The sequence below is a fragment of the Myzus persicae genome, unplaced genomic scaffold (assembly GCF_001856785.1).
Source record: "Myzus persicae strain clone G006 unplaced genomic scaffold, MPER_G0061.0, whole genome shotgun sequence".
Classification (NCBI taxonomy): Eukaryota; Metazoa; Arthropoda; class Insecta; order Hemiptera; family Aphididae; genus Myzus; species Myzus persicae.
In genome coordinates, this window is record NW_019101246.1 from 520,735 (window position 1) to 809,092 (window position 288,358).

The following is a 288,358-nucleotide window of genomic DNA, read 5'->3' on the forward strand; positions in this document are numbered from 1 at the left end:
CATATTCATTTTGTCAAAACAAATTTAAAATTTCACACAAATAAATTCATCAATCTATTAATTTAGCTAATCAACATGATATTTACGTACATTCTTTCTCTAGAAATAAAAAAAAAATCATAATGTTACCGTTACTTATGTAAGTTACAAGAAAATGTGATGACTTCGATTTTATTTTGAATTATCATGATTTCAAAACATTCAATTGGAGATTATTTTTATAGAAGTTGGCTACTCCTTGTTTTTTATTGAACTATAACATTCGTTTTCCATAATGTAATTTACATTTATTTTCAGTTAATGAGATTAATCTCAACAACTTTGAAATAAACAAATAAACATTGCCCAAGAGAAAAAGTCAAAACGATAACGAATACGTACAACAGTACTTGTAGATAAGAAATGAATAATATAAACCTGACATAAGTTATACATTTATAATGTAAAAAAATTGTGAAGATATGAACGTCACACGTTATTCGTTTTTTCATTTGTCAAAGTTGTGAGAACTCTAGTGAGTATTTTTATATATGAGTCTTAAAGACTATACATTCATACTAATAATATTATCTGAGATGAGCGTTAAAAATTGTTCAAGATGCTAAGAGCAATTATACTGATTTATACCTTCAAAACCAAAGCAGTGTGTTTAAAACTCATTAGTCAGGACTCATATATACTAAAAAAGTTTGTCAATTCTCAAACGAAAAAGTTATGAATAACCATATAATTTTTAAATGTATTGAATTTTAAATTTTTCAAGTTCTTATTAATGTCTTGGATTAACAGGGAGTCAACAAATCAATCTGTCAACACATTGATGTTATAATTAATGAAATACAATGTTGATTCAAAACAACAGATGTCGTTAGTAAAAGCATTTGAAAACGATAAACTATGATATTATGTGTTTATTAATCAACGTCGAGCTTAATTAAATAGTAGAATTGTTTGTTGTGCGTATGACATTTTGAGTTTTAAAAATGTAAACTGTGTTTGAAATAAACAAGAACTTAACCAATTACAAACACGATGTGCATTGTAAATTTGTAACTAATGATCGATTTGTCATATGGTCATTGAAGAAGAGGGGACAATAAAAATATTGGTACTTACTGAAGGAGTCTGAAAAATAATAATTATATTATTTTATATACAGGGTAGTTTTATCTTCAACATTATTATTTAAAATAGAAAAAGTTTTTTCTAATGTACAAACATTTATTTGAATTGAAACTTTTTTAGGTACTTTAGAGAAATATGGATTTATGGGTTTTGCTGTTGCGACCAATAGTGTTATGGGCGTGGCTTACTGGGCAGCGTCGAATCATATAATCGGATTTTACCTACCAGTTACCGTGATCCTTCAAGTATGCATAATAATCAATTTCACTTATATTAAGTATATCTCTGTACAATATTAATTTCAATTAAAAATTTTTTTTTCTTTTTCTGATTATAATAAACATCACGTCAATTGACCGCGAAAAAAAGTTTCACTTCAGCCCCCCTGTTTCTTGCAACATGCATGATATTTTTTTTCACCAGCCCTCTTTAGATTTCCTAAAATTATTTTCTTGAGCATTTTGACAAATAGCACTTAAGCTTTCGCGGATCACAGTTTAAATACGCTGGCCCTTAGAACCTTAGTTATTTTCCATCGAAAAATAGATATTTAAATATTAAAAATAAAACAATTTCATTTTCATTTTGAACTCGATCTACTTGGAAAATAACAACTTATACTTAAAGAAAGAATTTACGAACTACGTATACTCTAATGTTTCTGAAGATCTTTATTTTTTTTTTTAATATTATGAAACTTCAGTATAATTTCACCACTCGTTAATGACCAACCTCGAAGAAAAGTATCACTCAAAGTTATAGTATAGTAAATACTACCTACGAAAATTCACAATACTAAAAAAACACAAGGTTATTGTTACATACCCAATATAAGTGCAAGTAAATCTAAATAAAAAGCAAATGTGTTTTTTCAGTGAATATTAATAAAAATAAAACTAAAAATATAGGAAAATTATGGTCTATGGAGATATAACTTACTGTTATAAACTATAAAAAGTTAGAAATAATAGTTAGTTAATAAAAATATTTAATAAAGATTATACTAAAATTTAGATACAACTATAGGCTAAAAACTATTGTAATATTAATAACAATCAATAAGGTATTTACAAATTGTTGTATAATTTAATTGTAATAAATATGTCATAGTTTCAGAGATGGCGTTCAAAATAAAACCTACGTGTAATACAAAACTTTTATCATTTAGTGTTTAAAATGAAAATAATATCAAGTCTTACATGGCTGAGTAGGATTAGGGACAAACATGTGTCACGGACTTGCGTCTCTGTCGCTTACGAGTTAGTAATACAGTAGGTTGAATTGATTTTTTCCAGAAATCATTGTGATTGCCAATATAATTATGTCTATCAAATATTAAAATCTAATAATATAGTATAAAAGTGTCAGTAGGTACCTACCTACCCATGAATAATATTTTTAAATTACAACAAACTAATAAAAATCATTATACTCCATTTAAATATCTAATTTCGTCCAAATTTGAACTTAAAATATCTGTTAAAAAACTGTGTACCTAACACCTACGAGTATGTACTATTTGTTGTCTTAAGGTAATAAAAAATATTATTTAAGTCCAGTGATAAGCTATAATGTTAGTAAGATTTATTGAAAATATTATGTAGAAATGATTTTATAGTTATCAAGACACAAATTATAGAGTTTTATACCATACATTTTTAATAATCTTTACTTTATAATCTAATTATTTGAACAATATGTACGGTAATTTAAATATAATTTTATATTAATCTGTACTTTTGAATTTATTTATTTCATAATGTTAGAGTACCTAATATAAAAATAAAATATAGAGTGGTGACCACAATTAACACAGGTGAAATTAACTACAATAATACTTCTTCACTATGACACTTAGTTGCCTGACCTATGCCTAGTAGTAAGCAACATAGCTATACATTGAAGTATTAAAGTTTAATTATTTATAACGGTACCTAGTTATACAAACTATTTTTATTGAATAGTAAGCCAATATTCAATTTTAATTTGAGTATAATAATCAATATTTAATTTATAATTTGATAATTAATTGTTCATAATATTATTTTTTGCACTCTTGCAATTTAAAAGATATAATGTGAAGATACCTAATTGTGCTTAACAAAATCATTTTATATGTATTGATATATGGTATAACTACTAAATAATACAAAACCATTTTTTTGATTACATTTAAAATACTAAACATATTTTACAAAACAATAGACAATTTAATCAACTATATACAATACTAAGTTATAGTAATAATGTAATTAAAATGAAACTATAAAACTATATATAATATGAACATTAGACATAGTAAAATTACTATAAATATTATACCTAATACAATAAATACCTCTTGTGTTATAATAAATTATAGTATAAAGTGTATTGTACTTACAGTACACATCTGAAACTGTACAAATAAATATAAACATGTATACATATTATATATATTTTTTTTTCAAATTTATGAATACATTGTTGTAAATAATCTTCCATTGGAAATTCTTGTGTGGTGAACAGGAAAACTATTTCCAATTTGTTTTATTTTATACATTTTAATGCAATATTTATCATAAAGTTTATCTATGTAAGATCTATTTTGGATAAAAGAGTTGTATAAATTATATTGTATTGTGCGACGTTGAGTTATATAAATGGTTAAATCATTAAGTGTTCCGATACTCAAACATATTTGATCTTGACATTGTACCTAACCATCTCTCCATATTATCTAGACACAGCATACACACATACACAAGAAATATCATAGAGTAACGGTATGTATATATTAATATGTTGTGTGTTTGATGTGCGGGTCGGTAGGTGGCTAAATTGCGTTCGAGCCTCAACAATGATGATCAATTTAGTATTTATAAATCATTATATAATTTACATATAATAAATTATTCATAGTAATATTCATATATTATTAACATAATGGTAATTATCACGAATTGAAACTTTTTGTCTAGAAAATTCTAGTATGGTGAACACATAGATAATATATAAAACTACTAGATGGCCTACTAGTCCTTATCAATGACTTTTTCCGACATTTGTCAGGTGGGTAATGTTTATATTGTGCTTATGTGATATATCATTTTTTAATCGATTTATTATAGCTTATGATAGGTGTAGTAATTAATGACGTGCCTTATTATAGACAATTCAAAATACAATAATCTGTCAACTGTTTTAGCACTACAGCAAATTGTATGAATTAATTATTACAACTTCGTTAACGAAAAAAAAAACAATGAAAATCCGTACCATTATCTAAGTATTCTAAAAATAAAAAGAATGAATAAATTACAATAATAAATAGGCAGATACAATTTGTTTTCAAATTAATAAAATTATTTTGCATGATATAGAACTGCAGATTTTTATTAAATATTGTAATACTTAAGTATGCAATCATTTAAATGTTTTAGATTCATATAGTAATAATAGTTATAATTTAAAAGCGTTTTCTTTAATATTAAATCTAAGTATTTGTTACATTAATTATTAATGCCATTTTATTGCAGAATTATAAAATATACAGAATATGAAATTTAATTTGGGGGTATATTTTATTAAAATGATTGTGTACAGTCACGAAATTTGATAATTAAAAATGAAAGTTTTTTTGAATAATTACCAATTCGATCCGGGTGTATTTTTTTATCACTTGTGATATCATCTGAAATTTAATAACACTATCATTGAACTAGAATGTTTTTATACGAGCCAGTTTTATTTGTTTAGTAACTTATTGCACACGATAAGTTTAATGCACTAGTAGGCAATAGAAGTAGTTATATTTTGTAATTTATTAATAAAAAGACTACCATTCGCATCATTTATTGCATATTGTTGTACTCATTTACAGTGGGCGCAGTGGGTGTTCGAAAGATAGACATCAATCAAACATTACTTATTGATATTTTAGTTTGTTGAAATGTCTAGTCAGGGATTTGGTTTTAGCTGTGAGACATTAATTGTTGTCCCAATCCTTACAAGTTAGTAATATAGAAAATGTTACGCTCAGCAGATCACGTTTATCCCCAAAAGTTTATAAACTAGAGTGAATTGACTTATTATAACATTTAAAGCTAAGATATTTATCTAGAGAATCTCATAGAATTTTTATCATATTTTATTTTCAAGCGAGTTATGAGTATTTTAAGATGTACAATTTTAAGTGGGTTGTGTTGTGAACCCCGGTCTGTGTGCTATACGCAGTATAAGATATAGTTATAGTATAATAAGTATAGTGCGTAAGCATATTAATATGTGAACAGACAGAGTCACCAGTCACACGGTCTTAGGGAATTCGCTGTGTGGACAGTTTTGAGCCTGAGCGAGCCCCTACCGTGTCTCGCTGTCTGTGTAATATTCAGTGTAGTACTGGCAGACCATCGAGCAGAGCATCTGTTATTTTCTTAAGCCTAATAATTATTCTGTGCAACTAAATTTCTTTTAAAATTGATTATATTAATAAAGTATTAGTGGTAACTCAAACACCTCGTATTTATTACTAACGAACAAATTCGGTCCATAACAGCTGACACGTAAGTTTTTAAGCTAACGAAGATAAATGTGACCTACTGAGCTTCAAAATGGCCATGTTATGCACTTGGAAGAAGGAGACAACAAATTTCCGTGTAACGTCCTCTTAAGAAAATACAAATCAATGATTATAATTACGTCTAAATATTACGTTTTCTTTAAATAAAATATGTATTTATAATAAAATAACTTTCTGTTAATTTCAATTAACTTACTAGTATATAAAGTACATTCTCTTAGAAATCCTGTTGAAAACAAAAAGTCTAAGTTTATATTGAAATTATCGTCAGTCAAAAATAAGCAAAACGGTCATCAAGGAGATTCGATACCATGATTATCCGTCTTGGTCGAATACTTGAGCGTCACATGATGTTAGTCGTGTCCTTTACAAACGCACCCATTGATATAGTGAAGCGATAAGAATTCTAAAAATAGATTTGAATTTATCGTCAATTCTACTTCAGATCGAATTTCCTATACATTATTTATTTTTTTTTGAACTTCCATAAAAATTAAATTATAGAAACTGTTTAGTTACTCTTTTTAATGGAAATAACGTTTTTAAGAATTTTGGGGTTGGAGATAGAAAATTACGGTATAGAATCGCCTTAAGCTCAGTCATCATTTAAGAATACCTAGTCATTTGAGTAGTCCAGCGATTCTCAACCTTTTTGAGTTCGCAACCCCCTGTAATGTCACCAAGATGTCCAACGAACCTTTTATAATGTAAGCATTAAAAAATTGAACCAACTGTTCTTATTGTATTTATTTGTGTATATATATTTCACAAAAAAAGGTATATTATGTACACTTCAATGAACGTTTTTATCGACTACCGGACTATCCAAATATATATATATATATTATAATACTTACTATTAATTATAAGATTCTAAGTGAAACAATTTCTTTCCCACATGGATTGACGACCCCAAAATAATTGTTGGCGACCCCGAGAGGGGTTGCGACCCCCCGGTTGAGAATCGCTAGAGTAGTCAATACATTTATCAATGTTTTAGTTTTTATAATGATACTTTATATCGTGAATATTTAAAAATATTATTTGTCTACTAAAAATTGGTCAAAGATATTACTTATGCAGTACTCTTCAACTAAAAAAAAAAAAATACATTATTATTAGTAAACCTCTTTTTCTATTTACAGTAAATTAAAATCTAATCATTTTCACATAATAATAGGCTCTAAAAACAATAATTGTAAGAGTTATAACACTTATAAGTCATAACTTTTAGTAAACTTCAGCTGGATATACTAGAATTAGTTTATACATATTCGACGTAAGTACAGAAGATAAAATATTTTATAAAAATCAAAAAAATATCGATTGCATAAAAAATCTTTGATTATAACATTTTGAATACCTACATTAATATTGTATACAAGATGATTCACCAAGCATGGTCACCAAAATATTATCCTTTAGTAATGTATTCATTCGGATTCTGATTATCGGAATTTTTAAATATATTCAAACATGATTTTTTCAAATTCTTGAATTTTCTGTTCTATTTGAGGAGTGTCCTGTGGTGGTATAAACCTCTGTTCTTCAAATGAAAAACTCCCTAGCTTTGAACTGTAAATTATTTAGTGGATAATTTTTTTGAAAATGTTGATGTAATTAGATAAAAATAATTAAAAACGGTTTTACAAAAATATAAAATAGGCGTGATATTGAAACAAGAATTGACTATAATTTGGCCATTTTTACAAATTATTAATGTTGATAGATAAATTATAATGAGTAGGTAATGACTAATATTTTAAAAGCACCATAGCCTCTTTGGACCTTTTAACTTTTATCCTCGGGACACAAAGTTAATTAACTAAGAAACTACACATATGAATTTTGAATTCGATACTTCGAATTTTGAAGAAAACGGATGAAAAATTGCGTTTCTCATTCGTAAAACAGATGTTTGTATCTTCACATGCCATTCTTTAAGCAGTGCAAAACTTCTCAAGAATTTGAAAATATGGTTTTTATCTTTATTTAAAAAATTTGAAATTCAAATTTTAAATAAATGCATTATTAAAGAAAAGAGGGGGTCAACATATTTGGTGAATAATCCTGTTAACACGTTGACCGCCATGAGCTCTTGTACGAGATCTCACCAAACTTTGTCCTCACCGCCACGGGGTTTTTCATAGGTTTACTCAAATTTTTTTTTGGATAAAACATTGTCTGATTTTATTCAAAACTTGTACTTATATTCATAATTGTTTTCCTAAAACATTTTTTTATGTTATAACTTAATATAAGCCGAGATCTCAAATTAGATCTCATGGCCGTAGGATGTCACCATTTGAAAAATTAATGTTTTGACCATTAGCCTGAGATCTCAAACTAAATCTCATTATGAAAAATCACTATAATTGAGACTTAACATTAAATCTCAAATAAATATTTATTTATTTTATAAAATAATACATTATTTGAACAATAAGGAACAATATAATAATATGAAAACAATCTCTGGTAGTAGGCTTTTATCCTATAAACTGCAAAATAAAAAGCATAAATGTAACTTTTTTATGATAAAAATGATATTACAAACAAAAAACATAACTTGAAAACTTTTTATTTAAAGTATAAAATAATATTCAAAAACCACATGTACATTAATAATGAAAAAACATAAGTTACAACAAATTACTTACTATTAATAAAAATATAACAAAAACAGTTTAATTATAGTAATAGGTATTTTTTTTTATAGCATAATAAATATAAAATATATTTATATAGGTAAATAATAATTAATAAAAATCAAGCGGTGATCCATGCATAAGAGTGTCAAATAAATCTGGATTTATACCTGAATTTGTCTTATCAGCATCAAAAATAAAATCGTCAANTTAAAATGTATAGATACAATGTAAATAATGTGTCACTGCTTATAATTTGTTGACCACTATTCTTTATCATTTTGTGATTTTGTGGTCTTTGATAAAACATAATATACAATAATATCTATCACATGCCAGACATTTAGTCTGTACTTTAGTACTATGAGACTGAGCATACTTTCTACCTTTTTCTGAAGACATTAGTGAATAACACATGAAACATCTGCTTTTACCTGTTTTTTGTAGTTGATGTTTGAGAGATGGATTTATGACAATGTTTTCTTTTTTGGTTAATTGTTCAACTAGAGAAGTACGGAAATTAGTTATCGACATATTTGAACATGTAACTTTATTAAATAATACTAAAGAATTGACTACAGCTATATTTAATAGCCCATCTAAAGCTACTTTTCTGTACCACTTCAAACTACGCCTTAGAGGGTTTGAGTAAGAACTCATTTGATCAGAAAGATCAATTGATGTCTTTCCTATATTGTAGTCAATCACAACCTTAGGCTTCTTAACAATTTTACCCCTTACACGTTCTTCAACCATTTCACTGTTATGTTTTGTGGATATCATATATAAGTCTCTTTTATCCTTCCATTTTAATATTAAAACATTTGTGTCACTCCTCATTGAATCAAACTCTCCTCTTTTTAACTTTTTTTTTATTACTTCTTTAGGATTGGATTTTCTGTTTGATCTTATTGTACCTACTAAATGTGTTTGTCTTATTTTTAATTTTTCGGCTAGTTCAACACTTGAGTACCAATTGTCCACATATAATGTTCTTCCACAGTCAAAATAAGGATCTCCTAGTGTCATAACAATTTTTGTCCCAACACTTTCATCAACAACAGCTTCTTTTCCAGCATAAACTTTCAGAGCAATTGTGTAACACGGAGGAATACATAATTTAAATTCTTTTATTCCAAATCTATCTCTCTTATTTTTGATGTATTGTTTAAAAGACAGCCTACCCATAAATTTGACAAGAGATTCATCAATACATAATTTGTCTACTGGCTGCATACAATAATTAGAATTAGACATAATATCATCCATAACGGTACCGAGTTTGTGTAAGCGATTTGTTGTATCAGCATTAGCATTATCCGAAAAATGTAGCATTTGCATTAGTATTTCAAAGCGATTTCGGCTCATTACAGACCCGAAATTAGTAGCAAATATTTCAGAACAACTCCAATACAGTTCATATGTTGGCAACACAACTAAGCCAGTCCAAATCAAAAGCCCAAATAATTGTTTTATTTCTTTTATATCTGTATCAAACCATTTATTAATACGAGAGAAAGGTGAATTTATCTTAGAAGCTTTTTGCTGTGCAGCGAATCTATTTGTTTCAATAACTATTTTATTTATTATTTCATCATTCACAATAAGCAAATAAAAATCAAGCGGTGATCCATGCATAAGAGTGTCAAATAAATCTGGATTTATACCTGAATTTGTCTTATCAGCATCAAAAATAAAATCGTCAATAACATTGTCGTCTGCTCTCCATTGACGACGATCATTGACATTTACCTTAGGATGAATCCTTGGACGTCCTGGTCCAGGATAATTTGTAGTAGAACCATTATCAGATGAAGCACTTATATGAGATACCAAATCTAATATAAAAAAAATAATTTTAAACATTTTTTTTTTAATAATGCACATTTTTGTTTATTATTTACCAAAATTTGGATCATCATTTTCATCACTGTAAGCAATTGCATCTACTCCAGATAATTCAATTTCTAAAATGTATTTTATTATTAATTATAAATAGAAAATAGACAATTTCAAGCAAAATATATTACCATCTATAGACATGTTCACATGTCTGACATCATCATTGAAATTTTGTTTACTAGAAGTACTACCTATTCGAAACATTTAAAAATCATATGTAAGTTAGATCAAAGTACATTAAGCTGCAGGTGAAATAACTTACTTGTAGACATGTTTTCAGCATTTTGATCCCAATTGGGGTCATTGTCACAATCGTCTGAACTATAGTCAAATGATTCAAATGAAGATTCTAACATTTCAGTTATACTCTCGTCATTCATTTTGTTTATTTGTCACAAATTACATAAAAAAAACTTCATAAATCCGTTACCTTAACGGCAAAAACACATTAAACATTCAATTTTGATAATCAGATAAATAAAGTAAAAAGTTTATACGTTTAGTTACCAATAACAACGTATCAAACGTTGCATTATCAATGATTTTAAAATATTGATAAAAAAAACTAAATATGGTATTGTCAAGCTACAAACACCATCTGAAAGTGGCAACACTGTAGAATTAGAATCCGACGAGAAAATACCGATTATTGAGACCTAACACGAGTTCTCATCGATAGAAAATTTGTATAAGTGAGATTCAACATAAGATCTCACAACCAACTTTTAGTAATTTGTTGAGATTTAGAATTTGATCTCGTAGCAAATTTAAGTAACAAAGTGAAAAACGCCGTGGCGGTCAACGTGTTAACAACTTAAGTGATGAATAATATTTTATTTTTCTCTATAGTTATAAATACTTTAAAAAGGCATAAACAGTAATTGTTAAAATTTATTTCAATCTTTTAAAGATAATTCTAAAATTTTTTACAATTACTCAATAACATATAATATAGGTAATCAATAAAAGTATAGAAACCGTCATCGGGAAATACACCTGCAGAAAGTGAAGCATCTACTGAACTCCAACCACCACTACTACTTGCACCACTAAGACCATTAGGAGCTTGCACATCCCAAATCGAATTGACTATAACTGCAATCGTTACGAAATAAACTTTAAAAGAAATCATTTTAATTAAATATAAGTAATAATAAAACTAATATGAACGTTAAACAATAAAATTAAAGAAATAATGCTTGCCGGGCCTCTTTTATAACCGAATACCTCGTCCTAAATAATGTTCAAAGTAAAGTATTTATTTAGTAAAACCAAACAACCAAAAAAAAAAAAAACTATTGAACACTGTTTTTTATTTTTACACTTGAACTAATATAAATTTAAGAAATAATAAAAAAATAAACAGGAATAATGTATAGGGATTTAACACATACCTGAATTATTTACTACACATATTTTTTTACTAGCTTGCATAATTTTACATATTTTCTAAACTAATGCTTTATTCAAATTCAATAAATATACGTATGTGTACTTATATAATACTAGTGATAAATTTAGTTAATTTGTATTTTGTATTAAAGCATTATGAATACCTGTAGTAGATAAATTAAAATTATTAAAATAAAATATCATAAAATATTATGCAGTTACTATTATATATTAGAATAATGACAGTTACTGGCTGCGTGGTAGCGTTGTATTGTGTTGTGAGCTGCATAGGAATAGTGTCCCTAGAAATACGAAAATGTACGTCTCAAATTTCAAATTCGCTTCTTGGTTTTTACGCAACACATTTAAGTAGCTTTCAGGACTTTCTCGTGACGTATTGTACGGGTTGCGCCCTGATTTATAACTGATTGTTTCGTTACTGTTTAATGATCAAAATATTTTCCTTCGATCCTTTTCAATTACTCAATGTCTCTATTCAATAGTCTATTGGTCTCTAACTGGCTTCAAACAATTATTGTATGGTAACTTACTGTGTAAATTATCTGAAACAGCTGATTGTTTAGCTTGTGACTAGCTAAAATTTCTGCAGAAATTATATTTGGTATAAAATATAAATTCAAATCAGTCATTCTTTCTATTAAACTATAAAACGCATTTTTATACATAAACATAGTCAAAAATCTTCTGGAAACTTATTTTTGTTTTGTCATATTTTTCTAGGTCACATAGTATTACGATTATACATCTGTTTAAAACATCTATATGTTCTATACAGCCTACTCGCCGTTTTTTTTCATACTAGTTACTGACTCAGGTTTTATATACATGAAACAAAAAAATAAAAACTTAACAACTGTTATTCGTTTTTTAGGTTCATCGCAGTATGTTAGTCGTTCTACAACCAACTTAACCAGATAAAAACTACAGTTCATAGGCATAAGAAGTTAGAGACACATGTACGGAAAAAAAATGTTACATACAAATTAAAAATATTGAACACGAATACACTATACCGCTGCTTACTGATACAATAACAGCGAATACGAAATAACAACTCATATTCATGCTAAGAAAGTATAGGAAACCATTATAGGTAAATGAGGCAAAAAAGCAATATAAATCTAAAATTACCACAAACAGTTGTATGTTAGATGCTTATTGATTTGGTATTATTACCTATTATTGAATATATGATTATTGATTAGATAAAACGTATAACTATTAAACATGTTACAGTTTAGTATTCTAAATCGTAGAAGTATTATACTACATCTATATATTGAAATATATATAATATAATTTCCCAATCAATGCACAAAAACGAAGAATAAATAAAAAATTCTCTTAAAAAATATTTAAAAATATAATGATGACGGATTAAGAAAGTAATGTTAATTCATTAATAATGTTGAAATTGACTTATAATTACTGTTTCTCAACAATAATATTTTTTACTATTAAGTATTTATACCAGTCATACTGAGGCGCATAGAAAGATTAATATATTTTTTTTTTAATTTTTCGTACCAATGCCGATGATACTCTAATTTCAGCAACATATCAGGACTCCTGAACTGCTTGTCGGATGATCCAAAGTCACCTAAATGTGATTAACTTATGGACAACACAGTGGAAAATAAAAATCAATGAAAACAAGTCAACTCATGTAACTTTTATATTACGTAATTCTGATTGCCTACCTGTCACGTTTAATAACAAAGTCATTCCTTCATCAGACAAAGTAAAGTACCTAGGGTTAATATTTGACAAACGCCTTGACTGGAGCTTGTATCTAAAACAAAAACGTAAATCTGTGAACTCGAGACTACATCACTTGAGAACCCTATTAAAATCGAAACTTTTTCTAGCAAACAAACTTACGATGTACAAATCGATAATTCGTCCGCCTTGGCTTTACGGCATCCTACTATGGGGATCAGCAAAGCCATCAAAAACCACAACCTTGCAAGCTTTCCAATCCATATGTTTACACTTAATAGCCTCTGCCCCTTGGTTGTAACCAGCAAAAACCTCCACAAAGACCTCAATATTCCAACTCTCAACGACTTAGCTAAATCCCATTACATAAAACTCCACTCAAAACTTCGCGCTCATTCAAATCTACTAATTGAAAATCTATCCACTACCTCACTCATTCTTAGAAGGTCAAAAAGAAAATGGCCAAGATACCTATGCTCAATGCTTTAAAAAAAAATTACTAACTAACTAGAAAATAAAAATATTAAGTTACGGGTCAGGTGGCACTGCTGGGAGCCTTCCTTTTATATTATTATGTCAATTTATGTATGCCAACACACTTACTCATTATACCTTTGTATCGTATAGATTGTAAATATTTTTTTTAAATAAAAAAAAAAATTTCGTACGAGAAACTATGCAAGCGATCCAATAAAATGGTTGAGTTTGTGTGACTAACTGTAATGGATGATGTTCAATTGTTCATACATTTGTAACTTCAAAATAATATATAAATATTCGAGATTTCGTCAAATTTTAAAAATTTAATGCTTATAAAAAATATAGCGTCTGTGTAAGTTTAATTTTTAACTGTTTCTAACTGTTTAGTAGTTTAGTTATCATACCATTTTATGAGGGATCTCGTATTACATTTTCAAGCTTTTTAAAGGGAGGAAAAATGTTTTATTGACGTTTATAGAAAAAATGCTTAAACAATTTTTAAACGTCTATAAATAGGTCAAAACGATACATTACAAACATCTGATAAGTCATAGATTTGAGACTTACACTATTTGGTAGTTTTATCAAAGGATACAATATGTACAAGAACAACATTTATATATTTCGTAATATATGATTGTAATGAGTAGTAGTTGTCGGGTGCAGGTATGGGATCCCCTTGAAAAAATGTATATATTGTTATGTGATAATTTTGTACAGACTTTTATATAATACTAGATAATGTAATCCGTATAATAACCATTGAAAACTATAAAGTCAGTATTGCTGCAGCTGAGTAAACTGCCCAGATGTTTTCAGTTGGCCAAACATTACATTTAATACAGAAAGCATTAGTTTTAAGTCAGAACTACAGTTTTACATGGTAAAATAAAATAATATTTTTAAAAAGAAAAAATTAATATGAACCAAGTATAATACTTATATTTATATTATTTTTAATAAAATTAACAATACAAATTACAGTTTTTTGTTTATTCATATATTATTAATTTACAAAAATATACTTATTTGGTGACATAAATTCAAATAAAATAAAACATAAAATTATTGATTCTTAAATTAAATTAAGTTGATAAACAGATGGGGCTTATTAAAAACCATACATTTTAATTTATCTAAGACATCTAATTCTATGGTTCTAATTTAGGATTATTGTTGTTACCAAGTCTTTGGAAGATTTAAAAAAAGAGAACTTCTAAATAATGTCGAGAGTATTTATAAGTTTACAGAGATTTGTATTGGTGATTAATATTAAAAAGATCCTTAACCATAGCAAACACTGATTTTAGTGCATTAGTAGATCCCAAAGAATAATATATAACATTTTATTATTACTTTATTTCACAATAACTTACAACTATTGAACAATAATTATGTTGCTATAAAAACTTATCAATCAAAAAAGTTTCACGTGCTGTCTGCAGATACAATGGTATACATTTTACATCAGTGGGGGATAATAGATATTCTAAAATCATCAAAATTATAATACATTGGTTTTTATAAAGCAGACAAAATGGATGGTGAAACCCATTCATATTTATTAAAAAGTTATTTGGATTCTTTGGACTTAAATACTGAAAACACGAGAGGACAATGATACGCCATAGATGCCTCAATGCGTGGTTCTTATTCTGGAGTTCCTAATAAATAATGTTTAAAATAACTGAACACCAACTTTATTCTTACACTTGAGTTAATAGGTATTTAAGAAAGAAAACAAAAAAATTCACAGGAATAATATGTAGGTATTTAACACTTGCGTGAAGTATGCAGTATACACATTATATTATAACTTGCTTGCTTGTTTGAAATTCTTAAAATAAAATATTTAAAAATATTATTCAGTAATTATTATATATTATAAGAATGACAGTAACTGTCTATTGTATTTTGGACTACATACGAATTGGGTCCCATGAAAATATACGAAAATGTAAGAAGCGACTTTAGAGTTGCGACCTTGGTTATTAAACAATACATTTGAGTAGTGTCCCCGATTTTCTCGTTACATATTGTGCGAAACGCAGAATTATTGTTATGTGATAATTTAATATAGACTTCTATATACTAGATATTGTACTCCGTATGATAACTATTTCAAATTATAGAGCCAGCATTGGCGCAGCTGATTAAACATGCTGCCATGTTTTAAGCTGGCAAAACACATTTTCTTATACATTCAATTAGACAGAATGTATTAGAAATAAGTCGGAACAACAGTTAAATTAATTTAAAGAATTTAATAATTCTAGAAAATAATTTGAATTTTTAAAAAGAAAACCAAGGTACCAAGTATAATACTTATTTGAATCAAGGAAAAAAAAGCCCCTGAAAAAAGAGCCAAAATATCAAAATGCGTAAAAAAAAGCTCCTTCTATAGGAAAAAAAGTCTGGTACCAACTAAATACATAACACTTTTTGTATTAAAGCATACATTTCATCATTTTTAATTTTTAAGCAGTATTATTTATCAATATCCATACATCTATAACCATATATATTATATATAATTTTTATATACTTTTATATCATAAAAATATTTAATTAAATAATAAACAACATATTTTAAACTATTTATATATAAACATACCACCTAAATAAACTACCTATATAGTAATAAAAGTAATTGACATTTGACTTTACCTTAAAAATGATGAAGGTATTATACTTGATTGTAGACTCTATCTAAGTATCCACAAAATTTATTATTACAAATGTGGTTTTTTCGTCCATGTAGTTATAGTAATAATGATATAAGTATATTCAATTTTCTAATGGTAGTTAGCCATAACATATACAACTATACTTGTATATTTTATAAGAGTAATGTATATTAAGCAATTTTATTTATGGAATAATTTTTAACTGAGATATAATTATTTATTGTGTAATGTCGTATACTAAATATAATTTATTTTAAATAACTACCTTTATGTAACTCCCTTTTAATCAAATAAATGTACCAACTAATGCCTATAATAAATTAGATGCGTAATAATATAATAAAACAATTTAATAATTAATAAAATAAATGTAATGATTATATTATGATTATTATGATTATTTGAAATATATAAAATACAAAAAAAAAGAATCATGTATTTAGTGCGGAGCTTTTTTTCCCTATGGACGGGGATTTTTTTACATATTTTGATATTGGGGCTTTTTTTCCCGAATACCACTTATTTATATTATTTGAAATAATATTAACAATACAAATTACAGTTTTTGTTTATTCATACATTATTAATTTAAGAAAATATGTACCACTGAAAGTATATAAAATACATCAAAAGTCTTAGTATAAACTTCTTTTGTGACATACATTTAAATAAATTAAGACATAATATTAGTGATTATTAAATGCAATCAAATTGGTAAACATATGATGTTTAACAATCATTTTTATTTTATTTTAGACATCTAATTCTATTTTACTAATCTAGGATTATTGTTGTTACCAAGTCTTTGGCGGATTTAAAAATGAGAATTTCTCAAATGATTCCGAGAACATGTATAAGTTAACAGATATTTGCTTTGGTGATTAATATTTAAAAGATCCTCAACAAAAACATACACAAATTTTACTGCAATATTAAATACTATAGAATATTACATAATATTTTATTATAAGGGTATTTCGGAATAACTTACAAATATTTAACAATAATGTTGCAATGAACACTATCAATCAAAAAAGTTTTTTAACCTGCTAATAAATAATGTTCAAAGTAAGGTGTTTATTTAGTAAAACTAATCAATCAACAAATAATAGTATTGAACACTGTTTTTTTATTTTTACACTTGAATTAATACAAATTTTAAAAATAATAAAAATAAAATAAACAAGAGTAATGTGTAGATATTTAACACATGCCTGAAGTATGTGGTACACATATTTTATAACTTACTCGCTTAATTTTATAATTTTTTAAACTAATGCTTTTACTCAAATTTAATAAATTTACTTACGTGTACTTTAATAATGCTTCTGTTATGTTTAGTTCATTTGTATTTTGTATTAAACATTAAGAATACTTTGTAGATATATATTATAGATAACTAGGTATTCATTTATAATAATAATATGTTTAAAGTGTTTAAACTATGATGGTTATCAAAGTTTTATTTTTGGTGTTTTTTTCCTTCTACTATGTAGTACGATATATATGTTATATATCTCGCTTATGTTTGCGATTGGCACACTGCACAGCGGCAAAGTTGCAATTAGCAAACGTTTGAATAGTGACCATAGTTTATGCAAGTGACGTACATGGTAGATTACAGGTTTCGCTTTAATCGCTAGCAGTCACAAGGTTTTTGATAAGAACATTGCACGGTCAAACAATTGTCATCGTCGTCTATCATTCATGTATAAACCATGGTTACTGATGAATATCTACAATGTTTATCTGTTCATATTTATTAAAAAGTACTTTAGAATCTTTGGACTTAAAAATTGAAAACACGAGAGGACAATGATACGATATAGCTGCCTTAATGCGCGGTTCTCATTCTAGAGTCTCTAAACGAATATAAGATCAAAATAAACTATATTTATTTATTTGTTTATTTAACGCCAATCGGCAATTCAAGAGATTTATAATACAAGTTATATACAGAAAAGATTATAGTAATAATAGTGATAAAGTAATCTTATAGAAAAAACAAGGTGAAATACAGTAATTTACAGTGCAATCAACTAAATATTTAATACAAATAAAAACATAATATTATAATGCAACTAAAAATTAGTTAACTCAAGTAATACAGAGTCCGTCAGAACAAACGCACGTTTTTCGAAATAATACTACGCTAAAAGTAATTTCTGTAAAATAATTTTTATTTCATCAAAAAAATGTAGAAACATATACAATTTTTTTTTACTGTAACAAAATTTAGGTTTTAAAAATAATGTCAGTCATATGGCGCCCTTGAGCCGCAATGTAGGAATGCAGGCGCTCCCGAAACGAGTCCATCGCGTCGGTCAGCATCTGTCCCGGAACTTCACACACAACTCGTGTGATCTTGTCCTTCAATTCATCTAGGTTTGTGGCTTGTATTGATAGACTTTTGATTTTAAGTGACCCCACAAAAAAAATCACACAATGACAAGTCAGGGGAGCGAGGGGTCCACGGGACGTCACCAAAGCGTGAAATGAGACATCGAAATGCTGACCCATTTTTTTTTCCTGAGCTTCAACGACGACGTGTCAGTATTAGAAAAATGTGGTTTCAACAAGATGAGGTAATATCACACACAACTCGTGCCTCAATGGAGGTTCTTCACCAAAAATTCCCCGGACGTCTCATTTCAAGCTTTGGTGACGTCTCGTGGCCCCCTCGCTCCCCTGACCTAACCTAACAACAATTCCATATTCCAAAATAGAGCGAACAAGAGAGAAATAGAGGGAACGAAGACAAGTGGAGGACGTGGAAAGGCTAGTGTTGCGCTTTATGAAACCCAGGACTTTTAAGGTTCTACCAACTGTTATATTAATATGCTGCCCAAAAGAAAGAGATGGAGTTAAGTAGATACCAAGGTCTTTGACAGAAGAAACACATTCGAGTGGGGAGCCATTGAGGGAATAAGGGAAGATAATATGTATACGCTTTCAAGTCAGTGGACACGGCATCAACTTGGTAATCGGACTCAAAGCTCTCGAGAATATACGACGTGAGGGCTAGGGTACAGGTGGTTGTAGATTTGCCAAGACGAAAACCATGCTGGTCAGCCACTAATATATGGTTAAGACTTCTTTTGATATTAGTGTATACAATGGACTCAAGTAGTTTTGAAATGCGGGGGAGAATAGAAATAGGCCTGTAGTTAGAAACAAGTGAGGGGTCACCAGATTTAAAAACGGGGGTAACAGAGCTGGTCTTCCAAACAGCAGGAAAAATACCTTCGTCGAGTGATTGTCTAAAGAGCAGAAATATAGGGTAAACAATGGAGTCTTGACAATTAAAAAGTAAACGTGCAGAAACACCATCAGGGCCATTGGAATTTTTATTTTTTAGGGAGTTAAGTGTAAGTTGCACATCATCAAGTGTAATGAGGCAATTAGAGGGAAGTTCGTACGAATATCTATTATTTGTAGGGGGGATTATTTGTAAGGTGGAGAAATAGAGGAATTATACATGGAATAGAAGTACTTAGATAATAAATTGGCAGAATCACGAGGATTATCAGCCGGAGTGGTATCCCAACTTGAGATGGAGGGTAGCGCTTTGTGATTACTTAGATTTTTAGTATACTTCCAAAAGGAAGAAGGGTTGTGAGTGAGTGAGTATTCAGTATGTCTTATATATGACTGATAGTCTATCTTGGAAGTGTGTTTACATTTCGCATGAAGCTCAGAAAAGACTAAGTAGTCGCAGGGCAACTTAGTCCGCTTACAAGCTGCATGGGCACGTTTTTTCTTTAAAATAAGATTTTTAGGTGTGGGAGAGGTCCAGAGAGGAAATTTTGTACTATACTTAAACTATAGTTTTGTATGTGCGTTGTTATGCACTTATACTTAATTTTTGTGTATCTAGCTGATGTTTTTGGAAATGAGGCTCCAATTCGAAACATGTTTGGTAAATTATGTAAAATGTATACATTTAGAGTAGCCTCTTCAAAAAAAAACTCAGTATTTGATATATTTCAAAAAGAGTTAAATGTGTCAAATGGCATTCTTAATCACTTAGTAAAACGAGATGGAGTTGTCGAATCGGAACTATTCGTTCTGTTTTAACAAATTCTAATTCCATTTATTCTACCTTAGAACACATACATGAACCTGACTCCATTCATGGTTCTAATATAAATTTATTAATAAAATGTATTCATGGTTTTGCATTTATTTTTTGTTTGAAATTAATAAAACAAATTCTTCAACTAATAAATAGTTGGTCAATACATTAAAAAAAAAAAATGAATACTACTCAACTGTTTAATTTTTTAATTTTAACAAATGCTACTTGAATGTAACTTGAATCACTTGGAATTTATGATAGTTTTAATCTTTTTTGGACTGAAACTGAACAGTTTGGCACCAATGAGAATACTCGATTGCCAGATATTTCTAAAAAAAGAAAAATTTATACTGGATTAGAAGGTGGTGAAGTTACAACAATGAATAATATAGGTATCGTCTTACTTCAAAATCAATATTTATTTCCCCGTACTAGATATTATAGTCAGTGACATGAAACCAAATTTGTGGAAAACAATTTTGAAACACTTAATGTTCTTCAACTGCAAACACGTTGTCAAAAAACGTAATCATTACAAATTATGTAAACATTTCCAGCTTTACTTTTGGCGGAGTAATTCATGCCCTGACGCACGATTTAAGATTATATAGGATAGTGGTTACTCAACGACCCTATGCACATACATATCAAAAGTGGTGCGCTTCGTTTCGTTGAGTAACCTATGTATCTTAAATCGTGCTCTAACGTGATGTTGTATAGTCAGTCGGCTATCTAGTAGTTATATAATTATTATATCTGTGATGACTACCTAATCTTACCTAACCTACACTTCTGATTTACTCCATTATATTTTATTCTATTTCCATATTTTAAGAAGTAAATTTGTGACAGTGAAATAGTTTTATTTTAATTTTAATTTTAAACGCCATACGGCTTTTACAATATAATACATATTAATGATACATAATAACATATTTATATATAAATATAACACATTGAGTATCAATAAATTAAACATTTTACAGTACCTATTTTACATAGTAAGATCCTGAAAGTTAAATATTATGGAAACAAAAACCTAAATTAGAAAAGAGTTTTAATCGTTTGACTATTAACTCAGTCTTAACTCTTCACAGAGGATCATCCAAATAATAAATTTCTTGTCACTCAAGGCAGTAAGGGTCGTCCGTCAAGAACGGCCTGTACCTGGAATTCGATAACCTATTCTAGATAACAAATCTGGTGAGTCAATTACATCAGAAACTAAACCATTTAAAAATTTAATAACACTCATATTTCTCCTTTCGCTGAGGGTGGATAAATTGAGAGCTGTTAAGACGGGTTTATAGTCATGGGGTGCGTGAATAACGCCCATAGATCGAGGAACCATAGTCAAGAAACAATGCTGAACACGTTCAATGTGAATTGTCACATTTGGTCTTTGGAGACCACAGACCCATACTCTACAACTGTTCTAACAAGAGAAGTATATAATATTAACATACATCTGTATCTTCAACTTGGTATATCCGCTGTAGTATAACGTTATCTAAAGAATAATTATAATGAATAATTTAGTGGCTTTAGAAATATCAGTGAATATAACATCAACATGACTCATATTTTTGAAACTATCCCTGATGAGTGCTGAGAATTCTAATACACTAGTTGTCATGGAGCAGCTGCCATAAAACCCACGTTGATAAAACTAATTTAAATCTACGTTCAATACATTTATGGACAATCTTTTCGGGTGTTTACCAGTTGCCCCCCAAGGCTATTATCGCGATTTTAACAATATACCAGTCAAATGTACCCAATCAAATGTACCAGTTGCCCCCAAATGAATGTACCAGTTACCCTCACATGTTAATATATACACAATACAATATACATATAGCTCGTAAAATAGGGGAGGTAAGTATAAAAATCATAAATAAAATATAAAATTCAAAATTATAATAATTTATCAACATAACGTGTAATTTTAGATGCGTCTGAGTGGATATAATCATCGAAAACGTATGAATTGTTATTTAGTATGTTTAAAGAAAAATGCTCTGGCTTTGAACTTGAATTCAATCTGTCAATTATTGTATCCCATAAAATAAATAAAAAAACAAAAATATTAGCAGATTAGATTTTGTAAAATCGGTTAGTAATTATTATAACAAAACATAATACTTTTGAATTATATACTATTTATATGTTGACAAATTATTATATTTTGATTTTGTACTATTTTATATTAACAAATTATTATAATTTTGAATTTTATATTTTATTTATGATTTGTATATTTACCTCCCCTATTTTACGAGCTATATATTGTATTTGTGTATATATTAACATGTGAGGGCAACTGGTACATTTGGTTGAGGGCAACTGGTACTTTTTCCTCTAGGTAGTTTGAGGGGATTTGGTATAAAAAAAAGTACTTTTGGGGGCAACTGGTACATGCCCATCTTTTCAAATAATTTACCAATTAGCGGTAAACCAGAAATTGGACGATAATTAGTTACTGACCCCGGGTCTCCTCCCAGGTAGCAAAATAACAATATTATAACATTATAATAAAGTTACAAACGTGTTAAGTAATATTACTCAATCAATAACTATTAATTGAATATAAATACATTATTATCATTTTTTATATCATTATAAAAATGCTATATTTTAAATATCGTTATAATATTTTCAAACTTGCCAAATAATAATACTATATTAATACAATTATAGGTACTTTTCTGTTACCCCTACTACCGCGAGTCTCCATTCTGTTATCTCGACTACCACGCTAATGCTGCGACTACAATTCGCTTGATTACCTGTTGCCGACAGTTGCTGTATTTCTGTCATTGTATTTATTAATTTTAAAATAATTGTGAATCTGTGGAATTTACCGAACTGTGAATAAGATGCGATTGAATTTTTTCAAGAGAGGGTTTACTTCCGGGGCACCGTAAATGCAAAAATAGAATTTTAGACTTATGTAACTGTGATTTTTTATTTTTATGTGTAATATTTAAGATCTTGATGATATTTTTAATATTATAATTTTTTGGTGATAATTTTAACATTTGTAATTTGACGTTTTGTGATAATTTTGATGACGTTGTCCTAATATATATTATTATTTTAATGGCAATTCATGTGTTTTATGTATTAAAATATACAACTATTTGAATATTAATTTAGTAGTCGAGATAACAGAATTGAGTGGTCGTGGTAGTAGGGATAACAGAAAAGTACCTATAATTGTATTAATGTAGTATTATTATTTGGCAAGTTTGGAAATATTATAACGATATTTAAAATATAACATTTTTATAATAATATAAAAAAAATCATACAAATATATTTTTAAACGTTGTTATATTAATAATATAAATATTATAGATTCTGCTATCAAATATTTTAATAATTACCAAAATTAAATTTAAAACAAAATCTAAATTTATAAAATAATGTTATGATTATTTTCTTCATATTTGTATTAGTATAATAAGCTTTTGATAGTTTAATTATTAACTTTAGATTACCTGATTACTAATTTAAATAAACCATTTGAATGGAAATATTCAGTGTATTATTGTTCGTTGTTTGAGTTGAGAATTGAATAAGTATAGTATGGACTATATATAGAATATTAGATGTATAAATATAAATATAAATCTACTATTGTACATGAACGTGTTTATCAGCATAAACTATAAACATAATTCAATTTCTCATGTATTTCGGTACTTATGTAATTATTAAATAATTTAGAATAAATATAAACTCAACAACATTTTTCTTTAATTTTAGGTATTTCTTATAATCTTTTTATACATTATTAGTTTCGATATAATATCAAATATAAAAAAATTATTGTGTATTAGAATACAAATCAAATAAAAAGGAAAAGGGACCTACAGTTGGGGGCCTATTTGTAGTAGAATAAAATTATGATGGAGGGTAGACTTCGCGATGTGTATTTGCTTATTCAATTTTTACTCTATTACTAAATAATCTCGTGATCTTGTAGGATATTAATAAGCACGTCTTGACTATGATTAGTACCACTTACCTTGTCCGAAACAGGACGATGGTCTTTGTCGTAGATATTCTCTGCAGTTTGTATGGTTGATCATGGTTCGATACGTCATATTATTGCAAATTCTGTTTATTAACTACTTTCGCAATTGAACGTATTTAATACTATGTGACCTGAGTCTCAGTAATTTGTTTTCTAATATTAGAAAAATATACTTCAGGTTCTGGAAAATGGATATTAAAGGAAAGATAGGATAATACACTATGAGATGTTGTTGCTCGGCTGTTAGCCCTTCTTGCTGACTTTAACGGAATATAATATTTTTTTGAATCTCAGGTATACTAATATACTCAGAATATAACAGCTTCAAGAGCGGACAGCGAACATTCCTAGTTGGAACAATTAAGAAATTAACTCTGCTGGTTTTGTGTGTAAAATAGTTCTGGCATCTCTAGGCAATGTAGAAAAACATTCACGTTTTCTTAAAATCGATAGGGGACTATTTAAAGCAGTATGTGCAATTTTGTTTTGTATTGACCAATCAGCTAATTCAAAACCAAAAGATTTTGCTGTATCAAATATAAAATCATTATCAATTGAATTTATATTTAACTGCAGATCGTACAGTCTTATTAATATTATCAGTTAAACTAACATCTTTATAATATATGAAATCATTATTATTTGGGTTATTTGATTCAATTATATTATTTTCTGAAGGTTGTGATAAATTACTAGGAGAGTTATCAATATTATTTACAGTTTACTATGCTTAATTTATATATTATACTAATATGGTGGTTTACTTATCTATTGTTGCAGAAAATATGTAGGCAACGCAGACCGAAGTTTTCACAACAATAATGACACACACGAGTTCAAAAGTAATAACCAATACTTACATAGTTACATATTGCTCACACAATACTACCAAGTACCAATAAAAAACTAAAAACAGCGAGAAGACTCTCGACTGTAATTCGAAGCGATAAATAAAAATTATAATATATTATAGTACTTTTTGGTCACGATGCGCATTAAATGAAATTATGTAATACAGCTAGTTTGGCGAACTGTACATTCGCGGCCGTACCACAGAATAGATTAAATCTAAATTTAATCTATTCTGTGGCCGTACTCCCTTAGACCAGCGGGATCTGGTAAATGCCGTTTATACGTAGCACTGTAGCAGTCGTTGGTATCAATATTATGCTGATAACAAATAACAATTTACACCCAGTTATTTATAGAACTATACTCTATTCAGAATTAGAACGCGCCGAACGGCGGACGATAACCGGTCGAAACACGCGCATGCATCCCCACCACGGGTAGCGCTGACGCCGCCGGAGTCGACAACAACGGCAGCGATTGTGCCGTCGTCGACAATCGACGAATGGCGACCAATCACAGAGCGATAATACTCAGATGGTTTGTCCGGATGTCGTTTCTAATATGCGCGGCGCAAAAGATAATGCGTTTTTAGGGCCGGGCCACACATTATGGTCGAGTCGCGGCGGTTTAACCGCCCTACAAATTCAAATTGTTTGATTTTTTTAAATGCAACCGCCTGATAAGCGTTCACACATTACGCGGGTTCAGCCGCTGAAACTGCCGCGGTTGAAAAATCGACCGCGACATGTCGTGGTTGACACTTGACCCGCATGCTGTTCGACCGCCCAAGTGATCAAAACACATAGTTTTTAATTAGTCCATGCACACATAGCAGCGGTTCATTTTTTCAAAGATCATATTATGCATTAAAAAATAAGAATTCCAATAGTGGGCCCTAAAGGTTTTAATAACTATTGTATAACGTAAAATTACACTGTTTTTATTTAGAAATAACTGATGTTTTAAAATGTAGTTTTAATTTTTTTTATCAAATCTATTCAACTGAGACTTAAAATTCACGAAAATTTGTAAACTATTTTGAGTTAGAAATTCACGAAAAGTATACTTTGAAATCTAAGATTTGAAAATGCTATACAAGATGTATCATAACTTTGTCTACTTAGATAAAAAAAAAAAGTGAGTAAGTGGATGTCGCTCTGCTGTACGTTAGGTGTCTAAGAGGTCTCTGTAACGGATAGTATTAAATTTGAATTCAATGATATCATATTATACACGTAGTATACAAAAAACCATTCTGAGTTGAAACGGTATGTCAGTCTAGGATTATTTATATTGTTAATTGTTATTAGTTATTACTTATTATTAATATGGTAGCCGGTAAGTTCAATTAATATTATTTTTAAATTGTCAGTGATGCTGGAAAAATATTAAATATAATTATGTAAAATTGGGCTGTTTTGGAACCGAATTCCCTACAACAAAATGATAAACGTTATTTTTTGTGTTAATATGCAATCTTCTTCAAATTTGAACTTAAAATGTCTGTAAAAAATAACTGTATCTATATATTTTTTAGATTTTTTTATTTACGGAAAAAACTGCTTAAGTGGAACCTTGTTTTTAATTTTCAATACTTGGCTATAATTGATATTTGCAATTTTATAATTGATAATAATTGTAATTTGTAACCATCTATTCGAAATTTCAAATGTATAAAAAAGGCGCTATACTACCGAGCATTGACTAAATTCTAAACATATTGAAATGTTATCATTGTGGGTAATATGTATTGCACATTGTAATCTATTAAACATTTGTAATACTAAGATATTAAACATATACGTGTTATGTTTTACTGGTGGATCCGATACTTAGTGATGAAAACATACGAATTGTTGTTCAAACTTTATACAATAATTTCTTCAAACAACGTTGAATGAATTATGTAGATTAGATAAGATAACTAATAAAGGATTGAATACTTTAATTAAAATACAAACTTTTAGAGGGCATAATTTTAATATTGGGGTAGTTTAGCCACATCAAGTCATCCAAATTGCTAACATGAATTGTTTTGTTTACTGGCCTAGATGTATGTCGTTTGTTTAATTCTTCTCTTCGCCTTGCACACGGACGACACAGCAAGTTTTTTGTTACCAGTTTCAATTGCGTGCTGTTAGTTTTGAGTTTTGATATTAGAGTGAATTGACCTATTAATTATTATAGCCTATAGGTAACAGACATTTAGGTTTAGACATCGATTTTTGTACAATATTTTAATTTCCAGTGAGTTATGAGTTGGTATGTACAATTTTTATGTTTAAAAATGCTTATGATTATCTTAAAAAATAAAATATTGTAAAATAACAATTGAGATAACTCAGATAATGTTCTTAAATAAACGTAGTTTGTCAATAGGTCAATTTACTTTTATATCAAAACTAGCAGAACACTAATACACTATTGAAACTGGGGAAAGAAAATTTGCCGTGTCGTACGTGTGTAAGACGGAGACAACAGACGACGTCTTCTTATCTATTTTAATAATTAAAAATCGTTTAGTCACAAAGCAAAAAAAAATATAAATTTGATTGCACTTAGAGACCCAGCATGGTCAGTCACTCGCTGCACTCGCTGGGACATTCAAAAAGAAAACATCCTTTGATTTGCTGTGCAATGCTACCTCAAGTTGGTCACTGGGTAATCTCCGTATAAACAATATAAATATAAGTTAAATCACGATGGTTATGACAGCTAGGAACTTGGTTGCGGTAACAAAATAATATAACACTCAATGAGGAAATTCTGTAGCGGAAAATGTTGCAAACATTTGATAACGGAGAAATTAGGACGGTCTGTTTGCTAAACGAAGCTGCAAACGTTTGCAAACGATGCAAACTCCATGATCCAGCGTTTGGCCTGTTTAGTTCTAGTAACCAGAACCGTGGTCGAATTTGTTTATACTTTTACTAGCCACTACCGCTAGTCGTTATTACGTCTATTCCCTAATTCCCTATTCATATCACGATTAAAGATAGTACTATCTTTAACCGTGATTCATATACGAGCGTCTCGGACGAATAACTGTTAGCAGGAAAAAATGTTTGCAGAAACCATGAAGGCATAGCCCACGAATTAAGATAGTATGGATGCCCAACGAGCTATGATAAAATTGTCGTTTATTGAAAGTAGTTTTGACTCTTGAACAGCTGACATGTGTTAAGAAACTGGAAACACGAGACTAGCACTCCAAGCGGATGATTTGTCCAACTATTTCAAATATAAAACTAATATTAAATATATTATCTATGGCTGCTCTTTTGGGCTTAGGCTTCTTTTACTTATTAGACCCTTAACATAACTTTATAATAGTATATAATATATAATATATGATTAAGAACCAAGATAACTTATAAAGGAACGTGTAATATTATTAAAAATAAATATTATTTAGTACATTAAAGTTGTTTGTTTTATAATTTTTTGAACATGTCTTGTTGTGTAGGTACCAAATTGTCCTTAAAAAAAAACAAAAAGTACCTTTAGTGTACCAAAAGATCAATACCGTTTTCAAGTTTGGGAAAAAAATTTAGGTATACCATTAAAAACTAAGTCCAGAGTTTGTGAAATGCACTTTAAATCTCAAGATATTTTAAATGAATGGGTATCTGGCCAGAGTCTAAGTAAATATACGGTAAGAATGAGTGATCTATAGTTGTGAAATTTTAGTTTATCGTATAAGCATAATATAAACTTTTCAATGCTGCGTATATATTAAAATATGTGAATTTGGTTTACCAAAATTGTTTTCATAGATATATTTAAAAAAACCTAAATTAAAGGATGGTGCTGTACCAATAAGAGTACAATTAGATGACATCAGTCAAATAAGTATAAATGAATCATATTCTAATATGGGCAGGCACAGTTATATGGACGTATGGAAGTTGAATAAAAGTATGTGGAAATTTAACATATGGCGGGCAGCTGCAGATTATTTAAATAATGCTTTATAATGTTAATCATATCGAATAAATCCGCCAGTAGCGCTAGTGCTAATTTGCCCAGACATGATAAGTTGAGTCAGATTAGCTTTCAATTTTACTTGACTCGTTGGCACGATTTAAGATAGTATGGTTGCCCATCGACTACGGTAAAGTAGCTTATCGAACGACCATCGAAATAAATCTTGCGATCAGCTGTTTTTAAGACTACAGTGTTTTTAACGGAGAAAATAAAGAATATGCAGATTACTTTTACCAATGAGCACAGCTAATGTGTTAAATGATAATAATAATTTGAAAATTAATATTTCTCATGAATCAGCTTTATGTTCTATTACATCTGGTGAATTGTCACCATATAGATATTTATGTTAATTATACCTACAGTAATAAATTATTATTATTATGCATTTTTCTAAACTTTATTATTTGTCTTCTAGAATATTGTTTGTATTAAAACTATTGTAATTATTTAATTAGTATCCAATCAGTGGATACCATTTACAAAAACTTGTGTAATTTAATCATATAGGTCAATTTATAGGTACTCATAATACCAATACCATTTTGTCTATGATTTAGTTAATAGTTCAGTAATTATTTGAATCCAATAATTTTATTAATAACAGATCTTCAATACATTTTTTTTTTAAAATTAAATATATCCTATGAATCTACTGATTTGTTTTACCTATATATGGCCATTTAGAATAACACATAAGTGAAACTCATTGTTCTCGGGGTAATATAATATGAGTGTAAAGTCATGACTCGTGACAGTATAGTTTTTAAAATAATATACAAGTTAATAATTAAAAATTAATAACAAACAATTAGTATAAACACAATACATCGTCGTTCTAGAAATGTAGAAAAATAAATAAACAAATAATAATTAAACTTATGAAACCAAAATAAATTCAAATTTTATTCAACTGTTGAAAACAAAACATTTATGATGATATGATATATTCTATATGTTATCTTAGTTCGCTTTATCAAAAGTTTCGTGGGCTATGACGTCATGGATTCTTACTCTCGTCACGCCCGAAAGTCGAAAAGTAACAAAACCAATGGCGAACGGACCGCGAATAACCGGACCACGTGCATGCGTTTGTATCAGCGTCAATACACTTGGCACAATCATGATATAAATATAATTGATATGTCTATGGAGTATGGGATATACCTATACTCAGTTTCAAAAATTCAAAAGAGAATTATATTATTACGTACTATATTATAAATTATAATTACACCGCTTTCGTGACTGGTTTAGGTTCTGCAGCGCGCATAATTATTTAATATTTAATAAGTTATATTTAAAAATATTTGATTTGATAAATTTAATAAATATTAATATATTTTTAAAAATATATATCAAATATTATACATTAGTTAAATATTTATAAATTCTAAAAAATATATATATGTATACTAGTATATATTTATTAAGTGTATTAAAAATATTTTAAATTAAATATTATCAATTAAACGAAAAACAAATATTTATTCAATGAGTTATATTGAAAAATGTTGTGTGGAACTGTTGTAGGTACACGTTTTGCTTTACTTGTAACATAACATACATAGTAGCTTAATAATAGCTTAATAATAGGTTAAAAAAATGTTAAAATACAACCATGTTAAGACTTAAGAGTTAACAGTATAATTATATATATAGTCAAGTAAACATATTATTGTATTAATTATTATCCACTTAAATTTATCTGAACACTTCTATTACTCAAAGCAGGAATATTAAAATTTTTGCTAAAAAGTTCAACGCAGTTTATACTAAAATAAGAACAGAATTCTTTAAACGGATTTTGCCGATCATCATCTGCAAAATAAATTTTTTGTTAGAATTATTGATTATGTGCTGCATTAGATATTGCTTCTCCACAAACTCCGAGAACTCGACTGTATGTATAAGTATATACAGGAAATTGTTTGCCGGTAACCAGGCAACGTTTTATGCGACACAAGGCAATTTAATTATAATTATCTTTACTATTACATGGAAATATCGGAGTTTTCTTAAGTAACTTTAGGTAACTATAAAATTATTTTTTAAAAATTCCTGATTTTTTTTAATCTTACTAATACATTTTAACAGAGACGGAACAATGTTATCAATATAAATACAAAAATATCAGTCTTAACACAGAAGACTCGCCAAGTAATATCAGTTCCCTGATAACCTATTCTTGTTAAGACATTTACTTGAGCTGGAAAAACTATGAGTTCATTCTCACAGAGATTTTTTTACCACAAGACCCCCCCCCCTCCGCCTTGTTAGCTGAAAGTGGGTACCGGTTTTGGATACAGAGTTATTATAATAATTAGGTGAGTACTACCTGTAGGTCACCTCGAGTGAAAATCAATTATCGTTCAACTTTGTCACCAAGGGCAATCGACCGGTGGTGGACGATGTGTGCAGGCTGTAAAGTAAAAATAGGAATTTCCGTGCAAAAAATAACCGATGATAGGTATCACTAACTCTGTAATATGACCTTTTTTTGAACCTCGGAAGGTTGGATAATGTCTAGTCTTGAACTTTTATGAATTTCTAAAAGCGTAAATCTGAAAGCCACTTTAGAGCTTGAGTTAGTCACCTCCAGTGAAATCGGATTAACTTTAAACTTAGTCATATTGGTATAGACAATCTGACCACGCCGGTGAGCGGACGATTTACCACAACATATATTATCAGGTATTCGATAAGTGGTGGAAAGTGAAAAAAGTATTTTGCAAAAACTTAAGACCCGGCTTGGTAACTCGCTAGCTGTAATTAATAAACCGAAAACATCTCTCGTACTCTAACGAATAACTTTATAAATGGCAATCACAATATAACTATATCAATGAATTTCAGATTTCACAATCCTTTGTTTTACAACTGTATAACGTCATAATATAATTACGATGTGTAAAGTAGCATAATTTAATCGTTTGGTAGCTTCTTTGATTCACACCGCCCTCTCCCACCCCAGCACACAGCATATTATGTTTAAACGAGTGCATGTAAATTCCACCGATTGCGACCTTTTTAGACCTTTTTTCATGTAAATTCCACCTGTACGTTTTTTTTACCAGATGAAAATTCCACCGTAAGTAAGATTATATCATTTATGAGGATACAGATTTATTTTAAAACAATTATTGTACAATTTATAAAAAAATCATATAATAATCAAGAATGATCATTATAGTTAGTTAAGAATTTAAGATATAATAAATAATAAAAAAAAATAAAAAAATATATAATTATTTAAATACAATAATGACCAATACCTAGTTAATATTTAATTAAAAAAATTTAAAGTTAAAAGTAAAAAAAATTACACAAAGAAAATTTAAAATTTGGATTGATAATGTTTCGATGTAGCTTTGACGAACTGCATAATGTTAATATTATTGTTTTCATTGAATGACGAAATGATGGTGTTCAAATATTTTTGGCGTGTTTTTGATTGCGAATTTCTTTGGTTATTAGGTTCGTTAATGCTGTTTAATTTAATATAAGTGAATGATTGAATATCTAATAAAGCTTTTGTAAAGTGATGTATATTTGGATGTGTGTTCTCAAAGGATTGAGCTAAATGTGAGCGAAACGACTCGCATGCATTCGTTGTTAAATTCAATTCAACACTACATTGAGCACAAATATTTGGTGAAAATAATGCTTCTTCTGTAATGTAGGTGTCTAATTTATAATCTGCAAATTGTGTAAGTTTTGAGTTTTCAGGCTTTAAAGACATTAATTCTATTGCAAAAAAATTAGAAACATCTTCGGAGTCTAAAAACACTAATCCAAAACAAATTCTAAGCCAATCACCTACTTCAGTTTTTGTTTTATAGTCTTACGTTAAACCTGCAAATCTTTGCATTGCTCTCCACCAACTTTGTGTAATGTGAAACCTACAACCCATCAATTTCGCATTTGGCCAAATTAAATCACATACGTTGTGAATTGCTTTTTAAAAATCAATAATGATGTTTTTTGGTTCAAAAACAAAATCATATGATGAATATATTTCGTTAGTGTTTTTAAAGCATTTAAAATAAGTGACAAGTGTTTATTTTTTAATACACAAAAACAAAAAGGAATGTAATGGCCATTTAAGTATCCATGTATGGTGAATAGCTGCAAAAAATGCTTTACGCAATACGCAATTACGCAAATGTTCCATCCTTGTAAACAATATTTCTGTTTTACACATAGCCTTAAAGTTTATTTTCGAACAGAATACAATAATACCATTTTCTTTACTATTATATTGAAGACAATTTTCATTTCTACTCGTCATACATCGAGTTTCGTTTAAAAAATTATGAACGTCAAACGAACTTTTAGGTATTTTTGGTATTGTCTTTCTTCTAGCATTATACAAATTTCTCTTAGCATTGGTCACACCTCTAACCTGTATTTGACTCTTACATCCATCCAATGAATTTTCATCCAATGTGAGTTTGATTATTTTTCTCGGTGCTTTACAATTGTCCTCTATCACCCTTCGTTTTGCACCAGTACTTAATACTTGCCGTTGTAGTGTATTTTTGGTTAATGCTTCGTGAGTATGTAGTGTTTGTTGGAAAGTTATTGTTCGATTTTTTCCAGAATTAATCGTTTTTAATACCGCGGTACACTTTTTGTTTTCACATCACCACTTTTCATCATCAAATTTTAAGAGTATTTGTTTGTAAAACTTAAAACTATTTAAGCAAAGCAAAACTTGGCCACGTTCACTGATTATTTCGGTTAGTGTATTCATTTTGAAATCAACGGATGAACTCACAAACTAAAATGTGCCTTCGAAAATATTTTATCTAATGCATTCGTTTCGCGAAAGATATAATATACTCAATATATTATGATAGTGTCCGCCGTCGTTGAGATGTCGGTTAGATAAGACTGTCGAAAGTTTATGTGTAGCTGTACTTAAAGGGTTTGGGTCGAAATCCCGACAATTATAATCCCGACATGTAAAATCCCGACACATCAAATCCCGACAAAGTACAGTACCGACTGTTTAAAATGCCGACAAATCATAATACCGACAGTTTAAAATCCCGACCAAACATATTTACATAATATTATCATGTTCATTATTCAAGAAAATAAAAATACTAGTGACTACTAAAAATAGTAGTAATCTGTGGATTTTACCATCGATGGAGTTTACGTGTTTTCAGGTCAAAAATACGTACTGGTGGAATTTATATTTTATTTTAAGGTAAAAAAAAAGTATCGGTGGAGTTTACATGTTATAAATCCAACCCTAAAATCAACTACCTGTAAATCGGTGGAATTTACAATCGCCCGTTTAAACCTACTTGCACTTATATTATGCACTGACCAAACTGATTAACATTCAGCTGAACAAAAAGCATATTATTTAAATTTTTTTTGTATATAAAACGTATAAATACTAATTGAAGGTTATACTCGTAATATATAAAAATAGTTTCAATAATAATATAGGCAGAGTAGAGTTCAACATTTTTAAAATAACGTAAAAACCTCGTGAAATGTATAATTTATGCTACGTACAATAATAATTCCAGAAAAATTAAGTAAAATTAAGAAAAAAATTCAAATATTAATGTAGGAGCTGGGAAAACTAAGTAATATCGCTACAATATCAGGTAGACCGGTACCGCAATTAAAATCAAAGATACGATGTCACTCGGACGTCTTATGGCACTTTTAGTATAACTCGCTAGTAGCGTCATAGGCTCATAGCTATCGTTCTGCCTACAACGCTCGCCGTATTATATTACGGTTCTTTATTAAAGACAACAAACTAAATTACAATTTTACACCAAAGTACGAATTTGTAATAATAAAAAGTATACCCCAACAATTATTATTTGAAATTCGTGATAAAAATTAAATTCAAAAATCAACAAAATTGATTTAGGGAGCCTATTTTGAACAACAGGACACTAAAATTGGGTCTGTTTTGAAGTTGTTCTACTGCAGTAAATATAAACATATTTTTATTTTTACTGGGAAAACGCGGCAACATAGGACATTGAGTGTAGGGAATTTTTTTGTTTAGTAGGGTTGTATGTTGGTAAGATTGTAACACGTGTTTGCGTATGTGTGGCAAGGATGTGTTGCTAAAAACCGGTTTGACAAACATAATTGATGACAATCCGCAGATTGAGCGTACGACTGCGCCTTACAAATAAGCCACATAACATACAACTTATATTTGTAAAAAATTCTCCATAAAAAGAAAAAATACAATAATAATTATTTGAAATTCAAGATAATTTGTAGACTTGATAAGGTCTTATCGCATAAAGCTACGGGTACAGCACGATTTAAGATAGTACTATCTTAAATCGTGGGGTACAGAAAGCGGAAGCGTTCGCAGATAACGACGCTGCCATAAGAAAGCATCTAATTGGTCATCGTGCTTCGTAAAGGTTAGGCCACATAAAAAACAAATGAAACATAAAAAAAATTAAATTTTTTCATTGGCCGTCACGGTCACTTGTTTGCCACGTCGCCTCTGGCAGACAACTGAATTACGCGTTTTATGGCATGGGCTTTATAATATTAACTAAGCTGTCAGCTGTTCTACTTAAAATATAAGTCTATTTACGCACATCAACTGTTGGTATGGTCACTAGTCATTAAAAAAAAATCATATCTATATATCATAGAAAACACGAAATAATGTATTAAAAATACATAATACAAACATACAATATGGTAATATAATGGAGATATAATCAGTATTAGAACTTTAAAAAATCATGCAAAAAAATTGATAAAAAACAAAAGTTACGGGCGACCACGTCATCCTAACCCAACCTGAATTATGGGACGTACTGTAATCGACAGAATACGTTGACGCTTATACAATCTCGCTTATTTGACGTATAACCTAACATAAAATATTCAAATATTTTTTTTATCTCAAAATTTGAGCATTTAAATTATTTTAAACCATTTCCATTCAGTGACGAATAAAGTATTATACATTGTTTAACCAATTAAATTCGAATGAATTATGAGTCATAAAACCTTAAATCGGATATTATTGTATGTATTCGGCGTGTGTACGAATACCATTTTTTCCTACAACAATTATATACGTATTGTACTCACTCATGTATTTATATCCTGTTTGAATGGAATTTTGTTAGAGAAAATTAATGATCCGACCATTATTCTTAGTGTAAATAATTACAAAATTATCACTGAGATGTCAATATTATGCTTTTGTATAATAAAACATTGACATATCTATTAGCAATATGTATAATAATATTAAGCAATATTTGTTGCAATCAATAAAAAAAAACACAATTGACGAAGTCTGGGTTGATTCGAAGACAATCGGTTTGTTATGTATTTGATCCAAATTTGAGTACAAACAGCTTATCCTCGAGTTTTAAAGGAACAAACTCTGCGAATAGAGCAAAAAGGTCGAAAAGACGAAAAGCCGTCTAAATATTTCAAAAAACACCAAAAAAGTTTTTGAAAAAAACCGACAACGAAAAGTTGTACGACAGAATACTTGTAATTTTCGCTAAATAATTACATTAGTTCCACTAGTCAGCTAGGTAATTAATTGTATTATACAATTATTTAACGTACTTCTTATGAGAAATTGTATGTATGCTCCTCCTATCTCTGTAAAAATAAACAGGTTAATATTGTTTTTGGTATAACTAGGTACTATAATATGTCATACAATTAAGTAACTTTGTTACAAACAAAACTTTTTTTTTTTTAAATTTTCAGTTAACTGTTTAATGGCATTGAGTAATACTAGTATCTCTGCCATTATACAAAATATATTGCTACCCCAATATTTAACACATCATTAGCATGCATTTAAATTATTTGATGCACCAAATCTGATTTGGAATTTTGACCGTTGCACCATACTAGATCTAATAGAAATTATCAAATAGATGACCATAAGAGTATTTAAATGCATATTTTAAGAAATAGTGTGGTGTGAAATATACAAATCAATGGTTATAAATACATTTAACACAAAATGAAATGAAATAAAATATAATATATACGTACTTTCTTCTACTGTTAAATCCAAAACAATAATTATGAAAATGTAAATTAATATAATATCAACGGTTGGTCATAATGTTGGTTGGTTTTATTTTTTAACAACCCATAGTCAACATGTTACAAAAGGTGAATATGTTTAATTTACAGTTAATAAATAGAAAAAATATCATAAGAAAATTCTTACATTCTTTAATGGAAATCTTTATAACAATAAAGATCTTGAGACAACAATCTCTTTCAAAATAAAACTGATTACGTACCACCCTTACCCGGAATGAAATAAAAATTAAAGTTATCAATTACATAATATTCAGAATACGGTACTGCCATAAAATTTTAGATTTAAATAAAAAATGCAAACACGCGATTATTAGGATAACAATTGAAAGTTTACAATTAGTAAATACTAAATAGTAGGCAACAGTTTTTTAAGAACAATTATAACTGAAAATATAGGTACTTCAAAAATTTAATTCCCCAAACTACTAAAACTATATTTAATATAATATTAAGATTAACATTGGAGTTTTGAACTAATTGTAAAAGTGAGATTCACCTAATATTATAGAACCTACTACTAAAATAAAATAATTACTAAAAATTTAACAACATACCAGGACCGTTATAATTCTCAGCTAGAAAGAAAATACCCAGTAGGTAGTAATTTATAAGTATAGTAATTATAAATTATTTATGATATGTTATGATTAAGAAGCAAATCTAGATATTTATTCGAAAATTTCTCAATACATTTACAAAATGTTCAGTAGGAGACCAACTTTGAAATTTAATTGTTATTTTTAGAAATAAAAATAAATCTGATTTTGATCTTATTTGTATAGTAAGAACATAGTTTATTAATAAATTATTTAAAATATTACATTCTTAGCTAACTTTTTACTACTTTGTAAGCCACAACTATCACAACTACTCCACAATTAAAAAAATAAATAAATGATCTTATTATTTTAAGGCCTTATGCTCAAATACGTCACTAATTTTGTAGAATCAAAACATGTTTGAGGGACATAATGTTAAAAACTATAATTTTGTATAGGTGAGATCGGGTTAGGTAAGGATAATGTTTGTACTTATACTTATCATACCAAACTGAAAATTTTACCGGAATCGTAATGAAAAACCGAGTAACGAAAAATTAGAATTATAGCTTCACACAATGTAGCTGGCCTAATAACATTTACATTCGAGAAAGGTCATACTCGGCCATAATTCATAGCGTTTTTAACGTCTAGGTTTGAAATGTTCATTTTCTATGATTTAAAATTGATTAAAAATCAATTTTGAGAAAGGAAATATTGCTTATGTAAATTTACTCAGACATTTTCAAACAAAAATAAGCTGTAAAGATCAATGAAATAAAAATTCCGGTGGATGTTCATACCTCTACCTGGAAAATAATTATAAGACCATTAATATTCATAAGTAATAAAAATCTTATACTTCTTAAACCAAAAGATCTTATTTAAAAATATAAATTTTTTCAGGAGATTAATTTCTCACTTTTTTATCATAAACATACAAGCTCTTATTGCCCATTGGACTTAGTTCTTACACTAGTTTTCTACACAATAAGACACATATGCTCGTGCCGCATAAATTATTGTTATAACTGCAGCTAACACACACTCATCTTCAATGGACACATATAATTACCGGACCGAATGGACAGTGTCAGTGTCATTGGGTCTAGACACTTCAATAAAATGTATGTGCCAATATTCACTTCAGGACCTCTTCTACTAGACATACCGTTATCCACATACAGCAGTGATGTAGGCTTGCCCATCGTCCATCATAACCGTTATCACGTTGAATACGCTTGGCTTTGTCTCTGTATCAGGTATCTACATATTTATGAGTGTGAACATTATAGACGTTGGTGGCACTTTGTCGCCGTTATTCAACCCTCTCACTCATCGTCTAATCATAAAAACCAGTTATCACTCATAGCGTCACCGAGAACAGCTGGTCATTGTAGCTTCGTAAATACTAACATAATATTATCTATTGTACATTAGTACAATTACTATTATTTTAATTATTATTATTAGTTATTGCTGTAGTTATTTACGTAACACTTTATGAACACTATGATGGCAAAATAATATATTTCTTTCCATAATTTATTATTTTATGGCAATTACAATGGTATTTCAAAGTACTAGCTGTTGATAAGAATCGGAGACCAGTGTCACCAGCTGTGAGTGGGTACCAAACGTGAATTCAGATTTGTTCTTATTTCTTCTAAGCAGCTTAAAGATGAGCCATTCAGAAACTGAGCGACCCCTAAGAAACCTCCCCATTATTATTTGTCCAAAGTCCAGTCTGACGTAGCAATTCCATGATTATCCATTAGTATCATATTTTATTAAACGGAATCTTTTTATTTTGTTCTTAAGCTTCTAAATTCATCTAGTTTGTTTCTTAATAGAAGTATGTCATCAGTATAGGCTAAGACGGTTACAAAATTATTTCTTTTCTTTGTTTTTCATGAGATTACATAACACATTATTTCATTTTACGGTTAAGGTTTTTTCCGCTTGTCGAGTTTCGAGAATTATTTTATGGTTACTTAATATAATTTTTTACGACGTAGTGTTGTTAGGCTTACAATCAACTTCCCAAACATTATAAAGAAAATAGCTCAAGGCCTTGGGTTCACTATATTCGTAACACTAAGTATTCCCCTGGAGTTGGACGAAGGGTCATTAGAATTATAAAAGTCACACCCGAAGGTCGGTCAAAACTCTTTGATTTTTCCTTCTTTGGCAGTCTCATTACGTATTGGAGAATATCTGTGATTGATCGTTGATGTTCGGTGATTGGCGTTAATCGTGGATTAACTGGAATAAAGTGTTTTGAATGCTTATGTGCCACACTGCCCACACTAGATTATCTCAAATGTTTAATTAACTCTGTTTATGTTATCGAATCATTCGAAATGTTCTGTCGGGTTTTTCTTCGGAAGTTGGTTTCTTTTAAACCTCGAGAAGGATGGTTGTTGCTAGTATGTTTGTGTACGTTCAGATATCCACATTAAAACTCTACTTAAGAATATAGTTAGATTTAGTAACTTTTGGTTAAAATCATATTCATTTTGTTAAGACAAATTTAAAATTTCATACAAATAAATTCATCAATCTATTAATTTAGCTAGACAACACGATATTTACGTACAAATTTCCTCTAGAAAAAAAAAATATAATGTTACCGTTACTTATGTAAGTTAAAATATGTGATGACTTAGAATTCATTTTGAAGTATCATGATTTCAAAATATTCAATAGGAGATTATTCTTATAATTTGGCAACTCATTGTGGACATACCAAGATTTTTGTTCCATAATTTAATGGACATATTTTCAGTTAATGAGATTAAACTCAACAACTCTCAAATATGTTGCCACAAATGATGAATGTTTCATTTTTAGGAATTTCCTGAGGACTTCTTAAAATTATTCTTATATTTTAATGTCCCGAGTGCGTCCAGAATGAGTTGTCAGTGCGTTCTGCGTTTTTTATTGGCTAAACATTGCACTTTTGACGCACCCCAAATGCATCACAGTTAATTTAAGTTAATTTATCATATTCTTATTTTACAGAATGCAGTAAATCAAATCAAACAAATAAACATTAGCCAAGTGAAAAAGTCAAAACGATATTGGATACGAGAAACAGAATTTGTTGAAAAGAAACGAATCAAATCACGAATTTATGAAGACAAGAAAAAATTATAATATTGTTCTGAAGGTCTAACTCGATCTTGCCTCTTGAAATAGTTAAATAGAATAATTAGAATGATATTTTTTTTGAAATACATTGACATAAATTATACATTTATTATATAGAAAAATTATGAAGATGTGAACGTAACACGTTATTCGTGTTTTAAAGATTATCCATTTATATAAGTCATATTATCTGAGATAAGCGTTAAAAATCCCTCGAGATAACATGAGCAATTATACTATTTATATTTTCAAAACCAAGGTGGATTGTTTAAAAGCTCGTGAGTAGGGACTCTTATACAAGAAACCGCTTGTAAATTCTCAAACGAAAAAAGCTTGAATATTCATTTGATTTTTAAATGTATTGAACTTAAATCTTTTCAAGTTCTCAATATCATGGAGTAACTGAGAGTAAAAAATGCAAGTAATTGTTATGTAACTTGTCCATAGTTAATCACTTCAAACAATATAATATGCTATGATTCACCAAGGTAAGCTCACTTCTCACTAGTGAACATATAAAACATTTAATGAAAAATAAATAATAATGTTGATTAAAAAGAAAAGCGTAGTTATAAAAACATTTGAAAACGATAAACTATGATATTATATCTTATTAATCGATGTCGCTTCAATTACACATTAGAATTTTTTTTGTATGCATAACATCCAAATGTTTTAAAAATCTAGACTGTGTTTAAATAAACAAGAACTTAAACCAATTACAAATACCGGTGATACACGACTGCGGACGGTTCTTATCGGGGCGACCTTTTTATTGACACGATTGCGAACGATTATAGTTTATCAGCGGACCCCCGAATATTACATTATTGCGGACACATGTTGCCCAATTTATAAATAATACTTCGATAATGTGGGTATGTGGAAATTCTGAGAGTGATCAGAACGTGGTAAAGAGTTAGTTCTACACAAAACGAATAAATATGGATTTAGGCGACTGCGGAAAGATGGAATTTTGAAATGGTTATGTACAAATAAAGTATGTAGTGCAAGTATTTTGACGGCATCGGTGGCAAAAAAAGATTTAGATAGAATCAACCTAACTATTCAGAGCTATAATGATAACAAAAATCACCAAAACGTGATACAATATTTAAAAAAAATTAGTTGTCATTACAGGGAGAAAAAAATATAAATTTAATTAATTTATTATTATATTGAGCTCTTGACTTTAAATGTGTATATTATATTATTATATTGAGCGTTTGCTTTTTACTTTTTTTGATTTTCAATTTTTAGCTTTAAATGTTTATATTATATTATTATATTGAGCACTTGTTTTTTACTTTTTTTGATTTTCAATTTTTAACTGTGTTGTTAAGAACTTTTATAAAATTGATAATATTTGGGCTTGGTAGACCGCGTCGCACAACTTGGCAACGTTTCATTAAATTTCGACCGCAGTCGTGTCATTTTTCGGATGCAACATAAGACCTTTTGTTCTATAATGATCGTCCGCAATCGTGTTGCAAAAAAGGTGAAGCGTCCGCAATCGTGTTTCACCCACAAATACGATGTGCGTTGTAACTAATTATCGATTTGTCATAATATAGTCATTAAAGAAGATGGGACAGTAAGAACATAGGTACTTACTGAAAGAGTCTGAAAAAAATATTATTTTTTATCTTGGGTAGTTATTAATAGAACAATTAGAAGCAATAGTCAATAGGTATGAATTGTATAGTTTAGTTCAATGTAGTAGAACATTTTGACTTTATCTTCCGCTACTTTATGTATTTGTAATAAGTATAGATTATACAGAATATTACAGACTATCTTATAGTACAGGGTGGCCACTACACCTATCTTTTTTATCTTTTTTTCGCAAATTTATAAGGTTAATTCGAGGTGAGCCACATTGTAGAGCAATGTTCATAAAATGAAGATACATTTTTCATTTTAAATCAAATGAAGGAACTCTGGCGTGGACGAAACACACAGCGATTATTTTTGGCTACACATATTAAGAGCTCCGTCACCACCACTGCCGTGCCAATCTATACCTAATAACGACTGAAATGATAACGAAATTGACGGCAATAAAAACTACTATCTGACGGTTCTAATGAAATTTTATATTTAATAATTTTAGTCTAAGTTTGGTACAAGAGCCGCACGAAATTGATTTAAGAGCCGCGTGCGGCTCGCGAGCCTCGTTGTGACCACCTATCTGTTATAGTATATGTTACCACTTACCTATACCTACTAAGTACACATTTTAGAGTACTGTTAATGCTTTAAAATAGCTTCATTATTGTGTGTGCTTAATATAAAACAAGGGGTATGTACTTTGATTTATGGTTTATAGCAGTGGTTCATACAATTTTTTTATCAGTGTGACCCTTTTTGATGTCCACTTGTATTGCGAAACCCCTACTCTTTTATATTATTTTAGCTTTTAGTTTTTATTTAGCTTTCAACAATAAATTAATGCTTGACTATAGACTATACACATTACCATTTAATATAGAAAATGATTTTTTTATATAGTAAAAGCATTTATTTAAAGTGAAACTTTTTTAGACGCCTTTGAGTAAAATAGATTTATAGGATTTGCTGTTGAGATCAAAAAGTGTTAGGGGGTGGTGTACTCGACCGGGCCCAATCAGATGATCAGATTTTACCTGCCGGTCACCGTGTTTCTTCTAGTATAAATAATAATAAATTTGGTTTATAAGCATATCCTTGTTTATTTTATTTTTTTTAATTTTTCCATCACAAAAATAACGTCAATTGACCGTGAAAAAAATTATTTTCATACCCTCTGTAAAAAAATGTTCACTTCATCCACGTGTCCCTTGCAACACACTCGTTTTTTTCTATTAGCCGCTACTAATCTTTCGTTAGAAAATGAGCACTCAAGTTTCCGCGGAACACAGTTAAAGAAACTCTGGCTTATTTAATCGACCTAATTTTCCATTGAAATATAGATACATATATATTAAAAATAAAACACTTTAATTTTCAAATTTGAACTAGATCTTTTGGAAAATAACAACTTATACTTAAAGAAGACTTTACGGACGAAGTGTACTCTAATGTTTCTAATCTTCAGTTTTTTTTTTCAATATTATGAAAGTTTAAAATAATTTCATTGAATTATGTTAACATATTAACTCGTCAATGCCTAGGCTAGGAGAAAAGTATCACGGGAAGTTATAATATAGTAAATTATACCTAGACAAATTTGCAATACTAAAAAAAAAAACAGAACAATTACATACTCGAGTAAAAATCCAGTAATACTAAATAAAAAACAAATATTTTTTTTATTGTATATAATCGAAATAAAACTAAAAATATGGAAAAATTATGGTGTGTGGACATATAACTTACCAGGATATTCTATAAAAAGTTAGAAGTAATAGTTAGTCAATAAAAGTATTTAATTAAGATTATATTAAATTTGAGATAAAACTATAGACTAAAAACAGTAAAAACTATGGTATAATGGGGCCGGGAACAAACAATTATAGTGCCCAAACACCGATACTACTTACACCTTGTTACCAACCGACCGACCATTGTGTGTATGTATGTGTAACCATTAACCACTGAAGAGAGGTGGCAGGGATTGCCGAGCAAAACTCAAGAGCGCTAGTGAGTGGTGGACGTGTAGGTGTATATGTATATATATATATATATGTGTGTGTGTGTGAAGGCTTAAAACTAATGGTAGGAGGGTAAATCAAATAAATGGTTACATGGTTTCTGGTAACTTTGAGTTGCTTGCATAGTCATACAAATTTAAATAGTACAGAATACAACTGTAAATAATACAAAAATTATAAAAAAAGATGGCCCTTCCGGCCCAACAAAATGATAATGACAAATATACTCAGTTATTTGAGCTGAAACTCGTAAAGTATAAATATATCCTACTGGCTCAACAATATAATAATAATCATATACGGCTCTTTTGGCTTAAAACTCAATGTTTTATTAAAAAAAATAATGAAAAAAACTGGCCAGCTGCTACCTGTGCCCAAATAAATAAAAATTGACACACAATTTTTTTTCAGTTTATAAAATACTTTTATTTTCAACTTTGTGGTTGACTCTTGGTAGAAAAACGGCGGGAACAAAAAAATCGAGGAAGTACGGGATCAGTAGTTTGGACTACGAAGTCTCTCGAATTGTCTTATTATAGACAATTGAAATATAATAATCTGTAAACTGTTACTGCACTATAGCAAATCGTATGAATTAATTAATACAACATTTCGTTAACAAAAAAATAATGAAAATCCGTACCCTGGTTTATGAATCCTAAAAATAAAGAGAACAAATAAATTATAATAATACATTGGTAGATACATTTTGTTTTCAATTAATAAAATTATTTTGGATAGAACACTGCAGATTTTTATTAAATATTGTAGTATTTCAACATGCAATCATTAAAATGTTTTAGTTTCTAACCTAGCTTTAATTTTAAAGATTTTTCTTAATATTAAATCTAAGAGTTTGTAACATTAATTATGAATGACGTTTCATTGCAGAAGTATAAAATATACAGAATATGAAATTTAATTTTAGGATAAATTTTATTAAGATGATTGTGTACAGTCACGACATTTGATACTTAAAAATGAAAGTTTTCTTGAATAATTACCATTTTCATCCAGGTATATTTCTTTATCTCTTGTTTCATCATCTGAAATTTAATAACATTACCATTGTACTAGAATGTTTTCACACAAGCCAGTTTTATTTTTTTTGTAATTTATTGCACACGATAAGTTTAATACACCAGTAGGCAACAGAAGTACTTAAATTTTGTAATTTTTTAATAAAAAATCTACCATTCGGATCATTGATTGCATATTGTTGTACTAATATACAATGGGTACAGTGGGTGTTCGAAAAATGGACATCAATCAAACGTATTGATATTTTAGTTTGTTGAAAATTGAAATGTCTAGTCAGGAATTTGGTTTTAGCAGTGAGAGGATTGTGTGGATTCAATGATACATTTTAATATTAAAAAATTTAAAAAAAAAATTAATTACTTATATTAAGTAAATTAATAATTATTGTTTTGTGTTATGCTCAAATTCCCAAGTATATAAAATTAAAATAGCTTCGATTTCTCTTTAATAGAACGTTACACGATATTAATTGTTCTTCCGGTCTTACAAATGCGTAACATAAGAAATAATGAGACAACAAATTTTAGTGTAACGCCCACTTAAGAACATACAAATCAATGATAATAATTATGTCTATATGTCACATATTCTAAAAAAAAAAATATGTAATTATAATAAAATAACTTTCCTTTAATTTGAATTAACTTACTAATAAAATGAGTATACTTTTCTAGAAATGCTGTTAAATACATAATATCTTCGTTTATATTGAAATCAATGTCAGTCAAAAATGGTCGAAACGATCATTCGATACCTTGATTGACAGTCTTGGTCGAACACTAGAGCGACATAGGATGTTAGACGTGTCTTTTACCAAACTCATCGATTTATATAGTGAAGCGATAAGAATTCTGAAAACAAATTTGAATTTGTCATCAATTCTCCTTGTGATCAACTTCGATACATTGTTTTTTTTTTTTAATTCCCCAAAAATTGGAGTATGGCAATTGTTTAGTTACTCTTTTTAATATAAGTAACGTTTTTAAGACTTTTGGGGTTAGAATATCAAAAATATTTGAACTTTGATCTCAAGTATTCTTGATGACTAAAATTAAAATAAGTTTTTAAAATGAATGTTTAGCAATTAATTAGATGAATTGGTACGACTGGCAAGCAACACGTCTAAAATCGTACATGTATTAGACTAAGACAGAACATCACGGTTTTTATAATGGTACTTTATAGTTTATATCATAAATATTTAAAAAATCTGTTTGTCTACTAAAAATTAGTCAAAGATATTACTTATGCAAAATTGTTCAACTAAAAAAAAAATACATTATTATACGTAAATCACGTTTTCTATTTATAGAAATCAAAAGATAATAATTTTCACATAATAATAGGCTCTAAAAAAAATAATTGTAAAAGTTATAACTTTTAGTACACTTCAGCTGGATGTACTAAAATTTGTTTTTACATATTCGGCGTAAGTACAGAAGATTAAATATTTCATAAAAATCAAAAAAATATCGATTCTATAACAAATCGTTGATTGTAACATTTTGAATACCAATATTATAATACTATATACAAGTTGATTCATCAAGCATGATCACTAATATATTATCCTTTAGTAATAAATTTATTCGAATTCTGATTACTGGAATTTTTAAATATACTCAAACATGATTTTTGCAAATTCTTGAATTTTCTGTACTATTTAAGAGTGTCCTGTGGTGGTATAAACCTCTGTTATTCAGATGAAAAACTCCCTAGTTTTAACTGTAAATTATTTAGTGGATAATTTTTTTGAAAAGGTAGATGGAATTAGATAAAAATAATTAAAAACGGTTTTACAAGAATGTAAAATAGGTGTAATATTGAAACTAGTATCGACTATAATTGGGTCATTTTTACAAATTATTAATGTAGAAAGATAAATTATAATGACTAATATTTTAAAATTAAAATACCCCCTTTGGATATTTTAATTTTTATCCTTGGGACACAAAGTTAATTAACCAAAAAACTACACATACGAATTTTGAATTACAAACTTCGAATTTTGAAGAAAACTGGTGAAAAATTGCATTTCCCATTTGAAAAACAAATGTTTGTATCTCCACATTCCATTCTTTAAGCAGTGAAAAATTTCTCAAGATATTGAAAATATGGTTTTTAATTTTATTTAAATAACCCGAAATTTAGGTTTTAAATAACTGCACTATTGAAGAAAAATCTGGTCAGCATGCTATAAGTGAATCATCATGTTAACAACTTATGCGTGAATGATATTTTATTTGTCTCTACAGTAATAAATACTTTAAAAAATGTATGGACAATAATTATTAAAATTTATTTCAGTCTTCAAAAATAATTCTAAAATTTTTTTACAAATACTCAATAACATAATATGATATAGACGTAATTAATAAACGTATACACACCGTATTCGGGAAGTACCCCTTTAGGACGTGAAGGATCTGCTATTGAACTCGAACCACCACTTCTACTTGCACCACTAGAACCATTAGTGGCTTGCACATCCCAAAATGATGTGACTTTAAGTGCAATCGTTACGAAATAAGCCTTAAAAGAAAACATTTTAATTAAATATAAGTTAATAATAAAAATAATGTGACCGTTGAACAATAAAATAAAATTAAAGAAATAATGCTTGCCGGGCCTCTTTTATAACCGAATACCTCGTCCTAAATAATGTTCAAAGTAAAGTATTTATTTAGTAAAACCAAACAACCAAAAAAAAAAAAAATACTATTGAACACTGTTTTTTATTTTTACACTTGAACTAATATAAATTTAAGAAATAATAAAAAAATAAACAGGAATAATGTATAGGTATTTAACACATACCTGAATTATTTACTACACATATTTTTTTACTAGCATGCATAATTTTACATATTTTCTAAACTAATGCTTTATTCAAATTCAATAAATATACGTATGTGTACTTATATAATACTAGTGATAAATTTAGTTAATTTGTATTTTGTATTAAAGCATTATGAATACCCGTAGTAGATAAATTAAAATTATTAAAATAAAATATCATAAAATATTATGCAGTTACTATTATATATTAGAATAATGACAGTTACTGGCTGCGTGGTAGCGTTGTATTGTGTTGTGAGCTGCATAGGAATAGTGTCCCTAGAAATACGAAAATGTACGTCTCAAATTTCAAATTCGCTTCTTGGTTTTTACGCAACACATTTGAGTAGCTTTCAGGACTTTCTCGTGACGTATTGTACGGGTTGCGCCCTGATTTATAACTGATTGTTTCGTTACTGTTTAATGATCAAAATATTTTCCTTCGATCCTTTTCAATTACTCAATGTCTCTATTCAATAGTCTATTGGTCTCTAACTGGCTTCAAACAATTATTGTATGGTAACTTACTGTGTAAATTATCTGAAACAGCTGATTGTTTAGCTTGTGACTAGCTAAAATTTCTGCAGAAATTATATTTGGTATAAAATATAAATTCAAATCAGTCATTCTTTCTATTAAACTATAAAACGCATTTTTATACATAAACATAGTCAAAAATCTTCTGGAAACTTATTTTTGTTTTGTCATATTTTTCTAGGTCACATAGTATTACGATTATACATCTGTTTAAAACATCTATATGTTCTATACAGCCTACTCGCCGTTTTTTTTCATACTAGTTACTGACTCAGGTTTTATATACATGAAACAAAAAAATAAAAACTTAACAACTGTTATTCGTTTTTTAGGTTCATCGCAGTATGTTAGTCGTTCTACAACCAACTTAACCAGATAAAAACTACAGTTCATAGGCATAAGAAGTTAGAGACACATGTACGGAAAAAAAATGTTACATACAAATTAAAAATATTGAACACGAATACACTATACCGCTGCTTACTGATACAATAACAGCGAATACGAAATAACAACTCATATTCATGCTAAGAAAGTATAGGAAACCATTATAGGTAAATGAGGCAAAAAAGCAATATAAATCTAAAATTACCACAAACAGTTGTATGTTAGATGCTTATTGATTTGGTATTATTACCTATTATTGAATATATGATTATTGATTAGATAAAACGTATAACTATTAAACATGTTACAGTTTAGTATTCTAAATCGTAGAAGTATTATACTACATCTATATATTGAAATATATATAATATAATTTCCCAATCAATGCACAAAAACGAAGAATAAATAAAAAATTCTCTTAAAAAATATTTAAAAATATAATGATGACGGATTAAGAAAGTAATGTTAATTCATTAATAATGTTGAAATTGACTTATAATTATTACTGTTTCTCAACAATAATATTTTTTACTATTAAGTATTTATACCTGTCATACTGAGGCGCATAGAAAGATTAATATATTTTTTTTTTTAATTTTTCGTACCAATGGCGATGATACTCTAATTTCAGCAACATATCAGGACTCCTGAACTGCTTGTCGGATGATCCAAAGTCACCTAAATGTGATTAACTTATGGACAACACAGCGGAAAATAAAAATCAATGAAAACAAGTCAACTCATGTAACTTTTTCATTGCGCAATTCTGATTGCCCACCTGTCACGTTTAATAACAAAGTAATTCCTTCATCAGACAAAGTAAAGTACCTAGGGTTAATATTTGACAAACGCCTTGACTGGAGCTCGTATCTAAAACAAAAACGTAAATCTGTGAACTCGAGACTACATCACTTGAGACCCCTATTAAAATGGAAACTTTTTCTAGCAAACAAACTTACGATATACAAATCGATAATTAGTCCGGCTTGGCTTTACGGCATCCTACTATGGGGATCAGCAACGCCATCAAACACCAAAACCTTGCAATCTTTCCAATCCATATGTTTACGCTTAATAGCCTCTGCCCCTTGGTTGTAACCAGCAAAAACCTCCACAAAGACCTCAATATTCCAACCCTCAACGACTTAGCTAAATCCCATTACATAAAACTCCACTCAAAACTTCGCGCTCATTCAAATCTACTAATTGAAAATCTATCCACTATCTCACTCATTCTTAGAAGGTCAAAAAGAAAGTACGAGAAGCTATGCAGGCGATCCAATAAAATGGTTGAGTTTGTGTGACTAACTGTAATGGATGATGTTCAATTATTCATACATTTGTAACTTCAAAATAATATATAAATATTCGAGATTTCGTCAAGTTTTAAAAATTAAATGCTTATAAAAAATATAGCGTCTGTGTAAGTTTAATTTTTAACTGTTTCTAACTGTTTAGTTATCATACCATTTTATGAGGGATCTCGTATTACATTTTCAAGCTTTTTAAAGGGAGGAAAAATGTTTTATTGACGTTTATAGAAAAAATGCTTAAACAATTTTTAAACGTCTATAAATACTTTGTACAATCCGAATTGTTATCAATGGGAGTTTGGTCACCAGTTTCTTAGAAAAAAACTTCTCTCTTAGCTCTCTAAAAACTAATGACTACATGTTCAGTATCAGATAATCAGAAATTTTAAATTTCAGTAACGACACCAAATTGAGTCCCCTTTTCTATGGTTTAAAATTGCTGCAGTTAGTATGCACTAATTGTTGCAGGTATCTTGAATAGGTAGCACAATAATAATACAGTTTTCTATTTAAACATGTCTGTATAATATATTATAGTGATAAATAAAATATTACACAATACATATACCGATAGTGATATAATATAATATAATATAATTTTATAATTAATTAATTCACAGAAAACCAATATTATATAGGCGCAGGACACGCGAGTATTATTGTATAATATAATATATGTTATTTTAAATAATAAGGTAAAATTGGACCTTGACTACAACGTGAATCTGGAAAGTAATACAATTTGATATTAATTATGTATAATGCTAAATTGCGTTCGTTTTATTTTTCGGACGCCTTTCGTTGTACAATTATATTATATATATATTATGTACCTATTATAAAATATTGTAAAGGGCTAACATATATAATATTTCAACTATATAAGAATCGTTTCCACACATATAATATGTATATTAGCTAGTAGTATTTACTATAATATGATAAAATATTTAACCACATCCCTTCAATTGTCTAAATATAAATATAAATATCATAAGGATTTAAGGGCTTACGGTTAGGTTGATGCACATCATGCTCATCGCGACAATTATGAATACAACAGTAGTCGGTATAACGAGAACAATATTGACGAATTATTATATTATACTTACAATATAATTAACAATCGTCAGCCGTTTCTAAATAATTTTAATCTTAAACAATAAACGGCGAGTGGAAAAAAGTTTGTTTTTCGAAACAGCCCTGACTCTACATTTGTTGTGTATTTGGAGTATATACCAGGGATGGTGAACTAATGTCACAGCGTTGCATATGTAGATAATTTTGAGTGAAAACTCAATTGAATATATTTCTGTTTAAACGCTTACCAGTGTTTCCTATTCTTGCATGAGTGTAAGTGTGAATAGGGGGGGGGGCTAATAGTGTTATCAGTAGACTCCGTTAGCTCAGTAAACTATATTTTTAGTTTTAGTTATTATATTTGTTTTTTTTTAAATAAGTGTTTAATCGATAATAGTCGTTTTCAATTTATAATTATTATTTCACTTTCTATGAAAAAAAAAAACAGAAGTACTAATTGAAAATGATTTGACGTAGGTATTCATTTTTAACGTTCACAATAAATTCTACATTATTTTTATTACTATCCCGAAGATGTGACTCGACACTGATTTTATTGAGTGAAAAAGTCTTCCAAATTAATGTTTTTCTATGAAAAAATTAGCATTTTACACAATGAGTTTAATTAAATTGACATTAAGGAAGGGAAACAGATATTAGTAGTGTAGCATGTATTTAATTTAAATCTACTAATTGTTATCCTATGATTAATTTATTAGCTTTAAAAAAGCAGCAAAAAATTTGAAATTTTTCATAAAAAACTAATTTATAAATAATACATCCAAAAAACATGTCTATTTCAATTTTTTTTTTATTCTAGTGCTTAATACTTAACTATATTTCAATCAATGTATCAATACAAATGACGTGTCCATATTAATATGTATTTGATACAATGTTGAGTATAAATTGTACAATATAATATTATACTCAATGGCAATAATGAACAATGTAAAGTTTAAGCTTGACAACTTATATCTGATTGGATCATTAATGTGTGTATTTATAAATTATTCCACACTGACAAGCCTGCTTACGAAAAAATCTCAGATTTTTGATTTCGACACTCAAATACTATAAAGTTCACCACCCCTGGTATGTACGAATCATAGACATAATATAAACTAGTTTATAGGTCTATGGTACGAATATGTTTTTTTTATATAATATGACATATAAATATTTAGTATATATATGTGTTCATATATCTATATTTATTATAATAGGTAATTATTTAAATATGATAAACACTATATAAATGGTATAATATAATGTTATGTATATAGTAATATAATTAAATTATCACAAATCACAAAATGTATAATATAGCACTGCACACACCCAACACGATTTCGTCGCGCGTTACACGTAAAAAATAGAGATATCATTTAATATAATATATTTTATAGAGTCGTTTGTAAGTATAATATAATATTTAAAAATGTAATTTTACCTAAACGGGATATTGAGTGTTGGGAGACGACGGAAAAGAGGGATTATCAGCAATACAGAAATATAGGTTGACGAGGAAGTACATAGGTACGGAAGTGGTAGTCGGGAACGTCACACTCAGACACGCACACACACAAATGTATAATATTATATCAAATAATAGAATATAAATGTGATGAATATTATGAGACTAATTTTTTTATTCAGGAGGAGAGATTCCTTTTTTTTTTTGTTTGAATTAATAGTCTACGACGTTGAGATTAATATAATAATATGTTTATATATATTTTTTATTTTTCGCCACTACGCTATCGACTTTGTCGTCTTCGATACCAGACGTCTTCACGCTCCGTTTCACCACGGTCGTTTCCAAGTCGGTATTCTGCTGACCTCTCGCTGGAGTCTCGGTGTCTCTTCTCGTCTTTGCAGAAAAGTTGTCATTTTTCATCTGGTGGATATCGTTCGATTCTAAAAGTACACGGAAAAACCATAAACATTTGTATTGGATCGCTTCGCAACAAGTAACAACTACATTATAACTCTTTTATAATATTTTAGAAATTGGTATACGTTATAATATTATTTTTGTTGCTGACAATCTATAATAATTGTAACGAGTGGCATTAAATGATTAACATGATAATTTAAATAAGTTCTCAAGTCCAAATATTATTATCAATACGATCTTATACCTGGATTGGGGTAGGCATCTAGGTATTTGCTAAAACCTTCTTTGGCGGCGGCCATCAGTTCCGGATGTTCGGTCAATGTATCCGAAAGCGAAGTTATCAGTAAATCTGAAACGAAAACCAAATATAAGTACCGATAATATTATTTATAAGTCAAACATTATATGGTCCCTTCTGAACATGCTTATAAGGTAGGTACATATAACAACTACCAATATTTCTTCTTGGGTAATTTATAATAACAGAAAGGCTAGTATATAATATATATATATATTACAATTTATCTTTGACAGCCCGTTTATGTATTTTGACTTACCCAATATCTTTTTCTCAAGGGCTCTAGAAATTCTTCCCCGGCTCGCTTCTGTTTCCAAGAAGTCCGTGAACTTTTGTAAAGATTCTTGAGCTTCCGACCCGCCTAAAATGCGAAAAACATCAAACCATATCATCAATCAATGACGGTTAATTTTGTAATATAATTTTATTAGGACCAAATTATCGATTTTTGCTTTTGCAAAGAGAAAAATATGTCGTGGATCTGAAAATTGTATTCTTGTCTTAACTATGGCTCATTTTAAAGGAAAGCATTCTATTTATACCGACATTTATTTTAGAATGTCAACTATTTACAAACTTACAACCCACACGTATAATGTTACATTTTCAATGTTTATAAAGTTGGTTAGTAGTTTGTAGAGTATTTACATCTTGTACACAATATGGAAATAACTATGTGTATATTTTTGCTCTTCGCAATCAACATTATACTTTAATTTGAGGTCTCGGCATGTAAAATAGGTTTAATAGTATGTTAAATATTATTATAATTCACGGTCGTCCTCGAAAGTTATATATATTTTGTGCTTTGATTGCAATAACAAAAAATAACTAAATTTTTCTTAACTAGATATTATATTGTTTTATTTAAATCTAGGAGGTATTTTAATTTTTCATGGTTATGTTAAAGCTAATACAAAAAATATCTTATACAAACTATCATAGCCAGCAACATTATCTAGTTATCAATGTATAATAAAGACTTTACTATGAAATTATTAAGACTTATTTGTTATAAATATATCATATTTTAATGAGAATGGTTAAAATTATTATTTATTAATATGACCTTAGATTGCATACCCATAGCGCCGTGTTAAGACTTGATGGTATAACATTATACAAAATTTTAAACATATTAAAAATGTAATATATTGTAATATTATTATTTACTTCGATCAATCAATATATAAAGAATTTATGATATTATTTTTTAACATTTTTTTTTTAAATGATTTTACTGGTTTTGGTTGATACAATACCAACGCCACTGAACGAATAAAATATGAATAGATTTAAAAATTTATAAATATCTATAACAGTGATATTTTTTTTGCTTAATCATTCCACTTAACTTTTTGAAGGAAATAGTTTGGTGATAATCTCTACGAGTTAAGTACAGTATTTTATACTTTTGCGATCCAAAACCTCGTGCTTGTTGATATTTTAAGACTTACATCCTATAATTCTATGTTTTATTCCTCCAGATCACCGTGAAACACAATTTAACACGGTAACACAATAATTAAATATTAACATAAACAAGAAGGCAAAATTAATTGCTTCCACGTCAGTCAGCTCAAAAATACCCTATATTTGTATGCTTTCTAAAATTGAAACTCCAGTCCGAACTACGTCCGATAATAGAACTTCGATATTTTAATTTAAAAAATAAAAAAATGACATAAAATTAAACCTTTGGGATTAACAACTTATGTAACTCCTCTCCCCTGAATATTATATATATATCTGTAGCTACTGACGAGACTTACCGATAAAAAGTCCCTGGTTGAACATGAGCTTAGCTAGTTGATAAATGATTTCGTCCATCATCGTTTGGGCATACGTATAATCTGATGGAGCCGTCAGCGTTTCCAAAAGTCGATTATACTGTGAATCAGACATGCGCAGTTTGGCTTCTAAGATTTTTCGAATTCCTGAAAAGAATAATATAAAAAGGTTATTCATAAAAAGTGAAAACAAAGTCAATTTTACGGTCAGTACGTTTTGAGTTGTAATCTTCCTCATCCAAGTCGATGCTTTTTTTGCTATACTTGTCTCGGAGTAACTGTTGCATTTCTTTTAGTTCGGTCAACGTTCCATCAATGTCATTGAAATCGGAAGATTCATAGTTCTTTTGGAATTTTATTGGGTTTTCCTATTAAAAAAAACGTTAAAATGTAAATGATTTTGGTTAACAAAATACATTAAATTTAACATTTTAACAATTTACATTTATTATTCTGATAATTTACCTAACAAATCCCATATTATGATATGAATTTTGTTTAAAGGGTAATTTTTCTGTCACTTACATGGCGTTTTCATAAAAATAATGTTCTACATAGTATATTATGTATGATAGTGGATGAATTAAAGTTGGAAATGGATGGAACAAAAGACATAAAACAAAGTATGGCATGACGCGTACAATACTAGGTAATACAATACACTTCTACCTCGGACATAATATGTGAAGTGTATTGGCGGCTTCTTTAATATGAAAATTAATTAAAACACTGTCGGATCATGCGCTTTGCATAATAAGCATAATATGCCAAGATTATACACTTAGGTACATTTGAACATTTCCCGTATAATATGTATAGGGTATACATTTCTCCAGCGGCTCGTTTTTCTCTGACAGGCAAACTTTTCGACAGAAAATAATATAATAATATTGCAGTAAGCGGCGTTATTGTCACTGTTGAAATACGATTTTTAAACGACGCACGCGATGACTGCTATGCTCGTTGAACACGATTATTACGACACGGTCTGTTGTACGTCATAATATTGCGCAGTGCATCGATTCCGATAATATCGCGTAATGTAAGCAGGACACGTGAAATCTGAGAATTATTCGTACACTGCGGCGATAAAAAACAGAAATTTCGATTATTTTACTGCACCAGATGTATGTATATGCATGTATATATATTGTATATTATATATATGAGTGTGTGTATCGCGTGGGTGTGCCGGGTACAAATGTGATTGGGATGGGTTTCGATTTGAAACGAATGTTTACAGCTACTTCACGTGGGTAGTTCCGATGTAATAAATTATACGTTCCGAGAATAATATAAAGGTATATAATATTATACGGTGTGTATTCTGCACGTTTCGAATACCTATGTATACAGTGTACGTGCATACAGATTACGGAGTGATCCATTCGACCGCAGCCTGTTTGAATACATTTATTTTATAAGCCTTCAGTTATGCGATGTCGAAAAAACAAAAATTCAATTACGTTCCTTGTAACTTGTAAGGTTAACAGATTTTTAGTTTGACCAAACATAAAACACAGGTCTAAAATTGTACTCCATCATAAAGATATAATGCCTATATACTTTATTATTTTCCGAAACCAATGACAGGAACAACATTTAAATAAGAATAGCATTATGGTACTCGATATTTTTCATCGGCAAGGAAGATTGAGGAATCATAGATAAGTATTCTTTTATTATTGATTCGTGTTTCTTTGGCTTTAAAAATTCTGAAACCTCTATATCTGTCAGACAAAAAAGCTGTATTCAACCCAGAAACATATCTATGTTAAAATGATTGGGTTTTCACGGTTTTAACTATATTCAAGTATTCAAAGGGTATGGGTTGAAAAGTAAAAAATATCCTAGACCCTACTACGATTCTTATTGAATCTATTGACGACAATTTTATGAAAATCATCATAAAACTGTGGATTTGCATGAGGCTCATCCGTTGTACTCCTTTGATATTATATGGTAGATAATATATATTTATTGATTATTGTTGATCCTGCACTGCACTGGCTGTGGAAAATTAATTAAATAATGTTAATGGATGTACCGTGTCTCAAACTCCATTAAAACTAAGCTACACACATTTCTAACACAGTCATTTGGGTGGTTTTGGTCTGAAATTCTATCCAATTATCGATAGCCATTTTACTTTCAGTAATTTGCAGTGCCAACCCTAAACGAATAGAAGGATATATTGGTTTTTCGTGAGCCAACAGTTATATATATATATATATATATATATATGTGAGCCTTAATATTCTCGTTTATTATTGGATTACGTATATACCGAATATTATGGATCACACACACACACACACACACACACACACACACACATTGCCTTTTATTAATATAATATGTAGCAAGTGGGCCTCGCTACAATCGCAAAAGGTTGGGCACTACTATTAATGTGTATACGATTTAATAATATGTACTCACGATGTCTTTGTTTGATACTTCTACGCTTGGGTCGGAGTACCGGGCGTCGAGTCGGTACAGCTCCCTGTCGATCTTGTCTAAGTAAGCCAAAGCCGATTCGCGATCCAACTGAAACAAACGAATCGCAGGAAGTCCAGCTGTAAGTTACGACTATCACGTCACAGTTAGACAGGGTGGTAAATGTATATTACTATAATATTAGGGTATCAAGGTGGTATACCGTGATTGACATGAAGTATAATATGTCATATATTGATGAAACGGAGTCGAATCAAGCGCGGCGCATAGTTATCGACCAAGGCTTATTCATAATTTTTTTTTTTTTTGCAATTACATATTAAGGTTTGAAATTCTCTTATTTAATTCCATTGCAATTACTTATTTGTGTTGTCCGAAGAACATAAAGGTCTGTCTGTAAGGCAGACGAACTTGGTCTACTACCCCGCTTCTCCTCTTTTTGACATACTATACATACTTAATATGCAATATACTACACAAAATATTTTTCAACTTGGAATTTTTTTAAATTTATTTATTTAAGTATATTTTGGATTAATTATTATCGTTCAACGTTCAAAAAATTACAACCATTGAATTAGTTGGTGTTGTTATTTTGAATATCGCATTTGCAATCATTCTTATTAATATACGTCATCATAACGGGATATGTGGTAATTGTTCTTAACTCTTAATCATGCACAACAAAGTTAAATCTTAGATTTAGAATAATCCATTTCACTCTTAATATTGGAGTGAATTTATCTTCCATTTATTTTCAGTTAAAAAAAAATTTTGAAAAAACCTACTTGAGTCTTTAGAAAAATCCCTGAGATTAAATTTTTACTCTAAAATTAAATAGTTTCTCGATTCACTTTAATATGAAAAAACATTAGAATAATATAGAGTATTTTGAGTCTAAGATTTGCCCTATGAAGGGTTAAATAACTTTTATTTTATTGTTATAAATTTACTATAGTTATATACCCTTACAAACGCATAATTACCTATATTTTAATTTGTATTCCGAACTACATTTAATAAGTTTCTATTTTTCTTGAATTAGGTAATCTACAATTGAAGGGTTGGCAATTTTTTATTTACTTTCGGCCCTGTAATTCCTAAGAAAGGCCACGAAAGAAGGTAATAAAATAAGAGAAAGTGTTTAACCGTTTTAAAGCTGATAAATAAGTCAATTGCAAACCTTTTATACTTCCCCATTTTAATAACAACAATATTAAACATTTAACAATATTTTACATTAGTAGTACTTAATGAGATTTTAAAAAAGTAAAACATTTTTCAAATATACTGTTTGCAACTACTCCATTCATTCTCTGGGACTTAACTCAATGTTTATGGAACCCAATTAGTTAAGGTGAGTTACTTCTTGAAGAAGAGTAGGTATCATATTATCGTTTTAAATTTTTTGTTCGGTTTAAAGTTTTTTGTTTATAAATAATATATTGCTTTGTATACAAATCTGCATTTTATACCTATATTTATTGTTATGGTGAAAAGGAAATTTATTGGTTTTATACACAACGATGTTTTTGTTTCGTATATTTTTTTTATCATCCTTTTCGTTTGAACACTTCTGGGTGGAGGTATATATTATGATATATAGTGTTGAAAAAAATCCTTGGTACGCCTTAACAAATCGAAAGAGGCTTTGAAGATGTCTTTTTTATATTCTAAATTGTTTCTCTAAGCTTATTATCTATCATAAGTGAAAAATATACGCAGACAACAATTTAAAAAACGCATTGCGTTTTACTGACTTTAAAATATAAATAGTATTATATTATTGTCCGTTGTGAAAATGATTCAAATACTGTTCAACTATATTATGATACTTCAGAAAGTCATGCAGTCTTAATCAGTTACAAATAACTGAGTGGGACTTCACTACTACTACTATAAGACATGTCCAACTAACCGTGAACCTTAGCATATTTTTGAAGTGATCTGTGCTCTGTGAATCAATAGTATATTAATATAATAATATGTATAGGTGTATTTGATTTTGTCATTACCAATTCTAAATCGCTTTTTAGGTAGTATCGGTTGTTGAAAAACTGTAATATTTATAGTAACTGCCTGACAATTTAAAATTGAGTATAGTAATAAATCTTTAACGACTATGTGGTTTCCTGGAAATTTGATATGAACCAAAATAATAATAATATGTGCGTTAAAGTAATAACAATGTACATCGCTTACACATATATTATAAAATGATACCAATTACAGCGCGATTTACCAAGCATATTCATCCCCGCATTATTTCATTCAAAAACGATTTTATTGATGTTCTCCCTTTTGAAATCCATGCGCTAATTAACAAAGGCCATATTTTCGAATTATTGGGATTAATTCCTATTACTTAAAAAGAGTCCTATGGTTATACAAATTTCTGTTTTTCTAATGAAACCCGCCATTCTTTATATTTTTATTTTTATTTAAATTTTTATGTATCTATTTCAAATTTTTTTAGGAGTAGTTTTTCAGTTAGGTATTTAAATGTGTATACTAAGATTAAAAGTCTTTGAACATGGTTTTACAAAATTGTAATATACATACATTACATATAAAAAGGTTGCTACACACTGCAGCGGTAGCGGTGGCGGTAAAATGAGTCCGGACACAATTTATCGCCACCGCGGCGTGGCACCGCTAAGACAAAAGAAAATTTCACCGCCACCGATCTAGTGTGTGTGTACCTTTATGTTGGATCTAGTGTTTATTATACTTTGATCATTTAAAAAAATTACAAATTTTGATGGAATAATGTTGATAAACAATATTTTTAGATCAACATGACATGGAACTCCACCAGTACAACGCAATAAAGATCAAACAGAAATTACCAGATACTTCATAATATAATGGGTACTCGCACCCACTCCCGATGAATCCAGAAAACTATTAAGTTTCATCAACGAATCTGAATTCTATCATCGAATTTAAACTAAGTAAATCAATGTGCAAGTATAATATATGGATAAACGTAATTTAATGTAAATATTGTAATACCGGAAAAAATCACAACATGTATGCCTTAAATACAAAATAATAATAATAAAAAATATTAATGTACCTTTATAATATTATACTTATACGCCTATGAACATGTCCGTTTACAGTTTAAATTGTAAAACGAATAATTTATTTTGATGCGTACAGTATTATTATGACATACCTATAGTCATATTCCTAAAATGTATTATTGATGTTATTATTATTTTATAGCATGTAGGTGCCCTTTTCAATTGAAATGTTTCCTCACGTTGCATTTTGGTCATTGTGTGTTATAACTTATATTACACTATATATACTTTCTCGGGAGTATAATAATATGTTAAACTTCAAAGTTTTCTCTCCGTTTTCGTTAATTTAGTAACTGTATGTAAATTACAAACCATCCCGACCAAATTCACTGATGTGCGGCGATTAACGTTTCACAATGAAAAATTAAACTTCAAGACGTTACACGCGTGTACTTTTGTGAAAATTATACTTACAGCCAATGAATTATATTATACATATTTTCTAATAAATTATCATGCATCTGGCTGTGCTTTGTTTCGAACAGCAATTATAATATGAGTGTTTCAGCGAACTCGTTTTAGGAGTGTCTGAATTACAACTACACTGTACTTTTAGAACAATAACTATAGTACGAGGCTTGAGCAAGGGAAGAAGATTGAAGACAAGAAAAAATATGTATGAACACATTAATGAACAAATGTTTAAGTACTTATTTTCTAAAGGTACTTAAAAGTTTATAATATCGTGATGATATATGTTACGGATGCATCGAATTTTGAGGAACCTTCCGCGTAGAGTTCGATAATGCAATAATTCAGATGTATGAAAATCGAAATTGTTTAATAGGAATACATAATGTTGCGAGTATAATATTGTTTAATATGTATTATTTAATATCGTATCCTATACAGACAAACGGAAAAACGATTAAATGTATAACAAACTAACATTTATTTTTAACGATACATCGATTTTGTTATTTTTTTCTTCTTGTGACTTGTAATGTTTTGCATATTATACACATAGAGTGTAATATTTATAAATTATGTTTGTCCAACTAATGTTTTGATTTAATCTTTTTAAATAAAACCGGGAATATTCATTTCGAATACCTCTAAGTTGAACAGTTTATTAATTATTTGCGATTTTATATGATATATAGCTGATCCGGCAAATATTATATTGCTCGTAAAGAATTTTTTTGCTAATAAAATTTTTTCGCGACACCTAACCAAAACAAAATATTAGTTTGAGTACCAACAGAACCTAATATCTGAATACGGCTTCCGTGAATTTTGTGGCTTCCGAGATTAGTGAGTACTTACAGAAGCACAATCATTTTTATATAGGCTTTCTAACTACTAAACTATTGGAAAGTCAGAGTACCTACCCATATGTTTAGTAAATATTTTCATTTTGAATATTGATGATATACAATATACAATGATAGGACTAAGCATTTAGGAATCAAGTATTGAAGCATGATTAGAATTTATAACAAGTTAGAACGTAAATATTTTATTGGTGAATTTTATAAAATGTGTAGGCGTTAGGTATTTTGAGTTTTAACATTTTTAATTTTAATGTGCGATGAATGGTTAAATATATTTTGATTATATTTTTAAAACATCATTAATCCTCTTATATAATATTTCTATTATTATTATAGAACCTTGATACTTTGAACATAATATGTATATTGATTTTTTTTATTATTTGATGGTTTGTTTTGAATTATTGTGGTTCTCTCTTGTCTAGAAGCGGACTTGTGACACACGTCTATAATAATTACGATACGATGAATATTGTGTTCGCCAATTCAGTCATTAGGTTTTGGACTGATTAATTATTAACAAAATATTTTAGTAATTGCATATAACTATAATATAATAATTAGGTTATGATATTTTCCTCATTGAATTTTTATAATATTTCTGAAAGTAATAATAATTTACTACTGAATTCATTAAATAATTTCATTAGAATTCTGTTGGCTTGTTATTGTTTTTCTCGAAATAATAATATTTTATTCATGAACATTGTTCACTATATTATATTGATGTGTTTTTGTTACAGTAATGCAGGCATGATTTAAACCCAATAATAGTCATAATAACAATACGGTTAGTTATTTAGCAGAACGGCGCTCGTGGTGGGTTATTGATTATTATTCACCGGGCTTATGCTCAGATAGGGTAGTTATTTTATTTTCATTGTAAACCAACTGGAAATATCGCTTATGAACTTTTATGCACTAACTTTTCTAAAAGTTTTTTTAATTATTCAACTTTTGTATGGGTGGTACAATTAAAAGTTAAAAATAAAACTGCTTGAATAAGATTATATTACTTGGTGTGTGTTCAAATATAATACAGAAATGTGCATGTAAATTAAGTGAACTATAATAATTGTAGTCACAACATGGGTAATCGCACACTCAACACTCACTTGAAGGAGCAAAGAGAGTCCTTTACCGCAGTATAAAGCAATATTAAGACGTATTAACAAGAGTCTTATGTCGTTATCGGTATGAACTATGGGCGTAATTATTACGGTTATAAATAAAGTACAAAAAATGTCATCCAATTTTTAAAAAATAAATGGTTTTAATGATGTTCTGGGATATATGAATAAATAAATGCGATGTGGAATTTGCAACGCTGCTCGTGCGGGTAGAGTTTTCTTAATTTTTTTCATCGTTATTCAAATTTATTTGCTGTAGATGTGTAATAATATTTTTATTTGTCAAAACGTGCAGGACTTGTCGTTGTAACTGTGAATTTATGATCATCGGGTGACGGGACATGATCACCCCCCTCCCCCTTCCCAGTCCTGGCTTCTAATGCGTGTGGTGTTGGGGAGGGGGTTGGTTGTATGTATAGTGTTTAATGACGTGCAGCAGGTTATTGCGGTCTGCTGTTATTGTAACTGAATGCTATTTATTAAAGCGATTTTTATTTTTAGAGCGATGGTCAGTGTTCAGCGAAGGGTATTATCGAGTATCGGATAAAAAACGCTCTCGCTTGTGATAATATTAGTTTTAAGTTCGTCACTCCACCGGATGAAACTCACGCATGACAGCTGCCCACATGATGTAATAATAATGATTTATCCATCCCATACATATTTCAATCAATATTTGGGGGCCACATTAGACCTCAATTTCACCATCATGCGTACACCACTTACAAGCGAGTAACACTGTATGATATAATAGCAACCTCCAACGGAATCATCCGAATAATTTCGTATAACACCTGTGAATTTTTACGCGTAAGTATAATAAATAATAACAACGTTGTAAGCAAAAGAGTTATCGTAACAATATCATGCACACCGACAGAGAATTGGACGTTGTGAATTTATTTTACACGAGTCAAAGATTATCACGTATAGTTTTTTATTTTTATAATAAATCCATCATCGAAAAACGGATAGTAGGTACCTACACACGAGTTATTATTTATTATCGCTGTAACACGTAATGACGCCGTGAAAGCTCTGAGAAACGAATATGGTAAAGTTTATACACGTGTTATAGAATATAAACACATTAGAATTGCGTTGGTCCTATAAATCACAGAAAAACTCATTATTCGGACGAAGATAACGAATAAAATAACATATTTTTTAAACTCTACAAAGATTATTTTCAAGACCAAATTGTGGTAGAGGCTTGTGGAAAGTCAAGTCAGACGCGCACAAGATTTTTTCAAAGTTATGCTTTGATAGCGTGTGGTATATATTATATATAACTCATAAGCATAAACCTCACACGTCATGCATATTATAATATACATAGGTACATCCGTCAGCCACATAGGTTGGTTATTTTATATATAAACAATTGTTTTTTTCGATATCTTTCAACGAAAAGTTGTCCACACATAATTTGAAGTCATTACAAGTTGAAATAAATCATTTAAAATAGTAGAAAGTTCTAATATAATTTAGTTGTATTAAGAATGACTTTTAAACATATTTTTCAAAAACATATATTATTATATTAATCGAGAAAATGACCGTTCAGTGAAATAACCGGATTAACCGTTGATGAACCAGAGTCTCGAGGTTAAGGTGTATTTTTTTTTACTTTAGAAAATTTACAATCTGTATTAACAAAAACACAATAAGTAAATGTGATAATGTACAACAAACAATATAATATAATGACAGAATTGACAGGATAAGGTAGGCCATCCAATGATAGAACACTTCATATTTAAATTAAACATAATTGATTTTTTTTTTTAAATTTATTTTATATTGAATCATAGAAGATCACGACACCAGTGTCTTTTAAGGCGGCGGGGGGGGGGGAGTTCTCAGGAAGTGTACATGATGATAGGTGGGAGATAAGAGGATTTTGGTGTAGTTGTATTTTTTTGTGAAATTTAGTGTAGTATTGTTTAGTTAGTTGTTCAGCAGTTTGTATTTTTAAGTCCTTGCGAAGTGTATTATTTGTTACCTACCATGAGGCAGATGTTAAGAGACGGAGGGATATGGACTGGAATGCTTGGATGGTTTGTAGTTGGGTTGGTTTGGCCCTACCCCAAATTTGAGAGTCATAGGTCTTAAAAAAGATTTGTATATTGTTAATTTTGAAAGTTTGGATTTAAGTATTGGGCAAAAGGTGGTTTTAGAATCTAAAATTTAAAACTATATAATCAGATTGATATTCAAGTTTTCCAAACTTTGTAAGGAAATAAATTCTAAACAATATTGAATAAAATGGCTAATTTTAAAAAACGTCCTTCACCCGTATTTTTCCAGTCACTGTCATGAACCCAGGTGTATCTCTACTTCGTGCGAATCGATTAAAATGAACACGTCATGAGCCGTGAGGCGAGGAACATAAGCGACTAATAAGTGACGTGTTTCATATTTTGTAAAATGCGTCTTTACTTTTATCTGATCCAGAAAAATATATTTAATTCAGGTATCATTTGACGAAGGTACATACACAAATGTCAATTTTTTTTCTTTCATAAGTCGCTCCCAATATTATAGCTTATAGTCGCATCTCCCGCAAAACTCAGATCCGGCACTGCGACCTGCGGCGCACAAAATATTCACCTACTGCAGTACAGCGTGATACGGCGCGATTAATTGCGCTCTGTATAATACACTCTCGACGCGTATAATATATCTAATTGAACAAATTAATTCGCTATTATAATACGTGCGTCACACATACACCACTATATTATATTGCACGGGAAACAGAATACAACACGGTCGCAATTATACACCGCATCACAAACACGCACAAATTGGGACCTATAATCCCGTGTGCAAGCAGTAATTGGATGCGTCCTCCAGAGATCTATCGAAATCAATCACTTTACATAAAGGCGCAATAGCGGCGCGTATACGTATATAACGTTGTGAACTATATAATGTTACACTTGTGTCCCGAACAACGCTGTCATCAATAAACGCGCCCAATATACGCGTGGCCGTCGATTTATATAATCCGGCCGAGGCGTGAGTAGGTTATAGCGGTAAGTGTAGGTATACAGGACGATCCAACGAGTATGCTCGCCGACTTTTTTTCCTTGATAATGAAGTTTTTCAAAATCTGATTTTTTGAATCTTTAAATACGATACGATCCTTAGTAGCACGAAATGTGTAATAACAAGAAAACTACTAGTTCAAATTTTTTATTTCAATACATCGAAATTCTCAAAAAAATTATCTACTAAATAATTTACAGTAAAAAAAGTGGGGTTCCCTTTTGAAAAACAAAAGTTTGTATCGCTCTTTCAGCGTATATTTAAATATTCCAAAAATCAGATTTTGAAAAACTTCATCAGAAAAAAAGGGGGTGAGCTTACTTGTTGGATCAACCTGTATACGGCACTTGGGACAGCTATATACACCGGTATATTATAACGATCATATCAAGCGCATACCAAATGGTTAATGCACCGATTGGCACTTGCGCAAAACACAGTCCGTACAGGCGTATATTTTATTCTCTGGTTCAATTAGTAATTATAGGGAAAGGAAAACTATTATTACTGTCACCAATTAAATAATACTTTTACTTTCTGTTTTTCATTTAGGTGGATGATATTGTTATATTATACTGTAGCAGGTATGGTTATGGAAAATAAAAAAACTCGTACCAATATATACTATATTACTAGCTGATCCCGGGCACTTGGTTGCCAGTTGAAAATAAAATGCTAAATCTATTTATGATATTCGCTTGTTATAATGCGAGCGCACTATATTATCAGGTTGGATATTATATTATTATTATCGTACCCCGCGCTAGGTGTATACTCTATATGAATAATATTTTTTATTTTTTTTTTACTGTGGATACGTCGACGAGCGATTGCAAATACAACTCAGCAATCTTAGTAAGCAATGTGTGAAAATCCGATTAGTTATTTCTTATTACTTATTTTTTACCAATAACTAATATAACACATTCACTTGGATATTCAGATAAAATTAATTGTTTTTTTTTTTTTTGTCAAGTTTGAGTGTTATTTATTTTCAGCTACCGACTATTTTTTACTAAAAAAGGTATAGGTAGGTATACAATTTACACATTTATTTTAATTAATGATAACTAATTATTTATTAACTTTCTTGGACTAAATTTATGCTTAAAACCTTCTCTGTGATGTCCTCTTTAATTAAAAAAAAAACTGCACGACCATCCAATATGTAGTTTTCTCGGTTAGCACGATCGTAGAAAACCCCTTACAATTGTATATAATTGTATAGATTTCAAAGTGAGCGTATGTGAGGAAAATACTCGTATCATTTAAATATGATGTTTTATTGACAAATTTGATGTATTTTTTCAGTTAGATTGTTAATTAGTGGTGGGCAATCGACCATGGAAATGAAATAATAAAACGTAATTAGCTTATGTATACGGTTGGTCAACTGATATCAGTTAATATTTATAGCAGTCAAAATGGCTCAATAAATTAAAAATTATTCTTGAGTTGCATAGGTTATATATATAGGTATATAACACTACACTGGTTTTGAAATAAATTATTTAAATGTCAGTGAAAAATAAATTCAGTTTCGCATCGGGCTGACATTTTTTTATTGCAAATTTGAAAAAAATAATATTTTATAAGACTTCATTCCGAATTATGTACTGCAAGACGTGCCAAGTGTGCATGTGAGCAACTGATACCTTAAATGGTACGATTCAACATGCAAAAATAATTATTATGGAGTGTATTATACTATTCGACTACAATCAAATACGTTAGACTTAACGAATCAATTATAACTCACATTGAATAAAGACCAGTCCGACATAATTAAGCGCTGCCCTAAAACGCTTTCGGAACCACAAAAATTGCGTCGAAACCCCCCCCCCCCCCCTCGCTCTGTGCACCGTGTGCCTCTACGTAGCTCCGACTTTATTGTGTACTAATTTTATAATACCTATGTATATTTTATTATTCGAGCTCACAAACTTTCCGGAACGCTGCGTTGTGGTGATTTTTTTTTTTTTTGCCCGCGTTCAATCCCGCTTCCCGCTCGGCGTATATATGCATCCGAAAACAAGAGAGACCGTTTCGGGAAACGCCCAGCCCAATATCTTATTTTATATTATTATTATAATAAATAACTTTCGTTTTTTTACGACCACGATGACGGAATAGCCGTGTCTGAAAACTCTTCGCGTTGGCGGGGAGCGATTTATATTGTGTGTACTGTATATATATAGCAACGTAATCACAGGGTTTTAACAACTGCAGTATATTATATCACGGTGTACACTTTAATTTTAATATCATTATGTGTATCACGATATTATCATTATTATTACCCTGCGAAGACGGAACAAACGGAAACTGCAGCTCAACTTCGTGTGATTATAGAGGGATTTGTAACTGCGCTCATGATATCTGCTCGACTAGTGCCGCCGTAGTAATATACCAGCTAATATTATCCATTATATAATTGTATTATTATATATTATTATTATTGTATATTATTATATAGACTGCGCAGACTGGGCTCTCTTTCCACATTAGACATTACGTTTAACGTCTATCCGCACAAATACTACAATTATTATATGCATGCAGTTCCGGATTAAGGAGAAATAACAGCGGTAAATGCGACGATATTATGTGCAACCCAATGCCCTGGTTCTAGAGGAGTTAAAAAGCGAAAATTAGAATAACGTTAATATTCATAATATTGTAAAGTGCCTTATTAGTTATTACTAACGATACGTTTAACGAAATAAAAATATATGATGCTTTTATTGAGATTATAGACGAAAAAAATTGGGTTCAGATTTGAACAATTTGACTCCCTAGACAATTATTTTCTATAGTGTATTAAGGTTAATTTAGCATTGATTTTACCCTTGAAGATTTGCAATTAATATTCAAAGCTGGGCAAGTTAGAATTTTTTCATATAGTTGAAGTTAAGTTACAAAGGAACTAACCAAGTTAGAATAAGTGTTGGCTCCTGAAATTTCTCTGCAAATAATAAATTAAGCTTGAAGATAGTTATTTTTATGGTTTCAAAATATAAATTTGAAAACCCATTTGTTCATAACATTCAAAGTATTACCTATAGGTTCATTAAGTTGATAATTAGGTATCTACTAACTATATTTATATATTTATATCTACAGCCATAGCTTAAACCATGCATTACAAGAAATACATACACCATAAATAATTGATGAGAAATAATATTATAAAAAATGAATCTATTATCTCAAAATATACTCAATATTAACTATTATGGTTATTATTCAGTAGATACTCAACAGTTTTACAGAAAATTGCAATAATGTTTGCAGAAAAAATAACTAGTAACTATTTGTTTTTGACGCGTTAGTTTAGATTATTACATTTTTAAGCGTGGAATTCAACTCGTTTAGTTAGAATGCTGCACTTTGAAAGGAACTTCTAACTTAACTTTAACTTTCCAACAATTTACAGGGCCCAGCTTTGGAAATATTGTAGGTTGTAGCAGTGCTGTGCATGTGACATCTACGCCCAATACTTCCTGCATAAATAATAATACTTAGGTATATATCGGGAAGTTGTACCGACGATGGTAAAACTGTCTGTTCGGAGAAACCTTCGTCAGTATTGACGCGACGTAGCTGACATTTTTTTTTCCTATATATCGAATGGCGTACTTTTATTAATTTCGCATGCGAAGGGCGAATGACGTAATACCACGTTTAGGGAATGCCAGGCTTGGAAATCGACAACAAAAATAAAAACCAGGACGAGCGTCATCACGATGACATTGCTAATATTTTGAATTTGCGCGTACGGGGATAAATGGAAACAATAAATAAAAAATTTAAAAAAACCCGCTGTCAGTCGTCGGAATGGTATATTACACACGGGGTATTAGACTTGACGTTGAAGTGCAAAACAACCCCATGCCCCTACCGATAATGATGATCATCTGCAGTTCGTCATATTTATACGATTCTTATAAGGCGAACGTACCAAAATAATATTATTCAGCAGTACAATATTTTGCTTCGAGGTCAAAGCTGATAAATACTAAAGTTTAATGCCAGTCGTAGTGCAATGCAATGTGACGACCGGTAGTGAAAGCTGAAAATGCAGAACAAAATATGAACTAACATTACCGCTGGTATACTCATTATTGGTTATTAGTGTATTACGACTGTGTAGTTGTTTATTAAGAGTATGATTTGGGTTATGTTAAATTATCAAGAAATTGCTTAAATATCAACTGATAGTGTCAAACGTCATACACTCGATAAAATACAATAAATTTTGATCAAAATATATTAATGTTGAATTATTGGAAATATTTTATAAATTCTTATATTCCGCATAGAAGAATATAATATTTATACATTGCATATGGGATTAGTTAAGTTTTAAAAAATTGGGAATACTTAAAATAATACCAATGTTAAAATGTGTTTAAATGTATAACTATAGTATATCTATGATAATCTATAATATACAACAAAACAGTAAATAGCATAATATTACACTAATTATTTAAATAAAAAATTTAATTTTAAGATACTATAAAAGTATTTTAAATACTTTCTGAGATGCAGTTCAGAATACAGCATTATATTGTGCTTTTGGGAAACAATATTAATGAGTATTAAATTTCCATTTCTTTTGGGATTTCAGATTTATGTCAATTGAAGTGTCATTTGAAATGCGAGTCACATGTTCAGATATAACATTGTATTGTTAAATAATTCTAATTTGCTGGCATTAAGACTTATGTTGATCTGCCGGGAAAACGAAAATGAAAATGTATAAATTATTGGTATTACTGTAGGTAGTACCGTTATAATATTTATCGTGTACGACATTCTATACGTTCTTATTCTTAATACCTATATTTTTCATTAAAATTAAAAACAAACTGCTGTTTAATTGTGTGTGTGTGTGTGTGTGTGTGTGTGTGTGTGCACGCGCTTTTGTGTACCCAAAGTGTACACAAAGTCTCTGAACAAACTGCTGTCGAATTCGATTATGAGAAGAAAAAAGCGTAGGAACTATATACCTCCCCATGTACACGATTTCGCGAAAGTATATTTTTTTTCGCTTGTTCAAAAGCAATATTATTAAAGTTTTTACTTCCACTGGGCACTGGCAATGTTTCATCGTCTCATTCATGAGAAATTAAATTAAATTTTTATTTTTAAAAATGAATGGTTTACGGTGTATTATTACGCTGGAGGTAGTACATATAGTACCAGTGTATATAAGTTCTTTTTTCCTCCAAGCCATTTAATATATTTTAAGGTGAAATTTTCAACAACGAAAAGTTCGTTTTTCCTTCTTATTCTTATCAATATTATATTATTTAATAAATTAATATAACATACTCTTCTGTGTTAACACGCGTACGGTTTATGAATTCACTTATAATTAATTAATGATTATTAATACATAATCAACACACCGGATTCAGCACAATAAATTAAATTACTCATTTAATAGACAATAATATTTGAATTGTCTATTGTAGTTGAAAGGATTCGGTCTGTTCAAAACTCGACAGACGATCTAACAATAATTACATTATATAATATTATAATGCTTTTAACTATTAAATTCATTTAACTGAGTATTTCGTCTTTATGCATAAATTAACTTAAATTTAACAGTATGTTCATTGAAGCCCTTTTCGCCGTTATCGATTAACTGTGACAGAATTAATACAACCGCAAACCGTATCACTTAATATCAAAAGTGAATATATATTATTATTACGATAGCAGAAATATTTCTGATCTCTCGACGATCAAACAAGAATTTCGTCTAATTTCTTTGACTATAATTCATTTAACAAGTGGCACTCGAATGTATGATAATTGATGATACATTTTTGAAAAAAATAATTTTTTAAAGACAAAACAGTTCCTAGACATTGGAATGAAGTAATTATAATAATAATAATTACCGCCGATCGGCACACACTCTCACACACATACACACCAATTATATTTGTATTGTTTTATGTTTATATTTAATTATACGTCATTGCGAATCATATAATAATATTATGTAGATTACGTACGATGCGCAATTAAGCGCAATCGGCCGCCACCTTGATCGGTCCGCTAGGATTAGCTCGGCCGAACAAGCGATGTCCAGTCCACGCGGTCTACGTCAACGGGAACAGCAAATTATTATTTCGTGAGCAAATGGCCGTTTTTTTTTGTATACTATACTGAGTGTAACAGAAAGAACTAACTAATACAATAACTTTTCTTGTAGTCAATATTTTGAATTTTTTTTTTAAGTTTAGTATAATTTATAGTCACTTGAGCTACATGTATAAAATACATTTTTTTTTTATTTTAGTATTGAATATAAAAAAAATTTAATTTAACTAAATTTTTTTTTGGATAAGTTCAAAATAGCCAATCTGTGAATCTGATTATTAAAAAAATTTTGACGGTAAAAACATTTATCTAAGTAGCGTAGTTTTTTTTCAAAATTCTTTAAAATATCAATATTTTTTTGATTAAATTCATTTGGAACGTAATAACTTTTTTCAAAATATAATTTTAGGATTTTTTTTTTTTGATCAGGTCTATCTGTTGCACCCTGTATATTATACTGTAGTGTAATATTGTGGGGCTCTAATCGTCATAAAATTACAAGTGAATCGTAGACACCAATCACCAGTGTCATGTTATATTATCATTTTGTTAGGCGTAAATCGCCGATAAATTATTATACCATAAATTGTTATTATATCGCGTTATTATATTGCCAGGCGCAAATCGGCAGTGTTTTTTTTTTTATTATTATTATTTGACTGTTATTCCTAAACAATACAGTGTAGATACTGTGTTAGTATTATTTTCAATATTATTGAGATTGTAACGACTGACCAGTCTCCACGTATACATATTGTGAGTACCTTATATTATTATTATCTTAAAATTAGTAGTTTCAAACAGGCAAATGTTCGTTTTAATTTACTATACATAATATTATATTGTTGGGTCAGAAGGGTCAGAATTATTATTAAGCTGCAGCTCGATTAGCTTGTCACATTATTATATAGGAGCTCAAATAGCTGCCGATAATCACTTATTATTATATTATAATTAGATCAAATAGCTAGTTATTATTATTTGTTGAGCCAGAAGGGTTATATAGATTTATATTACTTAATACTTTACATAATATTGTGTATGATTTAAATTTGTATAATAATACAACAAATCAACTAAGTATCAGAAAAATTGTTACCATTTATTTGAGTTACCCTCCTACCATTAGTTTTAAGCCTACAAACACACACACACGTCATGTTACACAGGTTGGTCGGTGTGTGAGTACAGTGCACAAAGCTAAAACGGTAACCGGACACACGGGCTATTATTGTTCCGTTCTCGGCCCAAACAAATATAATATCTAATGATATTTATGACTTGAGAACTTTGGATTAAGTATTTAAGTGAAAAACTATCTTCAAATATGTATTTGCCAGTTCTTTATATTATATTTCTTTTAACATGAAATTTGTATTTTTTTTAAACAACAAGGGTTTCACCACCCCAGAAAGTGTTAATTCTTTAAACCTAAATTATTTTAAAACCAATAGAACGGTACATTTTTATTTCAATCTTCTAAAACGGGCTTATCTGGGTGAGTAGCGACACAACTATATTTGAACACGTTTTTATACAAATTCTATCGATCGAATTGCAACTAGACGTCACAACTATACTGCAAATAAACGTAACTAAATTACCAAATTTGATCGAGTTTTAATGTCAAGTTGGCTAAACAATTAAATTACAGACTACTATTTTAAGCCTCATTTAATTTACTGTTTCAATTGAAATATACATAAATTTAAAATTTTCAAGATTAAAATATATCCAGTGACGTTAATACATTGTAACTGTTGGCCTCCACACAGAAAATGGATGTTTATATTGTTGTTATATTTTTTATATTTTATTTGTTTTATGGTATTTTTCTCCTGCATGTCAAACATAAAAGTGAAAAAAAATCATATTGGTTTTAATAACAATAATAAATGAATAATTTATTGGTTAAGAGTAAGATACATGAAGCAAGTTCAAATTGTTTTCTTTAAATTTGTATTTCCAATATAGATACGTTATTATGATCACATATACTTTTATGGAAATAGTTAATTATACATATTGAGGGCACATCTATCGGTGAAGTATTTTGTTTACAAAAATGTATATAAGATGAATGAAAAACTTGTCTGTAAATTAATTATTTGAATTTAAATTTAATTATTTTTGTTTTATCCATATTGGACAATATAGTTTTTTTTTAAAGTTAATTATTTCACGTGTTTTAATGTTTAATATATAATGATAAATGTTTACGATAAAAATTGTAATTTAAAGCTCACAGAACTAATTAGGCAGTTCTTATGATATTTTGTTAGTGTGGTACGGCCAACTACGAAAATCATTAGGTTTTATCTCAACGTTTGTAAATGCAATTCCATGTCAATCTTCTGATCCTGTTCTTCTATTACTTTGATTATTACATCAGTGGAACACGGAAACACGTGCACTGTGCAGGAAACATGGTTAATGACATAGCCATTGTTTTTGATACCAAAATTACCTTCTATTCACATAATATAGAAGCATTTTGTTGTAAGGCATTAAAACTTCATGGTTATGTTAGACGTGTTTGTGCTTAGTATACATTATGAACTATAGTTGCTCCTAATAAGTCTTTGTAATACTATGCCATATAGTACTTAAGCTCTGATTTATAATATGCATCTGTATTGCGGAATCTACATATCTTATAAATCATAGTAGATCATAGTAATCATAGTCATCTTGTTGAGCGTTTAGACGTTAGAGTGTAAATTCATGTACTTTTTTGGGCATTTATTAAAAATAAATCACATTCAGCTTGATTATTTTACTATTATTTTATTTCTAAAATTGTCTCAATATGTGACAGCAGAGTTCTAACCAACTTGGCTTTTATTAGAAAGTACAATTTTGTACTTCCGTTTCTCCTAAACCAAACGTATTCTTCTGCTGTACCTGTATGTACCACTATAGTTATGTCATCGAGAGGCTGACCATTGTGAGGGCAATGCAAATTGCCAATGTAGAACCAACTTTCGGCAAACTTTAATGTATTTTTCCTACTCAATTATTTGATAATTTTAGTTTTTTTTAATACTTTTCATTATTATAATATTAAATTTAAGATAGGTATATTTATTGTAATGTTTATGCAATTGCTTGACAATAAACAATTGCATATTATGCATAAATAAAACGATTCCTTGGAAGAATTAACAAAGCCTAATAGTAATAGTTAATATACTAGCAATTATTTCTAGTATCTCAGTATAAGCTATACCTACATTAATATTATAATCTTATCTAGGTATACGTTTTCGGTTGTATCGTACTTTGCATATTTTATATTTTCAACAAACCATAACAGTTCATTATGAACTATCGAAAGCGGATATGCGACAACGGTGTACCTAAATAGCCTATCCATGGCGCCGTGTCATAAAAAATATTTTATTATTGAAACTCATTAGGAAACATATTATTATTACATGACTTGATATTAACGTTAAACAAAACGTATACAATATAATAGCAACAACTGTTGTACTGACCCTTCCATCCTGGATTAATTTCTCTATTGCCTGCGTCACCGACTTGAAGTCCTTTGTGAAGAAAATGTATTCCGCCATATCCTCGGGTGTCGCTTCCACGTTGAAATAAGAAGACACTGGTGGAGGGAACTGCGTGTCCTGCGAAAGTGTGCCCAAATTAATAATATTTACTCGACGAAACGTCTTGGAAAACAGGTTCTTATACGATACAGGTGCTCTTTTCATTACTAATAACATGCAGTTATCGCACTTGTTCGATACGAGACTATATTATTATTGTTATTTTCATTTGATTTGATTTTAATAACAAACATGCGTGACAACACTTTGAAAATATATTTACATATGACAAATTACAGAGTATGTAACATCATAGAGCCATAGAGAACATTGATATAATAGTTAAACGACAAACGAAGGGTTCTCGTTGGAAGTAATAGTCATCTAACGTCTATATATTTGACTCATTTTTGCCAGACAATTTGATATGCTTATATTATTATAGAAGTGTAGAAAGAGACTGGGAATAGAGTAATTACACTGGGTAACTAACTGAAATTTACAGTTCTCACGACTCTTACGTAGTTTTTTTTGTCGTATTCTCTGTATTTGCCGTCTCGTTTCCTCGGCGGTTCGCCGTCCGAAGCGTACATCGTCTGTTTGTGTATGCCCTTGCTCGGTATGTCCACCGACAATTGTACTTTTGTATTCGGCCGACCACCAGTCTCGTGATCGTGTCTCGATGACATTTTTTGCTCCAGTTTGGCCATCAACTCGTCGTCTTTAATCACTAAATCGACCGACAAAACTCGTGTCAATACAATCTACGGTGTACCACAGTATAATACAATCCGTTATTGTAATTTTAAAATACGTGTCCCTCTTAACAGCTATTTGTATACAGGGTGAATCACCAAGGCACAATAGTACTCGTCTCCTTTTTTCCTCCAATAATACAGCTATTAAAAATCTGGTTTTCGGAATATTTAAATATAATTTCAGACCGTATTTTTAAATCCATGAGATTTTACGTACTATTTAAGGACTAGTGTCCTGTGATTATACTAACTTCTGTTTTTAAAATGAAATCTCTCTCAATCTTTTTTACTCCTAAATATAATTTAGAGGATATTTTTTTGAAACTTTTGGTGTAAACATAAATCAAACTAGTAGTTTTTCAGTTATTTAACTTTGTGTAACCTGCTAATAGATTTGGAAGATATGGAGGTTATGGTCATTTGAACATTTTAGATATAAATATTAATCCATAAACATAAAGGATCCGTTAAAATAGGATAAACATAATAATACTGGATCCAATACTCCACATATTTTATATTTTTAAGCACTTTTATCTTTAATATAAACATAAGAATAACTCAGAAACTAATCATTTAAATTCTGAATGAAGTATAGATACCTCAAAATTTTCAGAAAAACTATCCATTTTAATAAATGTACAGTAAAAAGATGGGAGAAGGCACTCATTTGAAAAATATAGGTTTGTATCACCACAAGACACTCTCAAAGTACTACAATAAAATAATTATAATTAATGCAGTCTGATAATATTTAAAAATTCCAAAAATCATAATTTGAATGAATTCATTGTTAAAGGAAAGAAACCGGAGGTGAACCACCCTGTATAACGTCATACAAGCAGCCGTCATCAAAAAAATAAAAATAAAATTCAAATGTAGCCTAACTTGTTGCACCCGTGTAGGCTTAAATACATAAATAAATACATTAACATATACATTTGTATGCATATATTATCTATTTATGCTTACAACGATACAGGCATCTATAAAAAATGTACATTTACGGAACACTCATCATTTCATACTATTGCCGTATCTTATGGACGGTTTTTCATTTGCTTTTCAAATGGATAATATTCACAGTTTAATTTCTGACACCTCGAAAATGTGCGTCTACCACGAACACATCCTATTTAACAATGAGTGTATACTGAACATTTCTAACTCGTTGTTCAGCTTATAATTATCCATTCGCGAAAACCATGTACCCACTGGGGTCGTAAACATTTCCTTATATAGTTATATGTATGTATATCGCATATACCCTTTAAAGTGTATCTTATGCATGTATCACGGATGCATGTCTGGGGTGCAAATGAATTTTATTTTGCAAAAACATCTAACGAACTCAATATTGTTTATCAAAAACCTAACCATCTGTTTTTCCTTTTCTTGTTGTGCTTTATATACATAACATAGAATATAACCAATATCAAACTAATGTATGTTATTTGAGTTATTACTAACATTGTTGTTTTGTTTTAGAATTAGTTATCTCTTTTCCGTTGTCATTCACGTAAGAAGACTCGTGTGTTTTCGTCATTGAAATTGATTCAGACAGCGCTCCTAACAAAAAAGTAAATTAGTTGAAGATTTTATCATCAAACTTTTTTAATTTCATTACCTGGATCTTTCAATTTTTCCAACTCTTGAACATCCCGATCAATATTCTGCAAAAAATATAATATCAAATTAGTATAATATTATATTTTATATTTTTCTTGTTGATCATTATACTTTTGATATAACGACCTGGCCATTATTTCTTCATAAAATATGAAGTACATTATATAATTCAATATTTGTATATTATTGAAATAATAGCATGTTGTATAATATATGAATAACAATAAAAATAAAAACCTTCATACTGTAAGCAAACTTACGCATTGTAAAAAGTTGGATATGGTTGTTATTGTGAAGTGATAATATGGACAATTATTTACCATCGTAATAATAATAATAATAATAATAATAATAATAATAATAATAATAATTACAATAATAAATAACAATAACAATTATAATAGTAATGGAACTGTGTCATTAATAATCCCAATAATTAAAAATTAATTATATCATAATTTAACGATTGTGTATTTTAGTTTACTATTAAGTATTTGTGATTACTGATTATTCACAGTAATTAAAATATCAAAATATTTCTAAAGCATGAGATAAAAAAATATAACATAATATAAGATTTTATTTAAGAAACAAACGTTGAGATTTTGCATACTTATTTTTAATAATTATTAAAAATATGCATTTGTATGTTAGTTTGTAAGTTATTTCTGAATATCGCTAACTAAATACTCTTATCATTTGTATTTTGGATTCTTAACTACAAGTTTTGATTTGAAGATTGGATTGATTACCAATACTGGTACCTGCCTACTTTTATTATATTATACTAATTATAGTGTTACTACAATAATTTGAAGTAAACAATAAAACAATTTATTTTAACACATCATTACATACTTTCATAGATGTATATGTATATGCTTTTTAAAATACCAAAAATTAATTTAGTTGATATTCTACAATCTACAGAACACAACAAATAAAAGTTCTGACTATTTTTTAATATGAGATACAACAGGTATACATTAGGATTAGATATACAGTATACTATATTTAGGTGTATTAATATTTATTATTATTATTGTTGAATCCAGTGAATTAGTTATGATTTAATTCTGGGTGAGGGGAGATGGAGATTTTTTTAAATAAAAGCCAAGTGGTTGGTTGTTTACATAAACATAAAGCACATTATTAGAATTTAGAGATTATAATTTTTAGTATACACATTAAAATAATTGATGTTGAACATTTTAAATGCATTTTTACAATCGATATTAAATTATATAAAAACTAAATAAAACTTACTCATCACTATTTCTGAAAAATGACAAAACATTTGAAATTGAAATTTGGTATGGAGGTCTATCTAATGCTCTAGATGTGCAACAAGAAAGAATTTAAAAAATGACATTTTAATAATAAGAAATTGATTGGAAAAACTTTGATTTTGGTAGTTCAACTATAATGCTTATAAAAAAATCTGTGTCTATGTATATTTAATATTTTTAAAATTATTATAAAAACGTATGAGAAACTTTGTATTACATTTGCAAGTCTTATGATCCATCGTTTTTTTTTTTATTGATATTGAATAAGAAGTTTTTCTAAAAAATGTATAGAAAATTGTCTATAAACATCTCAAAATGAGTCAAAATTTAAAAAAAAAATGGATTGTGCTTAGAAAATTATAAGACAAACAATTGTTAAAAATTGTAAGTGTTTACCCTTATTAATTTTTTAGGCTTTATGAAAAGACAAACCCGGGTTTTTCAGAAACTGGTGATGGGAAAACACAAAACATTCCCGTCACAAAAATTGTGAGAGTTTTAAATGTTGTCCTCTTAAATATATAATTTAGGTAACATTTTCTATCATTTACCTTTAAAGTTGAAAATTGTAAAAAGTAGTAGGATCTGCACACAAGGAGTACAAAAAATCATTACAATATATATATATATAAACATACATACATATAATCACTTCGCTCAGAATCTAAAAAGTTTAGGGGAGATGGATCCATAACTACGCTACTGCCTGATTCCGACGTCATATTTATACGATTTTACAATAAGATGATTCTATTTTATATTGATGTATAATATTTCAGACATGATATTATAAATTAGTTATTTTTTTCAAGTTTTATGTTGATGATTTTAATTACATGAATTATTTTCCATTTATTATTTACTTAGCATAAAAAGCAAGTATAAACATGAAAAATAAATGTATCTTTATAATTTCATATTTTCATTATATAATAGTCACTGTCAGTCATCAAATTACTATAACGGTGGGTGATCAAATAACAATTATTTTTGTCTATTCAAGAATCTAGAAATAATTATTTGTGTACCTACTAGAAAAATAATTATTTGAAGATTGAATATAGGTAACAACCGACCATTTAACAATTTTTTTAAATTTTTACATAAATACTTATTTAATCAACTGAATACAATATTATGAAAAAGTGCTAGGATCGTTTCCTCCTATATGTTGTGAAAAATTTGAATATTTTGTCAGAATGCAAATCGAGGTAATCGTTGGGACGTATTGTTGGAATAAGAGTTGTCTGTTTGAGTGAAAAATAATTGTATATTCAGATTTCATTATAATGTGTTTTTTAAAGTTAACTAGGTATTGTTTTTCTAAATTATTATCCCTTTACTATTGAATGTTAGCATTATTCGACAATCGATATAACCATCCAGTCAAGTAAGATTTTATTAATTTAATTCCAACAAAATTAAATATTAACTTAATTATTCACTTTTGTCGTTTGTATGCTTATACGTACACATGTATTTTTATTTTGTTTTTTTATAATATTTAAATATCACTATTTGGAATTAAAATTTCAGTCATTTTTGTCGAGAATCTTATTTACTGAATAGATTTCATAATTTGTATACCTATCTTTAAGACTTAAGTCTTTTGAAGTTCAAACAACTAAAATTATAGAACAACTATCACCAATCTCATCGTTCTCAAAAATCAGTGTATATAATAATAATACACTCTATGTAGGAGTACGAGATAAATTTAAGCACATTATTAAAATATTTTAATATTTGATGTACTTGTTTGAAGTTCAAACAAATATTTTACTTACTTTATTGTACTATTTACATTATTTACCATGAAATATTCATTTTAAGCTTATTGTTTTGTAGAAATCATAAGAGATTTGAATAATGTAATGGAAATAATAAATGAAAAAAAAAAAATACGAAACAACAAAACTTTGGCTTTAAATTTAAACAAAGTTACTTGCATACCTAACAAATTTCTTTTCAAATATTTTCAAAAAAAAAATAAATGCACTCTCTGATAATAACGGAGTACAACATATTTTATACATTATTCAATTTTATTACAAAGCAAAAGCAATTATTATATTAATTTGTTAAACTCTTACAGAATTAAAAGTTTAAAAAGTTTTTTTTTGTGTAGACGGTGAATTGAACTGTTTAAAGTTAAATTTTCCCAAGAACAAATCACAAGTGTAATGAAATAATTGGTTCAATTATTCAAAGAACGTCAAATTTAAACAGATTGTTATCATATAATTACTACAAAGCGGATTTTGTTTTTATTAAGCGTATAAAACGTTATTTATAAAGTGTAAATCTGAATAAAATTATAGAAACTTTTATTCTAAACTTGTTTATTGTTTATAAAATAAGACTGAAAAAAACTCCAAAGGATAAAAGTATTCTAGCTACCTATATAAAACAAAACTGAAAGCATTCATATTTGTTTATAGTTCATATTTTAGTTTCTGAACGGAACGTATATTGATTTCACGACAATGTGATTTTGTGTGGCACCTATGTACTACGGTGTCTACGTGTCCACGATTTACAGTAGAAAATATTATTTGATTATCGAGTTTCAATATATTTTCTGGTAAGAAAGTTAAGTTGGTACTTTTGAAATGTCAAAATAAAAAATTTTCAGTAAGCACTTCATAAAATATTCGGGAATATCAAAAAAATAATTAGGAAAAACTGGCAATTTTTAAGCAAAACTATTTTTTACTAATATCGATTTTTAAATTTTGTTGTGATTTAAAAACATAAAACTATAGATACTAGAAATGTCTAGTTTTTTCTATAAATATAGATAAAAATTTTTTCGCTAGACCAATACCATTGAAAATCCAATGGAAAGTTTCTCATAAGTTATCATACATATTTAAATATATCATTAAAGATATGTCTGCACAATTTTTTTTTAAAATATCTGAAATCGCGGAAATTTGAAAAATTATTTTCAATTTTGTAGTTTAAATGTATAGAATGCTCAATTATTATAACTAAATCTTGGACATTTAATATGAGGTTCTTACATATTAATTTATGCTGGAACCAACAAATTAATTCAACCTATCGTAATGCTAAAAGTATAATAAATTACAACATATTATTTTATATCATTAATTATGCTCAAATAATATTGGCTAACAGAAAGTCTTCGCTCAGAATCGTTTTTCGTATTTATTATCATTGAATTCATGTTTAAGACATACATTACACTAAACACCTACTATACAGCAGAGCAGTTACCCACTTTCCCTATTTTTAAATTAAAAATCATATTTAGATATTTTTTTCTTAATAATAGAACGTTTTATTTGTTACTATTGGTGAAACTAAAATCTTTTTCAATACGCTTATTTGTAATTTGTAATTATTTCGGTTATCGGTACCTACTATAGTACAAATAAGTCTAAATCTTATTTGAATTTTATTATATGAGAACGAAATACAATAATTTTATTTTAATATGATTTACTCGTGGCCCTTGATTATACAACTTTTTTTTGTGCTCCTTATTTATACAATTTATACACGAAGGCACCTAGCTATTATACATCATCGGATTAGTGTTAGATGATAGGATTGGTCGCTATGAATAATAAATGTTTATTTATGAAATTGCATTTGAAAGTAGTTTTTAATTGATACACCTGTAGGTACTATTATACAAATCCGCCTTAAATCGTTGGTATAGGTTATGGCGTGGAGGCGGGGTTGTCGTATAATATATACATTTATCGTCGATTGTAACAATTTGCCGATTCGCAGATATATTGATTAAGTATATAAGACATGTATAAAAAATTGCAAACTAAAACCTAAATTGGCAACATAATAATAATTTAATACGTTATGCCTTAAACAAAAAAAAATATTGAAGATGTTACACCCATCGTCCATTATACACGGTCATTGTGCGGACCTTGTTTTATTATGCGATCACCGATCAAGGTTACATAATTATAATACTTTAGGATTATAAAAATGTAATTTAAATGTTTATTTTACCTCTGTAATATTAAACTGCAAATCGTATTTCAGCAGTACGTGTATTTGATTCACATATCATATTATTACATTTATGGGAGCCGGGAGGTATAATTATTTTCCAAAAATAGAATAAAATTATTAAACAAACCAAGTTGCCTTTATTGTTTTATAAACTTACCCGTGGTGTTGGAACCTGTGGAAGTCCATTTTTTTCCATTGGTATATCTGAAATTAAAAGAATATATATTAAAACGTATTCTCGCTAGCAAAGGGACTCGATCAAATTCTGGGTGGAATTAAGCCTTATTGAACGTTTCGAAAGGAAATAATTGCGTAAACCGAATTATTCTGTGCGCATTTTTGTACCTATTTCAAATTAAATCCTTTACAGACGTAAAAGCATATTCTTATCAAAATTTACAATTATCTCACTAGCATACAAATATCATGTTTAGTATGACCTTCAGATAATATTTATGCGTACAAAATGATTCTTCTAAAGTAATTCATTTTCTCAAAAAACCGTAACGTTTGTTTGGAAATATACGTTTTTTTTTTACACATTTAAAATAGGTATTTAAAGTCATTATAAACAATATGTTAAAAAAATGTGTGTTTTTACAATTTTATATCGATAGAAAACAGTGATTGTAATTTTTTTTTTTTGAACATACTGTTTTGTAATGCCGTTAAATTATGCGAAAAAATTAATTTATTTTTCTAAATACTTTTCGATAATATGAACATTGAACACATTTAAAAAAAAATCATGCACTCTATATAACACTTAGACAACCTATGTATAGGTTACTATATCATACAAATTAAAAATATATATTGTTAACTCAAATTGTTCATATGTGAATTAGTTTATGGTCTTATATTCGATCACGGCGGTTGTGTCCCCGAAGGTAGCTTAACATAACAGACTCTGATGTATACATATGAAAATCAATGTTTCATTGTTTGTCCTCCATTGACTCAACAACTACCGTACCGTTTTCAATCAAAGTTGTTTCAATAGATTCCTTGATACTCTGAGGGTGTGTGTAGCTTTGTAGTATTTCAACCCTTATTTGGGGTCACTATAAGACTGCTCACACATGAATTTTGTTTCGGCTAACAAAAATCGAACATGTTTTTGTTTATTTATAGGGTTTCCATCATTGGTTACAAATAATACAATAGTAATTATGATTGTATATTATTATCTGTACTGTATTATAAGTTGTCATTTAAGTCAATATAAAGCTTATTCTAAAGAATAATTATTTGTATATAAATATAAAATCGAGTAACGGCTATTATAGAACTAGGTCTAGGTTTGTATTATATTGAACATAACTCTGTACCGATTTCGACAAAAAAAAGCAATTGAAAATTTTCAACTTAAGATTTACAGAAACGATAAATAGCAGGTGGATTGATTATAATAGATGGTCGGCTAAGACAAAATTTGTCTTAACCGACTACCTATTATAATCAATCCATCTATTAATATTTAATATTAATACATCATTAGCCGGGTTATATCTTATATGACTAAACGACTAATATGCAAATTCACAGTTTTTGACAAATTGCCACGAAATGTTGCACACTCATTAATACTCGGGTTATGGGTGGGTCATACGTGTATTTGAAAATAGAAGCCACGAGTAACAGCTATTATATCACATAAAATAAAAAGTGAATAGCTGAGGCTCGAAAATCAAACAAAAATTACTGGACCTATCTTGAAGTTCACAGAAATAGATTCAACCAGTTGCTTTAGAGTGGCTTTCCCGGTTCCTATCCATTAATAATGATATGAAAATCATAAAACACAAAATCATTCGTTTATTTCAGCTTACGATATTTTTGGTTTAATGTAAGAAAAATATGTTATTATTATTACTATCCACCGCCGGAGATGGATTGTCCACATCGATTTGATTTATCCTCGGGCAACGCCGTCTGATGCGCAGCAAGTTAACGATAAAAAATGATGACAAGATATTTATTTCATATTTAGCTTAGATTATCTACGTTTAGGCTATTACAATGGTTGTCTATATATTGTTACGAGTATTGAGGAATAATAAAGCTCATGAAACAAAGAACTACATAAATTTGAATAAAAACATTACATTATTTAACGGCCCTGATGATAATATTTATTAGGCATTACACAAACACGTGTTTTATTATTCTTCAAAATATGTAATCGTTTGTCATATATATTTTTCAGATACCACGCAAACAAATAATATCATCATAATGTTACGACCGGCTTGCCACGAGATTAGCGAAGGGAGCCAGTGATTGCCCAATACCGGTTTCGCGTATCCTTGTAGCTGTTTTTTTTTCTTAAAAAAACTGTGTTTTTGGAAGTCGTCCGACTTTTACACAATATATTGCATATAATTATACAGACCCATATTATTTCGTAGAAGTATACACGGCGAAATATGTTACTCTGATCGGCGTTTACCTATATGAGTTTAGACAAATAATTTCGGCACGGATCGTTATGTCGACTAGTGTCCTGATATAAGGTACTGAAGATGATTAATGATTATGATTTCGATTTCGGCGAAGATCTACAAAACGTGTTTGGCCGCAACAAATGTCGTCGGACCGCTTTCGTAACACGCTGACATAATAATACCTAAATAATAATATTAATGTAATGTGGCTGCGACCTTTCTGTCTGGACGACACCGCCTCCATTATTATGCTAAACACAAAACTGGTATCCCCCGTGTGTGTCTTCGTGCAGCGTGAAGATTCACACTCACACTCACTCTCGCTCGTGCGTATATAAATACTAGACGTATCCACAATCATAATCACAAACACATCGCACTCCGAAGAGCGAGTACTACAGACATACACAAACGAAGAACAAAAACTCCTTCAACATGCAGGTAAGAGTCGCTTGAAGTTTCGAGAGAGTCGATTTTTTTTCCGTACCGACGGGATAACCGTGCTCACTCGTATCGCACTTTTGCACAGGTCACATTTGTCGTATCGTCATTGCTGTTAGCTGCCGTCGCAGTCAGCGCCTACCCCGCTGGACAGAGCCCGGAATCCAGAGCCGTCATCTTGGTCCAAGATTCAGCACCCAGCGCCGACGGATCATTGAAGAACAAGTATGCGCAAAATTAATTTCTTAAAAAACTGCGTACACTCTGGGTGAATTTTTTAAGAAAGCTAGTCTCGCACATACGCACTTATCGATCTCGTCGAGTATAGCCTCTCCCCTCGGCGGGAACATGTCGAACGAAATCTCTCGTAGGTGGATCAATATTGCAGCTGACGTTTACAACGTAATAACAGTTTGTAAATTAAAAAAAACTCAAAACCCCAAATTAATTCGGTGGCTTTCTGTACAACGTATCACTGCATTACTCATAAGTCAGACCGCATATCGGATGGTTTACTCATAAGTAATAGGACGTAGAATTTGTCAAGTGATTTCAATGTTTAAAGTCATCAGCCAACTATGGACCGTATTAGTAGACAATTTTTCGTTTAAACCCTTATCATTATTATAATCATAATTTTAATATTTAAAAAAACCGCACACTTCATGTTCCTAACCACATTATTTATTCGTTTCAGCTTCCAAACCGATAACGGAATCAAACAAGAAGAAGTCAGGTACTTGAAGGCTGGCCCAGAAGGACCCGTTTCAGTTGTCCAAGGAGCAGTGTCTTACGTGGCCCCAGACGGCCAGACCATCCAAACCGGCTACGTCGCCGACGAGAACGGTTACCAGCCGTACGGCGCTCACTTGCCCACTCCACCAGCAATCCCATTCGAGATCCAAGAGTCACTCAGATACCTCGCTTCTCTGCCCAGCACTCCTGAACCAAAATACCAGTAAGACGGTGAGCACGCAGTGACCACCCCGGCCCGGTTTATCCTCAATTTTATACCTATACCTAATATACATTATACCTACCCCTCGAAATGATTATCTGCCACACGTTTAAAGCATAAACATTGTAACAATGTTTATGGTTTAAAAGGCGGTTTCCAAAAGCCAACACTATACTTCTGTTATTGGGTATATTAATGTTCTTCTACTGCTCTCCTGTCCGTTTACCTATAAAGTATAATATACATAATAATGATATGTTACCATGATCTCGTCATTGCGAATTGTTGTCGATGGCGATGACATTATATTATATAATTATACTATATTTTATTCTTTTATTACTTCATCTCCGTCTTATGTGCGGTTATATATTATAATCGTCACAGACGTACAAGCGTGTAATATATAATATAATAAATCGTATTATGCAAAAAATATATAAATATTGTGTTTTAAGAAAAATGTCTTTTTATTTCGCTATTTTCTTACCAGAATCTTATATTATTTAGTTTAATATATAATACATACTAATAATTTAATAATTTAATTGTTCTCGATATATCATTGCGCAACTTTGAGTGCATGCGAAGGTTTCGAGTTTCAAAAAGTGCCCATACATTGAAAACTGTTTAGAAATCCGAACCATGTTGGTTAATCGCTGAACTAGGATTTAAACACTTTATGAGTAACTAATAATAATTAGTCTATAATATTTTTGAATTGCATACAAACATAATAGTTATTTAAATTATATTTTTTTATGTGACAAATTGTAGTCGTTATATGATATTATACAGTTTTATTTTAATATTTGATTGCGTCTCCTATAATTCAACCAGTTAATATTTTAAATTATTCATGGTTCATACTTTATAGGTACAATAAAATTAAATAATAATTGAATCCATAAGCCCCGGAGCGAATAAAAACATATTGTGCACCTAATTGAATCTTACATTTGCGAGTTATAAAAGATTTATGTAATTTTTACGATGTTTTCCTTGTATTGATGATTTAAAATTCTAAAAAAAAAACACTTATCCTCGGAATTCTTAGAGTAAAGGTTGTAAACTTGTAATTAACGATAATTCGTAGAAATATTATCTGATAACATGGATAGAACATCGGTACTTTAGCTATATTTGATATTTATATATGGGTCAATAAGATTTATAAACAGAAGAGTTGTCTTATTTTATGTTAATACGCGTTATGTAAAATATATGATGTAATGACGCGACTTATAATGAAAAACAAAATAAACAAAACCATTTTAATACGTAGTCAATGTTAGTTTTTAAGATTGCCTCACAGATAAGTACAACACGTTGCAAGCAACGACAACGAATTTAAAATTTAATATTATAACGAATAATATTCGTATATGATGTGACCATCGATAATAATTTATTTTTATTTTTATTCGACAACATTATTTTAGCCATATTTAAATTAAACATTTGAAACACAACTTGAAAAGTGTGAGTATACTGCCATGTATAAGTCACGACAGTCTAATAATCGTGCAGACGTTTTATAGGTTATATCTACATTGAATCAAAGTGTCTTAAAAATCAGCATGGTAAATTATGTCGTTTATAATAACGATAATATTACAACAATATTTGATCTTGACGCTGATAAATGCTGAAATTCATATATTTATATATATATATATATATATTCTACACTTTCACCGTCTATAGTCTATACGTATATAGATATGAATTTTCTTAAAACATAAAGCCATATTATTAAATAATAAATTCCTTCAATGTAAAAAAAACTTATGGGTGACTTGAGATTATTCATTTTAATGAATGCTACTATTCAACAAAATATAGGTATATTAAATTGCTGTTCAATAATAATTGTAGTAATTTTTTCGGTCGGCAATTCTTGTGTTCCACCATATTTTCTTCCGTCTATATTTTTTATACCTGCAGTGGACATTATAGTTATTACTTTAAAATTTATCCGTGGATATTTTTACTGACTATCGTAATGGTCATAGGAAGTAGACATCTGAAATCGATCTGGTCTTGTTTGAAGATAAAAACAGTCATCTGAACGTCAAACAATTACAACGGTGGACATCTGCATTGACAAGCGAAAATCGTGTTACATTTTTACGTACAAGTACAAAATAAAACGGATAGTACCTAGTTGTTAAAATAAATGAGAAATAAATTGCCTCGACTTTATAGTGCACAAGGGTGTCGCAATATTATACGAAAGGTCGGCGATGCGCATACTAAATTATATACAAAATCTTTTCAGCATATGCTATCGTTGTTGTTTTTAGAACAGTTTAATATTTAATAGCCCATTATATAATGGCTGAAAGAGCTAAATTATAACACAAAATAATAAGATTCAAGCGTTTATTTAATGGACTCATTTTTTAAAATTAAAATAAAATGTGCCTTTGTTTATTTTATTATGAGTTTGTCCCGTAAATATATTAAATATTGTCATTTATGAAAGTGTTTTGTTAAAACTAAGCTACAAAATGTAAAAAAAAATTCAATCTCTTAAAAATACAAATCGATTTCTATCATATTATCATAGGTAAACAAAATAAATATAATACCTATTTTCTTAACAACAGATTTACGAAAATGGTTTTTGAATTTATCGTTAATCAAGATTACATTTAAAGATGTGAATGGTAAGTACTTAACTTATCTAACTTTTCATGGTAAAGAAATCAGAATTATTACGTTTATCAAACTCATTCGTCCGTTGTATATTTGTCTGCCTCCGACGGAATTTAAACACAAAGTTATTTCATAACTTTTATAAGAAAAGTGGAACTCGGAAAAAATGTAATAGAAAAATTGAATTGGAACGGATATTGTGTGCACTACCTATTGGAAAATGTATTTTTCCCTCTGTAAATGAGTGGAGGAAAAGATTTCCATTACTAATCGTGATGATACAAAAAGTAATAAAGTGAAGAGCGTCATCGAACATTTATTTGGATACATATTTTCATTGTGATCACAGAACAAAGACTAAAATTCTCATTTACAAAAAATAAAAATTGTTTTTTAGTAGCTTAATGAGAGGGTATTTTTGGTGGGTAATTATACACAACCATCTAATACATTCAATACCATATACATGCCTACAATAACGAATAATATCTTTCGAAGTGGAAATGTTTGAATAGAATAAAAAAACACTTTTTTGAAAAGGCGATAAAGGTATAGAGTCTATTTTTTAATAGAAAAAAATGGCTAATAGTGTTTTTTAGTGTCTTATAATTGTCAATAAACTCGGCACCAGTTTTAATAAAATTAATTAATAACAACGATTTTGTTAATAACAAGGAACCTAACTGCAATCAACTGCATAAATAAAAAAGACATGGTATTCAACATGTATGTCGTTTGTCTGACAAAAGCGTTAATTGTGTTAAACATAAACACGTCAACGTCAAGTCCTCAAGTGCATCATTAAGCATAGACGTAAATCAATACACTATAATTAACGACGAATTACATAATTTGGTATAAATTAAAACATTAAACAGTTTTTTTTTTAATTTACTCGTTTAGTTACTGAGAACTCGAGCATGCATTTTAATAGAACAAACAATATTACAAGTATTCCATTTAATTAATGTGAATATCATTAGTGATTGTCAAAATACGTCCCGATTAAAATACATACAATTATTATACAACTACCTATGTAATTGATTAATTAATAGTTGATAATATTCTCTTGTAAGCTCCTAGTATTTAGTTTGTGAGCTCATTTTTAAAAATTATTTTATATTATAATTTAAAAACGCAGCTTTTTACTAAGTATGATCACGTACCAAAGTTTCGTAATCAAGTTTACTTTAAATTTAACGGATATATCTATTGTTATTATTATCATTATTATATCTAAATAAAAATAATTGATTTAGGAAATTCAAAATCAAAATAATCTCTTATGTAAAATTAAAAGTAATAATTATAAACTTACGATTTTGCCGTTAATAATTTCTAAATAGGAAACCAAGACCGTAGACGACATATCAAATCATATATTATACAATCTATACAGTAAACTAAGTTAAAGCAATCATTCATACAGAATGTATTAAATCGCAGCCACCAACACGATCCGGGCACGTGATCTTATTAAATAATAATAATATGTAAGCGACGAAAGAAAAAAAAATTATAACAAATCTAGGTCGGTGTTACGTCGTCCCGAGAAAGGGCTGCTCATTTAATTTCCTGTAGTTTGGGATCGCTATTAGTTTTTTTTAGGGAAACTCTATGCAGCTGATGTGACGCGGCGAATAATACAATTATTGTTAACAACATACAATATGCTAAATGCTTACAATACGAGGTCGCGTGAGACGATTTTTTTATCATGTGATGATGTGATAATTAAAACGTTGGTATAACGTAGGCATGAGTGTGTACTAAGTAAAGTGCATTATTTCGAAAAAGCGAAATTATTATTTATTATTATTATGGACCAAAAAATTCTTCGTCAAAATCACATAGGCTAACCACGGTAGTTATTCGTTTCACACAACGCCACCTAATACATATAGTACATATAATATTAAGATGTATATTGCATATGCACTTTTAATATATTTACATAGGCCAATATGCATAGGCGGTCCCAGGATTTTACTTCAGGTGCAGCCGTGCAGCATAGATGGTTAATTTCTAAATGTTAGGGGTATTGGGAAATGGGAATGTGTACGAAGTTAGATTTACTGAGTATCGATGAACCATAATTTACTTTAGACTATTACATATAATTTTTGAAACTAGTAAAATAGTAATTTCCTTTCCTCCGAACTTGGTTTTTCTTCATATTATGATAATTATAGATGTGATCGCGCGTGACTATAAATACCACCAGGTTAGGTTATTCTGTGATACCACTGTTAGCCTAGGGTCTTCCTCCCTTTAATTCTGGCTTGATCATCAGATCTACGAGCTAACAACTATCCAGTGTTAGGTAAATTACTTTCGATAAGAAACTAATTACGTTACCTACTTGGCTACTTATTACATTAAATATTTTTATTTAAATTACATAATTCGCGTTTCCCGACATTATTTTTATCACGTTATGTTACTTTTTCATTCAAAAAGTAATGCGTAATGAATTGTTACTTTTTCAAAATTTAACGACAAATTCAGTCTATAACGAATGCCGAATGTAATAAGAAGTAGGTATACTATTAATTATTATATGTAAATTGTATAGTAGTATATGTAATACATTAATTATGTAGGTACACTATATTGATAATGGATGGATGTAATACACATGAATAAAATACGTAAAATGCCTGCATATTTTATAATATTCATCATTATTATCTAAAATTTTCAGAATGGTAAATACATTTTACCGATTTTTAATTTTTCTCGAATATCTTAACCCTTAGTCTATGTCATGGACTCTACATTCATAACTTATTTTAATAACGTGGAAAATAACACGTTGCTCCAAAGAAATTACTTTTATAAGAAATATAGTTACAATTGCATAAATTTAAATAATATATAATAAAATTACTACAGCGTTACTGGCTACTACAATAGTAATTTGTATTCTTCGTTACGTTACTATCCAACACTGAAACTAACAAAGTAACAACTAAGTTCATGATCAGAACAATATATCGTGAAATAACAAAGATATAAACTATAAAATATCTACCTTATGAATTATGAATAGTTATATGATTTCAACCAATAAAATAAAGTGGTGGTTGTAATGTCAGGTGCAGCACAGGCTGCAGAGGCTGCACCCGTAGGACCGCCTATGCCAATATGGTCTCCAACTTTTGGGCCGTCTAGCTTTTTGAACAAGTTCATCTCAATCCGAAAGATATTAAACTCCGAGTTATACTAACCATATTATACACAGATATATTAAGGTCACAAAAAAAAATTTTCACTGGATAAACACGGATGCTTGGATGTTATCATGTTGATGAATTTAAATATAGATATACATATTGGTAGTTATTGGTACATAGCTAACATATTGGTATAAAACATTATGGATGAAGTAGTAATACGCATTCTTACTTAATACTTCATTCAGTTCAAAATATAATTCAGATTGGTGTACCTCATCAAACATAATAATTAGGCTTTTTTTAGTTATATTACTTTCTTTATTGATTTAGATGTTAAATTCAATTAAGTTTCATTGTATAATGATGTATTAATTTGTTTTGTTCTTAATTGTATTATTACAAAAATGTACAATACTATCTAAGTTCACCAATAATATTATACATTATATAGCTACATATTATACCTAATAAATTGTTGACCAATTATTGTTAAAGTTGACCAATAAATATCATAATACATTTTAAAAATGTAAATAGGCTTGTAAAATATAAATGTCTTCCTGGTTCATATTTTTGAAGGGCGGTACAACAGAGTCCCGAGTTATTGTGAGGAAATCAGTAAAATAATTTTGTTTTCTTTGTACAATAATATTAAAAAAATATTTAATAATAAAACGATTCTGCTCTCTTTTCAATTTCATTACATTTCCACCCCTCCCAAAACAAATATTCGGCTCGCCGTACAAAAGGTTAGACACCCCTCATGTAGGCTATTGGTTTCACAGTTGGTTGAAAAGTGTTCTATCGGAGAAACTATATAAATATCCAAGGAGGTCTACTGCTCGGCGGTCATATATATACAATATACGTCGTTAAAAATGATCATATGGTGTTGACGACGACCGACTACAGTGAAGAGTATCGTATTTTATTCGTAATCACGCTGGCGTGTAATTAGTATTGAAGTACAGAATGCGCACAAAGTGTCTTTGTAATTTTTGCACTTTATAATATTTAATGTTATTTTAGGGAAGTCTAAAACAAGTTTGCTATAAATAAAGATATTTCACTTTGTTCGAAAAGCTGTTGAAATTATTTGTCATCTATAAATAATTATTATAATAATGCACTATTTGCGTACACACCAATAACACATATGACATATAATATTTTGTATAATATTATAATAACCTGACAAACCTATTATTTTGAATGCAGTCACCAGATTTTATGTATTTATTTAAACAAAAAGCCAAAAGTAATTTTGACAAGTGCAAAATGGACGAGTGTTAATGTATGATTCTATTTTTAAGAAATGACGTATAGAATATATTATCATTGTCTGGCTCGATATTGAAAATGGCCTGAAATATACTTTTAGAGGAACAATGGTTTTACATAAAACTAAAAAAGCTACTCACATAGAGTCTACACTAAATCCATGTGAACAGATACCTGCAGCCAGCCCAATAATTCGAAGAAAATATTATAACTTTAATGCATAAATTCGATTTCATCAATGGTATTAAATAATTACTTCCCTCAGTTAGAACAGCTTTTTATCTTTTTCCTATGGTTTATATTTACTTAACTCCCGAATTAACTCAACCATTAACGATTGCATATAAACGTGCTATATACTATAAAAATATATCAATGTGTAATACATTTTGTTCAAACAAATATATCATACATGTATGTATTTTTAAACTAATTTATTGAACACAAGTTATTCCATATAAGTATTTATTTATCATATAACATTCGTCAGTTCTTGCACAGTAATGCGCTATCCTTAGTACCTATAATATTATAATAAGTAATAATAAAAGCAATTTATATTCACAAAATTCGATTATTATACTGCAGTGTAGATATGCGGAAAAAAATAGGTACCGGTACCCATAATACAATGTGAAACAATATAATATTATACGCTTTTTAAACTTGACACGAATGAATGCAAATTATTCAATCATGCATTCGTGCATTCAAGCATTCAATTATTGAATAATAATATAAATAATCTATAAATAAATTATAGATAGTTGTAACACCACCGCGTCCTCTCCTAAACGAAGTGCACACAAATTATTATAGTTTAAACAGCTGATGGTGAATCGACATTATGATAATATTATGTACGGCGTGATTGGGAATTAACAATAACAATGTTTGTGTAGCACCTCGCATTCTCACCGATATCGACTTTTGTAGGAAACCGTAAACCATATTGTATTTCGTATCCATATATACGTAAGCGGGATTTTAACTTTAGAAAATATACTCATAAATCCTTTTAACGGTCTTGTAAGTTGTAAAGCGGTAGGAACACACATATATATATATATACGTAAGTAACACGTTATATAGGTGCATTTGCACACCACCACAAAGTATATCGACTCAAATACCACCTTGTGCAGCTATATAGGTGCCGACTGTGCTTCTAAATATGTGCTATGTTATATAGCTGACAGTACCTATACAGATGAAATTACTTTTGTACTACGTCACAATATTCTGCGTGCCTAAACCCCTATTTTGTACACACAACTATATACTTACATTTATGCGCACGCCAGAGTCTACGGTGTTTTCCAAGGATGAATTTAAACGGACTGGACACACAAAAATAATTACATACCCACCGACTGGCCGTTACGCGTGAAAATAAAACACGAATTTCTACTGCGTAAAAAAAACTTTTGACGACTATGTCCTAGCGTACAAAACCAAAACAGACCAGACAACTGCACAAGGTATACTTACGTCTATATTTTACAGGTGCATTTTAAGAAAGTGAAAAATAAATTATCGCTTTGTAAACATTTGAGGAATAAGGAATCGTGGTACTCGTGTATACTGTGCAGAATCAAATTTTAGAACGATTATTCGTTGTTATTTGGCTGCATTTCAGACTTTAAAGCATAGTTTTTTTGTTGTATCATTATGAAACAATGGTCGAAAGTCGGAAAAGTTATAACTAAGCGTTACACGAAAACATCTTTTGCAATAGGTACTTTAAAAGTCTAAATTTAATATTATATTTTAAGTGTAATAAATCCTTATTTTTCAATTGAGGGAATGACTTTGTCCGATCCAATTAAAAAAGTATTTTATGCTTAAATATTTTTGCACACAGCAGTGTGATATAATTAATATTTAAGTATTCAACTCTCTACGTTTTTTATTATTTTAACAGTGAACTATACGTTTGGCGATGACCGATGGGATAATAAAAGTTAATACTCATAATGTCGTTTTCGAAAGTCATTAAGTCGAACATTAATTTTGAATGATTACATCATCTATATAAAATTAAAAACTAAATTAACTCTGCAGTGCGTATGGTCTCTAACAGTCCGGCTTTATACAAAATTATTGGATAAACTCAAATATAGGTACATGAAATATAAGGTTTTTATATTTGAGTCAATATCTAATCAAAAGAGAATAAGGAAAGTGTAAAAGTTGTTTTTTTTTCGTAATAGATTGAGTTAACAAAAGAAGTAGATTAAAGAGAAGCGTATACACATTAGTGGCGTAGGTGTATAATGTATATAGGTAAGACTCCTGGTGGTAGTTTCTATCTGAAAAATGAGTTCCGGTCCCGTTTGATAAAAGTCGCAATGACGTAAGACGTGATGTTATATATTTTTTTTTTATTATCGTCGCAAGTGAAAAACTCATATTGTGCTGCTATCCTATATATACTATATGTATACGGTGTTGGTGCATACGCCCACGTGGTTACTGGAAGTCGATTGAATTAAAAGGCTTCTATTTTCTAGTCCACTACGTTTGATTACGAATTCAATTAAACTTAACTGCGGCAGTCCGAGTAGAAAATTTTTGCTCTGATTATATGCGCTATACACGATCGGCCAGACTCTGCTAAGGGACGCAGGGGACATGGCTAGCAAATATCAAATAATATTATAACACTGGATAAAGTCACTCAAGCAGTACACGATAAGGGATCGAATGTAAAAATAATATTAGAACCCTGCAAAACAATCAAACGACGTAGTCTATGATGTTTTGTTATATACAAGGTGATTAACCGAGCAGGCCCAGGTGCTCACCAATAATTTTTCCTGATTCCGGTTTTTAGAACTTTTAAATGCACACAAATATCATTTTTTCAAATTCTTGTATATATTTGAGTGCTGAATACTAATTAAAATAGTATCATGTGGCGATACAAGCTTATGTTTTTTCAAATGAAAAAAACCCTTTTCTCTTTTTTTTCTCTATTGGTTAAGCATCAACTACACAAGTTATTACCATTAGAATATTTTTTATTGTAAAATATTTAGTGAACATTTGTTTGAAAATATTTAAGTACCGGCCTAACTTAAAATTCGAACGAGTAGTTTCTCAGTTTTTAAAATGTTTTTATTATACTAAGGATAGCCCTGAATTTTTTTTTTACAAAAATATAAAATAATTGTTATATTGAATATCGTAATATACTTATATTACATATAATAATTGAACTATTTTTATAAATGGTTAAAGTTGATAGATTTATATTAACCACTAAAATGTTCAAACCACCATAACCTTCAAATCTTCCATACACAATATTATATCATTCAAAAAAATATTTGTTCACATTTTGATGGAAGTGGAGTTGTCATTATTTTGAAACACAGAAGTTTGTATCACCACAGGACACTCCTTAAGTATCTTGTACGAAAAATCTCAAGATGAGAAAATATAATTATTAAGTTTATAAAAAAATTCAGATTTTGAATAGCTTTATTATTGAAAAGAAAAAAAGGTACTCTGAACATGCTTAGTGAATCACTCTGTAATCCGTATGTACCTATAAACTAATTGTCCTTATTAGATAATATTATATTATATTGTTGTAGATGTGTTAGTATGAGTTTTGGAAACAATGTTTTGAACGTATTTTCACAAGAACGGTGAACCTAATCAGGAAATGATACGTATTAATATTATGTAGGACATTTGACAAATTGCAATAATTTAACTCACTTACACAAGCGTAAATTAAAGCCGAAACACAATCATAGAGCTGAGAATCTCTCGTAAACTCAAATAAAATATTGTGACAATGTATTAATTAATTTTTAATTCTACTTGAAATATAATATAATAACAATAAATGTGTTTTAATTCTGTAGATAGTTGTTAAATGTACAACTTACAATATCAAGAAAATAACCAAACAAAATATTGCTGGTATTTTAGATAGAGAACATTGTATTACTTTAGATTTAAAGTTCAATAATTCAATGTTATTAATGATAGCTGGTTATATATATTATAATATTATATTAAAGATAAAACTTCGAATCATAAAATCACGAAAAGGCTGATTCCGAATAAGCGTGTCGATAAAATACCATACGTCTATACATCAAAAATATGGCAACCTTTATCTAAAATATATAATTTTTCACACTTAAAATATAAACTATACAACTATGTTATATGGCATTGTTCGAAAAATTAGTAGCTATACTTAAATTTATAGATAAATACATATTGCTCAAAAAAATTGTATTTTTCATTTCAATTTGTATAGCAACCGAGAATCGAAAAGTCACCTAACAATTACACCGAGTCTATCACGGAATACGTGTCGTTTCGTCAATAAGCATTATGACCACACACATCGTTCGACTATAATATAGTAATAATAATATATGAAACCAGAAAATTCCATCAACAGCAGGGAGGGGTAAAAACGGCCCAAACAATATTTTAATCGAATTTCGTGAGTGCCACAACACACTTCACACCAACCGCGACCAATAACAACTTGAACGGTACATGCAAGCGAAATATAAAATATTATAAAGTGACATCAATGTAACCACACTTTTGTATTTGCGCAGAATTGTGGGGCCGATTATGAAAAGAGTATTGAATTTAGTATCTGGAAAGTCATCGACAGTAATTATTCATTGAAAAGCAAAAACATAATTTGTCGAATAAAGTGTATTTTTCTTTTGATTTGAAATTTTACGTTTAGTGCTCGAATTTAGTACCTACATAGACAATGAAAAAAGTAATAAAACTAATTGTGTATCTTCTAATAACTAGTGGATCATGATAGTTTGTGGTTGTAAAATGGGCTTGGTGAGTAAGGGGTAGATTTGAAAAAATGTAGAAAAATTATTCTATTTTGCGATATTGTATTAATTGCTGACGAAACCTGCTACAAAAGTACGACTATTCTATTCAAAATTAAATATTATTATTATTTATGAAAATCATACTCACAAAATGTGCCATTGATGACAAATTAGTTTCCGCCTATAATTTTGTTGTTTCGGTTACACCATTTTTTAACTACAATATGTTTTTTTACGGTGGTTGCAATACTGTTCTATAGGTCCAAATATATAGCATTAAAGTTTTGGAAGTTATATATTTATCTTTGCGAAACTGATTACACAATAATAATCAATATTATATTATTATATCACTGTATAGAACACAACCTCTACAATAAGAAAGTTTGAAATTTTAAAAACGACTACAATCAAAAATATATTGCAAAAATAGGACTTTTTAGGACAAACACTAAAACGTTTAGGTTGTTTTTTTGTATAGGTCAGGGTAGTGTTATTAATTCAGGACTCGTAATTTCGTGCATTTGCATATAAATCTTGCTAAGCCATGTTTAATGCTGAGCAAAGATATAGAAATATATTCTGAGATACTACGTGACTAAATATATGGAATTACATTTTTTAACTTTTGCATATTTTCAGGTTTTGGGCTTATCTTCTATAGTGTTTTCAGTATTTTCGTAAGAATATAATAAAGTGAATAATACAATAGACTTAGTATTTTTTAGTAGAAGTGTATTTTCAAAAATACACTTGTATTAAAAATAAAAAAAAGTGAAAAGCACATAATTTATTGAAGTGCTATTCTCTGTATTAAGAAACTACATTCATCAACACATTGATAAAATGAAACAGTGTAGTTTATTATTATTATTATTTTTTTTTTTTTCGTATTAACAATATGTAGGTATATTGTTTAAGAATTTGAAATTTGAATTGAAACGGGTTCATAAATCATATTATTTATTTTTTATACTATTCAGTAACTTATATGTCATATATTGAAGGTATTTCTTATATTATGTTTAAGAATACAGTAGACGTAACATGAAGTTCACATATAATACAAATTTAAAAAATAAACACGAATTTTGCTTGAGGTGTGCATTTCAAATTCAATCAATTCTTAGCTCACAATTTTACGAGCAATGATTTATATATTATATATGGTGTACAATATACCTAACATGGCTTCTACCTATATGAGATGACGATAGGATAAGATGCACGACATTGTGTGCAGGTGGGTCGTAAATTCGTGATGCAAACATTGTGTAATGAATTCGAAAATATATTATTATTGTGTATCAAAGAGCTGTAACACTGTAGCAGTAGTACATACTTTTCGTATTGGTGATGGGTCAAAATTTTGTCAAAATTTGAAATTAAAAGGCTCATAAAAAATAAATTCAGCTTTCTCCGACGTATAATATTAAAGCATTTACATTTTTTCTACTATTTTAAAAAGATCAAACAGAAAAAAAATGTCTAAAAAATACACACAATAGCAATATTGTAAAACCGATCGTTTCATATAGCATCTACAATACTATAATTAAATAATTAATTGTTGATATTATTAAATGTATTTGTTGGTTCGATTATATTATTGTATGCAGTATTATATATATTTGTTAATTATGATAAATACAAATTTATGTATTATGTGTTTTAATAATGATTATTGAAATATTTCATTTTGCCTTATAAAAAAAATAAGTAAATAGATGGCATGCAAAGGCAACTAAAATGATTAACGAGTGGACAAGTGACTATAATGCCTACCGTTTGTAATAGTAATTTAAAAATATCTAAGCAATTTAACTTACTTTATAAACATTGGAAAAAAAGGAGTTTTTGAGACAAGCAAAATAATGCAATGTGTAATAGTTGGGGAGAAAGTGCGAAAGAGGGGAAAAAATGTTATCCATTTTAATATCAATTTTGGATGAAAATGGCTTGAGGCCGACTACCGTAAGGGTTGTACAGTATCTTCTACCTACGTCATGCGAACGATAGGATTCCTCTTCCGCTCACCAACGGAGCTCGTATAATCGATCTAACGATCATATATGGGTTTGTTTCACGGAGAGTTTTTTTTTTATCGATCCTTATATAATACTACGGAGTAACTCCTTGGGGACTTCCATGGAATATCGCGTGGGTATTTCAGACATCGTTTCAATCGTTTTCAATATTACCATATTTTATGGAAAATAACTAATAACTCGTCTTTACATAATAATTTATATGTTTGAATCTCATTAAAATTAATATTAAATAACTCGTTCAGTTGTACAATCGATTTTTTGCAGCAACTACGACTTGAAATTACAATATGATTGAAATTCTTATATGGTACCTACTTAATTTTAATACGTTATAAAGAGTCTACAAGAAAAAGAAAATGTTTTGATTAATCATTGATTATTTCTATATTACTTGTCTCTGTGTAGACCCAAAATAACTAAAAACAAAACAAAACAAAAAAAGGTTTTTTTTGGACCTCGAAATGTTTTTTTCGAAGTCTTTCAGTACCCTTAGAAACTAATTGTCCACCCTTACAGCTTTAGGTAAATCCTACTCTAATGGATTTGGGTTTTTGGTTTTACTGGTGTTAGTTGTTCCTATACTAACAAAATATTTAACATACCATACAAACTACCGAAACATTGAGGATTCGTATCAGGTTTTCAATTCGAAGAAGTGGTCTTTGGGTGGTTATATTGTAGTGATTAAATTTCTTATTATCCTCGTATTGACCATACGTTTTTGTTTCGTATTGTAAATAATTTATTATAATTTGTAATGTGAAAGCGCACGACTGCATCATAATTCTCGTATATGGACAAATTTCGTGAGGTCGACTTCTAAGGGTTTGCAAGAGTATAGTTAAAATGCAAATGTAACGGACGTAGTGACTATACCAGAGACAAGAATATATTATTATGAATTATTACAATTAGTGGTGGCAGTGAAAACTCTTAAAGAGTATTATGAACTTGATGAAGAAGAAGGAGAAGATGAATTATTACAAAATTGGGTTAACGTGTACAAAATAACGCAAACAAATTATAAATATTATGTTACATGAACATATAGGCAATTGGTTTTTTTTTTATATTTTACACGAGATATATATTATATTATAACACAATAAAGTCTATGTACTCTATACGTCTTGAAACGTGTATAGGGCACAATTAATGTATGGGATACAATAATACACCCATCTTGTATTTATACATACAGCCCGATATAGGCGAATAACTTTATTCTAAAGCATTTCGTATCTCATATTTATTAATAATATTTTTACTCGATTTATTCAATATATTTAATAATAAACTAATCGATACGTGCACATCGCGCATACTACATAACATACCTTACATATTTATTTCACTAATTAATATTACGAATAATGTCATCAGTTTATCATTATTTTATGCTGGTCATGTTTCCGTCGCAGTTGTGGTTGTTGCACTCGTGGTGAAAGTGTAAGACCACGTCTTCAGTATTATAATTTAGTACTACCCTTAACAAGTTTTCTATTACACACAGCGTGACTCGTTACACGCAAATAAAGGCCCTGTCATTATGACGTGTATCTACATATTATGTATACCTGCGTATTTAAGGAAAACATTTAAAAACTACGTAGTTTTGCAGTATGAAACCATTGTCAAAGCCCGACGGTTACAGCTTATGACTTTTTAGAACTTATTATGAAGGTAAATATTATATTACATAATTGTATAAGGTGTAACCTTAGGGTGGTCCTTAATGTATAGATGATCTGTGTAACCTATACACCGTGTTATCACATTTTTTTTTTTTTTGAAATTAGCAATGTTATTGATGTTATCATACATCAAATATTTATAATTAGTACTATTATCAATCTTCTTTTTTTTCAAACATATGTATTTAGAATTCAGTATTTAAATACAATTTTAGAATTATTTTGACTATTCTTGGATCCTTAATACATAAAAAACATTTTATAAATAATATTTTAGAAGAGAAGCTTCCCTTAATGTCACTATTATTGATTGATTTTTCAATTATTTTTTTTTTAAAGTTTATTCAACTTTTAATTGGTAATTACTAATTAGTATTATATTGTTAATCATCTAGCATAAACAATTAACATTTGGCTGTTTGAGACGTCTTGGATGATTGCCGGGAATTGTGTGGACTGGGAAGTTTCAACCAGTGGATGACGGTAGGAATTTTGAGTGAATTTAAATTAGAATTTATGCAATGAATGGGTCTTTAAGTTGTTATGACACGTTGAGTAAATCGATTGTTATTTCATTAAAGCTTTATGTATATTTGAGCGTTTTAAAATCAAAAATCAAAAAATTTGTATTCAATGACTTCTGCGGTGTTAAATAAAGTGACAACATTAGTTCAATATTCTGTTCACCTTTCTTTACTATAGTATGTTTCAAATGAATATACTTATAAACCTTAACTATTTTTCAATATTGGTTGTTATTAAAGTAAAACAAAGTTTTGAAAGTTATATATTTTGTAAGAGGGTTTTTGTTTGAAAAAACTTTTTTCACGAATGAATATAGAAACATATATTTAATTTGTATAGGTAAAATTATTTAATCTATCATAAGTACAGCTTTACCAAGTTTCGACATTTATTTTTATTTTTGAAGGATGTATTCATATTTTAATGGTAAAAATAAAAGTTTTGGTAAGAGTGAAATGATAAGATCGGACCACAAATACGATTTTTCGAGATTCACAATATTATATAAACACAATATAACACAATAATTTAATAAGGCAAAAATCGTGTAAGAGGAAAATGAAATCTCACGAATTTACAGGGTATTGTTCTACGCATTTGGCATCTCTCAGCAATCGCATTTAATTGCTTTGAAGTTCGGAAAGATTATACTAACTTTGGACTTTCTGGTAGAAGAATATTTCGTTCAACTTTAGTCTGGTCGAATAACATAATGTACTTGCCCGGGCGCGTTTTGGGTATTAAATCACCAACCTTCCCTTCTTGGCCGTATAAACCAAAAATACATTAGATGCATAAACAGTCACCTACCCCTAGTTGTATTCAAATATTAAATTAAAACACGCACCTTCAAAAAATCCTGGCTACCCTCCTGCAGTACTTATCCAATTACTGTGCCGAAAGAAAAAACCTCACTAGTATGATAACTACGTCCAGTATGGCATGTAGTAGGGAATAATTGGAATACTGAAATACATTTATACATCTTATTATATAATAGATCTTTTTTTTTTTTTCGTTTGAACCGACAGCAGAGGAGGATCTGTGTGAACACTTCTACTCCTCATTATATAATAGATCTAGGAAGTAATGATGAGCCGCTTTTAACACGAGTGTAAATACCTTATACATAATGCTCTATGATATTTTAAGATATGTTTATATCTCAATAGTTTATTTCATACCACCGTCGACCGAATAATAATTAGTACACAAAGCAAAATATATATATAATAATATTAAATTATAAATACATTTTTTTTGAGAATTTTGATGTATCTAAATCAAAATTCGAACGAATAGTTTTTGAGTTATATAATTTTGTGTACGAAGGTCTAAGGATAATATGTCTATGGCAATATATTAAGTAGATATGAGGACTTAGGTCATTTAAAAATGATAGTAATTAATATTAATCTATCAATATTAATAATCTGTGAAAGGGTCCAAGTGAAATAAATACTAGATCCAATATTACATATATTTTATATTTTTGTACAATCATGTATAAGTACAAGAAAAAATACTCATCCAAATGTTGTATTAGGAACATCAACATTTCCGAAAAAAATATCTACCAATTAATTCACAGTAAAAATGGGGTTTCTCGTTTAAAAAAAAAGAAGTTTGTATCACAACAGGACACTTCTCGAGTGTAGTATGAAAAATCTCACTAATTTGAAAATATGATGTTTGAAGTTTAAGTATGCTTAAAAATTTCGAAAATCATAATTTAAATTAATTCGTTATTAAATTAAAAAATGGGGGAAGGATATGCTCATCAATACATTCTGTATATTTTATTAAATATACATACACTATACACATCAATACATAGCATAAATATTGCGTTTTCTGTGCTCGGATAGTGGATTTGTATACGGCCTACAATATTATCGATTTTTCAACTCCGCCAATTTCGTAGTTGGACGAAAAAAGCCAATACTTTTCGTTCGTCCGTCCGTCGGCCGGTACCACCACGATTCCGGGCCTCGCATGATATCGCATCGATCGGAAGAGCATCTATAATAATATGATATTGTACGGACGTGTGTGCGTATAATAAATCACATAATCAATGTGGCTTTGTCCCGATTCCGAGCCGTCGCAATTTCTATGGGTCCTATACGGTTAATCCATCCACCCGTCAATGTAAAAAGGTAGGTTTTTATATATTATTTTCGTGTAAACAAAAATACCACACCCCGCGAAATACACGACTTGCAGTCCCTTCGCTTAGCATAAGGGGAAGGTACACGTCATGTTATTATATCCGTTTACCCTACACAAAAAGTCGTGTCACGATCGCAATGGTGAACTGCTAGTGCCCTGTACGTTCTACAATGACAAAGGATCAACGTACATTATTGTAGGTATTGTGTATAACCCACGAAACCCTCGAGAACTCGTAAAAATAAATTTGTCTCGAAATCAACATTTACACTATACTTTTAGAACGGTATCAGTTGAAAATTGTCAGACTCGGAGAACAGTACAAGATGACACCGCACAAAATAATATAAACAGTGTTGTATATTGATATACATTATGACGATTGTGTACACATATTTTAGAAGACCATTTATAAACGACTGTTATTTTAAAATAACTGAAAACAGTAACGAAAAAGGTTACAGTACAAAAGTTTTGTTTCTTATGCACATAGGTATACACGCACAGCGATTTGAAATGTTAAGCAGGTACGTTAAGAATTATTCATCGCATTGAAAAGAGGCCATACCAAGAATTTTGAAAACTGAGCAGCATAAAAATGAAATAAATTATGTACTGGAACATTTTTTTTCTTAGAACAATAATATGGCCACATTTGAATTATGTATAATTTAGTGGCAGTAAGTCATACTCTAAGTATTTTTTTAATAATTTAAATAATCTTGAATTTTTTTCTATTTTTTTTTTTTTGTCGTTCATAGTATTTTTAATCCATATTGAAAATAAACATAATAAAATATGATCATGCTGTAGTTTGCAGCGCTTTTTAAAATTACTTTCTTCAAACCCAAAATAAAATTTAAAAACTGTTATTCAATTAAATTAATTTTATCTTTGTATTTGTAATATTCAATTTGTATAAATATACTTAATTACTATATTAATTGTGTTGAGTATTGGAAATAATTACAAATCGTTCAATATTGAATAAAATAATTGAATAAATACTATCTAATTGTATGGATATTACTTTAACGCTCATTTACAGTTGGCGTATGTATTTAGGTTACTGTTACTGCGCATTTTATACAGCTAAATGAAAAAAATTTAATATTAACATATTTTATAATTTTTTTTTTTTTTTGCTGCACCTATATGACACAACCCAACACAAAGTCTCTTTAGTGTAGTTATTAATTAATAACATTTATTTAATGAAACTACTCCCATATGTTCCCATATGTTTGATGAGAAAATTAAACGCGTTAAATTAAAACATATGAAAAATTATCATTCTGTCCGTCATCAATAAAACATTGTTTTTAATAAACGTGTCATATAATGTCTATACAGATACTACTTAATTTATAAATATATTTAAGTACCAGTTATTGTACCTATGCTATTGTAAGTTGTATAACTAACAATTATTTGTTAGTCAAATAATATATGTCTAGTACATTAAAACCGGTTTCAAATTTTTGATAATTTATCAACTAATAGTACAATAATCAACGTAATATTAATAGTTAAATAGCTTAAGAACTCCTATTATACGCAAAAACAAGATAAATAATAATATATGAGGTATAATATATTATAGTTTAGTTATGAGAAAAGGTCGCTAATTTAGTACAAATACAAAATAAACTTTATAAGTGATTATATAATCACTGAGATTAAATTTTAACAGAAAGCTTAGCATGTCCATAATAAAGTGTAATGTAAAGTGTATTTTATAATATTTTTAAGTTGAAATTGTGTCCAATAATAAAACGAAAAATGTAATATCAATTTTAATTAAACTCAATGAATTGTGTCTTACGTAATATGTAAAATAGTTAGGTACGTTATGTAAACAATTATTTTAATGTCACTGAGCAATCGACGTAATAATAATTATAACCATCCGGGGAAAAAAAATATATGTCAACAACTAATAAAGGTAGACGACATTCATAACGAGCTTACCATAATATGATGACCAATATAATAGCAGCGATTTGAAAAACTTCAAAAATGTAGTGAATTTCGTTCACACGGGATAATATGTTTTTGTGGTTATTTTTAACGAAATGGATTTTAATTAATTTTGTTTTTTATAATTACCTGTAAAAATGTCATTCTCAAATTTTTAAGTCTCTGGCACGCACGAACCCGAGTAGTTTTTGACAAGTTTAGTTTAAAGACAGTATTGCTTGCTCCCATTAAATTTTTCTTCCGATAACCAGTACAATCCGGGATTTCGGCAATTCTATTTCGAGTGGGTTAAGTAAGGTCGCGGTTTGGAGAAAAAAAAATGTAATTTACCATTGTTATACTTATACATAATACATATGTACGGTATATACATTATGATTATACATATACAAACTGGAATTTAGACGAAACCCACGGGAACCATTTATTTTTGTAAAACCCCATTACTATCTCTTTTTTAGTGCCGTCACATTTACCGTATCTGTATACACAAACGAGTATGCACTAAACATATATTATAACGAAACAACGACTCCATACAACTGCAAATGTATTATTTTATATTTTGTGGAAAAGCAACAACCTTTGGACTCTTCTCACAAACAAAATTAAAGTACACGAATGAACAATAAAAACGCATATAAAACGTATTTCCGGCACAATGTCCATATTATTTGATTTGAGAGCTGCTCCGACGCCGATGACATAAAAGAGCGCCGAACAGCAGAGACAAATGTTTTTGTATATTGATCATGTTTTTAAATACATTTTACTATGCTATTCGCATGGCCACCTTTATAGGGAACAATCCAAAACAAATGGCTCAGATAATAATTGAACTGTTATCTTAGAAAAATGTTATTTGAACATACATATTGTCATGAACGTAAAAATAAAATAAAATAGCAAAATGTGGATATTATAATAACGCGTAATCCAGGACTTAATGTAAGACACGCATTCCTTCAGTACCTGACTATAAAAGTTGTTGAAAATATTTTTTTAACACAACCGTAAGTCATTACAAAACAACATTTTTTCTAAAAAAATTTATCTTTTCCTATTTTTTATCGTTATCATTTTTAAATTGTTTATGTTTAAAAAAATATTTTTTCAGAGTAGATTGTATTTTGGTTCTTAAAAATGGAATTTTGGACTGCAGGTAGTTTATGATTCATACGTATTCAAAGTTTCGAAACAGGAGTGGAGTTCTACAGGGGTACCTTGAAAAATGTTTGTCCATTTCTCCACTAATCTAAACTTAAAATACTTATGACTTATAAACTATACTTGTCCGAATTTTTATTATGTATATCAAAATAATGCAAATAACATTTTGCTTCTGAGTATGGAATTAAAAATGTACGTTGTCAACAAAACAGTAAACATTGATGACAATTAACAAAATAGTAAAAATATAATTTTTCTTAAAATGTTTTCATGTAATGACTTAAAATTATGTAAAAATATTTTTTCAAAAACGATAAAAACGTTAATGTTTTCTGAAATAAAGAGTGTTTTATGTAAAACCTTATAATACAATTCAACATGACTGTGCTTGAGGGTGTGAATGAGCAATCATTCCTTCGGGACCATTTAAATTTTTTTACAGATTAGCTAATTTTCGGAATAAATTGTTTTCAATTTTTTTCAATTTTTTAAGCGAATTACAATAGAACATTTAAAATTAATCAAATTACTAATAATTGTGAAATTTTTAATAATATCACCTATATTTTTTAGGTTAAATATTTGCCCCTCCCATTCAATCAAGATACAGGGACACCCCTTCCTCAATCAAGGCTCTGAGCAGAATCTGACGTCGTAAGACGAACAAGCTAAAATTTTTTTCAACTTTGACACATCGTTTAATAATTAAATTAATAATATCATATTCAATTAAAACGCTCCGCTTAACGCTTCGAGTCGTCCGCACCATCTCAAGGTTTTGAAGTGAATAATAAACACGTGTTTCTGTGTATACTGCAGCTACACACTTATTATAATATACATAATAGTATGACGTAATCTTTGCCACAATACAAAGATAGCAATTATGCCATATACAGCAGCTGCGGGCTGTGAGCGAAACAACAAACACGGAATGAATATTTTAAGTCGCACCGCTAATAATTAACCCACATCTGTGGAGACCGTCTATGGTCCTCGGAAAATCGAAATCGATTTAAATTCCAAACAACAAGGCGTTTCATGCGTCAGAAATTAAAATAATAACCGCAATCGGTTATGAACTATTATAATAGTTTGGTCGTTAATTTATTGAAAAAAATATTTTATGTTTAATAAAATACCTACTATGTAAAATGTGTGTAATAATATTATATTCTTTACGGATTGACCATTATTTTTTATCGGTGAATCTGTAACTGAAATAGGAGTATTTTTTTTTCATTTGAACACACCGTAAAAAAATGTTCTACACCTACACAATGCAATATTATTAACATGGGTAAGTCGTAAAATGGCTTTGTGTTACAATAATAATAATTAAATACTCCACTCAATCGAAGTGAACTGAAATTGCCTATGGACAGTGCCGTCTTTAGTTTTTTGAACGTTATCACAAAAATAATGTGTTGTTAATAATATTATTAGTATCATTAAGTCGACATGCTATTGAACATAACGATTTAACTACATAAATAAGTAGGTATACCTACACTACAAAAAACAATATTTGTGATGAACAAACATTTTGCGTGATGATAATACATATTGATTTTATAAATAATACAAAAACAGTTCTCATAATTAATAGCTAGAAAAGACAAAAATGTCGGCTCGAATACAACCGACTTCATTTTTAAGATTTCCATCAGATAAATGCTCAGTACTATAATAAGTGGTTAAGTTAAATAAAAAATACTTTCAAGGAACAAAATACACATTTTGAACTTTTGAAATCATTAAAACATTTTTATATTTTAAACTTACTGAATTTAATATTGTATATTTTACGAATTGTATTAATGTTTCTATAAACTTAATTCTTGTTTCCATATTTATGATATGTTTTAAATTCTGAATAAATATTGGTTTAATCAATATTATTCTTTACATATTTATTTCTGGGAATAATATTTTCAGCTTTATAAGTTTCACGAAGCACCTTAAAAGATTGAAAATAAAGTTTTGAATAACACTTTTAAAATGTAATTTTTGGTTTCCTTAATTTTTTTCAATTTTTTCAAAAAAACCACCGACTACTGAGACTGAAGAAATATAGGTCAGTGCGTTTTTAATTGAGATTTAACCTGAAATATATTTTTGAATTATTTCGTTTGATATTATTTTAAAATTTCCACATAACATTCCACTATCCCATGCAGATGTGGCCAATATTCGAATTGTATTTAACTATGTCTTATTCTAATGTTCTCGATAACATTTCGTAATACAAATCAAAAATGTTTAAGGAATTGTAATGATTAAAAATAATTCTTAATCCTTATTAGTTATTAAGATAATTTTGCTCCTTAATAAATATACATTTTTATGACTACTTTTAATATTGTATTACTTTTCAGCCTTTTTTTTTGATATTACCTACACAATATGTATAGATAAACATATTATTTTTCTCTCATTATGAAAATATTTAATACTAAGAGATGATACTCAAAAGTCTAAATCATCTAAATACGGTATGCATTTGCAAAAATTTACTAATAGATAATTACGCTCTTCATTATATTACATTACTCTTGGGTGCGGCATTAAAACAAATAAATCATAATTTATAAAAAATTATAATTATGTTATAATAATATACACACTTATTTTTTTTTCACAAAGAAAGTTTTGTGAACCATTTCGAAACAAAACTTCGTATCGACTTTTACTTTCTATAGTATTGTTGTTCTTAACAAAGACCATTTGTAAGAGATTTCTATTGTAAACATTTTTGAATGAAAACATAAGTATTTCAGTAGTATTTTAATTGATACTTACATAAGACAGCTCCATACACTATGAATTATTATGTATTATGCATTTATCGATAATTATTGGATAGTGGGTACTGAATAATTTAATGTACCTATATATTATGAAATAGATTTTAAGTTGAGAAAACTAATGTGTAAATAATGTATATAATTATAAATAATTTTAATAACTTGTGAATAATTAGGTAATATAAAGTTAATATCAATATTACATTTTCTTGGGCGTGGTTAAGTTAAATTATTACATACAATTGATTAAAATCTATTTTTTCAACAATATATTTTAAAGATAATATTAAAATGGCATTATTACGCTATAAAGTTAAAAGATTTTAAAATAATTTAAAATTACTTTTTCTTGCATAAGAGCAATAAAAAGCTCAATAACTAGTTATAAATCATATTTAATATTTTTCTTATCTTCAAAGGAAATGATTATTTTCAATCTTTATCTCAAGAATAAAGAATGATGTTTCTTTATTTCTACAGCAAACATTAGAATTTTATATTTCTGTGCAAAACGTGTGATAGTTAGCTTTAGGGTGTAACAGAAAGACTTGACAAATGAGTTTAGGAAAATTTTGATTTTAAAAACATTTATTGAAGTCTTGTAGCTTTTTTTTTACAGTTTTTTGAAAGCTCTTTATTTTCGTTAAGTAATGTTGATCTAGTGGTAAAAATTATTTTAAATTCAAAAAGTATATACTTTTTCAAAATATTTTAAGAAAATTTCAGAATAAGTACTATTAAAATCTTAAAATTTTCTGCTTTTCAAACTAATGAATTTAACTTCAAACAATTTTAACATTTAAAAAAATCATGCAAAATAATCTACAAGACTCAAATGAATATTTTTATATTTAAAATTCTTCTGAACACCAGATTTACAAATTATTGGCAATTTCGAATTTTTATTTTCAGTATTAAAAAATAAAATAAGAATAAAGAATGTTATACATAGTATGTGATTCGATAAATTATATAAATTTTTATTTATTTATTAACAATTTAAAAATGTTGATTAGTCTCAAAGTCATTTCTTTCTTCAGATATTCTTGTTACACTCCGTATATATGTTTATACTATTTTTTTAAAACAACCCAAATCAAATCAAAACGCAAATGAATAATGATGGCGAAAATCATCAGGAAATTTAAAACACAAGTATTATATTGGTAGTCAGTAGTCGTCGTTTGAATTGGTACCACTCGGATAATAATATAAATTCACTTTAGTCTTTACACATATAAAGATAGGTTTTGGTTTTAAAAGTGCTTGGAAAGTACGTCAAAATCAAAATCCGTTATTTGAAACCGAAAACAAATGCTAACGAATTTAAAACTCAACGCTGAAAGTCAACTATAGACTCTTTAACAATAATATTAAAGTCCCTTCGAAAAAAATATATGCGCATAATGAAATACAACTGGCGTCGTCGATTCGAGCCCACGCACGAACGGTGGCTTTTGTGATTTAAATTATTTCTTCGCTTAGCGTACAATAAAATCAATTGAACCGAGAATTATCGTTTTTCAAAAACGATTTCCTGTTCGTTTTCGACTCATAAAAAACATTATAAATATTATAATTTACCTGTCATGTGCCGTAAGCACGTCTCACGCAAGAATATAATAATAGTCATGATGATAATGACGGGTTACATAACAATAATATTCTAGATAAAATTCATCACGAGGATCCGTGTGGATTTCGCCGAAGCAAAACCGCGGGGGTGTTTTTGGCCCGCGGAGTGGAGTTTTATCCTCTTATTATTATCACTAACCGCGGCAACCACGTAATACCACGTTTTACCCCAGTCGGCTTGAGGTTTAATCGCCGTTCACCAAAGGCAGAATCCCACGCATCACGTGGGGGCCACGGACCCTTCGTCATCGGTTTCCCGAAACCCACGCGACCTACTCCTACATCCTGCAAACGATGGTAGACTATGCTACTAAATAATGACGATGATATTGTAGAGGAAAACTTTTGAAACGCATTTCACTCTTTTCACAGCACCACAAACGTTGAACCCCGAAATAGCCGAAACCATGTAAATTATATAATATGGGGTTCGCGTAAATTACTCAAAGATAATGACGTACGCATTACACTCGTATATAAGGGTAGCGTAGTCAAGATATATTTCCATGCGATGTTGATAGACGCATTCGCAACAAGTACTGACACCATTATTGGGTTATTTCAATTAAATCGTCCGATGTCTTGCGTCTGGCTTCCAGGCTCACACGATCCCACCCAATGTGACCACATAATTTTGGGGATATGCGGTTAATCTGGGAGCCGGTTGATTGGGTGAGTGAAATTATTTTTACCTGCGTGAGCAGTATGCGCTTTTAATTTTAATGACGTTACAGTTTTATCATATATAGTTCTATACCGATATATTTTTAAAGCAAGAGTTTATTAATACCTAATTATAAATGTGATTTTATTCTATAATTTTAAATTTGTTCTAGTGACAATAATATGTTCATTACTCTGCAGTATATAGATTGATTTGACGTAATTAAAAGCTAGCCTATTAATACTATTTGGCCTAAAGAGTGTTTTTAGTGGAATAAACACTCGCCCAAATGGTATATACGATATAACTATTCGCCCAAATAGACAACATTAATTTGAGTCGATTCATCCAAACGAATTACGAAGTGTTAAAAGATACTGTTTACTACTGTCCACTTTACCACCATTATCGTCAACTACAGAAGAGCTAAAAAAATAACAGTCACAAAGGATATGCATGGTCGTATAGAATGAATTTTAGTTCCGTAAAATGTTGTTTGTGTAAACCAACATTTTATGTAACTAGAAAATTTTAGTATGCTGTAGTATAACCTATTTAATTTATAACCAATCGAAAATAAAATGTACGTACTAATATAATATCATAATTACGAATATGTCACATTGAAATTTATATTATAACTGTGTTGTTATTATGTTAATTTTTCTGCTTCTGCTTCTGCACTTTAAATGTATATGAAGTTACACCACGAAGTATGCTATTATTATGTATACATTATTTTATATAATTATATATTATGTTAGTACTTTGTGTCCTAATAATTAGTTAGATCGTGTGTTATGTGTAGACATTTAAATAAACTAGTATAAGTTTGACAACGCGCACATTGATATAGATCGGTAAATTGTAGATCATTTCCAAAATGACATATTATGCATAATCTGTATTTTTATTTGTAAAGAACTGTTGAATATTTTACAAACATAATCTGATATCAGATAATGTAAATGGCTCAAAAACGTATAAATATAAAATTCAGTATGGATTATTAAATTTCTGCAGGAAATAAATAAATCGATTCAATGACAGTTGATGTTAACAGTCATAAATCATAAAAGAATAATATTTGTTTTTAGATTATAAATTAAAAATACTGCTGAAACAAAAAGGGAAGTACAGAAAGGTTAGATTTTATCAATAGTAGAATACTGCAATCGTTTCTAAATGTATTCCGATAAGTGTGCAGTAATTAGCTCTTTGGGATATCTTAGAAAAACTACTTGAAAACGTAGAAGGAAAAATGTAAAAATGTTGGACAGTAAAAAAAAGCAATCAACAAAAATCAATTAAAATTACCATAAATTATCCAACATTTAAAAACATTGGGGTTCGTATAATTAATAAAAATTCAAAAACTTTCATAATTGTTTAAAACAAAGGACATACTATATTCTTAATGAGAATTGAAACACAATAGGTACCCAATAAAAGTAAATAAGAATAACCAATCTCCTTTTTTTGATTATATGAATATTTATTAAAACGCGTTTCGAACGTTAAGAGCATTCTCGGTCACTAAAAGTTCAGAAATTTCCATTCTTCAGAATAAGCTTAGATAAAAATATATAAAAAAAAAATAATAACAAAGGTAAAATACTAAAATCAATATACTTGAGTACCTACCCATATAATAATATTATACCTAGTTGAGAAATTAAATTGTAATATTAGCACAAAGCCGACCTTATTATATGTACCAACCTTGTTATAAAAAAATTACTCTATATAGAATAACACATATTTATACTATAAATAAAAATGATAAATTGCTTTACGAAAACCTGGTGCATTGAATATTGTGTAATGTATGATTTTTGTTCAGTCATATTATTTACCACTTTTTCAAGAAAACATTCATCTGTGTAATCATATTATATTAGTACTTTTTCGTGGAATTTTCGAATAATATTTTGTTCGTATTTTTGTATTTTTTTTATAAATCAGAATATTGCAATTATTATTCCATACGGTTTCTCGGGGAGGGGGGAGTTAAGATAAACTAATATACTATTGAGACTTGAGAGAGCTTAACTTCTCCAATTCTCACAATTTCTGCAATTGATAAGTGTTTTAAAAATTGTAAGATAAAAAAAATGTTTATAACTTGTTACAAGTTCGACGGTAAATAATGCTCAGAAAATGTAATACTATTGCATGCGACAATGTTCATCAATATGACAATATGATATTTAATGTTAATAAATATCATTAAAAAAACAATTATTTATGAATTAAATTAAAACTTATTATGGGTGGGTAACCAAATGAATGTTGAATATCCTAATGATAAAAATTGTTATTATATGAGGAAAGTATAAAATCATCGTTCACTTTTCATATCAAGACAAATATAAAAGAAAATATGCCTAACCAAAGTTATTAAGTATACGTTAATTAATTTGACATTGATACATAAGGATATTTACCGATTTAACAACATGCAAAAACTACTTGCTACTATAGGTATTATATTTGCATAATATAATGTAGGTTATACCCTATTTCGTTGTTATTATTTTTTAACTTAGTTGTTTTTCGAAGTTTTGAATGGAATTTCAACAAAATCTTTCTTAAAAACACACAGACAAGTAGACAACCAAAAAACGAATTCAAAATAATTTAAAGAGCATGCTTCATCTTTCAATCAATGAATTTCAGAGTGCGTTTCCAAATGAGTTAATCATACAAGTTGCATAATACAACTTCAGAAAAAAATCAATTCGTCAAATGTACTCATAATGTTTTACATGAACTATATTTTGATTATTATTATTTTATCCTTATAATATTTAATGTATTTACTTGGCATTTTTTGTGTGCAAAGTATCAATTTAACAAATAGAAAAAAATTATTTAAATCAAAGTACTTAACAATAGTTTTGAGAAAACTAAAGAAATAAAATATGATTTAATATAATTGTTTGTATACAAACAGTTAATGTTGACGTTGAATATATAATTTTTGTAATATTTTAGTACCCATTCAAAATTGAATGCGATCATTTCATATTATATCACACTAATTGTATAATTTTCTTAAAATAATGTCATAATTTATTTTTCTTTATACAATACAATGAACACAATTTTGTATAGTAAAAATTTGTACGAAACAATGCTAAAATACTTACTAGCATAATTTTTATCTAGTTGGAAATCATTACGGAATTTTTATGTAAAAAGTCGTTGAATAAAACAATAGGTATGGTATTTAATAATGAAAATTAAATATACGAATGTTATAATATTAACTGAGTAGACTCAAAAATATTTTTCGCCATAAACTTTGAATGTGAATATAAACGGTTTCACCTTAATCTATGAAATTTAAATTAAGAAGTTATATAATACTATATACCTGCATAAGTTAAAAATAATAAAAACCATAAATCTGCATTAATACTTAGTGTTAGTGAAAGCTAGTTACGGAGTACCTGACGTAAAAATAATATGATTAATTAGTGGCATGATAACATTTATCACGACAATACCGATATTTATTATAATTTTTTTTCAAGGTGTAAGAATTTATTATTAACATTTTTTTTAGTTATTAATCTTTCGAGACTTTTGTCTTATTATGATGTCACTATATGGGCAAATAAAATGAGTTAGTTAATTAATCGCGTGTTTGTCTAGTAAATTAAACAAAGAGACAAAATAATTAATTGCATAAAAAAGAAGTTAATTTAAATATTTCATGTACATAAACATAAAAGAAAAGTTACCCATACAGAATTTGATTTAAATAATATATCGAAATGCATATTATATTATAGTGGTATTGTTAGTATCCCAGTATAATGTCACAAGTAAGCACATTGTATACACATCGATATAATGTACTAAATAATCAGAGTAAGAACAATATTAGACTCAAAATGTACCCAATGCAATCTAATTTAATAACGGATAGTAAATTAACATGTATTCTACAATGAATCTTCCAATGTTTAAGTGAGCAATTATATATTTGTTTTAAGTAATAGAGCACTAATGACGTTTCTTTAAATTAAAATACATTTTTCGAGAGCACCTATATAGTATGGTCAACGCACTATGTGCTTATTATAATATTATAATACTCATATAGTATTGTTACACTCCTATTCCAGCGGTCTTGATACCTTGTCATGTATGTTTAGTAAACCAAAATAACATACAGATATTATGTAATTTAAATTTACAACTATATTATTGTAATTAGTTTATTGTAGTGTGCCCATGTGCAAGCTAGATGCTTAATTCCAATACAGTCGAATCTCGATGTCTCGAATTGTTTTCCCCTTGAAGTGTTTTCAATTTGAGTTTGGGATAACTCGAAAAATACAAAAGTTGAATTAAGTTATATTCTCCTCGAGATTCGAGTTATTGAGACTCATTCGAGGCTGCATTCAGAGGTTGGGCATATTGTTATTATTATTGCCACCGTGCACATTATATCGATCAGTGGAACATTAATCAATATGGGATTAATTACGGGCCATATCATCAACATCACACCATTACTACCCATGATGCGTCACTGCCAGGACTCAAATAATGCTAGTAGAGCATCCGTAGCGTTTTTCAGAAGATACACAGTCACAGTTCTAAACTTATTGATTACCCCAGCGTAAGACTAATGCTCGTCGAATACTTCGCCACAGCCGCATCGACATGACTAATCAGTAATTTCCAACTCTTCCAGAATTTATATGATAAACGAAGCATATAGCTACTATAACCTAACCTTGCGATCACTGTTTACATGACGTGTTGTAAGCTTCTGAAAGACTTTGGGCAGAGTTTCGACCTGCCATCTTCGAGTGGAACTACCTACGATGTGTTTTGAAAAGGAAAAGCATTTGTCAGTATAATACTAAATAGTCGTAAACGGTAAACGAATAAAAGCCAGAATCAAGTTTTACGATTATTAAACACCTACCTTAAATTCACAGAGATTAGAGAGAGAATATTCAGTTCAAGTGTACAACTATAATTATTAGCACAGACTATGGGAACATAGAAGGTATTCGATTTAAACTTCCTACGTGAAAACCGTAATATGTTTTTTTGACAAGACGTCAAAACCACAACAAAGTACAAAGACTTCACCGTCTGATAAGTAATTGTCGTTGGCTCTTGTCATCGACATTTCGTATATTATTATACCGTCTCATTGAACAACGAAACCATGCACAGTATATTAAAATCGAAACTCATTTATTTTATATGTTACGTAATTTATGTAAAGCGTTAATACTTTTATTTAATATCTTTTTTGAATGAGTTACCTTTTTTATATGTTTTAATAATTTATATTATATTAAGCCACTTATAGGAAATGTACATTATTTTGATCAAACATTTTTCACCGTACATACTTAGTACCTCTGGTCTCGGGCGTTGCAATAAACTGTAAGATAAATACCGTTGAAAATGCATTTTTTTAAAAGAAAAGTAAACGGGTCGTTATTGCAAAAAAATATTTGATTAAACTTTGGAGAGATTTAGCACTTTTAATCAAAACGAAACGCCATACGTACGTATGGATATGTGATGAATAAAGAGAAAAATGTAACTAATTCGATTCACAAAAATCAACCAAGTCTTTAAACACGTATCGATCAATCGTTGGTAATTGTTCTCTCGGTACTATACAATTTGCTTGCATAGATAATTTAAAATAAAAGCTACCTACCTTTTAATCGGCAAGTTACATAAATACTCAACAATCGACATGTATGATATTTTAAGTATATATTTGAAATTTTTCACGATTACAATAAACAGAATAACGCTCGACAGGGTTCAAAACAAAAAACCAACAAATGCAATACTATATTATGCTCAGTAATCGGAGTACATAATACTTAATAGAACGGAAGAGCAGAAGCTTATAAAAGTACTTGACCTCGACATTCTTATTGGCATATAAGTGCATCGGTCTTCAGTGTGTGTGAAATACGGCGTACAGCGAATATCGATGGATCGAAGAACAAATATGTATTGTCATATTATTTTTTCAGTGACGACAGTTTTTCCGTTTTTTTCATGTCAGAGCTTTGCGTCGTTATGAGTAAAAAATATTTAACCAAAATAATTTATGTCTTAAAACGTACGGTCAGTGTTTTATTTCATTTATTTTTCCTTTTCCAATACCTATTCGATGTACAGTAGGTATAAAACAGTCATCATTCTCGACCTTTTCTTAGATCGGGCTATATATATCTGCATAATTTTGTTACATTATGCTGGCCACAACATTGAAAAATTCACAAAGAATGTGTCATTATAATAAATATTGTAAGATATTAGATTATATTTAGATATTAGATATTATCAGTGTGGTTTTAAATTTTGGGTTTTTTTGAGCCACATAAACTGGAGAGAAACTGGTCAAACGTATGAATAATGATCTAAAACTTTAAATTGAACTATGACAAGTGCGACAGTTAAAATGAATTAAATGTGCCAGATAATAATATCAAATATTATACGCTTCTACTTAAGAAAAAAATATTTTTTAAATTTATTTAAAAAAAAAAAAATAGATTATTTTTTTGTATTAGGTAAAGACTTCAGCAACAACAAATGTTTTCCTGTGTGGAAAATATTATTTTTCATTCATTGATATATTATACATTAATTCATGTCTTATAACTTACAAGACTTACGATGCGTTTGTATGTCTTACACGACAACAGTTTCTATACGTACCATTGTACGTACAGTGAATTAAACGGAATATTAAATCAGATAATATTCAGGGTTTGTAGAATTATTATTCGATATCCTACCTATCTGCATAACATATGGATTTCTTACTCGCAAGGGATAGCTTAAATTTCCTTTATTATTATTATTATTTAATAATTTTTTTTTTTTTATTCGTTACATAATAACTATGTAAATTAGAACTTATGGCCTAGTAGCCAATGTTATTATGATTAATAAAAAAATAAAAAGTATTTTTACTGTTTTGATCTTTCAAAGTTTCAGACAGTATTTCTTTTTCGTGGATTATTTGATCAAAAGAATTTTGAATGTAATGTCTATTGGTACTCGGTCACCGGTACAGTCAAACGCAACTTAAGTAATATACAGCAATCAATTATAGTAGGCACCTACTAATGCTACCACAGTAAATTAAAATGGTAGGAAAGGTTCAAAAACATTTTGAAAATTTAACCCATTACTATAATATGTATAATATATTGTGATCAGTATGTAATATATATGTCACATCAATTTCTTGTTCTTATCCGTTTTGTGAAATGGATGGAAAGTTCATCCAGTTCACGAAACGGAACTACATTTTTTATACTTCACGTAATTACAAAATATGGATATATTTTCACGGAACGAAAGAGGAAATTTAGTAGTACGCAGTTTGCTCTGTAATCTGTAGGTACATACACATAACGAAACAAATAATACTTGAATAGTTTTTATAAAGAAAAATAACTTGTTGTAATAACAAAGATACTTTATCGATACTGTGAATTTTCGACAGTCGTGTTTATCTGTGATCCGCATTACCAGTAAATTGTACAACATTTTATTGATGTACAGTCTTGTAATGATACTCGTTAAGTGTAAAGGCGAATTAATAAAATTATTAAGATAGGTTAAAAAAACTATATAGGCATATATGATATGACCAGAATACGTATTATTTTGTTTTGTAAATTTTATCAAACCACGTGTCCCATTTACGATTGATACGCGAGTAGATTTGATGACAATAATAGTCAGACTCATAGAAAGTCTATAAAATGATAAATGGAGCCGATATATACTGACTATACTGAGACCTTATAATATTATATGTATATAATTATAATATACTATACTATACTGAATGATGTGTATGCGGTTAGGTCCAAAATAATTGACAAAACGAACAAAAAAAAAAATCTTTTTGTCAGTTTGAAATGCCGTTTAGAGTATAATTTAAGGGTAAAAAATACCAACACAAAATGTGTTACAAGTTTTGGGTGAAATTGTATACGACGATCGTAAAATAATAATGTATCGAAAAGAATATCCTATTTTTAAGGAAACGTCGTTACGTATTTTTCTGAAGAGTTTTGGGTTACCATAGTAACATTATTCTCTCGATAATATAATATGTGTTTAAAATGCGTAACACTGTTAGACCTTTTTTGTATCGTGTGGTATCACAACTGAGGCAGGAACCACGATAGTATTACTTCCACCAATTGCAGACCTTATTGAATACTTCGTGCATTTGTATTTAATATATTTTATACACTTCATTATCTTGAAATCGATGAATTCCCATCGAACATTTCAAATTGACAGTTATAAGTGGTGGGTGGAGAAATATATCATCTAATTGTTCGTTCAAAATTAATTTATTAAAGTATTATCTCATTTATCGGGTATCTATATAGTATGCAATATATATAGATACATAAAAATGTTGGAATTAAGTCTTTTGTCAAATATCAAATGTCAACAGAGGCATAGAACGAGAAGTGGAAATTATATTTCACCTCGCTTAATTTTACGAGTCAATAGTATTATACTATGTAATATGTTAAGTTGAAAACTTAAGCCCATTATATAACAATAAGAACAATCTTCGAAAGCTCATTAAGTATGGTACATTTTTTGTTTTTTTTTTTTTTGTGTTTTATCATAAGATAAGTTGACCTCGATTCTCACTTTCATTTTAAATTAAGCAGTGATGCAAAAGACATCGCCATTTTTTTTATTACGTGGGTGTGATTCAAAAGTTGCATGTTGAGGCCTGATGATACATTTGAAATACAACCTAGTAGGTTTAGGCAAAGCAACAAAATTTATAATAATTCAAGTTCACAAAAAATCGGACAGTTTACAAGCGGCAATTATAATTAAACATCAATTTTATAGGTACCTTCAACAGTATTAATTTATTAATAAAATGACGCAGCAGAACATTTTTTAGTAATAATATGACAATCTATATAAGTACTGCATTATCAAGAGTCGATGGGCACTGTAAAAGCAACGTAAATGAAAAAAAAAATTACTTCAAATTGTATAATTCATAATATATAATACTTTATTTAAAATAATAATTTTAAAATCTGGTTTCGACTTTCCTAATATTTACTTTGTTAAGAGGACTTTCGTTTTCCTAACTATTTTCTAAGATTTTTCAAGACACGGTTACGAGTCTGGCTCAAAATCAATATTACGGTTATGGTCACATAAATAAAACATAATCTAAACACGTAATTATAATTTCGCTTATAGCTTTGCATTTTTGTTTATCCCGGTTTGGTTGGGCACATGTCTAAAACTGAAAATGTCAATCGCTAAATTCTGATAAACGCAAACGCTAAGAACTGAGGGATTCTTTTGATAACATTTTTATTTTATATACCTATGAGGTATTGAGGAGCGTCATAAATATGGTTAAGAATAATAACGAACATGACCTGCAGTTTTTTAAGATAAACTATAGGAAATTTAAAAAAAACATTTGTTCTATAGTCGAACAATTTAGGTACGCATGAAAGAATTTCGTTTTGATACTGCATAAAATATACAATAAAATGTTATTTATACAATTATATAAACATCTCGAAACAAAACTACAATACAACACTATTAACGCTTAAAATACGCTATTTCTTGAAGAATAGAGTTCGTGTAATTGCAAAAGTCTCAAATGTTTTACAATACGAACTCTACAATAGAGTAAAAACTCAAAACTTTAAGTGTGACTCACGAATATGTTACAAGAGCTTTTGGTATATTATTCAAACTGTTATAAAAATTAAATTCTAAACTGCAAGTTAAATTTTAAAATTAAAAGATAGCAGCTGCTTATTAGAGCGATAACTAGTATTCAGATAGTGTCAGCTGACATACTTTTTACTTATTTGTTATACAATATTTTTGTTCTAGATTTTAAAAGAGATCTATTAGGTAGTGTAAATGCAATATGCATATTACATTAGTGTCAATCAAATTTTTTTTTAGTAAGGGGACTTGCTGAAATAGATACATGAAAGAAATGAAAAAAATAAGTACTAAATTGTGTTGTATGGTATCAAAATGTATAATAATATATCGAAAAAGTAAAACAAAATAACGATTAAATGGGTTCACTTAAATCCGGTATGTACAAAATATTTTAATTTGAGGCTTAGATGTAAAAAAGAGTGAAAACCATTATAATAAAAGTACAATTTCGGTATAATGCTACATCATACCACCCAAAACTCACGTTCAAACAGACCATTGTTCTAATTTGTTTTGTTTTTTTAGGTTACTAAATACTATAAGTTTGAGGTTTTTTTACTGAAATATGTGTAATTTTAGTAACAAATAGTGTTTCGTGTAATGTAGGTACTTTCAATTGTAATCATTGCTAAAATATATTTGCTTAGCAAATAACCAAATAGATAATATTAAAAAAGCAGAACAAAATGTGAGATCTAGGGTTGACCTAAAAACATATCAATCGTGGCACATTATTAGAAATGAATTATTAAAATAAAAAAAGTCCACAAACCAATGACATTCAGTAAGAATGTAATAAATTATTATATTACTTGATTTTCAATTTCATACAAATAATTGACCTAGTAAACAAACCAAATTACAGCGCTTTAATTATTATTTATTCAATACCAACACACGAAAGTGAATAATGACGTTGTTGTATGAATCTAAAATATATAACATATATATTGTATTATATTATAGTGTATATGACACGTTTGTAAGCAGTTAACTGTTGTGCAATGCAATATCGTGACGACCCGGGATTCACATTAAAATAAGTTTATAATAAGTGATTTAGGAGAATTCCTTATTTTAATTAATCATATACCTATTATTATAGTTTTAGTTTCAAGTGACGATGATAAATAATTTTGTTAAGCCAGTCATAAATGTAGACATTTTAATTAGGTCATCATTATGTCGGTTAGAAATGGTACCTATAATAGTTGTACGTATAAATAGGGAACGATCATTTTGCAACGACTGCGGAAAGATTATTCTGTTGTTATAACTATATATAATGTAATTTGGCTAACACAACAATTTAAAAATGTCAAAGAAAAACTTCCCAAAGTTGACGGAGCACTCCACTACAAAATCGGCAGAAGATCCACCAATATAAGACTTACACCTCGGCTACCACAGGATATCCTACAAGAACCCAAAGATGACACTTCATTCTCAGATTCTGACTTAGACTTATAAGCTAACCAAAATAATTCATTGTAAAATTCATTGTAATTTCGTAAATCTTTGAAAGTATAATATTATAATCATATAAATCGTAAATCGTATACTGTACCTAAAATTGTAAAAATACCTGGTGTATTGACACAATTAAATTAATAAATTTAAAAATATATATAATGTAATTTATAAAAGTCGTTACAAACTTGCGACGGTTGATGGAGGATAATTTAATGGATAAGTTTGTCGTCAAAAACTATTCAGACAAAACCATCTATGCGGGAAAAATATTATAAAGAAAAGGATAAAAGCAAAATAACTCACCGTAAGTTTCGGATATCGGTAAGCCCTGGACAAAACATTTTTCACCGCGGTTTGCCAACAGGATCGCTAAGACTCCGGCTGACAGCAATAGAGTGTAACGACACATCATACGTGTTCTTGGATATCAATGTAACTCTGCTGTATGGACAAAAAAAATAATATATAAAAACGTATTACATATATGTATAGCAATGGCCGAAAAAGTAATACTGTTAATGTCGTATAGATAGTTTCGACGAGACTAGATGAGAGTATTTGTTGACGGTATATATAATAAGCGACTTCAAACATCACGTTTTCTTTTTATTTCGTAAACTGTACTGTACAAGGGGGTTGTGCATCAAGCACTGTCACCCCCATTTTTCTCCTTTAATAATGAATTCGTTCAGTCGTTTTAAAAATGTTCAAGTACAGTCGAGAACAATATTTTTAATTATTAAGATTTTTATGCCGTTTTAGCAGTGTCCCGTGGCTATACAAAAATCTTATTTTAAAATGAAAACAAATAATATTTTTTACTGTAAAATGTCGAACACGTTAATTTTTTGAAAATGTTAATGTACCTAAATCAAAATTCAAACTACCTAATAATTTCCAAGTTATTATACACTATTTAGGATAACTATTAAATACAGTTCTTAAAAATAATTTTAAAAAATACCTGTATAATATATGATGAAATATTGAATCTAGTATTTATTTTACTTCATTAAACGAAATCAAGAATAAATGTTTTCAAGTAGATTGCGACAGATCTAAATAAATATTTAAATCATCTTAGGCCCTGTACTACTTATCTTCTTAGCTTATTATTGTGAACCTGTAGTAAGAATTTATAAGGTTCGGTATATTGACATTTAAAAACAAAGGTATGTACAACTTACACAAACAATGATTATTCTCATTAGAAAAATATAAATTTATATCGGCTTAGCATATTTCTTAATGGTATAAAAAGTAGAAGTATTCCTAAGACAACATGCCAACATGGTACTTTAGTGTTTTTAAAAATTCCAAAAACCAGAATTTTATCAGATGCAATATTGAAGGATAAAAAAGGGATGAACATGCTCAGTGAATTACCCTGTCTAGTGTATATTATATAATATACACTATCTAATACAAAATTATAGTGAATTGTATACTTATATGATGTGGTTGTAATAAGACGAGTTGTATTACGAGCATAAAATGTTATGAATACGTTTTTTGAAGAATAGCGATTTTTTGAATTGCTTTGAAAATACATTTTGTATGTTATTATCTTCCTGTGCAACGTATGCTATGATGTGTTCCTAATGTCAACGTAGTATATTATTGTATACATCAATACATATATCTAAGTCCCAGCAGCATTATTGTCCATGGTTTTCGCTTCAATATTTCAATATTGATAGAGTATAATAATATTATCATATAAAAACAAAATTAATATTATTTAATTCTTTATAATGAAATATAATTGCACCTTATTCAATTATTAAATGACAAACGTTAAATTTGAAATACCAGTCAGACGTTATTAACTTAGATTTATTTAAACCATCGGGGGCAGATTAAGGACGGTCAACTAGCGATTCACATGGAATTCCAAGTAATTCAATATCACTTATTATATAGACAATAATCATGATACGTATAGAATGAGGAAATACGAAAGAAATATATTTACCACTCATACGTATGTTGTCGATATTGACTTCTACTAACCGAGATATATGTATACGAAGATGGCCTATTTATATAAAAAGTTATAAAAACTCTTTCCAAGAACTAGTGGATTTATTTAAGTACGAGCTTCACTAAGCTTCTGTTGGACGCAATTATTGTCGTTAGTATAAATTCTTAACGAGAATCGATGGTTTTGAGAACAACAACGTCTTACATTGACAAAAAAAAAATACCGTTTGTACCTATTTCCTATAAAATATCGTGAACAACATATCATTCGAGAACATAATATACAATCAACCACTGGAGTACCTACTGAAAATATCATGAATATAAGTGAAGCACTAAATCAGGAGTGCCCAACAAAGTGCTCCTGTTCTTTGTTCTTCTGTAGTACGCATACAACATATTTATATAAATTTGAACTATGGAATCAAAGTAGTAAGTAAACACACGACCAATTATGATGATTGTTGACGGGATGTATTGCTTTTACACGAAATCGTCAAACTTTAATCCCTCTCACAAATCGTACCAGTGTTTGCACTTTTTTACTGAAACGTGCAATCAGAGGCAACTGCAGTTTGTTCAGATCAGCACGAAAGCAAATATTCAATGGTTTCTGATTAAATGTCACGAGGTCACTTCATAGTATATACAGAGTGAGTCACCATATTGTTTCCCCTTAAGCTATGTAGTTATTCAAAATCTGATTTTCAAATTATTAAATCTCACGCCATATATTTTTACCAAAACTTGAGATTTTTAGTACTATTTAAGAAGTGTCTTGTGGAGGTACGAATATATCTGTTTTTAAAATGACCCAGCCTACTTTTTGAACAATAAATTATTTAGCAGATAATTTTTCTTAAAATTATGAAGTATCAGAATCTAAATTCAAACTAGTAGTTTTTGAATTATTTAGCTTAGTGCACTAAGGACATGGGAATGGGTTTGGAACACTTTGGAAGATATGGGCACTATATAGGGACTATGAGGAAAACATATTTTTTTTTTTTTAGAAATCAAAATAAATGGTTACAAATTTAAACAAATTTAGTATTAATAACTATAAGAAACTATAAGAAATTTTGAATTAAAGGTATCGAAGTTTTCAAAAAGATCATCCACTAAATAATTTAGACTTTACAGTAAAAAAAGGGGGTTTTCGTATGAAAAATATAAGTTTGTATCGCCATTGGGCACTCCTTAAGCAGTACAAAAATTAAATTATGGTATTTTAATTTATTTCAAAATTCTAAAACTCAGAATTTGAAAAATGGGAATGGGCATAATTAGTAAATCAACTTGCATAATATGATTATGTGATACCTAATTGTATTGTAGCCCCTGTACAATTAATAATTGAAATCCACTGAGTAAACGTTGAATACGAGTACGAACGCATTCGTGAATATCGCACTTTTGTTCTCTAGCTTGTAAAACTTCACTAGAACATAATATAGACAACGGATTCCATACCAAACAAAGTTCATACAAACTACCAAACTTAACAGACATATATTACCTATTACCTATATAGTATAGGTATATAGTATTATAAATTATGATATATATTGTTATTTTACAACTTTTTAATTTTAATGTTAACATATCCATTTAAAATATTATTAATAAAACAGTTTAATTAAAATCAATATGATTTAATTGCTTGATGCGACTTACTGTTTTCGTATTTATTTTAGTTGTAATTAGCAATACACAATTTATTATTATTTTCATAATATTTTAAATATTATAATACATTATAATTATAAATGCATTCTAGTGCTAATTATGCATTTAAACTTCGCATAAATACCAACGCTTTAATAAGTGTTTTAATAATTTTCGCCTTTTTCGTTTTCCGATTACTGCGTCATAAAAATCACTCATTAAAGAACTAAACATACTCCATTCATCATATTAATATAATTTTGATTGACGTAAAAAAACGAAAGAACCGACGACGGGCTTAATATAAAAATATACAAGTACAGAATGTTTATAGGAACCTATACGTGTATTTTTATTCAGTAAGAGATTTTCAAAAATTCTGACAGACAACAATAGGTATCATTTTTCAGCCAGAAATTATTTTCCTCGACTAAATAATGTCAATGAATACGCACTCCACACACGAAATAAAAACGATTTGAAATGTAAAATTGGATTTTTCTCCGCATTCGAGTACAAACCACTTTACTACTGAGTCGAGTTTTTAAAACCACTCGTTGATTTTATGTAAGATTATACGGATAACCTACATTAAAATAAAAACCTTGAGAGTGTTTTAAATAAATCCCAACTCAATTGATATGATTATTGATATGTATGCACAAAATGTATTTTTAAATTAAAAATGTATACTTCTCTATCAAAGAAACAATTTTTTGTTTCATTATTATTCCAATAATACACTATTAATACCTTCGCGTACTTATGTTGTTCTGTTAGAAACGTTATAAAACTACCTAAAGGTAATAAACTATATTGAATTTAACGAACAATTAAACAATACGAACAGTATATTGTGTTTTTATGTTGTGAATAATAAACGACTACATACCGAACTCATAAGATCAACCGTCAACAATTTCAATGGAAAAATAACGTTATCAAACCGATATTAGGTATATCCTTATTTTAACTATGTATTAAATTTTATTGAAAATTTAAATTTCACCATCGACCGTTGCAAATTCCTAAAAAAACTATTATTAAGTTTATACGAATTACCATTATTTTTGATGGGTTCGATGTTGATATTGAACATACTGCTATGTACTGACAAGCACTAATACTTTATGTTTTATTCTATGTTTAATGTTCATGCACTATTTTGGCACTAGATTTTATTTCTTATTTTTACAGCAAGTTGCGAAATCTCACTTGTATTATTAACATGTTTAAATTCCGTTTAATAATTAATGGCTATGATAAAAGCAAAACAGAAAAGGTCTGGAATAACATTATGCATGCATATGATAAAACCAGCTAAAGGGTATTAAATGGGTTTAATGTCAATTAAAATTTACATTTGATTACAATTAAAAGCATTTAAAATATCGCTTTTATAATTTAAAATATGTAGGTAGATGCATAAAAATCAAAATAAATTACAATTTAATATTACACTCGATAATATTATTAATATTGCCAAATTATTATTGCCCAGCTTTTAAATAATACGAAATCGACTTGTTGAGATTTTACGTGGGTATAGGTAGTCTGAAAATACAGAAATATTTGAAAAGGACTATGATGAATGTATATAGCAAAAAAAAAAATGCTATAATGTAGTGATAAGTGATGGGTTTTCAGACAACTTTTGCCTCGATTACTTTTTTATAATGTGTACAATGTGCTATATTGTGCGGACATATTTCATACTCCTGCAGTCTGTAAGCCTTTGAATCAATAAGATAATTAAAAACTTATAATAGTAATTATTAAAATATAGAAATAATTATTGCAAATAAAGAAAAATGTAAGCTCGACATACTATATTATTAGTATAACCCTAATAATCCTCATTGTTGAAGCGAAAAGATCAATTAAATCAAATTGTGATCAATGTTTCATAAAAATATCTGTGAATTAATGATAGATAAGTAGGTATATTTTATAATATCTATCGTATGTGAACATTAGGATAGAACCAAACCTGCAATTACACATACTACGAATGCAATAAGGTTTAGGTCATTAAAAATTAATTAAAAGGTAACAAGAATAATAATAAACTAACATTTAGTTTAACCCTATAGGTATAGGAAACCTTTTCGTTTTATTAATTATTAGTACGCCCACCAGGTGAAAAATTAAAATCAGAGGTAGCTGTGTTGAATGAATAATGCGCATTTATAATTTTAGAAAATAAAGTATGCATATTCGTACCACTACCACAAATTGTTCTCGAGATAATATAAAAATTATGATACAGTTGACATAATATTGTTCATTATATGTTGTGCAAACTGATGTTAATTAGTTGTAATTAGTATTTTTTACTGTAATTATAATACATCGTTATTGAATACGAATATAACTACTTCTAAATATTGAATTATGATATAGCGTTATTGCAAGTTTTAGATATTATTTTGATAAAATCGATATCCGATTATAATAAGTAATGAAGGAAAATCAATTTAAACGATTTTTTATTGATTTACTAACTATTATACGCGAATCGTATATACTGTACTGTAAGTCTTAGTTGGCATCTTGATTGGCACTCAACCCTAATCCACTAAGTTAATGAAATTTCCAGCTGTCTAACTTCTGTCAGGCGAGAAAAAACGACGGGAAATAAGAACCGTTTCATTTATTGGACATTTTACTATATGCGATTAAAAATAGATTTAACATTGACCGGTTATTGTAGGTACTCGACTATACACAAATCGAGACTAACCTATAGTTATGATGTCTTATAATTGTATTCATCGTTCATGTTGAAGTGTTACAAGTTAACAGGTGAATGTATGTTCGATAAAATATTAAATCTCAAGGAATAAACAAAGTAATATTTTTGCAAACAAATCATTTTAATTAAACTATTTGAGAAATATACATTCCTGTTTAAAAAAAAAAATGAAATATTATAAGGAAATATTATAGTGGTTGTACAAAAATATTCGACAGTGGTCCTATTTTAATACATGAAATATTATACATGTGTAAATTATGTTATGTATTGGTACGTGACCAAAATGCCAACTGCCCTTACACATAATAATATTTCATCTAAAAATAATGAATAACAATCAGTTAATAACACTAAAAATATACATAAATAAAACGACTGAGTTGAAAAAAAAATTACAGCACATGTAGACATACTTTGCTTGTATATATAATATTATGTTTCTTTAAAATGAATAATTATGTGTAATAAATCGGATTAAACTTGTACAATCCATATATTATATCATAAACATATAATCATACTTGCCTAAATCTGACACTCATGCATACAAAAATCAATATAATAAAAATTAATTGAGTGTGACGATAGTCGATAATAGATATTAAGAAGTTTTGAAAATAATAGAAGGAGATAACCTAAGCGTATAAATTAAAACTGAGTATAATCAGAGTTATATTTTTATGATTTTCATTCCGATTAAATTCCAAATAAAATTCCTACGAGAGACCATAAAAATCATTATTTTATATTCAGTGCGTTTTATAAAATATTCTAAAAATTTTATTCGTTTCCATAAAAAAACCTCGGGAAAATTATTCCTACATAAGTCTTATTTTGAATATTATTATTAAAAAATACTACAATCAGCATGGATGAATTATTATTAAATAAACATACATATATTTGTATTAATCAAAATATGAAAAATGGAATGTTACTGGAATGACGTAACGAATAAAAATACAATAAATATATAAAACGCATTTTTTCTAAAGATTCGATGCTGAAATTCATACAAATTGGATAGTATTATTTGATTCACATAAAAGCTTATCAATACGACAATACTCAAATGTATTTACTTTAATTTTTTGATTAACTGATACATTTTCATCAAATACATAATATCAATATAATATTAAGTATGAATAATTTGAAAATTGAAACTTGAGAGCAGTTAAAAAATAAATTGAATTTTTAGTATCTTAATAAAATTATAATTACATAAGAAAAAAAATAGAAGAATAACAATATAATGATAATAGAAGTACCTACCAAAAATTGTTTTTATATATTTTATTTATTCAACGTGGTATTGAAAACAGATTATAATTTAAATCAACCCAGTTATCCAAGTACCAGCAAAGTAAATATCGAAGTCAAAATTATTCTGTCGACTGCTATTTCATTGGTAACAATTTGTAATCCTAATTTAAATATTTGAACACCTCCTCAAACTTGGGGAATTCAATTTCCCCTTAGTGATACTGGTGTAACCATTTCACTGCGATTACGTATTTTATACTATCGATTTTTTGACTATGAGATGGCATAGAGAACTCTCTGAAATCAACTTTACAAAGATTAAGGGGCTCTTCAGTTTGCGAAAGTAAATATTTCTATATTATATTAAATAGGAACAATTGTTTTAATAATATAATTTATAAATGGACTGTTTTTCTATTCGATAAGAATAATAATTGCGATATTGACTAATGGCTATTGTCATTATCCATTGACTATTGTTAATGGAATTATCATTGAACTTGACAGTGTAATTTTATTTCTGGAATTGTCACACAAATTTTCATTGTCAGGGGAAATATAATTGACAGTGAAATTTTCATTAAAATTGTCAGTGGAATTATCATTGAACTTGTACGAGAAGAATTTTCATTTTATCGATATTGTAAGTAGAAGTGATATCGTCATTGAATTGGAATTACCATTGACGAGTATTTGGTACTTGATACTAATTGCAAGTACTTGATAGTTGATACTAGTTGCAAGTATTTGGTGCTCGTGCAATAGCAAATTTAAAAAAAAATTATCAATGACTACTACACTAGACATTATTATTCTTATCAAATAGAAAAACAGTACATTCATTAAATATAATTTTAAAACAATTGTGTTTATATAATATAGAAAAAACCAACTATGAAATTGTTTTCAAATAAAAAAATTTAAGGAAAATAATAATTAATATAAAATAACTTTTAGCAACTATATAATAATATAGCTGTTATATACGACGTTGTCCTTGCCGAGGATTTGTTTTTTTTTAAATATATATTTAATATATTATTATAATAATAATACCATATTTCTAGTAGTAATTGTCTTCTAATATTATAATATTATAGTAGGCAATACCTTATACCTACGGCAACCATTTAAATAAGCAAAAATATTTTTTTTTTTGTAAACTCAAAAAAATATACCTGTAATCTACCCTTTTGCTACCTATAGAGGGATTGAAATAACCTTAAAACCTACTCCGTGATGTACTCTATAATTTAAAAAAAAATCAAGATAATCGGATGAGAAGTTTCTGAGATTAGTTGTTACAAAGAAAGTAAATTTCAAGTTTATATAGTTAGATTAGGAAATTTTTACTCTCGTACTCCAAAACCTCTCCAACCTTATCCTTTGTAAAATTGATTTCAAATAGCTCTTGGTACCATTTCATAATTCAAAACTTGGCTGTTACTTTGGTGGTCGATTCTAAGGCAATGGACCTAAATCAACGTATTAACAAATTAACTTTTTTTAAATGTAATTTTTTTTTTTATTCAAAAGAATATTTTCAATCTGTACATAAAAAATTCAATAACTAATAAGTGTTAGAATTTCACAGGACTTGAGTGAATGGGCTAATTCAGCTTGAAAGAGGAAAATGTAACTACAATTTAAAAATATCATACAAATTCCTACGATAAACTGTACTCCGCTCACAATTATTTTTATCAAAGCTAACATATTACATGATATTATCAGCATGAAAATAAATTAATTCTTCTAGGAAGGGATTGATTATATTATGAAAAATGTATCTTTAATACATATAATAAGTAACTACCTAATTTGGCTATTTGAATTAACACAATTAACAATTATCTATCAACGTCTAACGAATACTAACTAACACATTTAAACTTATAAATAATTATTATTAATTAAAACTTGAATATTTGCTAGGAATATTGTTAAAAAAGTTTGATTTTTTAATATTTTGTTAAAATGTATTCTTGTTCTGTAAGTATATCGTTGTCCAATTATTTTGGAAATTCAGTTAGATAATTGTACATAATATAATTAAATCGAATCTATGACTTTATGAGAAAGTTAATAATAATGAACGTTTACAAATTACAATTTCTGTCAATACACAATTATTTTTATTGAACAGAAAGTATCTTCTGCAGTAGGTACCGAACCTTGTTGCTCATTGTGTATCCCAAAATAAATCGCGTTTCCAATTGTACACTCATTAGTCAATATAATAAAATATTGCGTTGTAAAATCGAGTATACATGACGTGGTAGCAGCCTGCTGGAAGTAAGGACAAGTGTATTTTTATTTCGCCCCTCTAGTATAATAATATAACGAAGCCCCTTAAATCAAATATTATATTATTCGTTCAGAGTTATACAATATTATGCGTATCATTATTCATTACATTATTTTCACAATGGTGTAAGTCAACATTTTATACTTCTAGCTGTCGTTTTTATTTTCTGATATGACTTACATAGCTCCCGCTGTTGATACGGCATGTATTGTATTTTTAACGCGTGTAAACCGTCTACAGCAGTATCAAAATAAACGTTATACTTACAGCGTTAAAAAATATAACATGTACAACATTTTATGGGTAGGTAATATCTGTGTTTTATTTGAACGCCTATAGCTATATCGTTATTTTATTCGTATTTGCAATTTAAAACCTATCTAAGTGCGTATTTCCAAGAACCCTCTGTGCTGAACATATTATGCTAACCGGCTTTATGGCTGAGGCATAGCGCTGCTTCTACATAGTGGTCGATTGTCATACGTATATTTTAACATTTTTTGATGACGAATAATATGATATTTTTTGCTCGTCCTGGTTTAGTTTTTATAGATTATACTTTATAGTTATTATTTTTTCTATAGGCACACGATTAATGTGAACTCGCTCGCGACTGTAAACCATAAACAATACGTCTATAAATATAATATTATACTAGAGCATCAGGTGGCGCTTTTCTCTTGCCATAATTACAAGTTGAAATAAACGTGTAGGTACACTGGAAGCACGTCCAAAACTACAATTTATTTATCTTTTTGTTTTCCTGCAGTGAACCGTTCGATTTACGTCATCAATATAATCCTCCGCTTAGCTTGGAACGAATGACAAAAGAACGACACACTACATGTATAATAATATATGCGATACGCAAAAGAGAGCTTAGATTAGGATTTTCGGGAATTCAAATTGGATTGTGTGGTATACACAGAGTGATCCACCAACAATCAAGCTCATCCCTATTTTTTTCTATTTAATAACAAATTTATTCCAATTCTGATTTTTAGAATTTTTAAATATATCTACTCAAAGGCCATATTTCTAAATTTTTAATAGTTTTCTACTGGACCGAAGATGTGTCCTGTGGCAATACAGGTGTCAGTTTTCAAACGAGAACCGCTCTCAGTTATTCAAATATTTATATTAAGGATAACAATCCTTAAAAATGGTTATAAAAAAATTTAAAGTAGATAAAGTATGTATTATATTTGGACCATTTTTACAAATTATTAATGTTAATCGATTAACAATATTAATCACTTAAATTCTAAAATCGATATAGTCCCTCGTATCTACCAACCACATAATCATAGACCTATAATTATCCTAAGTACACAAAGTTAAATAACTCAAAAACCACTAGTTTGAATTTTGATTCGGATAGTCAAAATGTTCAGAGTAAAATAAATTATCCACCAAATAATTTACGGTAGAAAAATGGGGTACTCGTTTGAAAAGCAAAAGTTTTTATTTCCGCAGTTAAAAAAGTAGATACTACAACAAATCTTTAAAAATAAATGACACCTTTAAGTATATTTAAAAATTCCGAGAAGAGGATCCTTGAACCCATGCTCTAGTATAAAAGATATATAACGATGATTTCAAACAATGCTCGATCGCCATTTATAATAAGTAATAACATACAATCTGTCGTGGAAGTAAACACCAAAGAGGAATCCGCTTTGTCGTTTACAACGTATATTCAGCAATGAACCACATGACATAATAATCGGCAATTGCAGTTGTCTATACCGCAGAGTCCTAACATCGAACGCGCGTGGGATAAACCGTAGTAAACGCAAGTGCATGAAACTCGGATTAAAAGTTTCGACATAACACAATGACACGGTTGGTTTTATGTAAATTTCTCGATGACCCGAACACTATGGAGTGCGTACACCGAGACACCGGAACGCGATGCCTATTATTACAGAAGAGTATCTGAAAAAATAATAAAATCTTTCAAAATTGCGATGCATTTTAAAAAGTAACACTGCATACTATTATTTCTGCAAGTGTTTGAGATTTGTTCGTAGATTATTTACGGGGTTTTAAACATACTTGTGATTCAATGACTATATCGTGTGTACCCCAATACGGTTAAATATCGAAAACCTTTCTGAAATTTGATTATAAATTTAACGAGGGATGATGTATGTAAACACGCGTAGATCGTCATCATTATCTGTATAAGGACCCATGAGTTTCGACAAACGGTGATATCATATTACAAATAATAATTGATCGTATACCTTAACCTACGGTATTTGACTTCGATAAAATTGAATTCACTAGGTATATTGCACAATATTCTGATGAAATTTTAAATTGAAAAATGAACGTTTCCTACGTAAATATAGGGGTGGTATTAGTATGATGAGGAACAAAAGAAACCTTAAAACTCGTGTCTGTAGTTAAAAAATCAAAGAATTGATCTACGAGTATTGTCTATAACATATAGTTTTTGATTGGGATTTGCTCCATTATTGACGTAGGGTTGGGTAACAAGAGACATTTTCATAAGATTATAAAAAAAGAAGTACCTAGGTGCTTACCGTTCTATTTATCCTACCTACTATCTATACATTTTTTGAGCTTGTATATTGTAGATGATACAATATCAATATATTGAAAAGTGAAAAGTGACATAAGTGTAGGAATTCCCGATTTCATATTGGTTATAAGTAGCTAGAGGTTAAAACGGGGAGAGAGAACTTTTACCAAAACTAACTTTTCAAATAAAAGATTTTTGTAAAAACTTAAATTTAATTATTCAGTGGAAAAGTAACACAGTTTATATAAAATGTAATAATGAACTGTTTTTAAAACACACTCAAATAATAAAATGTGTTTTCCTCAGCTCCAAGTATTACAACGCTTTGAACACTGTACAAAGCAAACAACAAATTAGTTATAATGATAAGAATATTTTTAAATGTACAAATAATTCAATATCACATGACGTATTGATACGCCTTTTTATAATAACACTCGGTAAAATTGTGAATAAAAGGTTAAACAGTATAACCTGCAGATAATACTGTACCTAATTTTTCCAACAGACTACCCCATTTCCCACCTATCTTCCCTATATATACTGCGCAGTGTGCAAAACAGCTGATGTGTATCAGAAAGTATATTATAATTAATTATTGTATTGATATTATGTTACTCTACCATTATGATTAAATGTATTTATATTTGCTGGTAGGATAATAAACACGTCTCACGTCATCAAATGATCAAATTAATAATGAAAATAAATTTGCATCGGTAACGATGCTTCGTCAATTTGAACATCCAAAACGTTTAAAGTAGTTAGGTAACCAATGGTGATGATTTCGGTGGACGTATCGTAAGTTAATTAACTTTGGTCCTGGGAAATTGGTTGAAATTCGTGCAAAACTTACAAAATGTTGTATGAATAATTTTGGCACGTGGGTACATTTTTATCGATCACCAGCTAAGGCGATGCACGTGGTACATGGCGTCGTACATACACTCTTGGGTTGGACAATTTTTGACAATGTTTATCCATGACAGTTTTCTGATCATGTTCATATATTGTACTTGGCACCATAAAGGTGTGGTACACAAGCGCATTTAGTTGAAAGAAAACAATCACAAAATTCCCAATGCGGCGTAGGTGACCTACACGCATTTTAGAACCTGAAACATATTATTATTTCTCAAAGCGACACTGTCGCATACACTCTAAGCATACATTTTCCGCGAACGTGTTTGCAGTAATTTTTAAAAGCAATTTTTCCTGCTCCGCACACCAACGTGTCCTATACAATATTTAAATGTGTCCTGCATTACCGTCCCCCCCCCCCAAATTATATCCACCTTACACACTGCGGTACCGGTATACGTGCCCTGTCATGTTGTGAAAAGCGAGTTTGCGACGTGATCAAAATATGGTCCGCCCGTGTAATATTATTTCTGGTCCTGTACCCCTCGAAATTATTGCGAACAGAGTTAAACTATATATATGCAGGTATTATGAGACATGAGTGGCCAGTTGACGTAAGTCGGTTTTTTTTTTACACTGTGGTAAAACGATCCGTTTGATAAAATTGCAGAGGTAGGTCGTACAAGCTAAGTATCTATTACTATATTTATATGTACGTCAATGCGAGATAGGTTCAGATCAAACGCAATCAACGAAAATAATTAATCAATTTTTGAACTAAAAATTGCACAATCGTACCATTTTATTTTTTTAATAATATTATTTGTCCATATAAGTCTCTTCCAGAGTTTCTACTTTCTTGCGCATATTTAAAAGCTTTATTAATATCATAGTAATTTAAAAAGTAGTTACTACGATACAGTCTTATACAATTTACATCAAAAATCGAAAAAAAAACTTTTTTATTGATTATATTACAATAATATACAAATATGTTGTGTAAACGAAACAACTTAACAGTAAACATGTATTATACTTATGCATAGTACACTATTGTACAGTACTTTACTTAGTACAATATTCGTAATGTAATATTAACCTGTATCAACAGTACTTAAAGCCTACCGTCGATGAAAATTCGATTTTTCAAGATACCATTCGAAAATTTGTCAATGATTTACAGAAGAAATTTCAACATTTCAAACTTAAACCAGATCTTATTTTGAACTCAATGACAGTCAAAATCCAATATTCGTGAAAAAAATGTATAAATATTCTCAATGTTCTACCAATTTGAAATGTTTTGTTAATTTAAATTTTTTCCGAGCTTACATTCGAGTAATTTAATGTCGCTTAGAAAATTTTTTGAATGATAGTCAATGTCATCATTTGTCATCATAATATTATTTACGATTTAGATATAGTAGCTAGGTAACACTAAGGAAGTTTTATTTATTAATATTCATTGATAGCGCGATGAATATAGGCAACATAACATATTGTAGATATTTTATCAAATTATAACTTATTTTTTTTGTAAGTCCGAGGAAAAAATCCTCAAAATCTTAAACTTGTTACATGGGAGATTTTTTGGTGTCAACGACTATATTATATCGACAGAATCTCATATGGAGTATCATTTATAAGTATTAGTAGTGTATAAATTATTCAAATCAACTACAATTCCAAACAAAATCGAATTCGTAATAACTTATTTTAACTTTGTAAATACTTAATAGGTATGCTTGAAAATTTAAATGAGAATGAGTTTAACGCAACTATAATAGTAATAGGTAATAATAATAATTTGTTGCTTAGGTATACAACAGCAGTCGGCCGATTACGTGATGAAGGGAAATTGTTAGAAGTTTCAAATAATAATTTACGACTATCGCCGCGTAATATAAACGCCTTATCTCTCGCGCTCGGAATTGTTAAGTTTAATTTACGAAAAGTCTGTTACTGTTCCTGTTTAAAATTATTATTATTTTTGTAGACGCGTTTTCAGTTTAGCACTATTGTTAATAATAAATGTATAACCTTTGCGAAACTTATTCGGAAAATGTTTAATCTAAAAACTTGCAATAGGTATTATTTATGAAACAATATCAAATATTGTATTATTCTATACGCGAGCATTGTGAGTTAAGAAGTATAAAATAGAATATGGACCATGTATAATTCATTTGTTCTTATCTGATCAAATATTGAAATTTAAATGAAACCTAATTTATGAAAAATAATATTTATTCTTCATAACAATAGAACTAATATACTTTAAGCATAAATAATTAAATGTACCATTTACACGATTACTTAAATTACTTAATCTACAAGACTGCAAACGATGGATGTCAACTACTGTCAACCATTGAAAAATTAAATTAACCTTGGTGGTAGAGGTGGTTTTCTTTTTACCAGAATTTATAAATAAAACTAAAATAATTGTATAATATAGTTATTTATCATTATCAGTCTCCCAAAACTCATTCTCATTTTTAAATTTGGTGTTCTCTGTTAAAAATAATTACTTTTTTGTATACGGCGTAAGTGCCGAATAAATAGGCACATATATTAAAACATAATATATGTAGTGTATTACACCACTTTATATAGCGACGAAAAACTATTATATAAAGTAATTTTCTTTTGGATTGTAAAATGTTTCATATTTATCTGAGTAAAAATATGTGTAAAAATGTTTTACTGGAAATAGTAAAATAAAACCCTCACGCTCGTGAAAACTATCAAGTAGAGTAACTCTATATTATATATAATATTTGGTGACAAAAAAAATGAATATATTTAATTGAAATTAAAACTTTTTTATCATTATTAATTTAGGTTTAATTGATTTAAAAATTATGTATAACTCTTAGAGATTTCTGTTTAAAAAATTAAAATTTGCAACACAAACGATATATTAGAAATTAAACTTTGAAAATGTTCAGTAATTTATATGAACATTTCAAAAGACTGCTAAAATAACAGCGAAATTCATCGCAGGTAGGTCGGATCAATATATGAACTCATCGGAGTGTAAAAATGCTTCCAATGGGTACTTTTATTTCAAAAATATGAGCGCCACCTCCTAACGTAAATCAAAATTTTAACGTAAACTGGGATTGAATGTAAGCTCATTTTTCGAAACTACCTACATATTATACTGGCTAATACTACGACAAAATAAATGTATAAAAAAAAATACACATCACTATTAGAACGTTTCAACCAGAATATTATATTACACGGCACAGTGGTGTAATCCATTTTCGGTAATACATCGTCACCGAGAAAAATGCATAACGTCTCCTACACCATAATAATGGGTTCTTTGGGCATCAACGCCAACCCATAGCTTTTCAAACCATTGATCACCTTGGCCCCGCAGACATATCGGAAGCATATCGATCGTTGTCGTTTGGGTGCACGCACTACGTATAGAGGTATACGTGAAGAAAATAAAATAATATGACGACTCACCGACAGACGCTTTCTCGATATTATAGTCGTCATTCGTCATTGATCAAGGGAAAATAATAAACGGAGACACGCTGAACACTCGAACACGCACACACAATAATAATAATATAATGGCAGACATCACTGCAGCGGTGAGTTATTAGATGGATTTTTTTTTGTCGACCAAGTAAATCATCACCGGAGTGCAGCGTCTTCGACCCCATTGCAGCAGTGTGGTGTGCACGGGTAAGTGATAAATTGTCTATTCCACCCCCGCCCCCCTCTACTACCGACATAAAATAATAAATAAACCATATACTACAATAGTTGTACGTTAGCTGTTACCTCGGGGTTAATTTTCGAGAGGTTAATACACCGATATCTTATGACGTTATGAATTATTTTGTTATCTTGTGTACCTATAATACCTCCTAGGTAAAACGCAATCTAATTTATATTATATTTTGTATAGGTACACAAAAAAATATTTACTCCGGCCGTGTGACGGTAACGGCGGCGGTGAAGGGTGTCCGACGGAAACGCTGACCGCTCGATTTGTTCAGCTGATCCGAGAGAGACAGAGAGAGAAATAAAAGTATTTATATTGTACATATTTTCGTTCAAGGCGTACGTCACGTCTACCATACAAGCACACGCGTGTTCAGGTCGGGACACTGCACTGCGGTAAATAATAGTAAATATGAATGCCTGACACGCCAACACGTACGCGATAGCCCATAATATATTATATTTATTATAACCAAGTGTAATTTGTACCGATAAACATTATTCCGTTACCTATGTACGGCGCAGACACGCGCGTCAATTGAATTCGAATTCGTATTGCATTGTACAATTTACATCCGATGAATAGGTAGTTCTTTAAATTGAAATCTATTTATTCTGCTGTGTCCTATGTAACATAAGAGACAAACAAAAAAAAGTAACGCAGACTAATTAATAATGTATTTTTGTGGTCGTTAATTATTACAGTTGCAGGTATAATGATGAACAAAAATTTCATATTTAAAAGAAAACTCAAATTACACGGAATGCGGTTTTATAAATTCTTAAAGTATTTATTTATACAGTAGGTTAGGGAAAAACCTTTTTCCCAACCGTCAAAGGCTTTTATTACCAAACTTTTAATACGTTTTTGGCCAACTCTTTTTAGTAAAATGTGTATATAACGATGCATGACATGTTGTGTAATGTAAATAAGCAAATTTTGTCTAATAAATGTGTATGACCCAGTGTATCAAGAAACAAACTACTACTGTCGATAAAATTATGAAAAAATGACATCATAATATAACTATACCTATTATATTTTATGCATATGATCACATTTTTTAATGTATCAATATTTAAACTATTATAAGTTATAAGTTATGACCGTCGTAATAACAATTTTACAGTCGAATAACTGGTGTAGCGTTAAATTGTAATCACCTTGTACAGATATAACATTTTACTGTAATAATGTTGGCATTTGATTACTGTTTTAGTTGTAAGAACATAATGTTATAATGGTAATACTGAAAACATAATAGTATTCTTTTTCTACATAAGTATGAATAGAATCGCATGATAATTCTCACAACAGTTTCAATACTAATCGCACCTACCGCAGTAACTCTGATAAAATGTCACATAACAAACCAATATTTTGAAATCAATCATTTTTTTTTACATACAATAATAAAATTTGTTGGGTAACAAACATTGGATATCATTTTAAAAATGCATTAAAACTTTCAATAAGTATACTATTCAACTAGGGATGGAATTTTTTTAATCAGCTGACCCAGAATTAAGTTATTAAATAATTTATGGACCCTGTTCTATCTATGACTACATAAGACTGTTTTTATTTAAACAAGTATAGTAAAAGTGCAGTGATGAGCATTTTAATAATAATTGTTTATAGATCATTTTTATTTAGTGGACATAGTATTTTATTGTAGAAAGATAATTATTATAATTTATAAAACATGTAGCTTACATTTATATAATATTATGATTGGTAGTTTATCTTTATTTGAACGTTGGATATTACCTATATTTTCATTCAATGGTTATCGATAAATGAAAGACATTTTGTATGCTTATTGCTTACCTCCGTCGAGGTGATTTTTTGTCTTAAATATTTCTATTATTACTTTTAATACAATGTTTAATACAAAACATTGGTAGTCAAGGGCTTAGGCATTGAGTTTGGGTAAAATAAATATAGGTAACTGCATGCGAATTTAAGACAGTTGACCAATGTCCTACTTTTTATCTGTGGCATATTGAACACAACATTATTTTATTGTGCTGATTTTGGTATCCCAATTTAATTATTCCCTGACTGATATTAAAACACTCTATTGTACCAATACTCACAAATCAATAAGAAACTGAGAAATATTTGGTATTCACATAAGAAAAACAAAATTAACTAACAAATTGAGTAATCAGAATAATTGGGAGTAAAATACTTAATAATTATCAAATAAAATACAGTACATTAATATTTCTTTATTGACGGAAAATCTCTATTTACAAAATATCTCTGGAAGAATAAAATGTGTAGCACAAGGTGCAATAAATAAAAACTTTTGCCGCCTAAAAAAAATTATTTTAAAATTCACTTTCCATAAAATATACCAAAATAAGCATCATAAAATAGTTGTATAACCAAATTAATAATCAACTAAAATTTACTTCAGTATTATTACAATATTACCTACCTATTCACAGCTATTACCGTCAATATATTAGAAGCCAGAAGGTGATAATCGTAAACAAGTCTTAGAATTATTATTAATTTAAAAAAATTATTTTGATTTCTCATAGATTATTTATTAATTAAGATTATGTATTAATTAAGATGTTTAAATTTGAAGAGTAGTCACCGTAGAATCTACCTCCGAAGAATGTACATCATGCATGGTAAATTTTAAAACGGTTATAATATAACCGATCAAAATGCATAACTTATATTATCCCATTTAAAAAAGCGTCTCAACTGCTGATACATTTTGTTTGTTAGTGACGCTTAGTGATATGTCAATTTAAATCTGTTAAATGTATTATTCTGCATAAAAACGTCAATGAAATTCACTTATTACGTAGCAAAAAAAAAATTGGCCAGGGACCAATTGTGCGTGGCGCGTGCATAAAATTATAGAGAAGGTCAATTGTCCGCATATTATGTTCATTTATTCGCGGGAACCAATAATTTATATTGTCGGGGGACCAATATTTTCCATTTACCGATACATATAGATAATCTATTTATGTATAGAATTATACTTTGAAAATGTTGTTTTATACTCTACGTGTAGCCCTGTAGGATAAGTTAACATTAAACTTACATTTTTAACAAACTATGAACCTGTGTAAAATATTACAATTTAAAAGTGATCATGATTTGCTTACAAATTTAAATATAGTAAAAAACTAACGTACAAACATAGCTGATCTTGAAATTAAATTCGATGATATATCAAATCGTTCTAATATTAAAGCTAAAAAAACAAGATTGATTTTATTCAGCGAAAATGTGCATACAACCTAACCTAATGCATGGTGTGGATGTGAGAATGTGTGACATTCGATTATGCGAATGCTAAATTCGCATGTGTTGTTTCCGTCTTACAAATTCATACAAGTATATTGCATAGAAAATTGTACGTTCACAATCATCACGTTTTACTCTGTAAATTTAGAGTGAACTGATCTATTATAAAATTTAAAGATTAATGTTAACATCCAGAGCATTATAGAAGCTTTAATTGATATTTAAATTTTGAAACAAGTTATGGTCATTTTGAAATTTACCAAAAACGTACAGCTTCAAAATTCTGTATTCACTGGAGTAAAATGAATTATTATGAACTTAAAATTAACTTTGTTTATACTTTTTTTAAACGGAGACAACGCGTCATGCGGGTGTGGTGTCCTTTTAAGAGATTTATATTTTCGTACATTAATTTGCATATATAATATACCCAAGTAAGTACCTAACTAATTATTATTGGCATAATACATCCGAGTAAATATTATCTCATTATAATTTCGACTTATAATTAATAACGGTGTACAAAAACTACTAAATTATAACAATAATTTATGTTAACTGTTTTTATGTAAATTTTTATGGCAAATTAGTTTTTTTTATCAAAACATAAAATAATTAAAATAATTCGAGAACCACTTTCTAGTACTTACATAGTCAGTAGATACTATAGAGCTATGCTGACCCCCCAGTTATAAAATTCTGGGTACGCAACTAATATTCAGTAGATGTCTGAAACATTTTGCCATCCACAGGTCATAAAAGTGCACACAATTAAATAGTAGGTAAAACATCCAACAACTAATAATTGTGTTCACGGCGCGGGTGAACACGTTTTTTACTTTTCAAACGATATTTATATTTTAATTATTGAGAATGGCGATTGTAAGTCTCTTAAATTGTGTAAAGTGACACTCGTTGTCGTCGTTGACACGGCGCGATAATTTACGAAGAAATTTTCATTTATTTTTCAAGTTAAATTCGCACAGGGCTCGGCGATCTTACCTACCATGCAAAACGTGATTTATGTACTTATATATACCTAGGTAATACATAATTGACGTCATTCAAGCATGCAAAATTTTACCTAAACCAACAAATGACGGTGACATAATAAGAGCAATTAGTCATTCCATACGGCGTCCACCGACCATGTTTGACTTATATGGATGCAGATGATTTCTAAATAGTAAATAGGAAGTAAAATATGTATACTGTGTACACTGTGAGCTCTCACAGAGTAACTATGAGAAAGGCGGATGTCTTAAATCTGAAGACGCCAAGACGGTGGTATACTTATTCTTTAGACAATTAATCATCCGAGAAACGGCCAAAATATCATTTCCCTGTAATGTGTGGAAATAAAGGTACGGACTTGGTTTTACTAAATATAAATATATTTAAATAAATAGGTATAACGTTGTATTTTAATTTTTTTCAGAATTTCCACAGTGGCATCACTTAATCACTGTGTAAAATTTAAAAATAATCGTTGAAAAATGACTATGAACATTAAGTATCAACTTTTAACCTGCGCGATTATCGAGATAACCGTGATATCAACTATAAATACAAACGTTTGGCTCCTGTTAGATATACTTAATAATAATGGTGATCAGTAGATATCAGTTTTTCATGAAATTTCAAAATATGTGGTTGTATACGCTTTGTTTTAAATTAACAATAAAATTATAAACCTAAGGGCTAAGAAGACACTTGCGAAGAACATTTGGAATTTTCGAAATATTGCCTGTTACATAATATTATTTACACCTTTAATTGTTTTCAATTTTAACAATATTTTTGTCTTTTCTATAGTTAAGTAAAATTATTTATGCGTAACTGTGGCTTTAAATGTGATCTAAACTAAACAAAAACTTTTAAAATAAATATTTTTTAACAAAAACATGACTACCATGCGTACAACTATCGATTATATAAATGTTTTTCTAAATATAACATGTTAAACATAATCATAATTAAAATTTGATATTTTGATTAGTATATTAATTAGTAATATATTATAAGTATTTAATATACCAAACACTAAATTGATTGAAACCTTTGCAGCTATAGTGAAGTATTAATATTTAAGTTATTATTAGTTTTTGTAGTCATTGTCACGCAGAAACCTTTAAAATGTAAATTAATTAAGATTCAATACACTTACAAGTTATAATCGACCTTATATATTATTATTTAATAATATTTCGAGTATACGTTGAAACATAACAAACACAATCACCTATATATTCAATGCATGACTAAAATTTAATGTGAGTGTTAAATCTGAATACCTATTAGTTATATTTAATTCAGCTTCTAACAATTAGAACTAAATTTAGTAACACATTACTATGGGCATAAGTTATTAATAAATACTTATATGTTCTCAAATGTATAAGTATTTATGGCACAATTTTTAAAATTAAAGATATTAATGTATTATAAATTTAAATTAATCTTGGTTTTACAGGTTTTTGAGGTTTAAACATTATTTAATAGATGTGAGTTGTATCTATTATTAAGAAAAATAACTTAAGTTAATGAGTTAAAATTAGAATAATAAACTACACAAAACATTTCATCTTATTTGAACACATTTCAGGTGGTATGGAAAAAGTTCTACTGTAATATAAGATTCGTTATTTATTAAAATAATTAAGTTTCAAATCTCTCAAAAAAAGGAATGGCAAAAAACTGTAAGGTATAATAACAATGAAAAAAATGAGTGAATGTGACAATCAGCTACATTTACATATATCCCTGACTGTCTGAGTTAATACTAATTATTATTTTATGTATATTATATATGAAAATATTTTTATACGAATTAAATTAATAGATAACTTGATTAATTAAAAGTTATAACCTAACATTAAACATGATAACCATTAAGTAAATTATATATTCCTTTGTAACTATAGATTTTCACTGTGGACTTTTCTTCTTACACGTATATAGATAGATTTTATAAGACTGAAAAATGACGATGGAGCAGATAAAATATTGACTTATATAATATAATATGATGTCAACATTTTAAATACGTCAGATGAGATACATCAAAGTTAGTCTCAATTTTAAAATTAAGAGTAAATAAATATAATCAAACTCAATTTTTAATCTCTCAGAAAAAGTCTCTCCTGTGTAGAGTAATGCGTGGTTTTAAAATAACGTAGCAAAAAATAAACTTAGCGTAATTAAAAAAACGTAGACGCCGTTCCAAAAGAAAGATATTACCTACAGTCCAATAGTGTCTACGCTCTAGCATTTCAATGTGAGGTCATCTTTTAATGAACTTATACAAAAACAGGATGGAAAAAATAGGTCATAAACTGCAAACCTACATCGTTTTCGTTTTGTTATCATACCACCAGAAGAAATTTTAATGATAAATACCTACACAGTACCTACTACAACTTACTGTAAATGGATCGAAATATTTTCAACAATAAAGTAACCGAATATGATAATAATTCATATTATAAAATTTAAAGAATAATGTCGAGCACCGATGGATTGCTAAAGTTGTTTGGTCATAATAATATTATATAAAGCAATATAAATGGTCAGTCGTGGTTCTACCATTTTAAACACAGAAAATGTTAAAGCCAACAAGCGCCAATTAAACGGTTTGCTCAGCGACAGTCCTAAAGTTTAACGATAGGTATATCAACAAGGTATTAGCGATAATAAACCGAACCGGAAAAGTAGATGAGAAAGGATGGGCTGCCATTAAAATCACAGTATTTCACACTGGCGTGTAAACATATTATACTGGAATTTTCCTATGCCATACTATCGTTTCGATATCAAGAAAAAAACTCAAAACCTTGAAAGGGAGATTAGAATTTGGCTGCAATTTTATAAACGGAATTATGTTTTTAATTTCAAACTATTTTTAATATACTATAGGTAAAAGGCTTGTTAATTTTTTTAATTCTTATGAATTGTGTTTCAGCAAAAAAATTGTTTCATAATTATTGTTATCTTAAATTAATTTATACACAATTAATTATTAAAAAAAGAAAAGATATTTACAATAAGAATACATTAGTATTATCACATTATCGTCAAAGAAGAAATAATATCACGTATGTCAAGGCGTTTTGTATAGGCAATTTTAATGGCCCAATAAGATAAATTTAAAAAGCTGATTAATAATTCAACATAATTTTAATCACATTTATAGGTGGTTTTAAAAAAAAGTTTTCGTACCCTTTTCATCGGTTGTGAGTGTAAAGAATAGTTAGTACAAGTACCAGTGTTTATAATTATAAATACTAATTACTAGTATTTATTATAATTAATGTTAGTACTAATATTTTGTTAAAACATAATTATTGTAGTCCCGTTAGTGATAGAAGCACTTATCAGACAATGATGAACATAAATATAAAGTTCTAACAAAACAAACTAAGTATTTTGTAAGATTCACAACTGAATAACAAAATTAATTTATTTAACACACGCCACAATTTGGAAAAAAGGCTCAAACTTTCAAGAAAAGATAATGAAGTTAACACAAAAATAAACCACGAGACCTCTATTACCCATCTCAGTATTAAGACATACATGCCTAAAAATAGGATGTATAAACCTCAGAATAGGACACTTCATACATCAACACTTAATGAAAAGAAAATATCCTTCCTGCATATTTCTGCTGTGGCCTCCCTCTTACATCTTTGCTAAATTTTAAACGTAAGAAAATGAAATTGACGAAATCCAAACACCTATCAGAATATAAAACTCGGAACCGAGCAATATTCTCAAAGTTCTCGGTTTCATATTAAGAACAAACCTCATAAATCAAATATAATGTAATGCAAGGTATGTTTTTTGTATAATTTATTTTTTATGTAAATTATACAATTAATAATGTAACCCAATCTTAGTCCAAAATTAATGTTTTCATCAAATGGCCTTAGATTCCACTGATATCTTTGATAATAATAAAAACACACACAGCTTTAAGTTTAACTATGTTGCGGGTTTAAGACAATATTTTTGAAATTTTTATACTGTACACTTGATATTTGTTCTAATTCAGACTACTTTGAGAAATCTAATAGATCGAATCATATATGTTTACTATATGATATGATAATATTATATTTATACGAAAATATGTTCAAAACATAATATTATGACATCCAACGCTTAAAACCATAATAGTACAATAGTATTGTAGCTATTCTAATAACATGATAATATACGGAAAACGAATCATAACCGACATTTCTAGGTACTTTTTTTGTAGTAGGTACTGCCTACTATTGGGTTATAATCGTGGAGGAAAAATGTCTTCTAGATCAAAACATAAATTGTAATACGCCACAAACGTAGCACTGCACGAGGTGTACATGGGATTTAATTTTTTGAATTGTCTTAGTCTCAAACCCGGTTTTCAATTAAGACTTGATTTTTGTTTTTTTGAACAAGGATAAAATTGGGGTTCAAGACCAGATAACTTACAAAATATATATTCTAACCGATAGGGCTAATTATTAGAGTGTCCACGTATGGTCAAAAAGTGTTAACAAACTAAAGTTCTACAATAATAATTTGAACGTTATTTGTGCATTATAAGTGTAGTAGTAGCAATATTATACTTACACAGATTGCGATGATTTCCGTGTACTGGCAACGACAGTGGAGCAGCGACGACGACGACGTGAGGTGGCGTGAGTGTGCACGGTACGCGCGACTGAGACACAATACGCGCCAAAGCCAAACCAGCCGCGGTCGGTTTTTGAATGAACAATAAGTGGAAAAGCGGGGTCCGCCGTGGGCGGAAAACCCCGTGTCCGCTTTTCATCATCCCTGTCGCGGGGGTGGATGCGCGCGCACGCACGCACACACACCGGCACCCCGAAACTCGTTACCGACCGCCGCTACCGCGGTAGCGTGTACGGGTGACGTCACTGGGACAGCGAAGCGCAGTGTTACCAGTTGCGCGGAAATCGATATACCGGACACGAACGCAAAGGTCATCGCGAGTACCGCGACGTATAATAAAAATTACGATGACAATAATTTAGCTGTATTAATATTACGATTACGCTTAACAGTAAACACCGTGACGTATTGAACTTAATATGGTCCATCCGTGTGGCCGTGTAACACCCGGAGTCAGACCGATACGAAAAACCGAGCATAAAGCGTCTTTCCGCCGGTTTGCAGCAGCTGCTTCAGTGCTTTTGAAATAGGTAGATAGTTAGGCACTCACTAAGTACACCTACTCCTAACCGGCATAGACACATAATATAGGGAAATAATATCCGCGCAAGTGTAATAATATATGTCTTGCTAACATAATATTATTGTTTTGTAAACGGTTTCGTCCATATTATCTACATCACTATCGTCGTTACCACCTGTTCTTTCACACGCAGCAAGCACACACGATAGAAATACTAAGAGTATATCTACCTATATGGCTACATTATTTGTATTTCATATCATAATATAGGGGTATTCAAAACCACCGGATATACGGGCAATCGGATTAGAGTAATAATATAATACATCATACTAACCGAATTTAATATTACTGTCAAATGTGACACACATAATATTACCTGTACAGAAGTATCAGGGGGAAGAGTGACCGCGGGGGATATGATATGACACCATAATGATAATATAGATATCGTTTTGGAATTTTTTCTATTCTTAACAAATACTTATTAAATCATTATTTTTAAGGAAAATGTATTTTGTTAAAACGTATATAACATGTTTCTTTTAAAATTTACCTAACACTCCAGTTTCAAATATTTGAAATTAAAATAATTGAAAAAGTCTTAACAAAGTATTTTTTTTTTTTTTTTAATTCAATTACTACGACGGAGTTCACTTGACGGAGTTTTTGGTCAACGCCTCTCAGCTTTTCCTTCCATTATTGTCGTTATTCATCCATATTTTTCTTCCTTTAATTGATTGCTTCTCATATTGTTTTCGGTTCGTTCATTATTAAGTATACTTTTTCAGTTTAAACTTTTTCGGTTAACGGAATTTTCAATGTTCATTTCCCAGCACTATATTTCAAATGCTTCAATATTTCAACCCATTTTCTTTCCACTTAGTCTAGATCGAAAATATTCTATGCTCTGGCACTCAGCTACAGTTTATGATATTTTTTTGAAATAATATGCATGAAATGTTTCAACATATAATATGATATTACAAGTTTGATAAATGCTTAAATAATTTATAATTTTAATACATTCTCAGGTACATTTTTGTTTATTAATGTATTTTAATAATGTACCTAAAATGTTGGGTATTAACAATTAATGTTATTAGAATATATTTTAAAGAAAATCATAGAAATTAAATTTTATGTTAATAAACAAGGATAACCTTAGAAGCTAATTATTGTTTATCCTTACGGTTTAAATATTATAAGAAACATAATCGAAAACACGGATATATCCTTGCTGTAAACGTGATTATGAAAACAACAAATCACACTTATATTTTGTAAATAAAAGCATCTCGTTAAAGAGCCGTTAAATACATCTTAACAATATTATATATATATATATATTGTACGTATAACTTTTTTATAAACGTTTCCTTCTTCAATCCCTCTCGAATAACAGCTGTATATAATGAACCTTTAAAGGAACATGTAAAAACAATTTCACAGAAACACGATGGTTTAGTTATAAATAATTATTAAATACATTTTAAGTATAAAAGATTTTACTTTATACATTATAAAGTAATTATTATTATTATTATTATCATCATTATTGTGTGAGTATTTATAACATAAAAATAAACATCATTGCAGTTAAAAATTTAAATACCTAAAAAAAATTTTTAATATTTATATGTTTGCACAACGAGTCATAATTTAGTGTCTAAGTTCTTTAACCAGTCAAGAGCTTCCGTTGTTAATTCCATTATTCCTTTTATTCTACCTAGCAACTTCCTCATCCTTGAGCAATTGTTCAAGATAAGTATTTTTGATTCTTTAATCTTTGTTACCCCAATTACAGGAGGGAGGTGTTATCTTTCGTTTTCGAATTAAACGTAAGATGTCCACATCTTCGGTATCCTGTTCTCGAATGGAATTTTAAATAAAATTCCTCAAATATGGTTGAAATCAAAAAAGCCAACTTGACTAACTACAGCGACATCGAATCAGGACAATTTTAATGCTAAGGATTATTTGTGTATATAGAAAACTGAAACCATACTAAGTTGGATGGTAGAGACTTGATACCCGGCCCTGGCATGCAGCTGGTAGATTATAGCTTACCAAGACAGAAATGGACAACACTAAACTGTTTGAGAATGGATTATAAAATGGTCATACGTTATTATAACTATTACCTAACTCATATTAATGGCATTTAGTTCTATCATACAACAGCTTAAACACAGTTAATATTTTTTAACTTCATGTAGATGTATAGCAACCTACCTAATATTGATAATAGCTTTAAAACACAGCGAATACAATGTTGTATGTGTTAATGCTAGTTCAAAAAGTATTTATGGGCTGTATAGATAGCTGAAATACAAATATTCAATTTGGGTTTCAATATTATTGGAGGAAAAAATAAACATGCATGAAATATGATAAAAAATTAGTGACACAACAATCAACCAGAACATATTATATTATGGATAGCAATAAATGATAAAACCCCATGGTGAATGTCTGTGTACAAAATATTAATTTATACTTTTTTAGGTATTTATATTCTATAACATCATAGGAAACAACGCCCGCGTATTTTTGTTGACACTCATGAAACAACTCAATATTAGGTATATGTATATTATGTGAAAATTTAAATATTATGTTCAATTACCCATATTACGTGTTTACTGTTTAGATAATAATTGAAAACTACACGTATGACACATTTTATTATTTTAACACCAAAATTAATATTGTAATAGCAATGTAAATATGAACATATAGGCGTCTTCCAGGTAGGGGAGATTTTATATTCAGTCCTGTTTAAGTTTAAACTATAAATTCAAGCATTGTAGGTACAGAGAACCTATATTTTAGGGCAAACATTTTAAAAATGAGAAAACTATCAAATAGGTACCTATTGTATAACTATTGACTACCGCATAACCTCATTTCACTCAGCTTCCGTTCGTCTGACTAACTATTTTGTCTAGTCGAGTTATTCTATAAATATTATAACACATCGGTGTTGTATTTCAGGAGTATAGAGGTAGGATGATAAAAAAATTGAATAAGCCTATAATAATTTTTTTTTTTTTTTAATTGATCCTGAGCCCGGCAACTGTGGCCATTAGCTATTAGTAGGTACTGTAGGTTTTTGTATTGATGGTTTGTAGGTTTTTGGAACGGTAGGGGGAACACGTGTGTGTTTGTTTTGGCAGAATTTCGAATGGGGCACCCGTAGGTTTCTGCCATGCCCCGGGGGTGGGGGATGGCAGCACTTGCTCTCCGGTCACCGCGACTTGTCCGGAGAAAAATGCCGCCCGGTGGCCGAGGATCGAACCGCGACCGGCTGCGTCGCAGCGGAAGAGTCAGACCACTCGGTCACCTCGTCCCCCTATAATAATTTATAATATATCGTGTTAATGATTTAGTCCTAGTGCACAGGTGTGGTAAGGGACAATTTTTTGTTAAATTGAGATAAATATATTAAAGTCAATATTATGCAATATTTACAAATTTTATAAGTGTATGGTTAATATTTAATCCATTTGATAACGTTTTGGTTTGGATAAATGCTGTAGGTATTTCTATGGAACATTGTGAATTTTCAAATTTCTGCACTACCCCTTGAACATTAAAAAAAATGTCACTTACCACACCTGTGTGACTATGCACTAGGGTACTATAGACCACTGATTTTGTAATGTATATGAGAAGACACAACAAATTGAAAAAAAATAAAGCAAACCATTGTATATATTAAAACATTTATGTTAAATTATAGATGCAGTGTTAAAATTAAGTGCAATGCATAAACGTAAGGGCATTATATAACGGATAAAAAGAATGTGTTTCTAACTTAAAATTATGGGTCACATAATTTTTGTAATTTTCAACACCATAATATCATGGTGACCTGTGGTTCCTTTTTATTGTATACACTTATTTTATTCCTTCATTTTACAATAAATACGATTATCGTTTTACAAAAATTAAATTAAATAATAGGTATACCTACACTAATATAATTCATTGAGTTATATCAAAAACTGACGTATGTCAATCTATGGTTAATGATTATAATACCAGTTTTCAAGTAAAATTATTGAACTAATAAAACTAATAAACTATAATAAATCCTAAACAAAGATTTTAAAGGCTTAGTGTAAGATGCGTCGAGGAACAGGTGAATAATATTTTGTTACACTTTCCCAACGAGTAAATGCAATCCTCGAGAAACGTTCGCAATTAATAATACTATACGCACAAGACCATCATTTCGCAATGAGCGACAACCCTAATATTATTAAAATATTAAAACACGCACTCGCGACTACGCGATAACGAGTGGTTCGACGACGCTCTGTGGACGTGGAAACAACGACAGCACAAATATTGGCCGATAACGAAAAATTGCACAGTTCGGAAACGTGGTCGACAAATGGACAGTGGTTGACGAATTTTAACCACGGTGGTGTGAGTACATCGGTGCACGTAAAACCTCAACGGTGAACGGATATGGTCGACGGACATAAAAATATTTTCAAAAGAATATGATACCTATTCAACTCTACAGGACACGATGACTTGTAAACGCATCTCTTTATGCTATATATAGATCAATAATCGTATGATCTTATTATTATTCCGTTCTGTATATCATTAATTATAATATATTGTACTTATAGATACCTATTGATCTAATGTAATATTGTAGACGTGAGTAAAATCGACTTTGAGTGTGACACTGCGAACCCTCCGCCACACCCAGAGTCTAGTCTTGGGATCCTGCACAATTTGAATACATTACATACCTACTATATTTCCTCTCAAGTAATATCGATTCATTATAATCAAGACATGCGCTGAATAGTTTAATTCCATGAGCTATTTACATTTCATTTTTACAGTATTTACATAGTAATCTTTTTAAAAATGAATTATTACTGAAAGTACTTACTTATTTAACTATATTTAATGTAAGGAAATAAATAAATAGTAGAAAAAATAATCAGTAAACATTTTTAATTTATTTTACTCCGAATGATAATATAGCAGATTTTAGCCGACTTGTGTATAATATTGTAATAAAATTACATTTCAACTCTTATAACAATAATTGAGAAAATTAAATGTATTTTTATTGCACTCGCGTAGGTACACTTATAATTTCCATGATTTGGAATGAAGAAATTAGATTAACTCTTACATTTTTGAAAATATTTTCGTTAAATTGAATTATGCGCATAATTTTAAAGAACATCTTTTGGTCATGGGTTGGTTAAAAATGATCTGGTATCAAGTGAGATACAGAGCACAAAATACATCTAATTAAAAAAAATATATGCTTTGTAAGAAGGACCTGTTTAGTAATTTAAAAAAATTGTATACAACGAAAGGGTTCTACTTCATTAAACCTGCAGTGAAATAAACAATTTGTATGAGTATTAGCAGTCTTGTGAAGAACTCGAACAAAAGTATTTAAATACTTTTTGAGTAAGTACTTAAAAATTAAAATACGTATTTTTTAAATACTTTTGGAAAAAGTATTTGGACAAAGTACTTTGATTACTTTCTAATAGTATCTGAATTTAAAATAAAATACTAATTTACAAATACTTTAGTTTATACATTTTATATTTTTAATTCAATAATGTAAAATAAATATAAAAACTACGAATATAATAATATATATTTTTTTATATGACATATACCCAACCAAAAATTAAAATACTTTGACAAAGAAAATAGATGAGTAATTTATAGTTGCACCAAATGAAACAGTGTAAGGTGCATTATAAAATTAATGTAAAGCATGAAAAAGCCCAAACAAATTAGTTCAATGTAGGTATCAGTATTTATGCTCCAATAAGATTTTAAATACTTTTCAAAACAATCATTTGTATCTGTACTTTAATACATTTAAAAAGTATCTTTCACAAGACTGAATATTAGGAATGTTAGGACGAAATAAACATTCTAACTGGGTATATTTATTTTTAGCTCTATCTTATTCAAATTCATAAAAGTTAGTTTTCAGGTTAACTTTATAATTTATAATGGTTACATTTAACTACAGTTTTTATTAATGCATGACCAATTCTATTTTACCGCTATAGCAATGATTTAAATTTGTACATCAATTTAGGAAATAAAACTATTCGTTTTTAGGGCCATATATTTAAATATTACAAAAACAAGTACACATAGATCCGAATATAGTATGGTAATTAGTTAGTAATGAATCAATCAAGGTAGTGTTATGTATAATTAGAATGTTGGATTGCAAGGAATTTCTTGTAAGAATAGTAAGACAGGCAATACAAGTTCTGTTATATTGAAGAGTATAACTTTCGTTGATCTTATTCAGTATAATACTGCACAAGTGGCGCACAACGGAATAACTTGAAAATAATAATAAAAAAATACAAGAAGTGCGCTTTAACAAAATTGAATTTACGAACGAAAACATATAATATATATAATGTGTATCATGTATAAGAGAGAAAAAAATATGACTTTTGTGATCTCGTTTTTTATCAAAGTCTTTTTCGCACTCATCCGGAAATTTACGACTATTATGTCAATCGTCGCATACTTAAACAGTATAATAACGAGCAAGCGTTAAGAGCTTGTTTATCGTGGCCAAACGGTGGAATTCGACTGCTGTTCGGGATCGTAAAAATACATTTTTACGCTCGGGCTCGTTGTTTAATTATTATTTTTACAAAATTTATCATTATTGTTTGACCATCGTCCAAAGTCGTAGTGAGAGCGTTTCATTTCAAACCAACCTATAGACGGATAGAAGAGACCCGGCCGGAACGTTTCCTGCAAATGTTTAATATTAAAAATTATAATATTAGAGCCCTTCCAAATGGGGATTATAGAAGTGAAACGTCGATCTGCAGTACATATAAGTTCTGTAGACTATAGGGTGAAGGGTTGGCATTAATGGGTTGAAAAAGGTAATGTTAGGTAAGTTACTTGTGACTTTGTAAAATAATTATTATAGATACTATATTGTAGACTGTCAAACATTGGCATACAACTAAGGGGGAGGGGGTGTAAGAGCCCCATGGGTTATTTTGAATTTTAGTGTTCTAGGACCCCTATACTTAACAATAAAATCTTATAGTTACGCTCATGCTGTCGAATTGTCGGAATGTTGAATGCACTGTTATTGTATAGCAATATTAATCAAAATAACGTATGTAAATACAACTTGACATAAACTTCCATGGAAAATTACAATCTCGCCCGAGTCCTAAACACATACATTTCAAAACTCTCAACAATAACACTGCGTAAAAGCCAAGTGTGTTGTTTGAAGAAAAGTTTATGTCATGACCTCTTAAAAAATAAAACTATTCATAAAATTAACCTAATTAATTAATAATGTCTGTTAGTAGGGTTCCACCATTGAATCGCCTTAAGTTCTATTTATTTTTTTTGTTGGCGATTGCCTTAATTAAATAATCAAATCATTAACTACTATCATATTTATGTTAGTTGACTTTTATCAAATTGTTTTAGAGTTCGGATATAGATTTTAAAATATAAACAGCTTAGAAATTAAAATAAGCCGATTTTTAAATAAATCAAGGAATTTTCTTATTTCACTCAACAAGTAATGTAACTTTTACCTTTAAATTAAACTTAAATTTATTTATAGAAACTTGGAGAGTTTTTAGCTTTTGTGAACTTGCACGACCATACTTATACTACAATTGCAGAGTGTACACTGCACATGTTATTTGCGATAATTTCATCGGAATCGCGTTGCACTCGAACTCAGAATTATTTGGTTCTTTTACCAATTTTCACTACCTGTGTGGTGATGGAAATATATGGGCACAGAAGGTTAAAAAAAAAAGTGTGTCACATTCGACTGTATTTATATCCCATAATATACAACCACTGACGGAGAATGAATCGAATTTCGAAGGGGAGGGGGCGCGCATAAGTGTTTTAAGTTGCGGCGCGCTTTATCGAAGTACCTACCTATTGGAATACCCAACATCGTTATTAATTTTTTTTCTCGAAAACCCAATAAAAACCGTATTTCTTCAAGCACCCGAGCTCGGTCGATCGAAATACATATCATAAAATCATTGCAACAATTACCTGGTTTTGAATCTGATTCGGCGGCTTCGTACAGGTGTCGCACCGATACGATAGTGTTCGGTCTCAGTCGGTTCCACGCGCACTGGCGTACATGCGTTGTCTGCACGACTGCCGTTATCCGTAAACAAATATTTGACAACATACGCGTTATCATGTTATGTTTGTAGTGTCGTCCGAAACGCGGACAGGTCGCGGACCCCTAGGGCACAGGAGAAAATCATTCCGTCAATATTATATTTCGGTAATGAGTATTTTTCGCTTGTTCAAATGTTTGCATTGCTCAGAAAAATATTATAAACTCGTAAGTAGAGTATTTGTCGTTGCCTATGCGTTACCCCTTGCAAACGGTCTGATTTTCGTTCTTCCGACATCAATATATTTATATTTATTTATTCACGGGCGGAGCCCTATATTAATATAGTTATTAATATAATATAATATTACCAGGTTAGCTGATATTGTACTCAAAGCAAGCGGAAGTAGGTAATTCTTCGGTACACAAGTCTGTAAATGGTATATAATTTTGAAGAGAGGGACGGAATCGTAAAAACAGAACAAAACGACTCATAATAATATAAACACAAACATTTTATTGTTATTATTCCTCTATAAATCCAAACGTAAAAATACACACAATAACGAGACGATACATTATTTTTCTCGATATTATATTATAATATTATTATTATTAAACGGTAATAAATATATATATATGAATCCAACATCTGCACATGTGTTTTTTTCAAAATGACATTGAAACATTAGATTTAATAATTTTGAAGTGTTTATATAAATAAATAGAAAAAAAAATCGTATAAATGTGTGTAAAAACGAAAAAATCAATTAAAAAAAAATATTTCAAGTAGGTATATAATAATATAGGTAATAATATTATAACATTATAATATATGGGTAGTAATAACATAACACGGCTTTCGGCGGAGTTGCGCTCTCGTCGCGCGGCGGAAGTGCAGGTCACTTGATTTTTTTTTAACGTTAGAACAAAGTTTGTGTTTCATCGTTTATAAATTTGATACAGCAATAATAATTATTATAATAATATAGTTCGTTCGATCTGAATGACGCGTATAATATAATAAAATATAAAATGCACAATGCGTAGGCGGAATATTATTATGACTGGCGTTAATGATTGTACTATGCCCGTTGCGTGCGATGGTTCGTAGGTTATGATGGTCGATAATGTTATAACAATATTATTAAATATATAATATGTATGGTAATAATAATATAAATTGTATATGAGTATTATATTACACTGCATTGCATTTGCGTACTGTACATTTTTGTGAAACTGATTATTTACAAATACTAATACATCGAGCGGCAGCAGCTATTCGCACAACTAGAGGCCGTGATCTTATAATAGGAACACGCTTAAAGATTATTTACATCAAATCATTTATATCATGATAATATGATAATATTATATAATATAAATATATATAAAAAACAAACAAACAATAAGTAAACAATAATCATAGTACGGTTAAAAATATGTTATTGGTCTTGCGACAAAACGTTAAAAATTATAGCATCAGGATATATTAAATATTAATGCGTGGCAATTTTTTCTTCCGTTACTCGTAATATTGATTTTATATATTATATACATACATCGTATATAAAGAGTTTATACGCTACACTAGCTACTACAACAACTATAAATTATTTACGCAGTTGAAGCCGAAACATAAACAAAACGCATGTGACTGAAATAAAATACAAAACACTAATATAATAATATGATATTATTCTACAGACGTTAATATGGCAACAAAAATACAATAATAATAATAATAATAAAATAAGTAATAAACTAGTGCCGAAATACTGAGTAAAAACTTATTTTTAAAAAAGGATAAAAATATTATATTAATAGAACGGCGTGGGGGTGTGTATTATATTATAATATTTAGCGTAAAATGATAATAAAAATAATAATATGTATTATGATGATGGGAAAGGCGCGGCGGCGTATTGGTATCACTCGTTCAGAAGAACCTGTGGTACCACTGGGTCGGGGGCGGAGGGCCAACCGTCGTGGTCGACGTGGTTTTCGGAAGTCTAGACCCGAATTCCCAGAGCCGGACGTCCTGTTTCTGCTGTGGTAGGTGATGCTGTAGCCGATGCTGTTGCTGCACGGAGTCGTCAAACTGCTGCTGTTGCTGTTGTTGTTGCTGCTGTTGTTGTTGTTGATCCGGCCAACCCGTCGGCCACCACGTGGGATGCCTGCTGCTCTCGTACATCTTGTTGGTGGTCCTGTACGGGGCTGGTCCTGGGAACCTGATCAGGTTCGCGCTGTCCGCCTGCATCGTCGCCGAAGCCGGGTCTTCGTCCCCTGGGAACCGGACTTGCACGCCCCCGCCGCCGGCAGCCGGACGCTTGACCAGTGCGGTGGCCATGTGGTTGTACTGCTGCTGTTGGTGATAGAACTGTTGCTGCTGTTGCTGGTACAACTGTTGCTGCTGTTGGTGTTGCTGGAGCCGTTGTTGCTGTTGTTGGAGCTGCTCGAACTGCTGCTGCTGCCGGAAACCCGCGCACACCGTGTAATACAGATACGCGTTCGGAGCCGAACAATCCGGTTCCGGTGACGACGTCGGCTCTTCCGGTTGATCGTCGTAGTATTCGGGCGTGACCGTGTCCGTGACCGTCGACTGGGTCCTTCCACCCGTTGTGTACGGCAACCGTGTGGTACTAACCGGTCTACCACTACCGTCGTCACCGTTGACTGCGGCGGCGGCAGCCACGGCTAGTACGGTCACTACGTCCTCATCTTCGGTTTCCGGCGGAGTCGAGGCCGTTACCGGATTATCAGTCTCCGTCACGTCAGCCGCGGTAGTGGTAACCACGGGTGACGAAAACGAAGACGAGGGTAAGGAGCTAACAGTCGTCTTGAAGGTCTGCGGCGAGTCTTCCGTCCCGGCGATCGTCGTTTTACTACTGTCGACGTACCTGTGGGCACAAAGATAGATGATGGAATTAAGACGTGCTGCACAATGCACATGTATGACAGGTGTGATACTATAGTGTACGCGGTCGAAGACTAAAGTGTTAAAATGTCGGCAGTGCCTAAACTTAGGAAACTTAAGGTTAAGGGCAACACAGATTTAATGGTTAAATATCGTGTGCAAGAGTGTCCCTTTTAACCACTTGGTTATTATTGGGTCACGGACAACATTGCGCTATATAAAATATATCAAAACAGAATAAAACAACTATTGAAATTGATGACAAGTAAGGATAGTAAGTCAACGTGATAGTATTTGTTTTCTGAATCATATCTGTGATGATTGAAGTCAAAGTTTGTTTAGAAACACATATGATGCAAAAATACATAACAAATAATATATAATATACACAACTATACCTATTATTTATAAATTATATTAATACAATTTATTATACCCTAAGATAATATAAAATTTAGAGTACTATACTTTAACTTGATCACGCCAAGGATGACGGAAACACTACAATGATATTTATACGCATCTTCTCTTGCAGACCATCTTTTTTCTTTTAAACTATTGTCACCTAGGCCATTGGCACATCTCCAACTAACATAATTTTAATTCGCTTAACGTGGTACCCATACTAGATACAATTATATGTGTTCAGTATTGTACAATGTACATTGTAATCTAAACGTAACAAATAAATTATCTAAGCTAATAACTCTCTATAGCTAGTTTAAAAGTCAAATAACACTATAGGCACCTAATTTTGGTATAATCAAAATTTATCTAAGCGTATAAGGTGCTCCGTGGCCATAGTGTTTTTTTAATTTTCCAGTATACCTAGCACAGCATGGAAAACACGTTGGTGCACCCTGTATAATATATGTACGAAAACTAGTTTTAAAGACCACATTGAAGATTTTAAAATTGCAAATACATATGCATTGCCACAATATGTGACACAATTCTGCAAGTTTTTAACATACAGATATGTAAATATTATGCTAAACGCGTATATTTTTTAAGCGTTAAGCTGCTCGTTAACGCGACAGTTTCAACTGTATTGATACTAAAACGAGAGAAATTAAAATTAAAATGTTTCTACATGCGTTTAAATCATTAAATTGTTTTCGACGTTTAGTTTTAATTGAATAATAAAGAAGGATTTATAAGTTTCGTTTTCTATTTATATCAGCGTGGGATTATAAAACGTTTTACAAGCGCGAGAACGTGAATCATTTACATTTTTTTCACTGGGTATTTATATGGCTGTGATTGGATTGAGTTGCTGAAAAAAACATTAGGCATATTCGCTTTCACAGAAAAAAAATAGTTTCGAGATTTGCTAGCAATTTTGAGTATTTGCGTGCGGAACGCATAAAACGTGATAAAAAAAATCAACCGGACGCTCGATCCGAACATACTAATATAATTAGTTAGGCTACCTACATTTTTTCATTAATTAGTCGTTTTTATCAAATATAAAAGAATGGGTCTAGAATAGTAAAAAACGCACGTTCGAAAACTCAAAAACTATTCAAAACTAATTGAAAAATGCGAAGAAAAATATGAATATAACAGCGGTCAGCAATATAATCGATGTTTGTCACGTCTATACAATAGCATGTTGTACATACACCACGATTAAAGATTGTATCTATAATCGTGACCTACACTAACTCGACTTGAGTGATTTTTGATTTATTCACCACGGTGATAATTGTTATAAAATACAAACATTATAGGTAGTCGTGTCGTAATTCATTTTTGTACATACTCTAATGGTTAGGTTAGGTTTAAAAAATCACCTACAATCAAATGTCTCATGTGCATAAGTAGGGAGGGAGGCATTAGGTAGGCTTAGCTCTCTCAGGGCCATCTCAAACGACTCAAACCCTCCCAGCTATGCAAGTTTTTACTTTATTTTAAATTTGAATGTTGATGTATAAACCTCTAGTCCATATACTTTAGATATAATTACTATATAAATTTATTTAATTTGATTTCGTTGATTGTAATTGGTTATTTTTTTTGTCACTATTGTTTTATTAGTAGGTATGATTTCAATTCCTTTCACACAGAAATAAAATACTATTTTTATAAATCTGTGATATACCACTCGATGACATCGACTAAGCTAGAAACTGTGAGTCAGGATTGGCGGTTTATACAAGAAGCAGGTGTATTTTATAATAGGTAATAGATATTTTTGTTATTTTAACAAAATGTTGTCAATGTTTTGATACTGGTTTCGTTAGATTTCTTAGACCATGGGCCAATAATTTCTAGATCCAGATAGTTCGATAAAGAATTAAGTAGTCATTGGATTCCTAGCAGATGTGAAACGTTAAAATAATTTTGTATAGAAAATATGCATGAAAACTGAAAGGACAGTTTATTGAAGGAAATGAAAATAAACATGGTATAATCTAAAACAAAATATTCAGATATAAAAAAAAAATGTTTTTGTTTTAAGTGCGCGTTAGATGAGGTTAAGCGCGCGTTGCGAGCGTCGCCACGCCAACAGTTGGTCTGATATTTAGGCATATAATTTTGGATCTACACAGAGACAAAGAACATAAAGAAAAATGAAAATCAGCATTGAAGTTAAATATTTTTGGTTATTCATTTATTTTTCCTCCACCTAACCTAACCTATTGCTGACCTCTGCTTTCGGGGACCCGTAAATAGATATACATAATAGTTCGTACATCACAGACATTGAACTATCTAATATTAAAAACAACTAAAAAGTGACAGCCACTCCTGCAGGAACGTGGCACAAGATAGATTTACAGATTTATACCGCAGAAACGTAGGTTATTACAATAGAAAACTGCAGTTTAACTTACTTTGTTTTCGCGTACGTCACGGTGGTAGTCGAGTCGTAAGAAGGCGGAGTGACAGTGGTGACGTCCTCGGCGTGCGTCGTTTGATAGCGGTTACGGTACGGTCGTGGTCTAGTGGTATCCGCCGTATCCGTCGTGACAGCGGTCGCGGTAACAGTCGCGGCAGTGCGGTCGTCCAGATCGTCGTCGACTGTGGTCGTAACGGGGTGGTCGGTAATGGCGGTGTCGCCGTCTTTGTCTTCCACGACGGTCGTGGAGGCAGCTGCGACGGTAGTAGTTGAAGTAGTAGTTGGATTGGTTGTCGTGGTTGTAGTGCCGGTAGTGAGTTCGTCCAAGGAGTCCATCGTCTGGTTGTACGACGAGTCCACGTCACCGACCATGCCGCCGCCCAACGGTATGTTCAGTTGGAACGGTCCGGGACTATCGGTCTTCTGCGATGGTGAGTCGGTGGTCGTGGTGGTGGCCGGCTGGTACGCCGAGGCGCCCGGCAACATAGGGAATCCCCCTCCGCCTGTACCAGATCCGTACATGGAGTTCAGCTGCTTGATCAGAAAGTCCCACTGGGCCGCCTGGTTGATCTTGACCACCTTGACGCACCGGCCCATGCTGTCGGGTCGGTAACCGTCCGAACACTTGTTGAACGATGGGGCGACGAACACCGACTTTGGCGTGATCCGCCGACCGGCCGCGCCGCCACCGACGCCGCCGCCAGCGGTGCCCACGCCGCCGGTGGCCAGCGGCTCGTCCCTAGACGGCGGCACCAGCTGTTCCTCGATGATGACCCAGCTGCGGACGTACTCGTCCTCGCCCTTCTCGAGGTCCGCGGACGCCCAGCGGGACAGCAACAGCAACAGCAGGGCGCTCAGACGCAACGATCCGGTCATTCCTCCTAACCTAACCGACCGGACGTCGTCTCTGCAATTCCTCCATATAACCACGGACGCCTGTGGATGAAAAAAAAAAATACTATTAAAAATTCGTATTTTACATTTTTGATACAAGCGAATAGGCAGGTTAAGCACACTTCAGTATAATCGCGTGAAAATGGACAGGTACGAGTATCACCAGGTTGACCAAGATGGTACACTCAAGTCAGCCCGCGAACTCGGAGACAATAGACAAAAATAATAATTTCCAAAATGTAAAGTGTAAGTGACGGGGCTAGTCCATCGAAATTTATCAAAACATAAATAAATAAATAATTTGAATACAATTCAAAACACAATTCGAAAATCTAAAGGTACTTTATCGATTAAATCGGGTTCAGATAAAGGGTAGAACTTATAAAATGGTATAAAAATGTGAAAAAAAGAATACAATGACTCCCAAAAATCAGATTAAATTATAATATTCTTGAAATATTGTGAATAACGATACTTGCAATTATAAATTTACTCAAAATCCGATGAAAACGAATTGCTCCCTACACCGTATATTATTGATGTCATCGCCACTGAATTTAGTTTTTATTGTGTCGTGGATCTATTTGTTTACATAGATAATATTATACCATAATAAGCATTGTTAAAAAATGAACGATTTTTTTTTATCGTTTGCTTTTACAAATGTTCTACCATCGTAACTGAAGCGAATAATTATTATTTTTTAAATCTTTATACGTAATAATAATACAATAATTATTACTGAACTACAAACAGCCGAGTGATTCCAATACAATTATCCAATGGACCGACCAAGTCTTATTAATTTATAAGGCAAATGCATAATATAATGAGGTACAATAACTGTATATAGGTAGTAGGTACTTCGCTATAAAGAATTAGAAAAAACGTTAAAAATCATCTATTGATTTTATTTCGTTTTCTCCATCACTTATCATAATATACAATAAGACATGTAGCGAGATGTAATAGTTTACATATATCGTTCTGTTTACAGAGAACTCGACGAGCATCCGAAGCAAACATTTTCGGTAAAAACGATTATTGTTATAATATTATTATTATTGAGCACCCAGCGGCGTACGGTGTTGTTGACACGATTTCTCGTACATCATCTCCAAGAGAAATCAAGGAATAAAATAATAAAAATCACCTTAAACGGGAGGAGACCGGAAGGTCAAGCGAGCACAGCCACCGGGTGCAACATATATATCACTATATACAATACAAATATACATTATAACGTTTTCAAGGACACGTCGCCTTATCTCGCTGACGCGTACCTACTTATCCAAGATATATATAAATAAATACAAGTATGGGTATGATACGGACTTATAGGTATATCGTACACATAGTATTGTTCAACACGCCCTTAAAACACGATTTTAACGAGGAGATAGCTGTTGCAGTATAATACACCGACGACGAAAAAGGTTATTCGGTTGTGCACGCACATACTTACATACTTTAGGTAGGTATATATACACATCTGTCGTAGGAGTCACCTACCCATATAATATTATAATACTACACCTTTAATACGGCTGTTATACGCATGGCGGGCTTATTATTATGTAATTTCGCGAGGTCGGAGTTTGAAACGGAATTCACAGACCCTGAACGTCATTTTACTCGACAATAGTGTCGCCGTCACCCAGAGAAGACGAGTGGCTGGCCGGTTGCTTTCCAAAGGAAAATATTTTTTATATGACGGGCCTATCTGCAGCTAACAGACCTCTCGAAAAACCCATCAAAAAGCCAATACCACAGAAACTCCAGCAGCAAATTTTTTTACGTGAATTTAACTGTTTATATATTTCCAAACGAAGTTATATGCAAATATCGACACCCATAATAGAATACATAAATACCTATAAACATTGTCCCTTGAAATAAACATCACCCAACTGTTGTAGTAATTGACCCACAACTGCAAATTATTATTCACATTCAAATTTCAAATATATAATATCTAATGTACATAATTAATTATTATACATAAATATACCTATACAGTATAGTATATAAAATAGTTGAATCACATCTATTGTAATACTGCAATGTTAGCGCATTTTCAACGGATAAAAAACAACAGTTCTTATCGTCTGTGTATGTATCAAATAATCACCAACACAAAATTTTAAATGAGTTTGTTTTCAAAAATTATAAATGTACACTGAGTTTAATATACATAATATATACTTGTAGTATATAAAGACTTTATTTAGGGGGATTTGGTAAAGTCTCTGCAGGTATCTATGTCTATTTAAGCTCTTATCATCCCTATTGAGCAGAAGCCTTTAAGTTATAAGTTGTAGCCTATAAATTACTGCAGTAATACATTGCAGAAATTTACCGAAAAGTCCGATTTTCTGATATATATCGGCTATATGAGCCCCGGTTGGGCGTCTGTATATTCGAATATAATATTAAAGGCGATTTAAATGTGAAATTAAAAAAAAATTGTTTTAATTAAGTAGGTATAATATAGGTATATACTGTTTTTAATCCTTTCGATTACTACGCATTCACGACAAAACTCGCAGCCGGATCCCGGTCCCAAGTATGTATATCTATACGTTTCTTTTTCATCTATTCTATGGACTGTATACTTATAAGATTAAATCTCACCTCTTGCAGCACTATAAATCACGTTTAATCCGGACACCGGAGCGAAAAACTCACTGAACGCTACCGCGCACACGCAGGCACAACACAGTTTTCGCACTCCCATTAAACTAAGTATTTTAAGTACGCAATATAATATTTTTCCGTTGTATAATCTTCCGATGTGCATTAAACACTGGTCTCGTTCTAATAAAAACTATTATTATATTATCGTCGAATAATCAGCACAGATGCGTCTGCGATAAAAACAATAACTGCAGCAATTGCACCTCAAACGTATAGAGCATGCGAGGAGAAAACGTTTGTACGCATGAATTATCTTCGTTACATTATCGCGGCTGACGAACGATTGGGGTAACGTGATGGAAACGAATAAATCGAGAACACCTTTGCGGTACGGCCGGAAATTATTTATTTATTTGCTCCAAGGAAAAACAATCGATCCGAGGGCTTATCGCGCATCACAGGACTAGGAAAAAATCGTCTCCGATAACAACGACGTCCGGATAACATTTGACCGCACGCGCGGAATAATCGCTCGTACGTCAATCGCAATACACTCCATCGTTATACATATACATAACATGTAGGTATACCATATTGCATATATAAGTATTATAGACGTGTACAGTAGATCCGTGTAAATATAATAAGACGGACCGTATCGACTATCGATAACACTCGCAACAGACCGTTGTGCAATAGATTGATTTTGATTTTTACTCTTTTTACACAGTCCGGGATATGACCTACATAATAATAATATTATTATTACATTATTATTTGATGTCGTCGCCGTCCGTAGATTAGGTTAGTGCAGGAAAGAAAACTGTATAACTTTAATCTGCACGAATACACAAGTGCGCCTCCTTTGCGTCATTTTCATAAATTCAAAATTGTCTACTATCAATGCTTCTAGTTTAACGGTATGGTTAGGAGTGAGTATACCTATAACCTATATTATCGAACTCAGCGTTCTTAAGTTGATGTTTTTACGATATTTAAATTATCTATTCGAGGTATGAGCGTAGTATAATTCACTTAAAAATTGAATATCATAAAAAAAAATACCGACATTTAGATCATATCCTTACCTGAAAGTTTGACAATTGAGATCAAAATTAATTTAATTTTAAAGTCAGTCACACGATATTTGGTTTTACACTGAACTCAAAGTGTACTATGTTAAACATTTGCTGTAAGACGGGGGTAACACTGAACACATGATGGTGTAACGTCCCAAAACATGAAAATCACACCTTAGAAAATGGCAACACGATAACATATAATAGTGTAATAGTGTACAACAACTTGGTTGAAAAGATTTCCCAAGAACATAATATAAACAGAGCCGACCATCACCGTACGATTTTTTGAATTTTTTTTATAAAAGGACACTGATTTCAAAGTAACGTGAAATAATGGTGGAATAAAATCAATTGAATCTAACAATAAATCAGTTATATTGTTATAGTATCTTTAATAATTTAACCATCGAAAAAAAGCCTCGGTTTAGAGTATAATAGATTAACACAACACTTCCTAAGTAATTCGTATAATAGGTCACGGTTAACCGAATTCGTCGGTTCGGATATGAAAATATGAGAAATGCAAAAGAGCGATTTCGCTGTGTAGTTAATACAGCCAGGTACCTACGTGTTTGACAGCGACAACATAATATTATTATGTTTTGCTGACATCCTCCCAATAATAATTAAAACACGCGATCCGCCGGCGGTCACGCTCGTCTCGGCCCGAAGTAATAATAATTAATAAATAATAAATAATAATAGTGCACGCCCGGGTCGACGTGTGGACGAATACGAATCGGAAAGAAAGAAAGAAATACCCATTGCTCACACGCGTGACTCGCGTCCGGGTGTTATGTCAACGGACTGCGCTCAGGGGTCCGCGCACAACTGCCGGCCAAGTGCACACACAATATTATTATATCATGGCGGCTGTAAAATAATGCGCGATAGTGATAATATAAACTACGATCATGTGTACTAAGGAATGGCCATGAGAATTCCACGTCCGCCGCCGCCAATTCCATAATGACATTACGCAAGTCTGCAACGTCCTTTTGAATTTCTCTCTCTAGATCCGTCCCCGCGGGTCCGTCTCTCCCGGCTGACCGAGAAAGGACCCATCATCATCATTATTCGATACGGATACACCCAGATCCATAATACCAGTGCATAGGGTGCTTATTTTTTTTTTTTCTAATAATTTCTATTTTAGATTTGAAAGTAGGTACGTTCGATTTCCGTTTGTTCACAAACATTCAATAATTGGTAATTACCTAAGCAGAGTATCTACCCATGTCCCATATATATATATATATATATATGACGAACGGAGTGATGACCACATAGTGGTGTGCCAAAAACATGTGTGGTGTCCCCGCCACGCAGCAGCAGTGACTTTAAATGCTCGTAAATCATCGACTGTTAATATAGATCGAAGGTTATGGCAGGTTTATGCATCAAAATTCTCAGAAAAATATTTCGCTTCCTAAACTTATATATTAAAAAATGGCGATAAAGTCTAAAAGTCTTATAAATAGAAAGCTGAAATGATATTATCTTTAAATTACAGAGAAATACGCGATGACCTCGTGATAAATTAAAAAATCACCCCGTAATATGTGGAACCACCTACTGACCTACACTCATCTTCTATATCGCCCCAAACTATTACTACAACGTGTCCCGCCCTATTGTCCTTTTTCAAATCTTCCAACAACATTCAAAATATTCTTTCCACATAACAAAAAAATAATAAATTGTACATACTATCATAATAAAGACGGTCTGTGATTTAATTTTTGTTTCTTATATAATTTATACTTACTAAATTAATACTTTGATCTTGTAAATTTAAACCCAATAGTTGACCTGTCAAAAACAGTTGTAAAACAAAGTTTAAATAAACAAAAGAAGTAAAACCTCCCAAACAATTCTATAGTCATACCGCGGGCATTATATACAATCATACAATCCCGCGGGATATAAGCTGCAAAACCAAGATAGATAAATACCAGTAAAATATATCTGAAAGATGAGGTGTAGGTATATATAGCTGATAGGTACCGATCGATTAACCTAACCTAACCCAACTATGAGACGTATTTGGCTCAATGACCCTCCTCTTCACCCGTCACACTAATAATATCATTAAAATTTAAAACAGTTTTTAGAGAGACCGTCTATACGCATATATATATAATATGTAATATGTAAGCGCACACGCAACGATGGACACGAAACAGTAGGTGCGAAGGTCTTACGCCGCGGGCACGATATTATTATAATATTATTATTTATTATTATTATTATTATTATTATTATTATTATTAATATTATCATTATTATCATTAAACATGCACAGAGGCACCACCTTTCGCCCGTCAATAACAATATTTTATATACATATATACGCTGCAGCTGCGGCATTGTGTGTCGCGTTGACGAGTTTTTGGCACAAAATTTCACACTTTTCTCAAGGTTAGGTCTTTTGGGACCGTTTTTATTTTCTAAGGTTATCGTTTCGACCGTTTTTCTATGATACACAAACTCGAAACTGCATCGTTGCGGATACCCATGTACCGACAGCTGGTTCTATATAGGTATATTTGTTCATGTGTTTGTATATAGTATTAATATTATGTAAGCTAGCACTCTTGGCGGTCGATGGCAAAACATTTTCAGATTGTATACCTCGTGTAGGTTATTATAGATTATCACGGAAAATAAGAAAAATTCTAACGGATGGCAAATCGAGTGAATTCTAATGACTTTACCATGATGTGTTAATAAGTCCAATATAATATAGGTAAGTAGGCAATACACCAAACGTATATAATAGTATTATAATATATAGTGTTGACTACTATAAACTATACGAGTGGATACACAAAATGAATAGAAACGCTATTGCGCGAACAGATGTTATTGCCGTGGAAGTCGCTGTACACAAAAGTGAACGTTTTACACAGTTATAATTCTTAATTATTATTATAAAAATGTTCCAATACGTATTTATAATGATACGTAAGCCGCCCAAAATTCGTCATTCGTCTAATCAACAATTGGCGTGAAACATTGCTGGCTGCAATGATGGAATTACTACCTATATAATAAATTACTAATACAAACCTCTACAAAAATATAATAAGCGTAGCCGTCCCCGTTTTTCGCTTCTCGAGTCAATTCGCATAGGTTTTTTTTTTTTTTGGTATAAAAACTGAAAAACTACGTAAGAGGTTAACATTTCTCAATACAAATTGTGCTGAAAATACTCGCCTCAATACAGCTGTATACTTTAGTAAAAAAAAAGTCAACAGAAAAATTCTCTAACAAACCTAAACTATGTATAATATACTACTAACGATTCGATTTAGTCGAGCGAACGGAAATAATTTTTGGCTAGAATGTATGCGTATAAATATCAATTATTTTAACTTCATTGAAACATTTGCGGGGATGCACGATATACTCGATATAGTATATCAATCGATAAGTAAGTCGACTATAATTCTTGCCAGAACACGAGCAGTAGGTACAGACTGCATCGTGGATCATCAGATGGATTCGGATTTCCATGCGTCATTAAAAATGGATTTCTGCAGTTTGAAAATGAAACTACTATATTATTATATACATTTTTTTTTTATTGGTAAAAGACTCATAGCAACGTGGTCCATTAGATTAATTATATGCATTTAAAAAAGCCAACTAACGTAGTACAGTGTTTGAACCTGCAGAAACGACGGGAAAACATGAACTGCGAACGTTTGCCAATAAGTTTAATTAGCAGATGCGAGTGGATTTCGAATTCATCTGTAGGATAAACAAATATTTTTTTTTTAATCAGCCGTAAATTTGCGCCAAAAGTTGCTGTTATTGTGCGCAGTAAGCTACACACTTTGTTTTTCTCTTTGGACGACGACGATTCTCACAGGAGTTCACGGCATTGTCACACCCCATATAGATCCTACTTGTACAATAACACACAATAACGTAATATTGTAAACGTCATATTATTATTTATTATAAATCATACAATACCCCAGTTACTTATATAACCTACCTACTCGTACCTACACGTTGGTGGTCGTATGGCGTACACCTTTCGCAGGAATTCGATTTCTTCTATATATACAATATTACGACGTACGTATGTCGTATATGTAATAATAATAATAACAATATAAAATAATGTTTTATTATTGTTTATCATGCACAAACGCGTCTTCCAAAAACACCGCGTGTCCCTCCGCCCCATATGAAAATGCCCCCGATGTGTAGGTACGCTCGGCGACCATGTTGACACATATAATATTACATGGGTAGGTACAATGTCGTTTCGTCCGTTATGGCGTACTATATTTATTTCCTTGTTTATTTTTCGCTTCTGACATAATAATAACATTTTTTCAGAAAGAGCCTCACGAACAACCCTCGTCATCGTACCCTTAAAAATTATAGCGTATAAGTACTAACGTCATTTTATCAAGATGATCCAAGCTCTCGATTTCGATAAGTTATACGTATCATATGTACAATAACATGGCACTATGACAATATATTATTTTATAGATAAATATTATAGTACACAATGTCCGGCCACCGATATTTTATAATTAAAATTACAACAGAGAATTATTATATACCTTAAAAACAAACTAAATATGTACCAACAAAGTATGATCATTGAAATAAAAAGAATTATAAAATGTATGAACAAGTAATAATCATTTAAAAAACATCCTTAGAAAACGCGTTTAAATACTAAGTTCTATTTTCCTCAATCTGTATAAAAAAACCCTATAATTATTATACGTGATTAAATTGTACATTCATTATCGGTATGTCACGAAATATGTTTTGATATACATACATTATATTTTAGTCTCCAGCCAACTTTTCAACTAATCAATGAAGTTGGTGCAAAAACATATATTTAAACATCTAAGTAAAATTATTAGAATATACCGTTTAGATTTACGTTCCGTCAAAATTCTGAGATGGAAATACATAATATAGGTAGTCTTACATTATGTTATGCGTCAAGTAAAAACCGAAAATATTGTGATCAATGATCGATTTCAGTGGTCAAAGTACGAAAAAGAATACTTTTAAACTTTGTCGTGCAATTCCAGTACTATGGCCCATATAATATATATGATATATCAACGTAATAAGTAATAAGTATATATACACGAGTTTGGACGTAAATGTCGACAACGTGCGAATGATAGGTCAAAGTCGGAGAAACATCACACGCGAGACATGCCGGTCGGAGTGGAAAACAATTCTATGCAAATCTTAACGTATAGGTACAGAATATAAGGTAATAGGTTAACTTATGGTTAACCAACCGGACAGTGGCATCGTCATATGAGAAACAATACAATGACGCGATGCGAATTAATCGCGATAACGATGGTGTGGTCACGGTCCAAAAAAAATAGCTGCAAAATCCAGATAACTATACAAATAATATTATAATATATTTGCGGCGGCGGGCCTTTATACTCGGAATGTCCGTCGCTCCGAATAACGGAAATAATTAATTTTAATAATAATAACAACAACAACAATTGTAGTTGAAACGATGGTTATCATATATTATTATACTATGTATATGTTGTATATCTGTATAAGAGATCCATATTTTATAATATATAATATATTATTTCCTTTATTTCAGGGCGATATACACAGGACGCGGCAGCTGGCGGGAATTGATGGGCAGCTGGGACGAGTGAAAAAAAACAGATGCTAATTTGAGCGATCCGATTACGGTTAAATTGCATGGCGAACACTATTTATACATTCGCGTACATTACATAAATACACTATACTTGTGCATATGTGTGCGTGGTGTACAAAGGCAATCATGCGATATTTCGCGTGTTGCTGTTTATTTGTTCGCTATAATGTGTTCGGGTATTATGCCGAGTTGACGACCTTCAAATATCGGTACGTACGTATTATAAGTGTATCCGTTGTGTGTAAGCCCGATCATTCAGAGCAAGTATATAATATTCTTCGGCCGACCGAAAACAGCAAAACCAACGGGGCACGAGCAGCAATAATGTGCGACGAAAACGACAATAATATATATATTGAATACACCCAAACACACACACACACACACACACACACACACACACACACAAATCGCAATAGCGCCTAGGTACCTACACAATAACGCGTAAATCTGTAATGATTTACTTGCAGATGTGCGATGCAAGTATCTATATTTTTCCTCCTCCTCAGACTGCTTGTTGTACACAATTTTCCCGAGAAAAACGTGCGGGACAGTGGAGACAAATTATGATTCTAATCTATTAATTTTCAGTTTGGGATACGATTATTTAATATTGCTAGTATATGCGGAGATCATCAAACTTGACCTGTTGCAGCACCCTATGTATATGACCGATTTAAGAATCTCCACCAAGTCTCCATCGGCTGCCGGTCGATTAATTTGTAATATTTCACACAGAATTAAACGCCAATCGTCCGATCGTCGTGCACATGTACGTATATAACACACAGCAATCTTACGCAATACTATATAGGTACGCATATACAGTTGCAGACGGTGTTCGTGTCTTGCGCTCGTTTTACCGTATTCAAAGCACGCGCATGTAAAACGGATCGTCGACATTTGCATACGAAATTGCAAAAGACGACGTTTTAATAAAGTTCACCCCGCGCCACCACCGATGCGCCCACCCGCACTGTTATAATATGTGTATATATAGAGGTGCATACACTACACAAATTGCATAGATCACTCCCGCTGAATTAATGTATAATAATATATATTGTGTGGCCGTGAAGCGGGTTCGACGTGCTAAGTTTTATCGAACAGTCTTTTAGCTACCACATTATGTATACCTACCTATATTAACTATATGTTATATACGTATGTATAGTGTATACATAATTTATTAATATATATTATATTGTATTGCATTTTGTTGTGCAGTTCACAAGACTAATTATTTATTTTGGAGCAGCTTTTTAGCTATGGTACAAGTGTAACCTGATATACCTACCTATATGGTATTATACACTTTCGCGGACTATAAAACGCGTTCGCTGTTTAATGTTCTGCAAGTCATAGGTATAGTTTAAGTCACGAGTACCTAAAGTATAACTCTATACCTCAAATCCACTATTTTAAAAAGTGTATATATTGTACTTTTGCACATAATTTATACTATATAGGTACCTAATACTGGCAATAGGTAGGTTTCTATACTCTTTTTTAAAATAATATCCGTCCGGAACACCAAAGTCAAAGAACCGACATACACACTAGTGGTATTTTATTATTTATGACTTTACTGGTAGCAAATATGTGCAAAAGTTTTTATTTCGAACCTGACGAACACGAAAATCTGGGATTCCTACGTAGATATAGGTACAGACTTATTCGCTATGACCAATGCACCCATTATTCATTATTTGTCCACGAATTCTTTTACGGGTTTACTCGCCTTGAACTGCCTTGAACAGTTGAACACACGGTTGAACATATTTTTATCTCAGTTAAAGATATTTTTTAAGCAATTGCACACACGAATCATTATCATTGTATTCACCAAAATCTATATATATATACATAATATTTGTCAGTACCAAGTATTAATTATATACATACATCTATGTATATATATTATATCGCCTGACAGAAATCATTTTATAAAATATAACCTTCGCGTGAATTTAAATTAAATATTTGCGCACGAGAATTAAATTATACGTGTACCTACAAGTAGAACTTTGGTTATTATATTATTAATTTCTATTTTCTATTCTTATATAAATACAGAACCCACCTATATAATTATGAATTGTTTTACGAACCTATACACAAATGATAAAAATATTGTGGCTATTATTGTTATTTTCGTCATTTTACAGTTACACTTATATGGTGATTAATTTCAATTTTTTTATGCTACTATATTAATTTGTTAATTTTAGAATGCGTATTATAGTAGACTGTATTATTTTGAAATCAATTACCAATACAAAGAAAGTATAAATAAAAAGTTGGGTACGCAACGCCATTTGTTTTTTTGACGACCATTGTAAGATTAAACTATTGTTGAAAAATGTTTAAGCGCAATTTTGTTTTCAACAATAAGTGAACCTTATATCAATATTGACGAACACCCAATTTATTTACAGAAATTACAAACCCAAAAAATATGTGTGAAAACAGTTAAATGTTTTTAAGACTAAACATACAAACCACTCACACACATGTAAGGCACAATAAAGCTAACTATATGTAAACATCAAGTGTCAAATAACTAAAATTATACAAACAATTCTTATTTATAACATCATAATATTAATGAAACGAACGCAATTTAAAACGATTGTTAGGATCAACTGACTGAAAAAAAATCATTTAGTTATAATTTGTTAAAAACTGATTAAACTTTGCATTCTGTTTTAGTTTTAGTGTGTAACTAATCAAAATTTGCAACAGTTTTCAAATTTTCTAACTTTGATAAAAAAATATCATTGTAATACACTTAATAATATCACACCGTAAGTGTTTGCCGTTATATTTTTTCTGAGAAATGATAAATGTATATTAAACCCGTATGCAATCGTAATATTTGCAGTATATGTTTGGGTTATACCTATGTCCATATAGGACATAATAGTATTAACTTAATATGTATTGACATAATAATATAGTATATAGTATTACATAATATTAGTAAAAGTACGGGATCTCAAATGCTCATAAAAACAATTAGAAAGATGACTTCTATATTACTTAGCAATATCGATTTCTGGCAACATTATCGTCTGGAGTCTCGTCAGTCAGCCCCAAATAACAATCGGATCGAAAACGCCCGAAAATACCACAGCGGATTATCCGATAATCGGGAACGACTGTGGAAAAAATTGCGCGGCCCGCTCTCTCGGTCGAATGCTGCGGGAGGAAATGCGCGGGAAAAACCGAATACCTTAGACGCTTATTACCAGCAGGGCGCAGGCACAGGGCCTGTGGTCTTCGGGGTTATCGGTTGGGCAGGTGAGAAAAAAAGTATATTATACGCACTTATACACGAGAAACCTACAGCGACGGTTACACGTCGCGCGTTACGCGATAAATATGATATAATAGCATCTGCAGGACGACACCGCGGCGATCGCATTGTGTTAGAGCGTGAAAAGGATAATAATAATGTAATAATATAATGTGAACTGTGTCGGCTGAGATGCGTTTCGGGATCCTAACCCCGTCGGGGTCGAGATCCGCGCTGTGAGGCTCTACGCATCATGTTATTGCGATATAAACGCACCTATATATTACACATTTTATATTTTGCGCGGTGGATTTATAAACGAACTCTATAGTATTACGATATAACTATATACCGTGGTATCACGATGCGTGCAGAATTATATAGGCTTATAATATTATTTTATTATTGACACGTCATCGTCTGCAAAAGGATAATACAAAATATGTTAAATATATAATATAGGTACCCTCGATTGTGCAACAATCTTCTACCGTAGGTTTACGATATACGCCGCCCTATTATGTTTTCGCCGTGATCCTAGATCTGCAAAATGGGAATACAACATATTTTTCCGTGTTTCATATTTTTCAGACACGTGATTTTATCTGGATTTCCGGTATACATGTACATAAAACCACTTGACGAGTCTCAATTTTGTCATTATGGTCGTTATTTTTTGTTTGCGGTCGGCCCACTTGCGCCCCCCTCCAAAAATAATGATATGTGAAATTTCAATATCACGGCAGATATAAGACGCAAATCTTAGTAATGAATCAGAAGAAAAAAACATAAGTTATTTATTTATAAATAAAGATGGCTATAGAGCATCTTTACGAGTGTTATCACTTATCATAATAATTATGTTATAATACATAAAACATTCATTGATGAAAAAAGTTTTCAGTTCATTGCTATGATTAGCCAACAATTTCTCTCTAGTTATAACTGAATTATAAATATACTGATTTATTATTATTTTTAAATATTGCATAATATATCAAGTATAATTAATTGCAATAATTATATTAACTAACAATATTTTGTTCTCAATTTCAAATTACTTTCGAGTTCCATTTTACTTATCATTTTATATATAAAAAATAATAATAATTTTTTTTTTTTTTTATTTAAAATAAACAAATATACAGTTTTACATTAATTGTACATTTGAATTATCTATCTTCAGTAAGCTAGGCTTGTGGCGAAGATAGAGAGTTATAATTGATACATATCAACTTAAAAAACTAAAAAGGAAAAATTAAAACACTATTATTGCGTAATTATACAATACAAAAAGAGATAAATAAAATATAATACAATAGGGTTAACCTAAGTTTCATTTAGAGATGCATGTAGCCAATCATTAATTAATTTTTTAGCGTTTAGCGTTATGATATCTGTAATTAATATTAACATTCTTCTTTATAGAGAAAGGCATAGAATTGTAATATATAGGACCCAGATAATCAACAAATTTTTGACCAACTGATTTTTTACAAAGAGATGTTTTAGCATCAAAAGATCGAAAAGCTCTTTTGTTACTAATTTCATTTTTCTCTACACATTGATCTAAGTGTTAAAACACCCACATAATAGCCATTTTTTTGAAAACAAAGTCAACTGGTAATACATTGAACTCTTTAAAATTAAGACCAGTTGAACCAACATAGTTTGTTTTTTGTAAACAAACACGCACTATCTGTCGTTGATGAAGCAGTAAAGGTTTTAGAGCGTTATCCGAGATAATAATTTGTTATGTTAGTAAAATTAAATTAACCTAATTTAAATTTGTTAGTTATTAATATGTTACTGCTCAACCGTCATAGTGCTTTATAATACTTACAAGACCGAAATAATTCGGACGCAATTCGACTACGTAAATTATTTATAGTAAAGTTTCATCCGAACCACTCTTGTCGATTAGGGACGTAAAGGTACAGGTATACTGCGAGAAATATTCTGTAACCGCGATTATAAAAACGAGAAATCCTGTCTCCGATTCAAGAATAAACAGCGGCGACGGATGAAAAGCATAAACCATAATTTTGTACATTTTCAAATTGATAGTAGGTATATCTAACCAGAAATTTTGACGTCGTTTCGTTTTATTCGGGTAGCTCTTGGCCAATGGCATACGCTTTAAGCATAATATTATGCAGCTAAAACAAAATACGATTTGCGTCAAACCCCAACGACATAAATGTTCGGACCTACTGCCCGTGATAACTGCTACAGGCGATGACAACGAGTTGGTGGTCGGCGACGGTTTGCAGACGTTTCAAACAAGCTGAGGACACCGATCGAGAAAAAGATGGAAAAGGGCGCACGCGTGCTCGTCGACGAACCAGAGCGTGACAGCCGACCGTCGTCATAAATGACGGTCCATCGAATTTAGAAACGGCGACGAACGACCTAACTATACACAATAAAACATAAAACATTACAGTCTCTGCAGGCGCACGATCCTTCCTCCTTTACTTTTGCCAGCTTCGCTGCCGCGGGTTATCGTCAAGGGCAAGTTCGCACTTCGCCGCCACGACCTCTCGACGACCTGCCGCACGAGGCACGATTATTATTATTACCATTAATATTTTACGGTATACATCATTATTATTCGTACGCTATTGTACTGTGTCAGTGTCACTTCCGACGAAACGACTCGATGGTGGTTCGAACTAGTCGTTGTTTTTTTTTTTACTCTCCTCTTTTCCCCAATCGAATTGTTACATAGTTTTATTCTCTACGAAACTGACAATAATAGAATAATGATAATGAGTACCTAATGACGACCACGAGCCCTATACTTGTCCTATATCTTCGGTGTACTAAACGATTATTTCTGGGCAATCGAGATATAGTTCGATATACTATTATATTATATCGTTTCTGTTTTCTCGATTTACTTCTTTTTATCGAAAGTCACCCACAAAAACATATATCATGTATATTTCAAGCAAACGTTAGTTACGATACCGCATATTATTATATAACTTAGCACGCATGGCACTATGAACGTTTTCCAATATTATCGACGTTTTTCTATACATTTTATCATTATATATTTTATCATACCAACTATAGCATAGAGTCGATAATCTTATTAAGTGTCATAATATGATAATAAATACCTAGGTAATACATATAAACACATTATATTATATTCAATGACATGCGAGTACCTATTAATAGACTTCGAGGTTTTCAATTAAAAATGCAATAACATATTTTCCGAAGTGTGCCCAAAATTCATAATTATATGTTATCACTTATCAAGTTATTTCGAATAATCAGGTAAGGAAGTCAGTAAGACCATAAACAAAACAAATTTTATAAAGAAAATTAAATTATGACCAACTTGGATTAACCAAATATTTGTTGCAAAAATAAAAATGTTATCATGTAATAATTGTCAATAACTTCAAGCATATGTTACGTTATAGTAATAGAACAACGTTAAGTTGTTAGTGGTATAAAGCTTCATTATTTCATTGTACATTTTCGGTTTTACATTTTTCTGAGATTTTTACTTTGAACCCTTACAATTTAGTTTCCTTCAAACTTTTTTTTGGAATTTGCTCTTTTGTATTATAAATTATGGTAAAAATAAATCTGTAATTGTCAACGTTTGTCACTTTTGACAGTATCATATGGTACCTATTGCATTTGTTTGTTGAAAGATCAAAGAAACATAAATGTCGACCCAAAGATGATACCATTGAGTATGAAAATAAAGTATGTCTTTGATTATTACAGTTTTCATAGTATCAAAAATCAGAAGATGCACAAAAAAAATCATTCTGTGTAAATTGTTGTTTGGAAATTAATACTTAGATAATTAAATTGTAATTTGATTATTAAAGCTCAAATGATGTTGCTCTGTTAGTCTGTTAATTGTTTTTTTTTTTAAGATCATATATATTATGAGATTATCTTATAAATATTTATACTATTCAGTTGGTCATAAGTTAAATAATGTATAGTGTTTTTAAATATTTAATTTTGTTTTTTGATTGCAATAAATTCAACAAATTGTTATTAAAGAAAAAATACTAAATAATAGAAAAAAATCGAAAAAATCGAAAAAATACGTTTTTTATACTTCAATTTAATAACTCACATTTCCATCCGGTCTAATATTCGCAGTCTAAACATCATACACAAGTTATATCAATGTATGTATAAATAATAAATTATTATCTTGAATGTATGAGTGTACAAGTATTATCAATACCGCAATACGCATAATTTATACCTCGTGTTAAAGTTGAATTTAAAAATCTAAAAAGTCATAAAGTATTCTATATTTTTAACGCTTATGTCATTACTCAAAATAGTTGTTGATTTAAATATTTGTTTCAATAGTTATTTACTATAATATGGCTACATTTCTATAAATACTGTACAGGTACAAACCTAAGATTAAATCGTAACTCGACGATTCCAAGAGCATATTACAGTGGAACTTAACGAATAGCATATAAATCAGTACAGTAACACCAAAGAATAATTTTAAAGAATATAAACTTACTATTAGAACTTAAGGTAAGTACATCGTTCGTTGGCGTACCATATAATAATTCGTGATGTATAGGTGCAGGCGGAGACTGTGAAGATAAACGATGACTATTGAAGACGTCGCAGTCTTCGTGGTCGATGTGTAACTGTCGTGGGTGATCGCTTGTCGAGGATCTCGGAAGAATGAACCCAAACGTGGTCCCGGGACCCCAATTTCTTATAACAAATTAATTACCGGGTAGATATGTAGGTAAACGGATTACACCATGTACAATATAATAATATTATGTATATGTATTAGTGCCGATGATTCATCTTTGCGGCGGCCGTGTATCGATTACCGGTGGACGGTGCAGGTAATAATAAAAAATAATAATAATAATAATAAACAAGTTTTAAGTCAACGACACGCCTCTCCTACCCTACCCTTCTATCCTTGGTCGAAAACCTCTTATGAATCACACCTGTTTGATCAACCCCCTAATAGCAGTGTATCGAGACCCGCCACGCGCGATGAATCATCTCTTCAGCCGCGACAAGACTGCAGCAAGACGACGACAACTCGTGCGCGGTCAACCGACTTAAAGATATGATCTACCACTGCTACTAATCACTGTACACAAATGAATCATTCGGACGGGAAACAAACAAAACTCGGCCCGTATAGCAAAGCGTTGACGAATGACACCGCGATCGCACTGCAGTGGAGTAACTATTGCAGGATGTATAGTTTTTCTCCGACTGACGTACATATAATCAATATAAATCCTGAAACTAAAATCCGTACACTATTATACTGTATATATAGTATAAAGGTATAAAGGTCTTTAAACAATCGCGCATTATTCTAAAATGCTTAAGATCGGATGCGATAGGTCATAGGTATACTTATAATAGGTACATATAAATATTATTATAGGTAATGCATTATTATCTTCAAATGCATGCATGATATCAATTAATATGTGTTGTTAGGAAATTATTACAATGGATATTGGTCTGCGGTTCTATCCGAAAAACAAATACCTTAACGTGATTCATAAGCCATAATAATATAGCCAACGTGTTTTGTCCAAAATTGTAATCACATTTTTTTATCGCGTAATTCTAAACACCCGTATATTTTTACTGCAGGTTCTGTATTAATTAAAAACTTATTTTAAACAAGATATTACAGTTTAAGACTTGTTGGATATTTTAATGTAACATAATATTTCCCTTTACATCTTTGTATTATTGTATTTATATTTTATATTTTAACTATGAAATTCAATAAATTACAAGTGAATTTTACGATTCAAAACCACACAAATATTATGTTATACACTTACAATATACAAGATACTTCAATGTTGTAGAATTATGCAGATAAGACAAACCTCAACTACCTAGTGTTATATAATATTATAATGGAAAAAAACGATACACGCACAATATTTCAATGAACTCATATTACACTAAGCGCTAAGACAGGAGCGCATTATAGGCTAACCCGTTGATCTATACTCAAAGAACAATGACCTAGAGTTTGAATCTTCTAAATGTGTTATTTTTCGGTCGCAGCCTACAACTACTTGACCTGATTTTTATTTCTATTTTGCGTGCACAAAACAAATAAGATGAGTCCTTCGAAAAGTAAAAAATTGTACCCAGAATAGACGCCAAAAGACCTCGTCGCGTACACGCACACACCCGAATACAACGACACAACAACAACGACGACGACGACGACAACAACATAAAGCCCATGGACGATGGATAATTAAATTAACGACATTGTGAACTCGAGCGAACATATTCTCTAAAAAATATCCAGTAATGACCTAATGTGTGCGGTTCCGAACCCAATGAACCCTCAAGACTCAAGAGAGAGAAATATTGAGAGAGAGAGAGAGAGAGTGAATTACTTACTTAAAGAATGGGAAGGTGAATAGATAATAATACCTATGCATCCTATAGATGGCGTGCACCATGTTATACGTATAATGGCATAACCTATAAAAAAAAAATTGTTAAGTACACCAGACTATCGTAATAATAATTGACGGCGTAATGAGACGCATTAGCTGGTGCCTGCCACCGATTCAAAATTACACATCACGAGTGGCGCAGATGCAGCTGCTATAACCTTTACAATCGAACTCGTTATATTTGTTCATATACAATATACTTACATTATATTAATAGGTGCTGTACTTGCCCCATCGGGACCGTAGACTGTCAACATTTGAGTCATAGAGGATGCCATACCCATAATATGATTTGTCTTGGGCTTTTATTGCTATATTTCAAGCAAGACGAGTTAACTGTACATTTCTTTGTAAATTTCAATATAAATTGTCTCAAAATTGAAATACCAATAAAAGCTTTCGAGATGTCCCCTAGAATCTATATGATAATCCCACCAATAACTTATAAAATAATATGCAACTCACTCTACTCTACTCCCACTCACTTTCTTTTGTGAACATACAATTTGCAAAGATTTTCCGGGTTATGTTTGCAAACATCCACAAAAGGCACACACACGTTCTCAAAATGAATTTACCTATAGGTACCATCTATCTTGAGATATAATAAAAATTGTACGAGACACCTAAAAAAGAAAAAACTCGCGAAACGCCACCCCTATCGAACACGCATGTAATATAAATCTATATAATATAATACATATATTACGATTTACGAGTACGAGTATATAGAATAGCATGACAAACTCGAGAGTGGACGTCGTCGTCGAGTGTTTTCGAATTATAATTTCAAATTCGGTAAGATTTGCTGAACATGGATTAAACTACTTGGACCTACCGTGAAAAATCGCGTGAAATTCGTCGATGCGGCGGCTGCTTTATATACATATTATTATTATGAAAGCCGATCGACCGCGCCGAAATATGATTTACCTATCATGAAAAGAAAATCACACATGTGCATATTATAATACCGTCGTTTATGGGCACTTGTTTTTTCTACTTTTTTGGGGTTTTTTTCATTAATAAAATAGATCAGAGTGTAAGTACACTGCACACCCCTTAATTTGGCAGACTGCAGCCCTGCAAGACTATATAGTTTGACCCATAAAAAAATAAAATTGTGTCATTATAATGATATTATATTATAATATAATCAGTCATAAAAGTCAGAGCCGAATTAACTTTCTTCGTTTTAATTAACGCTTGATTCAATTAAAACGAACGTATGATGTCAAAAGTCCAAGTACGTAATAATTTGATGTACCCGAATCTCCTTAAAACACTCACACTGAAAAAAATTTGTGTTTTTTCTTATATGAGAACTCACGTCGTCTCAATCATCATATTAAATTGTTCTCTCAAAAATACATCAACGAACTCAATCTAACAAGTATGAAGCAATAGTGAACGGATTGGCTTATAAAAAAAGGACGTTTTAAGACCACTGTTATATACTAAATTACTAATCTACTATCAAAATTAATGTGCGGAAACCCTCCAAACTCCATAAGTATATAAGAACCCACTGGACCTCGGTGGAGCAAGTCTAGGTATGGGAAGGTGTTCCGGACGTGGCCGATAACGGATCAATAATCGTGTGGTACATTCAGAATAACGAAGGGTACAAGTTAAAGTTTCAAGACTCAATCATAGATAGATGTTCAGAAAACCCGATGGAAGGCTTGTTAATAATGGAACAGAGGGCCGGAAACCACATTTACTTCGCGTGCCTATACCGAGCCAGGACATTTCCGGACTAGGGCCAAAGACAGAAACGCATGAACTCCGAGTGCATAGTCAATAACATGGGTAAAGTAGGACGACTTTCAATGGATATTAAATATCTATGTACCTACTACAATATACAAGGAAACGTCGTTATGATCAATATCGTTTATGAATTCATGATACAGCCAACAGCTAGTCTGTAATTTAATATAGTATAATTATCCACGATAACACAACCAAACGGAACGCGTTGCAAGAAAAAAACCTTTAAAAATTGTGTATCTAAGTGTAAGTTATGGGTCAGTTCTGTACTTCCGAATCCAAGGTCAGAGCGACTTGTAACTTGTACTGTTGGGATACTACGCAGAGTTATCTCGAAGAGACGTTTATAGTTGACCGGAAGAACAGACTGCCGGCAGATAACGGAAATGGACGTGGGTAGCGATTGGCGAAGATGTCTATGGTTTTTGGAGAGCGACATACTGGACTTTATCATAGGTTAAGTGAGTCGATGTATCGTACTTGATATGAGCCAATGCCGACATTATGTTGCACCCGTGTTCGAGAACCCGATCCCAGTTATATCTGCAACGACTTCGACTATTGACTAAAAGATTTGCCGTCAAGAGTAAACACATCCGCGAGCACCCTGATATTCCGACCATTAAACTTATACTAAGTATACATTATTTTCGTTTGATTTGTCGAGCATTTCAATTTCCCCACTGTTATTAAACGCAAAATAATAATATGTCACAATATTAGATGATAAATCGTTATACCAATCCATATAAATAATTTATTATATAATACTTACATGAACACGATTGTTCTTTCATAAATTATTCATCATAGTTAATGCACTGCCTATATGTGTAATGCATGAAACAAGTACGGAACCGACTAGATGATGATAGTTATTTTTTACGACAAGAAAAAAATATGTGGACAAGGGCAATAAATGTAAATACCTACTTACACTCATATCCGCGGGTAAAATAATATAATATTATACATCTATCACGTTGGGTCGTCGCTGACACGATATTAGTAATATCATATGCTACTTCGAAGTTAGAACACAACTTCCGTACCTAATATATATATTATATTATATTCGTGTACATGTTGACTTTCTCCCATGTGCTTTATTCAGGCTAAATTGATTTCACTTATCCCCGGTGTCGTGTGTTATATGTTTGAAGCCGATAAAAGATTATTTTTTTTCGACTAGTCCAATCTTTCGACAAGGCCGCTGTCGCCGTCTATCCGGGTACCTCCTACAGCAACTCGACAATAAGTATTTAGTTGCAGATGTTAATCGCGCAGAGTGCGAACAAAAGGAATTTGTTGATTGCCACTTCCGAAAGCGACGAGTCATTTAAAAAAGTATATGGTTATACATACCTATATATATTAAAAAAACTCGTGCTCATCCCGGACTGGGAGAAGCGTCGTATTATCGTATATGACAATGTGCTTTATTAAACTCCCGTCGGCGACTTTGTTGCGGCGCGACGAGCCTAAAGTAGGTGAACTCGATGTAAAGGTCCAATCGATCGAGCGATGTGTACACTTAATACCGGAAATACGATGGTTTTGATATCGTTATTTTAATTACGAAATCTATTTGACCGAAATAAAAAAAAATTTAAGAGTAAGCTACATATTGAAAGAAAAAAAAATCAGTTTTGGCAAACCGTGACCTAGGTGTGCATAATTTTGTAATCCTTCATAATACGCGACTACTATTATATATTACACTGTTGTTAAAAATAAAAAAGTGTATAAATCGTTATTATAATAACAAAAACATAATAATATATTAATATATACGAGTATACGACACACACCACACATACATAATATTATTGCAAATTATATAACATTGCGGAAAATATGAAAACTACTAAAAATTGTTCCTAAAAGTCTTTCTTAAGATTCACTTTCACTGTCACTGTACACATATTTATATCGATTGTTTCGGCGCTATTATTAGTAGTAGTGTTATTATTATTATTATATGGACACTATTGCATATACATATAGGAACCCGGTGTGTGCTGACAACAATGCAGTCGTTCGACAGACAAGAAAACATCTAACGTAACGCAATTTCGTGAAGTTTTTCATAATTTAGTTCTAACAGTTTGTACCCGTTAACCCTCTTTCACCTATATTTATAATAATACGTATAGGTTTTTATTATATATGCAAGTATACGATAATAATAATAACAATAATAATTATTGTCACATCGTTTCCGGATTGATTTGCTAAACACGGCGTTATATTTTCTCTTTTAAAGCAACAAAATAATAATAATTTGCAAATCGGTTACAATATACGACGGATACGTGACATTACAATAAACAGTTCATAAAATAAATGTTTAATTTTACAAACGCACACGATACCGTAGCTGCTGATACATTATTATTATTACATATATATATTATATAGGTATAAGATAATTCATTTTCTATGAGCAATTTCAAAAGATCCTTGGGCTCAAGTTCAAAAATAATTCATTTTCATAAAAATAAAAACCGTGTTCGCCGTAAATGTTTGTAAAATGAAATACTATAATATTTTGTTTTATAAATTATTCAATATTATTTTATCAAGGTTACTAGGCATGGTACTGGTGCAAAGTTATTCGTATTGGATTAATCTCCTAGCAAGATATTGAAAATAAAACCGATAAAATTCCTTTTGTTGAATAGATTATGGTTGAAAAATAATGTTAATGCGATTAAAGTTTTGTTTTTGCAATACTAAACGGAATAGAATCATTGGTTTTAAGAACATAACGTTTCAATCTATTATGGTAACTTAGCCAACATGGTATTATTAGGTACGCTAAACTAATGTTACATTCGTAGATAAATAAAATAATAATAAAAAGGGTGTGTTCAAAATTTAAATAACATAATTATCATACATTATTTAGAACAATTATTTTCAATAACAATTATAAAAAAAGAAATATATACGTAAAATAATTTAAGTAGGTATAGGTGTATAATGTATATATTCGTAAAATACACATAAACAAACAAATTAATAGTAAGAACATAACTCATAAGAACACTTTGGGTAATAGATTAAAATTAGAAAGTATTTGCAATTTCTAAAAATGTATATTATATAGTAAAAATATGACCTAATTTAATTCACGATTTATAAATAAGTACTTAATTAATCAATATAAACCTTGCACTTACACAACAAGTTTTAAATTGATCCAATAACCGAATTATATAAAATAATGTTCCAATATCGAATAGTACGCGTATAGATAGATGCCCAGGCTGTGCTTCACCTAACCTACTGTTCATACGGTGGTGATTCTAAGAGATACATATATATTACGTTATAATATAGGCACCAAATTCTTTCTTGGTAGATTTATTTTCGGTTAAATTTTTGAACAGGACCACCGTAAAATAATAAAAATTTCGTAACAATAAAAAATCAATTAGTGAACAAAATGTAGTACATTATATTATATAGAGGTCAACTGCCTTATTAGACGATTAAGATAAGCGTGTGCACTGTGCATTGAAATGGTAATATTAAATGGAACCCGTATATATTATATCTAGATAGGTAACTATATGCGCAGTTGCTGTGTACACTTGTTATAATATTGTATATTTATTATTTACTTAATATACTATATTATGCTGTTATACTTCTGTGTAAATCGACGCAAATTTTCTATTTGTGTTTAATCAGATGATCGAAAAGCGTTTTATTTTAATTCGTACCATAATTTGGCAATAATAAAAAAAATATCACTTAAATGAACGTCACTATCAAATTTAATCAGTTTATATATTACATGTCCATACAATAATACACGTATAGGTATAATGTTTATATTATTAAATGTGAATAACAATTTATTACCAATACAAGAATTTTTCACTTAGAATCTAGAACGGTAAATTGATACAGATAATTACATCAATATACATTAATGAGGAGTGAATGAGTTTTTTTTTTTTTAATTTTAAAGCTGAGTATAAGGAACTAATTAAGACATTTAGTCATAGATTTTTGATCTGATTTTATGATGTTTTTATACATGATTCCTAAATTGATACATAAAGTAGCATTCGTTGAAAAAATTGTGTTTTTTATTAAAATATACAAGTTGTTTTATTTAAACGATTACACATAGATTTCTGTACTGTCTTAACTAATTTTTTTGTTTTATTCTAAGCATAATCGGTTCAAATCGTTAAGTACCTAATTTTAAATTAATTATCTAGCTGTAATCGGAATGTATGATAAGTATCTATATAATTTGTAACTAATACAAGAAACTTTTGAGTATTTAATGATGGAATGAATTATTATGCTGAGCATATTCATTGGTAAAATATCGGGTAGTTGCAATTTACTACCTATTTACCTACTTTAAAATACCTAGATTACAATTAATAAATACAATAAAGTTAACCATATGGTCAACATGCGCGATTTAAATCATTAAAACCAAAACTATATAAATATAACTATGCATAATAGGTAACTATGGAGACAATGATTCAAGGGATAGAACAAAAAAAATGTATTGTTAATTATTATAGAGTATAGACTATAGTATTTCAATTTCAATACCATAATATAGAATTATGTTTTTACAATAACTTCCAAGTTATAACTTATAAGCAATAGTAATTAAAAAAGAAACTTAGATTCGCGTAAATTGTATCTTAATATTTAAATTGAAAAAAATGTTTGACAGAGAATTAAAATATTATTGCTTAAAAGTTAGGACAGTTTAATTTTACAGACAAGCATATAATAGTGTATATGTTCAAATGTACAGTATTATTATTCTACTTTTAGTAATATAGTAATTCAGAGCTGTTTAAATTTGTTTGACGGCTGTATTAATAAACGATACGGGCGATTTGGCAAAATTGTACAATTCATGTGAAACGGGTACAATAAAGTAATGAAGTATAAAACTGCACAGCAGGATGCTCAATAAAGAGTTGACTAAACTTTAACCAAATATAATATTTTAAATGATATACATTTTTTTGTTTTTATTGGATAAGAATAATACTTGGCAAGTGTCAAGTGAATATAAATTACGGTGGATTGCTGACGGAAGAAGCCAAACAGTTTTTGTATTATTTTTATGTTTAATAGATCTCAGCACCAATTTCATTTTAGCAGTTTTTGGGGGATCCCCAGAAATATTATGAGTACATGGCTAAGTTAGATTAAAAGGTAAAAACTTTTTTGACTATTCTGACTTTATAGGATGGACAAGGGGGTTTCTTATTTAATTTTTTTTTTTTAAATAACGATTAATGAAATATTAAAAATGTGTCAAAAGAGTTTTTATCAAATAATATTTCAAATATTTAGTTTAAAAGTCTTAATAATTTGTGTTCAATTATTTTAATGGACACTGTATGCGTGAAGGTTAGCGAAGGTTATGATAACACTGAGAAACGTTTAAGTAAAGCGAATAATTGGAGTCGGAACTATAAATTATAATACGCATAGTTTACTTTCATAAAAGTACTAATGCTTTCCACAGCTATATGTGCATATTATTATTATGTAGGTATACCCAATATTTACTTAATATATATATATATATATTGTTATCACAAAATGAATTTACTCATATCGATCCAGAGTTATATAGTTTGTTTTAATTATTTTATTTTTAAGACTTAAATGTATTTCCAAATTACTTTGAAAATTTACTATTTATCAACAACATAACATTATGTTTCAATGAAATACAAGTTTTCAGTACACGCCTCGAATATAATATTCAATAAAAGGGTCACTGAAACCGGTCTCTTCGGTTCGGAAACGATTTTCAAATTTGTCCGCCAGTCTTCTCGGAGGGAAAATTACGCTTGTTTTGACCGAACACACAATGCATAGATATTATAGCTACAATTCGAAAACAATAAACCAATCGTACGACCGCCGCATTCCAGAGCGATGCAATTCTTATGGACGTATTATGTATAGCGCCGCCGGTAAAGTCTTCTTAAAGCCGGGTGGCAAAATGGAATAACAGAATAAAAAAAATTAAAATAAAAAAATCAAATAATTGCCACGCGCGAGGCGGGCAAATGAAGATATTAAAATGATATTAATGTGCGTTTGTTTGTGTGCATTGAAAATAGAAAAAATGGAATAAATGCGCACAATGGGACTGACGTTAATTGAGATCGTGGCGATCGCGGCGGGTGGCCTTTGACAAAACCACGAAATGCCGGACCGCATTGTACCGACCTTGCTCCACACTCGTGGGGGGGCGAATACATAATATAATATACAAGCGCAATATATAATGCGATACGTAATATCAAAAAAAAGCATATTATATTCATACTAGACTTCAGAATAAAAATTTAAAATAATATATGGATTGTATTTTTGAATATACTAACATTGTGATCTGTAAAATGGATTGCTACTTGAAATTGACAGCCGTCAGTCAGTCAGTTATCATAGTAATAAGTCATTGCTGTATAAAAAATTGCTGATGAGATCAAAACGCAAAAATTGATGGTTTAAAATAATTTCCCTCCGTTGCTAAAGCGCAGAAAACTACTAGTAATTTAAAATTTTCTGGAACGGTATGTAAACACGCAAGCACGAACAAGAATTTATTCGATTATTCCCTGCAGATCGCCTCCCCACGAGGGATATTATCATTATGTAACACAACGGCAACATTATATTAATTTTACAGCGCGCATCGCGATTATTCGACCAAACGATTCGTGATTTTTTTGCTTAAACCACAACCGAACGATAAAAGTATTAAAAAAGTATACAATTATTATACTTCCCGAAGTCAGTAGACCTGTACACACTCGGCCGCGGGTCGGTCGCTCCGCGACGAATCCACCGGAATTCCACGGGCCCAACGCCGTTTACAACGGTAACGTTTCCCATACGGAACGACAACTGTACAATAATAATAATAATATGAATAATATTAATAACAATGCAATAATAATAATATAGTGATACATTATATTACGCGCGACAGCGGTTACGACCAGTGCACAAGTTTTTAGGTGGGGTGTAAAAAAACGGGGAACAAGTTGTTATCGTGTATATATCATTGAGTAATGAAAAAGAAAAACAATAAACCATATAATTTAATGATCGCAAAAACAGAAATGAAATCATTTTAGTTTCTATCGAAAATACAACATAATAAAGGTACAAACTCTTATCGCTTTTCGCAACGTTTTTTTTTCCAAGCGTCAGTCGCAACAATAATATAAAACGCATATACCGAGAAATCACACACTACATTGCATGAGCACCTAAAGCCGCGTTTCCAACACCTTTTTATCAACTTTATCAAACACCTGTTTATTCGATATACCTATATAGTACGACTGTGTGCAGTGTATTCGCATCACAATCGGTTCCTGCGTGAAAAAATATAATAATAATAATAATAATAATAACAATAATAATAATAATATATACAATAATCATAACGATAAGACGTTTTATAATCTGCGGACAACCTGCATTTTTGCAACAGCAGTGCACCTACATCTATCATCGACCAATACGACTTTTATAGTTTTATACACCGCGATGTCTATATTATTATTTCGAATACAATAGTAAAGTGTGCATAACGCATATAATAACAATAATATTATAACTGTAAAATCGTATTATGTATATGTATAATATATTCGAATACGGTTTGGTAATATTTTCGACTGATCGCCGTCACCGTCCGTAACCCGTCCGCACCTGTTGCAGTGCCGTATTTTTTAACAAAAAAAAATGTATTAACGCAATGCGAATCGTTTTTTGTTAACGTCGGCTGTTATTGATTTTAAGTATGTATATTACTATCTATTATAATAAGATTTATATAATAAATTCAATAAAAAAAAAAAAATATGAAACCATTTATTCAATAAATAACCTCAGAAGCCTAATAAAGCCATACTCAGTGTTTCGGTAATATAGGCACGACGATGCTCTGCTCGGGACAGGAGAATTAATTGATATAGGGTACAGCGAGAGCTTTCAAACGTAGGTAGTTACCTATACATATTATGTGCGGCAATGTTAGACGTCATATTGTATAAAAAAGACCGTCCGTGAACCGCCGCGGGATTCAGACAAAGCCGCTGGTAATGGCAATGTGTACACGGCAAATCGCAAACAAATATATAAATGTACATAAAGGTACACAATAAAGTGATCGAGACTTATACATCCAGAAAAGGGACAAGTCGAGCTCCGAATAAAAGAAAAGCGATCGTTTTGGCGCTATAAACAGCTAGCAACATTATCGTTCTGTTTATATAGAGTCAATACACACGCTTGAATAAACTAAACATCGGCTCGACATCAACTCCGCGATCTCCAAATCGAAGACGTCCATTTTAAATCAATCTGCGCACAGAAGTATCAGCTGTTGTAGGTATTCGGTGCATACGGCGGCAAAACGTCATCACGTCATATTCACGTGCAGTATAACATATTAATATGACGTATGCTTAATATACTAAATACATACATTCGAGTACACAGCCGTTATTGTTGAATTCGAGGGAACGTATAATACGAAATTAAGTATAATTAAATCGTACACATCGAGAATTCGACATAATATCATGATATATATATTTATTACGTGCAAAAGGATTGAACGCGGTTCGATTATACCCATCAGACGATGACGCGCATACCGCGTATTATAAAAGCTTTATAATATCATACTTAACGTGATTCGTTGCGTCGTTAAAATATATAATACATATATGTATTATGTATTATGCACACCATACATTAATGTATTATACAATACAATATTCATGAAGACGTATACATAATAACGGCGGTTGAGGCGCGTCTTCATCATCATAGTACGACGTAATAATATTATTATTATAAGATAAGACCGGCAATCGTTTCTCGTTAAAAGCTTTGAGGAATTTATTAATGATTGGCAAATCGCAATGATTGAAAATAGAGATTACGGCATTGCAAAAAAACAAAAATGAAAATAACTGGCCAGACGAGCCCCAGATGCTCAGTTTTGTATTGAAATATACCAAATGCCGTCGTAAATAACAATTTGCAGCCGGAGCATAAAATGCGCATTCTTAATTTCTCGTCTATCATTCGCCTTCGCTAATATACATCGGTATTTTGGCTGCAGATAATAAAAATATTTATTTTCAAATTTTTCGTTTTTATCGTTTCCCACTTGTTTACCCACTTACTGTCAGTATTCTACGCGGTATAAATTTATAATAATGCGCACCAATCTCCGCGGAATGTATACAACATAAACAAAGAGACCATTACAAAAGGAATTTTAATTTTAAAAACAAAATCGCAATACGCAGAATATGATATTGGAAGAACTAAAAGCGACGTAGAAAAAGCTCGTTGAAGAAAATGGCTTTCATAACAGTCTATTGACTGTTAGTAAATCACTATCGATGAACGCGCCTCCTTAAGTTTTTATTTTTCATAATACTTTAGTACAACACATAATATGACATTGTTGTAAATGGATATATTTGAATGCTTTGGGACATGACGGTTTCAATTGTCATAATGGCATAATCTGTAAATAATTGGCATTTTGTGCCTAATTACATAATTATACAATTATTTTTATATTAGAATGTCTAAATAACATAATTATTGTTTCAAAGAAAATAGAGTAGCAATAAACATAATACGTACATTTAGCTATATTATAATTTCTTTTTGGTATGTTGTTGATTATGATGCGCTATCGGACGAGTATTGAATAAAAAAAATCAGATCTTTAGAGAATAAGTACCTATTAGTTTTTTAAAGACAATAAACACCCCTCTAAAAAGTCTTCTAAATTTCTTAATAGCAGTATTCAGATTTTAGAACATTACTTCCAAGTATAATTATTGATTTCATACGGTTATTCAAGTACGTCGGAAAACTCATTCTTTTCGTCAAGACGAGTGTGTTTCATCTGCAGTATAACGTTACGTTACGATTGTTCTTTACTGGGACGACCACGACTAGGTACGATATAGGAGGTACAATATTATACTCGTGCGACCCGATGACGTAATACACGACCGTCGTACTAATGATAATGATAAATAATAATAATATACATTCTGGAAAAATTATTATACCATAGGTACACCTAACACGGTTGTCGACCAAAGCGGCGGCGGCAGGGCAGATTCGGTCGATTTATATTTCGGTCGTGTACCTAGCTATACCGTACATACTCGCGAGCGCGATTCTCTATCATGCCGCGCAAGAATAAATTCGTGATCGTGTTTTTACCCGCCGTCGTACCGACGAACACACATTATTATAATATTATTATGCATGTAATATTATTATTATTATTATTATTATTATTATTATCATTCTTCGGCGTCGTGACTGCATTGTCATCGACGAGACAATTAAATTAGTCCGGTCCGTTAATTTTCGACACTGCAGTCGCAGTCGTCGTCCCGGCCCCCGCTATCACGTTATTGTTATTGTTATCATTACACTAGAATTATTATTTATACAAAATATTATTACTCGGACGTTACGAAAAATAATAAGAACCGCACACGCCCCGAGCGTGTGTGTACAGCGTACACGACGACGGTCGAGATTTTTCCTGTCGTTCTCGTATTTTTTCGTGACCGTTCGATGTTATAATATACGCCCCCCCTTTTCTCCCCTCGCGCCCACCGGACGAATATTATCATGCCATAACCATTTTATAACGTTTTGTATATTTTATACTCATCGTGATCTACGCGCACTTTTTGCGTTTTGTTTTTTACGTCCAAAACGCCCAGAGTTCGTTGCTCTTCGCTTAAACCACCACTGCTACACCACGCCGCCGTCGCCGGCGCTGGCAGCAACAGCGTTATTATTAACACAAATAAGTTTCAATATGACACTTCGACCACGATCAACGATGCGTTAAGTACACACACACACACACACACACACATATATACAAGTACTAACCTAGAGAGACGGGAACCGTACAAAAGGTACGCGTCGGCTTCGTCGGCGGAAGAGTGATGCGTTCTTTGCCCGCGCGCGACAATAATAATATTATAACATTATAATAGTAATAAGGCACACATTGAATAACCGCTGCGGTCGTCGTCCAAAAATCATTATTACTATATATAAGATCCCATATCTACACACGCAATAACACCTGTAGATATGTATACTTAGGAGGTCTTCGCGCTGCATCGTGTCGTCGTGTCTTTTAAACGCACGTTACCCATGTAATTTATATACAAGTCGAATATAATAAATATATCCCGGCTAGATTACTACACGATGATGAAGTGTGAGAAGGTATATATGCACATCTAAGTACTACCTATATAATAATATACGGTTTACCCGTGGAATATATCCCGTGCCCGCGGTGTCAGAGACGCGACAACGTAATGTTTATGAGACATTATATATATTATTATGATCGTGTTCACACGCGCTGGCGTGTACAACAACCCGTCCGTCGACGATATATCGAACGATTGTTCTCGTCGATTGTTGCACGGTTTAAACCGTTCGCCTATATTATGTATGTATATATATAATATATATATAGGTACACTAACCACGTTTCGACGCGTATAACATGACAATATGTATGAGTAAACGCACGGACGTCGGTTACGAAATATCGTGCGGAAACCCGTCGAAATGTCCGAGCGAGACACCATGCGCGTTCATAGATATTTTGAGAAAAAACCTGCCGATCCTTATATACCTATACATACGTGTTAATGCGGACAATTTCACAAAATATGCGAATAATGAAATGAAAGCAAATTTTGTTCGGACAAAGTTATATCATTATAACCATTTTTTTAAATATTTTTTTTCATTATATATTTTACTTTCCACCGTTGTAAATAATATGTTTGTAATTGGCCATACAGTGACTTCGTTTTTTTTTAATTTTGTTTTTTTACTTTTACAACACAGGTCGTTGCGCTGGGAAATTAACCAGGTGTCAGGTGGTTTTTTTTTTGGTAGCCATAAAATTATTTTTGCAACTCTCAAAACGTGAAAAAAAATATCCAAGTCAAAGTTAGAGTACATCGACCTACTCATTTAGCCACCGCGTAAGTGTTCATAATTGAACTCTTAATCTATAGTCATATGGTAGATACGTGTACATTAAAATATAGAAAACATAAGCGAGATAAAAATAGATTATAAGTGGTTTATATTTTACTGCCTCCCCAAACATATATTATACACTACTAAATGTTCAATATTTCACACTGCAGCATTAATAACCATCGTAATATAAGTATATAATTATTCTCGAATAACTTGTCACATAAATTGCACACAGTTTATTGCGCGAAATAAGTAGGAAATTGCTATCGGGCTTATTTTCTACGCAATATCGAAACCATTCAAGACGTAAATCAATCAAACGGTTTTTTTTAATTATGAAATGTGGATACACTATAATAGATTTTATTGATCAATTTCTATATTCCTCATATATTTGTGGGTTGGTAGGTGTATTAAATACTAACAAGTTCTAGCTCTCTTTGAGACGAATATGTGCAAGCGCGAATGTTACATATTACATAAAGTCGAAACTTAATCGTTGAAATTGGATGCTAAATATACCTCTAAACTTATTGGCCTATTGCACATCATTATTCGTAACAAACGTGGATTTTGTAGTTGAACTCTAATATGCGACGACCAAAATAGGTAGGGGGCGATTATGACTTTTTTATTCGTTTTGATGAAAAAAAATATAAATTATTAGTGAACGAAATTCGTTCACAAATGCATGCATAACGGAAACCGGAGTATGGACGGCTTCCAGAATATTGTCATTGTACGTGGCTGAGTTCCAAATACTATACTACAACACCATCGTTATAAGTATAATATAAGGACCTATACATTATAATATATTATACACGTCCAGGAGAAAAAATAAATAGAACACGGACGTAAGTTGCTTAAACACTGTTCTCCGGGATGGCAGCTAATTATGATTTTGTCAAACGCCGACGAATCTGCTTTAAAACGGCGAATACTCGACACTCGACGGGACCTCAATGCAATAATATATGACATTATATTGTTGGTGGTTAGGAAATACGCTGAAATTTCGTGTATTGGAACAATAATAAATAACGTTAGGTAATCGTTTAACCATTGTATTTTACACAGCAGCAATTACAGTCGGCCAACTAATACGTTTTTAATGTTACTCAAAGGTGTTTAGCCTCGCGGTAAGCCCGTGACTATAATTATAAGGCTTAACATTTTTTTTTATTTTAACAAAATGTACGTGCTTGTGTACATCAGGGTAGGTTCACACCACGCTCAATAGTGTTTGAACATGATGCACTGGCCGGAGTTGAACAATTAAAAATCATTAAACATCGAAATGTATGTCAAAATATATTACATACCTATAGTATGCACAACCTGCGGTGAACGGTGTCCATATATATTTTATATTTGATAATATATTATAAAACGCACAACCCTCGGGATCGCACCAAACTGCATATAAATATTACGAGCAAAGGGGTAGGTACAAAGGTAGTGCGTGTGATTAGATATTGAAAATAAATAGTAAGATGTCGATCGTTCATGGTTATTTAGCTATAACATTTTTGACATAGACAGCGATACTAATTTATAGATAGATAGCAATACAACACCGTTGAGGAATATGCGTATTGAAACCACCGTGTAAGGAATAGGGATATCATATTGCGTACGTGTATAGTGTATGTGTGTGTGTGTGTGTGTGTGTGTGTAGAAAGTGTGCCACCGTCGCCCGTGATGTTACGAAACTCATCCGGGCGGCCACGGCGGCGTGGCGTCGGTGCGGCTGGCTGGCCGAGAAGAGGTCCGTCCGATAAATACGACCCGAAGATGTATAATAATATCGTATTATAGAGACCGCCGGTGATTATTAAAATATTTCCAGAACCTACTACAATACGGATGTGTGCGGACGCGACGAGTTTTTGCGGAACAAGATGGATAGGCGATGCAAGTTGTCCACGGAGCGGGGTAATAAATCGATTCGAACAATCTAAAAATGTGATTCATTCTCGATCTTTTTTTTTAAATATTTCAAATGATTTGAACTCCACCCCCCCCCCCCTTAACAAACACACTAAAAAAAATACGCCAACAGAACAAAAATTGGGCACACGCATCAGGGGAGTAGAACCCTGCAGTGTTTAGAGCATAATAGATGCAAAGGGAACTTACATTTCACAAATTTGAAAATCGCCAAACTCTATTTTGGAGAAGTGGCTAGTTCTACTTCTGTGACAGCGACTGCGTCAAAAAAAAAAAAATTCCAAACGAGATGAGTACTGAACAGCCAAATTGATACTTTTGTCTTAACACTCTAGACCTCGGAGTGCCAACAATTCTATAAGCATATTATATCCGACGTGATAGATCATCAAATATATCTCGGAAGAAAAAACTCAAAAATAAATACCACGCATGGAAAGTTTTAAATAACCTAGGCGACTACATTAATTAATTTGGAGTTAAGTTACTGAAAAATATGAAAAGTGTACCGATTATAGTACACGAGTGCCCGATTGCCTCTGAAGTGGGTGCTATTTATTGTCCTTCTCTATATGGGGGCTTGTTTTTGATTTTAAGACAACAGCTGTTGTAGTAGTTAGTGTTCCAAAAATGTCAAGTCCAAACACAGTTTTTATTATTTAAAATATAACTTATTCGCGTTCTTCCGTAGCTGGTTTTTATCGAACCCCGAAAGCTGAATACTGCGACCCGTGTGGCCTCTTCGACGTAGGTCGGCAAAATTTCAAAATTCAAACGGAACAGACGTGCGCGATGAGACGAGCGATCGACGTATTATATTGTACCGGCAGCGTTGCCCTTGATCCACTTTCGCGGCGGCGGTCCGGTTTATGTCTGCGCGCGTAAAATGACCGCCATTTCGGTTGTTGATATAATTACAAGTAGACAGCTGCAACCACCGTCACTATTAAGATGGGTTAGGTCCATATAGGTGATAAGTTATTATATATAATTGGTACTCATCTCCCACACACAAATATAGTAACCAGGCAGCCAACCAATGTGATAACAGCTAGGTCATTCGAATCGGCTCCGGATTTAATAAGCCTTTCATAAGTGGATCGAAATGTTTAATAATTATTATTTATTTTCAACGATTTTCGAAGATTTTTGGTTTTGGATAAAACACATTATTACTTAGCCTATAATTCTCCTTATCGTTGTTCATACACTGTGATGTTTAATATTTTATGGTGTTAATCATATTACAAATTATAATTAAGATATTTCGATGATGAATAAAAACATGCATATAGCCAATTATTTCCACGGTGTTATTTTCGATTTATGCATTATAAAGTGTTATAGATAATAATACGTAAACTCATCACTGCAGACGCGAAACAGTTAGGTATCTTTGATAGTTCGTTGGATTTTTGGACCTATATTGCTCTGCGGAAATGTGTTCGCCGTCAGTCATTGAAAGAACTCGAAACTACTTAGATCGATATAAACGCGATACACTTTCATTTTCCCGACAGAGCTAGAGGACGCAAAAAAAATGTGCTAAAAGAAAAACGCAAATCGTGTCGATATTTATACATATCGTCATACCAACCAGAGGTCAACAGATAGGTAGGAGTATATATAATTATCCTATACAGACAAATATATTATATTATACTATTGGCAATCGTTAGTAAGTGATTTATCTGCAACGATGCTCGCGCGAAAACAAACACTGGTTGCAGAAAATAATATATTTTATTTTATTAAACCTCAATTTATACTATAGCATACGAAACTTATTAAATTATGCTAATAATTAACGGATAACCAGTGATTTACGCTCAACGTGATTGGCTCACTTAAAGAACAGAGGATAACAATTTTTTAGCACCGTCCTTCACCTTTCTATACTTTCAATGTACTTGACTTACAGCATTTTATAATTTATAACTTTTTAAAAATGAATTCGATTCAAATTGTTGACAAAATGAAACATGTTGTCACTTTTCATCAGATATAATATTATAGTATATCTGCTTTTTAATGATTTAGATACAACAGTTTATATTTTTTAATAATTCCATTCTTTATTGATGCAGACAATAAACTTCATTTATTATACTGAGCATTAGAGTAGGTATTTAAGAAGACTCGTGATGGAAACTATTTTGATATATTTTTAGAAGACTCCGCAGGTACTGTCTTTTAATTTAAGTACAATTCATTGCGTGTACTGCAGGTTGGACGATGATAGATCTATGGTAATATAATTTTTAACTATTTTTTAATGGGTCTTCCAATTATTTTTGTTAGTCTATAAGCTTAAATATTAAATTGCCACAAACGAATGTTGATTGGAGGACTTGTTATTATGAGTTACCTGCCTAAGAGTACATTCAGAAATAAGTATTAAGGCATAATTAGGATTTAAAAACGCATGAAACAACATAGATAGGTACGAGTATAATATGATTGAAATAATCATTTAAAAATGCATAACTCTTATTTATTAACTCTTAACTATTCTTACTAAACTGAAAGATTAAGTAATTTACCGAAAATAAATTGAATACAATACTTACGGTGGAATTTAACTCGGTTTTTAGAGTCTTTAAGTCTCATATAGTTTATACTTGATAATTTGTAATAATTGCAGATAAGGGAGGAAACTTGTCCGCACCAAACAGATTTTGAATTTTGAATCTGATTCTTTAGAGCAGATAGTAAATCCAGAAACAAACCTAAGTATTAACTGATAACAATAATAGTTTTTATTGAGAATAAAATAGAAAAAATAAAATAATATTGTTTTCGGGCTTCAGAAACGTTCGAAAACGCAACTTTAGTATAATCGTCGTGGATCAATAACCGATAACACAGTTCTGACGTCGACATTCGTACTTGTTTATTATGGTTATCTATTTAATAGTAGATAACCGTGCTATACGCACAGCATAGTGGTTGCGGATATATTATATGTTTCGCGTATTATGGATGTTGGCCACGCAGCCTCCTACTCTTTTAACGCGACGAGTTTTGACTTTCAAACGCACGCTCGACGCGTCGGCAAAAAAGAACATATTATTTTGTAGGTTAGACAATAGCCATGCGCGACGCTTTTATGTATATATATACATACATTGATGTAGGTTATATACGTTAACTAGAAGCATGGCATTTGTGTGTATGTGTGTTTGTATATAATAACACGTGTGATGTGTGTAGTAGTGGTGTGTACTTTATAAACTCTGATAAAAATAAAATTGTGTAATAATTATTATTGTACGGAGGTGTTATTACTTTAAAAAAAGGTACGTGCACGTTATACGGTGAGTGTATGTGTGTGTTTTATATATAGTGTCAGTGACATAACTTATTCGAAGGTGCTTCGCTGGTCGACTTTTTCGTTGTATCCACCAAGTCCCAGGTAGCAAACGCGCAGTTTAATAACATTATACTATATATACCGTTGCGCAAAACAAAAACTTGTTTCGCGACGGTTGTAGAGCGAAGTTGAAGTTTATAATACGTCATCTACATGGTTTATACACTATATATAACTGCAGTACACCTAGTAAATCTTGTTTTTATTTTTACATTTACTCCATCATGTTTATACATTTTTACTCGAGGACATAGTTTTATTATTTGCAATTTTAACAAGTTTACCTATTTTTTAATTTAGAACTACCGACAAAAATTCAAATTATACCAAAACCAAGTATCTCCCTTTTACTTTCCTCGATAGATTAAAACCATAAATTATACCAATATTTAAAAAAAATTAATTCTTAGAGTTATGCCATGAAAAATAAGTTTACTAGTCTATAATAACAGTTATAGTAATACCTACCCATAAGTCACGTTAAGATATCGTTGAAATAATTTAGTAAGTAAGTATACATAAATACCCCATAATTATTTAAGAGGATTTTATTCCTGTTGATATAGCAGTTTTCAGTGTTTTCACCCGCGTCAAACAATTACATCCTCCGCAGTTCAATTAAATAATTTCGGTACCACGCTGGATACTGGTTACCGGTTGGTTACACGTGACCTTTATGAAGCCATATATATATAATATGTAGGTTTAAAGTGGCTACTAAGTAGATCGTAAGTTCGTGTGTTCACGAGCGTGTGCGAGTGTCCGTGTGTATACCACCAGACCTACAGGCACCTGACTTGGTCATTATCGGTCCAAATGGACGCGCCTGTTGAATCGTAAATAAATACGAATATGTTCGAAAAAAAATTATGCTCTAAAAAGGAAGTCAAGCTTCAAAAAAACAAACCCGACTTAATAGATGGTATAAAAATAACTATTTTTACAGTTTTTTTTTTGCTTTTACGTCGAAGCAAGTATCTAATCATTAAAAAAAAATCATAAGACATATTATACCTATGTTTGTATAAGTACAAAACTACAAAACTTTCCTGTCATCAGACATCTCAGATAAAAATAATGTGCTCTGTATTATGCAGTGAAAGATAATGACAATAGTAGGTAGGTATAATATACAGTTTAAACCAGAATACGTTGAAAAAAAAATATTATACACTCCGCCGCCACCATCATAAAACCATAAATAAGACGTGAAATTGTGCGTGTTCTTCGCCTAATCATAAAAATCACCATCAAATCATGAACAAATCATCGTGATCAGGACTTCACGCAGCTTATCACCACTATACGAGAAAAACTCTTATTTTATATGCATTAAAAATAGCTCGCGGTAAAAGTAAGTAGATAATTATCGTGTAAATGTGCAATATGCACAGCAACTGTAGAAGTATACAACAACATTATAATAATGTAATTTAAAAGACATGACATCGTAATCTTGAATATGAATAGGGCGAAGGTCACACGATGATAATAATATGCTTATTATTTAACTGTGATTTATCCATGAATCGTAAACTGGCCTCTTTCGGAATCGCTTAATTTCCCTGCACTATTTCAAATACTCGCAATTCATGTTTGTGCGTTGAAATCACTAAGTTCTTGGGGTTAGAACGACGTGTGCGATATGTGACCGACTATATGGCCATTTGACCTCAATCAAGAATTGCACTCAACAATGACTGATGAACGACCCAAATCCAAGAAGATCCATCAATATTTCGGTCACTTCAAAATGCTGGAAAACATATACATAGGATACAATTGTCACAGATGACGACCTAAAATCTTTTAATCGTACGTGAGTATGCTTTTGGCCGTGACGTAAAATCATTTTTTTTTAACTAGTCTAATTTATTGCTTTCTCTTGACTAAAAAAAAACAGCACACAGTGTGAACTATGCGATCAAAGTTTTTTCACTGTATTTAACCTTCTTATTTTTACAACCTGAAACGTGGAAAATTCTCCGTGCAACCCATTTTTTTTATAAATTACCTATATCCAAAATTGTACAATGAGTATAATGAGTAATTATTATTTATTGCTAAAATTAGAAAATTAAAACGCATTGAATTTGTTTTTGATACAAAATGTTAAATATAGGTATTCATTTATAAACAACTGATGATTAATTCTAATTTAATCGTATTATTCATTAGGTAGTGTTACTAATTGTCTAAGTGTGTTTAAAGTATAGAACGTTATTTTATTTATCAAAAGTGATGTATATTTATTAAATTTGATTTGGTACGTATACAAATTTGACTACTTGACACTAACAGTATTTTATGTTATTGTACTTATCATATTATGTCTTGTGTATTCAGAACTCATACACGATATGCATATTTAAATAACGTATACTTATTGTCAATAATTATATAATGGTTAAAGATATTTTAATTACACGTTATAATCTATTACATAATATATTATTTACATTAATTTACATTTTTTTTTAGTTTAAAAAAGAACGATAATATTTTTAAGCAAATAATTAATTCACTTTTATAGCCATAGAACAATTATAACCACAAACTTATACCTATTTGTTTAGTTTCATTTTTGTACTTTTACTTTTTTCTCCTAGACGTTATGCTGCAACATATGCGTATTAAAAAATACTAGGTATAAACAAGCAACTCTGCTATATTTTGAGTTAAAAATTAAAAAATATAATAATGGTTATTTTTGGATTTGCCATATCATTGTGATAATGTTGATTTCTTTGAAAAATATTCAATATTAAGTAAGTATTTATAAAAATAAATCTAAGTACATAATTTGTTGATAATATATCTATAATTTAGACCGTTAATATTAAACGTCTACGTCATAAATTATTAACAAATTTAATATGAAAATAAGATAGAACTATATAATAACTCGAAATAAATTACTACTGTGCAACAAATTTATTTAAATTATACATGTATAATAATGGTGCACCCAAAGTTCTATGACATTTAATTAATTTATTACTATTATGTTTTAAATGTGAAAGTTTTATTCCTTAAAAAGTGATATATTATGTATATTTATAAGCTTAATGTATGAGTACAATATTTTATGCGTATGGCGGATGTGTGAATTAATCCAAGATGCACACCAATCTGATATAGAGTGGTAATAACCGACTACACTATACCGTGTCGAAGAGAAATACAATACGTATAGGTACATATTATTTTGCTTCTTTTTATATCACAATATCCAACGCTTATAATATTCCAATCGATTTATCAGATTGTGTGAAACGAATACTATTTTACTGTCGATTTCTTTAGAAATAATCGTCATTTTTTACAAAAATAAAAACTGAAATGATTTTTTATTGACCTTGAAATTTGGATTACTATACGCTATTAGGGAAGTTAAAATATAACGTCTATGAAAAACTGATAATTTATTGAAAAAATAAACAAAAACATAGAGGCATAAATTTGAAATTACATGGTTTAAAACGTAGGAAAATTTTTTTAGGTATTATACAGCTTTTTACCACATCAAAATTGCGTAAGTTAACAAATAAAAAATCGCCATTCGAATCGAATCCAATTTTTCTCTCTTTTTTTATATATTATGTTTTAAGTAATTATTTATACATGCATACCTACAACATATGTTAAGAGACAACAATTATCATAACCTAGTAACATTGAAAATCACAATTGCATAACGCTATATAAACACAAAACCGTTGTAAATATATTACAATTATAAATAACTGTACCTACATTTTACAATCAATTACCGAGCGTCATTACTCATTACCATGATGATACACATTAAAACGACAAATGTATACGGGATGTGTCTACTTTTAAACAAATTATTAATAATTAATAATATGAAATCATGGTTATTATTTTATACATATAATAAATGAAATAAATTATGTGTTATAATACAATACATAGGAACATTGCGGCATAAAATAAAACCAAACAACTGCAGTTCAAATACCTAAAGAAGCGGCACAAGATTTCAATCTCAAGTTAAGTGGCCCATAGCTTCAAGTAAAGTAGATGACATAAACAAGCAAAAAATATACAAAATATATAAAATTCACAATCTCAAATTGCAAATTGCAAATCAACAAAGAAATACGAATCTGAAAACTGTACCATAGTGTATGCTAAAATAATAATAGATTATTTTAGAATAAACTACACATATCTGGAAAAATAAAAATAAAAACCAATATTTATGAGAATTTAAAACATATCTATCATCTTAACAAAGTCTTTACTAAATGACATTCAGACTGAAATACAATCTAAATCTAGAGGACACAGCCATCCGAAAAAGTAGCAAAAAGGTAAATATACTTAAATTTATAAAAAAACACAGAAATTTTATTATATTATGTACATCGTATGCATCGTTACCTATATTATTTTATATTATATTATTATGTTAAAGTTGTAAAAATATATGTAATATTAAACACCATAACATGCTAATTGCTAGCTTTCAAAGCGTATGTTAAGACATTTGTAGGAATATTTCTATAATTTGGTACACATATGGAACAATTTATACACAGTATATTTTAATGGTTGAAAACATTTTTGACGAAAAATAAGTAACACGTTTTCATGGTTTTAAAATAACTCCAAAAGCAGACACACGTGCTATAAATATTACATATATATAAACGTACATTTGAGTCCGTATGAAAGTTGTTGTGTTATTATTCACAGCCGTATATCACTGCAATTACGTACAACATACATTATTATAATATGTGAATAGCGGCACACGGGCACATCATAATATATTATTATTTATTCATTTCGTTATCGGTGGACGATGACAATGTAAAGGTAAACATTACAGTTTTGAAACGAATATTGATAACAATACAAAAATGATCAATATATATATTATATTGCCAATAAATGTAATAAATGTGTAGGTACTTTCTTTTTTTTCGATTCATCACTAGCCGCGGCGACACTCGCCAAGCGTGTTACACAATTTTGCACATTGCTCGAGCTCTGTAGTAGTAGGTACGTACACCACGTATATTATTGCATAAAAACATACGGTCTGTGATGGTTGTCGGTTTTATTTTAAATTATACGAATATTGTCAGGTGTTATTTTCAGTGTACTGCAGTCTACCAACCCACCTTCCTACAACTATATACACCATACACCATACAGAATGTCTCACCGAGCTTGATATTATACCCACCCGCCAACTGCATAATAATAAGCTCCACTGCCCTCCTCCCCTACCACAAACCATATTTTAAATATAGTTAATCATCTGTTCTCAATAGAAATTAGTTATTTATCATTCAAAACATTAATGTAAATTTTCTTTATAGATTTTGAGGAAACACACAAACAAATGTTTTTATTTTATTATATTAAGTACATAAGTAAGTAAACCAAAAACAACTTCGAGTTATTTTGAGTTACCTGTTATAACTTATAACATTTTTAATTTTCTATAATAACTTAATAACTAAAATCATTAATTAGACAAAGTTATTGATGAAAACAAACGCCACGATGAGACACCATATATGTATACCACAGCAGACGGGCGCCGATTCACATATAAATTAACATTATGTATTATATATGTATAATATATTTGTGCAGACACCGACCTGCAGCAGCAATAGCATCCAGTCTGCAAGTATTGTAAAAACTGGAACTCGTACGCAGTCCGTTTGTAGGCCTAGGTCATCCGGCCAATTGTGGTATCAAGTTCAAAGCAATATAATAATGCGTAGCCGACAGAGAGCAGAGATGGCAGGATATGCAAATGTCCTATCAGCAACTAAAAACAATGTATCTTAAAACATTCGATTCTTATACCACATACACAGATACACTCTATAGAAGTATAGACTACTCCCCGCACTCACATTTAAAAATGCATAAAATTGGACAACCCGGTTTTACAACCAATTATTTTTTTTCTCACGTCTGTGTGACCAGCAACGTGGTAATATACCATCGCTTTATAACCGTGAATTGTATAGGTAAGTATAGGTACTCATTACAATATTTTCCACCAAGCACAAGCAAATAGCCTCAATGTTTTTCTTTCTCGCTAAATGCCATCATTCGAGAATCAACACCAACATGATGAATTAGATCTGTGTTCATATATATCTGTGTGTGTGTATAATAACAAGTGTGATGTGTGTAGTAGTGATGTGTACTTTATAAACTCTGATTAAAATAAAATTGTGTAATAATTATAATTATACGGAGGTGTTATTACTTTAAAAAGTGTTTAGAATGTCAAAGGGAAGTCCATTACTTGATTATATATATATATATATATAATGGTTAGTGTATAGAACATATTTAATCGGGAATTGAGTGAAAAAAATTACACGATATTACAAGATGATATGTAGTATTATGCTTTTTTTACACAATTCAATTATACGCCAACGCAATACTAATATTTCTGTGTATACACTTCACCGATAGAATTTAAACGGAAAGACCGGATATTGACGCAGGATCGTGTCCGCTCGTACTTCTCACTTTGTGTATTCGCCACTATTTGGACATGTGATTAAATAAACGTAAAAAAATTTTAAAAATTAAAAATTAAAAAAAAATATGGAAAATGTATGAAATATGGCGTATTTGTACAAAATATAAAACCTAATTATAAATTAAAACTTTATGAAAATCTTTAAAAAGCATCTTTAAAAAATATATAATATATACTTCAATATGCGTACCAGTTATAATTTCTTCTAAATTACATTAACAAAGTACCTATACCAGGTAGGTATCCACTAATATATAACAATTTAATGTTAAATGAGTTCATTATTGTCTCAAAAATACTGACATTAAAAAACAAAGCATTCGAAAGTTATTTAACATAAGCCTTAAATAGCCTTGAATATAAAAACAAAAACTCTATATTGATTATTGACTAAAAGAGTATGCGAGTTACGTTAGTAAAAACCAACAAAAATTATTTAATACAACTACAGTACCTCCTAATAAAGTTAAGTTTGTAGATAATCATGAAAAGAATGCCAAATAAAATAACCGAATTAAACTATCAAATTTGAAACGTACTAAAAGCACATTCACACAGATAAACGACTATAGGTCGTTAGAAAGAAATGTTTAGGCCTTAAAATATATTATATAAATATGTTATCAATAACATTCTCGGAAGCATCGAACCTGATGTCATTTTTCATTATTCCGAAATAATAAGAGCTAAACATATATTTAATGTTTTATTTAATATACTTAAGCGATAAAGTTCATTACTTTTTTTTTCTTTGAGGGACAAGGGTCTCATAGTCATGTAAGTAAATGTAGTTGATTAAATGTTAGAACTACTTCTAATAATTTAATATCAATCTACGTGAATGTAACAGCCTGCGTCATACGAATAAATTAAACCAATATGTTTTCATAATTCAACTTTTGTCTGTGAATAATATAATATACTATTATCACTTTTATAATTGATATTGTCATTCATATAATCATATCGTTGTATAGAAACGAAAGAGAATGAACCGTATGAATTACTGGACATTCTCTGAAACACGTCCGACAAGAAGGCGACAGATTATTGTTTTTTTACGTGTCTCGCTGCAGTAATTTTACAGTGTACCTACTTATAACAGCTAGCTGGCGAAAGAGAAAGTGATGATGATTTAGCTGGTAAGCTATGTAAACGCACTTTTTAGTGTAATTTTAGTGTGTATAATACACATATACATAATTATATTGGTCTCAACGCATCATTATTTTGAATGTTCTTCAGATATCTTCGAATTCTATCGTTTTTTTATCGTGTTTATCGTTCCGGGTAGGTCATAAAGAATTCACTAGTCCAGATCATCAAAGGACACGTGGGTCAGTAAATAAAAAATAATAATAAAAACAACGTGTCTGAACCCGGATCAGTATTTACGAGTATGTCTATGTACGTAGGACAGTAACAACAACACGCGTGAAAATAATCTGATAGGCAACTTAGAAAAAACAAATTATACATAAACCTACTATACATGTATGGTTGTATAGGTAAATGCCGTAAAAATAACGCCGTGACCCTACGGAACGTTGAGTTTCAAAGTCAGGGTTTCAATTATATTCAAGTTTCGACGAAATCTATTTCATGCTAGCACGGTAGTTTAAATTGTTATCTTGAAGATGCGTTGATTGGCCGACGAAATTAATTTTACACACTATCCTTGATAATGCTTCTCGTAATAGGTTATTTTTATAATCCAAGTTATACATCAAAAGGAATTTAAAATAGTTCCAGACTTCAGTTTCGATTTAAAATCAATTTTGTCCAAGTTCGAAAACAACATATAGATGTTTTTTTTTAATATAGTCGTTAAAGAAGGTCGAGTTATCCACATTAATGCCCAGGTACATGAAACGAAGGATTTGTTTCAGTGGTTTTCCACGGATTAACGTGATAGGTTAGAAATAAAATAAAAGTTTAATTTCTTTATGGGCATTAAAAATATAAAAATATGTCCCTGAACTTGACCGTTTAGAGAGTTCTAAACATTTTTTTACAATGTATTCAAATAAGAAATTAACAGAGCGTAAAATTTTTTTCTATCTGAATCAACGAGAAAAACTTAAAATAATTGCACAAGTAAAAATATCTAATATTTTAAATTTTATTAAATATCTAAAGATATTAAGTATATACTACATTTTACGTAAATAATAATAATTAATTATCACACTAAACAACAATAAAACATGTTATTGTACCATACAGTTTCCTTTTCAACATACAATCCAAATATACAATTCACATTAATTACAATAAGCAACTATTTCGGAATGAAGAGAAATATTAAATTCAAAGACTTGGGAACTCAATTTTGATTTAAGTCCCGATTTAAGTACAGTAGGTTTTTTAATTCTAGATGTAACTCATCAGCGAATAAATCACTGGTATTGGGGTTCAATTTGAATTCAATAGTAAATTTAGAGATGAATTTTATTACATGCATTATTTTCTGATTTCTGAGAAAAAGAGACGGATGGCTCAACATTTATTTCTGAAGATAGTTTATGAAATTTGTAGTTACCCATAACATTCATATTTTTCTTAATTTGATGAATCCAATATTTGCCACAACATTGCATTATTAATATTTAATGTCATTACCAATGTGTCGTAAATTGGTGTGTAAAAATGCATTATATAAATATAAATCTAAATATTTACTTTTATAAATTGTATTGCAGTGTACAGAAAATGACAGTATGTTATGTCAGAAAGTTTAAAGTCACTGTGGTAGTAATTACATCAAAATCACTGAAATTTATTGATAAAAAGCTTTATTTTTAGTTTATATACAATTTCATTAAAATTTTAAATTTCATATAAATTTATTTTCTACAGGTATAGGAAAATGAATTTAGTTGTGTCAAAATTTAAAATTCCAAGTTATTTTATTAAAATCGGAAAACAAAAAAAATCAGGAAAAACTAGAATTTTTTGGCAAAATTATTTTTTAACAAGATCGGTTTTCTTATTTTGTCGTAATTTAAAAACGAATGTAAAAACTTGAATTTATCAGCTAATTTTTTCGTCAGCATTTTATATACAAAATATAGTTTGACTTTTTTGAGTTATTTTACACTATCGACTATATTATATAGCGTTTGATCCAATAATTTTATGATATAGCTGATAATTTGGTCAATGTAGGTAGGTATAATAAATAGGTATACATATTTTTATTATGTCCGTGTTTTGCATATTAGGACCTATATTTACAATAATCTTTTTAGAATATAAATATTATTGTTTTTTGTATGATAATAAAAACATATATAGAGTAGTAATTCTCTTATGATCTATATACCTAACGGTACTCGTTATAAACTTGAAATATTTATGTATTATAACTTTTTTGAGTATGGACACCTGCCAAATTTATATATCTTGTCAAGGCATAACTTTATACATAATACGAGATTTAAACTTTGAAACACCGACTGAGTTATTGCAGTCAAGGTTTACACTACAGACTACCAACTACAACATGAAAACCAAATTGAGCTATTTTTCAACCAATAACACATAGATACATAAAGGTTATAACTTATAATAATGTATTATTATTTCTTTACTAGTTTACTACAGCGACATTAAGCTGCAAGCTTTACTGCAAGTGTGGGACAAACGGTAGAAATATGTCCGTATATTATGACTTACGGACACGAAGTCTTTGAAATGAATTTATTCATTTTAAATATAGGCACATACGCCAACCAGCAACAGTTAACATCATCGGGTTAACGTTCCTTCACTCACGGCGATAGCAGTCTCGTTTTACTAGTATAATCGTAAAACTATATAAATATGGTCGTTCATTCGTAATAGTTTTTAAAAAAAACCAGCAGCTACCGTTACCACATCGCCACCTTCTGAATACTACCGTCGTCTATATTATTATTATTACATATTAAGATAAACATAATATTATATTTGCGTTGATCATTTTGGGCCTATAAGAAGTATACATGTGTATTGATCAAGCGCGGCGAGTGAAACGAGTGAGAGGGGAGAGCATACATAAACTCGTGTATATACATATATAATACATTATACACATAATATAATATTGGCGCCATGTCTACAGGAAAGATAAAAACAACTTAAGTTGCGCAATTGCCTACGGGCAGTTTAATAACGCTTATGCTCTTCGGCAACAAAATGCATATAATATATGTAATTACCCTAGGATTGCGTACGGACAAAAACAGAGCTATACAATCAAGGGTGAAATCCCAGAGAAGGAATGGAGGGTTGACGGAGGAGTCAATGATAATTTTTTCGACCACTCGTATCAGTAAACATCAAACAATCAATTTTCGTCGACTCGTCGTGTTATCGTTGGTCATGTGCGACCGGTCTGACACCATGTGATATTAAATTAAAGTGACAATCATGTTTGGCGCCAAATTAAGAGGTCTCAATTCCAGTAAATATTAAAATTTAACTGCAGCGGTTCCAATGCATGCTAGTTTTAAGCCACGATTAAAACACTAACGGCAAACGAACAATTAATAATACAAACTGATATGAATAAGATCCTCGACAAGATCATAATTACAGTTCACAAATATTATAGAATCTAGTATTAAAGTACGTACAATTTTCTACTTCTATGCAGAATTCCTTTGTAGCATAAGTGGTATCTAGTCTCCTAATATCTACGCATGATTATATTATAATGTAGTGCATGTAACAACAAGGGCTACAACCAATATCAGATCTATAATTTTATAAACTACCTAAATACTCGCGTACGAAATGCTTATAAATATAAAAGCATTATAACATTTTAACAAACCCATTATAGTTACATAAATAACTTAATTAATGTATCAGTAAAGTATTATACGAATCTCCAATTAAAAAGCTAGGTACAGCCTAAAATGTTAATACATTTCAGTAATCTGGGCGTTATTAGTATTTACGATTTTGGATGATTGTAAAACTCTATCTCAGTTTTAATATAATGTAGACGGTACCTATGTTTATTTCAATGTTAGATTTTGAACTATAAATCGCCAATGTTTATTTAAATATAATAACTTGAATAATTATCATTTATAATAATTAATAAATAAGAAAACTAAAAACACAAGTGTACATCAATTGTATGTAATATAATAACACGTGCTACCTATATCGATTTGTAATTTAAAGTAAATTATCTGTTTAAGTTTTGTTTTCAAAACAAAGTTAATCGATAAGCAATAATTCAAAAATAGTTTCTATATACGTACTTACTATAATGTGCACCTACAAAATATTTAAAATTTTAAGTAAGTATATATACTGAATATACCTAAAACAAATTAATCATATTTACAATTGCTACAACTAATAATTACACAGAAAAATATAATCGAGGTATTCTTTAAGCACATTAAATTAAAAAAACTCTTATCAAATTAATATTGTTATATAGGTACCTAATAACTAATAAATAATACGATATGTATCTATTATTGCTCCATATAAATAATGATTTGTTGAGTTCCAAAAAGAAAGAAGATAGGTAAACTCATGGGCGCCAATTGGGGGGGGNATTTTAAAAAAATATGTAACTATATAAAAATCTAATTATAAAATTAAGAACCTTTATGCACCTCCGTGCTCATCTGTTATTTAAATAAATACTTACTAGAGTTTAATTTTAAATACTGTGATTTAAACAATCAAAAAAAAGGTTAATAATTTACAAAATGTCCACTAATTCTTAACTCTTATAATTTGTACTTAAAATTGAAGCAAAAACCAATTATAAATATTTTTACTCATTCAACAGACTAAGCCTTGGATTTAAACAGAATATTGGACAATGTCCACGTACTTAAATAATATAATAAAATAAAGGTATACCTATATTTTCGTTTAAAATATAATAATTTTAATTTGTTTGAAATATTCATCATAGGTTTGTTTTTTTGGTAAGAATTGTATGATATTTTACATGTAAAATAATCGAAATAAACAGCATTTCGGGTGCAATCCCAAATTTAAATGAAGGTCTCCACGGTCAGTTCATTTCATAGACATGTTAAGCCTTGACTTCAGATACACTAGCATTTATATTTATAGTTTAGAAATAAATAACACATAGGGACAATTTTCGTTTTTTATTAATATTTTACAGTGATTGGTACACCTATCTAAGTATTTTTTCCTAGTATAAATAATATTCGATTAATTTAAACAACATGCTTGAGTAAGTTTATAGTAATCCGAAAATACTTGAGGAAATATGTAGGCCCACCTGTAAATATGTTTATACGTTATACCTACCTTAATTATACTAACATAGGCACAATGGAACATTTTTTGTTATAATAAGTATCAAGATAAAAACGATTTTGGTACGTATCATCACACAATTTTTTTAACTAAGTTATACCGCAGCCTATAATAATATTATTTGTCTATTATATCGGAATGTTTTATCATTTTTGAATATTTAACAATTCATTTCAAAATTACATATCATAAGAGTTGTATAATTAAGTTATCCACCTATACTACATAAACATCTGCATAGAAATATGCATAATATGATGTATATTCGAAACAGTTATATTATAATATTAAGTCTTTAAAATGTCGTAAAGGTTTAAAGGTCGTTTGGTAGACGAAAAATAACTACTGCCAGTTATAATATTGTTATCACGCTATAGGCACATTATAATTCGTAATATTATACTTAGATATTTGGACGTTAATAATTATAAAGGTCTCTGAAGGTTGAAAAAATCGCCCTACAAACCATGTCGCACGATCGATTTGACGTTATTAATAATTCATTAAAAACCAAACGTAAAATCGGAACAATGACTAGTTGTTTTTCGCGTAGTATATATTGTAGTCGTAGACAGTATTATTTTAAACGTGTCCTGCGATGCGTGCAGCGGTGTCTCGACGTAGTGTTATATTATTATGGTCGTTTACATGTGTTGAAACAAAAAGAGAAGTGTATAACTGGTAGGTTGGTCTATAATATACAACAACTGAATGACGTACACTTGCACCGGTGCAGTTTTTCATACAAATCGCGTTTCCCAATTAAATAAGCCTTACAAAATAATTATTGCGTCTCTCGCAGAACGTTTTTCGAAACATATAGGTAATAGGTACTGCAATCGAACATAAAACCAGTTTCGAAAAATCACGTCGCTGGCAGAAGCTTTTGACTTCCCCTGTCACGCGACCTTAAAACACGTTGACGTTCTGTTTCCTATAATATAATAACAACGCCGGCGAAATGATATTTCCTGTTTGTCGACGATGAATCGACAATAAAACCCGCCAAAACGCAACACACGCGGTTAAATAATATTACATTAATATAAGCACTGACTATAATGTAAAATATAGGTAATTACAATGTAAATTAGAACTAATGGCCTAGTAGCAATATTATACCCAGTGATAAAATATCGAATAGACTAAAATCGTATGAAATCGAATGGTAAATAATTACTTATTGGACGCATTGGATATTAATAACTAACTATCTAATCATTTGAAATAAAATGTTCTTCCTTCGAATTTACCTCCTACATCGGACGAAAAAGGTCACCCGCTTGGACTAGGTTTAACTCGCGATTGTCGGCGACTTAATATATTCCGAGTACTTATTTATAATAATAATATAAACGATAGGTACAACAACTACGATAGTAATATTATTATGTAATAACATGATTTATTATACTAATCAAAATATTTTATTCAATAATAATATACTAATGCACCCTAGATTGGTACAATGGCGGTAGCTGTAATATTAGGTAATACGAAAAACTCACGTTTCTTCGACGGAGTGTACGGCTTGTCCCGCGCAAATAGTGCAATTGTAGTATTATCCAAAACGTCGACAGGTAAGTGCACCGAACGGATAATGGCAACGACAACGCGGATGAACGTATAGGCAAATAACGATCGCCGCGGACACAGTCGATAATATTATTATTTCGCACCGTCGACCGACCGCCGGCTCATCGGAGGGGTGGAAAATCGATAAGAACCGGTTGAAGTTTTTCGGCTACGGATATGTTTAAAATACAATCGTTCTGTATTATTATTATCGAGTCGTCTGCGATCGCGGCTGGCGTTCGGAAAACCGTCGTACCACGGGCACTTTTGAAATTCGAATCGATACCCGCGTGGGCACGCGACCAGAAAGACTAAATAAAACGACACTGCGCGCGAAAAATTCTCTCGGTCGACAAGCCCTGTGAGAGGGACAAAATATTCTAACTACGATTTATTATAATATTATATCACACAATAAACGATATTATACGGACAGTGCGTGCGTGCGAGCGTGTTCGAACCAGCCGGTCGCGATACGTATCGGTGTGCGCACTGACTGTCGTCTGCGTGCGTGTGTGCGTCGGCCGGCGAGCGAACGTTTTGGCCGGAAGGTCAGCTGATTAGAAAGAAAGTACCTGCCGCCTCGGTGGTGGGAGTCACGCGACGTCGATCGCGTATCGCCGCGCACGTATAATATTTTTATTATTTATTATATTATTATTAATTATTATACATTATTTTATTATTATGGTACGTCTACATTTGGTGCGATGTTATTATTATTGTTACATTGTTTGTTATTGTTATTATGTGTTATTGGCCATTACGAGCTTCCCTTCCACCCGCTCCGGTGGGTTCGTACGCGTTTGCATATTTTTTTCTGGTCCATCTGCAATGTGCCGACCGAGCACGTTGTTCGTTGGATGGCCACAACGTCAAACAATTGAAAATACGTGGTATTCTATTTTAGCGAATTTATAGCATGCCCCATGGGCCTCAGGGAGCATATAGTTTCATTAAAGTAACCATGGTATATACAGGATCTACCCTAGACGCGGTTACGTTTTTATACACTGTCTTTGCACGGAGTCCGTAGTTATAAGCTATACTATAATATAGACTACAGGTACGATTTTACACAAAGTTGTTTTTCTCACCAATCGAAGTATTTCATTTACCCACCGAATTCACACCCTATTCAATTATTATTTGTATCGTTATCGGTTTTACTTTATTTAATACCGCCGGTCGCTGCAGATCTAATGTACATTTTAAAATTTAGCTCATCTATCATATAAATAAACGGACAAGTGTTACTTGATATTTTCTCCGCTGCACGGAAAAACATTGAATCATAGATATGTTTCTGCGGGTCCTTGTAGCAAATATTCAGAATTCAATGTTTTTCCTTACAGTGGAAAAATATCAAATAGCACTCTAGCGGAAACTTAACTTAGCTCGCTACAGTTTATTTTTGTTGTTGTGTGAACCGTGAAATGGTTTATGGAACGAATGTATTGAATTTGTATGGTGAAAAAACATATAAATCAGTTATGAGCTTAATTAATCAAATTTTTTTGTACCTGGTGTAAGTATTTGAAATGATAGTTTCATTATATAAGTTAAACTTATTATGTATGGTCGAAGACACAACGGTAAGAGCACAAGCCACCAGGCTTCAACTTACCACCTGCCATAAAAACCAAACTAAACCGTATTAGAACCGAGCAGGGAAAGTGTTATGTGTATGTTTATAATTTATTTTATTGTTTACCTTTTTATATCAGTATTATTATATGTATGTCATGCCGGACATGCTAAAAAAATATGTCTGCATCTTTGTAATGAAACTATACCTAATATCACTAAAAATATAAGCAACATTGTGTGTTTATTGATTATTGAAAAATATAAATATTTAAATTTAGTAGTAGGTAACCAGCAGGTTACTACTTACTATGTTGCTACTAGGTACCTAATCATATTTTGATACTTGATAATGATGCAACCAATATTGCAGGTTTGTTGATAATGTGATAGGTAACTGATTAGTTTCTTACAATGAATATAAATATATGTACCACGATTAAAGCAATATACTACCTAGTCCCTACCTACCTTTAATCGTGATAAAACTAATATATTAGTATGTAAGATGTATTTTTTAGTAGTAGTGGTTCAGTCATACTACATTACTGCTTATAGTGGAAAAACAGTATGCATGACGCACTAATATGAGCATTATGTCAAACCCTAACATATTAATAATAATAATAATAATATTAACCTGTGATACTTAATATACCTACATAGGTGACTGATTTGCATTTTGACCTTGACACGCCGCCTGGAGTTTATCTTCAGGAAACAATAGTGACAACGGCTCTCAAATGTTTGTCCAGAATGTCGTTGTAGTGCACACTACTATATTATAATTTATAATACTTGCGGACGGCTTTGAAAAATTATTCAACCTAGAAAAGTTTCAAAATTCAGAAGACGTCACGGACGTGATGAAAACGGTCGTCGGTTTCGAAGGTCTCAGATTTCCTAGGAAGTAAGATTGGCCATTGACCTGACGGAGAATATTGTGTGCACGTTGCAACTTGCAAGAAGTGCATAGATAATAAAAACATGAATAAAGCAACATCTTATCAACAGTGATCAATGAATCCAATTGAGGCCAAATAAGTGATAGGTACCTACTAATATCTATTATCTACTGTAAATATATTATAATTATATTATAAAAAAATATAAACAAACGGCCTCAATATTTTGTCACTTCACGACCTCAATAATCAAGATTTTCAAGAAGAAAAATTCGATACGTATCGATACGTACCACCTCGTATCGAAGTCCGAGTCCGATACGGGTCGGTACGTATCGCTTGTATACTGCACGTGTAACTTCTTGAACGCTCAACATTGCCTCGATACGTATCGATACACTCCAAATTCTTCCTTGAAAATCTTGAATATATATTATATGGTGCGCTCAATCTGTGATGTCCCATCCATGTTTTCATAATCTATGACTATGAGGGAGTGGTGGTCGCCAGAGGTTACCACACATGGTTGGGTTAGGTTAGGTTAGGCTAACCATAATTCAAACATATAACGGCAAAAGTCATGGTGGAAATAATTGTCACGGATGGTGATGTTAAAACGGTTAGTGATAACTGATAACTTATCACTAACCGTAATAATATCTAAATAATAACATACAAAAAATTGTCTGAATATTTTGTTATATTTTGTTTTCATTTTGTGCCTAGTGATGAGATTAAGATTCTCGGCCGGAATGTCAATGAACTACCCCTACACGTACTCCGTATACCAATTTATTTTAAAAACACTTACAAACCCGAAAACGATTTATTTAGCTGAAAATATGACGTCGTCTTCTCAATAGTCATTAGTCGTATAACCTGGATGGCGGTTGCATAGTCCGATTTGATGTACAGCGGTCATCACAGGCTCATTCCAAGAGTTTAAAACTTCACCGGATTTTGTGAACGCGCAACACTTGAGATGGTGGGCTCGTCACAAAAGTAGACTTCATGGATAAAAATAACTTTTTAAGTATCTTTTTATCCGTGATTGCATTTGAAACTGTTGTGGTATCTCTGTATCAGCATTTAACACGATTTAGCGGTACTAACCACTATATTCTAATTATGAACATCCGAAACTCGTAACTTCCATATTAATTTTCTTTAGATTACAATACTATTATACCTATTTTGTTTGCTACATATAATTCCTAATATGTATTGTTAGGTTAGTGGTAACCCATTCGCGAGTACTGCAGCAGTTACTGTAGGTACTTAATATATACAATACAGATCGTCGACCGTCGTGAGCTGCCAAGATTATGACGTTTCGGGCTAAGCATAATCAAGGTAAGATGCACATTAGTCACCAGATACAGAATACAGAATATTATTCTTTGGAAGTTTGGAGGATATTATTCCTTGGAGGGGATATTATAAACTATAATAGGTATGCGCTTTGTGCGTACAAAATTCCATACATCCTGCACCAAATTGTTAATTGCACCACCGACCGTATCTCGTTGAGCGGCACGGACCAGTGGTAGGTTTTGTATAGCTGATCAAGTTATTTCTCGCCAACGACGATAGAGCGACTATCACGACGACAAAATATCATAATTCATAATATACACAAGTCATGAAGTTGAGACAAATATACAGCCATCTGTAAATAACATTGAAATAAATCAGTAGGTATACACAGCAACGACGAGGTTAATATAGTATATTAATATGTTATCGTTCTTCGAACTCTGGACCTACGTCAAATAATATTGACCGTATTGTTATATTATCTTATATAGCATTCTCCCCTGTAACATGCATTATAAAAGGTAGGTAGGTATATATTAGTATAATGACTAGATATAATGTCAAATATTTTAATAGAGATCGAATTAGCTTTTTTATCAATAGTGAAATGGTGAATCACCATCAACTGATTGGTTAACAATGCCCGTTGATTTTTTTTTATACCATTATATTTTGTACTTCGAACGAAACCGAATGCATTTAAGTAAACATAATAGGCTTGAGGTTTTTTTTTCGAAAAACCATGTCTCACTATTTAATCATTTTGTTTTTATCATTGAAACGATACAAACACTTGTCAACAAAAGAACGTACCTATTTTGAACGAACTACTAACGAATTAAATGGTGCCAATTGTTTCGTTACATTTAAATAAATACAAAAAATAGAATAAAAAGGATAATAAAAAATGATAACATACCTATACATTTACTTTTCTCGGTATTACTAAATTGATATAACTATACCAAAAAAGGACTTTATCGACTGCTGTCCAAATTCATACTAATTACGTGCTAATTTTTAATTCGATAAATAATTTAGATATTTAAATATTTCACTTGGTGGTGTACGGAGAACGTTACGACTTACGTCAACATAGTCATATATATTTTTTTTCAAAAAATTCGTAATTATGGGTAGTGTGAATCCTGAAAATGGAAAATTCAAATTCATACTTATTTATTATTTTTTTTAAAACGGAAATGGACGCATACACAACCTTTATCCACTAGAATATCTATATGATTTTAACTCTTGAAATTTCAAAGTTCAAAAGTAGGATATTGTTTTCGTGAAAGTAGATAAGAATTATTACTTGAGTTAATAAAAATTAAATTATCTTTATAAAATTGTAAATACTCAGATCTAAATCAGCAAAATGCGTGTACAATACTTTTTATATTGAAGTTCAAAGTACCACATAAAAATTAAATAATGAGGTATGATTTTTTCTATTGTTTTAATTTATAAATTATGATTCGGATAATCAACCACTCGGAATAATTTACAGCACTGATGCTTAATTTCTATAGCTAGTACCTAATAGTCACACACTATTAATCAACAGTAAAGCAAAAACAATCGTACAAATATCAAATATTCAATAAGATACCTAATTATTTATTTATGAATGATATTAATTTTATTTTTATTTTTAAATACAGAAATTAATGTATTTTCTGTATAATTAATTTTAAAAATGGATGTTTTTTTTCTTGAATTTGAAGTAAAATATAATAATGTCATAGTAAATAATAATATATTTTAATATCACTACAATCCATGCAAGTATCTTATATTCAAAAGACATGAGACACCACTGTTAATTTAAATAAATTTTATTTATTTGTCAATGGAGTTTTCACAAAAGTAATATAGAAGGACAGTAGGTAGGTTTAAACAAAAACCTTGATTATAAAATTATAGAATAAAAAAATACACCATCTTTTCTAACTTCCCAATGAATGCTCATACCAACATTAACCCTTAAATCAAGTCTATGAGACTCTAACTTAAAATTAATATTTTTAAATTAACAGTTTCAGATTTCCGTTGTGGTTTTCTATTAGTTAAAAATTAATTGGATACATGACTGTTCTATTTTTGTACATTTGGGAAGGGGACATTTTTCTTATTACTTAATTTATTTTATATGATAAATTATGTAGAGTTTTCAAAGAACATAATATGATTATAATTTAAACAATACTGTAATATTTAAATAATTCATCTAACTTTTGAAATCCGTAATAAAGTATTTATAAAACCCGCCAATTAGAATAATAGATGTTTTATAAATATTTACAATAAATACAATAATTTATTATTTGTTAACACTTGTGATGACTAATAGTTATATGTATATAGATAAATAATTTACTTATGTAAAATGTATTTTAATTGTCTAACGACTGTATTTATTTATTTAAACATATTAGGTAGTTTGTAAACTGCAATGAACACGAATGTAAAATTAAACTTAAACAAAAAATAGTATGCAATTTTTATAGAAAATAATAAATTTGTTTTTTGTATGAAAAAATATTTAATTTACATTTCCTACCTATATTCAAAATAAATACCAAATATAATAGGGCTGCAGCTTACACTTATAAAATAAAACATTTATTATTAATTTGCTTAATCATTTAGGGGAAAACATATAAAATATGCATATTTTCATACAGAAAAATTAATTAAAATTGTTTAATATTATTTATGAAACTAATTAAGTTGAGTAATAAATCATATTGTATTGATTTTACAAAGATGTGTGTTGTTCATTACTTCAATAATTTTGTGAATTTCAACTTGTAGAAAATTAGATCTAGGTAATTATTACTTTGAATCACAAGTTAAAATTTCCTGTACTTTCCCTAATAGTAATTGGAAAAGTAACGGAAAAAAAGCAGAAAAGGGGGATTTTTACACAAAAACTTTTTTTTACAAATCTATTTTCTTATTAACCAAATGATTGAATTACCATTTTCATTCTAAGTGTGCTTTTTATGCCATATTCGTATGTGTCTAGTTCTGTAACATAATATCGTATGTAGGTACTCTGTACTTAGTATGATATAACTAATTGGATTGTATGGCAGCTAGTCTATCATAGGCTGTGTTCATTAATTCGTTGAGGTCTCTTTTCTATCCAGATCGTAAATTAATTAAAATGCTTAAAGATATAAATAATTGTTTACAATTGTATGACGCAATATTTTTTAAGTAAAATAAGCACAGGAATTTAAGTCGTCTGCTCATATCAAGTTTTTTTATTCCAAAGATTAACATCGTACTAAAAAATCATTTATACAAGGTAAGCAGGAACTTACAAGTATTTGTTTTTACTTATTTATAATTTTAGGAAATTAGGTAAGTAATTCGATAGCTGTATGCCTGCAGTATATTATTCTATCATGTCAGTTGTCACCGTACAGTGTACATAAATAATTGTCTGTTTATAACGAACCAAATGGAAACCGATTGCTTTCAAATAAACACGTGAAAATATACCTTTGTTACAATTGTTCAATATTGTACACTGAAGTATAAAATGAAAATTAATTATCTTCCACATGTCATGACTCATGAGTGTGAAAATACTGTATAACTGTTAAACATTACATATAGATATATGGTAACTATCTTAAGTGTTTTTACAACGATAAAAAGCGAAGTATACTAAAGAATTTTATAATATTAAATAACTTTTGTTAGAATATTATCCTTTACTTAATATACCTTTAACACATTGCCACAAAAAAATCATTGATAACAACAATACTTATTCAGCTGGAGTAAAATATAGAAATAATATATAACCCAAGCAGACAGCAGTGTACCTATACTAAAATGTTAAACGAATGCATTTTAAAGATATAAGAAGACTATCGGTAGTATGGTTGGATGTAAGTTCCTACACAAGACTTGCGGCTTGCAGGTAAAAAAAAGTTTCGTATGTAAGTTCCTATTAAATTCCTATGAAGTTCCTATATGGGACATGGTAGAAAACAATATTCCTATACATAATTATATTTCAAAAATATATTATAACACCAAGGGTTAAACACAATTTATTCAGAACCAAATAACCAATTAATTTGAGATATTAATTGAAGATATTTTGATCAAAACACCTTTTGAGACAATTTGGAGGGTTTTTATTTGGGGGGAGGGTTGTTCGTGAAAATATCCAATTTCATACAACAGTTTCACTTTAAATTCATTAAAAAAAAATGCGATTTCATATTTTCAAAGTGTTTAATTCCAGTGAAAAAAAATGAAGAACCTTGTATTTAATTTTCGTGCATGTTTGAGTATTTGAATTCTATATAATATTATGAATTACTAACAACAAAATGACTTACACATTTTAATTAATCTAACGTTTTATTATTATTTTTTTAATTTATAATATAATATATTGATTTTGTAAAATATTTTATTTAAATAAAAATAAATTAAGTAATTTATACAACACACAAACACAAGATTTGTAATGTAGTAGTTACCTACCTTATTATTTAAAAAATCATAGAAGACATTTTCATTTTAAAGTTCTATATTATTTGAGGGAGTTATATAATTTTCTCTTGTACGATATTTCAGATTATTATTTCAATACGTAAATGAATAATCGTGACACACAACATATATTTATGTAAATATCAATATTTTCAATTTCTATGTTAGAAAAAAAATAATGAATGAATAATTTAGGAAGCTGTTTCTTGATAAAACCGTAACCTTTAGGTAATCCTCGAATTTAATTCAACGAGATAATTTTTTATTTTAGCAAGAATAAACTTTGTTTATTTGTATTACTTCATAATGCAAATTATTTTATTTTCTTATCTGATAAGAACAATAATAATAGTTATTAATTACTACATCTAACCATAAATAGTTAATAGCAATATTTTTTTTATCATATCATACAAATATTTTATGTAAACATAATAACGATGTATCCTATATCCTAAATAGTAAATACATTAATTTTTAAGCATAAACTGATTTACTGATTACTGATCTTAGTTTCAGGACCTCGGAGACTAGTGTGGCAGAAACTACAGGAACAACTAGGGCAATGCCCCGGTAAAAGGCCTCATTACCATAGTATTTGCGGGGCTACCCAATAGTCGGCCATTATGAATTGTATGCTTGGATTTAAAAATGTCATATGAGCTGCTGTTTTAAAATAAATTATCGATACCTACCTAGCAATATGTAATGTGCAACATTTCATCTTGCTTCTCATGAAGAACCCTATTTTCGATATTCCATTTAAATCGTCCAATAGGCAATATTTCAAGATGAACTATAAGTTTTTTCGACTTGAGTATGGTTCCATTTTGTAAGTAACATATTATGTACACTATTATACATTTATTATGATATTATTATTTTTTTTTAGTACAATAATTTCATTGACATTTTCTAAATACTTTCCTCTACAAGTACATAATTCATAAATAAACTTACATTCATTTGATTTTTATTATAACTTTTTTATTATCATAAACATTACATATTTGATCTTGACATTTGTTTTTTAACTCCCATCATCTGTTCTATAACGAAATTTTTAAATAAAAAATATTACATCTGCATTTTTACGTTGTGTATAACGTATAATAACTGTTCCTTTAGTTCCCTTTACTTTTCTACATTAATATTTAATGAGTAAGTAATATAATACAACAACAACAACAACATACATATATAAATTGTAAAATTATGTCAAGCTCATACGGGATCTTTCTGCTGAAGCTAAATAAAATTTAATCAAGGATCTAATGATTCTTATATTTTTATTTGTCTTAATTTTTATCTTAATTCATTGTCCAATTTCTTATGTTATTAATATTAAATATACCATATTATTTGTTTGATAAGAATTAATTTATGACTAAACCAGTAATAACTACAAAGGTGGGCTTTTTATGAGTGTTAAATAATTAGTTTTTGCATTTAAAACTATGTTTATTTTTAAACTAAATTATTTATACAGTATTATTATTTATTATAATAGTTAAATTTTATAAAATGTTCTGTTAACTACTTTAAATTTTAATATATTTGGTTAAACTTCTTATGCTTAAAATAAGATTCATTTATTTAACATTTGCTATTTGGTTACTTGCAGTTGTTGTTTGTTTTCTTTTTAAATTGTTACAGATCAACTACATATAATATACTGTAAAATTATAAAAGCTCAATGATGTGAAAGTGGTTTTTAATAATATTGTAAACAAACAAGTGTATAATAATAAATAATGTATAATTTAATAATAAATGGATTCAGCGAGTATAAAACAGTATGATGTATACACATTTTATGTGCTATAAGACTATAACTGATGTGAGCTCAATAAATTTATCAAGTGAATTCCAATAGTTGAAATTGAAAGTGTGGAGCAGATTACATATTATTCCGTTCCATTTTCTTTCGTAACGCAGATTATCAAAATTAATATTTAAATATTGTTTTATTACTCATATATTTTAGAGTAAATTACATACGCACTTAAATGAAACTATTGGTGGTGCAAATTATAAGTAATAAAATTGGGCACAAAATACCATATCCCCTTTCTATAACGAATATAATATAATACATATTAATCTATAAATAGTATTACTATTTAGAGGACAGGGAATTGAATATATTTTTGTTAAACTTATGAACTACTACAATACATATAATTTATATAAACAGATTATTATTCTAATAATTCATAATAATATTATTGTTATTTGTATGAAAATATAAAAAGACAGACAACTATTTACAATCGCCCCCGAATAGGTCACACATTTACAACACATACCTAATCACCTCATGACCAAGAACGATGTCTGGGAGATTATCTCCCAATGCGAATCATGTAGAGTAGAATACACAATTAAACACATATTAATTGAATGCCTAAAGTTCAAAAACTCGAGAAACAAATGCCACTACCACACCTACTAGGACAAGCCTTACAACCAGACATCCAACCAAACATTAACATCATCAACTTCTTATAGGAAATCGAGGTGTAAAACTTAATATTAGCATAAACTATAATTTAAAATATGTAAATAAAATGTAGATTAGTACTAACGGACAAGTAGCAAATGCGATCAATATTAACTATGATTAATAAACAAAAAATAATAATAAAAACGGACATGCATCATATTTTGTTGTTTTGCATATTTATATAAAATAATATTTTTAAATATTCCTACATATTATATTACATTAGTAATGTATGTATAATTAATAATAGTATTGACGTATGATACCATAATTTTACTACTATAATAGTCATATAGAAAAAAATGCCATATACCTATTATAAAGGAGTTCCCCGAGAAATATTTCCATCTGTTTTCATAAAAAAAATAAATGTCTTATTCGTCATAATCGTATCGACTTGTTTTTCAAAGCATCGTTGCCGTAAAAAAGTACTGCAAATAAACCTCAATGGACACACCTTAAACGCAGTAGATTCGCAATTTGCTACTATATTGCTTGTGTCTTAGCGTGCTCGAGAAAATGACAAGCGTTTGGTTTTGTCAATGTAAAATGTTAAATGTGCCGTGACATGCTCGTTGACCTAAATACATATAAGGAGTCCACGAACAGCATCGAAAAGTCTTGAGATGCTTCGTTCAATATTATAATAATTCGTGTACGCATATTATAACTTATATTTGTTTTTATTTTTCCTAATGAAAAGTACTGCTTTCATTCGCATACATCGCACTTTAAGGTCACACTGCCCGTCGGTGTTTTAATTAGCACTAGTGCCACATAAGTATAATGATGTGCAGTGTGGCGATAAAGGAATTGCAACTTAACACGAGTCCAAGGACAATAATAATTATGTCTTATTGAAAAGTTAGTGTAAGTATCTGAATCACTCAATTGACTATCGTTATTATCTCGAAACATTGGAATCAGTAATGTGACGAAATCCGCAGGGATCATGATCAATATTATGAAGTATCAAACATAACGTCAAAGTGATATAGGTCCTCGGACATTATTAGGTAAGTATAGTTGATGGTGTATTCAATAAATAAGATATATGATTTAAATCTTATACTCTAAACTAGTCTACTAGTATAATTTAATTTTAGGCCATGTAAGAATGAGCCCAAATTTATACTCAATTTTTTTTTTAAAATCTAAATTTATTTGGTAGAATTATTATGAGAACATTTATTATGTTTGTTTTAAGTAAATATTATAGGTACCTACTTGTGAATTAATCGAACGCCTTGCAGAGAAACTTAAGCCATAGCTGTTGTGACTTGTGGTCGTGTCACGTGCAATTTTGACATTAAAGACCGCAATGAATGAAAAGCGCACAATATTATTTTGTCGATTGACAGTTTCCTAAAACAATATACCTACGTATTACATAGAAATCGAAAATCTAGGATCGAAAGGAAATGGCCTCTAGAGAATATAGAAATTTTTCTCTAATTTATAACAAAATGCGATTATAACTTTTCCGAGGGGATAACATTTCTGTCAATCGAATATTTATCGTTCTATATTCACAGCTGGCTTACAATATATTATTATCTACTTAATTACTATATACACAGAACGAAGAGGGAATGATAATATTATGAGTTATGATAATAAACAATATAAATTATTTCAATCATAACTATTATAGTGATATTTAGACTTGAATATACCTACTTTAACAAGTTAGTTATTACTTTATTAGTGTATATTATGTCTATATAGCTAGAAAAAAATATTAAAAATGTAAATATATGATATTACGATATAAATGATTTTACTAGTATATAAAAATTATTAAATTTATTTATTAATTTTCAAATGATATATTATATTAGATAAAAGTACCTTAGTACGTTGGTATTTTAATATTATTATCATTAACTAACACGCCTGTTAAACATGTTATTTTATTATTTTGGTATAAACACTTACGCGAAACAAAATTATATGTACACTGGGATTTTAATTACAAAGTTAAATATTAGTAATAATTATATAATTCCTATATTTGTGTGTGTATATGTTCAATATATGTGGGTATTAAAGTTAATATTATAAATTAAAATATCTTTTTACATATAATCACAGATGACGGAATCCATCAAATATGTTCTTGAGTTATGATAGGTTAAATTTAATGTACTAAATATTGCAGGAATTAATTGTAGGTACTTATATAATGTACTTATAATTTATGTAAGTACTTTACGCAATACAGTCATTTTTAACAGTTTATTTTTTTGACAAATTTACTAAAATGTAAAATAACTAGGTAATAATAAATAATTATGACAAATTTTAAGACGCATTATATCATATTTCATTGATGTAGTCTCAATTTTTTTTATCACTTAATTCCGTTTTAAAATAACTATTAATCGCTGTATTAACTGTAATATTTTTTTTGGAAATAACAAAAATACAATACCAACAACCCTGCATGCAATAGCACATACAATTTTATTTTATTATCCAATAGATAATATTAGTAACCGACCTTGAATAAAATACTATCTTTTCAACAATACTGATACAACAATAAAAAAAAGTTTTATCGTTTAAATTGATGAAATCATAATTTGACCAGTTATTTTTTGTCACGTGATATACAATCATTTCCTATACCTACTCATATTGTATATGAAATCTAATTCTTTGATTAGCTTCATCTTACAATTTTCACGTATATTTATCCATTTATGTAACAAGTTGATATTGAACGAGATACGTCAATATGTAGTAAATGTTGTGTCAGAAAAATATAAATAACTTATGTAATTTTTTTTCATAATAAAAGACTTATTTCACTAACAGAACTTTTATATACAGGTAGGTACTTACTATGATAATATTATAATGTTTGATATTAAGTCCATCCAAATTGAACTTTTGTAGGTATTTCAAGTTTCGAGTGTGTCCGTTCTTCTCAAATATTACCTAAATTTAAAAAGCATTGTAACTTTCTTTAATTAAACGAGTTTATTACCTATTTATTAAAAATCAGTTCACAATTTATTATTCTTAAATCTATTTATTTTATTAATCATAATATATTTTACGATCCATAAATTTTAAATGTAAATATATTATTCTCATTTAAGTATAGTACCTATGTATATTATATTTATATTTGTAGGTATGTGTCTTATTGTTAGTTCTAAAATATAATTTTAATACAAAAACATACCAATGTAAATAATATTCTATAATACAAATAACGTTGTATCCAAATTTGTTATTATTATTCAACTTTGGTGTTTGTAATAATAGATAATTATAGAATAACAGACTTCTTTTATTCCTCATACTTATAAGCATACATTATATTATTGTGTAATTAAAAACCAAAATTAAATACACTCACAGTAATGCAGGTATGTATTTTTTGTGAATAAAGAAAAACTGTATGTGTCGGTACGTTACGTACTATATGTTACTTTTAGCCTTTAGGTAGTGAACTTTTTTTTATATTTATATTTTATTCGAATTACAATGAGAATTTCAAAAATTCGTAAAATATTATTTTTACAAAAATGATCATTAAAACAATAGAACGTTGTGAAAACATACAAAATACTAAGTAAAAAAAAATGTTACGACAAAAAATAAAAACAATTACAGCAACCTTTGTGTCAAATAAATAACAATTATTCAGCCACAATTTAGCCCGGAGCAGAGGGCTTAACTTTGTTGAAAAAAATAGACCATTATAATAACAAAAATATTGACGAATCAAATAATTTTTAAATTAATAAATATCACCGTTTATTAAGAAGATGACACCACGCCCACATATTGTGTTAAGCTGTTGTTTACTTGTTCCCCGTGTTACAAACGCGTACACCATAGCAAATTTGCATTCAGCAAAACCATTTCCGGTTGTTCAATTTAATAAATTAATAAATTGTAATATTTTATATTTTGCATGCTGAAAACCAGATTACGAACCTCGTTAAAATGAAAAACTAACTTGGAAATGAAGAGGACGATAAGAATACCAGAAAGATTATTTCTGGAACAATATTTTCTAGGAATTTAAATTCACAGGAAGATTCCTAGAAAATTGAAATCGGATACAAACAAACTTCATAACTTTCATTTTGATAGTATTATGTCAATTTTATCTTATATTGAAGCTAACAATACCAAAATTTTTTCTGCTGAATTCAAATTTACCATGTTATACGTTTGTAAAACAGCACATGCAAAATATAATCGTCGACTGATCTATTAGAATTCTTATAAATTACTGCAGAAAGTGATTTAAAGGAACAAAAATGCATTTCATCTTCATGCCATGTACAGTTTTGTACCACTCAAGGAATAAGGAATTAAATAATTAATATTGAAACACAAATCAGATTGGCATTTTATTTTGTATTATATTGTATACTGAACAAGTAACTACAACATACAAGTATAAATTATAAATGTATTACTCTTCGCCTAAACAATAAACGTATTAATAGTACCTACGACGTGGTACCTATATTACCCAAACATAATATTGCTTTATAGTGTGTATCTACCTATTTCTAATATCCACATACATCGTTATTCGTTAATATACAAGGTGCACCTCCACAATATGTAACACAATTACCCGACAAATAAGATAATTTTTTTTTATTCTAATAAATATTTATTTATTTTATTTTTGTAAATAATGTGCTTCTTTTAATAAATTAGATTGTTTATTTCTTGTTATTTAACATGAAAAAATTTTTTTTTTGTATTACATTTTTTTTTTTTTTTTGAAAAATTCAAAATATCCAATATAAGTATTGAAATCTAACTTTTTGAAAAATGTTAATTTAAGTCAAGTAATTTATTTTTTACAGTTTTATAGCGTAAATTAATTCAAAACGTTCATTATAACTTTTTTCAAAATATTCTTATTGGAGATTTTTAGACATAGTAAATCTTAAATTATTTGTTATCCATATAATTTTCATAATTTGTTCCATAAATTTAACTAGTGTTAATTTCATTTTTTATTTGTCAGGTTTTCTGTTACAACCTGATATTAAACTTTTAACTAGGTATAATTTTTAAGTAGAAATAATATTTTCATGATACAATATTTATAAACACAACTATAGCCTATATTTTATACAAGACGTATTATTACATGAGCTTTTAAGTTTATATATTTAAGTTGACGTTACTTTAAAAAAAAATATGGAAACCGCTCTAATTAAAGTGACAATTTATGAATTAATAACATATAAGTCTCGTGAGTAAGTAGTGAGAGACATATTTTATAAGTGCAGTAAGTTTTCCCATGTAATTTTGGCAATTATCCAATGACCTTAATCGACGACCGAGATTTTGAGACGGATCTTCCAAACAGCATATAAAAAAAAAATCAATAGTATAAATCATATTATGTGATAGTCAATAGAAAATTTGTAAGTACATCGAATATTACATAATGTTTTATCTATTATAATAAAATATACATAATATTACATAGTTGCTATTTCAAGTATAATTTCCTTTAATAATTCTTAATAATCCCATAATTAATGCGATACGATTAAGTTTTCTTATAAATTAATGTAAATGTTTATAGTTACACTTGTTAGCTTTAAGACAAATTGCTACTATTTATTTCCCTAGATTTAAATTATATATATACTCAATTAAAATTAAAGTAACAACATTAAAGTAAAAATGATTTAAATATTTTTTTCATTTTTATAATTCTTTACAAACCTTAAAAAAGGGGTTATAAAATGTTTTTAATTTGTAGTTGAGATAAACATAAATTATTTTTTAAAAACAACTGCGTACGAGCGAGGCAAACAATTATTTGATTATTAGATAACGAACAATATTGAATATTTTGGCAAAACGATATAGGTGTCCGTTGATTAAAGGTTATCGTACTGTTATTTACCATGCATATTGTTGTTTTATTTGAATTTATTATGTGAGCATTATTTTTCTACGTTTCTAGAACGTGGTAGGTATGTACAATAATAATAATAATAGACTTCCAGAAGTATACTCCAAGGGCATAACGGGACGGAACATGAATGCTACTAAACGCGATAATCATAAGCCAAAATGTATACAGACATGTACAATACACATACTTTTAAATTGTATATTATGTCCGATTCACCATGACCTAAGATGCACAATACACTAATTTAATTACTATCTGTATGTATTTAATGATTCCGCTATTCGCTTATAAGTATAAGTTAAAGATTTCAATGAAATATTTCATTTACAGGTAGATAGCTAAACCATCGAAAAATTAAATCACGCATAAACTATGTATAATTATCAATGATAATCCTTGATGGGTATTTGAACTTATGATCATCATAAACAATTCATTTTCAATGGGTACCTACTAATTTTCTTTATAGTTATACCTAGGTACCTAATTTACAGTATTAGGATATACTTCAATATGTATCATTAAAAGGTCCTCCTAAAATGATTTGATAGTACATGTAAAGATAACATATGATGTTTGTATCTATAGGGATACACAAACAGGCAAGCACTTGAGCCTCTTTGCTTGTTAATTTCAGACTTTCAGAGAGAGTTCAGTTTTTTGTTGTTATTTGAAATTTGAAAATCACAATCAGCTATTTTATTCAAATTGATGATTCCTCCATAAATGGAGCTCAATTTACAGAGTTATGGTCTTAAGACATTTAAAATGTACGTGATCAATTGAACTTGACGTAATACCTATTATTAATCATGTATAAAATAGTATTTAAGGAACTAAACTACATATTATATACATATGTTATATGCATCTAGTACATGGTTTATGGTAAGTACTTACGTCAAACATGATGGTTGAATTTATATGATATTAACTAATATTGCGCTATATTGATCAACATCAATTATTTTGCCCTTACAACCTCTTTTAATAACAACTTTACACTGCATTAACACCATTATGGCATTATATTATGTTTAACATTTATATGATTAGTAATATTATGTAATATTATTATTGTAGGTTACTTTGACAGTCTTAGTAAAAACACTAATTTGAAGGAGACCAGTTGGTTGTTAATTTAAAACTATCGATTTACAAACGTGTTTAAATTTATAACAACCCACGTATGTATGCATATAGCATTACAAGCCATCACTAATTTATGAATTTTATAGCTAACGGACGCATTTTTCCAAACATTTATAAAAATAGTTGTGGTTTTACGTAATTTTAGATACCTATAGATAGGTATAACTAGTAACTAAGGACTTCTAGAAATTGCTTGTAATTGTTTATGTTTTGGATAACTACCTAGTTCAATAAATAGTAGTGTCAAATAATAATACAATTTTTAATGTGAATAATCTAAATCTAAAATATTATTTTGAATAACTTTGCATACATTAAAGTTCTGCTTGATCTACTGATCATATTTACGCATTATCCAGGTATTGTGTGTGATTTTTTTAAGTAACTTTTTCATAACTTATAAGATTGTAGTTTAAAAATTTAAACGTCGATATGTTAATTTATTGTACCCTACTGGTTAGGCGACAACTCGATTTATCGACACATTTTATAGTTCAAAATTAACTATACTTATTGCGTATATTATGTAATTAAAAACTATGAATATTACAACATAAGATCATCAGATCGTACCTGATTAATTTTATCAACACTGTGTAAATATTGTATGACTTCCTCACTATTAAAACTTTGGGTTCCTCGCCACCAATGGCAATCTGTATTGAATTAAGTTTTACTCAAAAAGGAACTTTACAAATAATTATAAAATAATCATTTCAATATTTGTTGCTTTAGTTGTATTTGGCTTATTTTAATACTTAAATACGATAATTTTTTCGTAATTTTTTTATGCAGCATATTTTTTTGTTTTTGTTAAAGCGTTAAGTCTTTGAACTTAGTATATAAGTTTATCACTACCGAGTAAATAAAATCTTGAGTACCTAGCTATAGTATATATATATTATTATGTAAAGTTTGACAGTTGAAAATGTACGCAAATACGCAGTAGTATTCAAAGTTGTAAAAAAGAAATACAAAAATTGGTGAAAATAAGAAAACAATAAGTTATTATGATAAAAAAATATTCATAAAGTTCATGGCATACATTTTAACATTGCTATTACATTATTACACAGACATATAATTATATTCGATGAGCGGTAACATTTTATTATAAGTCGTAAGTAGGTACTTATTAATATATTATGTGACTACAGATTTTGAAAAAAAAATCATAGTACCTGTATAAATTCTAAATCCAATTTACAGAATTTGTTTATGAATACTTTACATATTACTATTGTGTATATTGTTGTTATTGTGTATTGGGTGGCCTGAGAGAAACGGAAAAGGATAAAATAAAATCTCTGGTAAATCATTGGGGAGTAATAACAACGTCATATAAATCGTATTTTATACGTACCGATACAATAAGCCAATACTCTGCCAGATACAACTGGAAGTTTGTAGTTCACACCCAAAATAATGAGCGACACCTTCAACTTAAGTGAACGACGTTGCACTCATATGTGACAGGATCAGAAATCGTGATATTCGCTTTGGGTAGCACTATATAATATATAATATATATATATAGGCACTCAAAATGTGGACGTTGACTAGTTAAAAAGTTTATGTCAAACTAAAAAGTTTATTTATTCTTAATTTTTTAACTTAACTATAGTCAATTAGTTTTCTAATTAATTTAAGAACTTATCTAGTTTGATCGTCCATTAAAAATAAACCATCGAGGTTAAAGTGAAAATGTTTTTCACTTTTTTATTTAATTCTTAATGGTATTGTATTATATTTATATCACTGTACACTGTTTAAAATAAAAAGAACCAATACTAAAAATAACAGTAGTAGGTAATACTATAATTCGAGTTCTGTTTCTTGATCACATATACATAATATCAATTATACAAAATATATGTTTAAGATATATTCAAAATACTCCATATATTCTATTCACATAATATACTAATTAAAACAGTAGATTATCTGTATTTAAATTGAGTGAAGTAATTTTTTTCCATATTAAGTTTTTATTTGGCCAGTTAAATGTATTATTTGCTAGTTAATAACTTGACTCAACTTAACTAGAGTTAATTATGTGCATTTACTCGTCCACCTTTGTACCTAAATATACAGGAATATGTATAATATATACATATAGCAGTACTGCAGTTATACATATATTGCACAATCTGCGAGAGTACCCCAACAACAATATTATAATATTACGAGTATATCCACAAAATAAACGGATAATTATGAATTTTCTGAAATTTCGGCAGCAATAATTATTGATTTTACCGTATCTTGCAGGTCGTCGACGGCGGTGGTCTTTCGGCCCTACAATCGTCTAACGCACTAAATGTGTAAATGCGACCTCCGGGACTGGGCGAAGAGTAGAAAAAAAATTCGTATAAATTATAATTATAGTAGTCGGTACCTATAATAAATTATACGTACTACGTAAACAATCAACAACATAATATTATAATATATAAACAAATTTATGTACGAAAACATGTTTATAGGAACGATGCCGTCGACTATTATAATAATAATATACAGAATCATTCACCGATCATACTCACTCCTATAAATTGTTGTCCTTTAATAGGCTAATGAATTCATTCAGTTTTCAAGTACCTGAAGTGCTTAAAGACTATATAATTTTCGATTATTTAGATTTGTTATATAATTCAAAAAGTGCCCTGTGTTCGAATTTCATTCATTTGGTATAATAGTATAATAATATAATATCATTATAACATTTTTAAACAAGTGTAATTTGATTAACAATTTACTGGGAAAAGGGTAATCCTCATTTGGAAAAAAAAACTGACTGTAATGAGCCCATTACAAGGTCACTATAATATCTATCTAGCTGACATAATTAGTTGACCTAAACATTTAACGTAGAAGTTTCAAACAAGTTTTCGCTTCCCAACGAATTTACAGATCATGAATCGTAAGATATAATTCCCTTTGGAGTAATACCCACTATCGTATCTCTCCTCCAAAGATATAATATTAGATTTGTGTTTATATTCACTTGGTTTAGTAGGTAGGTAATAATATATTTTCTGGTACCTTCCCTGCCTAAATTATATATGGAAGAATAAATTAATTTTGACTTTTTGAGAGTGGGTCAAATATTATATGGAATAATAATTAGACGACCTTTCCAACACATTTATATTGTTTTTATTTTTATATATTATTATGTTGATATATTGCGCTTTCGTCAATGAGATGATAACATTTCTAAAACGCTTATAACATGTATGTAATCCATTAAAATTAAGACACTTTGCATCAGAAAAAACTGACGTTTTTGAAAATATTTCTGTTGCATAATTTTTAGTCACTTAAAAATAACATTTTTTTGGAAAAAACTTGAGCTAGATTCCTAAGTATGAAACTAAATCCAAGGAGAGCTTTATTAGTTCATACTATCCATCATACTTCACATGATATAGTAGTGTATTTAGTTTTTTAGTTTTTTTCGATGTACCTATTATGTCAATAAAATGTATTGTCTCTTAGTCAAAGATGAAGGTTCCATATTAGATTTTATTTATATAGATTATAGTTCAACCTTAAAGGTGGAACCCTTAAGGTGGTTTTGGATATGAAATTGAGATTACGTATGACTATTGACTATACTATAGTAATTAGTAACTATAAACACGAGTTACATAAACCAAAAAAAAAATAATTTTACATTAGCGTATTGACGTTTATTAAAACCTTTATCAAGTTGAAAAAAACAACTAAATAATATGGAAACATTTATTAGTGTAAATCAATATGATTTTCAGTTGAAGTATTTTAGTATGGTTACCCTTTTATCATTTAGATATAGTTTTTCTCTTTAAACTCAACTTCGAACTTTATAAACTATATTAATAAATAATATTTAATAATAATTCGAACTTTCAGAGCAGCAATAGACATGCTCCAGATAAATTTCTCCGTCCAGTTCCATAACGAGAGGCGTTTACGTTTAACCGTGGTTACAGGATGGTTCGTTCCATCACCGTCGAGGGTTACCAGGTCCAAACAAGTAGGGCTGTTTGCTGGCACGGTCGACGAAACCTACAGATGCGGGTGCATCAAACTGGACTTAAATATTCGGCATTTAACATGGAAGTCCGTTCGACGGACCCGTAACATCCACATTTTGACACGTTCGTTTCTATCGGACTCTGTCGAAACCAGCACAACATCGAAAAAGTGGTCGGCGTCTTGACTTCTGCAGTAGCATTCACCAACGAAATATAATATAGAAACATCGGACTGGTGTAGTTGGCTACAACGATTTCGGTCAGTCTATTTGGCAGCTCGGTCGAAAACTCGAAACCACCTGTAGCATCGAAGGGGCGGGCGGCGGCTCGGTTCAACAAACCTGTTGCATCCAGAAGGCGGAGGGCGAATCGATCTCGGGTGCATTATCAGCCATTATCTGCACTACAATATTCGGTATTGAACCGTAACTTCATCGGATCAGTGAAATCGAGACTTATCAAAGAGATTTTGGTCGGGGCTATCAGCTCGGCGGAAACCTGCTGCATCGAGTCGGTGGATGGAAGCTTGGTGGAATCTTGTTGCATCGAGAGTCGGCGACAGCGACTCGATATCGTATGCATCATCAGCTGCCACGTGCACCGCAATGTTCGGCATTGAACCGAAAAGTCTCGTCGAGGGACCAGCGAAATCGTGGCTTGCCAATGTGGAGCTATTTGGCGGCTCGGTTATCGAAATCTGCTACACAGAGGCACTGGTCGGTGACCCGCGGATCTCGACATCCGACGACATCTGTATACTGCGATATTCGTCATGGTACATTAATATCTTATAGGAAAATTATGTTATAAGTTATAACTTTTTAGAACCGAATAAATTATTCGTCGTGTTCGTATTAACAATAATACTGATATAATACCGTGCACAGAGAATACTGAATAGAGATAAATTATAGAAACAAGATATTCATAGTTTACTATATCAGGAATTAATATTTAATGTTTAATTTTAAAAGCAACTACAGTGCCAAGAAATTAAAAATCGGGTAGATTGAACGGCGTATAAATGCAATATGTTAATTTTTAACTATAAATATTGTAAAAAGATTCAATAATTTTACCTACATAGTAGGTATATTTAATAAGTATGTTTAATATGTTTCAACTATTTTTTTTACACAATACATTTTGAAGCCTCTATTTTTTTCGAATCTTATTAACCTACTCTTATTTATCAAGTGGAAAATTTTCAAACTATTTTTTATAAATAGAAAAATGTATAAAATGTATAACATTTTTAATTTTTATAGTTAAGAACTGAAGATTCAAAACAAAGTTTCTCTAAATATTTCATAATGTAAACGAAAACTCTAAAATGTATTTTATCGTGGTTTTTTATAATAGATAATTCAAATATGGAATAAATTAGATAACTATTTTTGTAATTTTGCTGTAATTTAAAAATATTATTCGTGGATAGGTACTTGAAACTTTTTATAGTTTATTATTTTATTTTATACACGTAATGACATTTTCGATTGCAATGTTTTCTTGAAAAAAAATCGATTCAACGTACTGTATTACGACAAGAAATATAGAAGCGATACTCGATCAGTTGATTGGGATCTTCTTTACCTCTGATTTATTCTGAAGTCTAAACCACCGAAAAACAAGTAAACGAGCCCTCGCACCAATCTGAGTTTATCTGAGCAGAGTGGCACCTACCTTCCCACATATTGTATAATATAATTTTTGATTGAAGAAATAACATAGTCCAGCATAGTGCATTACATATATATCTACGAGTAAGAAATTTTCTATGCGTCTCAAAAATAATTTTATTCTAAAGGAATTCTTTGTTTTGAGTAATCTATACAAGCCATAATATTATATAATAACTTGTCCCGACAAAATGCCATACAATTGTACTAATAATGTTGAACTTGTTAAACATCAACTTAAAGCTTAAACCCTTTAATGGTCGCATAATAACAAATAACAATTTTTTTTTCGATTTAACTGACCCATTAAAATTTACAAATTTAAATTACTCTGTTGTTGCCGCTGCGGTTATTATTTTTTTTTTGTCATTTAAAAATGAAAATGCGTCTACATCGCAATAACGTATATAGTTGTAACTCTTGTAACAATAATTGTTCTCAATTATTATTAATTATTGTATTATTACACAAACGAAAAATGTCTACAAAAAAATGCATTTTTATAGTCTGTTATTTGACAATATCGCGATAAAAAATAATAACAATGGTAGGTATACACTATACAGTAAACTGATAGTTTATTCGACAAACGGTGAAATCTAATAATTCTGTTTGGAAAGTCGACAAAGAGGGTTTTATTATATGAATATATTACACATCTACACAATAAAAAAACCGTGGACGTTTCAAAAGTTCGTAAACTTTTATTTCAAAATTCGCGTCATTCCGCATAATTAATCTGTCCTTGACGATTACTCGAGAATAAGAGAATATTTAATATGTTATTATAAACTGCTGCCGACTCTTTGACTTTTATGAACGTAGTATAGCATGCGGCGTGATGCACAACGAGACTGGTATTATACTACACCGACATTCCATTATAATAATATATAATATGTAATGTGTGTAATTTGTGTGTACAAGTAGATACCTACAAATACTTCATTTGTCATTTTTTTGTCTAATGATCAGTAATAATTTATTTACAATGTATAAATAATTATATTAAACGGAATGTGATCGATTGTTTTTCCAGTGCACTTGTGTATACTGCGCAAAACCGCTTGAAAGAGATTTCTGTTTACATTTAATTTGTCTGTATTTTTCACCATCCCGCGGCTAAAGAGATTGCATATTATTATTTATATACCGGATGACCCTTTTACTATAAGACGCACATTCAAAACCGTTTTTGAAAATATTTTTTTCCACAATTTTAAGTCGTTTATAATCAACTTTTTTCTAAGAAAATTATATTTTTTACTATATTTATCGTTAAATCTTTTATTACTTTTTTGTGTCTTTTTGGTAATTAAATGCATTTTTAATTCTTTACACCGAAGCAGAATTATTTCTGAGTACTTTGATAAATATTTAATTAAATATAAACAAGTAGTTATTTTAAGTATTTAAAGTTTCGACAAGCGGTAAGGAGTGGCACACACAAACCCCACAAAATGTTTATTATCCACTACTCGGTATTTGGACGTTTCCGCCCTGAACTATGAAGTTTAACCCCTGAATAAATATACATTACTTACACACATAATAATAAATTGGAAAATAGGTTCTATGGTTTTAACCGAAATAATATATTATCATCTATCGACTATCATCATTCACGTTATAGATATATTACCCAATTTAATGGGTAATATTCCCAATTAACGAATAAAAATCTCGTAAACAGTACCTACATTTATTTACTTATATTTGTAATTTGTATTTTGTTTATTTTTAATATTTATATTAGTGAATTTTGGGCGATAGTGTTATTATAGCGTATTATTGAATTATATTTATATATTATTAATTTAATCATTTGTAAATGTATTGCTTTAATTACTTTAAATTAAAAAAGTAAATAGTTTTTGAAATAGAATGAGTATCTATTGACCAAGTGCCTTGCGTTAAGCGGATCATTCGGTATATACATTATAAGCCCGTTTATCTGTGTAGTTGTTCAAAGATAAACTTAGTTTTTACTTTTTTGTCTAAATTATCGAGAGCTATATAATATCAAATTGAAATATGACATCTTCAACATTGAGCATATCACGTTACTGCGTATTATACCTAAAAGGAAAAATCAATTGATCATACCACTGTGGCCTAAATGATAACGTTTTACAAACAACGATTCGAGACGTTAGCCGTTGTCCATTATTACCATTCATCATAATATACACGTTTGGAGCCAAAGACCAGTTATCAGCACCGGAACCGAGACCGTCACCGAGTGTTATCTTCGTAGAGGCTTACATTTCGGTGACATGACGAATAAACAATTATTAATGCATTTCGTACAATGTGATGTTATCTGCATTGTTGCCCATCAATTTGGGTAGGTATTACGCGTGAACCTACCTCGGACAATAAGTCATTATTATTAACTGTGTTACGGTGTTGCCGTGCGTTATTCGATAGAAAATAAAATTAGTTTTATTTACTAATTTGATGTAGGGTTGCATCAAAAAAGGAATTAATTGAATGGTGCAATAAAATTCAATAGACCAATCATGAGCCACTAAGTCATGTTTAAGGGTCCGTTAGCTATCTCACTGTTAATTATTGATCCGTTTTATGTGTAGTGATTGTTGTTGCCGACCTATTACACTTATAATAACAATATAACTCCTTCGTTCTAAACATTAAATATAACATTATACGTCTACGCAATACAAGCGTGAACATATCCCGCCAACACTAATATATCGGTCAATTACACAATATTATATGCAATAACAACATTCATCTGTTTTGACTCTGTTACCGATTGAAATGAAATATAATAAATACCTATATTATATTATATAAGTAGTTGGTTCATATTTTGAAATCAGATTAAAATGACGAACCCGATGACAAGAGTGAGTGTTATACCTGTGTATTATAATACATATATATAGGTGTTTCGACTTGAGGGGGATCGGTGTGATCCTCGACAGTCGACACACGGACTTCCGGAAGTATTATGCCCCGCGCCCGTGTAGCAGGTACCTCCCGGCCTCGCCACGACCGGACGTTATTATATCATATTATCAGGGCTCGTAAGTTCATGCACTAAAAAAAGCACAAATAAGCATGCATTCATGCACTAAAAATTGGCAAAATATGCATTAAAATATGCACTAAAAAGTTCGAAAATATGCATTTAAATGCCCTTACATTTTTAAATTATGCACTCAAAATATGCATTATGTAAAATATTTATGAGCAAATTTTAAAATAATAAGAATATATCCATTAATTTTAAAAGTATTTTATTCCTTTTAATTTTTATATATTTAACAACCAAAATTAATAAAATGAATACTTGTGAAGTTCATATAATCATATGGATTTGTCATCTTTATTGATTTTAATTAGGTAGTCATTTTTTGTCTAATTTTTGTACACCATTATCCTGCACCTACAATGAAAATATTTGGAATGAAATATTAGTTATTTGACATTTTCACGACTCTTACAGTTAAACAACTCATCGACGACTGGCGTGTGCAAGAACACTACATACCTGACACCTGTACATGCTTGCACAGGTATCGTTTCGACGACGGAATTGTTTCCGCGGTACTAAGTAAAACGCATAAAATCTAAATAGGGAAATACTAGAAAAGTCAGTAGTCACACGAAAATCAAAATAAATCAAAACACTATCATTCAGTAAACTCATTGTTCTATTCTGTGGTAAACGGGAAAGTAAATAAGAAACAAGAAACATTTCAAATATTTTTCTTAACAATTTTTTTATGAAATAATATGCGCTATAAACTCTAAAAAAACGATTATATGCCAAATATGCCTTTACACCTAAAACATGCAAAAACATGCATTATTAAACTTCATATTATTATTACTATTGTTATGAAACGGATTTGTATCTCAGTTAGCATATTTTTCTGTGTAGCAAAAAAAACATGCAAATGCATGAACTTACGAGCCCTGCATATTATTATAATATTATTGTTTCCGTTTACGGATGCGTCCTGTATGAGACGTTCGTGCTCGACTACTAATGGAACCTCGTCCGGTGGTCATTGCAGCTCGATTCACGTATGGGTCATAGGCTGAGCAAAAACGTCTCTAAGATCGCGGTCGGATGTGTACCTACTATATACAGGATGTTGCATGCTCACCCTCCCCCTCCCCGTTTTACCTTAAATAAGGTTAGGTTAGGTTATGAAATTTTTAAATAATATACTGGAAAACCATTTTTGACATTTCACGACATTTTTTGTACTACTTAAAGGGGATGAGGTACTGAAGTTTTTAATTTGAATCACAGAAGTTTGTATCTTAATTTGGATACTCTGTGTAAGAACGTAAAGAACGTAGTACAAAGATAAAATCTCAAGAATTTTAAAAATATGGCCTTTAAATATTTTACATTTTTCAAAAATCGATTTATAATCATATTATTGAAGAAAAAAGGGGCGAGCATGCTCGGTGAGTCACTCTGTATAGTACCTACTTTACATGTCTTTGCATGTTTTGACACCCAACATACAATGCCAGAAAGAGGTTTAATTGTTTTCGAATAAATTAAAAATATTATATTATAAATAGGACCCGCAGTGGCAATGAACCTAAACACGAACACGCCATGAAGTGAAGCGATCGCTATTCATATAATAATTTTGGTCGAGTGGTTGATGCCTGGACGATGGTACACAAATACTGTTTTGGCTTCACAATATATTATTGAGTTCGGCACTTTTTTGATTACTGAACATAGGACAAACGAGAGGTCGACAGTCGTCTGTGGTACGCAATATTATGTTATAATTTTGTTTAGGGGTGGCCGATATAAATTGAGTATGACTTCAGAATTGTGGGAGGGGGGAGACCATTTATGCGCAGTGAAAACGGTTGCACTTAGTTTTTCAGTATATGTATCTTAATTATTAAACAACAAACATGATTATCCTGAAATCTGGCGTGTGTGTGTCTTTCTCTTTGCATAATGGTTGTTAACTCAGTTTTCAAACATCTTATAAGTCACTAAGGCCAATTTACAGTTATAGGTAAATACATACATTTTTTATCGCGTAGGTCGTGTCATTAAATTATTACATAATTTTTTTATTTTATAATATTAAAATTATTTTAAAATGTATGACGTTATTACGTTGAGTTATAATGCGTGTTTATTGAAATGAATTAAGTAAATATTTGGATTATATAATGAATAAATGAACATACTTATGGCACGATAATGGTGCAGAAAATAATTGTATATTCTATATACTATAAACTCGGCATGAGAGTGTTGATATTATTAATTACCGTGTTAAATTAATTGAACAAGAACTTTACTATTGTTCAACAACATTCGTATTTTATTGACCACTTATGAGTTTATATACGTACGAATGTACGATCTATGTTCAACCAGGAGCTGACGGTTGTATCAATTATTTCTTATGGTCACCGCTGCTAAATATTAATGAGGCACAATAATATTAATAGCATAATTTTATATCACGTATTATAACTTATAAGTTGTAACAACAATTAAGTAAACTGCAGAATATTAAAATTTATTTTAATATTAGTATTATTATTATTATTATTTATTTGTATACGCCAAACCACAATTTTTGAGGGTACAAATTGTAGGCTAATACAAAAACAAGATAACAGTTGTTAATCATTAACATGTAGCACTGAGAAAAAATAACCCCTAATAAAAAATTATGATAAATTTACATTTAAATGTTTAGCCATATTAATTTTAAAAAAACAACATGTAATGTAATACCTATATATTTTTTTATTGGATTATTTTTCGGGGTTATGTTTTCCGAGGTTATTTTTTTCAGCGAATCAATCAACTTACATAGTAAAAACTAAGAAATGTATTAAAAACAGTTAATTTAAGAGAACACAATTAGCAAAGTATTTTTTTTTTTTTATTAAAAACAATTATATAATTACAAATTAAAAAGAAAAACTTTGTTGGATTGTACAATGATGGCGATGATGATAATGATAATGATGATGACGATGAATATTAATAATGAAAAATTACTTGTAAGTATATAAAAATTATTTTCAAACAACCAAGTGGCTCTTTTAAAATGGCTTTTTTGAATTTTTTTTCGTAATAGATCTCACATATTGAAATTTGAATACAACATTCGATAAACACTTATTATATTATTTCGAATTTTCGAATGTTATTATGTATCATTATTCATAAGTTCATTAAATTTCAATTCATAATTATAATGCACTACTATTCTACGTCATATCGTCAGGCACTCAAAAGAGTACTCAACCCTAAATATCCGTATCGTTTTTTAAATACATAGAGATAAATATAATGTATGTTACTTAAAATAAATACTTACTATATAACTTTTATTTTCATAACTAAATACCATTATCCTACAGCTTGAAATTTGATAAGTTATCGTAGCTGAAATCCAGACGACAAGGACATTACAACAGTAAATATGAAAAATTGTAGTATGCCATGATTGTTGTTTATAAACTAAAAATAACAGTTGGATACTAATCATAATTATAATATGCAAATTCAGGCAGCTTACAATAAATACAAAAAAGACAAAATATTTAATACCTACTTGAAATTGTAATTTATCATAATAATACAGACATACTGTGGTCTGTGATACAATTAATATAAATACAATTATAATTTGTGTATTATCTACTGAAATTACGCGTATGTATACATGCATAAATCACAAATTAAAATATAACAAAATAAATTTTACACTCGGCTAGAACTTGATACTCGTTCTACGATCTTTACATTTTCTAATTTACTCTAGCCAAGGGAAAATAATAATATCAATAGATTTATGATTTTTTAAATATTATTGGAAATTTGTAACAATATAATCATAGCAAATTGTTATATAAGATTATAAGATAAATAATTTTCATTACACACAACTCACAAGTAGAGTAACAGAGGAAGGTCTTGAAACTTAAAAAATATGTGTATCGATGTTCTATAAGTTTCTAAAAATTGTATTTATTAAAAGTCTTATTTCAAAGCCAAGGTGGACTAATACCTAAATCCGCCTTAATATAGAAAGCCATTCATATAAAATATGCACTGTGACGTTATCTCTATACATCTTTATCAATCATACACTGATCTGTGAAAATCTTGATGGAATCCAAATCAGCTCATTGTTCATGGTCCAACTGCAATTTTAATCCATCACCACGGGTATATAAACATATTCATCTATGTTCATCACATAAAATATTTTTGATATCTAATATTAGTAATAAATTGCATGTTATCGCAAAAGTAGGTTATATGCGTGATAGGTATAATATGTTATAATATCTATGTTATTTAATAAACTGTAATGAAATATCCATTTGATAAAACCAAATGTTGATTAATTGAGGGATATTTCATTATTTTAAAGTTATAAAACAACATCTACTAATTCGTAATAATTAAAATGATCAATTCAAATGGTAAGTTGTTGTTAATAATTATTACATAGTTTATAAATTATAAATTAAACTACGATAATATGTTCCATTCAATTATTCAAGAATATTTTGGAAATACTTTTACAAATGAATTGTACAACACGATTTACACGGGAATATTAAAAAGCCATCCTGGAGAGACAGATTCAATAGATAATATTATGGAACGATTAAAATCACCTCAAAAAGAACAGTTTATTTCACTGTTTATTGATTTGAAAAACAAAAATGTAATTAAACTTAACATGAATTTTCATTGAATTGTAACTAGGTATATTACTTTCTATTATTTTTTAGGATCCTTTAGACACGGATTTTGTACTTCGAATTTGTCACAAATTATTAGAACAACAAAATAAATCGAAAGCATCATTCCTGCAATCTGATCAAGTAAATTACTAGACGCATACTCACCCAAGATGAGTTATTAAAAAGGTAACTATATTTTACAGATAATTGGTCGGAATGAATTTAGTCATCAATATTTTGGACGAAAACAACTTAAGGATGACAAATCCTATCAAAATGCAACCAAATCATCATACGGTTTGGTTGAAAAAAAAGATAATGACCATTTTTCTTTACCATCAAACAGAATAAATTTTTTGACAGGTAAACCGTTCAAATTATATAATATTTAATAACATGCAGTGTGTACCACTAAATATTCTAGCAGGATAAACTTGGATTGAAATAGAATTTTTAGGAAGTGAAAGAAAGTACTTAAATATTATGTTACTTATAATATAATAATATATATTTGGAAAATTTCAAAATGTTAAGCATTTTAGTACGCTCAAGCGCAATACAACTAACTTATTGTTCAAAGCCATTTTTTTTTTTTACAAATTCAGTTTGAATTTATTTTTTTTCAATAAATGTTTATGTTTAAAGATTTTTTCTAATAACGAAATTGACAAAGCTAGAGTAGATAAACTGAAATTTATAAATAATCTAATAACTGTTTCTTTTCCAACATTTCTTTGTTTCCATAATTATTTACCCTAATTTGTCTCTTTCATACTAATGAATAATGAGTTATAATGAGTAATAGTTGTAAGATAATATAAAAATTGTATAGGGTTATGAAAATTATAAAAATCAGCTCATTACAAATTTAGATTTTGTCAGATTTCGTCTTCTCAGTGTACCAAAAATAAATAGTAATCTAACAATATTGGGGATCATTATATCAAGTATAAAATTAACACGTTTAAAATGTTGTGAAAAACAGATTTTTGTAAATTTCAACTGACAGTAACAATATACACTTTATAATAAGAAAAAATTACTCAAATATTTTAAAAATAAAGTCTTATGAAAAAACTATATTCATTTTGAAAAAATGTAAGTGAAATGTACGCAGGGCTAAAAATTATGAATTTTTTCAAAATATTTATTTCTATCCAAGATCATACAGCTGAAATATTTAGTAGTTCTTCCTTAGCAAAGTATTTGATTTCTTTAGACGCACGTATACAATTTGGACGAGAACTGCTTCTAAATTTGACACAATATGGCCAAGGTATGAAATGGGTCAAATCGGACAATGACACCACGTGCATAACAATTCCAAATTTAGAATTTGTGGTAAAACATGCGAGTGAACTTGGACGTCTGCATAAAATTATCAAAGACTACGTTAACGACGACAAAGAACACAGTGGTCTTGTAGCCAAAGCTTTAAAATTTAGCTTACAAGAGAAAATTAATTCCTATTACACTTATGTAAACAAGTGGGTAAGTAATATTTTTGTTTTTGAATGATGATCAACGGGAATCCGGTTTTTTAGAAATAATTCTTAATGAAAAATCTTAGTACCTAAGTTTATTTTATTGTATTTTAGTTACATGCCAACTTTGACGTACTAGAACATTCTAAGGAATGCTTACGCACATGTATCCCTATAGACCACGATGTTCTAATAAGGTTCCAGTGTCTAGCGAAAATTGTAAAGAATGCCAAAGGCAAGAGTGGTTGCAATTTAATATCGTCCGTGATACGCTCTAGTATTCACGAAATTGAGAATAAAATGTTGAATGAGGTAATAATATTTTCTAGGAATTGTGTTCATTGAATGATACGTTTTTGCTTTAGATCACCAAACCCATACAGGTAATGATCCTCCATTGGATGAAGGACGGCGAAATAGAAGACGAACATGGTGATTTTTTTATAATAGAAAATTCGTCTGAAAGTTATTGGAATAACAGACACGCATTGAGGTTAGTGGAAAATGTAATGAAAATTATTCAAAAATCTATTTTTATAACTATTATTAATTTTGATATAGCTCAACTAACACGTTAGAATTTTTGAACAAATATCAGTTAAACGATATTTATCAAACTGGGAAAAACATGAATTTATTGTTAAAATTGCTTAGTCCAAAGATGAACGCAAAAATTGAAAAACTTAGAGAAAATATCAAAATCCTAGCTGCCAATGGAGGTAATCAGAACTGGTTTAAATAGGTAAACATTTTAGTTAAAAGAAATGTGTAAGTACTTATGCGTTTTCAGATGGACTCGTTATTATGTTGACTGACAAATGTAGTAAAATATCAACAATAATATCCGAAACTTGTGATCAATCGTCCGCTTTAATGATGGAAGTGTTAATAAACGATTACAATTTGTTTCAACACTTTGAAGGATTTCGAAATTACATGTTGCTCGGCCGTGGAGACTTTTACACTTGTGTTATACACAAGTTGGAGTAAGATTTTAGTATAAATTCGTTTTAAACCTCCACATTTGACACTATAAACATTTTTTGTTATAGACCGTATTTCGGAAATAATGAGATTTACAATTATCAGTTGAAAGATATTATTAAAAATGCATACGCTTTAACATCCGCTAAAAATGACAGCAAGGAACTGTTCAATAACCTAAAATGCCAAATCGACACTGTTGGAAAGGTGAACTGGAATAGTATCAAGTTCGAGTACAAGACTGATGAACCATTGAATCAAGTAAATCTCATCATTACCATGGTATAATCACACATGGGATACTGTTTGAAAATTATTTAGTGTGTCCACTTCAGATATTCGGTTCTTGTTTCATCCACTACGCGAAGGTTTTTCAATTCCTATGGCGACTGAAAAATGTAGATTGGACTACACACAAGATGTGGCATGAACTTGCCTATTTTGTGAAGAAATCATACCACACGATTGGTGAGTTAATTAAAAATTTTCAAATTATAGATAACAACACATGATGCTTATTGAATGATTCTCGAAATTCTCGTAATTTGTATACCTACTAAAACTTTAACAATTTTAGATTAGCAACACACATATTTTCTTATTATAATCAAACGCGTATAACAATTGAACTACATAATTATAATTTATAATACGTTAAAATATTATATATTATCTTTTAAGTAATAATATTATGTTATAATTTTTTTTTTGACAATATCATTAATGCATTTTCTTCATTTTTAATGATAATTATAAGTTATGAAACGCATTTCGGGAGATTCATAAAATATATCATAACAGCTTTCGAAATGATAACCGCTACAGGTATAATGATACTCGTTAGTCGTATAATACTCGTTACCTGATATGTAAAAATATATTTTATTCTTCCAGTAGCTTACGCCAGTCACGCCTTTACGGGTCTACCAAGTTTTGCACTTGCTTAGTTTTAGTTTTAATTCTTAACACCTTTACTTTTGATAAATAGAACTGAAACCGGTCTTGAGAAACATAAACACATTACTGTCAAGCATGTTGAGCTGTGTTAACGAAATTCAAAACTTCGTGTTTGAGACGATCAACGATGAATGGGAACAGTTCAAAAGTGAAATCCACAGAGCTACTTGCATCAAAACGGTAACGGATGCTCATATGTCGTTTTTGGAATCAATTACGAAATGTGTGGATGACGGAACTGTGGTAAGTAATACCACAATAGCCTAACTATAACTTCTCCAAAACCTTTGATTTTGACAAGAACACTTTAATTTGTCTAATATTTTTACTCGATATATACGTTTTTGTGTTATGGGTTCTAACCAATCAATGACGTATACAATTCGTACTTGAGTACTTATCTGATACTCAGCGGCGGCGCTAGGGTTGCAGACTGCTTTTCAAAGCGCCCCGCCTAGTGAGGGACTCTGCATTTAACATAAGGGGCCTTAAGTTAGAGCCCCTAAAACTTTATTTGCACAGGGCCACTCAAAACCTTCCGCAGTTCCTAGTGATACTTGTAATACTTGTATAGACAATTTAAATAAATTATTTATGTTTAGGTAATATGTAGTACATTATAATAAGTTTATGTTTTATCAATAGTTTTTATCGACACCTTTTATATTTGTTATTGTTTCTGTATTCATTATCCTTGTTTTTTTAAAACTTCTATAGTACCCTACAGTGGCGTATACAGTAACCTAGTGTTCTATGATACAAGGTTCAATCCCCTAGCTAACATCACTGCGGAAGACGTGTGCTAAATCTCAAGTTCTTCAATAATATCGCGCGTATCTGCTAGAATTTATTCACTTACCCTTTCGTATTTTTCACTCCACTATCCACCACAAACTTTAAAATATATCAAATTAATCTATTAAGCGCATATTAGCCATTTCCAATGTTGTCCCTCCCATTTTTCTTTAAAATTATATTGAACTAAATTGCACTGTATCGCATATTAGTTTATTTTTATCTATATTATATGTTTTATCTTATTGCAGTGTGCGCAATTTGAACTTGCCCTGTTACTCACACTAAATAAATAAATATCCTATATAATTAAATTATAAATTTTATAATAAATAAAAATTTTTTTTTATATTTTTAGAAACATAAAATAGTAGGTACCTATATATCGTGTTTTTTTGAGCCATTCCGTATAATGTTTGAGATTTTCTATTATAAATTGAAAGTAAGAAATTTATTTATTTTTTATCTAACCTTCAATGTGTACATTTATCCATCAAAACTTAAAAATGTACAATTTGATTTGTGCTTTTGTTAGTATAAATTGAATTAATAAGTTTGCAATGTAAACACTTTGACAACTTTTGAACTCTGATCAATCATTATTCCAACAAACTTCAGATAATAAGTTTAAATAACAATATAATAAATTAAAAATTAAAATAAATATAGGTATACATACCAATGTGAACATATTATAACATTATTATACATAGACAATAAACTGAATAAAGTGAACTGTATAGTCTTTAAGAGATGTTTGATGACAATGTTCGATTTTTTTTTAATCGGAAATATTTGTGAAGTCAAAACCCGTAGGAATACGCTTATTATATACCTTCCTACTTTGGCTTCGAAGCAAAATATTGATCTATACCGTCTAGTGTATATAATATAAATTTAGTCCTTGGAAGTGTCTTTCAAACTGTAATAATTGTGCATGAGCGAATAGTCCATGGACTTTGTTGAAATATTAATGTTGGCAGGTGCAGTGCAGCGGCTAGGGGAAGGGGAAGTACCGAGTGCATATCCCTGAAACTTCTTTTTGTTTTTTTTATGGGTCGTACATACGTAGTGTATAGTGCGCAGAAATTTCCTATAATTTGTATGATTAATACGATTAATTTGCATCATCATAATCTCCTTTGTTTTTAGCTATCCTTTTCGTGTAAGGTCAGTTATGGCTTAATTGATATTAGGTTTATTATTATGTGTTTGACAAAAGTAATAAGTAATGGTCGTGTTGATGATATATAATGTTTTGAATAAAAAATGAACTGTAATGCTCATAACACATAATAATAATATACTCATATTAACTAATGCATTAATCAGAGTGGTTTAAAAATTTACAATAATGTTAATACTGCATTCATGTACACCAACCATAGTTGCTAACATAATAATAGTACACTTGTGCAGTCACGAGAAAAAAGTACATGTGTATTAAACACTTTATAAACAAATGGAATGGGTCGTAAAGAGATATATAGGTGATAACTGATAATACTGTAATAAGTAAGTATTCTAGCGTTAACAAAACTAAAGAAAAAAATGTGCCCCCCGGAAAAAAAAATATGGCTACTGCGCTGGATAGATGTAAATTATTATTGTTTTCACAGTCTTTGGACTCGTATGTTGAATCGTTGAATATACAAGTCGAAAGGTTTTTGAATGTTTTCCGTTGTTTCATTGATACGGTGGAATTGCCGTCGTCCGAAAAACTGAAGACCCGGAAATACATCAAACGCTGTGAAGAAAATAATTTGATAAATGCATTTATGGGCAATTTCGGAGCTATAAAAAAACAATACGAGGTGACGAAATAAAATGTTCATAAAATCGTTAACTATATTTAAAAGCAAAAGTAGACGTAATTCAATTGGAATAATGTATAATATGCTAAGTTTATAATTTATCATCAGTCATATTATGTATGCACCAACTGTGAATATAAATAAAATATGTTTCGGTTAGAGTAAAAACCCAAACGGACATCGGGACACCTGGGTATTGCATTTTTTAAATGCATAAAATATTTACCATGACTTACTATTTATTATTCCATATTGAATTAGTCGAACACAATTAAAATATTGATAATCCAAACACCTATCAAGACTGCATGATGTCATCATAATGACGTAGGTTTCCCTATTCATGTTAAAAACGTAAAATTGTGTTTTATATTTCATTTTTTCATTTTGTTTTTGTATATTTCATAACTTTTTACAATATTTATTATTATTAATACCAGTTAGGTACCTTTATGAGCTTATGGCTATATAAATATATTTTATTGAAAATTTGTCTAAAATCTGAGAGGTTATAAAAATTATTTCTTCATATCTATAGACTATAATGTATTATCACAGGCTAATAATTTTGAATTAAATCTTATTATAATATTTTTATGATTTTCTCTCTTTTATTTTATTTTTTCAAGTTTTAAAAGAATATTTAATATCACAAAAAATAATGTGACAATATATGATATAATAAGATCTCTTTTATTTATCCCATATTTTTGATTCATCTATTTAATAAAATATTATTGTGTATAATTTATTATAGATTATACGTTGATGCCTATAATATTAATACTAATAATTTGCAATTTTAATATGCTAGATATTCCTAGTATGCTAGATTTTCCTATTTTAAAATAGCATTATTATATTCCCATAAATCATTATAATTTCTGAAAGAAATCTTTATATAAATAATATAATAAGCATAATCAATAAAAATTTGAAATTAACTTGCTAATTTTCAAAGTGAACTTCGAGTGCTTTTTCGGCTTCAAATTGATTAGACAACGATAAAACAATGTGCGTACAATATTATCTAAAGTTAATATTATATTATTAATTAGCGAGCAGTTGAAACTTGAAACTGGGACATTGCCACAGCTTGTCAGCATTTATTTTACTTTTCGATTTAATTCTTTTATCGCTCCCTCTTTATAACACACTTTTGTGAAGTAGGTATACATATACATCAATACATCTTTCGGATAACTTCAAAAATAAAAATAAAACCTTTGCGAAAAGAATGAGATTTAAAGATTCTCTGTGACGTTTCAAATAAAACTATTTGTTCTCGAGGAAATGTCCAAAAGGATTTAAAGTTGGATATTTGTTTTTCAGACGGAACTCGGTGACTTTTTGATAAAACTTAAGGATAGCATGACACGAGGCCGGGAAACACTAGCCTTGAGGATTGACTTTAACGGCTATTACTCATCCAACGGTATAAAAAAACAGCTATACTCTGACATATATATATATTTGTCACTTGCGTGCACCCTACTTAAAAAAAAGTATCAACAAGGCATACCTATAACGATTAATTTTGTTTGCATTTTCAGTGAGTGGCATACATTGGGCCCGACCGTGTGTAGCTGATCTGGATGGTTGACAGCTAGCAGTAATTTGGTGCCAATATATTATAATATCGATGTTCAGTTTTTTTTTCCTAAAAATATACATATCGTTTTTGCGATTAATTATTGTTTTTTTTCACCATACTTCCCCGAGCCAAACCGATACATGGTAATTGGTAGGTGCCTATCTAATTGAACCAATTCATTGTAATTTTTCATCATCCACCGTTTTTGCCTCCACTACCTTAGTTCATAACATAGGAGTGTCCACGGGTCTTGCCAGCTGTCATGCACAGGCGACAGGCATGACCTGCACAATTTGATCTAAATTTTAAGATTTTAAATTCGGGGATCATATCTCAATACCTTAATAGAATTTTTTATTGTAGTGGGGGGAGGGGTGTAGTTTTCCCCTCCCCTGCATATGGCACTGTTATGCATGAACTGCGAATGAGGTCTGGACACGCCTATGGTCATTAGGTACTCATTAAGTATCAAAGGTATCTATCATAATCTCAGTATCACACACCTATTCTGAACGATGGTGGAGAGCAGGGCACCTCAATTTACCTACTAACTACTACGATATAATTATTTTTTGTTAAATTACCATATTGTATATACCTAATTGGTAAAATCAGGAGCGCACACAGAGAGAGGGTGAGATTATGTCCTACTCACTTAGTATAAGCGTGTCCCGACGTACCGAACTATTTTATTCGCGGTGTGTAATTACATATTTTGAATTTTGAAATCAAAAATCAAAAGACTTAAAAAATTACATTTTGTACTCAATGAGAACAATTTAAGTAAATTTCACCAACCATGGTGGCAAATATGACCTAACGCCGGCTCTGTTTGAGTGACGACAATAATTCGCGTGGCGTACCTACCTGTTAATGATTGCATCAATATAAAATAGTTGAAAATTGAATACCTATAACAGGGACGGCAAATACATGGCACGCGTGCCCGAGAAAAAGATTTTGTGGGCGCGTGAAAATTTTTACTTTTATATATTATATAATATATAATATTATAGGACCTATAAATTAAAATAGCCTAAACTAACCTTTTTATACTGATACATTAATTATACAATCAAATTATAGTATAACAAAATATTATATTTTTAATATTTTTTTTTCATGGCACGCTCTAAAAAAATAAAAAGGTTATTACTAATTTTGGGCAAGCAGTGTTCAAAAGGTTTGCCATCCCTGACCTATAAGATAGATAGTAAATCCATTAACACCTGGGACTTTCTTACACTAGAGCACCCATCAGGTAACAAATTATGTAGGTACGTTAATTTCTACATAATATGAGGTGTGTAAATTCCTAAAAGAATATAAAAACGAGATTTGTAAGTTCCTACACGGCGTAAAAATATATCATTGAATATAACTATACAAAAATATCATGGGTAATAGGCACCGGTACACTTAATTCATTTAATTTCCATACATTTTATTATTCAATTATTGTGATAAGACTACAGACAAGAGATCACATTCAAGTTTGTACGGAACAACCTGAAACTCTTAGTATAAAAATACTCAAATCAACAGACAATTATTACGATTTGAACAAATTAGACAATAAAAATGAAAATTCGACAGAATAGATAATGCGTTGTCATAAATTAGTAGGAGGTACTTATGCAATAACAAAATTGATTTCAAAGAGTTATAGGTAGTGAGTACACAACACATGATTCAATTCGATTTACGGGATTTTTTTGATTCATTCCAACATTCAACTAATTATATTGTTTAATTGTATTTTCCATTCCAGTGTTTTTGTCATAAGTCATTGCTTTGATGTATTGAATCAGCTTTAACTAATATTTAATACTTCATTAATTCATCGAATTGTATAGTCCATTGCTGCCTAAATTAAAAATGGCATTGCTCACCTGAAGTATGTCTTACGAAGTTCATTAAAATAGAATTGGACTGGAACAGTTTACATGAAAACAACATACACTTTAATTACGCTTAATTTCTAAAAACTTACATCATGTAATAAAATAAGGTTAATCGTACATAATATGGAATGAATAATTTCCATTATTAGTTTATAACAATTATTGAACTCGTTTTAATGTTAAGGAACATTTTTTAAAATAGTCTTCACCATAATTTGAATAAAAACAATGTGAAATAACTTGACATTGATATTTTTATTATTTTTATTTTTCAATACATTATACATTATTTAATAAAGTTTATTTAGACAACATCGTATTATAATTTAACAAAATCAAGGTGGTTATACATCACACATTCCTAAAAACTACTCAATAATGATGCAGTCTTGTCTTTAAAATATACAAATCAGTAAATCTAGACTAACTTGTAATATAATTATTATTAGTATGGTACATATTTTTTAAATTGTTGTGATGAATTTTCATATGTAAAAACACATATTTCACATGTGATAAAATAATATATTATAGCATGTCAAGTATGTGTAAATAATTAGTTTAAAAAATGGTTACAACAAATTAAAAGAGTAAAATATAACCATTATTTGAATTTTAAACATGAAATTTTTTTATTTTTTTCAATATTTGAATTTTAAACATTCTATTTTTCTATTTTTTTTAATTACTTGAATTTTAAACATTCTATTTTTTTTAATTATTTGAATTTTAAACATTCTATTTTTCTATTTTTTTCAATTACTTGAATTTTAAACATTCTATTTTTCTATATTTCTGTAAGTTAAACACATTTTACTGAATTGTATTAAGTTGTTTAAAAACAATAACAACATTAAGTAAATAGCAAATCCACAAAGTGATTGAAGTAACTGTGAATTTAAGATTCATTCTTATTTTTAGGTAGGCATTGTAGTAATATACTATATAACAATAAAATTAGTGTCAATATGGCATTTACAGGAGATTGGAACACATGCAAAAAAATTAAATGCTTCTAACGTCTAGTCAACCATGATGCAAACTTAAAAACCACATAACTGCATACCAATGTGACAATTAACTTTTTCTCTCTGACATAAAAAGGCAGAGAAGCCGTATGTTCTAATTCAATAACTCGGCGTGACACGCGACCCATCTGTTGGCGCAAGTGAGCTAATTCTTCAGATATTGTCATTGGTTCACTAATGCTTGCATTGAAGAAGCTCATACTTAAAAAAAATAAAATAAAATTACACAAATTAATAAATTTATTAAGAACATAATTAATTATTGTTTATCAATAGCAAAAATCATGTTTCAAAGTATTTAAGTCGCTAGTTGTACATAAATTTAAAACTCAGTATAGTGTCATCCTAGCAGCCTAGTAAAAGTATAAAAATAAATCTGTCGAAGAAATGTGCAAGCAGTCCAGCAGCATCGTAGATCCCATGGAGAAAAAAAAAGATAATGATACTTTTTAAAAAGGATTTAAAATAGATATTTTAATACTCAGTAAAAAAAAATATTTATTGATTTTTTCTAATTGTTTATAAATACATTTTTTTACCTAATAAATTAACTCAACCGATTTTCATGATTTTTGTTAATTTTATAGAACATTTTACATTGTATCATTTTGGTGTAACTATAAAATACTCATCTGTTTTCTTTGTGTCAAAGTATTTGAATTTTCGGTTGAGTATAATTCACAGTAAAAAGATATATTATTTTTACACTCAATTTATACATTTTTTTTAAGTTATTAAAATTAAAATAGAAAATCTATAAGCTAATAAGAATAAGTATTTTATTTTAAACACAGATACTTTGAGAAAGTTTTTAAAATACATACTCAAGTACATTACAAGACTACATCTTAAAGAGATGTGAATTTATGTATATTAACAGTAAAACATTTATAATACTTGGGATCTATTTGCACTGAATTAATTGCTGGTTCAGAATTGTTTGGAATCGATTCCTCGCTTTGTTCAATAGATGCAGATTTCTGTTCAAAGTCATCTAACACAGAAGGAAAATAATGTCTTGACATGGTGATTTTTTGTGGTGGAGTCTAAAACATATATATTTTTGGACAGTTAATATTATTGTTACAGTATATGAATATAACAAATACATTTTACCTGAACACGAATAAATTCTTCATTGGGTGGCTGAGGAATGATCAAATCATCAATTGCAAATTCTCTTGGTTTTGATGAAGATCCTTGATGCTGATTATTACCTACATAATAACAGACCATCAAATTGTCTATTTCTTAAAGAACTCAAAACTTATTTATTTATAATAATTTAGATTCACATATGTCTAAATTATGTTAACTGTAAATGATTGTAAATAAAATCATTGTTTCAAACTTAAAATACAAAAATGTAACAATACACTAAATACCTTACATCAAAACTTTATATGTACGTGCTAAGGAAGTTTTTATATGCCCTAATTCAAATGTTATCATGATCATTTACAGTTTGACGCTGAATAATTTTGAAATTCAATCAAAATATCAGTTTTCTATCACTGCCTTAGAAGAATATTCTTACTCTTTAAACTTGTAAATACTAGCACTAAAGATGTACAGTTATAAATTAGCTATTGGCCTCAAAATCTAAGCTGCTCAGAAATTATTCTAGTGGGCCAAATGACACCATATAGAAATAGAATTATAGAGTAGTTGAGATTTAAATTTAATTTCTAAGTATTTTACATGCATGTGACATGTCTGAATATTATTCTACCGAGTATAGTATTATACATCCAATATTTGGATTCTATTTAGAGGTTTTATATTTTAAATACCTCTAACCTGCAAGTACTTAATGTATAAAATTTGTTTTGTCATTTTTGTAAAGCATAGTATGTGTTGACTATATCCAAACTGGTTTAGACAATGCAAGGTACCTGTTTAAAGGCATTAGTATTACCAAATATGTACTTCGAAGTGTAGGCAGGGAAATAATAGAGAATACTTCAGTATTTTTGCTATGATTTTATTAAACTTAGGAATGTCATTAAATTATTTGCATATAATTAGACAGTCATTTGTGAGGAGTAGGTGGGTCAATCAATTTATTTGAACTTCAATTTAATTCGGCACTACTTAGTGACATGTAACATAAGGTCCAAGTGTCACCCAGGCAACACTTAAAACATGAGTGGGGGTGGTGAGTATTTGTAGAAGAAAAATAAGACATTTTATAGGTCGGTATATCAGTACTATGTGGGGTAGATCACTAACAATTATTTGAGCAACAACAATTTTTTTATGATACACCCCACTGGCACCACTTTAAGGCGGAGACTGTAAGAATTTGAACGCTGTGGCAAAAAAACACAGTATAACTCCAGCCTAAAATACTTGTGTTCTTAATGGTTTTTGCCTAAATATATAAAGAGAATTTTTAAGTTCAAAATTCAACATTGCCAAATTCGTGTTATTCTAAATTAAATTGTAAATGGAGTAAGTCACCATCACTTCAAAATTGTATTTTTAGGAGTAAAATTCTTTAAACAAAGAAAAAGTTTTTCAAACAGATATCTAACATTAGATTTAAGAACTAGGATGTTGAAGTGCTACGTGTTTTCCACCTCGTTGTACAGAATGGAAGCTTGGACTCTTAAAGGAAATGGATATTCAAAAATTCCAAGCATTTGAGATGTGGTGTTTCCGTAGGATTCTCAACATATCTTGGATTGATAAAATTACACAGGCAGAAGTTTTGGGGAGAACAGGTAAAGAACCAGAGGTAATGAAGAATTTAAAATCTAGGATGCTGCAATATTTCAGACACATGCTTAGGGGTGAAAAATATCAGCTAAGAATTTACAAAAATTAAATAAGTTTTTCATAATTTCTTAAACTTAACAAATATGGCTGGTGCTTTACTCTTTCATATCAAAACGTTTGAAACTATAAAGTAAAATGTGATACTTGCAGAAAAATAAAAGTCTGTATGTAATTAACTTAATTTATAACACCAGAGGTATTATATAAGGTCAACACAAAATTTAACATTCAGCCTTCTAAAAAAAAAAACAGCAAGTATTAAGCAAATCAAAGTAAAATTTACCTATAAGGATAATTTTTTCTGGAACCCTCATATCAAAATTGTCACCAAATTTGCTGTTATCATCAGAGTAGTAATTTGATGAACGAAAATTAGAAACATCTCCATTCACCCGAATGCTTTTTGGCACTTGCATCTTATTGTTGATTTCTTCAGTGAAGTTTGTATCATAAACGTGGTGGTCGTCCATCGCAAACTCAATAATTCAAGAAAATCTAAAAGTGAAAATATTTTAACAAAATAATCACTGGAATACATGAAATAACACAAATTACCTGGACGATCCGTAAATAATAAACTTGTTTATTAACGCGGCTTGGTAACAACAAAAATCTTATAGGCAGTAAAATAAAATCACGGGACTACAAAAACCGTAGCCCTTAAGTCTGGTAAATGTAAATTGTAAACTGTGGCCTGTGGGCCCGTCGTCCTTAGATTGCTGTGAACAATAATAATTAATAATGATCTTTTGATAATAAGAACATTCGTTAAAACTAAGTGATAACAAAATAATATATGTTCTCTAGTAGTACAGATGATTTCTCGACCGGGAGTACTGTAACCGGAGGTCAATTTTAGATTTGTTCTTTGAGTTTAAACACGATGTAGGTAAATATTATTATCCACATCGTGGTGTAAGTTATAAAAATGCAGTTTGCTGCTTATATTTAAAAAGTATCTCAAGTATCTGTATTTATTTATATTACCAAAGTTCATTTTTCAATTTTTCAAATGGGTATTGTGTGGATAAATGAACTGAATTTAAATCTGAAAGTGTTGGAAATAATTGGGAACAATTTCAGTTTAGCTACTACCCGATTTTTTTTGGTTTTTCTATTGAAGCATATGTACTTCAACAAGCCAAGAACGATGGTGACAAAATGTCGCTAAAATCATAATTTGGTAGTATATATTTGGAATTAGTAGTTTAGTACTACTACCTATATTTAGTATATTAAACTATATCCTTACAAAGTTAGCGATTTTAGTTTTATACGATAGAGTAGAGCGCAATGTAGAGAAAATAAGGGACGCCACTACCGGGCACTTCCTTATCTCACCAATTCTCACAAATCACAATGTATTTATGAATGTAACAAGTAAAAATTAACAAAACGGATACCAAAATGTACGTCAGTAGTCAGTACAGAAGTTCGGAAATCTGTCAACAGAGAGAGCCCCGTTCGAGTAGGGGCCTATTTTATTTCAAGTTCTAATGGTTAAATGTACTATTAAATATTTAAAAATGTATTTAAATGTAAATATATAGTTAATAGTATGGATATAAAATAGGTGGAGCATAATATTATTTTATATGATGTATATAATATTGTATTTTATAGATATATTTTATAGAAATAAACCAAAGGGCAAGATTATATTATGATTTATTATTTTAATCATATAGGTATTCGTATTTTATTGTATTACGTTATTATGTTCAATAGGTTTGAACATTAATTGAAAAATAAACACAATTTTTAACTTTGAGTTTATTTATTTGTCAATAAGTCTTTGATATATTTTAATATTATAATTATAACTTGCCATTAAAAATACTAATAATTAATAGTCATCGACGTTTTCTGATGCCTAAAAAATATAAATAGCTCAAAAGAGTCAAATTATTTTGAAAATTGTGTGGGGTATAGAAAATTCTAATGCAAACATTCGGTAAAATGGCAATGTGTCAATACCTAGTTATATTTTATGGAGTTACCTCAAAAATCAAAATCGAATATGTTGAAAACTGGTTTTACGTAAAAATCTTCATTTTTCCATAACTTTTCTACCACATAAAAATGCTGAAAATTGAAACACTTTATTGTCTCAAAGGTGATTACACAAAAAATCACATACACACATTGTAAAATCAATAAGGACCTACATTCATTGATCTGCTCAGAATCTAAATCTTTAAGCTAATGGACAGGAGAGAAGTCAGGGATACTTCGATACGACTATACGAGTACCTATATTGAATGAGCGAGAAAAGGAACAAAGTAGTAAAATGTATACACGTCCTTAGTGGGCTCTTTCACTACTTAATGTTCTTTGATTCTTCTCCAGTTATATGATTATATAGCATTTTGGCCAGGGTTCAAGTGGAATTAGTTTATGGGTTTATGAATAAACTTTTAACAAAGTAATTAGTAATGATTAGAAAACTGCAGATTGAGAATAAAAATGATTAATGTCACGTTCTCGAAAAGTATTAATTATAAAAATTAATACACCTCACTAAATTATAATGTATAATGGTTCTTGTGGTCAGTAGTCAGTACGATTGCCGATTGGCCCACGATAGGTCTATTTTGGTAGAAAACACATCAGGGGTCGAATTCTGGTAAATTTGTTCTGAAATGTTAAAAAAATTAATTATTGTAAAGGGAATTTTAATTTATTCATTAATGACTTGGCACACCCTGCGATTGCCAAGGACCGTAGGACGATGGAGGGCTGAAGGGCTCTATTTTGACGCAGCGCCATGTATACGATGTACGGACGTACGGTCCATCAGTCTAACGTCTATACTGAGCTTACGACGGTGCGCGGGTACGCCTAATTGCCCTAATTATTTAAAAATGTAACTTATATGAGTAAACAATTCTATTTTGTTTAAAGTAATAATAAAAGTATTCAAGTTATTTAAATATCATTCACGAACGACATCTCCAGATTGGACGAACGTTTAAATAATTATTGTGGTACCGATCGTCGTGTCATGCACAGCGATCGATACACCTAGGATATTCATATTTTTCAGTATTGGGATTTGGGGGCCCATATCCAAATTGGAAAATGTATAATGAAATCAGTGAGTCGTGAGTGAAATATTAAAAAAAAATAAACAACAATTTCAGGTTCATCTAATAAACATATTGATATTCTGTATAGCCATTTACATTCTTACACATTTCGTGTTTTCAGTTCTTAATTTAAAAAAATAAACTTTGATCTCCAATAAGCCAACGATATCTTGACCCTTAACTTTGTCTGCTTGTTGAAGAAGAGACCATTAACATAATATATGCAAAGATGAAATTTTTATTATGTTAAAATCTTCCAGCAATAAATTTCAAAAAACTTCTATTTTTATAGTAATTTATAATTTAAGTTATTAATGTTTGTTGAATTTTTTTTCTATTTTTATGTACATAGAAGGTAAAAATGTATAAAAACATTGTTGGTTTGAATTTTTTTTCTTATAATCACAAATGATTTTAAAGTATTAACAATCATATAGATATTTATAACTCGCTTAAAAATTGAAATATTGTAAAAAAAAACTTACATATAGGTAAAAATGTAAAATATAAACACAGTTAATGAATTATTGTTAGTTGCTCCCAATAATTTTCAAAATATCTAATTATTCAATTCACTATGATCTTTAAACAATAAAGTAATTTGGTGATTAGCTAAATGTGAACTTTAACGGTTGAGCATAAATATGACGCATTTTTATAGACAGTCAAGTACAACAAAATACAGTTGAGCAGGGGTGAACACAGGAAAAAGGTTGGGGTGATTTTTGAAAACAATTTTTATAGCTAGGTATTAAACTTGCAGGTCAGATCATTTATTTTCAATAACGTTCCTGATAGGTAACCACCTCTTCAATCGGCACTGACATCCTCAATATATAGACACTGTAAAGATGTATATACCGTCCTGTCTTTCAATTTACCCTTTAATATTATTAATCAGCCCATGATGGCTCGCATAAAACTGTCCCGATTTATACGGTCCTGTTGTTAACTTCCCGCTACTTATTATTTCAACATAACAGTGTTATGCGACAATAAAAATCTTGTTCTTTATTTTTTTTTATAAAATAATATTCCTTTTTAATACTATGTCTAGTGAGTATTTTCTTGTAAATAACTATCCTGCCCCATGCTTCTTTTTCTCGATTAATACGGATCCAAGTGTATAACAAAGGTACTTAAAAATGCTAATAAATTAGTAAATTAGTAATACATTATTTATTCAATTTATGCATTATAAAATAATGAGATGTGAACATTTGAAGAAAATTTACTTTATAAGACCTTAAAATGAAATACGTTTGCAGTGTTCTCATAATGCCCAAATGTTTAACATTAACATATTTTCTTATTTTATTGGATAAGTAGCACACTAGCACTGTCTTAGGTATATCTAAATAAAAAAACTGTGATAGGTATGTAACTACCTACTTAAATAGGTACTACCTAATCATTTATTTAAAATTGACAGTTATGGTAAAATTTAAGGTATTTTACATAATATCAAAATTTTTGAACGCCTAAAATTACTCTACGTCTGGTAGGTACTAGTTTGCCTGACAATTGCTATTTTTTTTTAGGTTTACCTTGTCAAAAGAGTAGAAGGAAAAATCTTACCTACATATTATTTGTGGTTCTGGCGAAACACGTACCCTGCAGGCTGCAATCATCTCCAATCTGGAAGTATTGACATTTATGACTATGAAAATAGCTTACCTAATAACCAGAATGGAACAAAATATGTGAGTACATATTGGAGCCACTGTGCACAGTTTGAATACCTCTGGTATACAATGAAAACTATAACCATCATTTTTAAACTGGTTACCACCATTGGTTACTTGAGCCTCATAATATAAAACGCATGGTGTCTAGTAATCATATTAATAATTTATTTTTTGCTTACAGATTACAAGTATAAGAACATTTTTTTACAAGCTAAATTTCTTAAAATAAAATATAATTGTGCACTTTATTTCTTTCATTTATAGTATTAGATTCTAATGTCTATAGGTTCAATAATATTAATAAATAACAGTATTGATATAAATAACTTAATCTATTTAATAGGCTTTAAGAAGTTTTTTTATTTCAAAATATTATATTTAAATAGGTACATATGTTAAGCATTAATAATTAATTTCATCCAGACAATGACAATTTTGTAATTGGTGTTCAAAATCTGTTTTTAAGTAGGTATAATATTTTATCAAAAGTATATAACTTACAAAATGTGTGTTTAATAATGTTAGATTTAAATTTTCGAATATTTTTGTCGTTGTTTTATTGATAATAGCAATAACTAAAAATGCATAATTATATAATACTTAAGTTCTTATTATTTGGAATTAAAAATTGACATTCTCCAAATAGTTTAAAGGAATAAATTAAAAATAAATAATAAATAATATTACAGCATTAATGTTAAGTATAGTTGAATTGTATGGATTTATATTTTATATACCTTTTAAAATATTTATCGGTATAAAAAAAACAAAAAAAAATATACACATTATAATAGGTAATTACAAGTAAAAATGAGCAACAAAAATAAGCAAATACTAACTTAATATTAATGAATCACACAACAATGACATATTTTGAATTGGCCCCTGGGAATAAATTTAAATTTAAAATAAAGACAAATAATACACAATAATAAATTGTAATTAACTTAGTATACTAAATAAATAACTGTTATTAGATGTACTTCAATATCTATAGAATTATTGCATTATTAAAAATTAAATTTATATTCTTAACAAAATAATCCATCTCGTTCCTTAAAACTAAAATTTATATTTTTAAGCCTATAAATGGCTAAAATAGGAAACATGATGTCAACAAATTTTTATAAATATAATATGTTCATTACTAGTTGATGAAAAATTAACATAAATAGATGAACACTAAGTTGAAGTAATAATATAGCCAAACCAAAGTTGGCATATTATTATATGATGTTATGCCATGAGGGACTACAGTCAGTAAATATTTTAATTTTAGGGTGAAACAAATATTTATTGTAGAGTAAATTAAAATTATTATTGACCATGACGATGAACCCTTTCAACATGAAGGTCAAATAATAATCTATTGCTCTCATAGTAGAACGGATTTTGATCAGAAGTCAGATCTGGATCATAATGCAAATTTTCTGGGTCTTCAACTCTTATGTTTTGTTGACTATTTACAGCCGGATGACTAAAATCAGTGACTGTTTGCTGGCTATATTGTGCTGATGTAGATGCATTCTATAAACCGGATTTAAAGATTGTAACAATTAGTATAATAAAATATTATCAGTTGCTTGAAATTATAAATTAATTACTAAAACAAACAATTCATATTCTTTCTAATAAATATATAGCATACAAATAAGCATATTTGTGGAACTGCTGTTTTGGTGTTGTGAGCTATATATAATAAATTTATTTGGCTAAGAAATCTGATAGTGGTCAGATTAAATCCAATACTTGGTGGGACTTCACTGTAGTTACTAGTTACTACTTGATATCAATTCCATATTAAATATTTACTAAGGTTTTTAATTTTAATATTACCTATTAAGTTATATACTTAATATGAATCAAAATTTTGAAGGCTTAAATAATACAGTTAATTATTTAAGTTAAATTATAGTTATCATACCACAGCGATACAATGTGACAAATATTTCTCTTTGGGAGGCATGCTTGATAATTCAGAAGTTTTCTTCTTTACCAGACACCCCTTGTTTTTATTTTTTTAGAGGGGGGAGAGCTTAATCATTTTATTTTAATTAACTCACCTATTTTAATAACAAATCAAATAAATTTGGGACATTAAGAAGGTAATATTATGTCAAATGATCTCATTCTGCTATCAAAATATTAAAAAATACAAGTAGGGAATTCAAATAGAATTTTTACTTCATAGTTAATTGAAAAGTATTTACAATTAAGTATACCAACACTCTTGCTTAAGTAAAATTAAGCTAATATATATAGGTTTTGGCAAACTTCAATTAATATTTAGTCAACGTTATTATTCACATAAATTAAAATATTTTATAGTTAATAAATAACGATTAGTAGGTACCTGCTATACAAGTAAATATCGATAAAATACTGATGGTTAAGAACCATTTTATAACATTAACCTTGAATTATTCTTAGTAAAACCTTAAATAACGATTGGATTCAAGTTATTATTTATTAAGTACCTACCTACCTAATATTTTATTAAATTGTAGTGAAAATCTGATAACCAATAAATAATGAAATTATGTGAAAAGTTGATAAATATTTAATCAATAAATATTTATTTGCATTTTAAAAATTTCAAATAACAATAAAAATACTTACACCATAGGCGTTTGTGACTGCTGAATGGTTTTCCCCAGCAAGTGGACCATCTTTCAAATACATGCTGTGCATTCGTTTTGACAAAGGTTTATAGTCATCATCATATTCTTCTAAAGGTCTTTTCCTGAAAAAAAATGATTATATTATAAAGATATTCATGTACCTAAATAACGCTTGTTGATAGAAATATTAATATCTTACCTTAAAACTCGCAGAGTATCGGCAGCCATTTTAATATTTTTTGAAGTGAACTGAACTGAAAAAAGTCTAAGAAGTCGAAACTGTTTTAAATATTCACTGGAGAACTTTAAATGATGTACCTATCCTAATTTCCTTTTTTATTCTCGTCTAATAGACACGTTAACTGGGTGATTTTTTTAGTTAAGTATGTTCTAAACTGAAAAAAACATTTTAATTTTTACAAAATTAGTCGAAATTAGACAGTCTTCATTTAGAGAAGAATGTAAAGAATACGAAGTACGAATCGCCCACGTTCACGGGACGTCTGCAACTCTGCAAGAGAGTTCGATACTTCGACTTAATAAATACACACGATAATGAAAATCATATGCTCCGTAATCAGTAAATTACTTCACTGTGATAACGCAGGATAATAATATGGTGGTCACGTCATAATATTACGGTCACAATATGGTGCAGCGTGCAGATAACAATGGTGGTCAGCTGATGGTTTAAAAATTAAAATTTGATACCTTGAGTTTTTGAACCGTGGTCGTCACTTTAATACCTTTGTTACCCTTTTGTTTTTTCAAAGGTTTCGCGAAATATTCGAATTTCGAGACAGTGTCAAAATTAAGTATTGAGTTATATTAATATATTGTTTGCGATCAAAAGCTTATCAATTGTTAGGTCCGCCTGGGGTGGTCTGTAACAGGTCACGTAGAAAAATAACATGATATAAAATATGATACATAGAGTGCCCGTTTCAGCTTAGGTACCACTTTTGATCTCGAAAAATATTCAGACAAAAAAATTAATCAAAAGAGCATTAACAGGATTGTGACTTATGGTTCAAATATTGTATACTTACTTGGATTCCTCCCGAAGCTGCCTCCTACAGTTCTTCTATAGAACAATACCTAGGTAGAAGGACAATCGGCACTAATTTTGCATTGATTTTTCGGCTTGATGTATTGACATTGAATGCACCCAAAACCATGCCAATTCCATAATAACCGTTAAACTTTACCGACTGATATAGTTATTTAAAAATCAGTATAGGTGCAAAAATAGTATCTAGTTGTATATGTATCAACTTTGAAATACTACCAGCCTTAGACTATTATAATAGGCGATAGACTTACAACTAATTATTATTACAATATTATTGTATGGACTCCAGGGGCGCAATTTCAATGAAAAAACTGAGGGTGCTGAAGTCCCTTAATTTTGTTCATATTATCTCATGGTTGTGGATACCTGCATAATGACAATAAAAATGTCAATTAATATGAAAAAAATTAGGGTTGTACTAAAATCCCCCCAAATTATGGCTATGATTGAGTGATTGACTCACAACAAGGGTGCTGCTAAATTGTCTATGTAAAACGCCGTGAGATAACATTTTTGCTGTAGCTGCCGCTACAAGTAACCTGTACCTGATGTATTATATAAAAAAATATAACAATATGAGATAGCTGTGGTCTGTAAGATATTGAGAAAAAAAGGTTTTTTAATAATAAATAAAAACTACGAATATTTTTTTCCCCGTATAATTATTAAGTTTATGAAAATAATAGTTTAATCGTAAATACGAAACTTAAGAATTTTTAAATTTTTCTAAAGAGCTAAATAAATTCAAATTTAGTAAAATATACACCTTGATTTCTATCAAATGGATGAGCCCTTCGTATTTTAATATCTTTGAAGATAATTTAAAATAGTTATGATGTTATTGGCAGACTTATATCTGTACGGGCTCAAATGCTCAATTAAATATTATAAATTATAATAATACTGTTTTATTTATCAATATAAAATACACAATAACAGGAAACACCACTTGATATAAATTTGTACTTAAATTTAAGCTCCGTTAATTATATAATAATATAATAAGATATAATATGTTTATAAGTTATATTTTACGTGGTAGAACACGCCATACCATCATTGATTATATAAAATTTATTTATTGATCAAAGTATACTGATAAGAGCTTAGTATACTACATTGATTTATAATCAATGATGATATTATATTTCAATCAAATAATTACATCCAACTCGTTTCGTTTTCAAAATATCTTATATATCTTCAATATTGTCCGATATCCTTTAATTTATTTGAAATCAATATATTGCATTTTATTCAAAGATCATTTGCTTTAAGTTCACATTTTTGAAGTCCAAATTGTTTCGTTTTGATATTGTTCTTGAATTTGTGACGGTCCACTACAAAAAAATAAATAAATAATAAATATTACAATTAAAACAAAACCAAGCAACGGGTATTTAGAAAAATATTTAAAAACTTGCAAATGATTTCTGAGCAGTTCGTCTAACTCGTTTTTATTTGCACACAACAAAATATTACAATTTTTTAGTCCTTTGAATACATTTGCTACGCTGGGCTTTAGATTATACAAGTATAAAAATTGGCCTTTTGTTGAAAAGTCCCGCGACATCATGGCAAATACCTGTGAAAAAAAAAAATATATATAAGTATTATTATTAGGTATCTACCAAAGTTCTGTTTGACTTTTAGTGGGAAGTTATATCAGTAGCACCCGTAAAATTCAGTTCAGAGTGCATGACCTTTATATAATGAATCCGAACTCAAATTACCAATTGTCCTCGAGAATAACAAAATAAATATTAGAAATATATTTTTTTTAATTACTCAAATAAATTAATATTAGGTTACAGCCCATATTTTGAGACCAATTTGAATATTTTATCTGAAACTTGATGATATAAACTTGAAAACATAACAATATGTTATCTGTCTGTATATTTAAAAAATAATATTGGTAGAAAATGGTTTTGAAATCCAACTGCAATTATAATCATTACATAGTATCACACATATTTATTTAATTTTTGTTTGTGCTTCAAGACAAAAAGTCATAATGATTTGATGATATTATTTTGTACCCATCTTTTATAATACATTCGGAAAGAAGGCGTTCAAGGTATGCAGTCTTACACACTCTCTGTGTGCGTATATCGGTATATAACGTGGTATACAGAGTGTAACAGATAGAATCGACTAATACAATAACTTCTGTTATAATCAATATTTAAAATTTTTGTTTTATATTTAATTTTTAATAACTTACGCTACATGCATAGTATAAAAAAAATATTTTTATTTTTTAATACTAATTATTAAAATTTAAAATTTAACGTTTTGGCAATTTCAAAATAGCCAATTTGTGAATCTGACTATAAGAACAATTTAGATAGTAAAAACATTTATCTAAGTCGAGTAGTTTATTTTTTAGAATTTTTTTTTAATATTAAATTTTTTAGGAAATTTGCTGACATGAGTATATTTCTTAAATTATTTACTTCTCATATAATGTTAAAAATATGTGTTAGAGTTAAGGTAGCATCATTTTTTTTTTTTTTTTGGTCAGGTCTATGTGTCACGCCTTGTATATTGTGGTACATACGTTTGCAGTTGTGAAATCTGCCTCAAATATACTGGAACCGTCGATGACTACTGGGATCCCAAGAGCGAGGCCGTGTTTGGTTATCGTCTGTCGTACGTATTCCATCGAAGGGAATATCAAGTACCTGTCCGGTGTCAGCAACAAGTATTTGATCCCGTCGTGGTTCTAAGAAACAAAAATAACAAATTCAGCATACGAAATCATGAGTATGGGTACGAATGTACGATTGATGTATAAAAATAATGAGAGCAGAGGACTTACAGCCCTAATAAAGCACACTAAATATGCAAGCACTTATGCGCTTAAAAATCTTAAAATATGTTCTAAAAAGTAAAAATATGTAATTCAATTTGTTTTAAAGGTGTATTTAATAGGTATACGTTGATAAAATAAGTAGCATCAAAAATAAGAAAACGCAGTTAAATAAAAAAATAATTTAATTATATTTTATACTTGTATAATTGCCAAATAAATAAAAGAAACTTTTTATTTGAATGCAACTGTGAATTGTATGCTTATTTATTAGGAAAAAGAACTGATATTACACTGATTGTTTGATGAACTACATCATAGACTAATGGGGTTTTTGTTTTGATACGGATTATTAAAAAAAAATTTGCCAAAAAAAGCACAACAATAAAGATAAATATATCTCAAAAATCAAAAACGCCTAAAGATGGAAAAATATGATACATACAATTTCATATTGGAATTTGTCATACCATGAAACAAATTTGTACTTTTCAGACCTTTTTTCTACGATTGCGCAAAACAAAATATAATATGCAAATGTTGAAATCCTCTGCTCTAACAATATTTGTTTTTAATTATGACGTCGACGACGGATCCGACCTTTTGCACTTGGATAGATATTTTGGGTTTGGCAGCACTGTACATTATGAACCCGACGTTTGCAACGATGCCAATGAGCACACCGTATTCCAATGGAAGAAACAAGCACGCAAAAAACGTGATCAACATAAGTACCAAATCTCTTTCTGCGGACAGTCAAGGAAACGCATAGCATGTCAATAATATTAATTATAATAATAGGGACATATTTATAGGTATAAATATGTGTAAATACAGCGAAACCCGTCTTAACGGACGCTTCTCTCGAACGGACAGTGATAAATGAAAATGTCTCGGAAAAAAAGATAATTATTCAAATGTGTCGGTCTATAACGGACACTTGTGATGGTTCCGTGAGACGTGACTGTCTTTTGTACACAGGTTTTACCTTTTACTGAATTAATATCATTTACTGTTCAATACCTCTTTTCGCTTTTAGATGGCGTAATACTATCGAGGCGAGAAAAAGTCATTGTTCGACTGAGCCAGTAATGAGCTAGTATAGGTAGTAATATATTATCGTTTAATGTACTCGAATCGAAGAGAGAACCTTCTATTAATATGTCATGCGCACATTAACTATTTAGGCACTCAATTACTCAAATATTTTTATTGGAACGGAGAGAAGTTCTATAAGTTATTAGTTATTTCTTATAAGTTGCATTTGAGTTGACGATGAGATATACCAATAACTAATAAGTATTCAATGATCGAGAAAAAAATATGTTAAGGTAATCTTAATTAAAATATTAGATTAAGCAATAATAACAATTTTTCTTTGCATTATTATGATTTGTTGAATAACCTATTGACTATTTTTTTGTTAAGCCTCGGCAACTGAGGCCATTAGCTGTAGGTAGTGGTACTGTAGGGTTTTGGGACTGTAGGGTTATGGAACACGTGTGTACTATTGACTGTTATAATGTAAAAATATGTGAATATTAAGTAGGTACCTCATGTAGTATTGACGAATTTCAATAGTTCTAGGTATACGGTATACCTAATTATGTTTTCATAATATATTATTAATCAGTTGCCTTGAAGACTTTTTTTCTTTAACAATTGTTTTTATCGGGATTTTCATTTTCTAGATCCAAGTTCTTACATTGGCGCAATATAGGTACCTACATTCAAGCACTGAAGCACCCCACATAAAATGTTGGGTCTCCATTTAATAAAAAATAAGTAGGTATTCCTATCAAAATTTAAAAAATAACAAATTCATTTAAACGGTTCCCCCTCTCCCATTGTGGTGGCGCTGGATACATTGGTGAATATGTTGGTAAACTTAATTGATTTTTCTAGGGAATACTTATTATAGGTAATTCCTATTATACACTTTTGCCAAAAGTGAAAGAACGAGTTAAAAATTATTTTGATTTATAATATATTCGTGGAAGAAGGGAGGTTCGTAGTTATAATTACCTACTTATTACATTTTTTGGGAAATTTAAACGAATTAGCTTCTATTTGTACATAGTAGGTACTAAATGTTCATACTGGGGCTATGCCCTATGGTCACTGAGATATATTGCCTCCTCGCTATTCTATTATGTATGGTCCAATATCATTTTAAAAGTACAGTGTAATTCTAGAACATAATCGAAAAATGTTCATAATATACTTACTTTTTGACCTGTAAATGTGTTTGACCATCTTGACGTCGACCATCATAAACGAGGCGGCGATTATAACAGCAGCCAGTGAAGTCTTTGGGATGTAATAGAAATACGGTGTCAAGAACACCAATGCCGCCATAACAGTGAGTCCTAAACTTTAAATTCCATTACAATTTTTTTGCAAACACGTGGTGATGTACCAATATATCCTAAGGAAGTTCATTAAAAAAAAATTACCAGTGTATAGGCCTCCAAGTGGCGTCCGCACTCCGCTCGAATAGTTGAGCGCTCCTCTGGCAATGGCTCCAGACCCGGCGAAACCATGGAAAAACGAATTGCCGAGGTTCGCCAAACCGATTGCCAATAATTCTTGATCCGTGTCCACTGGCTTACCCTCCGCTAAAATACGCACATTAGGTTAGCAATTATGTTGCATTCGGAAAAATTGTAATACCAACTTTATACTTTAACAGGTTAATAGCATTTACAAAAGCACTTCCAAATAAAATCCACCATAACTTTTTGTGTAAAATAATTATATACCTACCTATATAATATTATCATGTGACACTTAATATTATACCACAACAATAATGTATACTTTTGTTAATTTAAAAACTGTGTTAAGAATATTTGAATCACTAGCAGCCCCATTGAAGAGAGAAGGCAGTGAGTGAGTTTGATATTATTACTCTAAGTCTCTAACCAAGTGTAAAAGATATAATATTTCTGATACCTATTTTGTTATTAATATATTTGTTTCTATATAATATTATGTTTTAGAAGTATGTAAATTAGTTTACTATTTACATAGCTGTTTAATTATAGTAATATGGGACTTACCAAACGTTCTGCAAAGAGATATGTTTTCGAGTAACGATATGAGTGGTATCACAATGATTCCTGAGCCCATGAAGAAAATGATGTCGAAGAAACTCTCGTCCTTGTTGCTAAACTCCGGCCACTGAAAATGTGGCAATCCGTGGGGAATTTTGCCTTGAAAAAGTCACAGGAACGACTTAGAAATTAGAATTGGTAATTATTATAAATTAATGACTAGATAGTTCACAATATTGTAAATCAAATATACAGCCAGTATGTAAACTATTTTTTGAAAGAAACATATGTTTTAGTCATAATAGTCTTCAAATGAATTAGAAAAATCAGTAATTCGATGTACATTTATTTGTCCGTAGATTCAATTAAAAAACTGTTGATCAATACAGTAATAATTTACCTAAGATTTCAATACTATTTATATTATATTTTATAAGTAATAACACCCGATGGCACTGGTTTAAATCATTAAAATTGAAAATCTCTTGAATAATAATTGTATTTAACAATAAAGGTAACTATTAGGTAACTATTAATTAGGTACTAATAATAAGTACCTATTTAATTTATAAACATATTGAGTGAGAGATAATTTGTTGTAAATTAGTTGTAAAAATAATGGAAATCGTTTAATATATACAATGTTTTTAATCGTTTGTAATTTGTATACTACTTTATGGTACACAAATGCATTGTAATACGCAACATGCAAACCTATAGTGTAATGTTTCTAAGTACCGAATTTATATGTACATAGTACATAGATCACCTATTGTACTCCTATAACTTGGTGTTTTTTTATTTTGAAACCAATAATAAATTTAGTTACAAACATATACAAAAAATGTGCATAAGAGTAAATTCTTAAATTTAATTTATTCTCAAATTTAAAATTATTTTCCTAAAAAATGTTCTATAGAAAAGTTTTATCAAAAATACATAGTAACCTATACTCATATATTATGTCGTTACTCCAATCTGATTTATTGTTATAATTCCATAATATTATAAGTATACAACTAAGTTTAGTTTTATTTATTATACTATAATATATTATATAAAGTACAACTTGGTAATTTACATACCGATGACTTTGAACGGGATTGGTGGCGGCCAATCTGACGTAATATCGTGGTTTGTCTTATGTACGCACCAATAACAGATAATACTACATACGATTACTACAAATGAATTCCTAAATGCACCGATCGCCCAGATGAATTTATTTACATATTTTTGCCACAGAGTTTGTAGTTCTTCTTCTTTTGGACCTATCCGCGTAGTACTGAAGGCCTAAAAAAAAATACATCATTAGGATACATTCATAATATAATAATTGAGAAAAAGCTTAACACCTGTAAACTATTTTAATATGCAATTTAACTATTTAAGATTGCCTTAAAAAAAGTATATATATTAATTATATTCAAATTAATCAACATTCAACATAATATATTATTTTTAATTTAGAATAATTATAGATATACATATTTATAAATTATATGGTGTAATTATCAAAACTACTGTCAAGAAGAACTAAACCGAGGTTTCACACAATAAACTACATATTTGCCCGTAGGTGAAATGTGAAATTTATTTGTGAATGATGGGTAAACTATTTATGGCAACAGTGTGACCCTTGGAGGCTAATAAATTACGCCCCGTAGTAAAATACACGTGTGAAACATAGATGGACACAAATAAAGGCACTAGTTTTCAAAAGGAAAAGTATACAATGAGCAGTCATGAGTTTTTTTAAAGGAGAAAAAAAAATGATGATATTCAAAAACTTTAAATATATATACGTAGGTATAGCATTTACTAATTTCACTTATATATGCATTATATATATAAGTGCAAGCAATGGTATAAGTGTATTACACACAATGTATAGATAATAAAATTATATTTTACTATTTTTACTATATTTTAATCATTAAAAATAGCGTTATTCTATAAATGTACCTATACATAATAAACATCAAATATATTTTAATATAATAAACTGATATCTTAAAAGAAAATTTAATTTTAATAACACATTATAATATACAGGTATGTCTATGCAAACCAAGTATCCATGTATGCGTGTAAAACTACTTGACATTTAAACGATATGCTCATCAATATAGTGCGACACTTAAACCTATTTATCGCTACAACATCAGTCCTTGTTTCCAATTACATATAATTATAAAAAGTAATATTTAATTCGTGAACAGTGAAATAATAAACACGTGACTACCATACATTATTAAGTACATATTATATTATAGTATACCTTTAAGAGCATGACTGCCCCTATGCACGTGAAGCCCATGACAGTGTCTCCCGTGCTGATGTTACTGATGTGATCCAATACGGTTCGGACCATCTTCAACAGGTTTCCTCCACCACCCTTGACGCCAATCAGGTCTTTCACCTGCGAGGTAATGACAAGAATGGCTGAGGCTGACGTAAACCCCGAGGACACCGGCACGGATATGTAGTTAACAATAATCCCCAAGCCTGCGAAACTCATCAGCGTCTGGATGATGCCTGTCAGGAAACACAACAACGTCGCGTACGCCGATCCCCGAGTCCCGATCGTGTTGCTAATCAGCAGGCCCACGATAGCGGTGGGTCCCATTGGAACTACTTTGCTTGTGCCAAACAGTAAGTAAATGAATGTCCCTATAAAGGAACTATAAAGACCATACTGGAAAAAAAATGTATTTCATATGTTGTCAAATAAAATGGTGCAGTGTGATGGATTGCAATATACTTTTACAGCTAGAATATAATTTCAAAAATATATGATAACTGATAACTATGATCGATCATCATTGATTATGCACAGTACACCGCATGTTTAATCAATACTATAATGATTAAATGATCTATACCCTTTAAATTAAATTACAAAATTCCACGTTTTTTACTTAAAAAAAAAATAATGCTGATTTGTTGTAAAAGCTAAATTCCACTCAATTACGTCTGTATAAGACGTGCCATTGCGATGGACCTAACTCCACATACCTGAGCTGGTATTCCGACTATGCTCGCCAATGCCATTGATTGAGGTATTACAGTCAAGCCGATCGTTATGCCGGCCAAGAGATCACCAAGAAAATCATCACCCGAGTAAGCGGGAATCCATTGCAATATAAATAGTTTTCTTTTGGTAAAAGTGGTTAGATTTTTTAGACAGGTACCTTTAGAGTGTTGGGTAAATGTCGTCTTCTGGTTAGAAGCAAGTTTTGACGATTCCACGTCGTCCACTGCCACTAAGAAAAATAAAAACTCAATCATATTATATTATCTAGAGTTGTTACGTTTCATGATTTTTTTTCAAACTTGAACAGTTGAACTAAATCTAAATGTTTTAAATAGTTTTAAATATAAAAGCTCCATCAATCATAATATGCATTACATATTATATACTCGTGGATATATTAGTATATTATATATTATATCGTGGTACAATAATACTAAATCTCTGTCCACAGTTCTTTTTTTAAAACGTTTGTACACCACTTTGTTCTACTAAAAACAATTAATTTGAATAAAATTATGACAGAGTACATTGTGTAATAATTTACGATACAGGTTTTATAAATGTGAATGGAAAGTTTAGACCATTTAATATTCAATCCTCGGTTCTCGCTAGTATCTACTAAAACCGTAGATCTTTGACATTTTGGAAAATCAATGATTTTAGGATATAATTACAGATTATCGGATATATATATATATATATACATAACTAGGTTTCTATCATTATAAATTTATTCCTTAATAGTGCATTAGTGCTAGAGGAGTAGAGCCTACGCCCTGGATATAAAATAAATAACTATAGGACCAAAACCACGAGAGAAATGTACCGACATTATTGTCTGTGTAACCTAATAACAGAGTAGTATAGAACTATTGAATACTAATAGTAGCTTTATTCATACAACTCATATTATATATTAAACTTAAAATATTTTCATAATGAAAACATATTGAAGTCAAATAGAATCATCTCGGATTGATCTTGTATCTTAAATTACTTTATAGTACCTAAATGTAAATTTAATTAGAAGTTAGAACGAATTTAATTTACTAATCTGGTGACTAGCATAGTCAAAATTTATTTTCGAAATTAATCATCAGTTAATTTCTAATGAAGTAGCTTAGTTTTGAAGGTATGCGATACTTACAGGTAATATCATTGTTTCCTGTACAATTATTTAACTGTAGATTGCCATTGATGACGGTTGAATTTTGCTGTGGGCCATTGTCGTGTTCATACCTCGGGTTGTCCATTTATTTACAAGCTATAAGCACATAATATCCAGTAATATATAGTATAACAAATATTTTAGCAACATACTATTGTAAAACAGCGATAAACGCATTTGATAAAGATACCATATAAATACAAGTGAATTCGTTGAACAGACACAAATATTTGAATAAGGAAAAAGAATTGCGGTTTAACGTAATAAAACCGATAATCTTTTTATTAGGTATTAATGTATAATGCGAGTGAATTGTAAAAATATCAGCACTCACAAGCGGTTATGTAACTACTTTATAAGAGATTGTTGAATTTGAATTCGACGGTACCTACAGGACACCTCCTATACTTGTAGAAGGTAGTAGGTTACCTATAAATCGATTATAACGTCAAGTATAAAAAACAAAAAAATTAAACATTCCAAAATTTTAAAAATGTGTCAATATAAGAAGAGAAAATTTGGTAGTGTGAGAAGCGAACTTTCAAGGATTTATTTCGAAAGACGATCGGTAATTATTGAGCTCGAGACGCAAGTCGCAACGATTGTGACGTGCTGCTGATGACTTATTTGGCACTAAGGTCTTGTTAACGAAATTATCTAAATAATCGCGTCTTTTTTTTCGTTTCTGGCACCACGTTTGATTTGTTTAGACGCGTACCTACCTATCTGCTGCAGCGTACGAGTGTATGACTGTACTATATATCTATATATCATAATATAATGTACCTACATACATAATATGCAATAAGTACCTGGTATTAACAAAACGTTTAGATGTCTTAATGTTTATCATCGTAGTTTGACCGATTTAAATTACTCATAATAAGATAATGACATTGGCACTGAAATATGTCTCAGTTGATGTTTTTTTCCTTCATTGAGATTTTTACATTAAATTATTGTATCTCGACGATTAACATACGCAAATAAACATTATAGGATTAACGAAAAACAAAGAAGATGAACTGGTAAAGCTCACAGTATTAAATTCTTAGACCTGCCCATAGTATAAAATTAAGAATATGTTGATAAATTATATAATATTTGTTGATACCTTAGTTATTTTTGTCTATTATTTATATTGTAGAAAACCTCTCACTATTAGTGTTATGTTTCGTTTCAAAATAATTATGTTGCACGAGAAAAAATTATAGCATAAAATATAAATTGACGAACTCTCTGTATGAGAAATTCAGAACTGAACAATATATGTAGGTGTACAATTACTACAATTACACTTAGCACTATAGCTGATAACTCAGTAGGTACTCCGTGATAACAATATTTTGTATCATGTTAGAACGTGATCCTTACAACAAATTATTATAATCTCGACCTTGGTTTATGCATATTTATAAAATGTTTATTTTATAACTAAACAAATCGAATTATTGAAATGTGTACACGCGTAGGTACACGACATAATATTATGTTATCAACAACTAATAATATTAATAAACTATAAAATCTAAATATAACAAAACATACTTGATACTTAATACCTAGTTAAATTAAAATTTTTAGTATATATAATTATTGTATACACTATAGTATTATACTACAATACAGAGCGATTATTGTATAAACTATAAAATAGATCTTTATTGTGATTTGTGAATGAAAAAAAAGTTGTACAAAAATCAAGTTATTTTTGATGAATAATATTAATTATAATGATAACAAAGACAATTAGGTTACACGGACCAAATTTTATATGATGAAATAAAATAACTTGAACCGCGTATACCTATAAATCAATTCCCTACCCTATATTAAAAACATCGAACATTTTCCACAATGATTTATAGGTATATTTTGTTCATGCGTGTTTTGTTTACCTATTTGAATCATTTCATAATTATAAACAATAATACGAAATTGTATAATTTATTCCTTAAAATGTGCTGCGTATCAAATTTTAAGACAATGATATTGTGAGTACCTATGAAATAGCATGTATATATAATAGCTTAAAATTTAGCTAATTGCTTAAACTTGTAACGGCATATTTTCCAAGAAACTTCTAGGGAGTGGACCATTTAACGTAACGCACTGATGATTAATTCAGAAGGCACTAATGTTTTTGAAAATATTTTTATAATTTTAAGTCGTTACAAAACGACATTTTTATCAATTTTTTTTTACCAATTTGTTATCGTTATCGGTTTTTTATGACTTTTAACTCTTTATAAGGATAACATACATTTTTTATTTCATATTTTGAAGCATTATTTCATTTGTAGTATTTCAATATCAAAAAATCAAATTTCGTACAAGTTGTTTATTAGGTAGTTATAAGTATTTAAAGTTGAGATGAGTTAAAACTCATATGTTAATATAATAGTATTAACATACTACATTTGATTTTTATTTACCAAAGTACTCTTAAAAAAAATATCCTCCTTTGAAATAAAGAATAAAAATGCATGTTGTTTTTAAAATCTTAAAATTATATAAAACAAAAATTTAAAAAAAATGTTGATTGTTTTTGAAATACTGATGTCTAAAGTTAAATGGATCACCCGGTATACAATATAAATATGAAATACTTATGTAGGTACTACTGCAGTTAGATTGTAACTCATGGGCGATACCATAATAGGTTTGTTATGTATGTATAACGAAATTACAAATAATACTCACTATTTTAACTATCGGTGTACAATTATAATGTATTGATTCTCTGTGTTTTTTTTAACGCATATAGACCTGTTGAATATTCGAATTTGTGAGCGTCGACCATTGATAACGAATGTCACTTCTAACTATAAGCCGTACGTGCCACACTAGTGTGCACTAACCGTTTCAATGTATACCCGTCATTGTTTGAAAACAAAATAATTACACAATACACTAACCAATTGGCAACGCGAAGCGAATTCTTGGTCTTAATAAATTAATAAAAAATAAGTTCAATAAGTCAAAAGGGGGCTAACTTATTAATAATATGATGGGCAATGCATTATATGAACGATGTGGTTAACGTACAGATTTTTAATTAGTTTGATTCAAATAATATTTGGGACAATGATTTTTACGTCCTGCACTCGCGTTTAAAGTCAAATTTGTAATCCCAACGATCTTCATTGCACACAACTGCACAGCAAGGCTCGCGCGTTTGGGTGTGTGACGTGTGTGTATGTATGTGTGTGTGTGTGTGTGTGTGTTATTCTTAATTACCAAACGCAAGAGTAGGTAAATAGTGCGATACATTTAATAATAATTGGTCGATATCGGCTGCTCACACTGCTGTTGCACGGCCGTGTGTTTCGCGACGAGACGGTTAAATAAATGATAATATGTTTTATACTATAATTGCAGTCGTACGGCACTGAACTTATGTTGTTGTGTTTTCCGAAGCACCTACACTCTATTCCAGAGATGGCGAACCTATGGCATGGAGTGACAAGCGCACACTATTTTAGTGACACACATGAATGTGTAAAAGTTCGATAATATTATAAGTTTTTGAAAAAAAATTGATGGGTTATCGAACTAGTTGACACGCAGGAAAAACAAAATCCAACCAAAATTTTTATTTGACACGCTGGTACAAAAAGGTTCTCCATCCCTGCTCTATTCAGTCTCTGACGACTATATTGATCAGACTTTTAGACGAATAGACAATGTGATTGTACCGTAGAGACACGTCCTATTAATTGATGTCGATTATCATGATATACTAGTATACTACATTACCACTTATACTCTACTTTACCCTATACTATACATATACATACAATATTATACGATAAATATATTTGAGTTATTGTAATTATAGACATATAGGCACACCGAACGCACAGGTATTATAATTTTTGGTAAAGAAATTAGTAACTAGTCTTGTTATATTTATATGGCCTTTGAACTCTGAAGTCGTTAACATTTTGATGCATGACATTTAGGTATTAATATATCTTCTTGACACTCAATGCGGAATACAATAAAAGCCTCATCGTTTATATAGCACCATAAAATGTACCTAAAGTATAACAAGGATTACTCGTACGAGGAAAAATTCTTATTACATTTTTTATTCGACGGGTCATTAACGACTTAAGTGCAGCTTTTTATCAAAGAATAAATTTACTACCGGAGCTATAAAAATTATATGACGTGTTTGCGAAATATTATCATTGTTGAATCTGCATTTTTCAAACGATTATAGGTATAATTATATTATAATAAACAAAACCAAAAATCCTTTAAACTCGTACTAATTATTACGACTAATAAGTAATAATAATTACTTATAGGTAATACTAAATATATTGAAAAACATCAACCGAATATCTGAACTCTGAAGTGATGCGTATTAAACATTAATTAGAATAATCCAAAGACGAAACTTTATATCTATGCGTAAACATATACGTATAGTTACAAGTTAGTGACAGTCGTTATGAATTAACAATTCAAAATAATTAATTTTGAATATTTTCCCTCTACTGGTTGAGGAGAGAGATAGATCCCGTAGGACTGTAGGAGGAGGTGGCAATATTACTGGTCTGTAAAATTTACTTTAGGTACTACAATTCATATTTCATTATATAATA

The 288,358-nt window shown here is 29.8% G+C and overlaps 9 protein-coding genes and 1 long non-coding RNA gene across 18 annotated transcripts; 3 read left to right on the plus strand and 7 right to left on the minus strand.

Annotated features, from left to right (window-relative positions):
• The first annotated feature begins 320 nt into the window (after positions 1 to 320).
• Positions 321 to 2,537, plus strand: LOC111028354. The gene is made up of 3 exons (XR_002603892.1): positions 321 to 514; positions 1,246 to 1,370; positions 2,236 to 2,537. It is a non-coding gene; the product is annotated as an uncharacterized LOC111028354 (long non-coding RNA).
• A 6,073-nt stretch (positions 2,538 to 8,610) lies between these two features.
• Positions 8,611 to 11,040, minus strand: LOC111028368 (piggyBac transposable element-derived protein 4-like). The gene is made up of 4 exons (XM_022306989.1): positions 10,499 to 11,040; positions 10,365 to 10,427; positions 10,239 to 10,301; positions 8,611 to 10,172 (listed from the first exon to the last, which is right to left on the minus strand). The coding sequence occupies exons 1-4, from the start codon at positions 10,614 to 10,616 to the stop codon at positions 8,611 to 8,613; spliced, it is 1,806 nt and encodes a 601-aa protein (XP_022162681.1). The 5' UTR covers positions 10,617 to 11,040.
• Positions 11,041 to 31,018: 19,978 nt separating this feature from the next.
• On the minus strand, positions 31,019 to 48,643 carry LOC111028364. Of its 2 annotated transcripts, none has more exons than XM_022306984.1 (3): positions 48,347 to 48,643; positions 45,920 to 45,961; positions 31,019 to 31,315 (listed from the first exon to the last, which is right to left on the minus strand). In XM_022306984.1, the coding sequence occupies exons 1-3, from the start codon at positions 48,501 to 48,503 to the stop codon at positions 31,185 to 31,187; spliced, it is 330 nt and encodes a 109-aa protein (XP_022162676.1). In that variant the 5' UTR covers positions 48,504 to 48,643; the 3' UTR covers positions 31,019 to 31,184. The 2 variants fall into 2 exon arrangements, with proteins under 2 accessions (XP_022162676.1, XP_022162677.1); XM_022306985.1 differs by lacking the exon at positions 31,019 to 31,315 and adding an exon at positions 45,303 to 45,573.
• A 4,698-nt stretch (positions 48,644 to 53,341) lies between these two features.
• LOC111028314 lies at positions 53,342 to 152,400 on the minus strand. The gene is made up of 13 exons (XM_022306904.1): positions 152,259 to 152,400; positions 126,518 to 126,655; positions 84,628 to 84,674; positions 79,172 to 79,217; positions 79,015 to 79,113; positions 77,308 to 77,516; positions 76,727 to 76,864; positions 58,539 to 58,646; positions 56,314 to 56,467; positions 56,082 to 56,246; positions 54,569 to 54,670; positions 54,256 to 54,360; positions 53,342 to 54,031 (listed from the first exon to the last, which is right to left on the minus strand). The coding sequence occupies exons 2-13, from the start codon at positions 126,624 to 126,626 to the stop codon at positions 53,841 to 53,843; spliced, it is 1,473 nt and encodes a 490-aa protein (XP_022162596.1). The 5' UTR covers positions 126,627 to 126,655; positions 152,259 to 152,400; the 3' UTR covers positions 53,342 to 53,840.
• On the plus strand, positions 87,225 to 88,712 carry LOC111028315 (endocuticle structural glycoprotein SgAbd-4-like). Its single transcript, XM_022306905.1, has 3 exons — positions 87,225 to 87,358; positions 87,447 to 87,583; positions 88,056 to 88,712. Exons 1-3 carry the CDS (start codon positions 87,353 to 87,355, stop codon positions 88,318 to 88,320), a joined length of 408 nt encoding a protein of 135 aa, XP_022162597.1. The 5' UTR covers positions 87,225 to 87,352; the 3' UTR covers positions 88,321 to 88,712.
• Positions 152,401 to 162,812: 10,412 nt separating the features above from the next.
• LOC111028322 (AF4/FMR2 family member 4-like) lies at positions 162,813 to 221,024 on the minus strand. Of its 2 annotated transcripts, none has more exons than XM_022306918.1 (3): positions 220,436 to 221,024; positions 166,766 to 167,706; positions 162,813 to 163,908 (listed from the first exon to the last, which is right to left on the minus strand). In XM_022306918.1, exons 2-3 carry the CDS (start codon positions 167,644 to 167,646, stop codon positions 162,948 to 162,950), a joined length of 1,842 nt encoding a protein of 613 aa, XP_022162610.1. In that variant the 5' UTR covers positions 167,647 to 167,706; positions 220,436 to 221,024; the 3' UTR covers positions 162,813 to 162,947. The 2 variants fall into 2 exon arrangements, with proteins under 2 accessions (XP_022162610.1, XP_022162609.1); XM_022306917.1 differs by lacking the exon at positions 220,436 to 221,024 and adding an exon at positions 211,711 to 211,743.
• Positions 221,025 to 251,571: 30,547 nt separating this feature from the next.
• LOC111028369 (gamma-tubulin complex component 3 homolog) lies at positions 251,572 to 259,530 on the plus strand. The gene is made up of 15 exons (XM_022306990.1): positions 251,572 to 251,587; positions 251,669 to 251,835; positions 251,903 to 251,995; positions 252,058 to 252,217; positions 253,074 to 253,345; positions 253,453 to 253,650; positions 253,704 to 253,831; positions 253,900 to 254,057; positions 254,129 to 254,324; positions 254,391 to 254,583; positions 254,658 to 254,790; positions 255,311 to 255,522; positions 257,694 to 257,888; positions 259,221 to 259,323; positions 259,442 to 259,530. Exons 1-15 carry the CDS (start codon positions 251,572 to 251,574, stop codon positions 259,489 to 259,491), a joined length of 2,274 nt encoding a protein of 757 aa, XP_022162682.1. The 3' UTR covers positions 259,492 to 259,530.
• Positions 259,531 to 262,105: 2,575 nt separating this feature from the next.
• Positions 262,106 to 265,943, minus strand: LOC111028355 (transport and Golgi organization protein 11). The gene is made up of 5 exons (XM_022306972.1): positions 265,751 to 265,943; positions 265,479 to 265,690; positions 263,531 to 263,631; positions 263,312 to 263,460; positions 262,106 to 262,615 (listed from the first exon to the last, which is right to left on the minus strand). Exons 2-5 carry the CDS (start codon positions 265,663 to 265,665, stop codon positions 262,402 to 262,404), a joined length of 651 nt encoding a protein of 216 aa, XP_022162664.1. The 5' UTR covers positions 265,666 to 265,690; positions 265,751 to 265,943; the 3' UTR covers positions 262,106 to 262,401.
• Positions 265,944 to 271,006: 5,063 nt separating this feature from the next.
• On the minus strand, positions 271,007 to 274,942 carry LOC111028324. The gene is made up of 4 exons (XM_022306927.1): positions 274,832 to 274,942; positions 272,794 to 274,032; positions 272,593 to 272,716; positions 271,007 to 271,500 (listed from the first exon to the last, which is right to left on the minus strand). Exons 2-4 carry the CDS (start codon positions 272,820 to 272,822, stop codon positions 271,291 to 271,293), a joined length of 363 nt encoding a protein of 120 aa, XP_022162619.1. The 5' UTR covers positions 272,823 to 274,032; positions 274,832 to 274,942; the 3' UTR covers positions 271,007 to 271,290.
• Positions 274,898 to 286,607, minus strand: LOC111028323 (sodium-independent sulfate anion transporter-like). 7 transcript variants are annotated; one of them, XM_022306921.1, is made up of 12 exons: positions 286,446 to 286,607; positions 283,722 to 283,838; positions 282,556 to 282,803; positions 281,819 to 282,235; positions 280,623 to 280,830; positions 279,544 to 279,696; positions 278,938 to 279,099; positions 278,710 to 278,850; positions 277,082 to 277,227; positions 276,230 to 276,394; positions 275,091 to 275,251; positions 274,898 to 275,006 (listed from the first exon to the last, which is right to left on the minus strand). In XM_022306921.1, the coding sequence occupies exons 2-12, from the start codon at positions 283,825 to 283,827 to the stop codon at positions 274,946 to 274,948; spliced, it is 1,968 nt and encodes a 655-aa protein (XP_022162613.1). In that variant the 5' UTR covers positions 283,828 to 283,838; positions 286,446 to 286,607; the 3' UTR covers positions 274,898 to 274,945. The 7 variants fall into 7 exon arrangements, with proteins under 7 accessions (XP_022162613.1, XP_022162617.1, XP_022162616.1 ...); XM_022306925.1 differs by lacking the exon at positions 286,446 to 286,607 and adding an exon at positions 284,857 to 284,988; XM_022306924.1 differs by lacking the exon at positions 286,446 to 286,607 and adding an exon at positions 284,555 to 284,800.
• Between the last annotated feature and the right edge of the window lie 1,751 nt (positions 286,608 to 288,358).

Bases quoted from the DNA above. Each gene is read 5' to 3' on its own strand.
- LOC111028324 (XM_022306927.1), bottom strand. From the start codon at position 272,822: ATGGCTGCCGATACTCTGCGAGTTTTAAG. The intron at 272,717-272,793 runs GTAAGATATTAA...ATTTTTTTTCAG, and splicing joins GATACTCTGCGAGTTTTAAG to GAAAAGACCTTTAGAAGAAT. The intron at 271,501-272,592 runs GTAAGTATTTTT...TCCGGTTTATAG, and splicing joins CAGTCACAAACGCCTATGGT to AATGCATCTACATCAGCACA.
- LOC111028355 (XM_022306972.1), bottom strand. From the start codon at position 265,665: ATGGACGACCACCACGTTTATGATACAAACTTCACTGAAGAAATCAAC. The intron at 263,632-265,478 runs GTAAATTTTACT...GTTATTATGTAG, and splicing joins AGAAAAAATTATCCTTATAG to GTAATAATCAGCATCAAGGA. The intron at 262,616-263,311 runs GTATTATAAATG...ATTTTTTTTAAG, and splicing joins TCAGTGCAAATAGATCCCAA to TATGAGCTTCTTCAATGCAA.
- LOC111028368 (XM_022306989.1), bottom strand. From the start codon at position 10,616: ATGAATGACGAGAGTATAACTGAAATGTTAGAATCTTCATTTGAATCA. The intron at 10,428-10,498 runs GTAAGTTATTTC...TGTTTCGAATAG, and splicing joins TGCTGAAAACATGTCTACAA to GTAGTACTTCTAGTAAACAA. The intron at 10,173-10,238 runs GTAAATAATAAA...TTTTTATATTAG, and splicing joins AAATGATGATCCAAATTTTG to ATTTGGTATCTCATATAAGT.
- LOC111028322 (XM_022306917.1), bottom strand. The intron at 163,909-166,765 runs GTAAGTTAAACT...TTGTGCCCACAG, and splicing joins GTGACGTACGCGAAAACAAA to GTACGTCGACAGTAGTAAAA.
- LOC111028315 (XM_022306905.1), top strand. The intron at 87,584-88,055 runs GTATGCGCAAAA...TATTCGTTTCAG, and splicing joins GACGGATCATTGAAGAACAA to CTTCCAAACCGATAACGGAA.
- LOC111028323 (XM_022306921.1), bottom strand. From the start codon at position 283,827: ATGGACAACCCGAGGTATGAACACGACAATGGCCCACAGCAAAATTCA. The intron at 280,831-281,818 runs GTATACTATAAT...ATTTTTTTTTAG, and splicing joins GGGCAGTCATGCTCTTAAAG to GCCTTCAGTACTACGCGGAT. The intron at 278,851-278,937 runs GTAATTTTTTTT...TTTAAAGTTTAG, and splicing joins ACTTGGAGGCCTATACACTG to GACTCACTGTTATGGCGGCA.
- LOC111028369 (XM_022306990.1), top strand. The intron at 252,218-253,073 runs GTAAACCGTTCA...TGATTTCTTTAG, and splicing joins CAGAATAAATTTTTTGACAG to ACGCACGTATACAATTTGGA. The intron at 253,832-253,899 runs GTTAGTGGAAAA...ATTTTGATATAG, and splicing joins AATAACAGACACGCATTGAG to CTCAACTAACACGTTAGAAT.
- LOC111028364 (XM_022306984.1), bottom strand. From the start codon at position 48,503: ATGTTTTCTTTTAAGGCTTATTTCGTAACGATTGCACTTAAAGTCACA. The intron at 45,962-48,346 runs GTGTGTATACGT...ATTAAATTTCAG, and splicing joins AGGGGTACTTCCCGAATACG to ATGATGAAACAAGAGATAAA. The intron at 31,316-45,919 runs GTAATTATTCAA...TTTATTTTGCAG, and splicing joins AATATACCTGGATGAAAATG to ATGATGATCGGCAAAATCCG.
- LOC111028314 (XM_022306904.1), bottom strand. From the start codon at position 126,626: ATGATGTGTCGTTACACTCTATTGCTGTCAGCCGGAGTCTTAGCGATC. The intron at 77,517-79,014 runs GTTAGTAATAAC...CGGTCGATTTAG, and splicing joins TTCTAAAACAAAACAACAAT to TGATTAAAGACGACGAGTTG. The intron at 54,032-54,255 runs GTATAAGATCGT...GTGTACTTTTAG, and splicing joins AGATGCCTACCCCAATCCAG to AATCGAACGATATCCACCAG.